At 40.1% G+C, this 247,974-nt stretch overlaps 3 protein-coding genes and 2 long non-coding RNA genes across 13 annotated transcripts in view; 3 read left to right on the top strand and 2 right to left on the bottom strand.

The window, feature by feature from the left end:
* The window catches only part of fto (FTO alpha-ketoglutarate dependent dioxygenase), a 187,832-nt gene extending 185,531 nt beyond the window's left edge, over positions 1-2,301 (top strand). Inside the window, exon 11 of the mRNA XM_088613960.1 lies at positions 1-2,301. This exon is cut by the window's left edge and continues 29 nt beyond it. The gene's annotated coding sequence lies outside the window, so the exon portion shown is untranslated.
* A 7,268-nt stretch (positions 2,302-9,569) lies between these two features.
* Positions 9,570-90,633, top strand: LOC148644602 (uncharacterized). 4 transcript variants are annotated; one of them, XR_015928701.1, is made up of 7 exons: positions 9,570-9,708; positions 23,420-23,566; positions 69,001-69,277; positions 80,434-80,660; positions 80,839-80,925; positions 87,193-87,271; positions 90,332-90,633. It is a non-coding gene; the product is annotated as an uncharacterized LOC148644602 (long non-coding RNA). The 4 variants fall into 4 exon arrangements; XR_015928700.1 differs by having other exon boundaries at positions 23,420-23,603; XR_015928699.1 differs by lacking the exon at positions 69,001-69,277.
* Positions 14,943-15,801, bottom strand: LOC148644603 (uncharacterized). The gene is made up of 2 exons (XR_015928702.1): positions 15,520-15,801; positions 14,943-15,152 (listed from the first exon to the last, which is right to left on the bottom strand). It is a non-coding gene; the product is annotated as an uncharacterized LOC148644603 (long non-coding RNA).
* LOC148644601 (ankyrin repeat domain-containing protein SOWAHC) lies at positions 50,075-181,169 on the bottom strand. 4 transcript variants are annotated; one of them, XM_088614000.1, is made up of 11 exons: positions 180,860-181,169; positions 179,304-179,365; positions 164,482-164,721; positions 145,552-145,731; positions 121,869-121,931; positions 107,532-107,654; positions 79,623-79,709; positions 75,939-78,579; positions 71,579-71,651; positions 56,764-56,859; positions 50,075-50,852 (listed from the first exon to the last, which is right to left on the bottom strand). In XM_088614000.1, exons 1-8 carry the CDS (start codon positions 180,996-180,998, stop codon positions 78,574-78,576), a joined length of 900 nt encoding a protein of 299 aa, XP_088470126.1. In that variant the 5' UTR covers positions 180,999-181,169; the 3' UTR covers positions 50,075-50,852; positions 56,764-56,859; positions 71,579-71,651; positions 75,939-78,573. The 4 variants fall into 4 exon arrangements, with proteins under 4 accessions (XP_088470126.1, XP_088470123.1, XP_088470124.1 ...); XM_088613997.1 differs by having other exon boundaries at positions 75,939-79,709; XM_088613998.1 differs by having other exon boundaries at positions 50,075-50,849; positions 75,939-79,709.
* Positions 181,170-181,538: 369 nt separating this feature from the next.
* On the top strand, positions 181,539-203,979 carry irx5a (iroquois homeobox 5a). Of its 3 annotated transcripts, none has more exons than XM_088613996.1 (6): positions 181,539-183,830; positions 185,108-185,513; positions 185,989-188,001; positions 200,527-200,652; positions 201,594-201,809; positions 203,403-203,979. In XM_088613996.1, the coding sequence occupies exons 1-3, from the start codon at positions 183,588-183,590 to the stop codon at positions 186,696-186,698; spliced, it is 1,359 nt and encodes a 452-aa protein (XP_088470122.1). In that variant the 5' UTR covers positions 181,539-183,587; the 3' UTR covers positions 186,699-188,001; positions 200,527-200,652; positions 201,594-201,809; positions 203,403-203,979. The 3 variants fall into 3 exon arrangements, with proteins under 3 accessions (XP_088470122.1, XP_088470120.1, XP_088470119.1); XM_088613994.1 differs by having other exon boundaries at positions 201,541-201,809; XM_088613993.1 differs by having other exon boundaries at positions 200,527-201,809.
* Positions 203,980-247,974: the final 43,995 nt, after the last annotated feature.

The following is a 247,974-nucleotide window of genomic DNA, read 5'->3' as shown; positions in this document are numbered from 1 at the left end:
ACGAGCATGTGTCCCAGCGCTATCAGGAGTGGAATGACATGAACGACAAGGGCCCCCTGTTTAAATTTTGCGAAAGGCAGGGGGATGTCTCATTGAGAGTGACAACTGGGGGATGCGACAGAAGGGCCCGGCATTTTCCCAAGTTGTGTGCATTCAAAATAAAAATTACAAAAAAAAACCCAATGGTTTCACCGCAGTAAGTTGCTGGTTTTATTTTTAAAGGTTGTAGAGAGAAGAAATTGTCATCTGCTCTTGTGAAACTGCTCTGACTCTTCCACAATTCCCCTCCCTACACGCAGAAAAACACACATCACATCCCCGACTCCTGTAGTGAAAAGAGACAGACTATTCATGATTTGTGTGGGCATGTTTCTTAATAAATCCAGAAGGCTTACCAACAGTATTTCAACACAGGATATATTTTCCATAAATAATTTGTTCCTTATTGATTTCCAATACTTTGAAAAATATGTAGCCGTACTTCTGGGCCTGAATGTATCAAGTGTTTATTTCCCAGTGAAAGTTTTGACAGCCAGAAACCATATCTTCTGATCAAATTTGATGCATTTTATTTATCTGTGGAGAGAGGCCTACTTATCACCAGAAGCGATGCCATAATCGCTACAGTATTGGGATTTCCTGCTTGTCAGCCGGTGTGCTGTATGAGGTTTGTTTTCTCTTGGTTACAGGAGCACATTAAAGAAAGTTAACTGACTGTAGGACTACTACCTAGCTGTGGCACAGACCGGGTCCCTCCAGCTGTGTCAAAAACAGATTACATGCAAATACTACCAAGAAAAAACAAAACTGCTGACAATCATAAAAAGCCATGTGAAACGAAGTTCGTAAAATAAATATTGGCATTCAAAGAGAGAACTTGCTTTGTTTGTTCATATGATAATAGTCGTGCTATAGTAACATCGTTACCTGGAATTTCTTGGGCTGTGTCTGTGCCTCCGTACATAGTAATTATCATTATTTACTTAAGTATTTTTTATTGCTTAGATCCTGATGGTTTTTCCATCTTCTTCAGTTATGAGTATGTCAAGGCTGTATTAAAATACATGCTTTGTGTACGTTTGTGTATTGAAATCTTGAGAGAAGCGAATGTGCCGATGACTTCAACATGGTCGGAATAGAATCAGAACGGTCTCCAGTTTCTGTGCCGAATGCCTGCAACCTTCATGGAAGCACTGATCCATCCACATCACCTTTCGGAAGTATTACTGTAAGGAATGACCTGACACCACCATCTCCTCTGCCTCTGGGTTGCTCAATAAAACCAGCATGTAGGACCAGCTTGGTGATCAATGGGGATCAAAACTGATGACCGATGACCTCAAGGAGGAATCTGGTGCTGTGTCTTGAGTGCTACAGCACTTCATCAGTGAACATCTTAGAGGGAGAAAAATGCAGTGCAGAGCGTGATGATGCTGTTGTTCAAGTTCCAGGGAAAGTGGGACTTGGAAAGGATGACTTGTTTTTAGTACAGCAATTATTACTGTATTGTTTCTGTATTGTATTCATGTAGAAAGTATGGAGTGCTACCCAATTATTACAGTGCAAGAGAGAACAATGAAAATGTCTTTTGGATGATTGTCAAAACTGCTGAATGAGATTTGCTTGACAGTGAAGAAAAACCATGCTTTTTCTCAGTGACAGGTCATTGGTGAAAAGAGTTTCACTTTGCTGTCAGCAAAGAGCTCTTAATTTTAGGTGAGCAGCTAGAGTTCTTAAAGAGAATTACTTACCCTGATACACCATTGTTTTCAGAATCTTTTCTGGGATAATTCTGAAACCACCTATTGGTTGTGGGAAAATGTCTGTGCTGTTATGAAATTCAATTGATTGAGTTCCTATTTAAAATATTTAGATTGCACAGATCATAGGATTAACTACATCTGCATTGTCCAAAGAATGACAAATAACAGCATATGTGGCTGTGTAACCTATATTCTTACTATAGCAATGATGAAACACTTAGGAAAGGCATAGAACAGAACAATCCCTTTGACTGCATTTGTGAATGACTGAAATTAATCTTTAAACTAGAATGATGTCCATATTTCCAAAAAGGCACACACACTTAAAACACAGCGTTATCTGTGTTGTTGTAATTGTATGTTTCAGATCATGATTTTATGTATTTATGTGTTTTTGTTGATGTGACAGAGAAACTTTAAAACATGACAATTGATAATGCCATTATAAAATAATAATAATATTCCTGGTGTTCATAAATCCTGAATATTATAATACCTGCTGTTGTCCTTTGGTACCAGTAAACACATACAACCCTTATGAGCACATTTGTTGTTCTTTACTCAGCGTCAATAATTTTTACATCCAGTCTAAATGACCTGAGAGTTATCATGTCTTTTGTGCTACTGTTTGGTTATGTAGCCTCAATGTTGGTCTGCATGTACTGGAGGTCAAGGGCAGTAACATTTACTGCCCTGCCTCACCTGTCTGGGCACAAAAACTCTCATTGCCACAATAAACTAGAACAAGACAACATGAAGCTCTTATTAGAGTGCTTCCATAAATACCTCTGGTGCTTACATGGACAGCTTATGTCCAGGTAATTAGGAACTTGTGCCGTTTTGCTTTTTCTTAATTTTAAAAATGAGAAATGCTTCTTTTGATTTTGAAAAAAGATCAATAATACCTTATTCTTATGCATCTAACCCGCAGGTAGATCACACTTTGGTCACCAGCAAGACACCAGGGCTCAATCCCTTTCGCTGAATGCCAGTCGCTGCCTCCACCTAACCTCTCTCCAGCGCTGCCAGGCAGCTTTGCTCAATAAAGTGGCACTGCAGGGTTTTAGAAACTTCAGCTGGTCTTTGAACACTGAAGACTTGTGTAAAGAAACTCTGGGTTCTTTTTTTTTTGAAAGCTGTAGTTCAAAGTTGATAATTGCTTGAAGTGATTTATCCGCAATCGTTTTATTTTATATTTTTTGGCTCGCATGCAGTCTCTCTTTCTTGTCAGTGACAGGCTTTGTCAGTTTTTTCTGATGTCTGCAGCTCTCGTCAACAGCAGAGCATCACACACTGTGTTACAGCATTGTTACAAGCGCTCTAATATCTTAAATGTATGTTTGGAGTTTCGTTTTCAAGGAGATCTAGGAGATGGAGCTCCAGTTGACAGTTACTTGATAAATTCTATTATAAGAATCTACAAGACAGTCTGGCAATTAAATGCACTCAGAAGCACTGTTTTGCAGTAGACCAAGGCATGGTGGCAAGCAGGCACTGTTTATTGTGCTGATTTTATCCTCATTGCACTTTTTTTTCCAGTCATAGGTCCTGGGATTTTGTTGTTCCCTTCCAAAACATTTTTTCTAATTGTTATAGAAGTAGAATGATCAAAATGGTGTGGCAATAGAAACTGCAAAACACAGCTGTCAAATTGTACTTACTGGATGAATAGTTTCCAGAGCAAGCGTTAACTTTAACAACCCTCATTCTGTCAGGAGTGATGATATTTGTGTATCTGGGATTCTTCGGAATTCTTTTACTCTGTGTCTTTTATGCTTTAGTTCTGATAACTCTTAACAGCAGTGCATTCTCTAACGTTGGCAAGAGCATTTTTCAGCCCCCTGCCCTCCGCCGGAAAGTAACTCAGATCCGGTGTAATTGCATGCAAACCAGAGTGCGAGTTTTAATCAGGGGTGTTTGACAGGCTTCCCCTCTCATTTCATTAGGAGAATAATCCAGCAGGTCTGCCATGTTCACATGTGTTGTGCTACTGTTGGAAAATTGATTGCTCTTTGTTAATGGCAGATGGTTAAGAGGCAATCTGAGCTGACACTTTGCTGTGACCTGCCGCAGAAGGAGGAGGGATGGTGCCTTACAACATCTTTCCTGCTTTTTCTCACTGTCCTGGGCTCGAACTCCTGAATGAGGGGCACTGCACAGCCCATAGCTTCCATATATTCTGGATCTTCAGGAATCCTGACTGAAGCGTGGCATAGGGTGTCGATTAGAGCACCCCTTATTTTCCCAGCTGCTCCATTTCCAGCAGTTTTGGAATCACGCTCAGTATAAGGAATTAAACCTCACCGGCTGTGTCCTCTCTTTCATTGGGGGCATTGGCCAGCAAGACAGCAGGCAAGTTCAACCGGGGCATTAACAAGTCGTTCCTCTTGAGTGGGAAGGAGCGTGTTTGTATTCTGCTGCAAAACAGGCGGCTGCACAGACACCACGACGGAACGGAAAGCGAGATATGATAAATCATCCATCGGGGACTTGCTGGTGTGTCAGACCCAGGGACTGTCCTGGCCAAGGGGAATTCTGCAAAATCTTGACCTTGCATTATTTATGCAGCAGTATTGGCTGCTGCCTGTGCTTCCATTGTGTCCTTCACTGGGGGTAACTAATAATGAGGGGGGATGTAAGTGGAAAGTAAAAGAGACGCGCGGGAGAGGGGTCATTTGGTGTCCATTTCATGCTGAGCAGAACGCCTCTATTGTATGGATTGGATCTCCAGTTACACCGGTAGACTGAATAATCCAGGAGCAGAGCAAATGACCGAGAAAGCAAGGGGCTATACAAGCCTAGAATTCCCCCAAGAAGGCTTTTAGCATGCATCTCTGGCAGGGACTGCATGAAGAGGATGCAAAACACACACGCGAGGAGGGAGGCTGAGCTCCTGCTATTAAGGTGTTAATAGTCTAAGTAAATGCCAGGGAAGGAAGGAGCAAGCAGGGTCAGCTATCATTTCCTGAAATAGATGTTCATTTTCTTATGGCTGTCAGAGTCTGGGGAGGTGTGGGAGGAAACACGCACTCAGCTAATTAAAATACAAGGCACTCCAGGAAAGTCAGGAGGACTCTGTCTGCTGGGCAATATCTCCAGAAACAAAACTGAGAACAACTTTATTTTATTCGGGGGTTCGTTCCGTGTCAGGTGTAAGTGAACAGGTATTCAGCGTGGACCGTGTAAATACACCACCATATATACTGTATGTAAGCAAGTGTTTAAGGTGGAAGTCAACAATCTGTAAATAATGCGAGAATATATACTGTAATGTGCAGAAACAACACAGGCTAATGATAATGGTACAGTTATAAGATATCGCAAGGTACTATTATTGGCCGTGGTCTGCTTTTAGGTTATGCAATTTAAATTGAGAAGAGAGCACAGGATTTAACTGTTATGCGCACAGCTGGCCCTAATTAACTCCCATTACCCAATTACCACACCACGCCCCTTCCCTCACTGCTTAACCCCTCTGCTCACCCTGTTCACTGCTCGGTATTAGGAATCTGTCCACCTCCTGAGCTCTCGTTACTGACAACCTTCGCCATCTTGCACTCCCGGACCCCGCCTCTCGGACCCCTCTCCAGCTCATACCTTTTGCCCATTCTTTCGTCTGGCCCTGCTTGGACTCGTGTGCCCAGCTCTCCTCTCTGGACTGGACTACGCCTGGACCTCTCGACTTCTCTCCTGCCTTGCCCTTCTTGGACCTCGCTCACCCAGGACTCCATCAGAGACCTGCACAGGTTCGTTAAACTCGCCGCAACATTAACCCGGGCGTCACGACGTTCAGCTGGGCCTGCTCGGCACCTCCAAGGAAAACCTGGCCACCGCTGTAAGTGAAGGGGCTCATAAGGTTCCCAAAACACAATGCCTGTCAGAGGGGCTTTCTTATGGGTCAAATTGAGGTCCTGACTACACGTTAAAGGAGAACCGCAACGCTATTTTCATATTTCGGGGTTAGAAAGTATCAGCATTGAGTGCCTTTCAAAGTGCAATAAAAGTAAACCATACACAGTAGCTTGTAACACCTCCAATTTACATCACAAATAGATTGAATTTCCAGGTCTGGGCAGCGCCATTGTTCTGCAATTCAGAAGAGGGCAACGCAACTTCCGGTGACGTGTTGCAGCCTCACCACACTGTAAAGAAGAAGGCTTGCGAATACATCTCTCTTAATCCAATAGAAATATTGCTCTCGATTTCAAGACGGCGTGACGACAAATACAAGGTATTTATTAACGCTGCATGCAGATCATGTTGGAACATTTCTGGGGTGAAATGTATGCTGCACAACCTTAACTTATTCACTCGATCATCATATTACATTGGTCATTCCAGTGACTAGTGAGCAGGAAGGGCCTCATCACCTGGCAATTTGTGGGAACTTGAATGTGACTTTGCGACAACATGGCGACTTTACAATACTTTCACAAAGGTCCCGATTTTGTAGATTTTTTTTGTAGAATTTTTGTCGAATTTGTCGACTTTTCCTATAACATCAATGAATGTATTTTCTTTTTACTGGGATGTAAAAACCGCTCTGAGAAATTGGGAATCCAGCTCCCCTTTAATTAACTGTTTGTAAGGGAAAGCATGTTAACAGAAACATGGCCAAATTCCATTTGGCCAAAAACCTGGCCTCGCTAAATTTCCCCCTTCCTGCAAATGCTGAAATAGTCCCTCACTTCTGGACCTGCAGTGGGGCTCAAAAGGGCTACCTAGCCTCACTCCAGTGGTTCTGCACCTCACAATAGAATGAAATTGGTCCACTCCTATACGTGGCACACTTTAATATTCTTCGGGATGAAAAGCCAGATATAATTGCAATTAGTTATCATCACGGTTTACCTGTTCACTTCAGTGTGACAGTAAGCGGTCCAGTGGAGTTTGAGACCCCTTGAAATATAAAGTGCTATAGAACTGCAGGCAATCGTTATGATTACTTTTAAAGGTGATAATGGTCTTAACATCTGACTCTGGTTTTTAATTTCTGAATGCCGTTTTATACAGTGATACGGAGATGACGTGGTGCATTAGGAGCAGTCGGTGTTATCTGCATGTGAAGATCTGAATGAGCACTGCCCGAGGATGAGGAGGGAGGGACCGCTGCGGTTGGGAGCGGGGCAGAGCGAAGTGGGGGAACCAGACCGCAGCCAGGACAGAGCAGGCGATCGTCAGCACTGGTCGGGCAGCCTCAAGCCAAGGGAACACATGTCAGGACGCCACAAGGCACATTTCCCATTACCCTGCCTTTTGTCAGTCCACCAAATGTGACAATCACGGCTTTCCAGAGACAAGGCTTCCTAATCCTATTATTATTCACTCAACAACCTGGAGAGAGAAGGCAGGATTCCGATCGAATAGCAGCCAAAAGAGCAGCAAGGAGCCTGCCCTATCGCTATGAAACCGGGTTTAGCTCCCACACAATAGGTGTGTAATTTAAGGTTTTGTTAAGCTGAAATCCAATCACATACATGACTGGTAGATCACAGAAAAACACAAGGGGAGAGAGAAAGAGAATGCCCTACCTCACACAAACAATCCCAGACACCACTAAAACTGCATTGATGAGTGTTAACTCCACGGTGAGATTAGTCACACAGAACTCTTCCCGTTCACGACTGTTTGAATACAGTAGGAATACAGTTTTATAATTTACACATCCTGTACTCTTATAGGAGGGGAGTCATGAATTTCTGAAAAGCGGGTTTGCAACCTGAGCTGTATTTGTCCCTTGGACGCTTTCGGCAAATACATCGTTTGAATCGTTGTTCATAGTCTTGCCCATCTAGCCCATTTGCTAGTTCGTAGTTAATGAATCCAAGGATCTCATCCAAGGATCTCATCCAGACATTTCTTGAGAGAAACTGGGGTATCGGCTTCGACAGCTCAGTTGGGTAGATTGTTTTTAATGCCCTTTCACACAGGTTCCACCTGCGTTCTCCAGTTCATGTTTCTCTGCTTGTTCTGAAGAAGCCCACTGTGTTGACTTTCAATGCCTTTAAAGATTTTGTACTCTTCTATCAGGTTCTCTTTTATTCTCCTCTGATCAAGACTAAGTCCAGCCTGTCAGTGTCAGACACCCCCTTAAGCCCGGGAATGTATCCTTTTACTCCTTGACCTGATTCCAGAGCAGTTTTACATCATAAGGTCCCCAAAATTGTACACAATATTCTAAAGGGACCTTATTAACATAACTTTATTAGCCCTATACAATTTCTTGTATTAGGAATTAGTCTTTTTGCAGACCCCAGCTTGCTCTCCATGAGACACACAGACAGAGGAGAAGCTTGGGGTCAGAGCGCAGGGTCAGCCATTGTACAGCACCCCTGGAGCAGTTGGGGTGAAGGGCCTTGCTCAGGGGCCCAATGGAGTAGGATTTCCCTGCTGGCTGCAGGATGTGAACCAGCAACCTTCCAGCCACAGTTGCAGATCCTTAGCCACAGAGTCACTGCTCCACTCTATTATTAGTATTAGTATTAGTATTAGTGCGTTATACAATTTCAACACAACACTGATTTCAATTCTACACTTTTATCTACATATCCTAACGTTTTGTTTACCTTTTCAATTGCTTCCCCACATTGTCTGATGAAGTAATTGATGTGTCAACATAAACACATCAGTCTTTTTCTTAAGTCTGAGCTTTTTCAAATATGGACACCGATACACAGGCCCGCAGTCCAGCCCACATGTTCCAGGCATCAAAGTGTATGCAGTTCTTGCTCTTATTTACAGGCTTTCAATGGCTGAGCTCCCAGCATTTGCCTCCTTCCTGAAGAAGATAAGAGCATCTCATCAGTGTCGCTATGTGGCCTGTTTTCAATTTCTGTTACGAATGCAAATATATAAGAAGGCATCATTTCAAGAAGCAGGAAGGGAGACTGCTTTGCCATCGTGGCAGGGCCAGTCTCCTGTGCTCAGCCTTCTCCCCCCCTCACTTCTATTTGTATCCTCTGGTTTGTTTCGCTGTTCGTTCTGCACAGGTCGGCTGGGGTGGTTTTGTGCCCAGGATGTTGGGTGCGATGGACTGGGTTCTGGATTAAAATGTGTTGCTTGACTCATTGTCTGGGTTTTCGTTTCTCCAATAACTTCTGAAAGAAAGAATGTACAGCCTTGTTGAGGATCTAGTGCAACTGCAGTTTTATTTCCATATGTGTGGACATATTTATTTTCGTCTATATTGTGCTTGAACGGCAAGTATACTGAATATATGAAATAACTGTTAGAAATATAATATAGATGAACAAATTGGCGTTTTAAAATTAAAATTTGCTGTTCAAACCATACAAGTGCCGAGATTTGAGACGTTATTTTTAGTCTATTTCTCGTTTAAACAATACAATAATCTGTAATGAATTTCAGTAGCATTTTTGAAATGTTTATTAAACTGTGGAGGAAAAAATAACTTGTCTTCTAAAATATCGCAAGTAATAATATTATGACTTATTTACAAACGGCAAATAGTTTGTTGCTGACTGTCAGTATTTATTATTTATAAACTCTCCGTTTCTCGTTTCTCTAGTTATTATTCTTACAAGTAACCTAAGCGATTTCAGGAAACACGGCCTGGAAGAATGATCCCAGCCTCAGGATTTACAACTTCCCAATAGGGTTTAAAGTGTTAATCTTCAAAGAGACTCAGTTTGTTTCCTGCATAATGGCCTTAAAGGGGGTTCAGAAGAACACAGGCTTGGGTGGGGGGGGGGTTGAGGTGTTGTCAGGAAATAAACTCCTGTCATGTGACGTGCGAGCTGGATTCCAGTTGGTTCATGTCCTGTGCCAGCACCCCACTTTAGGCGAATGCCCTTAATACTTCGTTAAAGTTAAATAAAACTGGGGCAACTAGCGCTCCATGTTTTTTTCAGAACAGACGCAACCCCTCTTTCCAGCTTTCGTTTGGAGTTCAGACCCCGGCTGAAGCACGCTGTGTGTCTAGCTGGTAAGAAAAGACACTGACAGCGGCGTTTTTAGTGTGCAACTTTTATTATTATCCCGATTTGTTTGTTTTGGTTATTAGTTGTATCCCCAGGCAGCGCAGGTTTCAGCAAAAGAAGAGAATGCTGCTACATGTTGTTATAAATAATCTTAGACTGCGGTACTGGTGGTAGCCTTTAAACAACAAATAATACTAAACACGGTGTTTAAAAGCCTATCTGGCTTTCTCCGGGTGTACTACTATACAAAAAAAGGACCAAAAGTGAAGTTTTTAAGAAAGTCACGAAGAATTCTTGCACCGCCACCAAGAAACACAATAATACCCCCCTCCCCGAATGAATCGGGAATAACAGTAACAGAATAAATATTAAAAGGTTTAACTTAATTTAGCTTCCGTATCTTTTACTATTATTAGCTTTAACTTGATTGAAATTCAGTGCTTTAATGTTAAAGTGTTATTACAGCTGACAGTAATAGCTCTTTTTGTAAAACAGTCGCGCTGCGCATGTTGCCATCAGCTGGGTATCCATCCGCATGTAGTTCTCTTCATTTTCATTTGAGCTGTTGATCTTCAGAGAGAGAGAGAGAAGGTGGGGAGGGGGGTATTTTTTTGTTGTGTAATTGTAAATGATTACTGTATTTAGGCTGTCAGACGTTTTTTTCGGCAATTTTCTCTCCAATGGCGGTGGAATTCTAATTTCCATTGTTCTGGGGCCAAAAAAGAACTTAATTCCTCCAAAACGCTATTGATACTTCCAACCAGAAAGTATGAAATATTAAACGGATTCATTATATACTCAATTTGCTGTTATTTCTCATTACGCACAGCAATTTTTCCACTTTCTTTTTGGCACGGCACTCCAAGTCTTATGATAGAGCTCTCTTTTATTATTTAAATCGAGGCATGAGGGCTGAGCTAGAAAAAATAATTTCAATCCCTCGGCCTAGTTTGTAATTCTGATTGGCAACTCAATATACAGAGGCTGGGGGAACAGTAATAATGCTCATGACAAAGAATAATATTACCACTCTGTTATTGTTTTTAAATGAATGAATAATTGCTAAACAAATACAATGCCGTTAGACTCTGGAAATCGTGCCATGCGGTGCCTGCTGATCGCCGTGTCCCTTTATTCCTCACGATGTCAGTGCAACTATGTAAATCTATTTGACATGTTTTCATTTGGATAAAACTTTAATATTGTGAGTGTGGCAAATCGGATGCAAATGTTGTTTTCATTTCAAGCTGATTTTGAAGCCCTCTCTTCAGCCAACATATTTTCCCGGAGAATCAGAGATGGCAGTGACAGCCATCTTTACTGTCACCGTGCTGCTCTTTCACTCCCAGCGCCGGGGCTCGGGGATAATTACAGCTACACGCCGCTTTGGCCGCGGAAAAGAAGGACGAGGGCCTTTTCTTTCTTTCTCCCTTCTTCCTTTACTTTTATCCCCCCCTGTTCGTTAGACAGCTCAGGGGAAAAGTAAGAACTGACCCAGAAAAAACTTTGGCGGTATTGTCGAGCAAATTCAACCGCAGCAAAGGAAGGCGCCATACTAAACCACATGGTTACCTGTCCATGTAAGGTGTGATACGTGTGTATATAATATACACTGTACATTTCTGTACATCTATATTTGTTAGATGCGTGTGCGCGCATGTATAAGACCATATTTGCAAAAGCGCTTTAATATTCAGTGGGATAACTGAGTCTTTTGTACGTTGTGTGGTGGGCAGCATATGAGACCAATAAAAAAAGTGGCCTTTGGGTCAATTCGTAAAGGATGAAGGAAGATATAATCACACATGGAGTACAGAACACAATTCTTTGTGCTTTCTTCGCATATTTGGGAGTGGGGAGGGGTAGAGGGGCTTCATAAGTTTAATATTTTCTGAGTGTGACCTTTGTCTTTAATACAATGACTTGCCAATAATGATATATTGTATCTTTAGGGGATGTGCAGCCAGTTAGTGTATAACGGGGTGGTGGGAGATGGCCACTAATCTCTAGGTTGACTGAAAATAATCTATGTGCTCCATAATGTATGTTTTTGGGGAAAAAGGCAAATATTAAAAAAAACGTGCTTCTTGTCAATGGTTCCGATGGAATAAATAATGTAACAGCTCTTTGGAATGTTTGAGAAAACAGATATCTACACAGTGAAATTGACTCTGACAGTCCTGTACAAACTGCAGCACTAATGCTCCCATATTGCCATGAACCACATGTTAAACCCCAATGCCTGGGGAACTTGCATTTCATGCTAAGAAGAGGTAAAACAAATTTACCTAAGCTTTAAGATAAACAATAATGGTTAGCAATTTGAAACCATTTTGTACAATTTAGGTAATAAAACCCCACAAATTTCAACCTTTTGATGTCAAATGGCTGGCAATTTCCAGGCTGAGGGAGTACAGAGACGGGGTAGGGGAGGGGGTGATGTTTTTCTTTTGCCCAGGTTTTGGAAAGATAAAGATGTACAATTATTCCCCATTATGTAAACATTCAGATGTATGTTTGAAAGGCATTATAGAGATAATCCATTGCAGGTTTTCTTCAAGTCACGTGGGAATATTGCAGAAGGGCCTTCACTTGCTTTTTGCTCTAAGATCTTAAGAACAGTATTTAGAGAAGGGAGTTACTTTGAACCTTCCCATGAAGCAGTCATTTACATTCTGAGTGTGCCTGTATTTACAGACTTTTTTTTTATGGGTGCCATATTTCTGCAGATCAACAGGTCTGGTTTTCGTATCTGTGATGTAGAATACTTACACACGCAAAATAAAAGACATCAGTGCAGGGCTGATGAGTGAGACCTCTGTGCCGATCCTTCTGGCCTTGTGTTCTTGTGGAGAAGGAAAGTTCTGAACAGTGTATGTACCAGTACAATACATCAGACTTTGAGGCTACGCTGTTTTCCAGCTTTCTCTGGATCAGCCTTATTCTTTTCCTTGATCGGGTCACTTCTACCAATCAGAATTTCCCTACTTTATTCCCGTTCTTAAAAAAAAATCACCTCATGTTATCTTAGGCCTGTAAAAACACCTGGACTTTCATTGTAATTAACTGTTATTCATTATTTATGGGGAAATACAGGGAGCAGTGTAATCACTGCCTCATTAGGTCTGTATTCTAATGAATGGTTAAGTATTTGCCAAACTGCATGACAAAAAACATTTCTACGACAACAGATGTGGAGTAATTAGAGGAGGCTTAAGTTGTCTTAGGGAAGTGTGAAAAGTGATCACTAGCTGAAAAGTTTATCACCCCAACCCTGACCAACCCCCACCCCTGCCCACCCCTCCCCAGCCTTAAAACATGCACACACAGCTCTGCATGGGCTCATCCTCTGAGGAAAGCAGGCAGAGGGTTTGTGTTTGGGCGTGGAGAGTCTGTGCCGTTGGCTCATATCAATGTGAAAGCCATTTTAACATAAAAATCTAATTGATCAGACCTATTAGCCATTCCGAAGTGAGCACAGGCCCATAATGGGCTATCTATCAGCATGGAGCCCCCATAAAGCCATTAACACCTTTTGTTGTTCCCCTCCTGTTTTCTAAACATGCTGAGAAGTTCAAAAAGGCAAACTAGGCAATCTGTTAGCCTCGCAGAGAACTAAGAGCCATTTCAGACTGTGCTACCTTGTCAGCTGACATCCCTCTCCTTGCTGGCAAAATACTGAGACCCCTGACGCTAAGTAAGTCTTTATTTACTTATGAAGCTGTGAGACAGTTAGGTTGTGGCTGATTAGGAAGGTGTCAGCTTCTTGCTTTGCCGGGAGCTAATTCCTCGCAAGGCACTGGCCACCTTGCTCTCATTGACGTGTCTTCACCAGGCTCCACATCTCTCCCCAGAAAGCAGCACATAACCGGAGCTCGGAGTGGGATTTTTTTTCCCCCTCTCGTTCTTGCCTTTGGCAAGTTGGCAAATTGTGTTACTAACATGGGTACACGTGTTAAGTTGGATCAATTGTTTGTTTTACAGGCTGCTAATATTAAACAGTGGGAGAATGTAATTAGAGAAGAGGCACTCTTCTGTTTGTGGAGACAACAAAGGGAGGAAAAAAACACGAAATCGAAGGAAAAGCTCAGGGAGGTATCGGCTGTAGATTTGTACGGGAAATTAAAATAATAAACCTTTCAGAGGAAGCATTGGATTCAATAAAGTTGTCACTGGTGTCCTACTGTGCTTTCTTGGTTTGTAGCCTTAAGCCAAATTTAGTGTTTATACTGAACCCTGGAAAGTCAGGCATGAAAGTCTATAATATCTGATTATTCCCACTCCATTTTTACAAGTTTGCTTTGTTCTGATCAAAGGCCTGCTTTGAAATGTTTCATAGCTACTGCAGGCTTGTGTCCTTTGCTTTGCAGACAGGCCTAGCTGTTGCACTTGCCAAGAAATTGCCCGCAATGGAGCGAATGGAGGAACAATGCTGGTCTCCCTCTCGCTTTCCTCCTCTTTATTCTCCCGAAGAAACGTTTGTTCACGATTCGACATTGGCAAATTTTGAAAACGCACCCCCCGTCATCTTTGTTAACGTGTAAAAGCCTGGTCATTTCACGAGCAATCCCAGAATGCATGGCGCCTGGGCAGGGTGCTGACGTGTCTGAGTGGCCCTAGATAGTGGGTCTGCTGGAGAGGAGTGGGGCCACCTGTCTTTCTGGGCATGAGCACCGTGACGCCGGCGTTTATTACATGCAGGAGAGAAGAGGCTGTGTGAGCAGTACGGTTCTGCTGGAGATCAGCACTCGGGATGAGCCGGAGCTCGGAAAACCTTCTCAGCTGTGCTGCGCTAATGGGTGCATGTCTGACCTCGGGGTACAACATGACAGCATATCCATCTTGCCTGCTGGAGGTGTTCCTCCTACTGCCTGCCCCGCTGAACAGCATCTGAGAAGCCCACCCACACTCCCCAGGAGGGGGCCGGTGGGAGACTGGGAACGCCGCAGAGAGGAATGGGAAGCTGAAGTGTGGGGCCCTGCATGTGGAACAGAAACCCTAAAACAGACAGAAAAAAGGCCTCGCCTGACGTGTTGTCATACAGGACTCAGGACTTCTGTAGTAGCAAAGTGTGGCAAAACAGTTCAGGAGATCAGGGTGACTGTGATGCCTGACCTCTCTTGATGGCAGCTATGCTGAGGGTGACATTGATTATGATTATTATTTTCTTTCTTCCACGATTTTTCCTTTTTTTTTTCTGAAATGCAGAGCTCCAATCATCTGGATTGCAATGCAACTATTTTTTTATTTGCATTTTGTTTTATTTATTTTTTTTAGCAGTTGGACATCCTAAACGAAAGAAACCAAAATGAAGATCCTGGATCCAGGGGAAACTTTCTTTGTTGTTGTTGCTGAAAGCTTTTCCGTGGTAAAGAAGAAGCTTGGGCGCAGTTGGTGCAGCTTTGGGTTGTGGACACAGTGTTTAAATAGCGTGAACTGAAGCAGAGCGCTGAAAACAAAAGGAAAATAAAAAATAAAATGCAGCCGGGGAGGAACGGAACAGCTCTCTGATTAACATGAAGCACTGTGTCTTTGAACCCGGTTATGAGGTACAGCCTAGGGAGGGTCATTAATGAAAACACAGAGACAGGCACATCTGTGACTAAACAGTTAGTCTTTCCCTGCCTACTGCTGAGCACACTGCTACTCAATGTGGCATTGTTTACTCACAATTAAACTCTTTACCATTAATTTATCTTTCAGATGCTGAATTGGTCACACAGGTTCGAATCCCACAGCCGGGACAGATGTGTTCGGTACACTTGTTTAAACACGGCGCTCATTAGGAAGCAAAGCGTGTATGGCAAGCCGATTACCTGCGCCGAGCAAGACGCTCCATCATAGCGGGTCCTCTGGAGGCCTGGGGACCGGTACAGCTGGCTCCGGGGCTCCCCTGCCTTTGCAATAATGAGTGACAGGCAGGCCCTGGGCTGGCGCAGCGTCACGCCAGGCTGTACACCGCACCCCTCCACCAGCACCGCAGAGCTGCGCGCCTGGAAACATCCACTTTGTTGTCACCCCGAATTTCACACAAAAGATAACTGACGTGAGCAGACAAACACCAGCGTCTCCTCTCGGTCCTGCGCAGGCAAACTCGTATTCCGTCACACGCCACTACGCGCTAATGCGCCGATTCTTGTTTGATTTTGATTTTTTTTTTTTAAATCGGCTTCTTTCTGGTGTGTAAGGTTGTGATCTAAATACCGAGGGGGTGCGTGCGCCTGGCCCAGATGTGCGGGACCCCGAATCATTTTGGCGAGCAGTTAAAAATAATGTCGCGTCAGCTGACGCGCAGTTCTTTAAAAAAGGCTATATATTTAGTCTTTTTAATGATCATAAACACGTAAGGCCATAGCCTTTCTTGATCTTTAGATACAGACGGTACAGGTTAAACCATTTGTGAAGAGTTTGGTAAAAGAAAAGTTTTTTGTGTGTATTTTTTTGGGGGGTAAACGCACTATCCTTTGAAGTTGGTTTTCAGGCCATTAAGCCCCATTTCCTATTCAAAAAAGTCCTTGTGTGGCAGTCATTTGTCTACAACAATGGGCTCTAATGAGTTAAGGTTTTTGTTTGTTGCCCTGGGATCTCATTCTCCAGCCCCTAATGGCTACAGACAGCGATTCACAGGCTGCCCAGGTTTATGGTGCATTGTAATGAGATGCAGCTGTGGTGAAAACCGCCTGTAAAGTTAGAGTGGGCAGAGGAAGGTTACAGCAGGGTTCAGAGGTCGCTACATTGTTGTACTGCCAAGCTGAAGTATATATAAGAACCTGTAAATGTTATTTATCTCATTCAGTTAAAACGCCTCCTCCAGGACCCCCTTGTGTCAGGACATTAAGGTAGCCAATTACACAGTGAGCTGTTTGAATGGGGTTAATTTTTCTGTTTTGTCATTAAGTGCTCCTTGATTGGCAAAGCGCGCATAATTGGTGATCATTAAGGGCTGTAAAACTGTTCCAGTGTTCGAAAGTGATTTCTGAATGAAGACAGATCTCTCTCTGACTCATCTTTTCATGAAATTCCAGTTAAAAGTGAGATGAGCTGGGAGTTCGGGCAAGACTAATACGACTGTCTCTATTCTCTAATGGCTGCCACCTTTTAACCACTTCCATTCATCCATTTGTCTTCCAGTTCGGGGCTATGGGGGAGCTGGAACCTATCTCAAGCATGGGTGCGAGGTGGGGTACACCCTGGTTGGGACCCAGTTCCATCGCAGGGCAGACACACAGGCACACACACAGTCAATCTTAGGTCCACATGAACATGGGGAGAACATACAAACTCCACGCAGACAACACCGCCTGCAACTGAACCCAGGGCCCCAGCACTGCGAGGCATTAATGCTGACTACTGCACCACTGTGGTACCCATTAACCACTTCCATTCACTCAAGATATAAGAAGCCCAGGGAACGATAAATAAACCACATTATTACACACCCACACAAGGAAATCCAGAGTTAATGTAATTGATGAAGAGCCATTTCCTTACGTCCTGTGTCTGTTGCCTAAGAAAAATCAGGTACATGTGTAAAAATAGCATCCAGCAATGGGGTCCCTCTCTGGTCTTTCTGAAATGTTGGCCGGTCTGCTCAAGCCCAGCACACCTGGGATTTTTCGCCAATGGTCTGCACTGATCCTGACAGAGTTAAATTGAATTTCCACGACAGGGGAGAAGGGTTCCCACCTACGATAGGCAGTCTCTGGTCCTGACAGACTGGCGACCAGGCTGTAACCTGAACTAAACAAAAAGACAATCGCTAAAATCAAACTGACCCCTGCCACTCTTTCCTCCCTCGACTCAGTTAATCTTAATTGAATCAGCCTCACAAAAGATGTTGACACTGAGAGATTGCACAAACCTGGGAGGCCCAGCCGACTGGAGAGAAACCCTGAAAAACTCCCTTTATTCATTAATTTGTCCCTTCGCTTCCATTTTCCTCATCCCTCAATGTCTTCACCAGATAATGTCCCACGGAGAATTTGATCTCTCACTGTGGTCTTATTCATAGGGTTCCAATTTTTCAGCCTTGTCCAGCTTCCCTCGGCCCAAAGAAAAAGACTGTCCTTTATCCCCAATACCTGTGATGACAAGATGTTTTCACCACCCAGCTCTGCAATGTGGCTCTTCATCTAAAAGACGCCAATTAGCAGAAGCAATACGTCTTGGGGTTGGAATGCAAAAGATAAAAAGAGGAAGCAAGGCCCTTTCAGTAACGTGTGCTTAAGTGCAGCATAGATACAATTTCGATTAAAAGGTCATATTTCCACATGCACTGAGGGCTTTGGAGAAGTAAACAAATTGCTAAAAAAAATCGTTGATGGCAATACACAAGTTCTGGACTTCATGATGCACAATGCTTTTTGTGTTGCATTGCAGAGTCTGTGCTCATGGTGATCTCTGCAGTGATGCAGGGGGTGCTATGGGTGGTAGCAAATCAAATCAAGGTTTGCAGTACAAAGTCATTCTTCGTCACATACCCTGGCGTGCATTTTGGTCCCAGACCCTGTGGGTTCCTCGCCCAGACCGTGTCCAATGTTATTCTGTGGTCATTAAAAATCCCAGGGCGTTTCTCGAAAAGAGTAGGGGTGTAACCCTGGCGTCCTGGCCAAATTTCCCATCGGCCTTTATCAATCATGGCCTCCTAACAATCCCCTTCTATGAATTGGCTTCATTACTCTGCTCTCCTCCCCACTGATCACTGATGTGTGGTGAGTGTTCTGGCGCACTATGGCTGCCATCGCATCATCCAGGTGGGGCTGCACATTGGTGGTGTCCCCATTACCTGTAAAGCGCTTTGAGTGGAGTGTCCAGAAAAGCGCTATATAAGTGTAAGCAATTATTATTATTATTATTATTATTATTATTATTATTATTATTATTCCTCAAAGGTCAAAGTATTTCCTAAGAATCTGGAATGCTAGGCCTCTTCCACTGTCCCTTTGCTGTAACCTGGTGGAAATGTGGAAACAGGAATGTTGAATCTTAATAATGTTCCTTGGAATTTACCATTGGGTTAGAAAGTGTTCTGATTTATTTTAATAACAAGAAAAAGAATACAGACAGGAGGGTTGTGCAACATCCCACTAAATATTTCTGTCTGTTAGATTTCTTCCTCCTGTCAGTTGTGTGGCCTGGATATATGATATTCGTGCAGTCTTCCAAGTCCACGTGCTACACTTCTGTAGGAGACTTAATAACATTTTCAATTGAATATATTCCTAGCACATCAAACACTGTGGTATTAACACTGCCAGCTCAACACAGGCTCGTAGCTTTTAAATGAGTGAAAGTGAATATTTAGCAAGAGTGGCCTCCTTTGAGACTTATGGCTTCAGGACTGTAGCGACTCTGGAGGACTGATTAAAACTCTGTAGTTTGCTGCTCAACACAATATGCTTTCTCGTCTCGCTCACAGATAGATCATGGCACAAAGCAGGTTAGTTTTTCCTTAAATACCCATTTTTTTGTACAAAAGACTAAAACAACAGCTGAAGGATATGACTACATACTGTATATGTATATTTACTGCTGAGTTCAGAGGTTTTTCTTGCTGTGTTAAACACTGCATATTTGTTCCTGAAAGCACTGCAGTGATTATGTTATAAAGATTTGGATACATATGAAGATTTTAAAACGATTGTCCTGGGGGTGAATTTATCATTATTTTAATTTGTAGAAATGACAATATAAAAATGGCATTTTACAGATGTTGATGCAGTGAAAATATATTTTTAGAGTGTATAATTGTAATACCATAAGAATTGAAATAAGTGTTTAAATAAGTATTATTTGTTAAGGTCCATATAATTGCTGAGCGCAGATATGCTGTGTGTTGCTCTAGAAGAAAAGTTGATGGAGGAACAGAGGTGCAGGCAGTTCTTATTAGCTCTGATAAAGAATGAAAATGTGAGAATGCAAATCTCTGTTGTCCCTGTGTATCTACCCCAGGATTCTGATGAAGCCAAACAAGACAAAGACACATCTGTGAATTCAAATTAAATGTGTTAAAGCTTTGCTTTAAAGACTTGTCTACTGCACTTTAGGATAAAAAATACAATGTAAGGCCAGTGGTTGTGTGCTGTTATTTGATCATTTCTGCTACCACTACGATGTAGAGTCTCTGTTCTGGATAAGAGGAAAGACACCAGATAATAGCTCCAGGCAAACTTCATTCATTATGCATGTACATTATTCATACAATTATTGATAATGCTTTTCATAATAGTGATTATTCATACATTAATTATTGCAGTTACTAATGTTAGTATTAAAGATATTATTATTAATGTTGAATCATTTGAATAGTAATGTGGCCCAAGCAGTTCTCCTGAGTCATTTATTTCAAAGCTGTGAAGATATTCCATTGAAGGTAAAGTGCACCACAGAGAACAGCCATAAGGTGTATTTCTAAAAGTCGTTCTACAAATAGTGCCTACAAAAGGTCTTTCCATTCCAGACTTAGACATCTCTGATTAGTATATAAAAGAACTGCCGCAGTATGCAAACATTGTTGTTGACGCTGTGTGTTTATAAATTTTAATAGAGCACTGATAGATCACAGCAACGAGACATTTTCTGGCTTGGTTCTGCAGAATTACAAGCAACACTGTCTGCCAATATTGATCCTGCCCATTTGTTTTGCATGAACGCAGTCTTTTCTTGGATTGTTATCCTGGAAAATAAATACATGAAGCTGTTCTGATATAATTAAGAAAGAGGGACATTTACAGCTTGTCAAAATGTCAGAAAATGGATTGAGATGCTTTACAATCATTGGTCAGGGGGACAATCCTAAAAAGCTCTGTGCAGTTTTGCTTTTAATTTTATACTCAAGGTTAACACTGGGCTCGGTTTATTCACACCTGCTGTGTCAGCAGACATGATTTTTCATGGTGTTAAAGTATGTTTTATAGGGGGGAAAAAGACAAGTAAAAAAAAAAGACCACATCATTGTCTTGTCAGTGGCAGAAATGGGTTTCTGGTTTAAACCCTGTCAGAGGTTGAGATTGCAATGGAGCTTTAGAGTTTTTGGTCAAGACTGAGAGTTAAAATGGAGTGGGACAACACTAATCCAATAATACTGTGGTCTAGTATTGTGGGTTGTTTGTAACAGCTTTTCTGTTTTGCATTATAATGCAGTGGGATTGAATGACATGCAGTGCGAGAGCACTACAGCAGTGTCCAAAACTCCCTGCTTTCCTGCTGCTGAGCATTTTTCTGTTCTCTTTTAGAAGACGAGGTCTGGAGAGAATGGATGTTCAGCGCTTGTGTATTCACCCACTTCATCTGCAGTCAATAAATAGCAAATCTCTTTCCAACGCAGGCCTTATTGCCCAGGAAGTCAGTTGTAACTGACCTTTAAGTTGGCCATTTAGTAAAATAACATTATCAGACCAGGTCCTACTACTTACCATGAAACACTAGATGCCTTCTGCGTTCTGGTGCTGAATTTGTTTCCAGTCTCGCAGGCAGCGTTGCGATGAAAACTCTTCTGACAGCCGGGGCTTTATGACGATCAAGTTACCTGTCTGTGTGTTGCATTACAAAAAAGCACATTTTCTACTTAGAATCTGCAGTAATGCTATTCTCATCGATACAATCTGAGAAACTGTGTTATTTCAGGGGTCTTTTTAAGGCCGTTTGTTCTGTAATTGTCTTTAAACCAGTTTTCATCTCTGAGTGATGTTCATTGCCAACTGGGCTGAAAATAAATTTAGCAGTTTGTAATGACTGTAATGCAAGCAAAGCCCACTCTTAGTGTGGGGCCTGGAGACTGAATTCTTCCTCTTCCTGAAATAGTTGCAAAAGCTCAGCCCTGTTATATGATTGCACCTTCAGCCCAGACTCTGTGGGGAAGCTTTTCTTGGCAATGTTAAACAATTTATTAAGTTATTTGTTTCTGCTATTATTTATTTATTCAGAATCATATATTATTCTGTTTGCATTTGTATTTTCTGTTTACATTTTCTTTAACTCCTGCACTATTGAAAGGCCCAGCAATTTTTTCATTATTACAGTTATAATTTTAAAATTAAAAAATAATTGAAGTGTTTGTGAGGCGACTGTTTTATTTAGTTACATGTGCGGCAATGGAGTTGGGTGGAAACACGTACTTAATCTTAATTTGTTTTTTTTTAACTGTTGAATTTCAACACAACACACTGAGGCTGTGATTCATGTATGTTGCACTAGTAGTGTGTTACTGTATTGAATTGTGCTTGGCATGGCATGGGGTTTAGGTGTTAGGTGGGGTTTAAGGACATTCCTGATAACGAGAAGGTGATCCTTCTGAAAATCAGTTGGAAGTCTTGTATCACTGTGCGTTTTTAAATGGACAAATACGCTCTATACCACATCTCCAAAGGCCATGTGAGTCCATTGAATGTGAACCTGCCTGAACAGATACCCCCCAATAATACTGGGGTAAAATATATATAAACACAGTGGTTCCAACAAAGCAAACTTAATCTAACCGGACTGCTACCTGGGTTTCGTCCACTTTCGTAGCTGTCCTGAGAGCCTCGCAGCCTGCTAGCACTTGAAATACACCATATGAGATGCTGAGCTAAAAAAGGCTTTGTATCGGCGGTACTTAAACAGCAGGCCTCCACACACTGTGGGGAAAAGTGGAAAATGCTGGATCTGGCTCAGTATTGCTAACAACACCACTTTCCCATCTCCTTTGTAGACATTAAATCTCCCCTGGTAGTCCTTGGAAGGAGTATACGGTTGTCAGTTTTTAAAAAAACAGCGTAGTAATTGAGTGTTGATCCTCCTTTAAGATAAATTCCATACAGTAATTCCTATAAACCTTGGCAGCCAGAGGCAAGAGATTTCCTGTTTCTAAATGGCAACTGGGATTTTTGATTAAACAAGGGAAATTATACAGAATGATGGGGCTTCTTTAATTAAACTAATTAAACAATGCCATTAATAAAATATAACAAAAATGAGCTGTTTACAAAGCAGAAGAATATAAATAAAAGGAGAATTTTCCAGTGTGTTTTTGAAAGGGTTCTTATGTGATGGCAGTCCTCCATACATATATAAAACAGGGCTGTTTGTTCACTGACACAGTCAGACAGTCACACAGGCAGGAACGATATAAGATGTACTGCTTGTAGTACTGTATAGGACCATAAAAGCAGAGATTTATCATTACTTGATATCCACATTTGAAAGAGCTGCTCACAAAAAGCAAAGACCGTGTTCCGTTTAAATCCTTTTAAATAAGTGCTCAGCACATGTAAATCGATAAACAGTACATTGTGCTTTCAGAGTCAGCATTAACTTTAAAGCATACGAGAGCCTGTCAGAACTTAAGTGAATGATGTTATGTACTGTATACTATTATAGATATGCTTTGAAAGGGACAAAAATGATGTGCACATACACGTGCATCAATACAAGGCTCGAGTATTCAAGGAGTTTGTCCATGTGCACTCAATGTGCTCTCTAGGTTTGTCCCAAGATTTTCTGGGGCTGGGGCAGGATTTTGTCTGGGTGAAAAAACCTGGGTCTGTGACAGGGGTGAAGGGCACTAGACATTGTGTCACCATACTGCCAGGACTTTGCGGTTGTTTTCTGTTTTTTTTGTTTTTAAATTAACCTGGGCCTTGTTTTTACATTTCCAGTTTCTTCTCCAGGGCTGGGCCCAGAGGGGTGTGTATACAGAGCAAAGAGGAAAGACTTTAATCTCCTGCTTCACCACAGGTGCAGTGTGGACCACAGCAGTGCCATCTTCCCCATGGAGCCATGACTGGCCAGCGCTCCCCACCCTCCTGGCTTTGGAGAGACCACCCAGCGGTGGAGAGAGTGAGAAGACAGCTCTCTGCAGTCAGCTGTCCTTTCCCTCTGCAGGTATTGGGTGTCGCCAAGCCGTCATTGACTAATTCAGGTAGGGAGCTGCGTCAGCATGCGTAGGCTGCAACAGAACAAAGTAAAGGTTTATTCCAGGCTGAAAAGAGAAGAAAGGAAACGCAGCGTTTCGGCTGTGGAGCCTTTTCTGGGCGTGGAGGTGGTTGGGAAGCCTGGTCTTGGAGCAGATCGTTTCGAAGAGATGGAATGCTGGTTTAGTGAGAGAACAGGGCAAGTATCCCAGGGAGGAAGAGAAGGAATGCCGAAGAGATGTAGAAAAAGATTTAGAGGAAAGGCATAGTGGGTCACAGCAGAAGTAGGCTGAAGTAGTTCAAGCAGGGAGCTGCGTCAGCATGCGCAGGCTGGAAAGGAACGAGTAAAGGTTTATTCCATGCTGAAAAGAGAAGAAAGGAAACAAAACATTTTTCTTCTTCTTCTTTCATTGACTAATTCATACCTATCCAGGTGACCATTATTAGTTCATTTTTTAAAGTATTTTTCCCCACTCAGGATGCTTTTACACCCATGATTCTGCAGTTACAAATCCGAGAAATCAGGTTAATTAAACCTCTCTAACTGCCCAGCCACCCAGGTTCCACATATAAATGATTTCCTTTTTGTCCCACTTTGTCTAGTTTTCGGTTTTTCTCCTGGTGGAGCTGTGGTTGAGGCAAAAGTTTGTCATCCTACAGCAAAGTACCCAAGACAGGTCTTGCACCAGGTTGATCTCTTTAGGTGACTAATTTACAAAGGGGTGACCTCTTTTAAGGTGAATACTGAATGAGCAACAGACACTGACCCCAACCATTTACTAACATTAATCACAGGGGGGATGAGGAATGTTTGAGTGTGCTTGCTGAAAGGCACTCTCTTTTCAAGACATTGATCAAACAGGCTACAGGTATCTTTTCATCACAACACATTCATCAAGGGCTGCCTTATCAGTTTGAAGGGCTTGAATATGTAAATTTGATTTCTGCCATTGATAAGGGAGATTGGAATTATTCTTGGTTCCATTCCATCAGGTGCTGATAGCAGCGTTTGCTGTGAAACTCTAACAAGATCTAACATTATCCTAGTGATTTTCTGTTTTGTTTTTGATGATAAAGGCCTACAGTGTAAATTGTGCAGTTTCCAACACAAAAGCCAGAGCTGTAGTGAGGTGTAGGCACTTCCCCAGACTCTGGTGATAGGAAGTGCATGGGTTCGAGTTCGGCAGAGAGATCACCTGGACCCATTCTGTCAATCGATGTTCATTCTGGTATCGCCCCCTTCTCCTGCAGCCACAGATACAACACCACAGGTGCTTATTAGAGACACAGACAGAGCTACAGGCCTTTTCCCCCTTTAGCTTGGTAGAATATTCCTTTGGAGCCCATAACAGCAGAGCTCTTTTTCATGGAAGCCAACTTATACAAGCTATACACTTTTCCCAAGCATTGGGTTGTGTGCAGCAGAATGCAGCATCTATAGAAAATTAATCGTGTACTTACTATCTTAATTGTACTGTTGCTTTCTTTTCCAAAGACTTTTTTGTGACTAAGAAATAATTGTGACCTACTTCATCATACTCAGGCTGCAAAAAACCATTCTTACAGAAAGACAGACAATGGTGTGGGCTGCACATCACATTTTAGGTGGCTTCTGTGGTTTTTAAATGAAGATCGTGCAGTCTGGGAGTAGCTTGTTGGGATCTAAAGCAGAGGTCAGGTGTGTTTGTGTGGAGAAAGTCTTGGCAATCAGAAGTATTGACACTATTTAGACTCCTTACGAATTGCTCTAATGTTTAACCTGCTTATAAAGGCCATCAGGCACACTATCTTATCAGCTGTGTTAATAGGTGTGATCCAGCTAAACTATGAAAGAATTATTAGCTGACAAAAGATTCTGTCAGATATCTGCAATAAAATGGGTTACAATTGGATCGTAAGTGATTAAAAGTAGTCTATAAATAAATATAATTGTGCACAGATATGCTTTTAACGATAAGAAGATGTGGGAGGCTTAAGAGCCAACATTCTCATTGTGTAGGTCATTAACATAAAATAGCAGCTAGGCCTGCAAGCTAATGTAACTTCAGGAGACCCTCACACAACAGCCAAATAAAGCAAACGCAGCACTAGGTTATAATGTCCACAATTCTGCCTCACAACACAATTTACAGTTTAACACAATGAATGCCAGAGTTCCCATACAGTCCCGAAGTTGTACAAAGCCTTTGAAATGCTGGAGACGTGACATCAAGCTACAGAAACTGGCTTCTGATAAGAGACGAGGTTGAAACCGCGACACAAAGAGTTAAACGCCAGCTTTCTTGTGAGTTGCTAGTGAAAACAGAGCTTGCACTGATAGGCTTTTTAACTCAATCAAGCTGCCGTGTCTAAGTGTTCTTAACACAAATGTGATCCCGGAGTTTAAAAATGATCGTCGGCTGATGTAAGTGTTCGTGAGGATCAGAGGAAACAAAGCCGAGTGAAGGCGGCAGTTTAAAGGAAATGCTCCTGACTTTTAAGTGCGCGCTATCTCATTTTCATACTCGGGTGAATGACAAGAGCCAGCGTCTGCAGATCTGGAAAAGCTTACCCTAACATTTTGTTATGCAAAGACGTGAAAAGTTTGTCTCTCAAAATATCAGAACACAAAATCCTTGTTAAGTACGGCTTGCTGTCATGAACAGTTGCTTTTGATTGGCAAGCTTCGCGGTATGCGATCTGGTATTATGCTCTTTCACACATTTAATGCTCCATATGGTACTGGAAGGCATTGAATGCCACATGTGACACTGACTTTTACTGACTTTATCATGCTTAAATCTCCATTTAATTACTGTGGTCAAGTTACCCCACACTTAATAAACAGCAGATTAGTGTATTCTTTAATATGGTTGACACATATTTTGTTTTATAATGTCATGCTTGGTAATGCCTTGTAGCTGGCATAGGAAAGTATGTTAAATGGCTGAAGAGCCATGTCATCTGCTCCTTGTCTGGCCTGTAGCTCTGTTGGCTGGACTGCTATTGTTCTGGAGCTCTGACACTTTTTTTGTGCCAAGTCGAAAGCTGCTGGATGGGTAAATTGATCCCTTAACCTTTTGTTTGGTATTCATCGCTGCAGGATTTAAAAGTATTTTATTGTTCCCATACAAAAAAGTAAATATAAGATTGCCCTGGGGGCGAAATTAGTTTACTGGTGTGGCACAATAGAGAAAGATGTAATATTGAAAAAGGTTACTTGGGTTACTTTGCAGTCTGTCTGTCACCTCTATGGCTACAGGCTCTCTAATCAGTTCACCCTATAATTACCCAAACAAAAGGTAATGTTAAAGTTCCTGTAAAATAAACCTGACGTTACTGGAAAAAAAAGAGGAGCCCTGCTTTTAATTAGAGCTATCAATCTTAACCTTGTCTCCCTGAGATAAAGTGAATGTAGTCAGGGTTAAGCTATGAAAATGTAACATTGTATTGTGTTCCAAAGCAATAACTGGAGGACAAAGCAGAACTTAAACAGCAGAACCATATTGCTGCTGTTGAACCGTCTCCAGAAAGGATTTATTGGTGAATGGGTCTTACGGTTACACAATACTTGAAATTCAAAATGGTAACCCAAGCCCGCACACATCATTGTTGCATCTGAAACATGCAATAACCAGCTATAAAAAATTAAGTGTAACTTTAGATCGCATAACAGCTGTCTGTGTTACATAAAGCTTGGTTTTCTAAGGGAAACAACATGAAGCGTGTGAGAATTTTTTTTTATTGACGAGCAGGAATTCATCCTGTGTGTTTAATACTAGGTGGTGATTTTGGAGGGATGTGTGTGTGTGTGTTTATGCACATATAGTCGAGGTCTGGCCCAGGGTACTTGTTGTTATTTATATTGTGCTTGTTTTCCAAAGGTAACAGAAGTAAGGAGCCAAGCCTCATAATCAAAAGTAGTGTTTGTTTCTCTTCCCCAAACCCGAGGGGGAATATGACATCCCAACACAGGAGAGACAGGCAGACCTGATCACATGACAGCTCCAGATTAGCGCTCCCGAGAGGCTGTGCTGACACCACTGCTTTATCACTACAATCGCGGGCTGTGCTGTTTGTTTTCACTGCCTCGCTGGCGCGCTTTTTCAGGTGTTGCCGGCAGGACCTGAGGCTGACACTGACACGTGTTGTCACTCTGTAAGATCTGAGAAGAGGAAATGGCAGACAAGCAAATGAATGTGTTTACTGGGATACACAACACAGTTCTGCAGTGTGTCGCACTCTCTGGCATCTGGGCCTCTTGTCTTTTCCTGTATGCTTTTGCTATGTATCAATCCACCAGGGCCCGGCTTACATACTGCATGTTTTCATCTTCTTAGCTGTAGCATAATCTTATATTATTTATGGTGTGTGCCAATACAAGGGAACCTAGTGCCGCAGAAGTAATAAGGAACAAAGCTAAGGGAGGGAGGTTATAAACTCTGCTGGAAGGAAACAGATGATTCTCATTCCTGCGCTTCACTAGTGCCCTTTTCTGAGGGAATGTCTGAATCTCCTGTCACACTCTTTCCTGGTGGTGTCAGTGTGCTGCAGCGATGCAGCAGAATCCTTAGTGCTGTGCCACAGCTGTGCGGGGCTCCGTGGTACCAGCTCACACCTCAGCCGGCGTCGTCTGTGCCTGCTGCACTTTCATTCTGTGCCCTTGGAACAGCAGATCACAGGGGGGGTGAGGCTCCTGTTCGGCGCTTTGCTTTCTCCATTTCGGCAGAAAATCTATCTGTTCTTTCTCCTGATTTTTTGTAAAAAACAAAAAGTTCCAAAAGTAAATACATGGAAGAATAATAATAATAATAATAGCATTGTAAGATGTTTAACCAAACTATAGTGATCTGATATTCATTTAGACATTTTTTAGGGATTGTCTGTTTGTTTGGCGTCGGTCCTCAGTAAGAAAGACGGAACCAGGCTGTGGAGAATGAAGTGTGCCAGTTGCTGGAATAGCCTCTGTGTGCAAACACCCTCCTTCAAACAATTTCCCCAACATCGGTGTTCCACATCTCACTGTTTTTTTATCACTTAACATTTTCACCCCATGGGCTGCGCCACAGCTTACTTGAAAGCAAGCGCCAAACAGCTGCTTATTATTCCTGCTCTGTACAGTGAGTGCAGTGGGTATACACAAGAGCACTGGGGCATTTGTAATGCTATTACCTTTACTGTAGTTTAAACAAATTCTAGGATATGTGCCGTGTTAAAGAATTAATGAGGGGATTAGATTTTCTTTCTCGCAGTTAAACAGATGTGTGCCTACTCTCCTTCCGTCTTAGACCCGGTGTTTGTTTGTTATCTTGGGCCTAGTGTTTCTCCTGACTGGAGCAGGAAAGCATTTGACCTCCCAGAATCCCCTGCTGTGCAGTTCTGTGCTGGGGGTACGCATCTCATCTCCTCACAGAGTGAAATAAGGACCTGCTGGCTGGAGCTATCAGATAAAATATTCTGTAACTGTTTTCTTTAGTGGGGGGAGGGATGGAGATAGCATGTGGTTTAACCACCTGGTTTCAGTTCATGACCCATGTGAAGCCAGTACAGTCTGGACATGCAGAGGATTATAAATGGTGGGGGGGTTATCGCTACTTAACGCAAGGCATTGATCTTTTTTGCTGAAGGGATGGTGACTCGTTTAAGTCTATTTCCTATTGATTATTTCAAGTCTATTTTTATTGATCCATTCCCCCACCTGGGGATTTTTTTAAAAGCTTATTTTAAATTATAATTTCCTTTGGCAAATGTCATAATGGCCTCTGAGGTTAGCAAAAGATTTTAAGTGAATAAGGCTAAAAGAAAGTTTATATTGTTTGTCTAAGGGAATCGCCTGTGCTCCATCTAACCAAACACCTTGGAGATCCGAGTTTCCTTTTAGTGTTCCTATCATCAGTTTACAAGATGAATGGAGTATCTCAGTGGCTCAACCAAGAGCTATAATTATACCCTGAATTCCAGCAGGAGTGCTAACTGTTGCCTTTTGATGATGTCAGGCAGGGTTGCCTATTAGTCCTCATTTGCTGGTAGTTGGTTGGTCTATCCATCCCTATGCATGAGTTACACTGACAACACATTAGCCTTACTGTGGCTCAGTAAGGCTGAAGCAATGGCTTTCGGTTGTATAAAGGTGGGAGAAGATTAAATAGTTATTGCTATAACAGTATTGATCGGTGGACCTGCAATATGCAACAAAATGCTCATGTTCTGACTATCCTTATAGTAAAAGCCTTTCCAGGCCAATATGGATTTCAGCATCAATACGCTTGTTAGTAAGTAGCTGGTATGTTTTAAAACAACCACGTTATTATAAGAAAAACGTATTTTCTATAAAATATCATACTACAGACTGCCTCTGTGATTGTGCGATACTGTTTATCTAGGAAGATGACTTCTTTTGCTTAAATAATTTTCTGTGTGAGCATTGAGGTCACAGAACTCCTGCTTTACTAGCATGTGTTTCTGCTTTTCAGCACGTTTCCTTGTAATACTAACCAGTGTCTTTATTTCTGCTGGCTGCAACACTAGCCATTAAAAAACGTTCGTTCTGATTGATGTGAGAACAAGAGCATGCTAACGAATTGACAAAGTGTAGTTTTAGTCATCAGGAGTTCCTGGTATTAAACCCAGACTGAATGAGTCAGGATTTATCATCTAATGGATCTAAGAGGGGAAAAACAACAATTCCGAAGCTTCTACCACCAGACTCTTTATCTGTCCTCTTGATTTCCCTTAAACCACTGTGAAATAAGATGAGGCCTTGAGAGCACTTTGATCTTTTCCTACAGGGGTCAAAAATGAAATGACGCGTAAATGAGGGACGAGCCACTTTAATTTTGTCAACCTGTTCTGTTGTTGTTACTCAGAGCCTGCCAGTGATATGCCATTGCTTAGAGGGCCTGCATTGAAGGATGAGAAAACTTCTTAAAGCACTGTCCAAAGCCCTCACCTGCACAGAAGTTTATTGCCTCTATAAACAGCTGTGTGAACACTCCTGGCCTCTCCAAGTTAGTTGTTGTGGGCTGTAGGAGCTGGCAACTAATAAAAAGTGATTTCAGTCCAGGTGCATCTGTTCCTCTTCTGAAATGCAAAGCGGTGTGCACTGAAAATCACACAAACCAAATTTATAACACCCAATCTGGGATGACTAGGCAGCAGTACGGAAAAGATTCAAATGTCACTGTTCCGGAAAACAGGAGGAGAGACCGAAGGAGAGGCAAACAATAACCTGCTGGTTTTAACACAAGTTCAAAAACATCTAAAACCATCAAAATAATGTAAAAGGTAACGGAAAATCTTTTTCAGAAAAGCCTTTTTCAACCTGCAAATTTAAAAGCAGAAAGAAAAACGGGAGTTAGGCAACCGAGTGATAACAAAACATGATCATTATGGATGCATTTGTACGAAATTGCGGTACAGTACACCTCATTCCACGCTGACATCACCCACGCATTGACTAAAACTACAGAGGCACCTGAAAGTTGACAAGAAAGGGGAGGAATAAGAAAAAGAAAATCCATCAGTCAGTCAGGGATCTTGTTAGCTTCAATATCTCTTTCCATTTTGATGAGCTTGACAGTTGTTCTGAAGAATTCTCCCTAAAATCACAGGAATACAAATGTGAGCACTGAACTTGCAATGCATTAAAAAAACACCATACAAAGACAAAAATAAATACATACATAAACAAACCCACATTAGATGCCAGCAATAATGCTGCACTGAAGAATAAAACATTATAGAAATTACAAGAAGGAGGCTGAAAAATGTCTTAATGTCAATAATCAAAACATTTTAAACACCTTATATTATTCATAGTGACAAGGGTGGTTTCAAGTAAAGCTTGGTATGTGATAGTGCCATAGGAATTTGAAGATTGGGAAGCATTCAGCTCAATTATACTCTCATCCAATTAACATCAGAGGGTTTTCTTGTACAAGAAGGCTACTGTATATCACGCCAACCAAATCTATTAACTCCCGAATGGTTAGCTCTAACTTGGCCTGATCTGCAGGAATAGCGTCTTCTGTTGCCCACACCTTGTATGCAGAAGCCACACTGCTGATACTCCCTGGGTAGCAGATACTTGCTACATTCTGTGAGTATGTCCTCAACGCAAATAAAATTCTGAACAAAAGAGCGCTGCATTCATTGTTAATTAAGACGTCTTTGGAATCTCAGCTTCTCTTTCTCTTCTCCGTCATTTTCTCTTCTCTTAGGCAATCGGTCTTAATCTGTGCTGCTCTGCTGTGTCTGAGACAGGCTGACATTTTTATGAAAACACTCAGATTAGCATATTTGCAAAGTTGTTGGCGTTGCTTTGATCACTTGATACTTGCACGGAGAGAGGCATGCTGGTACTCAAGCCAGGCTTTTCAGGTAGTAAAGACCGATAATCCTTCTGTTTTACTTTCAAGTACACTTTCACAATTCCCTCTGCCTTTGTTCGATTTCTATTTTTTTTTTTCTGTTAAAATCTACACCTCTCAACATGGAGTTTCCTCATCAGGCCCTTCCACAGGATTCCTGAGGTGTAACTGACCCCTGTTAAAGCACTTTGACTTGCGTAAAAATTGAAAATTGAAGCCACTTGTGAACCAATATTTTTAACAGAATATGTGGTGTGTGACCCTGGTTTCTCATTTGACCTTTTTCTCTTCAGTAGACTGGCACCCCATCTTGGTTCTCCCTTGGCCTTTTTTAGTTTTCTCATTTTGGTGATCTGTGTCCCCAGAAGCAGTACCCTAATTATTGATGACTTTTCTTATTTGAGTAATTGTCTTTCGTGCGCATGATGATATTAATTAAGCCTTGAAGTTAAATGTTATGATGACTTCATGGTCAGTGTTTAAGGGTCTGTGTGATATTTCTGGGCAGCACAGTGACATAGTGTATAGTTCAGCTGCCTCACGGCCTTCTGCATTCAGAGTACTGGGTTTGATTCCAGAGTACATTGTGTATGGCGCTTGCATGCCAACTGTATGTTTTTTTTCCAGGTGGTTTCCTCTCACCTCTCAACGAGATGTGAGTAAATTGGTGTCTGTAAAATTGTCCCTGTGTGTGTCCTGAGACAGATTAGATAGTCCCACCTGATGATCTGTGCTTCCAGGACAGACCTCATGGTGCTGTGTCCTTTACCAGGAATAAAGGGCATTCGGGTTATTAACTTATGTGAATATTAACGTGGGTTAACGATAAAAAAAGAGAATAAGCCCGAGTTCTCCAGTGCGCGAACACCTGCGATTGTAACTTTAAGGTAGAATTTAAGATGGTTTTTCACAGCTGTTGGAATGCCTTTGTAACAATCGGCAATCTCACTTTTCACTCTCATCAAGTTTATGATGTCCAGTCCAGTTGTGCGGTTAATCACAAACAGATCATGCCACATTACAATTGCTTCCTTGTTAATACCTCTTCAAATAATAAGCATTTAGTTTGGATTTATATTAAGCTGCTAAAGTCATAAAACCCTTCAAAGTAGAGGGTAACCTTTCATTGTTGATACCAAGAATGGTGTTAAACCTTCCTGTTATTCATTAAATTTAATCACTGACTGTTTTACCTATTCACTTTATTGTTACTGAGGTTGTAAAAACATCCTTGTAAAAACTGCTCTCCAGATTATCCTTCTTAGAGGCCCAAACAACTGTACATCTACCACTTCTGTTACATTAAAAAAAAACAGCGTCTTTGAAATCGTTCTTCACACGTGATATACTGTACCAAGAGACATTACAAATGCAACAAATAGTAAAGAGAGTTGGAACCAGTGGAATTTGTTGCATTTTAATGCCTTTTAGTTCATACACATATAATATTTTATAACTATGTTAAGTCTTAACTTCTTTTCTAGTAATAGATAAATAGTTGTTGATAAATAATAAAAAAGTTCCTTAACATAGTGTTTTTTGTTTTTTGGGAATAAAATAAATGAAAAAAAACTGTACGGGTCATTTTAGTTTAAGAACACCGGTGGCGTTTTAGGAAATCTATTTTTCCTCAAGTATATTTATTTAGCAAAACACATTTTGTGCTAATAGCCTCTTAGACCAGTGAAGGACTGAGGTTTTTTTATTTTCCCTACATTTTTCTAATGAAGACCACAAAATAAAACTGCTTACAGAGTAAAAAGAGAAAAACTAAGACATCAAAATAAGGTATGGATCCAGATTCCTTGGCATTTTAATTGCTAGATCAGGGTGAAGGATTGAAGTTTGTGACCTGCTTAGCCTTTGACTTAAAAAAATACTTCCAGCAGCAGCAGCTTCCACAGCTTATCAGCACATAAAAGATGACATTAATTAATACTTTAAGAGCTCTCCCATTGCACTAGGAGTTTTGAGGGGTTTGAGCAAAAACAACATTCTTTGTGGAAATAGTTTGTGATACTCAACTGCCTGGAGGTGTGAACCACAAAAGACCAGTGTCAAGTTAAAAGAGAAATCAGACATTGAACTTGAGCCCTTAACTCACAGCCTGACCTTATCTTCTTGATTAAATAAATGTGAAAACTCACCTCTTTGTGTTGTTGAACACGATTCTGTTTATGCTCTGCTCCTGATCATACATACTTTCTCTGCTACAGGTTTAATTCTCAAAGTAAATAGTTTAAAGAGTGTATTCATTCTGTATAGAGATTTTCAGGAGCATTTGTAACATTAATAGTTTTAAAAGTTAGGTTCCTCTTCAGGGTATTTCAAGTAATGTATTTCTTGTTATAGTTATGAATATTAATTTCTGGAAGTGAATGTTCTATTATTCTTTCAGTCTATTGAAGGTTTTCTTTATTTTGGTGAAGGTGCATTTTTTTTCTTTTGCTGTCTTCAAAGTTCTCAAATGTTTGCTGCTTTCACAACATCCATCTGCGCTAATCCTTCCCTCGACCTGTCTAAAGGTCTTCCACTTCTCTGTGCGCAAGCACAGAAACACAGATCCAGGCCCCTTTCCCTTCTGAAATCAAAAACCAGACACTCATCCAGATGGCTTGGAAGATAAGAGCCAGTCTAAGCTCAGTTTCAGAGAGGACATTGAAGTAGAAATTCACCGATACATCATCACAAAGTTATTAGTGTAGGCCAGGGCCAGCCCAACACAAACATCTTCCACAGGCCCTGCTTTCAGATGTGCAGGCACTAAGAAAATACCCTCCAGCAAAGTGTTATTTTAGTCTGAAACAAAAGTCGACATGAATGGCAATAGAAACAGTGAAGTATTGTTTTCATTTTCAACGTAACTTTATGACTGGTACTCACTGGAAAACCCGCCAAAATATAGATGTAAATACCTGCTCCTACAAATAAGCTATCGGATATCATCACTTTTAGTTTGCCTTGCTTCCATCAGGCTTGTCTTTAAGATAGTGATGGGCTGCGAGAAGCTCCTTATTCGTTTCAGGAACTGAGAGCTTTATCTTAATAAACCCCATGTGTTGACTGACACAGAGAATCTCTGTTATACTTTTATGCTTAGGGAAAGTAGAAAACATTTGCAGAAATTCTGTAGGAGATTAAAAAAAAAACAACAAAATCTCACTTTCTCTTGAAAGATTAAAACAGATCTGTTTGTATTTAATAAAGTCATTTAGCACAGTATTTATTAGCTGTGTGCATGGTTTAAAATATGGATTGCAACATGCCTTAACTAAAACTAATTCTTGCTCAGTGCTAAAATGAAATCGATTTTTCAAGAACGGTGTTTGACGTTTAGGAGAATTCTGTTTGGTTTTGATTCTCGTCTTATCTTGACTGTTATTTAAATGTAGTTCAAAATAGGTGTGCCAAAACATTTATTTAACGGAGGTGCACTGTAACTGCAATTTACAATTTTATACTCTAGGTTTTAGATTACACATGCTTTAGAAAGAGGACGAAAATGCAATGAAATTACTTATAACTGTGTAGGGGCCTATGTTTCAATAAATCCTCCTTAGCTTCTTTCAAGTTTCCTTGTGTTTTCATATGACCTCAGGGTCAATTTTCCCCATTTGTTCTTAACCATAACTGAGAATCATTTGCAATGGCTTCACTCACTGTGAGAGAACACAGCTGATGGCCAGCAGCTGAGTTCTGTAGTGATTCACACTTATTGATTATCAACCATGATGAGTCCCTTAATTCTGTTTGGTATCCTAGTAACAGCACAATGGAATACAGAATGAGATTGACTGAGATGTGAGCTCCGCAGACTCTAAGTCAACCAAGCCTGGAGCCCCATTTAGAACGGTCACATTTTAAGTTATTTTCATCCAACCTTGCAGATCATATGATGTGTTTTGGGAGCTATTGCATTGTTTTTAGATTACGTTCCTAAATATATATTTAGATAATGTAATATATAGATAGTATGTATATTTTAGAAATACATTCTTTAGATGTTAGATTCCTGTCAGAGCAGAAAACTTATTGTCTGTACTTACTGTTTTGTAGACATTATTTAACAATAAAATTGACCTGGACTTTTGTCTTCTACTTGAGGACTGAGCTTCGGAAGCAGAAGCATCTGCCAATCATATTTTTCACACATCCCAGAGCAGATAACATACAGAAGATACATCTTCAAATGCAAAGGAATGCACTGTTCAGTGGTACTTGGTCCAAGAGATTACAACCAGGTATTCCCTGAAATATAATTGTAACACCTTGTGAAATGCCTTAATGAAATTCATAGCGCAGATGCAGCACATCATTAAGGTATGGTTTGAGAGTTTTTATTTTTTAACCCACTGTTTTGCTTCTGTGCAATGAATACATTTTTGCCTCCCATCAGAAAATCTCTTTAGATTTTGGATGCAGGAGGAAAAGCTTTAAAAACGCTCTCTCTAGGACCTTCATCTCCTCAGTGTTCCTGTCTTCAGCCGAACATCACAGGTGTCAACAATGAGCCATCTCTTTTGAGGGATTTATTTTAACATAAACAGAAGTTGCATGGCATGTCTTCAGCGGAGTGGAAAGTTCTGGTTGTTTCTCTTCCTTCCATTCAATTTAATTGCCATGTTGCAGAGGCCATGTGTGGAAACAGTTCAGTGAGCAAAATCAGCATACCTAGTGGAACAATATGCAAAATGCGCCTTGGAAACCACATCTATCTGGAATCACCCATGAAAGAGCAGCAGCAGGTACAGCAGAGCTCAGCTCCACACAGGCTCCTTTTCATCAAGAAGTGTCACAGTTTCAACACGCAGACAAAGCAGGTGATGCTATTTCATCGCAAGTGGTTGGCCCGATCAGAATTCTGAATTACGCGAACGGGCTTTGTAGCCTAAAAATAAAGTGTCACAGTATAAAAGTTTCCAATCATATCCATTTTAATAAGAATACGTTAAATAATCCGACTTTCTCTCTGTCTGTCTATGTAGGTGCTCAAAATAAGTGCCATTCAGAGTTAGGGTGATTAATGCAGTCAATTCTAATTAGGGAGTAGCAATTAGGATTTTGGACCTGTAACTGCGGGGTTGTGAGTTTGAATCCCAGGTGTGTCACTGCTGTTGTTCCCTTGAACAAGGTGTTTTTTCTCAGATTACTTCAGTAAAATCCCTAGCTGTTTAGAGGGGTACAAATATAAATTGCTTTGGATAACAATCTTAGGCTTTTCATAATATTAACAGATTAAATGGCTCTCTGTGGGTCCTTGTCTTGACTTAATATATTCAAAACATTTGATGTTGTTTTAGATGATTCTGCTTCCTAGCATGTTGGAGCAGTCATGGGGAATATCTGTCTGTTTGATCCTCACACCCTCCATCTGGATTAGTCAGTGTGGGATTGAGATGAGGTGACAATGTGGAGATTTTCTACATGTTTACAATGCTGGTATCTACAGTTGATCTATATCTGGTCAACTGTATCACAACTGAACGGTAGATCACAAGAAGGTGGCCCACAGTATCTTCTAAGAAGTAAAGGCAGTCAGGTTTCTTATTTCCCTCAAATACTGTTACATCACGGATGGACAGACTACCATCTTACTTGTCATTTGGAACCCAGGTTCCATGCTCAGCGAGGCAATCACTAAAAAACAAAACAGCTACAGACTCTGACACATGGTTTACAAAATGCCCCCTCTTTAAAATATGGTTTTCAGCTCATCAACACCAGCGTGGTTTATGTCTTAAAAAAACAGAGCAGTTGCATCCTATTCCATGGATTAATTCACAGAACAGTGAAAAGTGTGGCAAAAATTATAAAGGCTTTTCTGCCAATTGCTGTAAATTCAGAGCTGTAAACTGAGGGTTCACTTTTCAGTGCTTTCCTTCATTTTCTTGAACCACACATAATTATCTAGTTATTTTGTCTCTTTGCCTGTGTGACTGTACTGTCTGCTTTAAATATAACATTTATTCTAAATATTTGGCAACACACATTATCGAGTAAACATTACCAAGAGTTCAACCTTTCAATTAAATTGCCATCCATTGTGAATCATTCTAACCATGGCTGTAATACAGTTAAAGTGAAGACATAACTTTCAGGATCATTTTCAAATAGTTCACTGACAGTTCAAATTAGCACAGACTATACAGTCTTGCTATGACAGTAAACCTAGTTAGTGTTTTTGAAAAGTGATTCAAAGAGCTTTTTGATGTTAGTTTTTCTTTCCAGTGAAAAGATTCTTATTTTGTCGAAGTGTGAAGTTAGATTACAATATTTAACATATTATATTTTACAATTTATTGTTGTAACACAGCTTTCTCAAGAGGAACCAGCATGTTCAAACTCCGGGACTTGAAATGTGTATTGAATGTGTCGTTAATTGAGCAATCTGCTTATCGAACTGTGTGCAATTTCAAAAGGAATATAACTATTTCTTTTTATGGAGGGTTTCAATTTAAGCTTAGTTGTTATCTAGAACTAAATTTGAGAAATATGAGATTATCTGGCAAACATCATTCTTTTACCATACACAGTGACCTGCTATCTTGCATTAAAATGACTGTATATTGATTTTCTTGGCTTGCAGTAAATATGTGAATGTAGGATTTATTTTCTATGGGTAGGTGGCCAGTACAATGAATTCAGCACATTTGCTGTACTATTGAAAACTACAAGGGGGTAGACACCAGGAAACTTTAGGACCATGTGAAACCAATATGGTCTTCAATTAGTCACATGGCACACTTGTTATTTATTAAAACTGTGATCTATGTGTGCAGTTACGGTATCTATTTATATCTATATTTAATTATCTTGCTTCCTGTCTTTGATCTGCGATCAATTGGTCTGTACCTGGTGTCAGTGTGAGTGAGGCACATGTGGATGGTGTCTGTGAGAGACAAGAGTGCTGATTCCACTGTCTGCTGTGAAATTCCATTGTTTTCTACAGGAAGAGGGAAAAATAACAGGGCCTTGCTCTGAGTTCAGCTTATATCATGTTATATAAACGTTTAACAGCATTTTACACCATAGAAGTACACCATTTTACTCCAAACTAAGGGCATCCAGGCTTTACAAATATAAACCAGACTGTAAAAACAACAAGATTAATGGTATCAAGCCAATAAGTTGTTTTCTTTTTGTTTTGCACTGAGCTGTATGTTATTCATAGCAGTGGTCAGGAAGTAGAGGTTTAAAGTAGAGGGGAAAATGAAGACGCATTGGAACCAAGCAACCGTGTTTCCAGTGGAAAGGAAAAATGGCAAAAGACAAAACTCGGAGCCACATCTTTGAAGACAACATCAATTAACACGTCCCACTGTAACGCTGTTGGTTTCATTTACATTCCGAGAAATGTAATTGAAATTGTAAGGAATCTGTATTAGAAAAATGTTTTGTTTACCTGTAGATACTGCTAAAAATCCCCCACATCAATACAGTGAAATGGCGTTATTAAAAGACGTATGCTCACTGTTAGCTACTGACCACTGGACAGGCAGGTGTAGAGGGTAGAGGGCAGTAGGAAGAGGTTTTTCCCCGATGGTGCCCTGCCACACTCCTGCTTTCCCGCCTGCCTGCTCACTCTCTCCGCCTGTAACCTCCAGTCTCTTCATCACCTTTGTTTTATAGGGGAGTGGGTTTGTATGAGCTGTGAAAAGCAGCTTCATGTCATGGACGAGCTTAATGAAAAACTCCACTGTGACCATCGGAGCGTGTTTTAATTTAGTGTACTGTGAAAGCAGTCTTTGAAGAAATCAATAGGAAAGATGAGGGTATCAGCCCAAACGCATTGCTAAAGTGTAAATGCTTGTTTCTGCAAAGGGCTAAGGTTGGGGTGGGGGGAGTATATAAAAAATGTCAGCACTCTGGGTTTGGCCACACATGGCATTGTGGGAATTGTAGTTGCATTGCACGTCATGTGTCAAACCCATTCACAGGTTAACTGGGAATAATTTTTGCATTGCCTGATGTAAAGTTAATAACTATACTGTGTATTTCAAAGTCAGTACCTTAATGATGATCTGACAGTTTCTCAAATTATTCAAAGAAGCCATCTTGAAAAACATGGCTTGGGAGTTTGCGCCAATAAGTGTTTATTCATTCATTATATTTTTATTAGCAAGTGTTTCCTAAAGTGCATCATGGATGGGTGATCATTTCTCATTACCTGACGTATCAGACACACATTGGAAGTGCTGTTAAACAGAAAAATATATACAAACATCTTTGAGCAGCTCTTCTGCTACTCTGCACATCAGTCTTTTGTTTTTGGCTACACCTTGACTCTGGTGTTGTTAGCAGATCATTCATCACTTTGCTGTCTTTGAGCAATGGATTTTTAGTACTGACTTTTGTTATTCTAAAGCATTATTGTGCTTCCGTTTTTATTTATATTGGCTTAAGGTACCCCCTATCTTACAAATGTGTGCACATATATATATACGATTGCACATATTTCAACTCCAGCATGCCTGGGAGTCCAGTTGCAATGTGTTCTCTGTTAGAAAACCAGGTTATTCCTTCATGTTTCTCCTTGAAACACGTGAACTCCTGCAGGCTAGCCTGCGGCTTATTAAAGCAGTGTGGACGGAATGTGGATTAAGTTTAAAAGTAATAAAAGAAGGGGACCTGTTGGTTAGGTGAAAAATTCACTATCGGATTCCGACGTGCAACTTTCTTTTCATGTTCAAACTGCATTAAATGAAGCATTTAATTCAACAAATCCAAGGTTCTGATCCACCAGAAATGGAGCTTGGGTTAGTTCAATTTGTAACAAACGATCTCCATATGATCAAAGCTGCAAGACCTCGTTCCAACATACTGCTTAAATTAGACTAACACCAAAGTGTTTGGCTCTGGGACAGTATTTGGAATGTCTTACCAGAAGAAAAATTCTTTCACACATATGGTTCCAATATCTGTGGATGCCAGCTTCACTTCTTTAATGGGCTGACAGGGAACTTTGGCGCTAACTTTCTGACTCCAAAAAGTTCTTGTGCTGTCACCCGCAAAGCAGCTTGGATATTTTTTCTTTGGCTTCCTTATTAAAGGCTGAATGAGGGGATTGTGTGGCTTTCTTAATGTCACTTGCTCTGCCTGCCATAAATACAGGCACTCACGATGAAAGCTCCACTTATTTTTCTCTGTGAAATGAACTCAAGCAGATTGCACTGTGGTTTGCAATGAATAACTAACCAGAGTTATTAAGCTTACTTCATGTACCAGGGATTTATAAAATTTGTAATTTCAATAATGCTGTAAATGCAGTATTTATTTTCCGCATTGTTGGAGAGAGACAGTCAGCCTATGATGAAAGCAGGCAAATGTGATTTCGCCTTTTCTCCTCCTTCACATCTGTGGGTCACGTGCCCCTCAGCCCACAAACACAACAAACAGACACAAACACACAAATATGTAAAGAGATACATGTGCGCTCATTGTGTGCACACTGGAACTGCAGGCTCTCTGCTGTTAAGCTCGATAAATAATTTCATGTGATACAGAATCAAGCGCTCAAGTATGTAAATGTTTTACAGAATCCAAACTGCAATTCTTCAGGAATTTTTCCTTCAGAAGACAAATCCGTGTTTATGTTAAGAATTGTGCCTTGAACATATGTAGCATCATTGAATCACACAAAATAATATAAATATGTATAAGGCACATATTCTTCAACATATATATATCCTTAGCGGGTCACATTGTTTAGAGGATGTTTTCTTTTTTCTCCTGGAGAACCCATTTGAGAGTAAGCGCGCTGAAACTTTGATGCAGTCTACTTATACAATTGCTTTCTTCCGGCTCTTCAGGGCCAGTTGTGGATAAGTAATTGAATTGTATTGAATTGATCTTAATTGTGATTACTGCTCCAGTCAGGCCAGTTGCTTTGCTGTGTTGCCTTATGAGAATAGTCTGATGAATGAATTTCAATAACCTTTTATTTAATTACAATACATTTTTGCAATTCCCTCACCATAAGCGTCAGCACAGCACATTCAGCAGAATTTTTATCTAAACAGTGATGTAGAATTGATACATTTACCTACAGCACTACAGTCCGGCTCTTCAGACCCCCCAAACCATCTAATGGTTTATCTATAAATAAAAAGAAACCTATATGAATCATTAGTAAAGTTATATGCTTTAATTGAGTGGGGAGAGTGGTGATTTTCAAATTAAAATGTTGGGCTTCTGTGCTTACCAAGAAAGGAAATGACAGTGATGAAGACTTTTAGTGTGAAGACAAGCTAGTCTTGTTTACAGTAGATGTTTGCTTTGTTGACAGAAAGCCCATTGGAAATATGAATGTGGGGAAAAAAAGAGCAGCAAGATTTTAGCTGGAGAGCCCAAAGTGTTTCTCTGTGTAACTGTAATATGAAACATTGTTTCCCTATAGGAAAGAAAATGTGCTCAGGATGATGTGACCATGAGAATCTGCCTGGTTGTTGTATTGTGGGTTTAAAAGGCGCTGCCCTTGGGAACTCAAGAAACAGTTCGGTATAATGGGGAATGTCTGATTATCAGACTCTCCCTTGTTTTCAGCCTCCTTCACATTTCAGCACAGAGACTTCAAACAGCAGTTTGTGCTCCAGTGTGTAAATATTTACCTTCCGCAATGTGCAGTAGTTTGAAGCTTTTTGATTTCTGCTATTATTTCTCTGGGTCCCTTGATGAAGGTCCAGGTCCGAGGCCTGGCCTGCACAAGTCCTTCCTGGATCCTCGCTGTGTGGAACTAATTGCAGAGCGTTGCTCAACCCTTATCGAAAGACCGGTATCAGATAAATAAATAAAAAAAAAACTTCAAAAGAAGCAGGGTACTGCTAAGTGTGTATGTATAATGCAGTTATTTCTGCAAAAAGCAGCTTTTGTCAGCATTACAACAAAGCAACTTTGATAAATGTCCCTTAATTTATTGTCATGTATCTCAAATCAAAGTAAAACATTTACAACCTGTATGGTGAAGGAACGCAGACCCGATTCGCGTAAAAAAGAAGAGGGTTTGGAGTTTTGTTTTCTGTGCTCTCTAAAGTTTAAAGCAACAAAGGTTAATCTGGCACAAAGGTTACAATATATTCTGAATAATGATCATTTTATGTGTACTTTAACGGTGTGACATTTTGCAGTAATTGACCCTACACAAGCCAGAACCTGTCTTTATCCGCACAAGAACTAGACTCCCTAGGGCTGCAGAGGAATGAATTGTCATGGCTTTGTGATTTTATCAAATGATTTGCATCTCTTTACAAAGTGAGAATGAAAATACAATCAGAGACATATTAAGCAAGAATTGTTAAGTAATTACCCATCACATGTAAGTTAAAATAGCTCTAAAATAACATAACAACGATCAATTCATACTTCACATTCCCAACAAACAAATAACAAATAAAGACTCACTTTTAACTACTTGTTTTGTAATGGATTCGTAACTACTCATTTAATTTTCTAAAAGTCATTATTTTGATATCAACTGAGAGCTGATATGTTCACGTACTGTTTATTTATATGTAATTTTGACAATGGGAAATGTTCTAAATAGTTATGGATAAAAGAACTACTGTCACTGAAAGTCTTTTTGTAAAAGGTCTGTCTTGTGCTTTATCTACTAATAAAAGCTGTAAGTAATATAAGGAAACAAAGCTCAACAACAGATTAAACCAGGGTCTTCAAATCTGTATCGTACTGTGTCATATTTCATTTAATTTTTGAGAGATTATAAACAATAATAAACACTCCAGCGTAGGCCATTTGTTGTTACACAATAACATTTCTCTATTGTTTCAGCACATTCCCCTCAATATTAAAATACTAGATTTTTTTTTCAAATGCACTTTTTAACAGATGAAATCTTATCCTGTTACATTTAAACTGAATACAGCTGTGACTGGCTGTTAAATACACGCAAACTAGCTGTGAGCCAGAGAGTCCCGGACCAAGCAGGACATAGGATCGTTGTATAGCACTGCCTCTTGAGCACAGCAAGACCGGACATGTAGGACCCCTGGAAACCAGGGACTGTCCCTAACTCCTGGAGACAGAAAAGCCACAGGGAGACAATTCCGCAGGGAGTTTGGTTTTCTTCTGCAATTTTGTACAGAGGGCGATTAGTACTTGTTTAATTTATCGTCTTGTTTTTTTCAGTGACAAAAGAAACAGGTTACTTTCTTTTTAATTCATGCTCACCAGTGCTGTGGTATAATCAGGGTGCAGCGAATGTGGATCTGAAGTTTGAGGGCCAAGGCACCTGTTGAGAAGTGGTTATTCCAGTTATATTACATGCCTTTGAAAGTATTGAGGGCACGTTATCACCACAGGAATGGCCATGCAAAATCTAGAAATCAAATTAAATCCACACTTTTTTACTTCATGATGATTTGCAATATGAAAGTGGATTGTGTGTCACTCCGCTGCAGCAGCTCTGAGTGTGAGCGTGCTCAGTGGAGCCAAACAGTGAAGCGAGGCCGGAGGGTTGAGAATCATTGTAACACCGTTTTAAGAACAAATTCAGAGGAACAGCAGCCGATGTGCTTGCAATCAGACCACGGAGTGGGCCTTTATCAGTGAGAGTTCGGGCGATTCACCCTCCAGGCAATACATTGGCTCAGGAGGTACCAGCCAGCAGGTACCGCCCGGCCCATTAGTTATCATTGCATGAGCAGAAGGTATCACCCTCCCCCATTCCGTGGTCTGATCATAAATAGATCAGTGAGAACAGTCACAAACAAGAGGGGGCCATTCAGCACACGTCTTCCACAAAGTGTGGTCGAAGTCTGGAATAAGCTTCCCAGTCATGTTGTCAAAACTGATACCCTGCCTTCTTTCAAGAAATGGCTCGATGAGACCAGATCAATTAACTACTCACTGGCCATTGGGCTAGATGAGTTTAGTGGCCTCCCCTCATTTGTAACCTTTGTTATGTTCTATAACTGAAGGACTTCAGACTTTCCTTCCCAGCATTCTTTGTGAACGTGCCACTCAACCACGGTCACCATCATTGAAAATTACAGGGGGACTCTGACTCAGCTACATGGGGAGGCCAAAGCATATTCTTAAACTTAAAATACAATTCTTCGTTGCAGTCTGCCTTTATTCTCAGAATTCTAGTGTATTTTGTCTCTCAGACATCCTGATATTATAGGGCTTTATTCATTTAAAATTAAGATAAAAATGTGAGCTGTGGCTCCTTCAAAGTCTTTCAGAGCTCTGAGTGTGACAGTTTTCTAACTCTGAAGAGCTTAGTTTGGGTTGATATAAAGGTTCATAGTTGTGGCAAACCATAGTTGGATTCATATTAGTGTAAGAAACTCACAGCAATGCAAACGTTTATCCCCGTTAACCTACCAGTCTATCCTTGAATGGGTGTGTTAACTCTTTTCGACATGTTGTTGCCTTTATATTTAACAGTAAAAAATGAGCAGGAAAGAATATTGTCATTTCGCAGTGAAAACAGTCAAATGCACTAAGTTACACTATACAAGACTTCAAATTGAACAGGACAACAAACCAAGTGTCTTTTATATTCTGAAATGAAAAAGATTGTAATTAAAAGCGACAGACTAAAAGAAAAGTAACAGAAATAAACTAGAAGACTCTGATCACAACATTTCCAATCATTAATTGCTATATGGCGCTGGTCTTGCCTGATTGTCGTTCTTCCACAGCTGTTTCTATTTTGGTGGAGACAGAATTCTAGGATCTGACCGACAGTCAGCCCTTCAGATTAGCAGGACACCCTTCGGTCTGTAGTATTGTTAAAGAAGAGCTCTCAAGATGCAAGATGTTCTTCCATTAAGAGTTGCCTAATTCATGCCATTTGCATTTTGTTTTCCATGTGTTTTCACTTAGCATAATTTATTGGCATGTATATTTCTTGTACTTTAATATGCATTTTTGCTGCCACATGTACTCTGGTGCACTGCAGTATGTGCTGGGGACAGTGTGGTCTTCTGTGCTCCCATGGAGATCATGGTGAAGGTACGAGTCTCCCAGTGTAAGATAAGATGGCCGTGTGTAGACTCTGCATCTCTCACCAGATAAGCCTGGCGCAGAGCAGGGCAGAGCTTTTGTAATCAAACCTGCACAGCAAATAAAGATCGAAGGTTTTTTAGGACAAGCTTTTTGAAAACTCTTCCGAATTTAACACGAATTTGTTCTCGCACATCTGCTTGTGATTATGTTTATGCTGTGAAAGTAGGATCTTCACACAGTGAACAACTACATGGGAAACTGCTTAGCCCAGTGTTTCTGAAAGAGATTTTTACATGTTTAAGATAAAACAATGTACAAAATGAATAGTATGCATTATTGCATTATATAAGAAAGTAAATGGAATATTGAGTGACATTTTACTTTGTCTGCTCAGGTTGAATGTTTTTTTAACAAAACATGTTTTTAGGGTTGGTGTTAATGTGCTTGCACTTCATGGTTTTTGAAAGCGTTGTTCTTCTACAAGGCAGAAGAATATTTTGCCTCAGGAGTTTCTTTTTCGTTATTAGTTACTTCTTGCTCTCTCCTTTGTGACTTTGCCCAGCTCCAAAAGTGTGTGATGTGTCAGGCGAGTGTGAAAACATATTAACTGTTTTTTTTTCCCTATTGGAATACTGTGTTTGCAGTGAGGAGTGGAGACAGTATTTACAGTAGTCTTTAAAACACTGGACTGCCAGCGGGGTGCTGTGTGCTTTTACACATTAATGATTTGTTCAAGAGGCTCGACCACTTTGTGAAATCCTGTGGTCTAAAAGCTAACGGTATTCAGATCTTGCAAGGGCACAGTGTAATTATAGTGCATTCTGTCCCTGATCAGTCCGGTCTGGGAAGAGGTGGTCTTGTGCTTGTCCTAGAGCACAGAGGTCCTTCTTTCAATTGTGGAAACTTGGCATTCCAGCTCATCAGCCTGTGAACTGTGGGAGACACGAGGTCTGTACTTCGGAAAAGAGGAACACGGACCGAGGAAACTGATAAACATCTGCACTTAAAGCCTTTGTTTTCTCAAGTGATGTATGAGCCTCAAGAAATACATTACTCTCCCAAATCCAGAACTGGGAGCATAGTTCTCGCACAAGACACACATTGTGAAGACAACTGCTTACAATGGCCTGGACCTCAGGATACACTATTGTTAAGTGGTACAATTTATCACATTGTGCAGGTTAAAGAGCAATTCCACTTCCTTATTTCTGTTCTGCAAGTGTGTTGTAGCTAGTTGGGAGTGTGTGTGCCAAGACAAAGACCTGAGAATGTGTCCTTTTTTGAAAACACATATGAATACAATACATAGTGTAATAATAGTGCATTCTATACGTAAGGACTTACAGTATATGTGAAGACACCTATTGATTTAATGGGAGTTAATACATCTTAGTTAATTTATGGTCTGTACTTTTGTGATTTCTGCTGCATTTGTGATTACTGGAGTAACACACAGATACTTCAGGATGGGTGCAGATGATTTATACTGTGCTAATTATGGCTGAGTTTATATTCTTACTGTTATTCAAGTTATTGTTAGGGGAATGTTATTCCGCAAGGAACCAACGTGAGGCAACTGTATTATTTTTAAGATATACTGAAGGACAAGAATACAGCGGCAACAGGACACCATAGTATTTCAGACGTATCATGAACACTAATGTCTTGCTCCCCTCTTCGAGCCCTATAAAAACACTGTTTCCAATTCCACAGGAACTCTTTTAGAATGTTTTGTATCCTGATGCGTCGCTCTCGTAAAAATAATATCACCGCGAGAAAAACACGTTGCTTTGATTTTCTGTTCTATGAAGAGTTGCACCGAGCAAATCTTTTCATAATTACACAACATCTGCTTTCTTTGTCACTGATTGGAGAAGGTTTGTTCCACTGAACATGTCATTAGCCGTTTGTCATTTATTCCTGTGGATTTAGCATACCTTATTACACTGGATAATGAGCTCTACACCATCCAGATTCTAAATGGTGTGTTACTTCACGCATTTAATTTTACGGGGAAAACGGCGCGCATCTCTTCCAAAAGTTTCTTTCTATAACGAGCTAGAAACAAAAGTGCTAGATATTTGTTTTCAAATATTAATTCAGTGTAATTTAATTAGGAAAACATCCACATCGAGCTTTTCTGGAACGCCTTTTGATCTGCCTCTATTAAATAATCAAACATATTAAATATAAATCACAGCAGAAATACCAGCTTTGAAAAAAAAATTAACGGACTTGATAGTTGTTTAAAACGCTTTTCAGCGTCTCTTTGATTGAATCCGAGATTTTAATGATCCACGTAACCTACTTCATAAAGGATTTTACGCATGCAGTAAATAATTCAAATGAAAATTAATTTTACAACACCTTGTTTCCACTAAGCGCGCTAACATCTGTTGTCAAGTCGCAAGTTTACATTGTTGGCCATTACTTTCCCACAATGAGCAAAATGTTTTATTAAAGTCCCTGGTGTGTTACTTGGATCAAGCAGAAACGCTGCTACTTGGTGAACCTTCCCTGAACTCCAATAATCAAAGATTGGCTTTAATTAAATCGAGCTGGCTACTGTCTCTTCCTCCACATATCGTAAAGAGACCTTTCATATGATTGAGGTGCGAAGCAGAGAGAGCCCATTGGGTAATAGCAGGCTGGTGTGTGCTAAATTTAACGTTTTTATTGTTCAGAATAGAGATTAACGCCTTTTCCTCCCTGGTTATATGTATAAATGAGGATTACTCCCTCCGGTTGCATTCCAAACAACTTCCCCTTTCTATTCGAAATGGAAACCCAATTCTTTGTTTTTTTTCCCCCCGTTATTTTTAAATGTTTCTTCTTCAAGAGGTCAAAGAGGATTATCCTTGCCTTGATTACTTTAACTGAAACCGCCGCGACTACTTATCCTTTGCGAAAGGGGCAGAATTGAAATGTTTTTGATGAATACCGTCTTTATCACAGTCCCGCTATATATAATTAGACCCAATTAATATATGTTGCCCCTGTAATACTACAGCTGAAACATTAACATAAAAACACAACCAAAAATAGTGATTTAGGATAAATACAACCACAACAATATAGCTAAGATTCCACGAGAATTTCGATGTATACACAGTGTGTACATCTAATACAGTAGTTCTGCCATTTCCATTTCCATCTATATTTCCTCTAGTAGGCCAGTAGGGGGAATTGAGTCTGACTGCGCTGATCACCGTTTAACCCATTTCACACACGCCATCACTTACAACAGTTAGAACGGGACGCGAAGCTGTTTGCGCACAAATCACAAAATCTCCCCCTGCGTCTTAATTTGAATTTATCCGTGCATTTCTAAAAAATAAAAAGAGGCCAAAATAAAGCTTTCCCAGAGCCCGCTGGCTGCTCTCGCAGTGCCCTGTGGTTCTCTTACCCTCCTTTTATCAGTGAAATGTATCCATTATGTGCTTACTCGCTCAGCATGCCGTTTTATGTGCTGCTGTCGAAACCTTTATATTTCTCCAGTTAACAGGAAAATAAATTTCTTAAAGCCGGACAGTTAATGTCTGTTACTGTAGCCTTCTGTGGGCTCAACACAACAGCTTTGGCAAGGCGAGTGCAGCACATATTTATTTTTTTTAAATGGTGCTTGCTTGTTTTTCACAAAAGCAACATTTTCCCTCGTAAAACAGAGTGGTTTGGGCATTAAAATGCAGACTTTATCTCTGCGTGTTAGAAGGAGGACTAACCCATCCATTCGAGACTTAAAAATATATATGAACACACCTAAAAGGAAAAAAATATGAGGGTTAAATACTGAAACCTTTTTCAAGGGAAGAAGAAAGATTGTTTTCCTGAAAAAAAGCATCTCTTGAAGTGTCTGCCTTGATGACACCTGGTGTGAAACACACTGGAACATGGACAAAATTCTGCACCACATCTAAAAGGCCTCAGAACCTCTTCCCTATTGCAGGCTGTGCTCATAGTTCAGCAGGTGTAAACTGGTAATAGCTCTGGTCCAGACTTGGGAATCTGCCAGTAACAGATGTGTTCAGTCAAATGACTAATTGAAAACCTTAAACAAAATCAGCAGCTTGGCTATTTCACCAGCATAATAAGGCAGAGCTGATAAAGGCAGTGAGAAAAACACCCCTCTCATCAGCAGCGCCATTAACAATCATGAGCAAAGATGAAAACAACGCTTGGTTTATTCGGCAAATGAAAGCACATAACTAGATGGTGTCCCAGGAGTCCATTTCCAATTTTAATAATACATCAAGGAGCCATACCCTGAGCAAACACTTTCTACGTAAAAGCCAAACACAGCAAACTACTTACAGTTAGCGTATTGAGAGGCAACTCCCAGCGCTATGAATTTAGCAAATTTATAAAGGTACATAACATGATAGCTATTAGCTAAATTAAAAGCGAGCCATTACGAGAGTGGAGAGCCGAATCACTTGCCAGTTAAAGACTACAAACTAGAACTTTCCATTCCAGAAAAGAGCAAGATTTTTTTTTCTCTTTATACCCAAGACCTGCAGCATGAGCTCAAGTCAAATTATGTGCATGAATAATAAAATACCATCTAATTAAAAACTGTAGTTAAATATGCAAAAAAAACTAATGATAATGAGATTGTGCAATACCTCAGAGTAAAGCACATTATAAATTACTTAGAAGTGCAAGTTGGCCTGACCCAAACAGTGCATTTTGAAAGCTGCTTTGAATATTCTGTCTGATGGTTTCCCAGGATGCAGTGGCTGTGGGTGTTGGCGATGGCGGGTGGTCACTTCTTGGTGCAGGAGGGCGACCGGACCTTGACACCTCTGGCCAGTGGTACCTCTGGGCTGGACAGGTCCTCTGTGGCCAGATGCCACTGCCCACGAACCCACGAGCCAAGCAGGAGACTGGGCAAGTGTGAGCATCGATGGGACCTTCTCCCTTCCCTCTCCCACTGTCCACCTGCTGCGAGAATAAATTTGAGAGCATTTCTCTTTTTAGAAAAAACAGAGATTTTCTTTATTTAATCTGATCTTTTTTTGCAATTTAAATATTGTATCTTAATGGTTTTAGATTATCCACCACAGCTAAGCATTCCATAAAATGCCTGTTTGGGATTTTGCGTCTTTGCGAATGTGGCGCAATAAAGAAACATCCTTGAAAGTGGAACATTTTACAGTATTTACATATACTTGGTACTTTTGTGACTACTTGAAATTCACAAAGGGCAGAAATAAATGAACATTTCAAGCCTCTTTTTCAGCTTTCTAGCCAAAAGGTGCAATTTACCATATTTATTTAATAACTTTGTTTAATCCTTTTTCTGTACCTCAATGTGAAAATACCTGACTCTTAATGTAGTCTTGTGAGTGCCAAGTGGAAACATTTTAGAATTTAAAAGGTATGAAAAAAAGAAATGAAAACAGAAAAATATAATTTCCTATGTGGTCCACAACTTGATAAATTATAAGCAGATATTATTTCAAAACAGCACAATATGTGGGCCAGCGAAAACAACACATACTTAAGTATGTGCGTGGTACATGGCCTGTAAACATTTTCCAACTTGTTTGCAGGAAACACTGAAGTGGATCTCCCAGTAAGATTCTGAGCTACATGAATTTACATGACACATGCAGACTAGGTTTCTATTTAATATTCGGTACAGTTACATTTTCCTTTGTGTTCTATTGAACATTGTCTGACATGACTGTACCATCCTGCTGTAGTGAAGAAAACTGTATATTCTTGAGCTGTTTATTAAAATTTTAACAAGACTATAGGTTTGACGGGCTCATCAGCTATTCAAAGCAACAAAACAAATCAGCTGTCAGTTTAGCAGTTTGCTTTTCTCTCCTTGCATTGATGACCTTAAGTTGACTGAGGATTAAAAATGGCTTTATATCTTATACGCTTCCTTAACCAGCAGGTATAAGCATGGAGAGCTGTGAATTATTATTCTTTACTGTATCAAAGATACACCTGGGATCTGTAGAGATACTGTATTAAAAAAAGATAGAAAGGAAAGAGAGGACAGCCATATAGTTTGAACAGAAAAGCCATTTAATTTCATGTAACAAAAGAATCCAGTAACTTTTCAGTTAATGATTTTAAGGAACCAAGAGATTTCATACATAAAAAATTCATACATAAATTCAGGTTTAATCAGGTATAACAGGTGATGTCAGTTACTGGAAGGTAAGGATGTTGTGTTTGCTCAGCTCAATTAGTCCTTCATTTGAAGGCCTTCTTTAAATATTTTTTTACCCCAAAAAGTCCTGAAATTATTTTTTGTTGTTGCTCCATAATTTGAATTTGTTTAAAATAAAACCATTATATTTGACCTTATTTGAATTTTTCAACACCTTTGTCTGTTAGTTAAAGGGTATGAAAAAAAAGAAATGCAAATGTAAAAATAGCATTTCCTATGTGGTCCACAACTTGTTAAATTAAAAGCAGATTTTATCTGAAAACAGCACAACATGTTCTGTTTTCCATGTGTCCATGTACAGTTTGCTATGGTGACAAACTAACTAAATGTAGTACTTGAAGCCACAGAATGAATCATTCAGCATTTCCAAAATTAGTCTAAATATTTTACTTAGTATGGCAGGACGCATTTTAGGTGTATTACAATGCTTTAAAGGAAAACAGTATGTTACAGGATAGAGGCCTTTGAAAAACACATTTAAAAAATATGTTAATTTATTCTTTCTGGAAATAGAAACACTGCATCTATACAAAAGCTAAGGAAAACAAAATTTAAATTAAATCAATTTATTATTAAGAAAAAATAATAATTAGAGGTTAAATCAAGTAAAATATGCAAGATTTCAGCTATGGGTGGAGTCTTCCTCAAATGACTCTCAACACTGGAAAATAAATTAATACACGTGACTTTTATAAATAAATACATATAAACATCTTTATAATTTTCTAATAACAAGGGGTTATAGGTATGTAGAATGTCATTTTTAAAGAGTAGTTTCTTTTACATGCAAAACAGAATAAGCAATCTAAATCAAGGTGGTTTAAATTGTAACTCCAGTCTGCAAATTTCAAAAATGTTAATGTGGCTATCCACCTAAGCTGTCTGGGGTTTGTGTGGCATTAATGTTTCACACTTTTGCTGTCATTAATTTGCGTGATAATAAAAACAGAACAAAAAATAAATAAAACCTTCCAGTACAAAAAAGCCAAATTGCAAAAAACAAAAATACAAATATGAAACTGTCCAGCTAAAATAAGCAATAAAAATGTATCACTTACATTTCGATTGCTGAAATCTGAGCTAGTCTGGAATACTAAAGCTTTTAGTCGGTTAGACTGATGTGCCAATATGTGGATAAAGCCATTTTAACTCCAAAGTTGTTAATATTCCTTATCAAGTGAATGAAGTAAAAATTTAATGCGTTAGCTTTTAGGCAAATAAAGTAGGTTCATGCAAAGCCAACTGTAATTTAGCTTTCCTGTTTGAATAAAATGTTTTTGTTTTTGAATTGCCCTTAGCTATAATGAATTCTCCACTCTGTGTTTTGTGGCACTATAATTTAACACTGGGATAAATCACAAGAGCTGATGATTTGATTGTGCATATATTCTAATAGAGAGCTGATGAATATTAAAAGTGGAACATTTAAAAGAAAGTCATTTTTCTAGCTTTTAGCTTAAAGAGCACAGAATGTTTTATAATAGCTATTGGCAAGACAAGTAACTGAAATGTAGGCTGATATTTTTTCCTTCTTACATAAATCTACATAAATAAAATATTAGTAAAATATGTATGTACTTATATGCCAAACCACAAATCCTATTAACCCCTTGGTATGCATTTCCAATTGATCAGAAAGTTGTCAGTCTTTTCAAGTGGTATATACTCTTTGTATGTGACATCTGTTCGGCTTTATTGTAGTGAAATGTTTATGTAGTGGGTTGTGTATTATTTCTTCTGAATTAGCAGTGAATAAACACAGCCTCAAAGAGTTATGATTCATTTGTACCAGGATTCATATTGAAACATCCAACATGCGCTGCTTTCATTCTGGATAGATTCTTACAAAAGCAGAATAATTATATTAGAGTTATCCAGCCATTACAGGCATGCGGTTAAAATTAGTTCTGTAACAGTTAAGAGGTTCTTGGTGGCTATGTGTTTGAGGTAATCTGTGAGAATGTGTCAAACCTCATGAGCTACTTAGGACCCCTGCCTACTAGCACATGGGTGGCTATTTAGATGCACTAGTATTTAGTATAATTCTCCACAACATTTTAGTATTCAAAGTGTATTTAAAGTGTTGACAATAATTATTGAGGCAGTGCTTCACTTTTTTTCTTGTAGTCTTTCACATTGACTAGCAAAACAGCAACATTTTGCATCGAACACCTATAGTGTAGCTAGCGCAAGACGCATAAAGTCACTCGTGTATCACGGTGCTTTCTTCTTTGATATTTCTGAAAAGACTCATTCTTTAAACAAACCAACCATTGCAAGCATCCCTCCTAATTATTCTCTTCTAACTGTTCATTCTCACTCCCATTCTGCAAAATTGCTCTCCCTTTTTCGGTATGTTCATGAACGCTTTGCCTGAGTCCATTATATAGGCAATTATAGGAATTATAGGCAGCACAGTGGCGAAGTGGTTACCATTTCTGCCTTGCAGCGCTGGGGCCCTGGTCCAATTCCTGGGGTGCTGTCTGTGTGGAGTCTGGATGTTCTCCTTGTGCGCTCATGGGTTTCCTCAAGGGGCTCTGGTTTCCTCCCACAATCCAAAAACCTGACCGGTAGGCTAACAGGTTTCTCGGGAAGCTAACCCTAGTGTGAGTGTGTGTGTCCCGATCAGGTTGTATCCTGCCTAAGGCTTCCTGGGCTAGACTCTGGGCCACCGTGCCCCTGAAGTGGAGAAGCTGTGGCTGAAAGTGATGCCATGCAATGGGGTATTACAGGACAGTTAAGTGTAGCTCGGCCTGAATAATAATCTTTGCAGAGACCTGTGGTTTGGAATACCAACTTTTCTTGCAGAACTAAACGGTACTAATAGCTGGGTTGAGTCAGAGAGGTTTATGAGTTCAGCAGAAGTCAGAGGAGTTAGGACACTTGCCCTGGTCTGAGCTTTGCCTCAGCAGTGCCCTGGGGACGTCATGACATGAAGGGTGCGTCACAAAAACCCCTCGGTCTGGTATTACACTGCATTGTAAATTATCCCGCCTTGAAAACAAGGGGAAATCCGCCAGCACTGCAATGCTGTGTGCTTATTTCCGTTAGCTAAGCGTCTTTCTTCGTGAGCAGCTTTGCCCTTGATTTATATCTGTTTACTGTCCTTCTCTATTCTTTCTCAGCTGGAGTGGTCTGGGGGGTAGATTTGAAGGCCGTCTTACTGAGTTTCCATCTGCACACCCCGCGCGTGAATCCAACGGTTATGTACAGAGACCGTTTGTTTTCATTACTGCACCCGAGCTCAAGCCGTGTTCCTCTGTCATCGGGGTTCATGTTACCCAGTGTGCAATAGTGCTCTGTGGTCAAGGGCTTGCAGGCCTGTTCTGAGCTGGTGCCTGTGTGGTGTGGCCCAACAGAGATGCTGCAAGGAAGTCAAACTGTACAGCTACCACTGGCTCACCCGCCCTGCAAAGCCTGTCTGTGCGGGAAAGCCATGAACTAATCTTGATGAATTGCTCCATATACAATTTTAATGCCGGTTAATTTCAAACTACACAAACTCCTTTTGCATAATAGGATACTTCTTTGTCTAGTTCATGTACAAAAAGAAGAGAGCTTCAGGCATCATTTGGTGTGGGGAAATTAGCGTGACGAGTCCGAAATAATGGACTCTGTTTTGCCTAAGTGAAAATGATCCTTTTAAAGGTCTGATGGAACCAATTATTAGAAATATCTTGCCTTGTCTATCCCAGTGTCACGTGATTGTTCTCATTATAAATTATTCCTTTCTGTTGACAGCCAGGAGAGGCACAGCAATCTGGCTCACTTCCTGTCTTGTAGCAATGAGAAGGTCAATTGTCTGTTCTCTTAAGCACTTGAACCTTTTTCATATTTCTTAATTAGGCCAAGCTGCATGTATAGGTATAGTTTCTTACCTGTGAGTGACATAGTCTCCAAGAGTATAAAGGTAGTAACATGCTACATAATGATAGAGACACAAGCAGCTGCTTCTCATGGCATTTTGGTAACCCAGTTTGATAACCATTTTAAACACAGCTGTTGTAAGTGAGACTGGGCTGAAATCTAGGTATTGTGCATGTGGAGCTGAAGACAGCTATTGTGATTAACACAACAGGTTAAATGGAGATGGTGGACATTAAGAATAAAGTTAAACAAACCACAGGCAGCTAGAAACATTTCTCAGTAACACTGCAAATAATCCAGCAATTAAATAAATGAGAGCACCATATGTGCTGTTCCTGTGTGCCTTGCGGAGCACAACTTTCGTTCTGGTCCTACTTTTCCCAACTCTGTTGAAGTTGAAGTGTACAGTATAGTACAATGAGTGTACAATAATACTCAGTGATCACGATCTCAGACCAGTACAGGGCATAAGCTCCCTAGTATGTTTGAGTTTGGCTTTAAAATCTGAGAAGTTCTTCCCTCCCTTACCTGGTATTTTCTAAAACTCTGGTTTTCTTTTTGCTCTCTACAGTAGTCTGTTAAAAGCTGCAACAGAAGATGAAACTAAATCCAACCTCTGTCCCAGTTCAGCAAATGACACCCTACCTGCAGTTTAAGCACCATTTGTGATTCATGCTGCACACAAGCTATGAGTCATCAAACTCTTTGTATACAAGGTTTGCCCTAAAGGAGTCGTTTCGGAACAAAGGCCTGTTTTCTGCTTAAATATTTTGAAACTGTAAATATAAGGATACTCACATGTTTCCGTAGAGGGTGTGTTAAAGATGTCGGCGTTGCCGGTCCAGTAGTGTGTTGGCATCTTCCCATGATAGTCTCGTATGTTTGCTTTGGCATCTGTGGAAAGAGACGTCCATTGGAGGCCTGACATTTGTCTGCACTGGAAATGATCAAGTGTTCCAGTTATTTTTTACTAATTAGCAATCAAATGCTGGGACTGTTCCACGGACACGTCAGAGATCTGTACTGGAGATCTGCAAGGGCTGCTCGTTTTTTCTCATTTGCGAGTTGATATTTTAACGTGCTCCGTAAAATCATACTGTGCAGAGCAGGGGCAAGGGCTAAAAACAGATAAAAGAAGAAAGGGATAGAAAGTGTTGGTACATTGCATCCTTTTAAATTTCATCACCGGGTACTTAATAACCTAATACAATATGTATACCTTTTGCACATTTTGCAATGCAGTACAAATTGCTAACTTTCCGAAGTTCCAACTTTTCTATTTCCAAATCTTCATTCATCGTCATTGTAATAATTCTCCATATTTTATTTTACTTCACTAGGAATATGCTTTCCCTTTCTGTACAGTGCACTGCTGGCCTAGTTATGTACTCAGTGCTTCGAGCATGAGATTCTGCTTGGAAAGTTTTTACTGTTGCACACAATCACTGTGAGCCAGTTCTGACTGACTGGCTTCTGACCTGTCCTTCTTATTTCTGAATTGATCCAATCCAGTGAAATTCCCTGTTTTAAGGATGTCAAGTCTACAAAGACTCCCTACTACCCAGGGAAATGGGTTTATATATTTTTATTTCACTGACCCTTTGTGCTTCAGGGATACAGACATTTGTAAAGGAGATTCCAAGAACACCAACAGCCATTCATTCCAGGAAACACAATGCTTTGAAACAACCTTTTACCAGACAGCGGAGAGAGCTAAACATTTTCTTTGCAAATATCTCCGAGACGAAACACAGTCAAACTAGCCAAGGCAAGATAAAAAAAGACTAAAAACACAGCCCAATAACACCAAAGAAAGAAACAAAAGAAACAGGATTGATTTTGTTTTGCCAAAAACATTGCAAGTAGTTAGAAAAGGCAGGAACACACACAAAACAATGCATGTATTATACAAAACATCCCCACTTGATAAAGAACACGTGCTCTTCAACATGCAATACTGCTTTTGCGAGGATAATCAAATTAAGAATCTAAATAGATTAACAACATAAATTCAGTAATGCGTGAGATTGTCTAGTTGCATGTAGTGAGTAATGTGAATGAATTGTATTTGCATAGTAGTTCATAAAATTACCTGTATTTTAAGGGCATTCACATACAGTAAGTATTCAGTTTAGCTTTTAATAATTTCTGCAGGATTTTAAGAGGCATAGAAACATGCAATGCTATCAAGGTAGCACATTTAACCTGCATTTCAAGAAAATGTTTTCACTGGATTATTCTGTGTTACATATGTAAAATATACATTTGACTAGTTGACTTAATGTCTTTGGAGCTACCAGAAAGTGATTGAGGATCACAGACAGAGTCTGATGCAGGAGATAGTACATTACTTTTTTCACGGTACAACAGCTGTTTCTTAATTTACTGACACTATGCATTAGGGTATTCACATTAATCCATGGTATGTTACTATGAATAACGCATTTGCTCTATCATTATGTGGGTCATTAAAGACATAAACGAGCTTTTTATGCTCTAGTTTCTTTCAGCTGTCATTGGCCTGCAGTGTAATAACATCTTTGCAAATATCTGGAGGCATTTCAGAATACAGGTACATTAACTATCATCTATTTACTACAGTACTGCTGTTCTGTCATGCTGACAAACCAGTCTTTGATGGGGACACATCAGGATGTACTTATTAGTTTCTTATTAATGTTGTTTGTACTCCGGACTGAAAGGAAAGCATGTGTCTACTAAGAAGTACTTTGAATGTTGAAGGTTTCTTTATGCTGTTTTACATAGACATTAGTCAGTGCATTATATTATGTACTGTGGTTGTGTGAACTGAGCAAGATCCAGTTGAACAAGACAGTTTATTGATTAAAGACAATTAACAAGTCTAGTAGTATATTACAACTTACCAAACACCCTAGCCTGCCTCCTCAAATGGATCTGAGTCTGGCTACAATACGAATGTGTCAGTGAGACGGTTGTGCTTCACAGTGTGTGTACCTTTTGTAGGCATGTGACCACGAGCCTGTTCGCCAGTGTGTGTGCGTGTAGTGTGTGTGTGTGTGCGTGTGTGAGCGTCTCTCACCCGTGCCGTGAGGACGCGGAGGATGTGACCCTGATGTGACAGCGTTCTGAAGGTGTGTGGGGAGGCGCCTTCATTTTCATTAGAGGGGCAGCTGTGAGGTCACCCTGACCAGCTCGCTTTGGACTTCCTAAAGAAAACAGCGGCCAACAGCCAGGCAAAAGAATTATGAGGGGTGTTGGATTCGGAAATGTCTCAGGTTCCTGACATATTATGATTGGCTTGGAGATAGGGGAAGCGAACAGCCAGGACTGCCCTAAAGGCTGCTAAACTTTGCTAGCCTAATGTACACAACAACATCCTCGTACAAGCACATGGTCAGAAATAACATGGAAGGAAATTTGCATTGAGTTGCTACTCTCTGTTTGCTCTCCCCCGGGACTATTAGTAATCCAAACTGAGAGGAGCAAGAATATGGAACCAATTTTCCTGCAATTCACAGCCTTTTTAAATGATTCTGTCATTGACATGAAAAGGAGGAAAAAGTAACAATTTAAACAACAAATTAGATAATTACGGGCCTACGCACAAATGATACTTCTGTCCTGATAACGAAGGAACAAACAATCAAACACTAGCTTCCAAAGGAAAGCTGTGCTTCTCAGGGTGACATAAGGCACAGCAGCATCTTCTCATAGAGAAGGAAAAGCAAGTGTTCAGAAATCACAGCTGCTGGGCCTGCAGTTCTTTAAGCTATGCACCAGTCTAAAAAATTCATTATGTGCTTAAAACATAAAAAGAGAGGCAAGAAATGGGATTGTGTTGGGAGTTTAATATGCCTCTGCAAGTGGGAGCAAGGGACTGTGTTAAAAAGGTAAAACAAGAACATTTAATAATAAGTAACCATGTTTTAATATACAGCACATCTTTCATCTTCAGCAGATTGCATTTCTTCTCATTTTAATTATGCATATATATGGCACCATGAATCACCATAAAATGCATTTCCATATAATCCTTGATAAGCACAAATTATTTTTCAGCATTTCTGCTTTAACTGTAATAACACAGGGCACACTTTGAGGCTGCGACAAAGTTATAAATCACGGTCCTATTTTAAAAATGGAAATGTAATGCGTTTTAAAGAATGTTTCGTGATTAAAACGCCATCCATCCAAATGTCCCGGAAAATATATACCGTATATACTGTATATCTTGCTTTTGTTAAGAAAAAAAAGAGACAAAAAATGTGGAAAATTATTTGGGCCATTTTGGTGTGAATAAAGAAACAAACTGATGGGGGTTTGATTCATAAAATATAGCTCTCTAGCTGAGGTGGGATAATGTCGTTCCATAGACCTGTAATTTATTTTTCATTGAAGCCTACGTGTGCCTTTTTGTTATGCAAGCCTCAGTGTGGTGGTGTTATGCGAGAGTGGCTGTTGCACAAGACCAGGCATGAACACGCCCCTGAGTGGGGCTGACCTTGGTCAAGCAGTTGCCAAGAGTGACCACAAGCAGCTTCTTTGCAGACCTCTGCCCAGCCTGCGTCAGTGGATGGACGCTCATACTGAGCTGGCAGCCTCTGAGGAAAATAAAGGGCTAGTTCTTACACTCTGCAAGAAAGTGCTTTTTTATGTCATTTTAATGTGGGAGTTTTTTTTAACGTCTTTTAACTACAAAGAGCGTTGTGTGCACAATACATGCAATTAAGTAATTGTCATCATCACTAAATGAATGTGGGATGCATCAAGTCTGCACAGACGTGCACCTAGATAATGATCTCAATATGCACAGACAGAACTGACGTACGCTGTACGTATATATTCTATGTGTAATATACTGAAAACATCCCGTCAGTCTCTGGATGGTAGACCTCAGCTTGCGGACTGATCCAATGGCTTTATTCCATTGTCTGGGAGTGAAGGCAGGTGGGCTGGATTTCAGTGCTGGGCAGGGGGCAAGTGTGTGGTAAAGGGAGGTCAAGGACATCTCCATCCTGCTAGCCGATGTTTGAAATAACAAATAAGTGCCCTCACCAGAGGGGAATCATTAAAAATAATTTACACAAGCTTTCTATTCGGTGAGCTCTTTTTGATACAACATTTCCTTCAGTGATTATCACTATGGACATGTTCCAGCCATATGGAGAGGAGCTGGGCTGGGAGCCTTCCTAATACCTGAGTGGTTAATTAAGAGCTGTTGCTGGGCCACAAGAAGCAGGTCTGAAATCCCTCTCTGCTCCTCGACAATGAGTAGCTTTTTTAGCAGGAGAAGTCACCAGGGAGAGACAGAAGCGCAGGGTAATTATTTGAGATAACATACAGCCGAAGAGGGGGGAAATGTGCATTTGAAAGGAGGGCAGCAAGAGAGAAAAAACTCTATAGTAAAAAGGTCAACGTCTCCTATTTTTCTGTACAGTGTCGACAGTCTGTAATGCCTTTTTAAAATGAATGACAACGGATCCTGTTTTTATAAATATCTCATTCTGTATTCAAACTTTGCAATTGTGAGCTCTGGCCTGCCAATCCAATCTGAATAAGCTATTCTTAGTTGTCAGTGTGTGCTCCTCTCACTTTGATTGCCATTTTTTTTGCAAAACAGCTGTAATTTCACCATTAACCCATATGGGCCCAGGCCACTGCGCGGCACAATAATAACACAGGGAGCCTAAGCGACGTTACGTGCTCAAAATAGCAAATGCAGATCGACGCTGTCTGCCTTTAATTAAAGCATCTAATAAGGACATCTAGTGATGTCTTGTCAACTGCTCTCAGAATGGGTGTAGATCCGACAATGACCACGAAAAAGAAACTGGAAATTAAACTATTAAACAGCCTGACATGGTGAAATACCTTTGAGCCACTTACTGTTCTGCAGTTTCGAGTAATTCTGTTGTAAATTTGTTTAGCTTAAATCTTGCTATATTCTAGCATAATTTTTTATTTTAGCTTAAAACCAATCTTGCTACATTCTAGCATTTGACAGTGTTTCTAATACAATTTCATTTAATACAATAAAAAAAAATAGTTTAGTGTTGCGAGGTGGCCTGCAGTGTGCTATCAGGTAAAGTGGGGGAAAATTCTGTGTGAGAGGGTGGTGTCCACAGATCCTCATATAGGCAGCGATAATAGGATTTTTCAACGCAAAACCTGTGTGTCTGGCTATTACATTAAATTAGAACATTGCTGTCAAGGGCAACTTTATTTTCTGGGGGGTTTTCAGAGGATACTTACTCTGAATTTACTTATGTTACCCCATATTATTTTAACACCATGCCTGTACTCGAGGTCAATATGTTTGAAGCTCAACAGGATGAAACAGAGCAAATCAGCTGCAATGTCATTCCATTTCCTCCTAATCAGCTCTGCTCCCTCTCGGGCCTTCAACTGCAGCCATATGCATAGGAAAACAGATATATATCGGGTTGGTTGTTTTTTAAAGCATATTTTCAAAAGAAAGCGCATTTTCAAACCAGACATTTTTGACTCCTTCGTCTTTCAGTTCAATCGCTGGCGCGTCTTATCGACTCGTGTGACTCACAGAGGTGTCTTTGGCAGGGGGCCACTCAATCTCATAATGAAGCACGTTAGTTTAAAGCAGGTTTTAATCAATCTCGAGTTTTTTCTTTTGTTAAATAAAAAAACAGAATCCAAAATAAATCTCTTCAGGGTCTTTGTGCTGCTGTGTTCTTTTTGCCAGGCTATCATAAAATGCTGAGATCAGGGAAATAATAAGAGAACAAGACAATATCATCTTTTTGTTGGCTTTTTATACAGCGAGCCAAAACCACTCACTTTTTCCCCATAAAGAGGCATTTTTTAATTACTGTGGGGTTTCCTTTGCAAACAGTGGCTCCACTCTTCAGTTCATTTGTTTTGAACAATCAGCTGGATCCCTCAGAAATCCTAATTTAGGGCAATTTGGAACAGTAGAACGAGCAGCTTGTTTGTGTGTCAGGATATCCCTTTCCAGGCCTCCTATGAAGCTCAATCTTCATTTACATATTTCTTTTTATAAAATGTAAATGGAGATATGATAATCTTTACACCAGGCTCGCAAAAAAATAATGTTTTCTTCTCCCTGCAACTGGGAGAAAAAAAACACACACGCTTAATTTACATTTACATTTCTAAATTCTTTATGTATGACAACCTTTTATGTTAGACATACAATATCTTTTTTTTGTACTGCTTTTACAGGAAATACAGCCCAGGGTGAAGGCAGCGAGTGATACAGCTGTGTGTGAGACAGGCCATGCATTTTCCAAACCAACTACTACATGCTCCACACCTATTTTAATGTGAGATAAATTTAGGGAACTCTTTATCAATTTAAAAGGAATTGATAGCTACGTCCCCAATGCCAAAACATAACTGTTGCAAGTGAGGCCCTGAAACAGACTTCATGTGTTATTTCTTTCTGTGTTTTTCCTGATATAAAACCTCCGATGATAAATTCAGTACAGCAAAATGAGTGTTTTTCGTTTTTCCTCGTTCGTATTGTAATCTGTAATAAAGGCCCTACTGAATATGTTGATTGCTTTCTTTCAAAGCACACGTAGGGTCTCTGGAGTCATGGATTATTACTGATAGATTATTTCCTCAGCAGCTCTATAATCACTGGGGTGATACATGCGTGCAACTTGCACTTAATTCATCTCTGCTTCTTGAGGAGAGCAGAAACACTGTGACTCCTACCTGATGTGCTGTTTCCTGCCAAAAGGGCACAGTGTTATTTTTGTCAGAGCTGTTTAAGCAAATGCTATCAAAGCACAATATTTCATTAATTGCTAACCAGCCATCAGGTCGCAATTATGTGCTGATCTTGCGGCACGTTGCTGTCAGCGCTGAGAGGGGTGCAGAGACACACGAGCAGGAATGAAACGCAGAAGAGAAAAGGCAAGGAAACGCGATACCTCCAGTAAACACATGGTGTGTTTCATTATGATTATCATGCTTTTGCAGTTCACTATTGCCAAATGGCATTAATGAGACAGTCGCTTTCCCTGAGACAGGGATTAGGATGATCTCTGACCTCTGCCTTCCGACGTACTGTAATGTCAACACTTCTCAAGTCTTTGGACAATATAAGATGGCAACCCCAGCCATTGTTGTGCCCTTAATTCTGTGCTATCAATTTGCTGGCAGTGGGTTGAGCTGTCAGATCAGAAGAAGCTTCATTGGAATAAAGGTGGGCAGATGTGTGATAATGAGACAGAAGCATACAGATGCTAATATTCCTGTTCAGCAGAGCAGGCCTGTCTTCGTTAGGCCAAGCCAGCTGTAGACTGTCAGACACAGGGAGGCTGACTCCTCCTGATTCCCATTTAAGATCAGCCTCATTCGCTGTCTGTCAGTGAACTTTTCCCTCGCAGGGGCTCAGACCCCTGGGTGATCAGCCGCTCGCCGACATAACGAAATGTCAGAAGAAGTTTAAGTTGTGTGAGGGTCTGTGATGCTTTCAGAGCGCCGACTGATGCTCCCATCCCTCCTAGGTGTCTTGTTAATGATCCACCTGGAAGGCTCCAGGGTATTTGCCTGTATTTTGTTTTCTTATTAAAATGCAGCATAAGCCTTTGTCAACATCTATGTCAGCAACTGTAAAGACTAAGCATTGTTATCAGGAGCATAATTAGATTTTCTATCCCATGGAACTGCCACCTGCGCTGACCAGACAGTGAGTTTTGTTGTTTTTTTTGGGGGACCGAATTATTTTATTTTCCTTCCCGTCACCGAAACGTGTTTCCGTTCTCCAAGCCGAAGCTTTTCCCGCCTGTGTGGGAGTTGGCTGTTCTAACAGGGGTGGCTAGAATCCATCTGAATATCCCGGTACCGTCGTTCCGGGGAGAGGAGAGTGGGGAGAGAAATCGAAGGGGAAAAAAAGCAGGAGGTGTGAAAACAAAAGAGGGGAAGCGAGCGGCATATTTAAATGAAAGATGACAGAGGTGTGACCCATTTTACATTCTGTCCTGACACTGTGTGGCGTAAGTCAGGGCCCCAGTCAGTCAGAGCCCTGGACCGCTACTCAATTTGTTATGTCAGTCTGACGTTTCGGCGACTCTTTAATGAAGACCTGACATGACAGCATCTGACCCGACTGTTTGGATATTAATATCTGACACGTATAATCTTCAGTAGCTCACAGGCTGCAGAAGGCCGGGATTGTGCTCTTTTGTACAGGTCACATCCTGGTTTAAAAAATGCACACTGCTATAAAAGTGTGATCTGTGTAGAGACCCAGCACTGTCTGAACATCTTAACTTTAAGATCTTAAACAAAAATGACCTTTCGATGATTATATCAGCGTGCCAGTAAATTCTGACAGCTGGAAAGGACATTTTGCCACAATAAGATAATGATCCTTGTTGCTTTGTGTGCTGTGTTATTAAAACACGTCTTTTTCCTAAAAATAACACCGCGTGTTGTGTGAATGACACAGGATGTGACTTGTGTGTAAACACAGCAATTAAGAAGCAGTTTGAAAAGGGGGTGAAAACAGATCATTTCCAAACACCACTTTCCCTCTTCCTTTTTTTCTCGTTCTTTATTTCTCTCAGAGACAATTATTTGTAGAATCTGTAATTGGCTGCGCTCATAACCGCTGAAATTTTACTATGCAAGGACATCTTAATGCACCCCACATGTCTGAACTGTCAGAACCTTCCCACAGAAACTCTCTGACATAAACTGCAACAGAAAAAGTTGCACAATTACTGGCGTATCTTTAGAAAGCGTGCGCGCGTTACACAAATGTCTCTGAATGACAAGGAGAGCTGAACCACGCAGAATTCTTCCTTAGAGTGGCATTAACTATTTCTACAGAAGATAATTACTATCAATTAGCTGAACTTAAAAAATTAAAGCCTGACAGTACAAGAATGAGGCCACACAGGTAGCCAAGCAGCCGGCATGACAGGAAGGTTACATCCTTGCAGCCTGATGTGGTTAGATCTCAGAACTTCAGCAGGGCTGGCCCTGGTCACTACTGGGATGGTGGCGTTGGTGGACCAGTAGGCTGCGCTGTTTCCTCTGAGCAATAATTTCCAAACGCATATCCTGTGCCAGACAATGCCACAGAGAAACGGTAGTGTAGAAGGTGTCAACATTCAGCAGAGATGTTAAGTTAAGTGACTGGGTGATTAAAGATCCCATGGCACTGCTCGTGAGACTGGAGCTGCTGTGTGCCACGCAGGTGGGGGCTGCGCCTACGCTTCTCTGATAAATCTCAGTGTGAGATGCCAACACTGGACACCGACCAGTGCTCTGGATCTGCAGTTCCACCCGGGCTCAGATCACTGCGAGGCGATCCAGCACTATCACACTGCCCTGTGGGTGGTCAAAACAGGGAGAGGGTGCAGTTTGTCCAGAGGTGAAGGAATCATTTCACTGCATCCCTCACCTAATGCAGAATACGTACTAAATAATACAAGAATGCATCGATCATATTAATGATGTCTTTACAGCTAATAACCCCCCAAAATAAGTGTTTTTGTATGCTTTCTGCGTTCATTAAAAAGGAAGCTGCTTAGAAGTTTTGCCTGGGAAAGAAAACTGCCAGACTTTTCCCTCTATTGCTATCAGTTTTTTTCACCTGTTGTCTCTAGCTCTTGCCTGATCTCAGACAGATGCTAAGTAGGACTCACTAGAGCCTGCCTGCCTCCCTGGAGATATGTGTAATGTGTGTGTCACCTCTTGGCCACTTAGTAAACAATAAACAATGAAGAAAGACTGCAGCAGGCATGGCTCATTGGTTAGGTCTGAGGTGGCAGTCTGGGGCTCATCTGAAATAGCCTCTATTTGCTCCGCACCCAGTACTCAGCTACCGGTGCGTTTGTCACATCAGTCGCTCATCTTGATGTTTTCTGATGAAATTCATTTTTGATCATGTGCTTTGAGTTGTTATTAGTTTCCGAAATGAAATATGCAGATAGCTGCGAAATAATTAGCATTGCTGAACAGTTTTACAATTAACAGCTTTTTAATTGTTGCATACCCTGTCTCAAATTAGCTCGCGAAATATCTGTTATAGAGCAAAGTTTAATTACAGCAAGCAAGTCAAATATTTGCATATTTAAAATTACCATTTTAAATTACTCCTGCTGATATTTCTTTCTTCCCATTCGTAGCATTTTTTCAGCCTTAAATGCAGCCCAGCGTCCCACGATTGTGAGACACTGAAGGCTTGCGTATGGCCCTAGACATGAAGAGGGAGAAATTGTCTTTCTCTCCCTTGATTGGGATCTGTGCATGGAAATGATCTGTGAAAAAAACACCTGAGTCCTACATAACGTTGTTCTTGCATGGAGATGAATAAATAATATTAACATTTTGAAAAAGAAATACATCTTATAAGCCTGCAGTATGTGGGTGCTTGCAAATAATGCCATAGGAAGCTTCAGCTCTCAACAAAAAAAAATGAAATGAAATCTGTTTTATGGGCAAAAGAATGGGCAAGGAGGTTGACTTTGCCCTCCTAGTGGTGTCTTGAATATCAAGCTCCCCTCACTGCTCAGGTTAAGAATGCTTGAATAAAACATGTCATGTGCAGTGTAAGTGATCACAGAACAAAGGCACTGTGTACACTTCGAAAGAGAGACCCGCTAAAAGAAATACAGTAGTCAAACCATGGCTTAAATTAACCTTTTTTTTTTTACAAGAGAAAGGAATCTCAGCTTGTAAGGAATAAAAATGAAAAGGTTTAAGTGGAAGCTGTTTGGCACAGGCATATACCCAGCATCCCAAATCTTTTTTTTCCTCCTCCTTGCTTTCCTTGCAGGACTTAGTGTACTTTTTGTGTCCCAGTAGGTATAAAGTCTATCAGAATGCATTTGTTTCAGGGCCTTTTATTCATTTTCAAAGGGTTAAACAGCCTATTTACTGGGCTGTCAACATTCCCTAGACCAGCTTGTGAAAAAGTCTGGTCTAGTTTTGTTCAGGATCGACACTTGTCTCCTTGGCCTGTTGTTGTTCACGTCGTGTAATATCCATGACAATCGTGTTGGGCTTTTCAGGGGGCTCTGTAGTGCTAAATCTGAGAGGCCATTTTCAGCCCGTAAAGAGCTTTATTTATGTGGATTTGAAAGAGTCATGTGAAGGGCCCTCAACTCGAAATCCTCTTCAGTAGGTCATCCGAGTTTCAAAAGGCTTTAAATGCAGAGGCAGTGATCAGTACTTCCATCACGTTCTAATAGACTGACATGAACGTTTGTGCTTGAAAAGAAACAGCCTGAGAGAGAGCAAGAAAGGGAAGGAGAGAGAGAGAGAAAGAGAGAGTGCGAGCGGAAAAAAAAAGTGAGAGGGAGAAGGGATAAAAAAAAGAATAAAAGAAAGGATGAAAAAAAAAGTGACGCAGATTTGCCCTAAATTGGAGTGACGTGCAAGGCAGTGAGAGCACTTGACTGGCAAGCTAACCTCTCCCGCCCTCCCTCTTGCAACCAGCATCACAAAGAGAGAGTCGTGGGAAGCTGGTACAGAGCGCAGCGTATCCATTTTCATGGGCCATATGGAAATTTTGTTTTGTGTACAGAGAAAGTGTCTGATAACAGTGACCTTAACTGCCATATGTGTTTGCTGAATGGTAAACAGTGCAAAGCCAGCCGGCTCCCTGACCCCCAGCATATGGGCATCTATTCTGTAGGAGGGCTTTCACAAACACAGCCCCTGTCCCTGCCATCTTGCTGGTCTCGCCCAGGGGATTTCGTTAGATTTGTTAATGAATTGCTCTATTGACTCATATCTTAGCTTGCTTCATTAGAGTAGATGAACACTTCTTTTTTTTCAGTTCTTGCAGGGGACCAGAATTATCTTTTGTGAGGAGGTGTTAAATCTTCAGGCTTGTCATCTGTTTTTTCCTCCTTTCTTCCTTTATTGCTAATTCATATTGTCACACTTTAAGAAGACTCTTGACTGCTCAGTGAAGCTGCAGAATTAAGCCTCAACACGTCTCCCCCCCCTCCCCTCCTTTGCCTTACCACCCTTTCTCTTCCCTCAGCAAGCCTCTCTAAATCAATGCCTTTTTCTTCTCGTTATGAGCAGGACCGTTTTTCAGGACCCTACCTGCTTTACAAATAGGCGAGCGCTGCGTCGCCCTGGTGTCAGTGTGCTACAGTGAGGCTCCATGGCACCACCTGTCACGAGACGCTTTGAAAAAGCTGCTACAACACACCAGACCAGCCTTCTGCCACTCACTCATCCCACACGCCTTCACACTCCGCCCCGCTGTCCCGTGCGCGGACACGGCCAGGCAACACCGCGAACTCTCACACCACCGCCGATAGCACGAGGGAGACAGCGCCACTGCCCTAGCTGAACAGTGAGTAGGACTTTTAAAGAAATTGAAAGAAAGCCTTCATGGAAATTCATCTTTTCCCTTTATATGCTTCTACAGAGCGGATGTTTGCTAAATATACTTAAGCGCAAGTGCTGTATGCTGTCTGGAACAACTACAGGCATTCCCTTGCATTATGGGAAGGCCTCTGCACAATACAGAAGGGGTTCAGGGCTGTGCATACTCTGACACTAGAGCCATTCGTGTGTAATGTGCAGGAATGGTCAATATGGACCAGTTACATCCAGATCAAGCAATAAAGATTAAAGAGGAGGAGAGTACCCATATCTAGTCCTGCCAAACCCTGGATGCCACCTCTAGGCATGGCCAGTTTAAAGACACCTTCTTATCTGCACTCTTTGTTAACAGATGAGGAAATGCTGAACTTCACTCGGACAGCAGGCTTGAAGTATATATATATAACGTTTTTCAATTAGGACAACCATCATATCTCATAATGACATTATTTGTCCATTTTGTCTGCAGTATTATCTTCTTTTTTTGCTGTGCAATACACATATAAAATGCAGAATATTATATTCTATTTCATGAAACATAGGTACTGTATTTATTTGAGAACCTGAAGTCTGTGTAGCTTGTTACATACATGGCTTGCACACACGTTACCAACAATCTTGTAGTTTGAAAGCACACTGAAAGGCCTTATCCATAAGCAACATTTGACCCAGCATGAAATCTCATAGCTGCTCCCCAGACCCTGTGTATGCTTACAGTCCTTTTCTGTAACTATATATAGTCAGGCTCTCAGATTTAATCCCAGACTGGCAGAGTTGGAATTTTTGAATATCTAAGACTCAAGATTCAGGAGAAACAAAGATGAAAAAATGAATGCTTTTGCTTCTACATGAGACAGCCAATCTGCAGATTCAGTGACTGAGCCGTAGTCAGTAGGCTTTGATGCGGATGGTTTCCTGTTCGGCTCGGAAGAGTGGCTGAGTGCCGGAGAGCTGTGAAAGGCCGGCCGCGCAGTAGGGTTGCAGGGCTGGGCCATTGTGTGAGAGGAGGATGTGTTGCAGATTCCCTGGGGGCTCCTGGCTTGTACTCGGTGTAAATGACGCAAATGACATTTTGAAACTCCAAATATCTGGGTGGGTTCCCCCTCCCTGGGGGGAGCAGTCCAGTCCCAACAGCAACATAAATAAAAGGGGAGATCCAGTCCCCAAACTGAAAAGACAGTTGCAATAAAATAGGTGGAAGCTGTTGGGTGTTCTCGCTCAAAATGGGATTTCACTTCTTGTCTTATTGTTACAGAATTTTCCCCTCTCTCTCTCTTGTTTTTTTTTTAAAGCTTCCATATTACTTTAATTTTTACACAACCATATGCGAGGGTTGTGACTTCTTAGTGACCTTGAGACTTAATTCTTTTGATTTGGTTTCACTGGGAGAGTGCCGTGACCTCTCAGTGTGCTACCTCTTTGGGTCAGATGCAGTCAAAGCCAGCATGGCCTGTGTTCCACTGCAAATCCTGACAAGCTGTAAATAACTCGGGCGCAGGGGCTGATTAAAGGGAGAGTTTGCCCAGTTACCATCAAGATGGAGCCCTTAAAAAAAATCAAGGATTTAACAACCTGATGGGAAACCACAAAGATAACCATATTTGTTTTCCAAGTCCAAAACTTTTTATTTGCAATAATATGGGTCATAAAATTAACAATAAAAAACATTTTCAAGTTCACATTGCAAAGATTTGGTATTATCAGGCTCCACACTTAGTATCCAACCACTAATGATCTGAAGAAGGTCTGCGGACCATTAATCTGCTACTGCTCTCTTAGTAAAGAGCACTGTTTGGAGTGGGCCTCTGTGACTGACCTTCTGTACAGAGTTTGGGATACTTCACTGGTGCTTCAAAGCATCTTGCACTTGGGAGAGTTTCCAGTGGGTGTGATATCCACATTTACACATGCTAGTACTTGTCTAATATTACATGGAGATGGGGTGACCCTGCTTGGTTAATTTTCAGAAACACAGATTCACATTTAATCATTTTGTTTTATTATTTATCAAATCCCATGTGACTCGTGGCATTCTCCTTGGGCAGATAAAAAAAAAAGCGGAACATCATCTGGTTACGATTTTTTATTTATTGCCTTTCCCCTTGAATATAAGTTTGGCAAAATCCTCAGTCGCTGACATCTCACATGAAGCGCTTGAAGGATCTGTTAAATCGAGATTATGGTAAAGAGATCTCATGTTTGGGGCTGGGAGGGTTTACTGCTTCACTGGGACATAAGAGCATTAGACAGGGAGACACCAGTGACTTACTGTAGGTATTGACGAGCAGCTGGATGATCTGAGAATGTCCATGAAGAGCTGCAATATGAAGTGCAGTATAACCCTGATAAAAACAAAATAACAAAACAAAATGCAGCAATCAACCTACAACAAGATAGACACAGGACTTCAATTAACTGCTCTTTAGCCCTACGTATACGACAACATATTTCAATGCATAAGTTACACTTCAATACAAGTTTGGTAGTTTATTATTTATTCATGTATTGCTTTTCCTTTGAAATCAGTTTTGTTTGGAGAAATGCATTCACATAATTGATCAAGTTTGCTGTCACACTTGATGTTTAGAGCTGATTTCATGCCTTAGGAGGATGTTGAGGTTTTGTACACGGTCACACAGGTTGTGGATACAGTTTTGTAGGTGTGTTTCTGCAGGAGGAGGTCGTAAAAGGTGAACACTGAAATTGTAAGCAGCACAGCGGATTAACGGAAACTCGGGGACATGTGCAGAAAGGAAATATAACTTATCTTATAGGTAAAATGTAGTTGATCTGCTCAAGGAAGTTTAAAACTACTGTTTTGACGTAGTATTTAAATGTCAAAGACCTTACATGAGTGAATCATTAAAAAATGTATGTATCAGAGAAACTGTCCTGTAATCACTTTATTAAACAGTATAATCAGTGATGATCTTACCTTCCCATCAGCCAAGTTTTTTTTTAAGAAATCTTAATGAAAACTTGTTTTTCAGAATGTTTTAAATGAATTTTGGGCATACTTGCAGTTACCTTTGATTTATGTAGGGAGACATGAAACATTTTTTTTCTGTTTCCTTTAAACATTTATTAATATATTATATCCATTATTTATTTTGTAGTAATTAAAGTGTGGAGTACAAGTAAAACAATTACCATGGCAAACAGACAGCTGACAGCAGAGAAGTTTCACTTAAGACCCCTGTTTTCCATTAAAGGCACTGCTAGGAGAAGCAGTTGGCTTTTATTTCACATACTGCTGTGCTCTAGAGGAATCTTAATATTTCTCCAGTATGTCCAGCGGCGATACCTGCTGTGGGCTACGTTTGTCATTTGAAAGCAGTAACACGGATACACCTTTCAAAATCCTGTCATTTTAATTTGCCATTCCTTGGCTACCAAACAATTGCAGGATTTGGTAGCCGTTATTTCAAAGGAAAAAAAAGTAAGAGGGAAAAATATTTCAATATTAGCCATTTGATTTGATTAATAATAAATGTAGCCACACACCACCAATCATTTAGTCTGATTTTCTGTTTTGGCACAGCATTGCTTTGGGAATATCTGACTAAACAAAATATAAGTTTCATTTTCTTCTTTCTAGGATAAAATACCAAAATTCTATTGTTTTTGCCTTGGCCCACAATGAACTGTGCAACTTCCTAAGGTCTGTGAACTGGGTTTCCTCTACCAGAGGGTTTGTAGTTTCAGTCTGACAGTGTAGAAAGCAGAGGTACACATGGAAGGCTCTGTGTTTTCAGAGCTTGCTCTTGCAGCACACTTTACAATTTTTAAAAAGGTCACCAATCTTTTATGTGTTCACCTCTGCTTTTAACTTTTAATGATGAGGGGAAAGGTCAAAAGCTTCAAACCAAGAGAAAGTAGAGGGCTCATAAAAGTCAAACGAGATCAAGGTGGGTTGATGTGCAGAGGTGCACTGGAACCAACACTGCTGGGGAGATGATATAGCTGTAAATACGAACACCTCGACTGCAGGACAGTAGCAAAATAGGGGTGACATTCAGAGTGTTCATTAACTCACTCATTAGTCAAACAAATTAGTCCAATAGGTAGCATTTCTGAAGATGACAAACAGCAACAAGCAATCTAGCAAAACTCTGCCTGGGGACACCCTTCGGTGGTCCTTATAAAAGTATAATACAATAATAAATACGTTCTAGCAGACTTAACCACACAAAATAGAATTTATCTAGCATGTTTGTTAGTTATCTGCTGTGACTTTTTAAAGAAACAGTATTTAATTCTATAAACAGGAAGGTCTTCAATGAAAACAGATTTGTTTTAGTAGCCGATTGATTATTACTGTACTATGTGCCACGAGTAACTGCACAGTCCTGATTTGGATTGATGTGCCTAGTCAGTCAATATCAAAGACTAGAAAGCTTGTGCTTGTATCATATTTGCCTGTAAAATGAACCATGTTATAAAAAATAGAGATGGTTGCAGGTAATCCACACAATTTGAATGGAATCTCATGCTGAGTCTACCTATTTATTGTGAAATTTGTTAAATGAGATATGTGTTTGATTGAGTATATACAAGAAGACAGTATATGCATTGAGTATATGCAGGAAGACAGCCTTTCAAGGTACAGCAGAAGCCAAATTGCTTTTAAATTTCCTAAGTAGCAGATGCAATGTACTGTGAAATCGGCACAATTAAGAGAGCACAGGAACTCCAGATATGACAACAATGTAAACACTCGCTGAGTTATGTGAGGACCTTCCCCAGGCAGAGTCCAGAAACTCCAAGTGAAGTGGCTTTGAGAACCAGGAAGGGACTTCAAAAGATAAATGATGTAAGTGCAACAGTATCGCTGTAACTTTTTGGGCTGGTCTCGTCCTGACAGCTGTACAGGCCGGAGTAAATGCTTCTCGGCTGCCATGCCCAGACTCTGCCCCTGCTGTCAACAGGACTATCAGCTTTCATGCATCATCTATTATCTACTGAATCTGTCATTGCCGAGGAGAACTGTTTTTTCAGTTTAAAAACCAAGAAAAGAAGTAAAGATGGACAAACCTCAGCCTGCTCTTATCGTAATGTGGGCATTTTGTGAGTGAGTAAAGTGACTGGGAACCCCAGTGGCTCAGTGCAAATTGTGCTCCGAAGGGGAGAGGAGGGGATCTTTGTTTGTTTGGACAGATGCACAGAGCCGTCTCTGAACTTCTGTCAGTGATCAAAGGAACTGATGATGTAGAACAGATTCATGGGCTATGTCTTATCAGCCCTTAGTTTGCCCGTCATCCATCATGCGAACTCCAAGCTCTTCCCTGAGTGATGATGGCACCCTAAACATGTTAAATTAATCACTGCCGCTCTGCTCCGGCCAGGTGTCTTGCCTCCAGAAATCCTGGATATCTTATCCCAGGGAAAGAGAAAACACTGACATTCACAGCAGCACTAATACAACTTAATTTATAGCTTTGTTCTTTTAGATTGGAAGGAGGTTTTGAGGAGCGGGACTGGAATCTGAAAAAGGTCTGAGTTTAAGGGAATTTTTTTTTATTCAAAAGGTTGTTTTGAACACGAATCGACACCACACACACACACACAAAAATCACCTGGAGCTGTGTGTCAATATTGTGCTTTCCCTCTACCTGCCTGTGCCTGAATTTACTGGCATCCCCTGTTCCTGATCTAAAATATGAAACGAGTCATTGGCCAGAAAACATAAACCTCTTATTGTTCTTTGAACCTCTGCTGGTACATTTGGTAAATTGCTGCGTTTCACAGTCAATGACCCTCTGAGCAGGTGCTCCCTAGTGTCAGGGTTGAACTTCTTGAAGTGAAACTTAGTGGAAAATTTGGTACAAAAGTCACTTTTGTCCTTTTTGTTTTGGAAATAACACAGATACATGACACATAAATTTAATATGTAAAAAAAAACTTGTATTTGTGCTAATTTGTGTAACACTCCAATTTGAGTTGCAGCAAATATTCTTTTCTACAATATTGCACAATGAATTTTTGACCCTTTGTCCACAACTTTAAATAAAGTGTTTTTTCTGGCCACTTTTTCTTAAAAATAAATGTAAAAACATCTTTAATTGTACCAGACAGTTGAAAGATCAATTAGAACTGAACTAATTATATCAATTTAATTACCATACATTTTTTTGTATGACCTTGTATAAATAAAGATTGAAACACATGACCTTTTGCATGGAAATATTAATAGGTGATAAATGGGTTATCTGGGCCACATAAAATAATGCAATGAAGTTTCTTAGACTTCTAGCATTCCATATAGACCTCAGGCTCATTATTGGTTGTGTTTCATGTCTTTTAAAGAGGCATCCAGTGTTTTGGAAAAACAAATCCGACATGAATTAAGCATTGTTTTCCTTCTTATCTGTGATGAGATAAATCCAGATTTTCAACAACTAGTTGCCTTGGTGGTTAAGGCTAAGTTTGTATAAATAAATCTGTTTGTTAAATGTGCCCGTCTGATAGATTAAGATCTGTTTCCTGTGCCCCTTTGTAAAAGTCAGTGAGCGTCTTTTTTTATTCACAGAGGCAGAGGGGATATCACTCTGTCTGGCGTGACAGCCCTCCTTTAGCATATTCATGACAAATACAGACTCATTTCACAGGTGTATTAAAATATTACTCACCCCCTTTAGAGATGTCACCAATTCCAGCAGTGAATAGCCGTGCATGAAAATTGAGGGGAAAATATGTAGAAAAATAAGCACACATCAGAGGCAGGGTCAGGAACCTAATTTCACAGTGACATTGGGGTAATTTGGCTTTGAAAATGTTTGTCAATTCTCAATTCATTTGAAAAAGCATAGCACCAAAAAGGCTGCTGTCTGAATATGAGATAGCCAACCTGAATTTCAGTATTTATAGCACAGTTTGCAAATACATTACCCCTGTCACAATGAAATAAGTGACATACTTACATGCTGTGAGGAGTTGGTCCAAAGGTGTAAGCACCGGGGAGGGGAAGATAAGAGGAGAAGTAATTAGTACATTAATCTTTTTTATGATATCATTTTTCAGACATATATGATCGTAATGTAAATTAGAAATAAGGAGGGTTCATGGAAAATAGAATTAATTCTGAGCAGGTCAATCGCCCTACAATAACTGCATTACAAGCAAGGTGTAATTTATGGCAACATTTGTTCCTCTTTCTTTTTCCCCACTGTACCCAGCTGATTACACTACTCCTGCTCTCTTCTATCAGTTGAAAGTCAGCTTATGAGATAACATTCTGCGTTCTAATGAAATTCGCAGCGCAAAAAAAAAAAGAAGAAAAGACAACCTCCTTCAGCGAATCCAACAAGGGCTGCTACAGCTCTTAATGGCATTCTATGGATTATTGATTTTTGATTTAGTTTCTGCTCAGCAGAAGCCCATTTTAACAGCACCATTACCTCCATAACGATTAGAGACAAAAAGTTAATTATGTAATTATAAAGCCAATAACAGACTTGTCTGGTTTACTTTGCTTTAGTCAGTTTAAACATTATCTCTTGTGTGCACATCATAACAGGCGGAATGTGAGGAGAGAGATTAACGCCTTGAAAGCAGATGCGAAATTTAATTCTCCAGGCCATGGCTGTCTGGGAAACCATTAAGTAATCACAACATTCTCCCTCTATTAAATTCATGGCTGCCACTTTGCACACAAAAGGTGGAAAAAAAGGGTAGTGCGGAGCTTTCCATTTTTATTGACTGTAACACCAGTCTCGGCCCGAGGCACAGGAGAAGAACGCTGTTTAATAGGATGCCTCAATCTGTTTGGAAATGAAAAGTTTGAGTGGATGAAATAAAATAAAAAGAAAAAAATAAATATGTTGGCTGTGATAAAGCGCGGAGGCAGTGTTCACCTTGAGAGAAAGAAAAAATGGTGGCAGGAAGATATCGTCAATACCTTTAAATTATTTTACCTCAACTAAAAATGACTCGCTTTCTCGCTGTGAGAGATAAGATGCTGTCTCTGTGCGTAAATTGGTCCTTGCGTAAATGAATTCAAATGGAAGAACTGAAGAGGGCTTAAGAGGATTGAAGTTCTGTAATTGGGACTAATTGGTCAGGATTGGGCAGGGGGTTGCTGTGGAAATTGGTGGAGTAAACACAGGTCTGAAGTTATATTTATTTATGGAATAGGCCTTAAGGGAGAGAGTTCAGAAGGGTAAATTGGTATTTTAAAAAATGTATAATAATTTTTGAGTTATTATACATTTAAAGAGAAGGGTTACATTTGATTAATTAGGTAGTTTCTTATTTCAATTAAGTGTATTAATATGAGATAGGAAGAAAACCATAGGCCTGGTAGCTTCTGGGATCTCTCTAAGTAAAAGCAGGCCCAGGCTGAGTACACATGTTGGAGGCATGCTTTTAGATTTTGAGTTATAGACAGGTATGTCATGTTTCTAAATCAACATGGTTTTAGAAAAGGAAGTCTTGCATAATCGCTAGTTAGAGCTGAGCAAGCAATATCAGGAATGTATGAACATACACAGAGCACGTGATGTAGTGTATTTAGATTTTCAGAACGCCTCTGATAAAGTTCCTCTAAAGAATTGTAAAATTTCTGGTGGTTGGCATTTAGGGCAATGTGTGTGCCTGGTTTGAGAACTGGTCAATAAATAGAAAACGGAGTGAAGATATGGGGGGAATACTCCATGTGGGGGATGTAGTCTGTGGAGTACCACAGGGATCTGTACTGGGGCCACTACTCTTCTTAATTTATATCAATGGACTAGTTCTGGTGTTGTAAACCCATCAAGTTTGCAGATGATACAGAAGAAGGAGGATTAGTAAACACTGCAATAAGCAACATGAAATTTAAAACAATTTAAATGAAATTCAACACTGCTTGAACATGCAGGCAGGCAGTAAAATCAGACACTATACATTCAAAATGGAAACTGCTTTGCGAGAAGAAGCTACTTTAGAAAAACTTAGGATGTTTATGTTTACACATTTTTTAAATCTTCTAGATGATGTCGGGGAAGCAATAAAATGTGTTCATTTAATTTATTTTATTGCCAACAAAATGTTAAGATGTAGAGTAAAAAGTGTAGAATTTCAAGGGGATGTTTTGATGAAATTGTGTGATGCAATAATAAGGCTTAATTTAGAATACTGTTGAAATTTTTAATAACACAATGTACAATTATATAAATACAATTTTATATATATATAAATAGGAGGTATTGATGTTCCTGAAGTAGTCCGTAGAACCGCAGCCAGACACATTTCAGGGCTTAAGGGATGGTCCAACACTACAAGTGTTCAGTTCTTGGAAAAGAGAAGAATATGGAAGGGACATAAGTATTTATAAACACTGACAAGGTCAACCCAGTGGACGTCCTCTGAATCAACGATGATACATGGACCAGAGGACACAAAAGGAAACTACGTGAAAGTGCATTTAAAACCAAGAACAGGAGGCACTTCTTTACCCAAAGTGTTGGGAGTGTGGAGCAAGTTTACCAGCCAAGCTGCTGAGGCTGCTGCCCTGGCTTCCTTCAAGAAACAGCTAGATGAGATCCTTGGATCAATTAACTGCTACCAAAGAGGTTACATGGGCTTAACGGCCTCCTCTCATCTGTAGCTGTTCTTATAATGAATTATGGGTATGAAAATTCCTCTTGTCCAATCACAACACCACAGGAGGCAAACTATTTTATTTACGAGTTTTCATTCTGTCTTATATAGAGCCGTAGTTTGCCCTTATCAACAGCATGACATAGCTAATCTATATATTTTTGAAGGAATCTCTGTCTAAGGTGGAGTAACGATGAGAGCTAGTTAATATTCACACCCATAACTAATTGCGACAGCATGCTCCTTACATACAACCTAACCTGGAAGTGTGGTCCTTCTGAAACAGGTGAACAAGAGAAACTTGTATTTGCTTTGTTTATTTGATGGTAAAATAAATGTGTTTCCTGCTGGCCTGGGCCCTTACTGCTGCAGTTAGATCTTCAGGTCCCCCATTTGAAGTAATATCACACAGAAAGCTATCAAGTTTAAAAGGCTTTTGAATGAACACGCTAATATGCAGAATAAGGAATAATTCATGTCCGTGTTCCACCTGTTGAAAGACAGTGCAGGAAAGCCTGGGCATGGTTGATAACGCTGCGGATATCAGTGTCCTATTCCCTAGCTAGGTGCCCGAACTAGCAGAGAGAATCTCTGATCTCTGCGCAGCACCACGCTGGCCCAGGACAGAGCAGGCGCGTCTCCGTGCTGCTCCAGCGCATGCTTGTGCAGTAGTAGCGCAAGTGTCAGTGTAGCACAGCCCACGGGGAGCGGGTGCGAGACCCGTCCTCACTGACCGATCTGGCGTTGACGTCGGCGCCCGCTGCTGCCATCATCTCCGCCATCTCCTTCCGGCCGAGCTTGGCTGCCCAGTGAAGCCCCGTCTAGGAAGCCAAGCAGAGACCGTCCATCAGATTGCTTTCTGGGGCCTGTCAATCACACGGCTGCCCCCCCGTGACTTCCTCCTTGGGGTCCTTTGCTGTACCTAGTGTTTCCTATGGCCGGCGACCCCACGCTGGCTGCAACTGAACAACTGTTATCAGACTCAAAAGCAAAAGGACTCCCAGCAGGCAGATAAGGGCAGCCTAAGCATGTGTGCATGGTAGAAATCAGCTGTGGAAACAGAAGAAATTCATTCACACCTCAAACTTCCCAGCAGTGCAAATGAAATCAGCAACTGCATGTTGCCTTTAGTGACGAAGGAACATGAGCTGTTTGTTCTCGGTATATCTCATTACCACATTTAACTGATTCGAACAGAATTACTCCAAAGGATTGTGATACACCTACCCGCTTTGCAAAATCATGCAGTTTTTAAGTAGAATTATTCACAAAATGTATCCAAGCACAACATAGGATTCCTCTGGTTTTGTAATGCAAGGGCAATTTATAGAACAATCTATACAGTGTTCTATATATTTATCTATAATCTAAATATTGCATATTAGTGTAAAGCAGCTATGAAAATCATATAATCAATATTATGCACAACCTCTTGTGTTTTCAATGCCTGATTTCATGCCAAACAAATTTCCACTGCTAACTTTTTTAATGCTTGCATGCCATTCAGCTGTTCTGCTCGTTTTGATCCCCTTTTGTTAATTGCAGAATGTATGCCTTAGCTGCTTCAGCTCCTATGAGCGGGATGAGAGAGCTGCTCCAGCGGAGGTCTGAGAAACGTCTGGGGTGTGTTCCCCTGCCCCTCTGCTGCAGAGGCCTGGCACAGTGAAGCCAACTCCCCCCCCCCCCCCCCCCAGGACGAAGCCTGTTGCTTCGGTCCTCTTCATCCAACGACAGACAGACACCAGAGGCCTCCAGTCCACTGCATGCAGCGGGTGAGGAGATGTTGCATTTCCAGCACACATAAAAATGAACGAATGGCAAGTCCCATATTTTTGGGATGGAGCAGTTTTTGTGTGCCTCTGACAGCTGGTGCATTCTAGATAACATTAGAATTTAAAAGAAAACAAAAGCAAAACACAACACAGTCTTTCTTTTTTTTCTCTCTCCCAGTTTACACCAATGATGGAGAGTTCCTGTCAGGGAAATTCCCACCAGAGACAAGACAATATCGCATCTTAGCCTGAAAAAGAATTAGAGGTATGTGACTGCTGTTTTTTTAAGCCTTTCATTGTGCTTCTGAAGCAGAATTAGCCGCACAGGTAATTCAAAGCCTGGGGAATAAAAAGAAAAAAAATGCATTGCAACATGCACTTACAACCAGCAAGGAGGAGAGAATAATTCAAATATATACTTCTGGTGCATGTATCCTGAAATCAGGATCAGCTGTTTTAATTGCCTTCTCATCACCGACGTCTAATATATTGTGCTTGTTGACACAAAATTAAGAAGATTAAAACAGAGCAGAAAAGTGTTGCTTGTTTGTCACAGAAGTAGGCAAAGTCTCCTGGCCTGCCATGCGCTCACTCACCCAGCCTGCCTCCCCATGCGGCACCCCTCATCCCTTCCCTTCAGCTCCCACTGACACCTGCTCTTAGTGCTCTCCGCCGCAGAAATCGGCGCTGTGAACACAGTTTGACATTTCCTGACATTTCATGAACTAATTACACTACAAATAATTAAGCATGTTCACATCTGTAACAAACGAAGGCAAAATGGTTGTCAACGGTCGTGATTGATGACCTCCCTGAGACTTTATCTGATGAGCCCCCCACCCCCCCAAACACACACACACACAAACAACCACCCCCCCATATTCAATACACACACAGGCTGGAACCTGGATGTTGGTGTTTTGTGGTAGCAAATCTGCCTTCAGTCCCCCTTTTCAAATGGATCAAACTGGAGAAGGGGCTTAAAGAAAAGGATGGGAAAATTAATGACTACAATAAAGTATTTGCATTTTTCTTACGTTGGAAAAAAAAAACCCCCACAAAGAACAAGGGACATGACAACCTCAATTATTTGGTGGTGTTAAGAGTGCAGAGACAGCTCCTGCTGGAGAGGGCCGGGGGGGGGTACCCATGGTGTCAAGTGGGCTAGAAAAATGGCAGGTGATGAGGACAACCCCTCTTTATTCCCAGTCTCGCGCGGAGCTCCGGGCCGTCACGAAAAAGACAAATTATCGCAAGATGAATTTCATGGAGGGGAAGAATTTGTCACCTTTTTAACATGCCCCTTAGAAACTTCAACACTGCCATTGTGGTGCACTTTTAAAAAAGAAAACTTCCATTGAGTCACACGGAGAAAGAAGGAGAGAGAATGAAACAAAAAAATATCTGGATGCATGTATCTCGCGCTCTCAGCCGCACTGCTTTAGAAAAACGATTTATTTGGGTTTATAGGGCAGTAGTAAACGTTGTGTGCTCACAGTCTGCTTAAATGAAACAAACTGTATGAAGTAATCAGAAACATCTCTGAAACACATTGCTATGGGTGTATATAGCAATGCTGAGAGAGGAGGACAGTTCACTAACAAGTTTTCTAAACCTGTACATGGATGGTTTATTACAAGGCTCTTATATCTCTGAGGTAGGTTTCAATTGTTATCGTATCCCTCAGTAAGAATTATTCTGCACGAGCCAGACATTGAACTCATTTATTTTGCTGAAACAAATTAAATCTTCTTTGCTTCGATAAGGAATTGTACATATGATAATGCTTTGGGGTATTAGGTACATTCATTGCTGTCTACCTAGGGGTTATCACTATTAAGAAGAATTGGTGGGATGTGTTTTAATTCTACAGTAATCTGCATGTCAAAATTCCTAATAGATCTACAATAGAGAAGATATTGCAGTATTCAACATTTTGACAGCATTCACATACTTGTATGACAAAGGCAACAAAGTTAAGAATGAGAAGAGAAACAAGCTTTCAGCACTGGGATATTTTTATTAATACTATACCAATTTTTCTGTACTGAAAGCCTCTTTGTCACTAAAACATGCCACAGATGAATTCTGCGTTTTTAAACATTTTCATTTTAAACAACCGCTACAGCAAGTCAAACCTCTCTCCCTTTTATTGAAAAGACAGAAAGTAGTTAATCAGTTTTAGCATTGCCAGAAGCTGTGGGACATTTTGGGCAAAATACAGAAAAATAGCAGGACTCAAATGAAATCCGTCTTTGTAAAACTAAACCAATTGAGAAAGTACTGGTCTGTGATGTAACAGGGTTCTGTGGTGTCTGCTCATTTTGTGAGGTATATTAGCTGTCATCAGGGAGGGTGCCTCTGCAACTAATATTATAGAGAGTGACAGGAGTGTAATTACAGTCAAGTGCCACCGTCTGTGTCAAAGTTACATTACAGCTCGAAGGTCTTACACAAGCCTTTCATGAGTGCCTGTAAAAATAATCAGATTTTTGACAATGGCTTTTTTGTACCACTTTTGGAGTTTTATGGTTACAAAGGCAATGTTTTAGACTGCTAAATAAAATCACAAGATTTCATAGCTGATGAGGCTTTTTTCGTGTGTCATGCTCAAATATGTGCTTTTTCCACCAAGCAGTTATCCCCTTTCTTGACTGATAAACAAAAGCGACACTTGTGTGTGTCCGGACTAGGTTTAATAGCAGCAATACGGATATTTTCCATACAATTTATATTTATACATAAAATGTTTATTTAGGACCTGGGTCACCGCAGACTCTTACAACAGCTGTTTTTGAAAGGGAACTGAAATCCTGTTTTTCTTTTGCTTTGCCTTGTTTTCACCTCTTGGCTCTGTAACTGTGTCACTATATTTGGCCTTTCTATGTAGCGTGAGTGTGTAATTCTGGACACAGTAAAGCTATGCATCAGCAACAGCCCAAATAGTCCTGGCATGGAAAAAAAAGATTTAAAAATTGACCTCGTTTCAAGACACTGGAGTTCAATATTTGCTAATGTCTTCTTAAGAGTATAAATAATCGCATCAGCCCTGCCCTCAGTTTAGCCAATTGGATCTCAAATTGTTTTTGCTCTCTTACAGGTGCCTTCTTTAGATTAAATGCTGATGCATCAAACTAACAGCTCCTGCCTTGGATGGTAGGGATAATTCAGTTTGCATGGATCTCTGACCTATATATGCACTGTATCAGTGTCTTCTCCTGAAAACTGCCTGTGTGCAGCAGGAGATTAAGTGTGGTCATTTAATGTAAAAAAAAAAAAACAATCACAAGTTAAAAATATATAAAAGCTCCAAAGCTTTTAGGCATCTTCCTAAGACAGATTTAAAAAATCTTTGACTTTGTCAAAGGTAGGGTGTGATTGATGGGGGGGTTACACAGCCATGCCAGACAGAATTAATTGATAAAGTCACACAGTACAAGAAACCTGAGCTTGAGAACTGATGTGATGAGAGAATGTAATGATTTATCAATAGAGAGTCAGATTCTGGCATCTCTTACAATATCTATGAACTGCAAGTCTACTATTGCACTTTTAGCTCCGGGTGGGACTCTCCTATTGGATCATCAATATTAATGGACTTACAAAGCATTTCCAAAGCCTAGAAGGCATACAGCTCCTTTTGGCATAATTTCAAAGCTGCACAAAGTTGCAAGAGTTAGATTCCGATCTTAGTATTTTATATATATGGGTATCCACCTAGACTTTAAAGGGAACTCTTTAAGGCACCTCAGTGGGCCACCGTGTTACTACAAACATATCCATATTCCTAGAGTGTTTTGGACTTCCCACTGAGTCTCATGGTATTTTTATTTAGTGTTCCAAAAACTACTGGACTGAAACTCCACACGGGCCGAAAAAACACATTTTTTGGGCAATGTTGATTAGTTTTAATATTCTAATTTGCCTAATGGATTCAGCTCAACTGAACACTTCGGAGCAGGACAGGTATTGGTGGTGCCTCTAAATTGAAACAAGTTAAGTAAACTGAGCAGAATTACATAATTTGTTGATTCTACTTTTCTTCGCGGCCCCCAGATCAGATGGTCAGAACGGCCGATCAGCATTACTGATGTCTGTGTTAATGGGAAAGTTGTGTAAATTCACACACAGAGGGCAAGAATTCACTCATAACCTGTGGAACTTCAACACAAGAGAAACAGTATACTGTAAATATCCAAGATGCTTATGTTTTAATATTCTAATACTTCAAACATATTCTAATGCTGCTTAGTGATAATAAAGCAACATTTTTCATTAAGCAAACAGTTAAAGGCCACGTTCTGCATAGATGTGTTTTAATTAAGAGACTAAGCGAAATACCCAGCCTGAAACTGCGGGTCTGGAGGCCAGCTGGCTAGGCTAACCGACATCTACATAGTTTGAATCTGCAGTTCTAAAGAAAATGTTCTGTTCAGGCAGAAGGATCATAACCAGCTTCTCTGGATAAAACACTGGGGTGATTCTCCAGGTATCACAGGCCCGGTTGCTCGTCTCAGCAGCTCTGCCTTGGACAGGCTGAGGGCTGCTGTCTCACACCACGGTTTGCAGCCGGGGGCACGTTTTCAGCTTTCCAAAGAGCGCTTGGCACAACTCCGAAACAGGGCATAAAAAAAAAAATCACGGAATAATAAATAATACCTTTCAATTACGTTATGATGTGTGTAAAGAAAAAGTTTGATTTCTAAATTAAAGCTTTGTACTTAATTGCCAACTCCTGGGGAGGAAAACAAAGAGCTGAATGCGAGCTTTGTGGTCCAACGTACTATTAAATCTTAAAACACACAAGCAGCATTATGGAGTCGCAGTTGTGGAGAAGCATAAGCAAATAAATGATGTCAAGAACTGTAAAGGGCAGCTGTTTGACTCGGAAAACTGCTGACAATGATAAATCATAATTTTATTTTTACTGGGCTATTTCACTTATTAAAAATAACTATACGGCATATTTTACACACACCATCTTTAAAGAGGCATGCGTTAAGTGAGGTGCCCTTTCATACAATATGTCTATTCAGCTGATGAACTAGAGTGCCACTGAAGAAATTGATAAAAAAAAATGAAATGATGTCCGTACAATTCAATAAGCATAAGCAGATCAGCTACAGCACCATGCTAAAACAAAACGAACTTAGTGATTTACTTTGGTTTAAGAATGACGCAGTGAGGTGAAATGTGACTGTTGGCACCAAAGCAGGGAAGGTGATTCAGGTGGTGATCTTGTCAAGGAGTGTTGGGGTGGTTCAATGTAACATATTCAGAGAGGATTTAACCTTGAACCAAAGTACCTGCTGTTACTGAAGGAACACCGTGGCTACAAGCCTGACAACACACTTTGCAATCTAGCTACATAAAAGTAGACAGGCCTGGCTGCCATTCCACAGATTCAGAATTCAGATCATATTATATTAACTGCACTCCAGTCAGATGTTGACAAGAACATACTTCTTGTGTTTGCTAATGGGACAATAAGACAGTAGATTTACATTTCTCTGCTCTGGGTGTCAGAAAAACCACATTAATCAGCTAACATTAGAAATGTGAGCCTGTTTATATGGGGGAAATTAGAGAAGCCTGGGACCCATGAATATTCAAAAGTTATGCAGTAACCTGTGTTTTTTTAACTTTCTAAAACTCACAACATAATTTAAGTCAGAGCCGATTATTCAATTAATAAAACATGACAACACAGTCTCAGTTCCTCTGAAACATAGCCATTAGTAACAATGATTCTAGCTGAGAACATTCAGACACCGACATGATTCTTGCTCTGCATTACTGCTTACGCAAATTAATTTAAAGACAGATTACACATTTAGCCTGAAAATGCACCAAATCCACATACGTCTGCAATCCATGTGCTTTCTGGAAAATGTATTATCTTGATATTCTTTAAAACAGCTTCTTAATATTGGATAGCTTTGTGAATTGGTTCAAATGCTCTCTATTTGAGTCAATGATACAAGAAATGAAAGGATATTTTATTGCAGTCTTAGAGGGATGGGTCCCCTGTTTGTATGGTATTTTATGTATGGTATTTTTTCTGCAGGAGGGAAATCATGTAGTTTTTACATTACTTTGCATTTTGATTGCAACAGAGCAAATTATACTGTCTTCAGAAATTGTCAGATCCTGTAGAAGGAACCAAATGATCTACAGTATATGGGTAGAATGACCTCTTATTTGTTCTTATGTTTTAATGTACAAACATTTTGATCATCTTCCCTCTCTGCTCTGGGAGATTTCAGATGCACTTTGTGGGAAGCAGAACTGACGTCTTGCAGGTGAACTCTGTTGTATTTGTCTTTGGGTGAATTTGATCTTATCCCTATGCCAGTAAGCCTGCAACAGCAGGAATGAGGGAGACATTAATGCCAAGGAATAGCTTCCCAGCCTCATCACAAACTCCAACCCATTAAGAGGGATTAAGACAAACATATTAACAGACTTTTCCTTGGTTTCTGGGGCTGAAGGATTTTTTTCAGGCTGCAGTTTGTTTGTTTTTTTCTTCCAGAAGCAGTTCAAACAAGTCAAACAAAACAAGAAGGACTAATGGCAGCAATCTGTAGTTCACAGTCTGTCATTTAGGCAAGGTAAGGTTACATGTTTATCTGCATGATGGAAGGAACCAGATTTTAGGAGTTAAGACAACTTTACACTCAAGAGACACTACATAACTCTTACGGACCCAGAAATGGCCTAGAACAACACTACATAGGGTGTATAATTCACCCTGCCTATCACCAGAGCCATAATTAAAATTATACATATAGTCTTAATGTAAATGATATTGATCACAATTATTTATCCTTTTACAAATTTATTAATAATATCAACAACGGAGCTGGTTGTAGTAGTAGTAATAATAATATCATAATCAATTATTTATCCTTTTACAAATTTATTAATAATATCAACAACGGAGCTGGTTGTAGTAGTAGTAGTAATAATAATATCATAATCATAAAGTAATTGTAGATTAACATTATAATTAGTAGTAGGAGCTGTGGTAGTACTTACACTAGCGGTTAATGTTTATTACCTTTAATGGAACAATTTATGTATAATTTATGTATCAGACCAGTCACTGGTTTTATAAATAAAAACATTCAGCTGTGTAAATAAAATTAAGGTACTCTGTGTAATCTGTTAATGTGTAATCAGTAAGCAATGATAAAATTGATGCATCGAAAGTTATAGTAATTTGTTTACGATCCTATAACAATAAAATGATGTCTTTGTTGTTTTAATATTTAAATGAAAGCAATTGAGTGAGTAGGACAGCTGAATCAGTACAAATGATATTTCCATTTCAGGTTGCAAAACGTCTGCTATCACCACTAATAATTACAGAACAAAAAATCGTATTGCATCCATCACTTCTGCCAAAAATACAAATCAAAATATTTCACCTGAAAAAAATCCCACCCGTTACAACAATTAAATAAAATCTAAAGGAATCTGTCAAATTTAAATTTCCCACTGTATTTACATTCGTGCTCTTTTTGCTTGCTTGTAAAGGCCAGAGAATGAGTGTGAACATTTTAACAAATATTTAGTTCTTGTAACTCAGAAACCCCCTTTTGAAGACACACAGGCCTCTACAGGCTATCCTTCACTGTTGAGTTTGGAGCAGACTGTCACAAAAGCTGGGATTATCTCCCTTGTTCAAGCTTTCAAATTCAACAACCACACCATGCAAGTTACCAGTATAAGATTATGATAACAAGATCATGTTCAGTTATAAAAACAAGTGTCCTAACTTTTCTCATGTCACTTTCCATCTCAGCCCGATCGCAGGGAGGGAGAAAGGGCCCATATGAATTTATGTACGGCTCATTTAAAAGGCAGCCCTTTGAACTGGATTCATGGGGTATTTGCATAAGAAGATTTGGGAGAGGAGAATGGAGAGGCACTGCATCTGGTCATTAATATGCTAGCTAATTCAGCACATTGTAAGCCCATTGATGCTTCACTAAAGACTCAAATTCAAGGACAGTTATCCCATTGCTATTGTTTAGGCCTGAACCAGTCTGAACAGTTGTTACAAATTACATAGTTAATTGATTTCAAATCTGCTATAAACTGCACAAATGGAGGTTGCTGTTATAATTTGGAATAAACTTGGCAGCTAATAAATTTTGGATACATTCAAAAACAGACAGACACCAAAAATAAGCATCAAAAGTAACATGTCTACATGTTGAAGCCATCCGAAGTGAGCACTGTGCTCTACAGAATTATGCTTTCTAAATAGAGTGCCTCAGTAATTGTATAATTTAGTTTATGCCTGTCAGCTGGATATGCGAGATTCCTTGTAATTGAAACAACCTGTAGCACGTTGTAATAAAACTGGAAATTTAATACAACTTTGAGAGCAAACACACAGCTTTAAAGAAGCAGCAATTTCTAATTCAAACAAAACTTCTCGCACTCAGGTTTAAAAAAAACAGAATGAAAAAAATACTTACAAACTTTTAGTTGTTCCCAGGATATTACGAAGCCACATCAAAGAAGCAAAAATAAAGAAGTTGGGCAACAGTGAGTATTTCAGTAATGATAGTCCTTATTTTCTATCGAATAAAAATGTTCTCAATTCATTTACATGTATAAAAAAAAACAGTAAGAGTTTTTTAATTATCCTGTCGGGTTTTGAACATTGCTCTTAAGATGTATTCAGACAGAGCATGTACTTTCAACACTGCAGCACAGAAATTTTTTTAATCTTAAACATTTCAACACAAGAAAACTATAAATAAAGGGAAAAAAGTTAGTAGTAGCTGTTACTAGTAAACAGCGCTTTTTACATCACTGCCCGCAGCATTCGTAATAAATGACTTAACGTTTGGACTGCACTAACTGATGCGTTGTAGTTTTAAAACAATATAGGTGCACTGAATCCTAGTCACATTTACGGTTTGGTTCCACAAGTGCTTCAACATATGTCATAAGCAACAGCTGTTTGGAGGACTGCACAGTTTCGAGATCCCCACTCCAGAGGCACCATTGTCAGCCCGGCTTTCGAGCTGTTTGTGCAAGGGTAGAGTATTCTTTCCCTCTCAATCTACAACCCAGAGCGAAGACATCAAAGGAGGAAGAGTTTCGCTTTTTGTGAAGTCTGGTCCCTGACTCTCAACATGTGGTTTTGTGGGTCTGAACATCGGCACCTTTTAACCTATTCTGTTAAGATTAGGCATTGGCTTCAATTGAGCATTAGTGAAACTATAGTAACCAATAATCTGCTTGTCGCTGAATAGAAACTATGTATCTTGTCACACAAGAGCTGTCGGAACATCATGGTCCCAGACAAGTTCCTTTGCAAGCTCCTGGCTGCCGTAACAGGGCCCCAAGTCTTTTCACACCATCATGAGGTTCCAACCCTCAGCCCACTCTTCCCTGCTTTGCAAGCCCACTGCCCGTTAATGGTAAATTATATTTAACAAATAGAACATTGTTTTCCGCAGGACACAGGCATTTAATTATCCCGCACAAATGTTTTCCTCCGGCCTGCAACTGAGGGCGAGAAAAAGTGACAAGAGAAGGGGGAAGAAAAAAAAAATGGGATTAAAAAAAAAAACGCTACCAAGAGAAAATTCTAATTTATTTTTTTTTTTCCTTTCGACATGTGCTCATCTCGACTGACCACGGAGAAGGAAACAACGGGAAGCCGCCGAGTGGCTTAACAACTCTGGTTTCATTAAGAGGTGCAAGCAGAGCGCCATGAGTCCTGATGGCAGAGCACAGTCAGGCAGATGCTGGCTTCTTCCTAAGCCTAGCAGGAACTAAGGGCTCCAGACACCACGCTCTTATTAAAGCTCAGCTCCTCTAACAACTGTCATTGGGAACTGCTTCCATAAATCCCCATCGAGGCGAATCTGCGTGTTTTCTTGTCATTGATATCTGGGGTGTCACTTTTGAACTAATAAAGTCCAGGATTAGAGTTTCATCTATATAACAGTTGTTAACTGTGTCTAACCAAAAGAAGAAACAGGCATTATCCTTGAGTACCATTACTTACTGGTACATCGGGCATTTGTAAATGGAGCAAAGATACTGATCATGAACAACAATATATATATATATTGGGATATATACATTTTTATCGATTTGCTGTGTAGGTAGTCATCTGATGACCACATCAACCCGTTATTTCATTTTTATCTGGGTTATTTGTAATATACACGTAACTACATTGTTTAAAGCGGTTTGCAAAGAGCAAAGAGCTGTGCAATGTAAGAGGGAGTGTCTGTCCGGTTATAGTAGAACGACTATTGATTTGAAAAAAAGAAAATAAGGGCATGTTACTATATGTGCATTCCTACAATTGCCATCTTAGTGTCATTTTATCAGGTAAATCTTATACTGCTGCATAAGATAACACACTTCAGTACTGTCTAATTTATTTACCAATAGGTAAATCTTCTGTAATACTGGAGATGTAAAAAAAGCTACAGAAATCCTCTGTTTTAATATTTTAAGTAATGCAGTATACAAAACAGGTGGATTATCAGGTCTCACACAGCACCTTTTCGGTCAAAACCACTTCCCTCTCTGGATATATGAAAGCATTCTACAGGTCAGCTCACCACCCAATATGCATTAAGTGCTTTAAAAGTGACCCTGCACAAACTGGCAACTGCCAGCCTTCTGCTTATGTCAGCCTGGCATATTTGGCCGTTTAGTGGGTACTTGTGAAGATCAAATGGGCTAAGATTGCCCTTCTTAAACAGCAGGGAAAAGGACATCAAAAAGGTGTAAATTTCATTTCCCCAGTTTTGATTAAGTCAAGCATGAAAAGAAATGTAATACTCTCATGTGGCAAGGGTTTAAACTATTGATGTTGTTACTTCTGCTTCAGGAAGCCCAATCAGCCGACAGGGAGCTGAACAAACTAGCTGAGAGTTTTAGGGGAGGCCAGATGGAGGGCTTTGCTGTGTATGAAAAGACAGCTTAGCGCTCGCCTCTTCAATCCCACTCAATACTGACTGTGTGAAATCCTGGCCCTGACTACACCCTCGTTTTCAAAGCTGGTGGCTGCAACCATATGGGCTTGTTTAAAAACTCCCATAGGCCGATACAAAGACCTGAATAACACAGTTTTCATTTCAAGTATTATTTAAATGAGCTCCCCCTCACCACCCACCCCCATACCACCAGAGCCTTTGGTCTTTATAATGGTTCACATTGTTTCGAACTAGTAGGCTGTCTTCTACCAGTTGACCTTAATATAGGATTATGGAATTATTACATTTTACAGGAAAACACACAGGAAATTCGCTTGTCTAAACAATGTCAAGAATACAGGGTAGTTTCTTTGAATCAGTTTCTTTGTGAGTTGGTTTTCTTGTAAAATAATGAGGCCTCTCTTTCACGAGGAAACACGGGAGTGTTCCAGGATAAATAATCACAGGAACATGGGTGAGTATGTCTGATTTTCTGGGAAGTAGATTTTCTTTTTGTATTGTGTTGTTAGCATAACAGATTATGATTTTTCTTAGGAGGGAGGCTAAAATGTTAAATTCAATTCACTCCCTTTGAACAGAAAAAAATAACTTTACACATTCTTGCCATTTTTGTACAGATGCTCTTTCATGAAATCCAATCCGACTTCTTAAATTTATGCCCCTGCAACTATACAGTGGAGAGCAGAATAGACTGGCTTTTGTAAAGACTTAATAGAATCTTTAACAGTTCCAACAATCCACTCCCATTGAGTTGCATTAAGTAGATATTATAGTGGGACAATAACCTAAATAGCTCAACATCAACCTCATTAGGCATGCAGGCAGGCCCTGAACCATTTTACGGCGGAGCCTATTGTCAGAGCTCACCCCAGGTGAGCATTAAATTGCAAATGATACTCTGAGAGGCAGAGAAGAGAGGGAGAGAATAGGCCGTGCAGAAAGAAAATTGTCTCAGGACACAAGAAAATGAAAGGCAGTAAAGGAACTGCTCTGACCGTAAAAAATTCAATACATCACGGCTTTAAGAGGCTGAATTCCACACTCTTCTCGTGTTTTATCCCTGAGCAGTGCTGAGGTTGGCTGTGAGGAGAGCACTCCGATAGACTGAAGCAATTACTTCTGACTTTTAATGCTGACATGGAAACAATGCTATCCTTTTTCACAGGATGCTGGTAGTGTGTGTGTGTTTGTGTGTGTGTGTGTGGTGGGGTATTATAATACAATAGAACAAGAAAGAAAGAAAATAAATAAATAAAGTGATGATGTTCCAGAAACTCTGTCTCCACCATTTGAAACTTTCCAGTAGGTCTATTTCGCACCGAATCAATACACACATCCTCATATAACAATTTCAGCCTAATCGCTTCTCGGATCAACATGTTAATAAAATGGTCTCTAAAGAATTGTTTGTAACTGCAAAGTGTTTTAGCGACTGACATTAAGATGCTGAGAGGCTGAAAATGTATTCCCAGCCAGAACCCCTCTCTGTCACCTTAGCGGATGAGTAATTGTGCCTTTGCATATTCCTTGTCATAGACGGCAGAAATGAAAGGGCCCTGAGGAATGTACTGGCAAGACTCTTGCCTTGAGAGTGGAGTAAATTAAAACACGGATTAGACCAAGCATGATTGGGGATGACAAGCAGGGCAGTTGTAGCCACATCATATTTTGCCCATATGGTCTTCACAAAGGCAACGCAGTGGAGACCACCTAATAAGATTGACAAACTAGCTACAGTAGGGCATTTTTATTTTTCAAAAGCTCCGAAAAATAAATTCTGGCTTTGCTTCGGTGACATCCCCATGAAACAACCGGGTGTCGTGCCTTAATTGCTGTCTTTAAGCAGATTACAATACCTCTCCTGTTACAAAGACAATTCTCTTATACACTAATATGAAAATGTGCTTTTTGAGAAAATGCTTTCAAATTGTACTACAAGCTATATGCAAAACAAATATCTGAAAAAGAGCATTTTTTCTGGCATTGAATTGGCTTAGCTCTGTTTCATTCACTGTGATTTGCCCATCATTCTCTGTATTTTTCTGTTTGTTGATGTGGATTATATTGATATATAAACTACTTGATTCTCTGAAATTCTTCTGTTAATAAACAAAAACTATAGCACTGCAGGCAAGGGACACAGACATAAACTTTGCGAAGCACAATATGTATTGTTCTTTGAAGAGAAGAGATATTTTTAAAAGTAGGTACCAGGAAATTACAATATATAATTACAAACAATCATCATTTAAATCCATCTCTCATGGAGATGAGAACGTTGCACAGCCCGCATGAATCGCCTCTATTCTGCTTTTTAACTCCAACTGATATGTTTGAAAACACTCTTCAAATGCTACCCTCTCCTGGAAAAATGACCACAGGAGTGCGGATGAAAATATGAAAACTGTGACTGAGCTTTTAATGAAATCTCCAACAATACTAAAAATAGAGGAACACTGAAAATAATTAATATAGTACAAATATAATTTTATGTAGTGCCTTTCAAGATATAATCTCACATTTTTATACAAGTAAACAAAGCAATGGCATAAACTGAAGAAGTACTCTATAATAAACAATATAAACTCAACAAAATTTAAAAGCTAGAGTATTCATGTACAGTTTAATACTGATAAATGTAATGACTGACTCAAACAAACAATAGTTTGGAGATTATCCCATGATTTTGAAGCAACAGAACAAAAAGCTTAGTCCCCCAAGCCTAGTTTTAAGGAAATAGTCATTCAGGGCAATTGGGCATAATTAACACACTGCTTTTAAATGCTTCCCTTTTTGTTGCAGATCTTCACATTAATAGTGAAGGCCAGCCGCACTAAAATAAACGGTGGTTAGGGACTCTGTATTAAAATATGTTCGTATTGTAAATTGCTACTGTCCATACACATTAGTGTCTTAGTGAGGAATTTCCCCCAAAAAAAGGCTGACACACACCTATATATATATTGCTTTGCTTAAAGCACAATTTATATCTGTAGCTCCCCTTAGTTTATATAGTAAGAATTGTGATCATATGAAAAAACAAGCATTTTTGTGAAATTCAGGCCATGTAGAATTTTGTTAATTGACCAGATTAGAGGATGAACAAAGATGACCAAGATGGTGATGACAAATGAGGGAATCTCATTTGCAAATTATTTGGGAGGAGTGGAAACAAACACTCAATGTATGTCACCTACATGAAAGACATCTGCAAAAGGGTCTCCTGAAGCAGACTTATTGTGTGTTATCAGGAGCACGCCAATTAAATCCACATTCATTTCACCTAAAACACTGATCTTTCATCAACTCTGCTAGTCCATGTTAAGGTCCCTAGGATGTGGGGAGATGTTCAGGGCATTGACAGAGCTCTGCACTTAAGTTAAAGGCAGCACTGTGCACAGTGGTTCTGGACCCAGAACTAGAACGAAGTGGGTTCCAATCCAGACACTGCTGCTGTAACCGTGAGTGAGATACCTCACCCCAATTACTCCAGTAACATACGCAGCTGTAGAAGTCACCTGTCAACCAAACATCTATATGTATATAAAGAGATGGAAGACTTACCCCCTTTTGTTAGCACAATGTGGAAAGAGTTGTCAGCCAGGGGTAGGGATTGCAAAATTGAAGCATTAGAAGAAGAAGACGAAAATTTAGGAGGTGGGGTGGATTTGGGATTTAGGGAGGGAAAGCACCACTTGTCAGAAACTGATAATAGACAGCAATGTCTCAACTATACAGAGTTGCCTTCCACTATGATACAGCAAAGCAGGACAAAACAAAAATGGTTTTCAGTAGGATTGTAACTTTCCAATTGCATTTAATGAAATAATTTTGCTGGTGTTGGACCACACTGTCACCAACTGTCCTTCTGAAGCAGCTTAACTGATGATATGCTTTTCTTAAGGGGTGGTGACATGGAAGCAACCATTAGGTATTAGATTATTTTAAAAGCCTATTTTATTTCTGCAATCCCTGAGCCTATTTGAAAACCATCTTTGATTTAAATTTTATTTGACCACTTTTTTAAAAAATAAATGGGCTAAGAAAAAATGAGAGTTTGAAATAAATCTCATTTAAAAAAAAATTAGAAGCTTTTTTTTTTTCCTTTGATAACGTGAAGGTATCTTGATACTTGTGTAGCTGACATATGACAGTATTGACACAAAATACTGGGTTGCTAAATTGAAAACCAAAAAATAGCCCTTCATATTTTAGCCAATTTAATTTGGTTGCCAAGGAGTGCAAGGTATTATTTATGCAAAACTACAACTAAAGCCACACACAGGGAGTCTCCATTGTGTTTCTCTGAGTGCCAAAGGGCCATAATTTCAAGACGTTTTAGTCTTTAGCCCAAGAAATGTGATGACAACCAAATGTAGATTACCTGGGTAAATAAACACAGTTCAACAGTAAAGTGCTTTCAGAAATTTAAAACTATTCCTTGAATGTTTGCTGCATATCCATTTTTACAAATGAAGGCACAGCCTCTCTAATGATAACCTTTTGCATTAGAGTTGCTTTAATCCATAAATTAAATAAATAAGAGGTTTTTTTTAAAATCTGCAAAGTGCAAAAGGTTAGATTCCAGAGATGTAAAGAAAGTGTTTGCTTTAACTGTGCTGAGATAAAAGGGAGGCTTAAACTCCGAGTACATTGCGCATAGATTTACATACACTGTGGGATTAGAACCACCTACTTCCATCCTAGGAAGGACTTTTTGAAGTTGAGGACGGGAGAGTGGAGATCTTTTGGCAGAGTCCTGTTTGATTCTGGTGGGAGATTGAACCTTAATCCCCCTTCCCGTTCTCACCTTCTGCCTGATCCACTGGAGCTGCTTATCCGATCATGCAGGATCATTATCCAATGAATTCCCTTCATTAATTTCTCTAAGAAGATTACAGAGTGCTTGTTTGTTGTTGTTCAAGCATCTGATTTCCCTAAGCTCTTTGTTTTTTCAACTGGTTTACACTTTAATGCCCTCGATTGAATTTCAGTGACAAGGGATCTACTTGACCCACCAGCAGGGCCATAAGATGGGTGTAGCTAGAGAGACCAAATGGCTTCCTCTCCTTTGGAACCTTTCTTAGGGAGGTATGAATGACAGCCGCTAAAATAAAGAAGAGAAATGCAAGAAAACTGCATGGTTTTGGGGATGGGAGCATTGTTTTTGGCTCCTAATAAAAACTCTGTCACGTGCAGTGCCGATAGGACACCAAGAGTCTAACCCGAAATCTATTCTGACCAGTGGGTTTGTGAAATTTCAATTCAATTTAATCTTAATCATGCACAGATACCTTTGACTTCTGCTTTTTCACGCACCCATATATAATTATGTAAGATACTTCTACTTCATATCGGATTTAGGAATTGAATACAAACAGTAGGATGACATTAAGGGTTTTCTGTATTACACTGAAGTGATACAGCATTTTAAATTTGCTACAGCACTACAGGAAAAGGGGGAACTAAGGCATCACATTCACTCATGCAGATGAGCCAAAACGCTACTACCCACAAGCTTCCTTATACAAGGCTTACCAATAAAGTGCTGTAAAGAGACAGTAGTGTTTCACAGAGAATGCTGTTTTAGGCTGCAGGACCACCAGAGTGAGTCTTTTGGCATTGCTTTATATTCAAGGCGAGTTATTAGTGCAGCCTAGAAACTGTGCTGCATTCTGGTCACAAGGGTGAGCAATTCTGGCTGATCAGTCACAGACCCCCTGAGGATGCCTGGGGACCTGTCAGCTCTGTGTTGGGCCAGCTGGGAAGGGAGGAAGGAAACTACCTCTATCAGCCCACAACTGCAGTACTTACAGAGATAAAGTCCTGAGAGCACAGAGTGGGGAGCGACAGTGCCACCAGACATAAAAAAGAGAACAAAAAAAGACAGGTTGAAAGAACAACAGACTGACAAAAATGGCTCTGATGTTTTCCTAGTGCAGCTACAGGCCACTCACTGCTCAGTTAGGGTAGAGGCCCGGAGCTCTGGTGTCTTTTAGAGTAGTTCAGAGCTAGCTCCACACAACCATAGTCCAGCACTGCACAGAGCTGGAAAACCACAAGATACCACACCAGCTCTTTCGACCTCCATATAATCAGAATTTGTGAAAACCGCTAAAGGTATAACAGAATGAATACATAATTGGAGAGAGGCAAACAATCATATGTCAAAGCTATTATTTAGCATTGAAAAGCTGTTTCCCTTTGCCAAAATGAAAAAGAATGCTGTCACACTGAAAAACATGTGATGCGTGACAAGCTGCGTGTCTTTATTTATTAACCTGAAGCAGTGGTGAGGGGTCTGGACTCATAACTGAGCTTGTGGTTTCAAATCCCACTGCTGCTGTACCCTTGAGCTACGTGATTCAGGTATTCAGCTGTACCAATAGATGCAAATGTTAGAGTTCTAGATAAAAGCATGACCCAAATAAATTAGTATGAATTCTAAACAATGCGGTAGTTTAGTCAAATTCTGGTAGCAATGAAATAAGCTAGTGAACATAAACGGGTTTTTAATTTAATACTTTGGTATTAAATGACACAGTAGATGGCATTAATCCCGTCAGCACCTTGCCTGGCTGAAGAAATGACAGCCCTGGCCTAAAAGTCAGAGCTATCGCAAACCCTCTCACGAGGAATGAGCCAGGGAGCTGTTCCTGGGGTGCGGTTGGATTCAAGGGAGGGGAGCTAGAAAAGATGTACGCAGCCAGCAAGTATTTATTCATAAGAGAGCAGAAGTGTGAGATTAAAATTGAACTTCCTCCTCAACTACTGTTCAATTACACCATTCAGCAAGCAACATGACCTTCCCTGACCACGCTACTATTACAATAAGATGCCCTTCGCTAGTCAATGAACAAATCAGTAGAAAAGCGGAAGTGTGTTCCATGAAGCAAATTGCACCAGGCTACCTTGGAGCTCATGTCACCAGACCAAGTGTACAAGCAGCACACTGCAGACCAGCCTCCTTCCTGTGGCACAAACCTTCATCCTCCAGACTCCAAGATCAAATGCCGCTTACTTAGGCGATTGTATTATATCATGAGTCCACAGTATTGATCAGACATTAGTCTAGTCACCAATGTCTGATTGTCCAAGTGTTCTGGAAATCTAATTTAAAAATATTCTTAAGATCTCGAAAAGCCTGTGTGGCAAGCCTTGTGGCCCTGTAGTAATGCCCCACTAATTCAATCAGGAGGTGAGAGTTATAATGCCCACTGTCTTGGGGATAACGCTCCCGGTCAGAAAAATCATTATCATGACTGTCTTTACTAGATGCAGTCTAATAATCTTCTGAAGCTGACATACTGCAGCAGACTCCAAAATGTTGCACGTGTAAGAAAACTTACACAATATATAAAAGACAGTCAATAAAGATATATTCAATCTTTAGAATTAGATGCACATTGATTGAACTTTAATCTTACTATTTATTATTCTTACAAGTGTCTTCTTTCAACTAGAATGATGAAATCCTATTAAGGTCAGGAAATATACACTGAAAATAAGGCTTGCAGTGTATGGAGGAATCTCTGAATAAAAGCAGTGTTTTGGAAGTGTCGTCCTGGGAATCAGGTTGCTGAAATCATCAATCTTACCGATTGCTGCTATGGCCTGCCTGTACCACAGAAATCAAAGGCCAATCTTATAAGAGACAGACTCAGCCACATGTGCTGCCACAGGACGGCTGAGCGCAGAGTGCAGAGCTGGGAATCCTCTATCTGTGCCAAACAATTCATACAATTAATTTGACAAAGCAAAATGTAATTGATTGATAAGGGCACAACAGCTTGAACTAACCTCCCCAGTTACATTTGTCTTTCAATCGAGACAGGCACAGTAGATGCCATCAATCCCATCAGCACCTTGCCTCTTGTCTGGCTTGGGATCAAAATGTAGGCCCTTGAGTATCATCATTATCAACCTGAGAGAACTGAATGTGAAAAGGTGCCACTAATAGGACCTGCTGTGGACATCACATCTTAAACCAGATCAGGCAAACAGGGCAAGGCCGATCTTTAAGGTCAAGCCTGAATTCTTTTTCTATTTGTCCTCTTTGAAATAACATTCGGCGACAAACAGGGAGCAAAAGCCTTGTAAACGCTCTTGTGAATCCGTAAAAAGAAAAGAGAAAGAAAAAGAACCTGCTTAGTCTCTGTACTTGGGCTGTCGTTTTTGACAGGAATAAACAAAACCAAACCACAGCTTGAACAACCCTCCTCACCTCACCCCTGAAGGAAAAGGAATTAAATGAGGTTACTTCACTGAGTCTACCATTTCTACCCCTCCCAGCACTGAATAGAAGCTACAGTTACGGTACAGGTGAAGGGTTTGTTTTTTTATTATGTTTCTCTGCAAGAAATAGGGCTTCGTTTGAAAATTAATGAACACTTCACTCTGCATAAAATTTATAAAACAAAAGTTCTTCTTTATCTTACTACATAATGTCTATTATTTCTTCTTTTTAAAGAATAAGAAGAAAAAGTGTGATTATATAGTGCCTTTCATCCTGACGAATCCCTGAGTGCTTCACACACTGACCAGAGAGGAACACGGGCGTCACGACACTGGCGTCAACTCCCTTACACTTACGAACAGATGACCAGGGATCTCTAGTGACCCTGTGGTCAGGACCTCACTTTAACACCTCATCTGAAGGACAGTGCGTCCTGCAGCCAGGTATCCCTGGCCACGTACTGGGGAGCTGGCACAAGAGCGCCACCTGATGGTCCACCAACACCACATTATAACACCTTCTCCAGGTCCCATACAGGAATGAGATCATTTCATTTTTTGACAACTCCTCTAGTTACCATCGATACCAAAATACCATTGATCATTTAAAATACTAACTACCCTGCAACACGCACGGCAGCACCTTGCACGTTTCTATATTTGTTACCGTGGTGTGAGCCCAATACAGCCCAATCCTTTGCTCGCCGATTCCCTAACCCAACAACCTGTAAACGTCCCAGCACATTTTACAGCCGCCCTCTGCAGAAGTTTACAGCGGATCGGATGGTGCAGCTAATCTGCTGGTACTCCAATGGCCAGAGGGAGGGTAGGCTGACCTCTGCCTCGGAGTTTAAATCCAGCAGCAACCGAAATTCATTTTCAATTTACTTTCCGACCGTTTTAAATGGAAGCACGCACGTGTGTGTGTGTGTGTTTTTTGTGTACGCGCTATGGAAATATAGGAGCGGTGGGGCAGAGATGAGTTTATTGAACCCTGTTCAGCCTGCAGAAGGCTGGAATGAGGCCCTCTTGAGTCCTTCCAGGGAGTTACCGGGGGCCCTTGGGGATGTGGCCTAATCGAATAAAATAATCTTTGCTGGGAAGACTAGGAAGGTGGCTGCAGCGGCAGAGCACCAGCAGAATACAAAAGCACCAGCAGCCCCCGTCAGCTGCTGGAGGAGGTGCTGGAGGCAGTGGGAGAGGCTCCCTGATGGGCTCACCCTACTGATCCTGCAAATTTGGTAAACTTCATGGAAATTTAATAAGTGCTGCTGCTTTGTGTCTGCCTGCAGAGCAAACAGGCTGGTGCTGTAAGGCACATATGTGATGATTTACAGCGAGCAGGGTTTTTTTTTTGGGGGGGGGACTCCCTGTTATGGTTGCAAAAGAAGCAGCAGCAAGCCTGAGGCTTTCCATCTTAAGCCAATATGAACTCTGCGCATCCGAAAAGGTAAACTGTGCCTAGAGGTAGCGCCAAGTCGGTTGTTTTTTCTTCCTTCCTGCTTTCGAAAGGATGCTTCGCTGTCGCTGTCGGACCACAAACCGCCTGGACCGAGAAGGGCTGCATTCCTCTTGCCCCAAACTGGTCCGCAGCGAGACCCCGTCCGATCTCACAGATGACAGCGCAGCTCCCAACCCCCGCATTTCAATACCTGGCCACCAGCGTCGCAGCGAGGCCCAGCGAGCGGAACGAACCCGGTGTGGGAAAACAAAACTTCGCTGACAGGAAAAAAAACCACTCAAAGAATAAACTTTACATACACGTCTTCATTTATGCCAAGGCTGCCTGCCACTATATACAGTAGCTTAGGTGTACTGATGTATAGTTTTGGAAACCCCATCAATTTAGGAATAATTGCAGATATTTCTGGGAAACGACTGTAGAGGACTGTACCCTGCTCTCCCAGAGATCTTCAAAGTGAGCTGTCAAGCTTGTATTTTTGGATTTTGGCACATTTGTTCCAGGCAAAAAAAAAAAACCCTGCCTTTTAATATGATCTAATTAATAATGATGAAAATGTTTGCCATGGCTCCTGTGAAGTGCTATTTCCGAGGTTGCCAGTAAAGCACAAAAGCTTAAAAACTGCACACCCGTGTGTGGACAGACTCTGTACATATTTGTTGACTTGAAAGGGTCTGTATACAGTATATCACACTCCCGTTCTGACAGCATGGCTGACGACAGTAAGAAATAAACTTTCCTGCATTTTTAAGCAAAGCAGCCTTGAGGTGTTTATCGTTGTTCTGGTGGGTAACAGTACAAACAACACCAGGCAGTAGGTGCGAGTGGCCCTGCGGACAGAGCCCGCGGCAGGCCGTGGAGTGAGGGGATACTTGCTCGCCGCCCGGCAGCGGGGGCAGACGCTGGCTAATTAACAACACGTGAGGCCGCGGAGCGCGGGGGCTGGACGGGAAACCTGTGGGGCGGGTCGGCAGAGCTGGGAGCTGAAGGGAAACCGGAAGTGACGGTTAACCCCTTTGCCACATGGGCACAACCTTGATCTGAGAGGCACGCACCAGCGCCAAGCGGCAGAGCAGCCAGGCAGTCAGTGCGGTTCAATCAATTAACACCACTTTTTCATTGCTTTCAGATTTCTCTAGGCACACCTATTCTGGGTGCACCCGAAGCCGGCTTTTGACAGTATCCAAACTGAAGCAGCTCCATTTGAACTGACGTTACAGTACATTTCCCGAGTACATAAATAGCATCCCCGCACTGTGTATGGACGGAATTCATCGTAAATACTTTCACATCCTGCCTCTCTTTTAATTTAATCTCTTTAATAAGGACCATACAAGTGCTGCATTTAAAGAAAATGATATGATTTCTGCCTCACAACTAGAGTGGTTCTAGAGACTTGTCCTAATTTGGAGGTGGACAATAACTTTCAGTGATAATACATTTTCTTCATGATATTCAAAAGTGTAGAGATTCAAACAGCACAGTACAGTACCCAGAAGAGTTCTGGTTAAGTAATGGTACATATAGTGCAGAGCTGACTAAAGAAAAGAAGTGATCAAAGCTGACATGTCTTGTTCTGATGGGGCTGTTTAGCAAATCCAGGCTACATATTTATCCCATGTGCTTTTTTTAACTAATGATTCCTTGATTAATTCAAAAATAATCTCTTTTTCTTTATAATCTTTCTGTCCTCGGTTAATACACATTGTGTGCTGTTGGGAACAGAGGGGAGAAGTAAAATGCAAGGAGCTCTGGGGGTGTATGGCTTTGTAATTTCATCCTTGAAATTCGTGATTACAAACAGGACAACTTTTTTAATTTGCTCTATTGTCTCGATTCCCTTGGCTGACAGTCTGCTCTGTGAGCTAGGCCTTTTAATCAATCACCTAGATAATCAAATGTCACTGGCTATCTGCTCCATGTAATTACTTTTGCAATTAAAAATCAATCTCCAGTCACCCTGTCTAATTAGAGGGATGGGCAGATTTTCATCTGGATTGATTTTTTAATAAATATTGACTTAAAATGCCATAATCCCATCATATTCTTTCATTTTCTTGGTATTTTTTTAAAAGAAGCAAGCAAACGCCCGAATCAACACAGAGGAGGATTCAGGAGACATCAAAGGATTTTCTTACTTCAGTCTCCCCGGAAAAAGCACTGTACCCAGGAAGGGTTTATCTGGTGCTAATGACACCACTCAACTGCCCCCTGCGCTGGAGAACAAAAAAAAATGGTAGACTAATAATCTACACAGCAGCACACGCTTTCATTAAAAACACATTTGCTGACAAATATAACCTCATACACAGAGGCAGAATAACTAATGATGGCCCCTCCAGTTGGATAAAAAACACATTTATAAAAGTCCCAGAAATTCTGGGGGGGGTGGGGGGAAGAGAAAGAGTGCCTTGTTTTCATGCTGCACTTATATCGAGTGACACATTGTATTGAAACTCTTACACGGTTCCCTCACTGTATTGCACTCTCCGACTATAAATCAGCCTGACTCTGGAATACCTAGAGAAGATAAAGGCACCCAGGGAGTCTCACGACTTTAAAATAATTGTCACTGTGGACGTTTGTGTCCGTATTTAAAGAATATCATAATTATAGTTTTATCTGCATGGAGCCCCTCACAAGCAACAGCTCTGTATATTTCAGCAAGGCCTGGCCTTCCCTATTGTGTCACTCCTTTGCTATTCAAATCCCATCAACTTCTCCAGCTTTCACCATTGCTCTCAATCCTACAGCTACAAGTGACAATGCTTTAATTAACATTTCCTCCTCCTGCTTCTCCTACACTTCCCCTCAAAATGAGGCGTGCAGGACCCCTGGCTGAGCAGAACTGTCTTACCTCTCACACTGTGCATTGACACCACCATCGTTTCTCAAACTTAAATTAAATGTTAATTAACATTACCATAGGAAAAGGAGTTTAGACATGCGACTGAAGCTTCTGCTGCCTTTTCATTGTTTGGCTTTCACTGTTTAGAGACATCTTGCAGTCAGAATGATGCAATTCTTCTCCTGCACACAATAGCTGGATGGAAAAAAAGGCTTAGTATGGACAACCAAAAGAATGTCGCTTATATATATATGTAATGTGCTGGTAAATATTTGGAATATGCAGAAAACACACGATGCAATTAAAACATTTCTTCAGCAATAGGAGAGGATGACTACATTTTTGTAATTCTGTGCACTTCAACAACAACAATACATAATTACAAAGGTGCTGCTGACCTACATTCCAAAAAAGAGAATGAAGGAAGACAGTCCACACATTTTTCTCCAACGAGTGTGATTGGCCAGCAGTCTTCACTGATCACTTGTAGGATAGAGCAGCAATAGACATTTCCCTTTGCACAAAGTAATAAGAGCAGCACTTATCGCTTGTTGCCTCAAGCCAGTTGCAAAGGAAATTAGAAAAGTCCAATGAAGCCGAGAAGTAATTAATCATCATAGAGTGGAACCTGTCAAATTGGAGGGGTCTTTCAACTGATAATGCTGCCCAGCACAATTTAGACTGATAGAAATTTGATTTCTTTTACCTCTGGCAAAAACAGAAAAGACCACAGTTAGCACAACTGTGGCCAACCGGTCTTTAACGATTGCCTGCCCCTTTTAAACCTGATGTCCTTATCAAGTTTAAGTGTCTCGATCAATACAGTTCCTTGCTGGTGTTCCAGAAATAGGTGGTGTTGGTTTTTTTTTTTGAATTCTTGCATGCTTTTATTATACTGTTCGTTTACTCTGCTTGTGCAAACTGTCGCCCAGAAAACAGAAAAATAATAAAGTGCATATATATATATAATCTGTACAAACGTGTGGGTATTTGTAGTGGAACCTGAATTATTGAAGATATGACGCCAATCATGCAAATCACGCCTGCAGCTTCACTAGACGGCAAAGACATTTATTTGCCAATAGACTATCAAGGTATGTTATGGAGTTCTGCTATTTTAAAATTCTGCAAGGAAAGACCAGGTCAATTCAAATAAATCTCCTAACTCGGAACAAGGACCATCATTACTATAATCTGTATTAAGAATTTAATAATAAGAAAAAAATAATGAAAGTGGCAAACCCTTGAGACACCATCCCACTACTTAGGGTTAGTTAAGAATTCTAGTCTCCTTCTATTCACTGAAAACCATGCGAGTCTTGGAGATTGAGTTTTTGAGGCTCTCTATGACGGGGTGCTCCTATATCACATATGCGAACAGCAGAATGGAAGCCACCAGTGGGAAAGCGTCAAACCAATGCAAAGCTGTCAATTAAAATAAAATATTAATGGAAGGCTCGTTAACTTATGGCTTGTGTTTTTAAGCACTCTCTGAGGAGGCCGGGGTTGAGTTTGGGAACTGATAATTACCCCTAAGTAAATTAAATGGAGAGAGAGAGAAAAAACCCCCAGCAAATTACAGCAGAGGCTGACTAAAAAGCAGAGTTCCCACAGACAACATGGCCTCCCCCGTCACACCGCCCATGAACCCACACGCAGGCTGGCGGTTCTTTCACAGGGTCAGGTGTCTGCGGCAGGAACACACTCCGGAATGTTTTGAAACAATGCTTTAAAAGCCAATTTCCAAACGGAATTATTGACAGATTGGGCGTCAGGTGCAAATAAACGTGATGACTTTTAAAAATCCCGCACGATAACAGGACCCAGGCTAAGCAAACATTGCACGCGCACCCTGAAACGCAAGATGAAAGAGAAACAGCTGCTCTGCTGCGGTCAGAAACCCTTATCGCCTGACCAAACCTTTGTTAGGCTCGGTAAGCACAAGTGGGCCTACGCTAGCGGCAAGTTCAAAGCCTTCTCGCCCTTTCTTTCCTCTTGGTATAGATAATGCAATCAAAACTCATTCTATCCCTTGAAATATTCTGCCGAACATGATATCGCTTGACCTCCCTGCACCTGTAACCTCTGTGAAACACTTTGGGAAGTGCCTCTTTATTGTTTATGCTCTTTATCTCCAATAAGGCTTCTGTATTTTTCTAAGCATCAGCCATGTGTAAGGGGGGAATCTCTCGGCTCAATCTGCTGCGCTACAGCTCGTAATTCCTCTGTTTTAAAACCCTCCCAAGAAGAGCATGTACACCCCCAGGCATAAGGACAATCAAGCAAGAGAACAGGGGATGCTTACACATCTGTTCACACATTTACAGATGGGATCTGGATATAGAGGGCTGAGAAGAGGCGAGGTTTGGACTGCACTGGACTCTGGGCCACAGGGGCCAAAGGTTCAAATCTCAGGTGGGATGCTGAGCTCTAGAGTGAGGTACTTCACCCCACTTGCTCCCCTAAAACACCCAGGGTCATCAGTGTAATTGAGGAGCTGTTTTCTACTGACTTAACTGATAAAATAAGGCAATAAATGGAAAAGCCACAAGGACAATTTGGACCTCAAACGTGTCAAGGGAAACTTGAAAATCTTTCATTGGAAGTTCCTCTCAAAGCCTCTCTGCCGTTCCAGCACTATTTTCAGATTCAGAGAATCTGACAATAGCCATTATATGCAATTGCTTTTATATGAAAAAAAAAAACATTTGCTATAAGCCTTGGAAAAAAAACGAAACTGAAAAACCAACTGCTGCACAGTGATTTTGATTGTCGCGACCTTACTCATTCCTATTGCGTGCTTGTTACCTTCTGATGCAAAGCAAGGTATTAGATACAGATTTCCCCTTTTACTGCTTGACACGAGCTGCAAGTTTTATTATAGGACCTGACACGCATAATCATAACAATAAGTATTTGCATAGATGGGGAAGAGTAGCTATGTTTTGATCCACTTGATTATGGTTTTCCCTAATAACATGGACATTGTTTCAACATGCTAACACGCTAACCCCCAGAGCTGTGTCATTTTCCTGTGGGGGGGAGCATTAAAAACAGCTGGCAGGCATTTGCTGTGTAACCGTTTGAAGCTTGTTCTCATAAAACAAATACATAAAAAGAATAAAATAGCACAGTGAACAATTTTCACAAAACTGCACACTTGCAACCACGGACGTTTAGTAAACAATTAGCCGTTTCAAGTGACAGATTAAACCCAGATTGGAAGTGACTGAGAAAACAGGATAATGTTTCTCTAATCAGTTTTGTCTGAGAAATGCAGATTGTGAAATTTTCCAGCTACTTCCTTAGAAAAACGCACTTCACTTCTTATTAGCTATGATTACCTTTTTGGACGCGAGGCTCGGGTCCTGCCTGAGCAGCTGACTGAGGGCGACCGTGTCGCCCAGCGAGGCCCGGTGGATCCAGGCCCGTTCCAGAGGGTCCAGCTGCAGCCGGGGGAACAGCGACTGGAGGCGAGGGGGGACACCCGACGGACAGCGGCGAGAGATGCGGGGTATCGCACAGCGGAAAGGGGGAAAAAAAATCCAGATGAGAGAATCAGACTTTTTTATTACACAGGAAAGGAGGAGAGAATCTAAAAATCCATGCTACATGAAGAGGCTGTTGGATTTATTTCTTGTACAAAGTTTCCAATAAAATGATTCCTTTGTTATGCCAGGTAATAGATTTGAAAAACAGCATTACCAAAGGTTAAATGTAGAACAGATGTAAGGTATAATATACAACATGATCAAAGCCCAGGTTTCGAGACAGATACGCTAGCAAATGATGATAGATCGCTCCCTGCAGAATGGTAAGGAGCACAGAAATGTAACGATGTACTAGTGAGGGCCGGGAGTGAGAAAGAGTAGTGACTGGACAGCGAAAACAAATGTCCAAGTTAATTCGGATGATCCTCTGCAGAAATCGGAGCGATTATGTACCTACAAAGGAATTAAAGTTTGGACAATATGCAACTGATTTTTTTTTACAAACAGCTCAAAGATTTCATCCGTGATCTTTGGGTGCTTTTATTGGATGAAATCATAGCCTTGCACTTTAAAAAGTTCAGAGATGCACTATCCATGTGTAAGTGACTGAAAGATATCAAGAGAATGAAAGTAATGTGGCAGAAAGCAAAAATGATTCATGGTTTCAGAAACAAAGATTAAGGCCCATTTCCACACCCTTAACAAGAATGTCACATTACGCAAAACACAAGTCTCACAAATAAGGGGTTTAAAATATATAATTTTGCAGGTAGAACATCAAATCTCCATGGGAACCTTATATATATTTCTGATTACACCAAATGCAGCTCAAGTAATGTTAGCCCAACAAACTTAGACTGATTGTGTTTTTCATGCTGTGCAAGGTAGGAATATGATCATTTTTAATTTACACCTTCTTTTCTGATGCACTCCAAGCAGGCATCTGGCAACCTCTTGGCCAACTAATGTATGATCATTTGTTGTGTTCTAGATGTATCTGGAGGAAAAGAAAAAAAAATTGCACAACATAATGTAGCACACAAATTGCGTGTCATACATTTAATCAAGACAATGTCCTTTAACCAAGACAATGCCTTATCAAGAATCACCTTTGGGATTTCTGGAACTCCACGTGCCACTGAAGACCCATGAACAGAAGTTTGTGCACGAACAAGTAACTATAAGAAACACCGAGGAGCCTGGGCATAAGGAGGCGATTGTTAAGTCTAACAGCAGGGGAGCGCTGTGATAATTTGATCTGAACTCTGTTAATAAATCACTGCACCATTACTCGTAGTTTAGTATCTGTTTATGCATCTACAAATTGAAACCCCACTGGCTAAGCACTGCAGTACAGCACTTGGCACAATAACACGTTGGCCCCACGATTAGTTCAAGGTGGGGAAGGGTTACCCAGCCACCCCACTTCCACGGCTCCCTTTCCATGTTTTGTCTCTCCCTGCTGAGGTAAAGAGGCTCGGACATATGTAAGTAATAAACCCAAAGGCCTCTCTGTCTACTACAGGCGGAGAGGAAGGAATGCAGAACAAAACTATAAAATAATAATGGACGCGGAGGCACAGAAAAAGCACATCTGCAGGAGAGCAGCGGGAAACAGCGCTGCTCCACTTTAAGATGTGGCGGTGCCCTTCTCTGACCCCCAGACGTACTGTTAAAGGCAAGGCGCACCGATCCGGGGAAACTGACGAGAGATCAAAAGGTTGATAGATGAAGGCCAAAGGGGTGTTTGACCTGGCCTCTGAGCTTTAGCTAAGCTTCTTACTGCAAGAGGGACCGCATCATGTTGTAATAAATGGCCAACTTTCCTTCACGTTAGATAACCAAAAGGAAAGCAAAACACCAGACTTAAAGCCAAACTCAGGTAGTTAAAAAATAAATATCTGGGCAACAGAATAGATAACAGTGACTGTAACTTATTAAATGAGTATGTCTTTTGAACTCACTTTCACATTCTTTAGCCTTCCATTATTCAGAACTAATATAAGAAGCTAACCATCAACAAGCAGCTCCAGACTTTTTTAATTACAATATATGTAAGATCAGCTAGCCAGAGAACAAAGCAATTCCTCACTTTTGACATACTTGGAGCATTTTATTTTTCTCCATTCATCAGAGGCATAAACATTTGTGTGATGGTCTCACCAGTGGCACGTTTTTCTCGAACTTGCAGCTAACGTGTACAGAATACAAGTCTGTAAGGAAACATCTCTGCAGCAGTAGCAGAGTTTTAGCGTGGCACTTTCTGTACAGTTTAGCAGGTTCTTTAAGACTACAAAAAACGACGAGAAAGCAGTGAAGCAGATCAAAGGAAATAGAAAAAAAAGCCAAACGTTTAAGGTTCTGCTACCTCTTCTGGGATACCCGCATATCCCACAATGCAGCAGGGCAGGAACTGCCCACTGAGATGGGAGGGCTCTTTCCTGGACCCCATTAGTACATCCATGAAATTAATAGTGACATCATGTTGCTCAGTCAACAAACACAAGTTGATTGATGAAGACAAACGGCTTCAGTGATGACCAGGCACTAGTTTTCCTGAGAGTGCCGAGTTCCTGCAGGCTGCACAAAAAGGATATATTTCTGGTGCTGCTGTGGTATTAAATGTCACTTTTGTTGGTTCTATCTCTGCTGCTGTTTGTCTTAAACATTTTTTCTATTTAATTCCTACATGCAAACTATGTTATTCAAACCATCCATCAAAATGGTATCGCGAGAAAGCAATTAATAAAATTCCAGAGCAATATGTTTCCTGAGTAATCGAACCCCTTGTGCTCTACTGACTCCCCCGTCTTTAAATACACCATCCATATACTGCTTTATACTCCGTTTTCCTGCTCCTGACATTACTTCACAAGCATGTTGAAACCCTCATGTTAGGCACTGAAGGTAAGCCAAGCTGCTTTCAAGTTCAACATACCCTGACGTAATCAGTATAATCCTTGCAGTAATGTAATATTTTCCTTTCAGATCTGGGGCTCAGCACTGATAATGATAAATTGTAGTGTTGTAAATTAACATTACAAGGTCACTTCTTCATCTACATTCCTCACATAAAAGATGCAAAGCTCTGGTTTTATAAAAAAGACACAAAAACCAGCAAGCTGAGTGGGCTCCTTCATGTCATTAAAAGGCAAAAGGAATCCAGGGTCTATCTTTGTTCGCCTGGCGGTTTGCTGAGAGCTTGAACAAACACTAATGAAAATTAAACACACAAACACACAGGGACTGTCTTCAGCCCAACAAGCGGCTAACAGCATTTGTCATACCACCACTTTCCTGGCAAGTTTGAGTTCAGAGCCTTGCCGGAAAAAGGCAGACTTTTAACATCTTAGGACAATGTCACATACTGTTTTACTTAAGGCCTCAAAGAATTACAGTGGAAGTCCCTATTGGCACGGTGTGTTAGAGCCGAATCTCAGAGCTGTTAAGACAATCCATTTATCTTTGAAAATGGGAACAGCCATTATCAGCTGTGAGGTAAGTCAGGAATTAGTTCATACAAGAAACGAGGAGAATAACAACTAATAAAGCAGATAACGATCTATACTTGCAGAATACGCAAGAGAAGCAAGAGCTCCGTCCTCTAAGGCTACAAAGGAACGCATCAAGTCTGAGTTAAGCCAGCAAATCAAGGCCATTCCCTCGCAAGAAGGAAAGTCGTCCCCGTGTGATCCCATTTGCTTTCCTCGGCAGCATTAAAGTCTAAGTGAAAAACAAACTGGGGAACAAGGACAAATCTAGTCCACTTTCTTATTAACACCTGAGCCAGAATATCCCCCTTTACTCGAGTTCCACCAGAACTGGGCTCCTTGGCACTGAAGACAATTAAAACCCTCTCTGCAGAGACACTGGCTGGCAACGCTGGCTTACTTCACACAGGAAGTGTGCACCAAAGCCCAACAAGCCACACAGGACAAGCCAGTTTCAGTTATTTGGTTATCTTTTCTGTTCATTGGGTTCAGAATTCACCAAGACAAAAAATCCGCCAGGCCTTTCTGACAAATACTCAGAGCGCTTTTGATGAGCTCTGTAAGAAATGGGAATCAAACTTAATTAAAGTATTTATAGGGAGCGTCAGGGAATTGGCCAAAGTTAAGTCTGCAGGTTATCTAGTTCCAATCCAAAGTACAAAAGTTAAGCTGTCCGCATTGCAGGAGCTCTACTTTGGTGCAAACATTTTGTACATACTGTGCAGAAAGCTGTGTGGATTATGTTACGGTACAGTATTTACTCATCTGAGCAAATTCTTTACTTATTTTTAAATATTTTAGATAAATTATAAAGAGCTTTTTCCATTTTTAGAGTACCTGTAGCGACACTTTGGCTTAAGTCTTCGAGGGTTAAGCAGTACCTGTCCTTCGACAGACAGATCAGATGTCCTTATTAGGCGGACAATGTACAGCACCAGGATTAAACCCAGGCTGGGCTGGGCCAGTCTAATGAGAGCAGTGCATGATATGCAGTTGTCAGCTCCAGATCGGTTTTCGGGGCACTGTGATTGTCAGACTGCACTCTAGGCCACAAGGTTACACAAGGTCACAGTCCTGTGATGTGGGAAAAGAGAGAAAAATAGCCTGTATCCCAGTGTGGGCACATGTTTGCAAGAATGCTGTGCTGTGAATTTTTAATTCTTTTTTGCAGAACTGTGGCTCCATCTGCTTCATAGATTTCGTATTGTTGACTGCAAGGCAAAACGGCAGGCAGAGACTTAGCTCTTTCTAAGGGATTACAACAGGGTAATGCACAGTAATTGAAGGTGTGATGTCGGGTAAAAAAAGCATGCGAGCACATCAGGGGGTCAGACAGACTGCATCTCTGCCTTTGTGTCATAACAAGCTGAGCAGGTCCAAATTGAAGCTCAAAATGATCAAGTTAGACACAAAAGATAAAAAACCATGCAACACTCACGTGCAGTGGCTGATGAAAATGCATTGAATTTTCATTAAGATTTCTTAAACAGATTAAAACCTCAGCTATCAAGGGTAATACACAGAAACACACCCATCCATTATCAGAAAGGTGTTAATGTCTTGCAGCAGACACAGAATAGCCATACAAAAAGTCATGAATGAATGGGCTGTCCTTCAAACGATACAAAAACGAGAGCCCTACTTCTGCACGCCAAGCTGGAATTTCTTCATGTTACAACAGTCAAATATATTAACTTTTAAAGTCTGCCTCAGCCGTGATTAAGTTCTATTGATTTTGGTCGTCTGGAGCCCTGATCGATCAGGAGGGGAGCTGTTTTCTGTACTTGGCGTTGACATGAAAGCGCTCTGTCCTCGGGTGAAGTGAATACACGCTGCAGGAAACAGGGCCACGTTGAAAGGAAGACTGGGCAACAGTCTCATGTCGGCAGAAATAAGAACAAGTCTGAAAGAATGGCTTCCTAAAAATAGGACCGCCAAAGAGGTTGTTTTGTTGTATGGTGATTCACTGCAAAGGAAATACAGCAAGATCATTTAATAAGGGGTCTAAACTCTGCGCAGCACAATTACGACATCGATCCAGCGTCCAGGGGTGGAAGCCTTTTTTGGAGGGACTCACCGAGTGCGGATCTGCTTTTAGCCAAACTTCAAAGATTTTGAATAATAATCGGACTGACGGTGGGCTACCTAAAAGCACATGCGTTGGGAAACAGCAGATGGAAACGCGCAGTCTCAACATCACGAGCCTCTGTGAAAGAGCAGCCGAGCAGCAGTGGAAAAGGTGATGTGTCAGTCCTTCCTTAGGTAGCCTCCTCCTGGGCTGACTGTGAGAAGGCAGTAGGTTCCAGAACTAAAGAAAAAGAGCCAAGCCTGCTCCAGGAGGAAGCAGAAGAAGATTATAAAACCGTTGCAGGCTATACTCCAGGAGCCAAGATAAAAGAGCTTATTAATAGCGTCTAGATTTACATGCACAAGTGGATGTTTATGTTGGAATTTGCCGCTTATGTGTGAACATCAGCAATTGTAAACATTACCATTTAGTCCAATTTCCTTTACATCAATGATATTGTTTTAAACTTTTCAACACGGCAGCTGAAGTCGAAAACAGGGCCTGGTATTATCTTTTAAGTAGTTCCACGGTTAACGTTCCCTTGGGCGGTAATCAAGGGGCAGCGCTGCATTTCCTCCTCTGCCTATTTAAATTACGATGACTTTTATATAAACAGCTCGGGGAAACAGCATTGCCCACTCGCTCGCTCAGCAGGCCACGTAAACACTCCAGGTCTGCAGCAGTCCTTGCCAGTGGCTGGGAAACAGACTGTTCCTACTACAGGCCCTAAAAAAAGACAACAGACTCTTTAGAAATCATTGTTGTTGCTGTTGCTGTTGCTGCTATTGCAGCTGTGCAAGGCCTTTGCTGCTTTCCTGCTGCGGACAATCGGTGTCTTGAGTTTTAGCATCGTCTGGATAAGGGTTCGAGGCAGGTGACGGGCCACGTGGGTCCGGAACCACTTTGCTTGGCCCAGGGGTGCACGGGGAGGGGGGGTGCAGCCAGCCAGCCAGCGGTGGAGGGCGAGGGAGCGCGCACGTGCAGCCCCCACTGCGTTTTATTAGACAAATATAAAATTAACAGCAGCCAGGAGCCATAATGGTTAGTTAGGTGGGTTCCAACACAGATTTCCAATTTGAGGTCAGCTGTATGGTCCAATAAAAGTTTACAGCCCTGGTTAAAGAAGAGCTGCCGGTTTACAAGAAACAAACTTTCCTGATTAATTATCAAATTAATATACCCGGGTCTTCATGCTGCACACTGCTATTAAAAAGGAGAACTCAAAGTCGACCTAATAGCCACCGACATAAATCAATAAAACAGTCCTGTGAAATTCCCCTTGCTGTGCTGCCTAATAAGGGGACTGTAAAAGACTAATGTACAGGAAGAGGAAAGTGACCTAACTTTAACATCAAACTTTATATTACCCTGCTGCACATGTTAAATATGTAACATATAAAATGTGCAATATGAGCTACGTAGGTGAAAACCAATATACTTACTACAGCATATTTGGCAATGTCTGCTGCCTACCAGCGAGGATTAGTAAGCTATTATAAACTGGACATGAGGCCCACAGTGTTAACCACTCTGCGAACATCCGTCTTTGCTCGGATACAGACGAAGAACTCTCCCAGCACTGAACTAGCTCCGTTTGTGTCTTTAAACAAAGGATTTTGATTTTGACACCCCCTCATTTTCGCCGTGTGTTGGACTGTTTCAGAGGGTTGAAAATTTAATTCCACTGCAAATAGCAATGTTGGACACACAGCCTAGTCCACGGCAGCCAGGAAAGAAAAAATCTGAATGCACTGGGGATGACTGTGAATAGTTTCACTGGAGTCAGGCCTGTAAGGAACACTTCCTGTTAACATGTTTACAAAATGATCTCCCTTACTGAAACAATGAGAATGGGATGAGTATCTTGATTAAGGTTAAAAATGAAAAAGAGTCACTGTACTGTTTCCCCATCTGTAATTTATTCAAACCATTGCTGGGAATAGAGGGGAGCACTGCAGATATAGCCTTTGAGCAGCCATTGGGAAAAACAGCTATCTGAGGAATGCCTCATGTTCTGCTATATATAGGCCACAACAGTGGGAGAAGTGTCCAGGTCAGCTTCTTCACAAGTACTTGCGAACAGCAAAGCATGCTTAGCCTGTTACACTGCCCTCCTCAACACGGTGTTGCATTTTTTTTTTGCAGTTTATCAGTAAGCATCATCATCTTCAGGTAAGTGCTCGGAACATCTGCAGTGGCTGTGTGAGACAACTGGGCAGACTGGCGCTGCCTTCTTCAAAGCGAGACAGAAAGGGCGCAGTCCAGCCCCTGTGTGCGCACGCTGGGACAGCAGAAGGAGAAAAACCCACGCGCATGTTTCCGAGCAGATCCGTCCTTCTCCTTGAGAACCGCCAATGCTGTTTGTGAGTCCTCCCAGATAAGATCAGGAGATTAGGTTCCAGTATCAGAGATTAACTTTTTTTATTTTTTTTTCTCCCTCATTTGAGCCTCTTTTAGGCCTTGTTATTGAGCTTTCCCCTCAGGCCTGCGGATAATGCCATTAGTGCCATTTTGTTGCCAGCGGGGTCCTGTAAATGAGGGCCTGGTTTAATCAGCTTCACGCAGGGCTGGTGTCGAAGTTCCCCAGTGTTTACAGGTGAAATGAGAGGAGGGAGAAAGGTGTCATTTTTGCAATAATTAAAACTCTACAATACACAATAGGGGCTGTCTTAGGACACACGGGCAGTGTGAGAATGAACACTGACAATCAAAAGGTGTGTAATGAGGGGAGACACTGGGAAGGAAGGAAAATAATTGACCTACAGTAGCAAAGGATCCCATGTAGAGGTGTCTTGTTCTCTCTACCACAAAGACACAAGGCAGCGGAATGCAGTCAAGACTCAATGAAAATGAACGTGCCCCCTGAAAATATAAACACTATACTAAACAATATAAACTATAATCAACTTGTACAAATTAGTGAAGTTCTAAACTTTATGTCTTAGATCACCATTAGTAGCACTACACCAAAAATGTAATCCAACATAGTTTTTTTTTTTAAGTGTCGAGTCCCAGGCCTGAGAAGCATTTTTCTGGCACTAGCTATGAAAACATGAAACGATAATAATAAAAAATATGCAATGTTCTGGAAAAAAGAAGTATAGAAACAACAATATTTAGAAAAGAAAAATGAGCTAAAAAATACCAGATGCACTTGGAATGAAAAGGCCGCACCGTAAAAACTATATTTGACAAAAGTGTTTTGCATTGAATGAGAAAACAAACCGGAACACCGCATTACAGAGTGATTATTGTTCTTTCTTTTAAAGAAAACCTGTTTATACATGTGTATACAGTTTCTGTTTGCGTTTGGGAACTGATACAGAAGTGCATTTACATATGTCTGACTGATCTGAGACACCATGTGTCCACTTTTTTATTTTCAGTTGTCAAAACGTCTTTACACTTCTTTACAGTATAGGTTTCAACGGGGCACCCTGGTTGCCTCCTAACAGCATTATTTATGTAAGTAATCCCATCGTCCACACAGACACTTCCTGCCTTCAGCTCACTGAAGAAAACAGGAGAGTCTCTGGGACAAGCTGCCACTCCGCTCCAAGGAAAAACATCCTTTCCCGGAGCATGTGGAGTTACAATAATAGATGTGCAGTGGCTCTTCTTCGTGCTCCTGAAGGCAGAGGTAACGAAAACGCTTTTCTTGCCCAATATGCTGAGGCCCCTCTGAAGAGGTAAGTGTGTGTATGTGTGTGTAGTAGGGAGGAGGGGGGTGGGGGGGATGTCACGGGGGTCTTTAACGGATAATCTTTGTACTTCTGATGCAAATGAATTAGGGGAAGAATAATAATATATATATAAAAGGAAGAAAGAAGGAAAAACTAAATCCTTGCAGGCTACAGACAGTTTTCAAGGAGAAGAGTCCCTTCCTTCAAGGCAGATGTGCAATTTTGATTCCGTTTCTGGCAACTTTTAGCTCTGACAGCAGAGAGCTTTAATCTATTTATCTTCTGAAGATTGTACGCAGATGTGTGTACATACAATATAAATATAAACATATACTTGTAAGTGGAAACACACTGTAGGTATAGAAAATACAGTTTAAATAAATATTATACTACAGTGTGTTATATGTATTGCATTCCTGTTATCCACTCTGCTCCTTCTCTGCTTTCACCTATCTGGGAGGTGACAGCTTGCCATCTCAGAATTTAGCAATTTCACGGCTGTCAAAAGTCAGACTATAGTGAACTGGAAAAACAAAGTGGAAATTAGAGAAAACGGACAGGAACGTCCTGGATGTGAACAAAAAAAAATTTAAAAAGGATGCTGAAATCACTGAACATTGTCAGGATGTTTCTTTAATGAATAAATAGCTAAACGAATGAATCGATTTCTGATGGGACATTCAAACTTTTCTTGTTTTGTATTAATTAATTCAGATTAATGTCAGAGGACAGTAAAGAGACCAAATCTGGGCTTTGCACTGGCACTGCTTTCTAGTTTCTCTCTTTCAAAAATATATTCAGGCAAGAAAAGTATGCACAAGTGCTTTAAGGGCTGCAAAGCTCTTTAAAAAAAGAAAAAGAAAAAAACCCATCTCAAATCTTTAACAGGTTTAATAAAATGTATAAAGCCAGCCTTCTGGAAGTAGGCTCATATTGGAAGTAATCAATTTTCCAAAGTGTTGTTCAGCTTCTTGAGAGCAGAATTGGAGCACTCTTCCTCAGCCTCTTCCAGATTGTAATGTGTGCTATTTTCCGCTTTCTTTCTGTGCAAATTCAATGCATTTCACATTATCAGTGCTGAGGTGCACAATAAGAAAATAATATTAAAAAGGTGTTTTTTCCTAAGCAGGGGCTGTGAACACTAGGTCCATTCATGGCTTCCTGGACTCTGAGGAGAGACTGCTGGTTTTGTTTGGGACCCTGCACCGCTTGAATGGAATCCAGAAGGTGGAAGAGTGGTGCCTCTTCATCTGTTTCTCTTTGGACAGCTCTGCCCCGCATGATTCACCTCATTCCCACTGGCTCTACGGCATGATCATCACCTCCCGCAACCCGAGACCACCATCTTCTCAATTTCTCTCCCCCCAAAAAGTCAGCAGATAGAGTCCGGCCCCCACAGCCCTCCACCTTTCCGAATGGGACCGTTAAAAATAATAAAGGTGCTTCCAACAGCTTAAAGTCACAAGCGGCTCGGCAGCTTTTCACAGAAAGATAAACACCTCCGAGGCGCCTTTAGAAATCCTTTCTTACAAAGTCACTAGAGCCTCATTCCCAGCCTCTCACCAAACCCCAAAGCACGGGGAAACAAAATGCCACAAGATAAACAGATTTTCTGGGTGATTGGTAACAAATGTACTGTAATTGTAATTCTGTGAATTTGGGTGTGGTAGTCTAGTACAAACTGTGTGCTGAAAAGAAGTGCACAAATGTGTCAAAGCACTCTCTGAATGTAAATCCGGTGTACTGTGAAACTGTGTGCTGAAGGATTCACACCTTCATAAGTCATCCTCAACTCCCTACAGACTCTGTGCTCTGAGAGACATGCACACCGCAAGCCTTACCGTTACACAGACTGGCTCATAAGAGCCTCGAATAAGGTTAGAAATGAAGAAGTCCATTCAGCCCAAACAGCTCATGTGATAGTTAGAACCTTACGACTCATGCAACTGTTTCATGAAAGAAGCCAGGGTATCAGCTTTAACAACACGGCTGGGTAGTTTGTTCCATACTCCCACAACCCTTTGTATAAAGAACGGCCTTGTGTTTTGAATGTACTTCTACGTGTTTCACTCTTGATTCTGGGAACGTTCACTATCTCTCCTCAAGTGCACGCCAAACATCACTGGACTTTGTTTTATTTTAAAGCAATACAACAGGTTTAAATTAAACCCATTAATTTAATTCGACCCACTAATTAATTAATTGAATTAAATTCCATTAACAGAAAGCTGCTTATTCCTGTTAAGGGTTGCGACAACAACCTTCCCAGCCTTCCCAGAAGCAGAGAGATCAGGGTGGAATTCCAGCCCATTGCAGGGAAATGCACTCCCACACACAGGAACAATTTAGGAACGTTGACCAAAACAGCATGTCTTCACAAGGTGCAAGCAAACTGGAGCACCCAGCCAAAACCCACAAGATGACACAGGGATAACATGCAGACTCCACACGGAAACGTGCCCAAGTCCAGAATTGAAACCAATTAATTACTGTACGCACTTAATTAAATTTAACTTTAAGGTAACTGTGTATAGCAAAATGCATGCCTGTCTCAATAACTCCTTTTAAATATGGTAAAAAAGTATATGACCAGTATATATAGATTACAGTATCTACTTTCATAAGCAACTATTAAAACTAGTTACATGGACACACAACAAGATACTGAAGGACAGAAAACTAATGTCGAAGCTATGAATAAAAAGAAAATATAGTCATATTTAATAATAGACTATGATTGTTATAGACATCCATGTTAAGCAAAATTGTCATTTTTTAAACAAAAGGGGCATTTACTACTTCAAAGAACCCCGCTCTAAAATGCAGCATCTCTCTGTGCTGTCTTTATAAGGTTTTTATTCAGAATATATCCTGCAAATACAAGACCTTCTGCCCTACATGTGAACTAAAGCTATTAGCCGGAAAATGTATAATAGGTTTTGCAGAGACTCAAGGTAACAATAAAGAAACCTAGTTACAATTAAGAGCGCTTGTTGTAGGATAATGAAACTTGGTTCCAGTTGGAAGAAAGAACAGAAATACACCGAAGACCAACTGAAGCTCTAATCAGATCGTCTGTTCCCTGTGTTTGCAAGCCTCCAGACGCCCCTCTGACCCTAAAATAAATAACAGAACTTCTGAAAATCTGAAAGAAAGGGGAGTTCATTAGTTTTTTTTTCCTCCTTCTCCCAACAATAAGTATTTCTGCTGCCAAACAGTCAGAGACAGAGTTGGTTTCCTTTCAGATAATTGATGTAGAGTTTCTACAGCATCCAAGCCCCAGACATCTTTTCAAACGTCAGGCAGGAAATCGTACCGTCAAAGGAAAGTGGTGCATTCCTTTAACACAGCTCGGGTCAGACCCTCAGAAACGCTAAATTTATACCACTGCTGCCAGAATCACTTGCATTTTCATGCCCTCCTGTTGCTAAGATAAAGGATGTTTCCCACTGCCTCAGCAACCAGCAGTCGTTTCAAACTCCGGCTAGGTTCTGACAAAACAAGTGGCTGTCACCCCAAATTGAGCAAACGAGCTTTCGCCCTTACAGTACGGAGATGGGAATGGTTATTGGATACCGCCAAGGGAGCACCATGAGGAACCAGCGTCCAGAGCTTTCTGACCTTCTGTAGTCCTACCCAGCCTCCAGGACCCCACCAGCCCTCTGCCTCCACAGCTCAGCCTGGGCCTGTGGCCTTCATCACGCCCTCTCCCTCTCAGCGGTCACACAGGAAGGACAGCAAGACTTTTTAAGTTTCAGCCAAAGGGGATCAGGTTTTGCTTTGCTCCTTTTCTTCTTCCTTTGAATTGTTTACGCACAAACACACACACGCTTGACTCCCGGAGATCCTACGCTACGGGAAACTGGAAAAAAAAATCTGCAATATTTGCACTCTTCATGCAAATATTTCTGAGAAAGCTGGGGATTAACATGCTCTGTCAACACAAAAGAACTAAACTAAAATTCAACAAATCCATTCTTTGGTGTATAAAAGGACATGGGAAGTGCATTTGAAGCTGAAAGTAGGAGGCACTTCTTTATGCAAAGGGTTGTGGATGTTTGCAACAAGGCACCTAGATTGCTTTGTTGAAGCTGACACCCCAGGTTCCTACAAGAAGTGGCTGGATGAGATCCACAGATCAATTAGCTGCCAACTACCAAATGACCTCCTCTCACTTGTAAACTTTCTCATGTTCATGTGACCACAGGCAGTAAAATGATATCAAGATGCACAGGTCAGGGAAACGTTCTGGCTTAACATATACTACCTCTAATTCAACAACAAGGCAAAGAGGCAATTGTATTTTGTTCCGTAATTCATTAAATCAGTTATTTTAAAAAATGATACAACATTGTTTCTACTCTGAAAATAATGTACTGCATTATCTTACATTTATCTTGATATCTTGAGCTATATTAGTACGAACATATTTGAAAGAAAAGATTTGTTTTAGTGTCATTTGATTCTGACGAAGATGGGATTAATCCCAAATCATACCTAAACACTGTTCCTCAAAGGCATTAGAACATACAATAGGATAAATACTAAGAGCAGCTATTAAAAATAGACAAGTATCCGTTATGGAATTCCCCAATGGAACAAGAGGGTGGGAGGGACATCTGGATAACAGAATAATTTTAAGTGTCATTTTATACATTTAACAATGCACAGTCTGAACAAGTACACCTTCAGCACTGTATTAAAAAATATGTTAAAAAAACCTCAGAAAAGTATAACTGGAGCTTGAAGCCAAATGCATTAAACTGTGCATCACTTTTCAAATAACCTCATCAAAACTCTCTTTCCCATAGAGATGTGAGATTCTCTGCGGGGTGGGGGCACATATTCAGAAGTGCAGCTCTAAGGTAGTAATATTCTAGATCCAATTCCAAATACACCGGACTCCACCGACAGAATGCATAATGTAAAAAATATACACAAACCCTACCGTCACTGAAGATGTCGTGATGCTCCTTAAATCATCATCCAAGCAATCCTGATCAACATCACTCTATGAAAAGAAAGCACACAAATAACATTTTATTTAAACAAATTAAAAGACTTTTTATCATGCAAAATCACAGTGATGTGACTGTGCAGTGATGGGACCTCTGTGTTCTAGAGCAGGAGTTCTGACAATTCTGTTTCCAACCCACTGTGATCACAGCGATGCACAGCAGTATAACCCCTTCTAGAACCAGAGAGCCAGTGATCCAACAAAACACAGATTGGCTATAAACATACATAATAGAAGAGAGAATGTTTTTAAATACATTGGGCGTAAAAACCAGGAATAATCAAATGACTTAGTATTTTGTTATCACATGGATCAATCAACCAATATATTTTCTCCTGTAAAATATGTAAAATAATGTTGTTATGCATGTGCTCAATGAGCTACTAATGAAAAATGTAGACTGTAGTTTTTATATTGTCCTGCAGTATAGGATAAGCCAAATAAAAGTACACACTTTTTCTACATAGGAGAACTTTGAGAATTTTCTAAATAGGAAAACTACCTGTCTTTTAACAACTTGCAAAATTCACATTCTGTTGGAAGCAGACCAAAAAAATAAAAGGCTGACATTTCAGTCAGAGACCTTCACAAGACCATTTGGGGAAGTCTTCTAATGTATACGAGCAGAGCAAATGTTTTTCTTCAGCTCTTTTCAAGAACAACAGAAAAGTCATTTGGTGTCTTCTTAAGAATGCTCCTATTTTTCTTAATTTGGATCACTTTTCAGAGGTTATCTGGATATGAAGCATATATCAAGCAGAAAAATAGCACACAGGCACTTATGATTGGAAGAAACGAGGAAAACATTCTGAACCCATTAAAATCCCTATGCTCAACATTAATCCAGCGGTTTGTTAAAACACTCTAAAGAGTTCTTTCATCTTTAAAATGGCATTTCTGTTTATACAGCCCGTCGGCGCTGACCAGCCCGCTACAAAGAAAGTGAGGTCTTATCTCAAGTTGTTAATGAGGAAACATGATTTCATATTTGCACCTCCATTCCAGCTCCCCTGTTTCTTTCTGTCGGACATTCAAGGTTTGTAATTAGTGTTTCTCATAATGTTATGCTTTACCAACTTGTAGGCAGAAACAAGAGAGGAGCAGTACTGCAGTGTCACGATAAATGGAAATTTAATTTCTGTGGGATTTGTTAGGATGGTTCGTAGAAGGCAACCTTTCTTCCTTTTTTTCTTCCTTCTTCTTTTGATTCAAGCAAACTTTTTTATTACAGTGGCTTTCAGTAACACTTATTTTAAAGATGGAAAGGCTATCCTCATAGCCAGAGTTCCCCGAGGGCAATGAAGAGTCCATTAGACATCGGATTTCATTCTAAAATACCCATCTTTCCGCAGTAGGTAAGTATTTTAGGATAAATCCCCTGTGATATTATGGATACATGTTCCCTCTTTGAAATGGAAACAAGTGTTGCTCTTTGTAGAAAGGGCAGCGGCACCAGTACTCCTCAGGGTGTAAGAGGAAAGAGGCGTTTTTTAGTGTGGAGAGATTCACTGGAATGCCAGCAGCTACTTCACATCCAATTCTTTCCATAAGGAGAAAGTCAGGCTCATAAGCCCTCACTCATCGAATGGTATTTATCTGCATTAAATCACACTCTTCTCCTCTTTCTTGATTTATACAATATACATTTTTGATGCACACACAATCATCAGATTATTTTAAAAACTGGAAATATCATTCTCCCTTCTTTTCTAAAACTAAAAGGCATTAGGTCCACATTCAGAGCAAATCCTGCAATCTCTCTAGGTTTATGTCATGTAAGATGGGCAAATTAATGTTATTAAACTAAAGAGAAGAATTAAGGAGCTTGTGGGTTGGGCGTCCGTAAAAAAAAGGGGTCTCCCTTGTGATTTTGAAAAATAAAAACAAATGTTCAGAAAGAACAACGCCCTGTAACTCTGCTGCTCTCACCCAGGTGAACAGCCTCTCAGGGTCGTTTCAAATAAAGCAGACAAGGCTGTTTTGACAGCTCTTAATGTTAGCCAGCAAAAAGGCGTTTTCTCTGCGAGGGTCAGGACGACCCTTGTGAACTCGAACTCCACCACTGACGCTTTTTTCTTTGCTCTTTTTAGGCTCAGTGTTCAAAGAACTTGCACTCAGATCTGGAGACCAAAACACGCGCACCTTTGGGGAAACTACGCACCAGACTGTCGCAGAGGTGACAAAGCAAATCAACACAACGATGGGCTTACTTTGCATCAGCAAAACCTCTGACAAGAGGTAAAATATTTCAGGAATCGCCCTCTAACAAGTCCTCATTAGAAGCGAATGCCTGCTGTACACAAATCAAGGCAATTGTAATTCCCAGTAATACAGTGATAAGAAGGAAGGAACTCATTTCTTTCAAAGACCTTGAGAGTGACTTGGGCTTTCCAGCCCAGGCTGTGGTGCTATCACGATCTGTTACAAATCTCTTCTTCTCCTTAACTTCTGTTTGTCTTCATGGGCCACAAGGACTATTCACTGACTGTCTGGAAGCACAGACCTTGACAGAGCTTTTGAGATAAGCCACACCATATATCAGATCGGCTAATAACAGGAATACTTCTTTAGCCCAGATCGTCTGATTTTAATTATGTGTGATAACGGAAATGGTGGGTCATGTTCACAAAAGCTTAATCTCCTTCCTTTTTTTCTTTTTCCCCAATGATAAATGATTTTTGTTATTTGGCCTAATAGACTAATGTGTTTGCTGTGACTTCCTGGAAGAACACTTTAATTCGCCAATTAAAAAAACAAAAAAAAACTCAACAATAACGCTGAAAATGAACCACATGAGTAGTGTTATTTTTTTGCAGGAGCTGGAAATATTTTATCAGCTGGAATCAACATCAATCTATTCTTCCATAAGATTAATACATAAAGGTTTTATTTTTTTTTAATTGCTCTAAATAATCCTGATTGCTTCATGCTTAGAAAGCAGAATGAACAGCAGCCCGATAAGCCATTGTGTGTGACTCAAAATGGCCAAATGAAATTGCCTACCTGCCTACAAAAATTATTAAGTACAAATATATTGATACCAATAACGATAATTTTTAAGAAACAACAGCATTACACAATTGTTTTATACAATTGTAGATTAATCTTCTGTAATCCTCTATAGTGAAATGAGTCATTTCCAACTAAAACAGTTCAATATAACTTTGTTACTATTGCTTCCCATTAATTAGTTTTTATTAATTGTCATTGAGCTTTTTGTCTTTTTTCAATTGCACCATGCCCAGACCACTGAAATAGACAGAGACATCTCACACTTTCCTTAAAAGATTATAAAATGAACTTATTCAACTCCCATACATATTCCCATCTAAGATAAGCAAGCATTTATCCACAATTGAACTAATCTTTAAATGGAGTAATTCTCCATTGAACCACTAACCCATAAGAAAAACCTACAGTCCAATTCTGAAATTGCTTCAAGACGTTGAATATGATTTTCTAGAAATCGCCATGATTTCTGAGGTGTTGAATGACCCTGCGGAACATGATGCAGACAAGAGATGTTATGTCTGCGCTGTTGACTTGCAGCAGGACTTGTGAAAATTGGGGTTCTTGATCTCCTATTCCACGTACCTGGTCTGATAGCACAGAGTGGGACCCTTCCTCGTCTAGTGAAATTATTCTTATTTTCTGGACCTCCGTGTTGCACAGTGGGTAGAGGGGGTGTAAGCGGGTCAGCAGATACCTTGTGGGACTGTAGGAGAGACCATGGGAATGTTGTTCCTGCTAATTTAGTAGCTTTTCCTTGAATAGAGGCAGACATTGGCATGCACTGGCTGAAGGGGAGTGAGAGGCCTGTCATGTTCTCTCCTAACACATAATGACATGGAGGGGAGTTATGGTTTTCTGCAGAGTACGGGGCTTCCAGTGAATCGAAGGCTAAATGTAAATGCACATTGAGCACAAAGGAACTAATTGATGTAAAATGTAAAAACAGCGCAGTGGTTCTTAAGGGTTTGAGTTGACAACTTAACACCTCATTCTTCAGCCAGCTTCTGCAAGTAACAAGCTAGCATTATTCAGCTTTATACCTCCCTCGCTGTTTCAGTGCATCTGGGATAAAATCAGTTTTAGTTACACATTTTCCAAACCGTAATCTCAATACCAAGAGTAATCTCAATACCAAAAGTAATAATGCCCAAAGAGTAGGCAAGGATGTTAACGAAAAAATGAAATATGGTATACTTCAAAATGAGTGAATTCTCTTGTCTTGAAGGGCTATTCTGTAATGTTGTCTTTAGAAAACCATATCAACAGATTTTAACAAATTAAAATGAAGTGAACAGAAATTATTAATAGTCAACATGGGGAAAAAAGGACTTACTCCTTATGGAAGAAAAAAAATCTGAATTCTTTTTTTTTTTACTTTTTCAGCCCAGTTCCCTCTGCTTGGAGAGATGGACTTGACTGAAAAGCACTGGTGTGGCATATCAGGTCAAAACACGGAAAGAAAAAAGATTTTCTGCTCCTAATTCGGATATAAAAAGTGACTTATTTACAGACCACTGGTGCGATGTAAGGTGTCAGTTTGGGAAAAATAACAAACTGTCTGTCACAACAGAATCTCTCAATATAAAAACTTTTAAAGTGCAAACCATAAATAATTCATTCAGGATTAATATTCTGATGTGGAATATAAAACAAATATCTATGTCATTTTACATTTTGGCACTTTTAATTCCCTAAAAACACAGAGGAGTATCAGACAAAATGCCCCAGTGCTGTAAATCTCACTGCAGGAACACAGTTTCTAAGAGGGTCACTGAAAAGTCACAGATTTGAGAACCTATAAAATTGTTTCTTTATGGCTATTCCAATTGTTGTACATTAGAATTATGTGCATTGTATTACCTCTAATGAATGGCATAAATTCTCAGTTTACGACTAAACATTTATGAGGGAGGGTAATTGTAAAACATATGCTTTTTGCTTTACCAATGTTAACCATTTTTGTGCCTTGAGTACAGATTCGACAGACTTTTTTCATTAAGAGATTTTGTATGAAAAAAGGGTGACTTTTGCACTAAGAGACCTCGGTTTTTAACAAAAGAGAAGAAAAAAATCTGTCTCAAAAAGCATTTTACCATTAGAACTTTCACCCCAAACACAGGTACAAGTTGTCACTGAACAAAATGGACATTTTCATTTTATTTTGTAATAATAAGAATGTTGCACCTTTAGTCTTTAACCTATGCAGGCTTCTCTAGACCTCTTAGTTCAGTTAATTTATTTGGCTGATTATTTTGTCTAAAACAACTTACCTTTGTACCCATTTATACAGCTGCATATTGTACAGGAGTGATCTGTGTCATCTTGCTCAAGAGTCCAACAGCTGTGTCCCTCCTGGGAACTGAACTCATAACCTCCCAATTAGAGTCCAGAGAAAATTTTATCCAGAGAACAATTTCATTTTTTAAACGCTTATCATCTGATGGGAGCTATAATATTCATTAAGTGCATTCTTCATACATTTATGTCCATAAAGACCTAATATTAGACAACATGGGACATCTTTGCATAAAGCTTTTTCTTAAATATTATTACTAGTAGGAATTCTTCTTATAAAGTTGCTCAAACATAACATAAAATGAACATGATATTTATGCAACAGGTGCAGTCCAGCTCTGCCCCCTGCCAGTATGTGGTAACAGTTGTTCATGGTGTCAGAGCAACACTCCCCAGCAGCAAACTCTTCTGTGCCAAAAGACTGGGTGATCTGTCACAGGAGAAATCGAGGCTTCAGGGGTGTCATCACTTCTGAAATTTGCTCAGTGCCAGTAAGCCTTGCTTCATATGTCTGTTAAGCACTGTTCCAGAGATGTATCTGGGCTTGGTTGCAATGAAAAAGATGTAAAAGGACCATATTTTGCACTGAAGCATAAAGCTCAGAAAGCCATTTTCACAGTTTTTTAAATATTTAATCTGGATAATGTTACTTTTCTGCTGGTGTGCGGCCTGCATCTCTTTACTTCCTTGGCACAGATCCACGAGCTTGCCATGCACAATCCATTCACAGCCACCACTGTTAAAATCTATCCCACAACTCATTTCCACACAGAAAGAGATAGTCGTTTCCGATGTGTAAATCATACGACATTATCTGAACACGGGGCACGGACACTCTTAGCAAACACTAGCTACCACCCGCAGACACAGATACATCTGCTCAGAGTGTTTACTTAGACCTTAATAGAAAATCCAGAGCCATGTAAATTCTATAAGAGCTGTATAAGTTCATCTTGGATAACTGCATCAGTGGCATACTTACGCACTCATCTGGTCATGCGACACTCACACCCCTGTGCGATTGACACATCACTGCTTAAAAACCTCTCCTGCTGTTGGAGGAATGCAAATGGGAGCACAGTTGTCAGGGCTCTGACTAGAAGGTTGTGGGTTCAAATCAAAGGTGAGACACTGCTGCACTCTGGAGCAAGGTACTTCACCTCAACTGCCACATTTCCAGCTGTATAACTGGGTGCAAATGGAAGTCTCTCTGGATAAAGCTAAAGCACCCAAGCACAAGCCAAGCAAATCTGTAGTATTGAAAAAAAACAACACACACAGCAGGTGTGTGTAGGAAAGAAAAACTCCAGTGGAAAGAAAGAATGCTTTGCTTGGTGCAGCCTGCTTCCTTTCTTCCAAGATAACCTGTGATTTACAAGTCTCCATTTGGTGTTTAATAGCTGTATAATGCTAGTGCTGTTTGGTTTTTCACTAGCTTGAAATACGGTTGTTGATAGAGAAGTCCCCATAATTATGTCAGGTCTTTATGTGTACCGCTTATTGCATGTGAGGTAACAGGAGGTAATAAACAATAATGCACCTTAAAGAGATCCCCTGGTCACTTTATGGCTTATCTATCAGCAGTTGTTAGGCATACAGCCATGATGAAATGGGTGCAGGCATTTGCAAACATTGTGCTCTTCTAACGTGTTAAAAATAACTGTATTTTATCCATTATTCTGTGCTGCAGAGAGGTATAGTAATTTCTGTGCATCATGGGTTGGAGAACTCAGTTTGATAGTATTTCTTCCTGTATATAGAGCATCTTACTTACTAAAGGCTTCTAGAAAGAATACCCTGATAGTTAAAATCTTCTTTTTTTTCCGTGCCTTCTTATGGGATAAGCTGGGCAGTGAAGGGAATTTCTAGAGCTAACATCTTCACAAAGTTTTTTTTTTCTCCACAGAAATGAACATGATAAATTTTCACTATATCTCTAAATGACTAAATCATAATAACTCCTACAACTATGAATACAGCTTTAACAAAGGCCTGCTCCCCTGATATAAGCGATTTCCCCTAAAATAATTGGAAGCCTGTTAAAAGACGACCGCAAATGAAGCATTCTACAGTGGAAACTGTGTGAGTCCCTTTTGACAAATATAGCAATTAAATGGTGTTATTATATCTATATTTTTCGTCCCACACTCCATCTATAATGGGCTTGGTACATTTCAGATTCACTAGTCTAAAAGAATGAATGAGAAAAAAGGGATTAAAATATCTTGCTAGTACATTGCGCTTACTTTTTAAAACGTGTTATCTATCCATATTCAGTTATGTTAATATAATGATGAACAATATTACATAAAGGGCATAAAAATTGACATTATGAGTGTCGGCCAGTTCAATGCAGCGATTATGGCAGGAGTCTGTATTCAGCTATATTCCAGTGCTCTCATCAGTCTTTTGTATGCTGTTCTTTGGCAAGAGAGAAGTGCGAGGTGATAAGGCGTAGAAGACATAATCAGAGACCTTCATTTCCCATTGACAGCACCATGCAGTCAATTCACAAACATTTTCATATCAATATTGAGCAATTTCCCTACATTCTAATCCATCAAAGTGGGCTATTAATCCTCCCTGCACTGTTCTCTTTTCAAATGCTAACAATTTTCTTCTCACAAGCTGAAACATTTGTCCTACAGCCCCTTGCACAAAGACACCGCACTGTCAGCAATGATTGATCAGAGGTATAATGTAAATGAGGAAAGCAATGTACATCATATCAATGATGCTGTACATCTGCACCTGAAAAGATACTTATTTTCCAGATGATTAGAATGCATAAGATAATGAAACCTTCACCGCAACAGCTTTTGCAGTCCTGGCCTTTGCAAAAAAATAAGAGTATTTATCTTTTGTAGGAAAAAAAAAAGAGTTTCTCCTAGTCAGCTGTAAGAAATGAATGAGGAGAAGGCTGACAGGGTTGCATCTGAAAACATTCGTAGTCCTGCTTATTGAAGCTTCTCAAGGCTGAGCTCTGAAATATTTTTAGAAATACAAAATCAAATGGAGAAAAAAAAACTTCATACATATTTCCACAATAATTCTAAAACATTAAATATATTAAGTATTTACCAAAAATGAAAACTAAATGCTTTAAAGAAAGTGAAGAAACCTGCAGGAGCTGAGAGCTGAGAGACGGTTTGGGACAACAGTAGTAAAATATGAAAGAAAATATAGGAGGCCCATTAGTAACACATTTATCATCTCCTGTAGATTATTTAAAACAATGACAGGGTCAAGTCACTTTAAATACCTCAGGGAAATCAACATTTGTCATTGCAAAACAAACCTGCCTCTTAAGTCACAGTATTTATTCATTCCTCTGAGGAACTGAAACTGCTTTTGCATTCTGTAGTTTAATTTCATTTTTGCAAAACCACTGGAAACAAGTGCACTGCACATTTTATTTTTAGATAATTTTGCCCTAACTCCATCCAGTATTTTAATGAAGTCAACTCTGCTGTTATGTATTACATATATACTATATATTGAACTGTATGATTGATTAAATTGAATGAAATGATCAATTCTTTGTCAGAACAATACGATATAATGTTTTTGACAAGACATTTATCACAACTCATTTCCTTTACTGAACTGAACCGAGATACACACGCTCGAGCTCATTCCGAATTCCAAAATAATTCCAGCGCTTCGGAGATGAATGGTTCAGTAAGAAACATAGTGAACTTATGGGATATGTCTATCAGCAAAAACGTCAGCTGAGACACTTGGAGCATCCTCAGCCCGGTCTTTAAACATACCAGTAGGTTGGATTTTATTCTCAGGAATGTTTTTTTCTGCAAAACTTCTCTTTTTCTCTAAAAAGAAATACTCAACTTTAAGGTATAGATCAAAGAACTATTAAAGAAAATGAGTTTTCATAAAACATATTAGCGAAAACAAGTGTCCAGGAAAAATGACAAAAAATTCCCAAGTACTACTGAGGACCAAGCCAAGTGGAATGTTAGTAAAGCTCTTAGGGAAGAAGACTGGTATTCTCCTGATAAAGTAGCTGTTTAAGAACGAGCAGCTATTTAACTAAAGCTCAGATATGAGACCGTGCGGTATGTAAATAAGAGTTAAATAATGAATGCATTCCCTTTAGTTTTATTTACTTTAAAAAACACACATATTGAGACAGACAGGAATTAGGGCACATTTTAAAAGAAATGCTATTCAGAAGGAAGCTGATGCTGGAATATCAGTTATTATTTTTGATGTTGCAATTTCTGACACTTTGATGCAATCAGCGAATAGCCCCAGCTTTCCACTCTCTCCTGGGAGCTGACTGTCATGACTGAAAAGCCAGTGGGTAGATAATTATCTGAGATCAAACCTTCCTAGTTAGTAGGCAGGAGCAGGAGGCAAATGCCAAAAACCAGCCAATGTTTCGCAAACGCATGTTCAAGGATATTCTAATTGCTATAAGTGGTTCCTTCAGGACTGGCACTTCAAAAGCAGCCCGGCGCATGATGTCATCACTCTCGCTCTCCAGCACATTCACAATAGGTAAATTAGGGAAGGGGGTAAAGACAACATGCGGGAGGAGAGTTTTCTACTTCTTTCTTGGCTCCTGGCCTATAAACCAGCCCCTGTTCTAGAAAGCAGCCATAGTACGAACATCTCTCTCTTGAAACATCTGTGTGTGACGCTGCATGGCAAATAGTCTACTCCAAGATGCTGGCACAGACATTATTTCCACTGCACACATACTGTCCAGTCATTAAGTATTGGACTGGCTGCTCCTTCCATCCTCTGAATCGCTACATCAGAGTCAACATCTGGAGGGTGGACCTTTTATCATTTTAAAATTCTAAGATTTTTACAGTGTTCATTCCATGCTGGCATTTCTATCTCGCCGACACCAAAAATAATAACAGAAAAGCTGACATTAAGAAAATGCTAGAACCAGGGTTCATTTCTGTTAATTATGTGCACATTATTCATCCTGTAAAACGTGGTCAGAAATAGGCAAAGTTTTTATTAATATTTTGCATTTGTATTACAATTACCACCTCTCATGTGACAGTTATGCTGTTAAATGCTTAAATACTTCCCGTAGGAAGCAGATTTTTTAAATGAATGCACGAAGAAGAAACATTTCTCAAGACAGCCCAAAAGCCGAACTTTTTTTCCCCCTTTTTGTGCGTGTGACTTTTCTGGGGTCACTGAACAATCTCATTAAACTCGTCTTCTAAAGAGAGTGGGTCCTATTCACACAGTTTAGGAATTTTCAGACATTCACCATGCACCCCTCTGCTCCCCTCCACTAGCAAGAGAACAGCAATAAAATAATAAAATTAAGTTTTGTGTGGAAAGAAAAAAAAATGGGGTCCGTCTGCCCTGGGTATAAAGCCCAGCGTTTAGCATAACAAAGCTTTTCATAGCTTACTAATGGCTCCCCATCTCTGACACCATGGAGTACTATCTGTGCTATGCCCCTTCACACACTGCTTTCAAACACAACTGTTTCACTTAATTCTTTCACCTCCTTCAGTTCAAATGCAATAAAACCTTTCACAGACTGACAACCAGAAAGGCAGGAAAGCTTCCAACTGCTGTATAATTCAGGGAGCACCCTTTCTTATTTTAATTGCCTTCCTAATTGGTAATGTTTATGGGCGCTTCGTCTGCCTGCGATGAAACCAGCAACCAGGTCCTGTGCAATTATGGGGAGAGACAATGCGGGAAAATGGGGGGGGGGGAAGGAATAAGAAAGACAAATTGCTGTCGGTAGGATTCAGAAGAGGGAGGAAAAAAAGAAGATGTCGAGGAGGAGGGCTTGGGTCGGAGGGGGAGATAAAACAATCCAGCAAGTTCAAGAAGCTACACAAACTACTTTTAACCAGAAAACAGCAAAAAAGAAGACGGAACCCCCTCTGCTCCCCCCCAACCCTGTCCTCTGAAGAATAATGTAAAGCATCACCAGGAAAGAAGTGATGTCAAGTTGCACTTATCCAGCAGTAGGGGCCTCATCTTCTTTGCTCCCTTTTGATGTTAGCCTAACATGAAGGACAGAAGGCTATCTGGCGACTGTCAGGTTTATAACTGCTCCCTCTCGCAGTGGCTGGAGATAAGGCAGTAAAGCGCAGCACTTGATGGACTTGATTAATTCCCTGGAACGAAGGTTTGTCTTCCTCAGCTCACTGAATGACTTCATTCTAGTAGATGAGGTCACCAGAGTCAAGGCAATAAAGTAGCTGATATTCACATTAAAGCCAGCTTTCAAAGCTGTCAGCCCTGAGAAGAAAAAAAAATCTGAGTGTTTCTTCTTTAGTTCGTCTTTAAATGAAAGACAAGGAGATCCACTGCCCCTCTCTTTCACACTGTTGGTAGAGTGATGGTAATTGGCTGAGGAATAAATTAAAGCAAAGCCACATTGACCAATCACAGTTTACAAGCCGGATATCCCTGATCATTTAAAAACTGCGTTAAATTTACGTTCTTCCCCCAGCAGGTTGAAATTAAATTAGTATGACAGGCAAAGTACAGCCCATGATGATGATTATTGTTGTTTTTATTATCATTCTCATTGTCTTGAACGACATATTGACATATTGGACAATAAATAGGGGTAATAGGGAATAATAAAGAATATTGGGGAGACAAAATCTCCCTGAACAACAAAATAATAATAAATGAAGTGGTGCCATCTCACTCAGCCGTTCTGCAGAAAATAAAATATATAAATCAGAATGCATATATATAAGTAACTTTCAATTCTGTATTTATGGCATTATAAAAAGGGGGTGCAATTTCTTGAAATGTGCAATAAATTTAGTTTTGCTGAATTGCACTTGCCATCTTATCATGACAGTTGCTTTCTCTATACAGTCCACTGAAGTCTAGTCACTTCATATAATCTGAATTCACAAATCAACTGTCGTCTCCACTTCAGCGATTCATCGCTGATGGGCCTTTCACAAGGTAAAAAATCTCCCCTGAGTTGACAAGAGTAATAAATGGAGAGGTGAGGGCTGCCTATCCATCCTGCTGCTGTACAGCGCAGCCTGCGGTGACACATGGCAGCATAAACTCATAAACCAGCCCCATTTTTTGACCTCTGCGAGAGAGTGGAAACAGAGGGGGCGTTTATGATGATCACTATATTTAACAGCCAATAATGACTGAAATAACCATTTAAACCTCTTAGAATCCAGCAGCCCGGTGGACAGCTGTGCAGGAATGATATATTCTGTCTCCACGATGACAAGGTCATCATTTCAAAGGGAGGAAATGAAATGCAAAAAAAAACCCTCAAATGCCTTTCACTCATATTCCTCCAGCTGTGTTCTGCTGTGGGGGAGAAACAGCTTCTATCAAGCGGTGAGCAGAGAGGGCAATTTCTGGATCACTAAACTGGGGTGCACTGGTGAGGACAGAGGGCAACGTCTTTATCAGTAAACTGGGGTGCACTGCAAAGCAGAGAGGGAGATTTCCTCATAACTAAACTGTGGTACACTGGTGAGCAGAGAGGGTAATTTCTTTATCTCTAAACTGGGGTGCATTGGTGAGGAGTGAGGGCCAATTCTCATCACTAAACTGGGGTGCACTGGTGAGCAGAGAGAGAGATTTCCTCATTACTAAATACTGGTAATTACTTATACTGGTGGGGCTTTGGTATTGTTCTTTAGGGCAGGCACACTCTAGATCACTTCCTTTAACCTTTTCCTTTACAAAATGTTCAGAGAGACATTTTTAAAGTAACTTCTTTGCTTGCTGGAGTGAACCCTGAAGAGATAACACGTCAGAATTTGTTGCATTCGACATACTGTTTACATCTGCAATTGCTTCATTATCAAGACTTGGGAATCCCTTGAAATGAAGCAATAAAGAAGGTGACACAGTTGGGTGAGGATCAGGGGATTACAATGAGATTTACAGGAGATAGTTACAAAACTATAATAATAATAATTTATAGAAAGCAAGGTTACAATTAGTTGAATCCTTTAAATTACAAACCTCGTTATCTGGAATTCTTTAGAAACTGAACCTGAATTATGGCACAACAGTGTCCCTGGACTAAGATCATAACATCAATTAATTAAACATTGGCAAAGCACGGTCCTGATTTTCAATAAAGTCTCAAAACCTAATAGAGAGAAATCATGAAAAGAGTGCTATGTCACAAGCTGGCACCTGTTCAAGCAACATATGCTCACATAATCTTTTAAAAAGCACGATCCAAGTCTAAATTTAATTATGTAATAGCACAAATGGAATTACACTGCAGATACAGGAGGGCATAGATACAATGCATTCATCCAATAGGCTCAGATCTCTTTCATTTGTATATTACAATTATTGCAGAACAATTTCAGTACCTGAGAAATGTGTCTGATCCCAGCTGCCTTTCCACTCCCTGTCTATTAAAATTAAAACAGAAAACACTACAAGGCTGTTTCCTAATCCAAGTGACATGCAGTGCTTTATGGAATTGGAAAGAAAATCATATTACAGTCTTCTAATGGTAAGTAAAGAAAAGTGGATATAAACAATAACATAGGTGCACACTGAAGATGTTATGCCAGAATAAAAGCATTCCAGTTGATGGAATGTGAAGGTACTCTAATGTTTTGGCAGATGTTAAATAGCTACATAATCCAGCATGAAAGAATAAAATTAATGAATTAATTAAAATCATGGACCACCTTTCAGTCAACACACTCTGAGCATTAAACAATTTAAAAAAAACAAATGTTAAATTGCAACGATGTTACAGAAACAAATTCTTATTATGTTACAGTGGCCAAGTCAGAATATTATATAAAGGGGTTTATATGTACTACAACCTTATTTAAATGCAAGAGCTCTTAGCATAGAAGAATGCGATTCTGTGCTGAGCAGGCCTACAGAAACAGAACCTGTTTTGTGTGATACAAGCTATTTATAGGGAACAGACTTTATTTTAGATGTGAAGGAAACAAGAATCTTTTACAGATATGGTAGAGCTGCATTTTCTATGAAAAAAACACATCCTCAGATATCGAGGTGATACATTGAAAGAAATCACAAAGCATACTGGGTCACCTTTAAAAATATTCTATAAAAAACATATTTAAGCACCTTATGGGCTCCAGTGTCTTACAGAGCCACTTTAAACTGTGAATGCTATACTTGGCACAAAATGATAATGTTCCTAGAGCACAATAGCCTAATCTGCATAGCACAGGTAGCAGTTTGATTGTCTGCGATCTGCACCCAACAGCTTGCTAGGTTTGTTATGGCATTAGAAAAATGCATCCCTTTGTGCCTCGTGAATTAATTTAGGAGGATTTACAGAGGGATTGTTTATCTGGAAGTTTTCCTGTCTGTGATAAAGAACCTAAACAAATCTGGCTGTGTAAATACTGAAGTTTTCACTAACTCACAGTTAATCTGGAGTGTGTTTAAGATTCAGGCCCTAGATTTAAACATTCACCCCTCGACACACACGTACAAAAGCCATACTGCAAAGAGCCTATTGGAAGAAGCTGACACTGTCACAAAAGATGGCTTATTTTTACTGATTATATGTAAAGAAACAAACAGAACTGATTACATTTTCTATTATGTTTTTAATAAATGTTAAATAAATGTGACAAAACATTATTACAGACTGGAGATAAAATATTCAGGTCACCCACTCTACACTCCTTCACTTTTGTTATCCAAACAGAGCACAATTTTACTTCCTAAGCTTACATATTAATTTCAGTGCCACTACTTAAAGACCAATCTTAACTGCTCACATTTCAGGAAAAATACCCTTAAAAATAACAAAACGGGGAATGGAGCAAAATCTTTATACTCACTTTCCTGCAGAGAAAGGCAAGTTGTAGATTTTCCTAGAACTTTCTGCTACCAGACTCTTCACACAATCATCAGTAATGAAAATAAATATTGTTCAAATCATAACTACTAAGCCCTAGTGCAAACAATGGATATTTATAATATCCACTCAGTGTGTATTATCTCTTTCTGTGTCAAGCAACTCTGCTGGTATGTAGAAATAGTTTTTAGTGGTTTGCGCAAAGGATTAAGGCTTCCCAGAGATGACACAGAAAACTTTGTTTTATTACGTGGCAGAGAAAAATGGAAACGACAGGCTGAATCTAATTGTTTACCAGCTGACACTTCTCTGCTGTGGCTGCTGATAACTTCCCTAACACCAACTTCATGTTTCAATAACACAGCAAATGACATGCCTTTGATCATCGCTTGAAGTTGATAAGTCTTCTTATCTGTTATAATGTTTTCAGTTTTTTTTAATTAAGGTTATTAGCAGCATTAATAAAAAAGTAATGCCAAGATTAAAAAAATGGTGTTAGCATTAGAATGCGTAAATTTTATAATCTATGCGTCTGTGTAGCCAATTTCCATTTCTAAGGGATTTACATACCGAGCACCTCCAGCACTAAATCATTTAATATCACAGCAGATCCTAAAGGAGACGCAGCAAAACTAAGAAAATCATCGGGGCCATACTTAACTTTAATTACTCTTCTAAAATCAAGAATTAGCCCTCCAGTCAAATCTCAATAATTCGATAAAAAAATTAAATGTTCCCCAACACAGAGTCTAGATGGAGAAAATAACAGAAAACAAAGCCTGAACAAGGAAAAAACCTGGGGAAAGAAAGAGGTTCTGCAAATCTATATGCTAATAAATGGACTAACTGCATTAGTCTGCCACGGTTTCAACCTCAGGTGTTTGTCATCTGACCCTAAAAGTATGACTAAGAAGAAAACATGCATACATATAACATTTAACATATACGTATATGTACCTACATATTGCTTCACTGTTATCACACTTTCTATTAAATTTTCCACTGGGACCTAAGAAAATCCTAATATTTAAAGATGCAAACCTGCGAGAAGAGCATTCCCACAGCTAAGCTCTCCAATTTAAATCACTTCACAGTCATGGTGCAGCAGACACCTCAGGGCTGAAATACAATAGCTCATTTACCGCAGGATTACTGCTGAAGTTTTGGGGATGTGGGAGGAGTCTAACAGCTGAATCCACAAACTAATAATGCAGTAAAATGATATCACAAATATTTAAACTAACTGCCTACTACTAGTACAGTTTAAATCTGAAATAATCATCAACACTTTGGTTAGTCAGATATGCATGATACCCTGAAGTAACGAGCTTGTATTTAATTCTTTTTCTTTTATCTATGTGACACTTTAAATGCAGTTTGCAGTAAAAAGAATGTTTAAATTTAGATACCAAGAATCTTTCGACTCTTAAAGGAAATTTGTTCATACAGAATTCATCTTGTTGCCCTTTTGCTGTTCCACAAGTGAAATCTACGATTAGCGAAAAAAACTAGTGAAGCTATGGACTCTTTCACGAGTGGTATGTGATCTGCCCCTGTGCTGCCCCTCCCAGCCACAGTGTGGCAGTATGGAGTACAGTGCATCCTCACCAGAAGCAATGGACTGGGGGAGGTAGGGAGGATTCAGATGAATTCCTGGCCCATTGTGAAAAACTATGCTTCTGCATTAACTCTCTGCAGGTGAACTGACTCTTCAATTCCCCGACTGAAGTGTCCAAACAGCCAGAGAATGGTCTTTCGCTGCACTCGGGTGAAAATGGTTTTTGCGCATGTGCAATGATGTTGGCCAGTGAAGTTCTCGTCTTGCTGGTGGAGAACGAACACCTGCTTTAGTTAAGTAGTCAATGGTTTACCATACGTAGCCGTTAAGATAAAGCAGCACACATACATGAGTAGTGTTTGCCCATTCCCATATCTGATGTATTTTTCTCCCAGTTAGAATGAATTACTATTCCATTCTTAAGCAGCTTTAGCAATGGCAAAATTTCCAAAGAGCTGGATTATACACAGTGACAGAGGTCTGAGTCTTCTCCGCAGCCAGTGTGTATCTGTAATTCTCTCCACTAGATAAAACTGTTTGTTTGATTGGATTTTCAGCTCTGAATGAACTCAGCATTACGCTCAAATTTATCATTTCCACTTGACACTTACAATTTTTCTTTATTTAAAATCTTATACCATTCTGAAAAGGAAAAAGGTGATTTGTAACAGCCAGGAGACACAAGTGGAAAGAAACTACAAGGGTATGTGGGTCTCAACACAGCTGCTCAAACTTGTGCTGAAGTAGATATACCGACTTCTTTTAAGAAATACGTGGATAGGATCCATTAGCAACCAAACCAAAAATAAGTGGATTAGCTATTAGCAACCAAATGAGTTAGACGGCCACATTGTCTCTAGTTGTTTCCAACACTTCTTATGTCCCATGTTAAAACTCCCATAACAAAATCAACATATAACTGACAGAAACTGACGAAGAAGCACTGTTAAAACAAGAGCAAGGGTATAAACAGTATGTGGTGATCCAATATATAAAATGCACAGCTCTTGCCAGTATTATTCAGCACAATAAAGTTCATTTTATACTAATTAGAAAGCTTGCAGACATTTGCATACTAATCCACACTCTATGTGTAGATTAACAGAGCAGGCTCAATGAGATTTGAAAGCAAGCTTTCAGGAGAAAAAAAAAAGAGAGAAAGAAGAGCAAAGATAACAGCCCGGCAATAGAAGACTATAACAGTGCATATACTTAAGGTAAAGCTTTTATCGCAAGGAGAAGACCTTTCTTATGTAATCTGTGATTTCATTCAGCTGTTATATCAGATGATTGTTTGAGAAAAGAAAACCCATTTTGCGGAAAACGTTCTCCTGAAAAGGATAGACTGTTCTGTAGCATGCCCCAGAATGTTGAACTAGCTGAGTGGCACTGGAGGTCACTAGAATTATTTGACAAGTGGTACATCTGGTGTAACAGACAATGATACAGCCTTAACACTCATTTAGAGGTGTCGTTTTCCAACCTGACCCCCGTGGTAAAATGTTATTTTTCAATGTTATGAAACTTGATAGCTCTCTGGTGAAACAAGAATCTCCAGTTATAATATAATACCTCAGCAAGCACTGATGGACTTTGGAGACTGCAAGCTTCACCTCACCTAACAGCTCCTCACTGTTTTGCAGAGTCTGTCTTCAGTTGCTGCTCTGACTGCTTTATCAGGATAAATGCTGCTTATTACAGATTTCTTTAAACACCTTCTAAGGGCAGAAGAGTCATGTATGAGTCTGAGATTGCAGTGTTCTGGAGGGGAAAAAAATGTGTCGTATATTTTATCAATTCATGACAGCCTTATTATTGGCCATATCGTACAGTATGCACTGCTGCAAAATTATTGTAAGGTCTTAATACAGGCAGGCTGAATTTTCCACCATAGGTATGCCATTAGATCTGTAGTATCAGAGAAGCCTACATCGCTAAATGCAATAAAAATGCAAAAACAGAAACACCATTAATGAAGACTACAGATATATTTAAACGTTTTGAATACCAAAAAAACATTAAGACAAAGGAGAGCTTGAATCTACTGCTTGGTCAGGAAATGGAAAAAAAACAGTGCAGCTGAAAACAGTCACTTGTATTAGGAGTGGGGGACACTTATACAGTGCCTCCTGGGGAAATGTCCACTGACTCACACAGTGCTCAGTGACACGGGTTTGACTCCCTCTAGCCCAGAGGAGGGGGGCCTTTAGAGAGTGAAGGTGTCAGAGGTGGCATCTCTGCAGCCAAAACCAATGAGGGAGGAAAGGATAGAGGGGGCTGGTCTTCACAACCAGGCTCTGCCATCATTCAAAGCAGATGGCATCTTTCTTAATCTGTCAGGGCTTATTTTTGGGAGCTGGTCTCTGGCAGACCTCTTCATAATTGCTATTAGGCATGTGCAGGTCGTGCTCAGCCAAACCACCTAGGGTTTGGCTGGGAAAGCTCCAACCCAAACTTAGTGGCTCTCGTCCGTTTTCCTGCAAGCTTGAACTTGTGACAGGAACTGAAGATCCGTTTTATTTTCCTCTCTTTTCAAGATAACAGTTACAGCCCATATGTGACAACCTTCCTGAGTTTCAAGATCTCTCATATTTCAATAGACCTTTTTGTAAAAAGTAAGTAATAGCTTCTGCTCATTACCACTAGAGGAGGCAGACCTTTGCACTTTATAAGACGCCAATCCCCAAAATGTGTTTTGCTTACAGGACAAACACACAAAGTTTTTGAATAAAAAAAGAATACTGGGTCGGTTGATCGGCCATCAATTTTGTTAAAACTGTGTTTTTATTTTTGTTTCGGACTACAAAAACCCTTTTATTCAGCTTCAGCCACAACCATAGTGTGACCCCCAAGACTAAAAACTGAACCAGAAGCCCAAACCACTCCAAACCCTTATTTAACAATACTAAATCACTTAAATACTAAATCACTTTGGTAGTGCCAATAGGTATTATTTTACATAGGGGCATTCAGTAGTCCTTACAAACAGGGATTGGAAATAATGACTCACAGAAAGGTGAACACAATCAAGCCAGCATCAACAGCTAGTTAAAACTGACATTTACAGCCTTGATTATTGAGATGCAATTTTATGAATTGTTCCTAATGGGGCACACTGAGGTAACTTTGTGTTTATATAACTGATACTATATAAACGGCAATTTGCATCCCCTAAAATGAACATTTGAGAATCCCCCCCCCCCCAACAAACACACACATACACACAGCTGCTGACTCAGACGAGATAATTACACAGACATTTCTTCTGCAGAAAGAAACAGAAGATGACAAGAGAAATATGTGGGACTATTTCTGATGCACAAAAATCCTCTCGAATTGCCAGCTGTCTGAATATGGTAATGTGGCTGTAGATGCAGACCAGGCCCAGAACCTTTAATAGCACCTTACAGACTTATCTCTTCAATTCCCCTTATCCTCCTCTATTTTATGACTAGCTTTAGGAATGACCTCCAGCTAGGCCGGGCCCTTGTTCCATCAAGCTTTTTTTCCACTCTTTTTTTTTTCTTTCTTACAGAAAATAAATTAAAAAGGTGTGACCTTGCTGTGGGCTTGCAGGGAAAATGAGGCACATCTTGTCACGAGCTGAAGAGGCTATTTGAAACCCGGTTTGTTCAATTTGAAAGGGCTGCTGCTTCACTCCGATCAGGAGTCCAGATAACGGCGATGGGATGAAAAGGGGAGGGAAGAAACGTTTCTTTTTTTTTCCGGGAGACGAAATTAAAACACAGGCGATGGAGGTTCACTCAGAATCAGAGCCCCTGCTTTGTGTGGAGGTGTTTATCTGGGGGTCCTATCAGCCACACCTTGTGCCAGCACAAGAGGAGGCACTTTCCTTTGCTCACGCAGATCCCTGTTGGACTGGGGATGGGACAAGGACTGCTGGCTGATAGCGATCACAGGACACGTTGGCCAGGCAAACACTACACCCCTTCCTCACAGCAGGCCGCGGAGCAGAGGAAAACTCCCGCCCGGTTTTCATCCACCTCTTGGCAAAAGGTTGCAAGTCACACTATAGCCATCTCCCTCGTGTCTTCCTCAACTTTGCATTTGCAGGGCCGTTTCGCTATCGATATCAACTGGGCACGTGAGTCCCTTCAACTGTTTCTTGATTGGGATCAGACATGTATTTAGCCGGGTAAAGGGATTGTACCGGCTCTCTCAACAGTGTGTAAGCAGCTAAAATTGATTCACGGGAATGACTGCTTTACTAACACGCGTGTCCTCCTTTTCCAGGACGAGTGGCCTCGAGTCCTGTGGCTTTGGATTTCCAAACCTAGTCTCAGTTTTGCTTGAATCCTTCTCTCCCGCGTTAGCAACTCTCCCTCGTCGTAAAACAGCTCCCCTTATTAAAACGACGCCTTTCTTTTTCGTCTGCTGTTGCGCTAATGCGGTGTAAATGTTTAATGAAAGGAAATGTAAATCTCATTGATTACATGTCACATTGCACACGCTGGAACACTTTTGCAACATGTCACAAACCCTACAAGCCACAATCCTCACAACCAGAGCTGGGCAATTAGCAACCAGGGTGAAGCCTATCACTGTAGCTAAAGAAACTACACAAGTCATACATGTCAGAGCCTAATATATAGAGAGGTTTAAAGGTATCATGTATCATGGTCGTAATTAGGATTGGAATGCTGTATGTACCCACAATGCTACCACAATGTGCCTTAATTGACATAAGAAAGAAAGGATGATTAAAAGTTCCTTCCAAGAGCAACAGACAGCCACAACAAGGAGCCACACACTACCAGTCTGTAACGGTGAATTCAGAAAAGCCCAAAGAGTTCCAACAAAGGTCAGACTGACCTCAGGATTCGAGCAATGTCAGACTCATTAAATTCTAAGCTGTACAAAGAGCTATGACTTGCAGGCACTTGGGCCTAAGAGGATTAAGGTAAGTGTCCCACCTAAAAGCCTACGAAAACAAAGATTAATCTGTAGACCTGAAGAAAAGCAGAATTTAACTTTAAGCACTGAGGTAGAAAAAAAAGAGGAAAAAAGAAACATTGATAACCTCATTGTGTTTTTCAAGGCATGAATACAAGTGGAAGTTAAAATTATGAGAAAAATGTAGCCTATTCATAGCTAAAGGCAGGGTTGGCTTACTAATACTACTTAAACACAATAACAACAGCACAGGCAGGGTAACCCAGATGTCTCTTAATAAGCAGGAGAGTTTCTCAGAACAGCTTATTACGCTTAATGATCATTTTATGCGGGGGATGTTTATCTCTGTGATTAATCAGTGTTTACCTATCTGATTTCCTGCGTCATTTCGATGAGTCAAGCCATACAGACACACAAGGAGGTTTGCTTATGGCTGTGTTCTGTCCCTCTTCCTTATTCTTCGCTCACGCACGGATGATTCCTTTTCACCTCCAAGAAAATGTTTTACGTTGATTCCGTTCTGAAAGCTACAGCTGTTCCAACCACTCCAACACACCCACCATCCCATGTAGCGCACACTTCGAAAGAAATGGCCTGGGATTTCGCATTACAGGATAAAAATGAAACCCAGCTGAAGTGTGAAAAACTGTAACAAAATGTAGTTAGTCTCTAATCGTAGTGTCATCAGAGCTGGCTGGACATGATGGCTATATTTCCTAATGCCCAGCTCTGCGTTCAGCTGTTTCTCACCAAATTCTATGATTGAAACCTGCATGTTCTCTATGTCGTTCTGCACTGCCCAATCTTAATAATAAATCATAGTGCTTTATGATGTGCACCATCATTTCTACAAGCGATGCTACTCTTCCTTGAGGAGCACATGCTTCAAAATGGTGACCTCTTGTTGAGTTCCTGAAATCTCTCCAGATTTTTTCACACAAGGGTAGAATACTCAGCAGGAAAAAAACAATCAAATTAAAAGCTTTGGGGGCAATCTTCTACCTCTTAAAGCAATGATCTGAGATGATATTTATCCATGATCTGAGAAAGCAGATACCCAAATCTGAATTTGTCACCAATGTTACAATTTGGGTTGAGTTTTGGCCTGGGATGCCTTCTGTATGAAGTGTTCTTGTTCTCTGGGAGTTCCAGTCTCCTCCCACAGTCCAAAGACATGCTGGAAGGGTTAACTGACGTCTCTTAATTGTCCCTGGTGTGTGTGATTATGCATGCACCTTCCCTGTGAAGCACTGGCATCCTGGACAGGGAGTAAGTTAACTTGTACCTGCCAGATTGGACTCATTCTTAATCTGCCTTAGACAAAGTTATTATTTGAAATGGATGGGTGCATATTAAGAGGTCACAAGACAAAAAGTGCTGGAAATTATATTTGTTTTCTAATGCACGCCCAGCTTGGACACAGAATAGAACCATAAAGTACTAATCCATTATCTCCTTAAGCAAGAACTCATTGACAATGAGAACAAAGCTTGAAAGACTAGTTACAGAGCTATATTTTCACAAAGTCTATATTTACAGAGAAACCACTGGATGGAACTTCTATTCTGAAGGGAAAGGGGAGCAGTTTCCATCTGGAGAATGCATGCAATGTTGGCAAATTTGCATCCTGATGATGAAGAACATATTGAAGGTCAATTTGAGCAGTCAATCCCTAGATCTGCCGCAAAACTTAGGGAACAGCTGCTTAAACAAGCAGCATTGTCTTTAATCAGACACTGACTTCCAAGAGGAGAGATCGGGTGCATTTCACATATTTTTTTCATAACCCACAGTGATTTCAAGAAAAAGGACTCACGCACACAGATCAGTGTAATATCTGAAATAAACAGTCAGTTATTAAAAGTCACTCCAAAAAACGGTTTGTAAAAAGATGTTATACTCCCGTCCCAACAAGAGACCCATCAAACCTTAATTCTCTATGCGGCTTCGCCTGCATTTAATCGATACCACACAGGAGACTTGTGCCGAGCGTGTGGGGTTCCAGGGCTCACCTTGGCCGATCCAGAGGCCGCCACGTCACTGGCCAGAGAGCCACTCTCACTCCTCAAGGACTGCAGGTCACTGTGGAGGTCCTGTCCATCCGAGGGGCTCTTCCACCCGGGATCGTCCGGACACCGCACTGCCTCACCGGCTCGGGGCTTTCCCAGTGCTGCAATCTCCTCCCACTTCCCCTGCGGAACACCACAGAGGCAGAAAGTAAGGCCGAATGTTGATGTATACAGAATACAGTACCCTGCCTTTCACCCCTATGTGCAAAAACACTTGAATTGCTGGATTCAAATCTGACTACTCTGGTTACAAATGCAAACAAACAGCACTACTACATCACATGTTGGGCAGTATAGTGCAGCAGGTGAGCCATGGGTCACATGACTGACAGGTGCAGGTTCGAGACCCTGCAGCAGACATTACTGTTGTACGACACCCCAGTTGCTCCAGTCCGCCCTGCTGTATACGTGGGGACCAGCATTGCTGGGGGTGATCTCTGTGATGGACCAGTGTTCTATACTTACTTGCTCTCTAGTCCCCTTAATACTACAGACACCAGGATGAGCTCTGATATGGACTTTACCTTTTACTGCATCATAAAGATGCAATTGTTATCACTGGCTATTCCTTGCGGTACAGGATTGGCTTCTATGATCCTGAAAGTGACCCATGACAGGATTTGCACACTCACTGGCAAGTAGATATAATAAATCTAATAATACATATATATAATAACACAGGTGGGTAGCTGCGTCAGCATGTGTAGGCTGCAAAGGAACAAGTAATAGGTTTATTCCATGCTGAAAAGAGAAGAAAGAAAACACCTTCTTCAGGTATGAGGTAAAAAAAAGACACTTTAACCCACACTGTGCTATAATGGAACATTCAGCTGCTTCTCTTCTTTGTATTGTAACTGCCTATTTCTTGCAATACTGTTGGATACGCCAGCCCCAGCCTGTGCATATACCCCAGAGGTAGGGCAGTCTGGGTGCAAAAGCCCAAAAGCACTGTCTATACACAGACACCCAGTGAAGAAAACAACTATTCCAATTCAGACACTAGAAGAAGCCTCACTATGGTGAAAGAGTCATGTCAGATTCTGAGAGCTGCCAGCCATAGGTTGCTGAAGAGAAAAACTTTACCAAACTTTGCAAAATGTGGATTCCTGGTGTCACCACCATTGGTAAGTAACAACCTGCTAAACGTCACGCAAGTCGGATTTTATCTGGTCTGTATGAAGCCACAAAAAAGCATAATATTTCAATAGCTATGAAGTTGAATAGAGTTTACAATTCGAATGAAAAACCTTAGCCTGGCAAAGACAGTTAAGATACAAAAGGAGAATAATTATGCAGTAAAGCAGGTACATTATTATAATAACACCAATCATGAGATCAGTCATAATCCAAAGGACAAATGGTGCTCGGTTTTAGTCAAGAATAGGAAAATAGTAATACTGGAATCACTATGTGGGGATTTATTAAGCAACATCTGAAAAAAAAAACACATCCATTTGTTTTATTCTGACATATTAATTTCTCTTTTTTCTTCTGAATAATTATTATATTACATTATAGCCTAGAGAACTATAATGGGCTCTATTAATTCAACATATTTTTTGACTTATGCTAAATTTCTCAATTGTTCTCACATTTTGTATTTAAATATTTCATAAGCAGATGTGAGAAAGAGAACAAAGGTCTGTCAGTTAAATGAAAAATAATTGTTTCTTAGCTAATTTGCGCTATGAATTTTCTATGCCCTTTATTGGCATATCATGTACTACTCAGAATACAATTCAAATGTACAAAATGATTTTTATTATTCCCAATGACCACTGCAAATGCAGATAAATTCAAAGACAACAGAGAAAAAGACATTTTCTGGCAAGTGCACAGTATCTCGTTTTATATAAACCCTATTGCCTTTGTGCCTAGTATATGAAGTGTGCATTAAACACACACACACACAAGTTTTCCCTCAATACCCACCAAAAACGCATCTACTCAACATGATAAAAAAAACAGCAGCATCAGTTTCAATAAGAGCACTGGCTTTCAAATTGCTTTGGTGTCCTACAAAATTACCATATGAGAGACTATTTACAACTCTACAAAATTTCTATCTGTTTCTATGAAAGTTACGTCCATCGCTATCATGGAACAAAATGAAAAGCCTGCCTTACTTGTTGCATGCAATTAAGCCTCAACAAAAGACAGCACAGGCAGTTTAACATTTCATAGGGCTGTAATTATTCTTTAACTGTTAGAAAGTGCTGTCCCCTAGGAACTAATTACTGAAAAGCGCTCATCACACACAAGATATATACAAACAAATCCTTCAAGCACAAAGTAAATGTTTAAAGATTAAAAGGGACGAATACAGGAAGCCATACCAATCAGTTTGGTTCAGTTAATTACTAATAAGAATTGCAGCCCCGTTGTGTTAGATAATTATGACACCAAATCACACCTCAAAAGAAGGGCCTCTGGCTGACTGTAATATAGATCTAATAATCAGTGTAAAAGTAATCAAGCAAAAATGTAGATAGGCTGCTAGGGATGTGTATAGCACAACAGGCTTATTAACGGTATTACATGATAGCTTCAAGAACACAGGGAATCATGTTAATATGGGTAAAACATCATTTGAAGGCAGAGAGAGAAATTGAAGTGTTCCTATTAACCTTCCCACCTGAGGTGCAAGGCACTGAATTCAGCTAAGAAGGCTCCACACCGGCAAGAGGGTACATACTGTAAATAAAGCCAAGAAGCTTGCTTGAGTACTAAATCCAGGAGCTGGGAAATTTAAATTCTGCTTCTTCAGTCGGCGCAAATGCCCATTTTGTCAGAATTTCACTCCAGTCTCCCCTTGTCAAGAGAGCCCGAGGCCCCTATAGAAAAAAAAACATGACCAATTCCCAGGCTAGCTTCACTTTGCATTCTGTAACACGGTGACATTTGTTTTGGGAGCAAAGAGCTAATTGCCATACAAGTGACTTTTCTGAGCTCCTATTTTTTCCCCACTTTAGAAGAGGCAATCAAACTGCCCTGCAAATATGAAAGGCTACTGCAAGCCTATTACCTGGGCAGATTTAAAAAGGACAAATGTGATGTCAACCACCAAGTAACCAGGCATGACTCTTTGGTTTCTATTTGTATTGTCCTTGAGATTATATTGTGTCCCTGCATTATGTGATCTGAGCCAAAACCTCACAATCCTATTTAGGTAAATTATCATTTAATTTCAAACCACAGCAATGTAAACCCTCTAATGCCATTGCTGAAATGATTGCTTCTGAAAACGGTATAGGTTTTATAGTGGCTGCATCAAACAAGAGCAGAGATTATATATTTATAGTCTATACACATTTTGAGAGATGTGTATCTAAGATCTAAGAAAATATTACTTTGCAGAAGAACAAAAGGTTATGCCAACATTCAGTGACATAGGAGAAAACAGCTTTTAGGATATAAAACTTAAAATGAGACAGAAGCTTCATTTATGCATGACAATTTACCCGTTCAATAATGAAGTTCTGCCTCTTTACATTACCTGTTCATGCGTCCAGTCAGTCTTTCCACATGTTCTTCAGCTGAAGTGGTTAAATTATGCACAGTAGGATGCGATATTTCTTGCCAGATTCTAATACAACTCCGATCATCAGACACTCTTGCTTTTAGCAGTTCTCCATTGAAGAGATGTTCAGGGGACATTTCACAAGCAGGGAGAAAGCAGCCCCAACAAGGGACTAAAGTTAGCCCAGATCATTCCCAATAAAGGCGTTGCTCGATTTGGAATGAACAAAACGAAAACAGGGTTTGCAGCGTTTTTTTGTTTTTATGGATCACACAGTTTGATTTGAAACACAATTAACTGCTTGCAGCTCATCTTGCCAAGGAGAGACTGTCCAGGCGAACACTTCCACTGCACTGGTTTAGATCGAGAACACGGAGCTTCAGAACACAAGATATCCAAATGCAATTACTGTAATGCCAATTTGGTGTCAAAATGTGTCTGAATGAGAGAGACAAACAAAGCTGTATAAATCCCATTTGGTTCAGAAGCTGCCCACATGGAAAGTTACCAACTAGTGCTAATACTGCTAATAGGATGTTCCACTCTAAATGGAAGCTCATGTTAATACCAAGATTTTCATTCATGCTGGAAATTGTAGTTTTAAATTACAGTTTAATGCTTTAGATTTTTAATAAAAAAGCCCCCCCCCAAAAAAAAAACCTTCACAGCAACACAAAAATTACCACAGTTTCAGCATTGAGCTTCAGATTCCTATTGTCAACCAATTACTGTGCAATCTCTTTCTTATGACTGAATAGCTCACTGTTAGCAAATAATGAAAAGGCAATTATAGCAAAGCTGTGTTCATATTACCCTCTTCATTTTATGCGGGCTGTAATTATTGTCAATCCTAGAGGCTTACTCTACCATGTAAGAGGCACTAGGGAAGAAAATGGAGTGGGCTGGTGCATGGAAAATTGCAAATGTCACAGCTACCTTTTTATCAGCACCGCTAGACCTTTACTGTTAAAAAAACCCACACACACACGTACGTGCACACACACAGAGGAGCGCGGGAGAACCTCGATGTGTGTTTTGCAAATTCTTTACCTCAAGCTGTTGCAGTCATTGAAGTACAGCACTGGCGACGTGGAAAAAAAAAATCATATAGTGCTTTTGTTCTTTTTTTTTTTTACCAATAATTCCCAGAAGACCCTGCTTTTTCTGCTCGTGTCTGTCTGGAAAAGAAAGCCATGGAAATATTCCTTTTGCCATGGCTCCCATTAACTGTCTCCATGCTGTTCGCTAATGGGGAGTGGCATATAATTGATTCACTTTATGAGTTTTGATCTGTAATACTGAGAGGGAGTAAACCACATATGGACACCCTTCCTGGCATAAAACAATGTAAAAAAAGGGAAAGAAAGGGATTGTGACACGCATGACAAGGGGCTGGCAGCGTTATTATTTTAATGGGCGACTTTGACCCTTAAAAATACATTTCATCAATGCCTCCCTTAGTAACGATACAGAAAGTACATCATTAGAGCTTCACATCAATAAAGGCTGTGCATATAAAATACTAAAGTTGCTCAAGTGGCAGTGAGGAGAGAGAGAAGGGGGGGGAAAGAGAAAAGAAAATCTTTTGTCAATACACTCACACACATCCATGACAAATCAAAGAGAATAAACAATGTCATGATTTTACTATACCTAGACAGCCAGGAAGCAAAATTACAAACATGATTTTGACAACTGAAGATTCAAGGTCAGCCTTAAAGCACCTTAACTGCACTGTTTAAAGCTGCACACCAAATTCATGTAGACATTCTTGTATCTGGCATGCACATTTATAATAATTTCTTGAAAGTTTTTCAGAAGCTGCTGCTCCTTTCGTGTTTAACAAGATGCTTGAAAGGGCACATGAAGAAAAGTAGATTTTTTTAAGAAAACGCGTTGCATACATAAGCCGCCGAATGTGCTTTTCAAATCAGTAGTGAAGGCTGTCACTGCCACATTCTTCTTCTAAAGTAATAAAATTTCCCACCAGGTTCATCTCAAAAGGAAATATTGCAACATCAAATCAGGATTCAGCAGAAAAAGGCATCTTTTAACTTTCTGAAACTCTTTAAGTTCTAAGAGACAACATTCATGAACAACTAGTTTATTTATTCCTTTTATTTATTTATAATTTATCCGTGCTACAAAAAAACAAAGTAGTTGTTCCAGCTTTTTTCACTGTCGCTAGCACAGTTGGTGTTATTCTACTATATTTGTCTTCAGAAGCTTTGCTGAAGTCACATTCTTCAGTTTCTAGCCATGCAGCAATTAGATATGGTTAATATGCCATTAAAGAACGCAAGGAAACAACAGCTCATAATCACATGAGAACAAGCTAAATGTTACATCTTTCCATCTTCATGAAGGCCAGTCATACAAAACATGATTTCTCTTGTGAAAGAATACAGAAACAAGCTTAAACAAACAAAGCCAAAAAATAAAATAAATACAAAATAAGGAGTCTGAAGTCCTTACCATCACCACAGCACAGCACATTCTCAGTGGTGTCTGAGAGGGCATTCATAAGGCAAGTATTTCAGCGAGCATGCTTTCCTGTGGTTTGTCTTTGTGGTTCACTCTCTGGAGATTAATTCTGTGGGTATTAGTAGGTCCAAACTACAATGATTTGCACTTTGTTAGATTTAGGCTTTGTTCTGCTACAATGTATACAGTAGCACCCTAAATTAGAAGTAACAACAGTACAAAGTGTAAAATAGGTTTAAGAGACTCGTCAGTTCCAAAAATTAGTCTGTGCTGTACTTGTTTCACTTATTTTATCACATAGTGAAACCAGAAAGCAATAATAAAACAGAAGACACTATTCAAATAACGTGTCCTAGTAATCAGTATGATGTACAATAGTGACACTTTTAGGTAAATGGCTCTGGGGTTAGGCATGTGTTGTTATTTTTTGTTTTTTTTAAGGGAAAAATAAAACCTAGAGCCTAGTTTCCTAGTTTACACAGAGCTGACAAAGAAACGAAGCTTTAATGCCATCATTGTCACAAGACCTTGAAGTGAGTGTCCTCCATATTGAATAACACAGGCACAATTCTGTTTGAAGTTTGCTGTGTTGCTGTACCATATTTCATATTCATCACCTTGATGTTCTCTGAAAATGTCTGGATGCAGCCCTGCAATATGCATTACAGCAGAAAAAAAAAATCCTGGCAGTTATGGAAACCTTTTGGGTTAGGGATAATTATTTTTGCTACTTATCAGTCCAAAAACAGGTAGTCTGGATCTGAAAAATCATGATGAAATCGAAAAAACTGAAATTATAGCTAATTATACGAAATACAGTACAAAAGTAGCTTTAATATCCTGAAAGGCAGGCTGATAAATAAACATGCAATATTCTGTAAGCTAGTAGAAGTCTTTAGTTATCAGAATCATCTTCCAGTTATTTTCTTTGATTAAGTGCCAGAACCCTGATATCCCCGAATGTTCAAAGTCCTGCTGCAGATTGAATAAAACTATCTGGCACTTTAAACTGTAATCTGTGCCGTAAGTCCTACCAGCCTGCCAGCCTATGGCTATGGAGATATGACCTTACCATTAATATTCATGCAATGAAAAGAGCCCAGAAAGACAGAGTTTACAAAGCTAAACAATGTCTAAAACGCATTACTGGCTCAGATATTTTAATGTGACTAATTACACTGTTAAATCTTAACCTCGAATGAGACAAATCCATCACCACTAAAAAATACTAAGTTGGTGGTCCAACTGCAAGGCAGAGGGAAATCATATACATATACATCATGATATAATCTAGACTATCTTCTTCATTTATTTAACATACAATATTATTTAAACAGAATCCACCTGTATTCTCAAAGATACCAGAACATTGTATCACGATAATAAAAAAAAATACCATAATAATAAATGTGTCTATGTACAAAAGATGTATATAGTCATACACTAAGTGGACAGTCATATATCTAAAGCAACAACAACATTGTCAGCAATAATAATAAATTGATGCTATAATTGTAAAGCTGCCTGTTGTTTTTGGAACGGAAAGATACAAACTGTGTTTCAGTTGGAAAATGAAACCTTATCACTCTTTACTTCCAGTTTCAAAAATAAAAATGACACAAAATGATTTATTGGGAAATTCTGTATAATGTCAATGCATGCTGATGCATCCCACAGGCATACTAATAAGCTCCATGACATAATAACTTGTTATATCACACCAGCGGGACACTAAAATTATTCCAAAGATAACACAGCGCAACACCCTGAGCAGCAGGAAACTTCCACAGCGCCTTTTAGATCTTTAATAGTCACTAATCATGGGCTCGCCTGGAAAAGGCGAAGAGGAAATACAATGTTTTAAACGCGAGACAGTTAACGTAGCTCTCATCTCAAAGGAGCTGATAAATTACCCACAAGGGGAAAAGTCCAAGTGTACATGAAAGTTATTCAGTGTGTGCTCGGTAAGCAGAGCCTTATGAGAAAAACACATAAACGGGTAACATATCCTCTTTCCAGGCTGCTTCCTTGTCTCGCAATTAACCTCGCGTACTTAAAAATAAACCCATGTATTTAGAGATGGAAATCATGAAAGCCAGAACTGTACAATCTCCAAATACATTGTTTGTACACCATAAGGGTACATAAGGGTTCAAATTACATTTGTTCTTTTGTATATGGTAAGGAACTAAAGCGCTCTGTGCCGTATACAGGTGAAAACTGAATTAAAGAATCAGACAATTGCAAAAAGCACAAATTTATTTGTACACTGCTTTTTTTTTTATTATTGGCAAATATCTGTCGTTGGTTTTTTTTTAAATCTGACCTCTCAGAGTAAGCACTTCATATCGCTTTAAAATCCAAAATTAAAAAAATGGATTAAAAAAAAATTGTATATTAAAATACAAATTGGACAGCGCAGCTGATTGCACCATCCAGTGTGTGTCTGGACGTGCTGCAGCTGGAATCGGTTCCAGAAATAAGAAGAAGAACAGTTCGCATTGGGATGCATCAGCTGAAGAATGTCTGAGTACCATGAGAGCACAAGAAAGGCCACAAATTAGAGCAGGCCGTCTGGCCCAACTACCAGCTAATTGATCTGCGGATAATCAGCCATCCATTTCTTGAAAGAAGCCAGGGTATTGACTTTGACAACATGGCTGTGTAGGTTGCTCCAGACCCACAAACCACATCTGGCCACATATCAATGGCATGTATAGGTGAATAAATACACACACAGTACATACACACGCATGCTACATATGCTCATGCTGTATACTACACAGAACAGTGTGCATGTGCTCATTTAAACTGTAATAGACAACAGAGCCCCATGCTTCCTGAGCTAAAGACACTATGAATTTAATGATACATTTCTTTATAAACAGCACCAGCTCTATCTGAAGACACGACAGCATTGCCGTGCTTCTAATTATGCAAAGGGATCCAAACTTCTTTCACAGCACTGATTTGTCTGCTGTTTAGTTCAGTGGCTTCACTTATCCTTTAATTAGCCTGTAGAACTACAGAATGCATAGGATACCAAACTGGCTGCCAGCTAGGACTACAGTCATGCAATCAAAACTGCCGTGACATCAAAAAAAAAAAATAATAGGCATAAAACCATTATCAGCCCTTCGATTAGGCAATTTGTGCCTGGGATAATACTAGGGAAAAAATAACACAATTTAAAATGGGAGTTCAGTGCTGAAACCATTTTACATGCTGTAGTTACAGCATCTCTACAGAAAAGTCATTCCTACGTAACTGTAGGAGAGTTGCACTGCACTGACTAGGAAAAGTTGGATCATAAGATGACATTTCATCATTTTTTATTAGCTGGATGTCCTGGTATGTGATTAGACTTGACTAATTTACTGCAGGCTATTATTTTCATAGACAGCCGTCAGGCTCTGTAGGCCTGCAGTGCCTGACAGATACACACATCAGCCTTCTTGACCTTGTGAATCCATGTTAGCAAAAACTCTGATCTGAGGTTTGAAGTGAGAAGGGAACTTGGGGAAGGTATCTTAATGTGCAACCACCTTACAACAGAATCCATTTGTGTTTTTGGAACTGTAAACCTGGTTTTCACGTGCACTTAAAACATTTTTAAAGACTACACTGAGAACTTGCAGTTTTCAATATGGTAGCAGTTGTAAATTCTAGAAACAAAAATCTGAGATTGTATTTTATTTCCTCACTGTACAGTATGAGAGAACTTCCACCTGGACGCCAGATTCACACAGCTTTTATAAATCCCACTCTAATATTCTAATAAACTTGGTAAGGAAAGAGAAATCAAAGCACTTCCTGGCTGCCCATAGCATAGCTTCTGAAGACAAACACTATTTTTAGGTTTTAACATAAACCAGCAGTCCCAGATTAAACCAGGCCATTGTACTCACAGATGTTGTGATAATCATAAAAGAACTGACCAGTACGGAGTCTTCTAAAGACTTCCTTTCCGATGACGTTGTTGCTGGGTCTGTGTATCAAAGTCAGACTGACCAACAGGTGACACCAATTAGGACAGAGTACAAAGGTTCCAGTTTGCAGTATTTCACAGTTGTCCTCCACAGCCAAGAGAACCAATTCATTTATGGAAAGAAATAAGGCCTGCTCTTTATGATGTTCTCTGAAAATTCCCATTTCTTGAAATATGTTCTGAAATGTTATTGTAGCGGCCATTCTTAGTCCTTTTAAGCTTCAATGAACTCGTAAAAGAACGAGAAAACATCTTTAAATCACTCATAAGTGTAAGCTTTCAAATTCTTAATTGAAAGGGGCATTTAGGAACAGCTGGCCTCTTGGAATATGAAGTAATAGGACAACTCTTTGTTGTCTCACTGTTGAGTCATCTTATTGGAAAAAATAAAGAAAAAAGTGCTTTTGTTTTCCAACCTGTTTTTTATACCTGCCCTTAAATTACATATATTGAAAAAATGTCTTATTGTTCTTTTAATTTACCAATTATACAGGACTAACACCAGCGGGGTTTATTATTATTTCATGTTTTGTAGGTCATGTGTTATTCATTACTAATTCGTACAGAGTTGTGCTCCCATGAGCTCAGAGTCTCACCTGAAATCTTAAGTGTTACAAACTCTATTGAGCTCAGCTTTGATTGTCTTCCACACTGTGTTAATTAACTCATTATACTTTCAGGGGGCTTTTGTTTGCCTTCTTTGGAAAGCGTTTACAAAGAAGAGCTTAAATGAGATGCAATGTTTGCTTTGCAGTAGAAATCCACATTGGAAACCAAACACTAGGAGAAGAGTCCAAATACCATTAATTCCTGGTGTCTCCTCCTCCCAGATCTTTTCAAGTGGGATGCTTCCTCACTGATGAGACAATTTCTTATTTCTCTGGAATAACATTTAAATGACTTAAAAACTGTGCCCCAAATGGAACTCCAAATGCAGTCATCCTACAAGGAAAAAAAAATCTTATTTAAAGCCTATTTTACATGCTGAAGGGCAACAAGATGTTCTTTCAGTACTGCTGGAAATGGGAAAAAAAAGAATAAAGATATTTCAATGTCAGCAAATCTTATAATACCCAGTATTACAATTTTCCACTAAATTTTTGGACACACATTCATTCTTTTTTTGTATTATTATTATACTAGTAATCTATTCACACTTTGCGTCCTTTGTGTAACATAATGTAGAAAATGACGGTGGAATGAGTAATTATCCATTTAAATACATTTATCTAACAATTTGCTCTATTGAAGTCCTTGACAAGCACCTAATAATTTGCAGTCTTCTCGTCCGTGCCTCTGAGAAAGCACAGTTTCAGCTGTCAGGAGTGTTTTAACCCTTGAGCAGTGTCAGATTTCTCCCAGAATGTTATGTGTTACATGATCAGTAGGGTCAGCATCTCGTTCAATATAATAATAAAGGACATACTTCAAAACGTAATTCAGCTACAGAAGCACTGCAGTCACTCTGTTGCTGGAGATCTATTGAACTCTGTGACTAAGACATTCCAGAACCCCAGACCCCCACCGCACAAAAGAGCAATGCACTATATAAAAAGACGAAATGCAGCCCACAAAATATTTCTCAGAGACAAATTAGTAGAGATATGGACAGTTTGGGGAATACACTGAATAAAAAAATAAAAAAACAGGCTGCAAAATACCCCAGAGTTACTGAAGGGTAGTCAAAGGTGTGGAAGGCATACATACTACAGTACGTTTCTAATACTCACATTTGGAAACACACATGGTGTAGCAGTTTTAAGAAAAACAGGGCAGTCCGACTTGGAAGCTGACATCTGAGCAAATCAGACAAGCTCCAGCCTGATTAAGCACTTCATGAAGAAGAGTATGTCACTCCTGATGTCACATGGTCTCTGTGCTTTCAGGAATGGTACTTATGACATTCTTGTTCCTGTTCGAGTTTTGAATAGTTTGGGGTTTTTTTTCCCCCTCAAGGAAAAAACTTGGCCTCCAAAGGGGGGGGGGGGGGAACAAAATGACCACTGTGAAATGAAATAAATTATGACCACAGGCAAAAAAAAAAGGGTTTAATGAAGGGATCCTAATTTACAACTTAGCAGAGCTTTCTTACTTTCACAAATTGAGAGAAGCCAGACCCGGAGCCAATTCAAGTGGCTTAATAAAAGCCATTAAAGAAGGTGCCCATAACTTAAAGAGGAAAAAAAAGAGATGACCTTTTTGTTTGACTGCAAATGGAGAAACAGCAGTCAGGAAGCTGCACAAACTTTTTTTTCCCCCCAACAAAAAAAGTAAAACAGCTTTTGACTCAACAGTCAGGATACAAACATGTTCTGAAAATATTTCTTTAAATGGGCCTTTTCACTTGCCAGCAGATTCATTTTAGAACTAAGCAACCTTTGTTTTATTGTTTAATAAGCTAAATTTATTAACCTAATTAATTTAATTCAGACCTTTTTATTCTTTTAATTGTTCACATGGCAGTTCAAGCCATTTTGAAACCCTTAATTTGTATTGTTTTGAAAACCAACAACGTTGTTAAATCTGCGCTGTGTCTTCTATGTGTCCTGACCGCGTAGGGTGGGGAATGTTACAGGGGACAAACAGTAAGTAATATCATATTAAATTAAGAGATGTGTTGCAATAACTAAAGCACACACCACCCCTCCCAGCACCTGCAATGATAACAGCCAAGCTGGCAGAAGGTATTTCCAACGTTTGCTATACCGTACGAAATATCAGACTTAACGATCCAGAAAACTCCACGATGTTAATACTGATAAAAATCTGCAGGGAGTTGGATTAAAAATACCGGTATCCTGGAATGTTTTCACACTGGATTAATATCTGCCACTTTCCAGTAAGGTGCATTCTCCCACATACTCTAAACCCAGCCAAACACTAAGCACTGTAAATTGCATATCGGGCACTAATGCAGGCTTCTAATCCTATTTGCATTCATATTAGTTCCTAGGTATCTTCATCCTTAGATTTGCTTATTTGGATGCCTCTGTGAGTCAAATAACTTTATGCATGATATCAGTATCTTTAGAATTCCCCATCTATAAACCCAATTTCTTTTGAATACACTTCCTATGAGCAGGTAAAGGTACTCCACAAACTTATTTGAAAATGGGTACAGATCAGTAAACATGTACATTCCAAGACGAGTAATGGAGTCTATCACAGACATACTTGCCAGAGAATTAAATTCTCATATAGGATCCCCAGTGGAGTTTTTATGGCTTAAATCCCTGCAGACTGATTTGTAAATCCTCACCTTAAACACCCGTGCTTCTGTGCATACACTGTACAGGGTAGGAAGAGGCCCTGGCTCATTTGCACATTAATAAACAAACTGAATAAAAAATAAAGTGCCGGCACGGTATACTTACTGCATACAGTTACACTTACTGTGCAGTGAACCCAATTCCTTTTTTTTTTGCTTTAAAAGACAGCACTGCCCTTTGTGGCCTCGGATTCTGTCATTGATGTACAGAAGACAAGTGGATGCAATTTGATATATTTTATTTGCAGTACAGCAAATACTATAAATATTGGGGTAATGTGAACCCTGTTCAACAACCAGGTATTTGTTGCTCCCATCCCATGTTGGGGTACCCCTCACGTTTATTATCAAAATGTGCGACCATCGGCTCATAGAAAGAAGCTACCGAAATCTATGAAAAAGAAAAAAATATGGTTCCGAGTGTGTCTGTCAGAATATTAGTAAAAATTAAATTGATACTAACGACAACCAAAAGGGAACCAAGTCTAACACTGTTAGTTAAAATGAAGTAAGGGGAAATGTGAGCATTGTTATGCTAAAAAGGAATATGTCCCAGAAAATCCAATACATTTATGACAATTGCAAGCAAGTAAATAGACAAACAACAGAAGATTAGAAGGCTGCTTAGGAGTGAAGTTGTTTATAAAAAAATGGAGTAAAATGTCTGGGATACTGATGGGAGAACACCGATTGTAAATCTACAGTAGCACAAAATAATTCCTCAGGTAATTTTCAGTTAAAGGAGCCAGACATCAAAGTCAGGTTGCGTTTTTCAATTTTACAAACACACACATGTATATGTTCCGTATATTTATATAATCATATATATTTTAACGCTTGCCAAAGGAGTAAAAAAAAAAAAAAGAATAAAAAAGAACAACAAAGTGAACATTTAAATAATATGCAAGCATCTAGACAGTATAGGTCACATGCAAAGAGGCTAGGGTCACGCAGAAATTGTCCATCAGCCAGACAAGCAGAACTGATTTGGATGCTAAATAATGGTTTAGATATTCAAAATTCTATATATATGCGAAAGGCTTCACTGAACATTGGATCTTCCCATCAGAGCTGCATTCTGCTTATGCATTCCTTTACGCACCCTTAGTGAAATGCATATGAATTTTAAACGTACAGCCCTGAACGATAGAAGGGTGTTTAGTAAGGTTTTGCAGGTCAGAGCACACATAAAGCTGGGGACCCGCGAGTTTTTGCATGCGTGAGCTTCGGTGAATTCTGTGTGGTGCGTGTGTGACTAGCCCAGGGCGGGGGCAGGGTGGGGCATGGGAACATCCCAAAAAAAAACAGTTTTCAGCAAATCTGTAAAGCATCCACACCACACCGCTGCTCCAGTCGCCACAGAGCATGCCAGGGGTGGAGGCGGCTTTATTGCACAACAAGACAAAAAAAAAAAACAACAACAATGTCCTAAATTTTCATAATCACCATCAGATGGAACAATAAATCTAAATTATCGCCCAGGTGCTGTAACAACACAAACTCAAATACCGGAGAGATGTAATGAGCTGCTAGTCTGGATCCATAAATTGGAGCATCTCCAGCTCAAAATTAAGTGTGGTTTCTCAATCGATGTTTGTGGTTACTGTAAATTGAATCCCTTTTGTACTCAGAAAAAAAGAGGAAGCCAACCTATAGGACATATCTCACAGCAGAGAGAAGTCACATCATCTTTAAAAAGTCTCATTTTTGGACGATCGCTACTGAAGATAAAGTTGCAGACAAAATCTGCGCTCCGGAAAAAGCCATAGCCAAGTGGAGGACACCCAGATGCCGTTCTGACGTCTGAAGCAAAGAGTACAAAGTTTTAATCAGTGAAAGTGTTGATTTCGCTTCCCGCCTGATCCTCAGCGGATCATGTGATGTTACATTAGCAAGGGAAATCGGTTCTTCCATTTAAAACTAGTGTTTGTTCAAAAGAAATCCTTTTCTCGAGAGGCGCTGAGACAAAGACAAAGGCAGGCGAAACAATGGCTTCGCACCAGAAGGCCGGGGCAGCAGTGTGAGAAGGACACGGTTTCGGAGGCGCTCTCGCCTGTTCGCACGAAGAAAAATCCCAAACAATACAAACTATAGAAATTCCAGGCCTACCTTTGTAGATAAAAAAAAAACAGATGACAGTCCACACACTCCCTGTGTAGACCAATTAATGGATGCCGACCAGTTCACCAGGCCTGACCAGAGAACATTTTGGGCTCCGGACACTTTTCATAAAGCACATCCATCTACAGAGTCAGTGCTCGTCCTAGAGCAAAACATCAGCCTGTGTTTGTTTGCAAACACTGGTAGACCAGTAGAGATTGGATCTGGAAAGTCTGATTCTATCTTGAATGAGATTTATTTCTGGAAACAACACTTGAACCGTTTTTTTTTTTTTTCCCCACTATTAGATCAGTTAAGACTATTCCTCCCCTGTTTTTACACAACACAGAGCAGTTAAAGAGGTTTCAGAAGTTTTAGAATGAAATACAAAACACTGTTGTGCGGATTTGGTTTTAACACATTTCCAATCAGGCAAAAGTGCCCCATTCAGGCTGTGCAATACGATCTCGGAGCCTTCATCATTTTTTTATGGAATTAGCGTGGAGCTGAGAACACCTTATTCTCTTGTTTACACACGAAGGGGGATCAAGAATTTCACACACTGGAGAACAGGAAAGCGAGTGTGAAAGTGGAACATTAAAAAGATGCCCCTTCCTTTCCCTTAGCTGACCTAGATCTAAAGACTGGCGCAAATCTTGTAATCTATGGCTTTAGATGGTTCAGATATAATGCATTAAAATTTAACAAGCATATAACTCTAAGTTTCCATTAGTTTTAGTGACTTTTCTGTCTTTTCCATTTCATATTTACATGCAATAAGCACTATTTTGTCATTTACACCAGCCCTGCTTGAGATGTTAAAATATGAATGTCAAGTAGCATCTCCAACAAAGCAAACAGTATTATGAAGATGCAGCCAGTTTTAGAATATTAATGGTTCAGTAAAAGAAACTTCAAAGGAACTTTCTGAAACATTCTTTGAGGGAAGGTGTTGTAAAATCGTATCAAAGATGATAAACAAAATCAGAGAATCTGCATAGGTTATATACGTCCCTGCAAGCACATGTCTTGTTGTGTGGTCTGTTGCTAAGGGATTGTTTTCATAGCCATTTTTACCTCATTACACATATTTCATGTATTTTAAGTAGTGGTGCCTGGAGTGAATTCCTTCAGTTCAAAAAAAAATATCAAAGAGAGAGAGAAAAAGAGAAAACGTCAACTTGCATCGGCCTAGCAGAAACAAAGTCGCACTTTGCTGCTTGAGAAATGTCTCTCAGGATTGTGGATCCAGGAGCCCATAGGAGACAGGTGAGCAGCGCGTCTGCCTGGGCCTGATCCAGGTCTCCCACACCATGAGGCAGCCTGACCCCAGCTCCTGTTGGAGCTCACAGCCGGGGTGCTGAAAAGCCCCAGCACAGTGCCCGTGGAGCTGTAGAAACATCAGCTGACTACGAGGACTATTATGTCTTTGGGAATAGTGGGGGAAAAAAACGCAGTTTCTCCTTATTGAAATCACATGAATGAAATATGCCGATAAATATGCTGAAATGCTTGTGAAATTGCGCAGCTTGTTGAGTAGGGAAAATAACAAAAAAAGGCAACATAATCTCGTGAAACACATCCCTGTACATATTTCTTCTCAGTGCTCTGAAAGCAGCTCACTGCAGGGCCCTGGGAATAGTCTGGAGTTTACTTGGAGATTGAACGAGCCCCTATGATTTAAACCCAAAAATCCTCACTTAATACCACAAGAATCTATGTCTGGTGGCAAATGTTTTCACACAAGCCCTAAATCACTCATGAAGACCGATACTGCAGTCGTTGCTACCGTGATTTACTTTCCATCAGATTTACTGATTGAGAGGAACATTACCAATAAAGAAATAAAATGAGACCACTGTGTGCAAGTTAAGAACTAGGGCCATCCCGAATGAAGAGGTAAAGCAGAGGCTATTGCATTAACCTGGCAGAAGCTGCTTTAATAGGGTCCCGGGCTTAAACTGATATATCAATTTACTTCCCTTTAGAAAACTTCAAAGCACAGCTCATTCCTGCCAGTGGTGTCTGCCCCCCATCAATCACTGTGCTCAACTAGTATCATCGCCTTTGCAACGGATGGGACCAGAGCAAGGAGCTGCTGTAAGCTGCAGCCTGCAAAGTTTACTCACTCGTAGCTCGTATTTCTAATACGCGCCGATCAGATAGCTTTAATTCCTGCTCGGAAAAGCAAAGCAAAAAAAATCCACCATGCCTTTCAGAATCTCTTCATTTATATTCAGGTGCTTGGTCTCGTACTCAGAGGTCCAGTGCCAGCAGACAGAAACAGCCATTTCATGCTGCATTTGAAGATGCAAAACTCCCGCTGTTTTCCCTTTTCAGGTGCATAAGCGTTCATGAACAGACCATATTGTTTGTTAAACTTATCATCATAATTCCAATATGTGTAAAATTTACCAGCACTAAAAGGCAAGCTTTTATTCTTTATTTACTTAACTTGGATCACTTTTAAAGATATCAAAGACCCTTTCACAGTAAGAACCCTGGAGGGCTGTAATATCACTTCCAATGTAACACCTGAACAACATGCAATATGTGCTTTAGCGATATAAAAGGCCTCTTTGTATTAGTTTGTGCTGCAGACGTCATGTTAACCAGTTTTGTCAAACAATTCCCAAATAAATACAATGACACACACTCAGTTATATGCATGTTTAAATCCATCCCACAGTGAGGGATTCAGGCATGCATACATTTCATTCCTCTTAAGTGGTAGTTAAAGTAAAAAAAAGTCTGTTTGGTTCTGAGTATTTCTCTGAAAGATTATTTCAGCTTTTAAGTGTTTAGTGTAAGTTTCAAATGCATTGACACAACACCTGAAAAGAAGAAACGTACAGTATAGAGTTTCTGTCTCAATACTGTAAAACGAAATGATCCACCTCCAGTTCTTTTTGTATCATCAAATACTTTGTTGGGGATAAAAAATGCCCTTTTTATTCCAATTCCTCAACCACAGGCACAACTCAATATCTTCACATGCGCTGTACACATGAATAGTGAATTGTTTTTTTTTCTAAAGATTTGGATTAAAAAGGGCCCTGACCATATTCTGCTCTTTATTATATGATTAATAATACAGAAATATCTACTTCATATCTAATATTCAGAAATGTCATTATTCCTTCAGCTTTTGATGAATAAAGCACATGAAGGGGTACAGCATACTTTGGTATGCAGCATACCGACAGGAAAAAAACATTCCATTAAAATTTGAAGAAATAAATATGATGATCCAGAATTAGGAGAGATTAGGAAAAAAACATCCTGGCAGGAAAGCTTTGACTTTAAAGTGATCAGAGACATCTTTTAGAGGGAGAACAAAGCCAGCAAATATTTTAGGAAGAAAGAGCTACATGCAAGTTGAGAAAACAAAAGGGTTCATTAGAAAGAACTATGCAGTGTGAGTACAAGTGTAGCATATATCAGATGAAATCTCTGAATACAAATCAGGAGAGATGAGAGGGAATTTTACATCAGGTATTGTCTATCACCCACCTCATCTGCCTGTGTGATCACTACTTCTGGAATGCAGCTGCTTCTGTCATCTTTTTCATCTCCTTCCTGCTTTTCTCCTCCGCTTTGGCCTGCTGGGTCCGGAGACCCAGGGTCCCACAGAGCCGGGAGCTCTCCGTCCTCGTCTGGGAAATCAAGGCTGATGAAAGCCTCCGGATCGCATCCCTGGCCCCTGGTGAGGTTACCGTGGGAGGGTGGCCTCAGGATCACGCGTGGCTCGCCCTGCATGGCAACGACAAGGGTCCAGGTGTTACGGACAGGTACGGGTACCGGTGTGTCTCCCTCCCCCCTTCCTCCTCCTCCTCACCAGCCATGGCAAACCGCATCCCTTGTCCAGAAACACGGGGACAAAAGAAAACACAGTGTGAAGACCAAACACCCAGTCCCACGCTAAGGATTTTCCGACCTCTTATTTTAACTCCGTTTTTCCCATTTCCTTTCTTCTAACTCCAGTTACAGTCCAGAAGATCAAACAACGGCAGCCCGACGAGTTTTGGTCTCCGCCAGGGAGCAGAGGCGCAAACGCCATTTGCTGCGCTTGTGTGACCTTTATCGCACAACATCTTTCGAGAGAAGGCCTGCTGGAGGGGCCTCACGTCGATCAGAGGCTAAAACCCAAGTGAGATGAGCTGCAAGGCCTCTCCTTGCCTTTCTTGGGGCGCTGTCGAACCCGATGTTGCCTTTATTGACTGCGACAGTGTGCCCTGCTGCCCCCAAAAAGAAAATAGATCACATTTGATTAAATGGGTGTGAACAGGCTTGTAATTGCGCGTGTGCGTGTGTCTGGGCCCTCGTGTTAAAAAACAGACGTCTTTGCTGTTAAATTTCAGTGTCAAATATTTGCCGTAAATTGCACTAGCCAACTCCTGCATGCACAAAGCAGCACATTTCTATAGCTTATTCAAATTAAATTACTGTACTCGGTGACAGGCATTTTCTTTCCCTCTCTTAACTACGGGCAACTCAGCTGCCTTCACATTTGTGTGAATGATTCATTTTACTGTCAGCGATATAGCGCAGGGCAGGCTTTGTTACAATTCATGCGTAAAGACAGTAGGAAATTCAACGCACTTAGTGTAACACTGCACTGTAGAATTTGGCATTACATGAGAGTGAGAGGTTACTTCTAAGTCTGACAGAAACCTGATCCGTGCTGCCTAATTACAGAGCCTCGCCTTCGCAAAACTGACACAAATGTTAGGCCAAATTAAATGTTGTCTAATTAACTTACATATACAAGACTTCAAAGCAGGCTGGCTACATGTTATTTAGCAGAGTAACTGGAAACACCAGGGGCTGGGAATTATCAGTCAGTATAGGTTTGCAATCTCGGCTCAGGCCCGCAAGGTCAGACTTTCACTCTCTTCCCCTCTCCTCCGTTTGCATACGGCTTGGAAAATTTACAGGCTAAGTAAAAAGAAACAAGGCCAGCAGTTTCACACCGTGGGGATGAAGAGCTGATAGAGGCACTACTGGCAGGGTTTGGAGCTAGTCTGATGACCTGCCTGAAGTTGTTCTGAATAGCCTTTGTGATGGGCTGATGACTGATAAACACAAAACAAATATCTCGGGTAATTCAGGAAAACACACACACAGCTATGACAACTGAAACTGCAGACTGACAGTTGTTTAGATAAAGAGGCTTTCAAAAGAATCCCTGTTTGTTATACACACAACTGTTTCTGTGTAAATTGCAAAAGAAATACGATTTGCTCCGCCAACTACCTATCTTCATGTTTTGTGATCAACACTGTATCACGCAAACACTGCAAGAAGGAGAGCACTTTCTTTTCTATAAAGCAGTTCCACTCTCTTCAAGGCATAAAGGGCTTCTTTTCTCTCAAAAAGCTTCCATTACATGCTCATAAAACCTGAGTTCTCTTGCACGCCCTGTCATCTCAGCAAAATCCAAGCTATTGTGGAAAATGAAATAACCTGAGGTTTGAGCTACTTTGAGAATCCCAATTAGCATATTTGCCTCTAGTGTACGACGCCGATTTCTCTAAAAGGACAGTAATTTTACAGTTTTATATGCATTTTTTTACATTATTCTCCACTTTTATACTGAGTACACTGTGGATACATGCAATGGAGAGTTTTAATTTGCAGTAATCCGTGCAGTCTGAAAGGTAGATTTCACACTTGAAAATGGAATGCATTCTAAGCAGATATTTAAATATTTAGCTCAATGCATTTAGTTCTTTTTCTTCTTTAGCATGACCGAAAAATTGAAAACAGAATATTCGTTTAGGCTTTCAGCTTTCTTTTTCCTCCTGGTATGGCACACCTCAGAAATGTCACATTTACAAGATGCCATTAAGCTGTGGAGCACAGTACAATACAGATCCCTGCTTCACTTAGTATTGTATATAGGCCTTTGTGCAACTGTCCATTCTCTTAAAGTGCTAAGGGAAGACTGCAACATAGAGCAACATGTGTGCACAATTCCCACAGACCTGCATTTTCCTGGATGTACTGTATCAGAAGCCAGGGAGGCAGAGCTGCAACACTGAGGGGGGAATGAAGGGGGAACAGAAATGGAAAGACAGCAATATAAAATGAGCAGTGTTGATTAAATGTCACTGGAAGGGGGGACTACCAAACCCACATTCTGCAAACTGGGGCTCTAATCGCCTATATTGTCCTCCAGGCCTAGTTTTTACCAATTAGAATATCTCTGAGTGTCAGCAGGAGAACAAAGATCAAATAAATGTGAAATAAACAATACAAGCGAACAGACACCTCTGTTTTAGGGAGTTATACGAATGGAAACGAGTACTACAGCTAAGATTACATTTTCAAGATTACTACATTTTCAGGCTGTTTTTTACCTATGAACAGTTAATACAATGTTTCACAATATGTCAGAAAGGCTGACACACCTCTCTTCTGGAGAGCCAGAGGCAATATAAATGTATTAAAATTAGTATTTATATAACTCTGTGTAACTATAACACAATATATATGCAGGGAATGTTTTTCACAGTTTGAATCTGACTACCACAGCTGTCAATATTTAACGTTATCTAATATTTGAAAACAATACCAAACCCAAAAAATAAACCGGAACGTGTACTCCGTTCACACCAGTCTTGTTTGTCTAGTTTGTTATTGATGCACTCTTGTCTTTAACAACGCCTTGTTAAACCTTCACAGTCAGAATTAATCTTTTCTACGCTTTCTTCCAGTTGCACAAAATTCTAATTACTGCATTCAAAACATACTCCCCCCTCCCTTATGCATCTAAATCCTACTGTGTGCCGAGATCAAAGCCTTTTAGTCTAAATAACCTTTATTATTTCTTATTAGCAGGTAACTTAATACTGTTTGACAAGTACAGCAGTTGCAGCAGTCAGCTGCTGATGTCTGTACATGGCCCGTTCAGAATGAGAAGGAAACTGTGAGACATCTCGGTAACTAGGCATTAAGCATAGTTCAGCCATCATACTGTGTCCAAACCAAATACTTCTCTCCAGTTAATTTGGGCAATGAATCCCTCTGGGTCCTCTGCCATCCACTGGTATAGTTCATTAAATCCCAATATCCGACTTTCCACGCTGTATCACTGAAAGCAATTACACTCAAAATGTAATTAAACTTTAAATAAACAAGAGCTCTTTTCTCCCTTGTTTTTTTTTTCTTTTTCTGGGCTTCACGACGACAGTTTAGAGCTGACAAAAACTTGAGCCCGTGTCAGAGTGTTTTAGGGGTGTGTGGGGGTGGGGGGTGGGGAGTTGGGCAGGGGGGTGGTGGGTGGGGTGGTGGGGGAAAGTAGCTAAGTGTTTTTTTTTCCACCCAGTTGCAAAGGGGTATTCGCAGGAGCAGTAGTTCTTCATCCAATTAGAGATCCAAATACTTTGCGTAATGTGTTACCGCTGGGAATTAAACTTGCATATCTCTTACAAATGAGTAATGTGGCAGGACTGGCTCTCCAATGAGGTGTCTTATTGAAATATCCCAGGCTGTTGCTCTTGTCACAGCTGTCGTTACAGCCATTTGCACTTCCCCTGTATTGCTTTCATTACTAAAATAGAAATTTGTGTCCTAAGTGCTGTAACATTACTAATGCTAAATATTTAATTCCCCGGGGTTCTAATTATGGTTGAGTACTGGCAACATGGATCCTTTTCTTCTTTTTTTTTTTTACATAACAACTGTAAAAGCAATTTGAGCATTTTTCAATTAATTAAACACATAGTTTATAAGTAACCTCTTGTCACTTTGCCCTCCAGGACCTTAGCTAATTTGTGTAGAATACATTAAAAAAATGTTTTGGATTGCTTGCACAAATATGTGATCCCGTTGTGCCCCTAATATTTTTAAGAAGAAAAAGCGTTATGGGGAAAAAAAAACGAAAACAACATTTTGTCTTGATGAAGAGGGACCAATGTCCATAAACACACTTTGTGCCATCTCCCTTATTACTGCATCTTTATCAACTTATTTATCCATGAGCCAATCGTACCCAGGTTGTGGCACAATAGTGTTACTAAAAAGTGTTACTGCATTATAGACCAACTAGCCCTTGTTATATTTTTAAGGTATGGGCAGGATGCCATGTGGATGATAGCACATTTGGTTGAAATGATATTGTAAGTGCCTACAACAGCTGTCAGGGGCACAGATGATTTAGAGAGGTTCATAGGAGGATTAGTGTCCCCAGCCTACTGGCTCTAGACTGACTTTGAAGTCTGCTCTTCTGTTGGCTATGAGAACTAAGAAAATAAAATGTAAAAAAAAAAAGTCAAGGGCCTCTTTACTTGTTGAGGTTGCAGCAGCCGTCATTCTAATATAAAGACATAGCCAGGGAAAAAAAAAGGCGAGCAACATCCTTTCCCGTTTATTTACTGATCGAAAGGTCGCCCGAGTAACTAGGCTACACTGGAGCCCCACATCTCTCAACACTGCAGAACCGAGCTGGCTGGCCCGGCAGCAAATGTAGGCCGAGAAATGTGTAGTCCTTGCAGAGATTTGCAGGAGAGGCATTATTATTATTTTCCCCCCCCAGCCCCAAATGTAACACGAATTGCGACAGGCCGGAATAGGAAAGTACAACACCACTCGCTCGGTGACTGCAGAGCGAGCTCAGCCCTGGCAGGCACCTGCAGTGGGGTCGCAGCTAGCGGCTGAGCCCTGTCCCTCTGGCTGGACAGGGAGCTCAGCTCGACGAGTCGAGTAAGACAAAGGCTCCTGTCAAAGGGGTGGATCACAGGGAGGCCATGAAATTGAACTAATAGGAATTATGGGATTTCTCCCACCCTGGCTTCTACCTGTTCTCTCCGAGTCGCCCTTTCAGGATGAATTTGCATTGTTTCTTCTTATCAGCATTCAGACCCCCCCCCAAAAAAAAAAAATCACCCCGCAGACTGGCAGTCTCTTGCGTTTAATCAAAAGGGGAGAAAAAAGCGTTTGCGTGGGGAGGGGGAGTGTTGGGATATATCCGCACACATGCCAAATAAACCATGTAAATTTAATTAAATTTAAATGCATTCTGTACATCTACTTAAACAAATACGCTTGTTACACACTTTCTTTAAGGGAGAAGAAATAGAACATCTACTCTTTTGTGCTTTTCATTTCAGAATGCGAAGAAATGTTATTTGCTTTGCAACAGTGAAAGCTCCCAAAGTGCTCATTTGTTCCTGCTCTGAGCCAATGGCACTGTATTTGATTCCAGTGTGGCATTTATTTCAAAGCTGCACACATACGAGCCCACTAAGTCGTAGAGGAATCTCACTTCCACGCACCCCCTCCCCCCGTGTTTTCTTAGCTGACTGTTTTCAAAATATTGAGAAGAAGCTTAACTTTCGTGTCTGCAAAACCTTAGAGAGGCACTGAAAGACAAGGAAGCAGAAGTCAAACCACCTAGTGTTAAGCTGTGAAAAGCAAGCCTTCGGTGGAGTAATTACATGCTACACTGCACTGGGAGTGATTAGCAAGAGTTGTCTGTTAAAAACTGTACTAGTCTGAAAAACAAATATGCTTCAGCTTAACCCACTGATATACTGCTTTCCCGTCTTCTCCTGCTCTTCAGGTTTGAGCATTTTCTTTCAGTGAAGAGACCTGCTCTGCAGCTTAGCCTTTGTTGACTTAAAGCAGAGCAAAGTTACCAGTTTAGAACGAGAACCCACTTCTCCCTCATCATCTGAGGCTTCAATAAATTTCTGTTGACATTTTCAGGTGGAACGGCAGCGGCAGTCAGCCTTTGATGTTCTTGCATATCCCTTTCTGTTCTATTTACATTCAATCGGTGCGTGTACCACTTTGGGCTACAGATGTTGTAACGCTGAAAGGTGAACAGCCACAGATGCCGGAGTTACCGTAAACACATTAAGCAGGATAATCACAGGAAGAAGGCACTGCAAGCTTAAGAGACAAATCATTCCCATTAGCATGAAGCTTTCAGAGGGGTTGAGTTTGCTCTGAAAAGGAAATAAATAACGGAGATTTTAAAGAAAAAAAAAACAGAGCAAATACCCAAAGGACTTTTTGTACCTTGAAGTAAAAAAAAACAACAACACCTGAATCACCCAACAAAACGCATGCACAAGGTACAGGGTGCTAGGAAGTGATCTTATTTCAAACACAAACACTTACTGGCCTCTGCTGTATTAGCCTTGTGCTTTAATGCTGCAGCCCAAGTGCAAAATATCACGTTGCTGTGTGTGTGCAACAGTGCAATGATTTCTCTCGATATCGCTGCCTTTTCAATTTCTCAAGCCTGGGTACTTATCTACAACATCAGCAGAGATGCGGCCAAAACACCTGCATTAAAAACAGATACAAAGAGAGTGATATTTAATTAAGTGTATGCTTAAACATATTTTAATAGAATTTACAGGGTCTCTGAAAACGCATGAAGACATGTTCAATTTGTGATCAAACTATGTAAAGGCACTTCTACGGAGTGTCCAGAAATACGCATGTACACGGTGTCACTCAGAATTGTAATTACAACTGGACAGGATGAATGAGAGTTCAAGAGACTGATATCATTGTTAAATGAATATGGGTTTATAGAACAGCCCTAAGTGCTTTAATAAATTAGAGAACAGCATTGCTAGAAACAGAGTTAGTGAAGGAAAATAAGCTAAAAAAGTAATGGAACAGGCAGGAATGACTGCAACCTAAGATGTCAAGCCTGATGAGGCTAAAACCTGCAAAATGACTTAATATTTTTTAATCCAAAGACGTAGTTCTGACAAACAAAGTACACCTACGAAATGTAATGTCTTACCAGTCATCTTCTCTACCCACTGACAAACGTAGGAGAAAACATATTAAGCCTTGGGACGTTTTTATTTTAGCTTTACTTACTGAAGCCTTTTCTCTCTTTGTCTCAAAACCACTCGTCCCTAAATAAAAGCTTTCAAAGATATCCACCGTGCAATTTGCAAGGAGTACGTCAGACAGTCAATTATTTTATTCAAACTTGCAAAGCTGCGTCAAATCAATACACAACAAGGTACAACAGATAGACACAGACTGATTTATCTCACAAACTCAAGGATTTACTACACTTCAGCCAACACCACTTTACAGGAAAAAAATAATTCAGCAGATTCAGGTTTTTCTGCAGAAAAGTCCAAATGACATCACTTACACAGTGGCTTGAAATCAAATGGAGATTCCAGTCAGATTATACTAACGACAACACAACTACAGTCATGGCATGCTTAAGACTCCGTAGTTCCACTGCTACATTGGGATTGCTTGTATGTACAATTTCAAGGCAATATACTATTCGATGAAGAAGACCGGGGCCTCATTCAAATACTTCATTATAAAAGAAGAATTAAAAATAAAGTCATGCTCGTATTGTTATTTCATCAGATTATACATGACACATAAAATAAAGCTATTGTAGCTGTTTAAACGCAACAAAGACATTTAAAGAAATTCAATATCTCTGCGCCTGAAGAATGAGAATGAAATTGGGCACGTATGGAATGTGAAATGGCAGGAGAGAGCAATTTAAATTTTAAATCAGAAGGATGTTTCCCGTTCAGTGTTTATGAAACATTTCTGCTGGGACTAAAAAGGTAAGAAGATACAGCATCAAAGCCATTTCTGTACAAAAAAACAGTGCCTCATGGAAGTCCATGGCAGGATAAAATGCTCATGTTCCTGTTCTACCAACGTTCTTTAATTAGAGTTCCTGGTATTCCATAAAACTAACACAAAAAGTATATCTTACACTTCACCTCTTTGCTTTAATTAAAACACGAGGCAAACTACGCAGGCAGGAACAGTAGGGGGAGAACTGTAAAACGATGAGATGAATTTAAAATATCATATTTAAAGCTTGTCGAGAAGAAAGGTTTTAATTTTAGAAGAAAAGAGGTTGAAAATGAAGGTATGCTAAAGTAGATGTGTGGTGCGTCCTGTGTACAGTAATCACACAGGAGTCAGGAAGTCTGCTGGTCCACCAGTTTGTGATTTACAGCAACTCCAGCAAAATCCAAGTCTGGTCTAGAACTGCAGTTTGTTTTCTTTTTATAGCCACATGTAAACAGCATTACAAGCCTAATTTCAGAAATCCTTTGTAATTATGTGCAATCTCCAAAAACGGTCCGCTTTTTGACTTAAAGTGCCTCTCATACAGCTGCACACATAGCACGCAATTCTAAGTCTTCTTCTTTTTTTTAATTAAATTACATGTTAACAGTAGGACTCTTGAAAGTTTTTTTTTTAGTTTGACTTCCAGAAATAGAAACAGTTGCATAAGATATGTAACATTTAATAAGCCAAAACACACAAACGGGAGTTTCGTTTTCAATATGCAAACTCAGAGATGTGACAATTTTCAGTGAAATGACTGTCACCTCTATCCTTCAACATTGTGGACTCTTGTGTGCAGTATACATAAGCACAGATAGGTCTTGCAGTACAGATTTTGATGACTTGACAAAATTATAATTAGATATTTAAAAAATATATGTGTATATATATATCATAACCATTTAAGCTTGTGATGTAAATTACTGAGGTGTTTTATTAGAAGTACTGCATATGCTTTGCTCATAAATGCATTGTGTGGATGAAGGTTTTTAGAGGAGTTATAGCATATGCAGTGTATAAAATAATCGAAAAATAAGTTTCTGTGTTGTTCACAAGGTTTAAATAATAAAATAATTGTTTTTCAGGAAGTATCAGACAAAAGTCCGTTGGCTGTTTCAGAAGAAATGTACAGTTTACATTCTGTGAAACGTCCCTTTCTTTCTAAAGATGGCTAGTGTTACAAGATGTGTATCACCTATATTTCAATTTGAATGCTGCCATCACAACAATGCTGGTGGAGATAATATATCTGAAGAAGGGTTCTGTTTGTGCACTTCTATTATTAATATCTGAAGCCATCGGTTCATACAGTGATTAATTCTACCACTTAAATTCCATTCCTCAAGCTTACTACATTTATTATATTGCAATACATGGGGTGTGCATTTTCTACAATGTAGAGTGAATTCACAGCCCAGCTGTGCACTGAACTAGCACGTGCTGAACCTTGGATATTGCGTATACAGTGGGCACAGAGCTAGATAACTGTGCAGTGAACACTCCTGCTCTGAGTGCAAGCTATGCCCTGATGCATACTCATGTGGCACAAAAACAGAGCAGCAATTCTTTGTCTTCGATGTGCATAGCACCAGAAGCTAACCTCGTACACGCAGACACATCCTCTCAGTCCTCCAAACTGAAAGTCACACTGTTTGACATTCAGTCAGCCCTGATCATGCCCCATTGGTGTTAACTGTCACGAATGGGAATCTTGCTGCTTTTTGGTCAACCGCTGCCTCATTTTCGGTCCGGTCTGCTCAAGCCAGGTGTTCCTTCAGGTGACACGTGCTCTTTTTAAACCTAGTGACAGAAGGCGCTTCTTTTCTGAGGGGTTTTGAAGGAACTGTCCCTGCTGAGGCCCTGCTTTCCAGGATCTTGCACACTTGGTTCTGCAGCAATCTGGAACATAGGCCGGGTTAAGAACAGTGGGAACTCCCTTTGTCCTTGTCTCACATTCTGCCTGGTACATATTCAATTGCTAATACTTGCAAGTGATCAAAACCTTATAACTGTTGTAAAGTAACAGCAGAACACAGTGCTGTCCAAGAAGGGCCAACGAGCCCAGGCAGCTTGATACCCTGCCGTCTTTGAATTCCAGAGCAATCATGATTGACTAGTGGCTCTGGGGGTGTCAGAAGCTATCAACCCTGTCACACCACAGGGGGTCCCCAAATCCAGCTCTCAGGTGCTTTTTAAATCCCCAGCTGTTTTTGTCAACCAAGACCCTCTAAACACGTGGTCTGGACAGAAAATAGGGGCTTCCTACACTCTTAAGTCAAAGGAAGAGGCTCCTTATTAGAGGTTTCAGAAAATATCTGATATATGGTTATGATATTACACCAGTGCAATATGAAATGGTTATTAATGGTCTGTAGTTACAAAGTATAAAACAAGTTTAGACATGGATAAGTAAAAAGATACACAAAAAAATTGCAGCCTGAAAAAGTCTTTAGTTTCAGTCTTTTGTACCATTAGAGACAGTCCATGCTAGTAAAGCCCAGTATTGTAAATCAGGCTGCACATGAAAATGAGCGACCGAAAGGGGTTAAAGTGATACCTCTCATCGGCTGAGCCCATCTGTAGTCTTTATGCTGAGAAATGGCATAGAATTCGCTAATGATCTGCCTATAATCTGCATCATTTCACAAACCAGCAGCGACGAATGAAGCAGCGCCTGTAATGCGCTGAAAAGAAATCCTTTGCCAGGCTCCTTGAAGAGCTCATTTTCACATTACTCAGGATTCATTATGCTGAATCAATATTCGTTTAGTCACTGGGGTTATTGACATATTTTAAAATAAAAGTATACCCTTCAGCTACTGTGCTCATTACAGGTAATTTGTCTTGTCATGGAGCAGGGAATATTATCCCAGTCTTTCAAGCTCTGACAGCCCATGGAAATACCTCCCCACGGTTACAACTGTAAATAATTTTTAGGTAAAATATTGAAAAATCAATGACTGCTTCCTGCAATCTGTCACAAACAAATCAATCATAATCTACACAGCTAGCAGTGAGATACGGGGGAGATGGGAGCAGACGCAATCTTTGTCTGAAATCTCTCATTTCAAAATCACTTCACATAATAGTGTCATCATTTAAACACTTAGCAGGCCCTGAGACTGCCATTCACAGTGAACAATTGCAGAGAGAGCACACACAGAGGAGGAGGAGGAGGAGGAGGAGGGAGATGCCATCACAGCAGTATAAACAAACACTTCATTTAAACAGACCCTGCATGAGCAAGTTTCACAAACGAAGTCCACATCACTGGAATTACCATCGGTCACTGTCTGATCAACAGGGCTTTTCCAGATGTGCTGAAATGAACTACTGCCAACACCAATGTGTTCATTATTACAATAACAACAGAAACAACAAGAGCAATGATAATACTAATACTACTGCTACTAACAATCATCATCATCATCATCATCAGATTAATGGTTTGGCAATGGAAGACACAGCAAATTACAAAACTAAAGCAGTTTACTTTAGCATAAAATTGAAATTGCTATATTTTTTTAGTATTTTGCTCAGCCAAAATAAATATTTCTGTTGTGTATCTTGAGGTAATTAATTCATTTATCAGACTTTCCTGAACAAGAACGCCACACCCCCAAGATATTATTTTAATTATTTTTAATTAGTTATTTATAAACTGGGCCCTGCTTCATGCTTCACATTCAATATTAAACAGGTGAAGACTGTGTGACTGGGGTTCTGGAGATGTGTGTGGCATTTCAGAGGCAGACAGGAAAGATGTGTAAACACACCATAGTGTCTGTCTCATCCTCACATCTCATTAAACAAAAGGCAAAGAAAAAATACTCGCTTTTTTTAGCAATCTAGATACTATGAAATATAAAATAGAAAAAATACATAAAAACTTTAAGACACCCTGTAAATTCAGTTCCTCCTGAGATAATAAATATTCCTATAACATTTTATGGAATCATTGAGATTAAAGTAAATGAAGATGTTCCCTGTGAAAATCCTGGTAAGACTGCTCGTTAGATGCTACCAGTTGTCACACAGGGACAGCACGAAGACATTTTAATAGCAAGGTTTTGGAGATGTGCAATCTCAGAGGCCAGAATTACAGCACTTATTTAAAAAGAAAGTGTAATCATTTTTAAAGGCAATAACGGCACCAAGAAAAAATCCTTTCTGAGGAACCTGCTGTTAACATTTTTCGCTGCTAACCCACAATCAGTCTCAGTCCGTTTAGCAATAAGCAACGATGACAGCAGGACTACACAGGACCACAATAACGTGCTTACAGAAAGAATGGCTTGTGTCTGCTAAAACCCTTTCATTAAAAAAAGCTTAGAATCAGGCAGAGTCCTATGATGTGTCATTTACCACTTGATGTGTAGTGTGGTGTTCGTCAGCACCACAGAGAGGTGTTCCTGGAGCCTGCACTCTTCAAACCTGTCCGAAGACATCACCTTTACAAATGGATTGCTTTTGCCAAGCATCCAAAAGGAATTAATGGATTGATCTGGGTATGTGAACACCTAAGGTGGAAATCCCATCATTGTGCATTTTATTTTTAGCATATAAGTCGGATATACACACTTTTACACATCTGGTTATTGCCAAACTTTGTGGTTAACGTGCTAAAGCACAACATACTTGCAATGCAAAAAACACAACAAAGCCTTTCTACCTCCCTGGTCCCCTGTAGCACTGCAATGAATCACAGTAAGGGACTTCAACTTTCTTGAAACGCTCCAAGACAAGTGACCAGCCCATTCTTCAAATTTACTTCAACATCTTATTCTACTAAAAGATATGACTTAATAAACGACCCATATATTCTGTAATGCTATTAGGTAATAGGTGTTTGACATAGTAAAAATCAGTAGAATGTACAGAACACGTATAAAAAGGGAATTTAAAGCATCATGACATGAGTAGGAGGCAATGAGCGTGTAATCTTACACTGGTGTTGAAGCAGATATGCCATCTGAGTTGCAATGCACTTTGGCAAAAAGAAAAACAGAACTACAGCAATCCAGTGTTGAGGAAGGAACTTACCAAAAACATTATTTACCAAAACAAAATCAACCTTAATGTATAATATTCCTCAATTTGGCTTAAACCATACATTAAAAAGCCTTTAGTGTTAGTTCTAAATGTTTGCTCTGCATTGCATTCTGTGTATTGGATGCAAAACTTAAGTCAAGTTCAATTATCTTTTAATGCATCTGCCTTCATATTTCACAGCTAAGAAGACATTTTCTCGGGATGTTAATTAATATAATGATGAACACCTGTGTAGTCATTCTTTGGCGAGACAGGATAATCAATCATAATCCTTTAAGTACATTCAAAGACAGCAAAATGATGTGACGGAACCAATCTGTTGGCATTCTTTGTAGTACTTTTTAATGCATTGCTTGTACACAGAATGATTATGCGAGAACAGACTATTATGAATGTAAGGCTATAGGATTTTAAAGCTCAGACTCAGAGCAGCTATTACAGTAATTAAATAAAAGACATAATATCTGTGCTTCTCATAGTACTAATGATACACTAACACAGTAACAAGCACTTACTCAAATTTTAGACGCAGCACAGTGCACTCTATAAGGGCGAGTCTGAATGCTCTGATTGTGCCTTTTGTTCTCGAAAGCTAAGTTTACATGCCAGAGTAATTATTAGGCATGCCATTGCTATACCCCTGTGGAATGCCAGGCCTGGCTCAGAATGTGCTTTTACAGTGATTGAATGCATCTACATGAAGTTTCTGATTGTTAGATTTAACTTTTGTTATTGCTCATAATGCTTCTGGGATAATGACATACCATAGCTACTATGCAGAGCTGGAAACAAAACGATGATCAATTAAAAAAAAATCCTCCACAAGCAGCAGGACATGAACAAAACACTAGGCAGATAAATCTCATTCTACCACTTTCCTATTCTAAAATATCAACTTTGTACTATCTACACAAACGCCTAGTGTAGTGGAGAACTGTGTTCAACTTAGACGGTGTCCCACTAAATATATCTATATATGTGTGCATGAAATATTAAAATGCAGTACCTTGTGTGGAAACGCTACCATTTTCACAGGTGTTTTGAGCCCCAAACACCTGAGATGTAGCGCACTAGGATTGTGCCTAAAAAAGCACAGGGTTATTTCCTGCAGCCAGACTAATTTTAAGATCTGTGTGACTCCACAAGATCAATCCCTGCAGGAATTACTTATTTAATTACACTGACAAAATACACAAAGGGGTGCACACCTGAGACACGAAAATCCGATTTTAGTTCTTCAATATAGAAAATAAATAAATTACATAAGAAATGCACATAATCCTCATAATTTGGACGCGTGCTTCTCCCCGTTAAACACAGTGTACTTGATTTTTTTTTTGCTGTAAAGACGTCTTAGCCGTGTTTAGCATTTAGCGCACAATCGTGAACATATTCCCTTTTTCTGTTCTCTTTGCTTTCTTTTTCTCAACTAAGATTCGGTAGAGTATTCAGAAATACAGACTACAAAGCTAACCCAAAATCCAGAAAGAAGAGGAAATTGTGACACTAGCACACGCAAACGCCGACTAAGGTTAGGAATCCCGTAAGCGAAAATAAACCACACGGCGCTTGCGGCTCCGCTAGTGTAACTTTGTCGCACGTACACTTATTTTCAATCACATTAAGTGCCAATTAATCCCTCTTTTGTGAGATTCTCTTACACATCTATGTGTAAGTTTTTTTTCCCTTACCTCCACTTCCACCAGTCGGGCAGCACAAGTGAGCAGATCCTTAAACCGTTTCCTTTGAAGCTCTGCATTAACAGAAACAGACGTGAATCATTATCTAATATTTTATAGTATTAACAGAGCTATACTATACACATCTTTATATAAACTGCACAATTGCACAATTATATTGCGTTATTTATCAGTCTTAAATTATCAACAGATATAGGCAAAAAGCTTTTTATTATCTTAAATTGCTTAAATTCTATTTTAACAATAACAATTTTATTTGAAGGTACAACTGACATTTCTAGTTTTATATTTTATAACATTTTATATATGAAAATGTTTATAACGATTACTGAAATTACAATATTTTGTGTACATATTTTATTTACGAAAGGGATATTAAGATATTTCTTTTTAACGTTTGCGAATACGCATTATTACAATTAATCAATGTTCTGGATTTATTTACCCCTAAATTATATTTTTTAAATACGAATCAATACAGGTGGACAAAGGCTAGGTGTGGATACAGAAAGTACAGAAGCCATATTTAAGATGCATTAAATAACAGGAGCTCTACATTTCCACATGCATGTGTATTTTTAATCATTTAATAAAAAATTGCAAGGTCAAAAATAAATTACATCCATTATTTGCCGCAGATATCCCCTTGGCACAACGAGCGAAACTCTTTTGAATTTCAATTGGCTGCCGAGTGGCAGACCCCTAAGCTAATACATCAAAGTAAATTTGGCGTCTACTAATCGGTTTAGGACACAGATTTGGAATTGCTAAAATCCTTATGAATCGCTTGAACATTGTGTGCGTTACCAGCCCGCTACTTAAATCGCAAGGGGGAAAACACACTTAAACTCTAGGACAACTGTGCAAACCTGCCAGTTGTTGTACTGTAACAATTTAACTTAAACAACCACTGTGTTTGTGCAGTAATTAGTTCGCTACAATAGGCAATGCTTTCTAATAATAGTCTGCAAATCCAAATTAGATTACGCATAGTCCCTAAGGCATTTTGAGTTTTAAGTGCACCAGCCTGCGCGTGGTTCCCGGCGAGCTTCTATGGTGATTTATGCACTGGTGGTCAAGCACAGGGTTATGTCAGCTCTTGTCCTTTTACATTATTATTAAATAATATAAAGATTATATGGTACAGGACGGCAAACAGTGAGTTTTTTTTTTTCGGGTAGCAATAGAATTCTCTTTAGCCTGCAAGAAAAAGCATTATTTCATCAATTGTACGACGACAATTTTTTGAACGCACGAGTCAGGCATGCACGGCAATATTAATTGTATGTCACGTTTTCTCTAACTTTAATAAGCCACCTGTCCCGCGAAACTACAAATTCCATTACCGCTTGTTTGCAATATATGTCCGGTAATCCTATAACTCAGAGAGATAAGCGCACGAACCGTTTAGCTGAGCTAAGCAAAACAATATACAATAAAGCGCACTCACTTTATGTTTGAATTTAAATTGTGGACAAGACAACAAAACATTTACAAACATATTAGTAACCGAGTATCAACACAGTGATACTCAGCATGTATCCTACCTCTTTCCTGATGGTCTGCTTGATATAAAACCTTCTTAAAAATATTTACTAGGTCCAGGTATTTAATTTCGCCTCCTCTCTCCTCTATTGCTGATATAATAAACTCCTTATCAAGCTCAATTGGAGTCGAGGAAGTCATTATTGCCTGATAACAGTGTATCAATGAATGATGACGTCACCCTTCTAAACAGCCGGCTATCTGGTCTTCCGGTATCCTTGACAACCGGTACGCTCTTTTTATTTGATTGACGAACACGTCAGCCAATTGCATCTTGGAGCACCGATTCCATTCTTTTTTTAATTCACCAATGAGCTATAACTACAGAGCCAAGCATCATGGGAGATGTAGTTTTATTATACTACCAGCACTCCATGATCATTAAAGCTTTTAAATTTTATTTACTCCTACATTTTCATCTTTTTCTACAAACACAGTCATAATTATTCTCATAATCCCCATTATTATTATTATTATTATTATTATTATTATTATTAAATTCGAATAAACTTAAAGATGTTTAGGCTTTAAGACGATATTGGCTGGTATACATATATTAGATTACTGTTTGCAGTGGAGCTTAAATATAATTTCTTGTTAATGATTAATAGTAGCAGAAGAAGGACAGGTAAGCGAACCCTGGTCACTGTTAGGTACTGCAGTCCAAACGCAGTGAAGTCATTCCTGCTCCGGAATTGCACGGCGCTGAACAGCGGACCGCGCGCTGGAATCACAGACTGTTTTAGCTCGCAGCAGCACGTGACGGCGGAGAGAGGCAGCGGTCGGGCTCGTTAACAGCGCCTACAGCGATCCCTTTCGGTTTACAGGGGATCTCCGAGATGCTCCACAACAGCTGCTGTCGGGGGAGAACTGCGATAGATATCAACTATACCGCGTATTATGGTGCTCTACAGAGAACATCTTCAAATTCGGTTTATTGTGCAATACCGGCTTAATTGCATTCATAATTATTAGGTCTTTGGTGTTTTATTATGTGCCTAGAAAATAGTGGACATTTCAATTGTTCTAAAGGTTTTTCTACCAAATGTATCACTGAATGGGAACTGCTTAACAAATATATCCTTTATTCCTACTGGTTGCAACCAAGGTTTTTCAAAAAATATGCAAATTCAAAAAAAATAAAATATATGGAAAATAAACGTAGAATAATATTTGAATAATAATAATAATAATAATAATAATAATAATAATAATAGATTCCATACAAAAGCTAGTTGACCAAAGGGGAGATAAGCACCAGATTAGGAACATAGCCGATAAAGCAGAAAGAGAATTAAATAAATCTGGATATGTTGGTGTCGGGAAATATATCTGCTGGAATCAAAAGAGATTACATCCTCTGACCGCCGCGGATTTACCGTACTTCATATGGTATTAATCAGCTTTCGCTTCGTCCATTTTATGAGTTTTCAGGAAGGCGAGCTCGAGTCGTTCACGCCTGGATCACGCCACAAGCAGCTAGACCCCAGCACCTGTTAATTGTTATATTCTCATTAGCTGTTTATCATCTTTTTTCAGCGCTAATGACACTTAGATCGTCAAGCACGTTAATAAAAAAGAGTTTGTTTCGTCCATCAATCAGGTCGAAAGACAGCGACATCGCTTTATGTATTTCTTTAGAAGTGTTACGTCTCGGACTAGCGAGGCTAATTAACACTGTGTGCAAAGGCGGAAATTCAGCACCACGCGAACAGAATCGAACAACGACATCAATCCGTCGGAATCGCCTATTTCCATGACACGACTAATGAAACGTTTGAGATCAAATAACGGAGTCAGAACGGAGGCGGTGTAAACAATTTTGAACCAAGTTCGGACTCCGCATTCCCCTTCTCCTCGAGTCTTCCTTGATTACAGACCTGCACACGGCAGTCCGCGATCACACAGCTCCGTCGAGATTAATGCGCAGGGTTCAAAAGGTGACAAAATTAAAATAATTTATGACTAAGACGGGGAAGAAAGGGGGAAGAAAAAATCTGGGGGAAAAAAACCGAATATGAAGTGCTTTTCTCCCCCCTTTCCTCAGATACATTGGCGAGCTCTCGGCGGCAGACACCACCTCCCTCGCTAAAAACAAAATCGAGTCTACAAGTGACGGCTTAGAGTATTTAGCAAATGAAGAAAGTTGAAGTTGATCTGTTGGACTGCGTGCAGGAGATTGCCACCAGGAGCTGGCGCACTTGAGTCTAGCAGCAATGAGCCTTGTTAGTGGAGAAAGAGGGGAAGATCAGCGGGGCACACAGAGTGACAGGCTGGGGAGAGAGAGAGAGAGAAGCGCGTTCATCAGGCAGGGCAGGAGCTTCGCCTGCTCCTTCACTGACAACACCCAGAGAGGAGGAGCGATACACGCGCAGTAGGCGTCAGAATCCTCAATTTCCAACTTAGCATCTTGGCAGGACATTTTTCCTAAGCAAAGCCCCCCAAACTGAAGGCAAAAAAACTTCTTCTGCATGATAGAAAGAGAGAGAGAGAGAGAGGACGGAGAAAGACAGCGCAAAAAAAAACAAGCCGCGAGCAAGTAAACACCTAAGTCGCAGATCTGCTTCTGCTGACAGATACCCCCCAAATCAATTTGAAAGAAAATACAATAAGCACGTACCGAACAGGGGGTCTGCCGCCGCGAGTCTCTATGATTTCTGATCAGAAAGAGCGTGATTGAGTCAAAGAAAAAAGTACGCAAATAAGTGGCTTGTTTTCTGGTGGTTAGCCATGGCGTATCCACAAGGCTACTTGTATCAGCCGTCCGCCTCTTTGGCACTGTATTCGTGCCCGGCGTACAGCACAAGTGTGATTTCGGGACCCAGGACTGAAGAACTTGGGAGATCTTCTTCGGGCTCCGCTTTTGCTCCGTATGCAGGATCTACAGCGTTTACCAGCCCCTCGCCGGGCTACAACTCTCATCTGCAGTACAGTGCGGACCCAGCGGCGGCGGCTACATTCACTTCGTACGTGGTGAGTGCGCTTGTGTTCAATACAGCGCCGCGCATGCAGGCTTAGGAGTCGATACAGCTGGCCTTTGCGAAAACTTTGAAATCGATAGCTCGATCTGTTAGCCGGGTGTCGCGGTGCTGAAGAGCTACAACTCCAGGGTATTTCTTAAGGACACTTTCTGTTCAGTGTTGTTCTTTCTGTTTCGCATCAAACCTCCTGCCCCGAGGAAAGATAACTCTATAGGCACAATCTGACTATGTTTAAGCAGGCCATATGTATACTTATGTATGTGGATGTGTAATCAGTTCTAAAAAAAATTATTAGGCTATTCCCATGATTAGTTGTAAAAACAAATGCGCAAGAACGGAAAATGTGTTAGTTCCCCAAATCTGGCTGTGCGTGAATTGCCTGTTGGTTGATTTTCGTGGGAAAAGATAACAATATTGTGTCAGAACGACCTAAACATTATTATTATTACAATGGCTTTATTTATGGGCTTGCGAACGCAAAACGTTCCAGTGAGTTGTTTTGATTTTCCCGTCCCAGTCCACCGCGCTTGGGAGTAACCTGGTTCTTATTTTTATTCTGTTTTTCTTTCTCTTACAACAACTTTTTTTCTGTCTTCCCTTGATTGTTTTTGTTTTTGTTTGTTTTTTTTTTGTGTGTGGTTTTTTTTTTTGTCTTCGACGTAATTTATTCCGTCGTCTTTTAGATTAAATAAATGATCACGACCGGCGGCTGGCTTGAATGCCCAAAGTGTCGGCCGCTTTGTGTGAAATCATTAAAACATATTAGGAAATAAAGGAGTTCTGAACGATTTTATGTGTTCTCCCTGATGCGTCCCGAAAGCATTGGCACCATTTATTACCTTTATCTCTTTATTTTTCTGCCTTCCGTCTCCTTCTTTTTTAAGGGCGCGTAATTGGCTTGAATGGATGGCAGTAACATTTTAGTGCGCTGCGGGATATTTTGCAAATCCGAACATACCCGAAATGTTAATTCAACATTGTAACGGTGTATTAAGTTTCCGCTCCGCGTGTTAAATACCGACTTGGTGGGGGGGGGTAGGTAAAATAAATGTTGAAAAAAATTGAAACATTATACTACCACATTACACTAGCGATTCGCCTGAATTCGTACATTAATATATGTAGTATATATGTACAAACAAACAAGGCCTACATATATGATACTGCTTATTTAATCCCCTTCATTTTGGAAGGCTTATTCACATTGTCCATCGGTGCCACAAGTGTGGTGGGTATTTAATGTCCTATAATCTATGCGGTTTCTTTCAGGGATCTCCGTATGATCACACCCCAGGGATGGCCGGCTCTATAGGGTACCACCCGTACGCGGCTCCGCTAGGTTCATACCCTTATGGAGACCCAGCATATCGGAAAAATGCCACCAGGGATGCTACAGCCACACTGAAGGCCTGGCTCAACGAGCACAGGAAAAACCCGTACCCCACCAAGGGGGAGAAAATCATGCTGGCCATCATCACCAAAATGACCCTCACGCAAGTGTCCACCTGGTTCGCCAACGCCAGGAGACGGCTAAAGAAGGAGAACAAGATGACCTGGACCCCACGGAACCGGAGCGAGGACGAGGAAGAAGAAGAGAATATCGATCTTGAGAAAAATGATGACGAGGAGCCGCACAAACCCACGGAGAAGGGAGACTCGACAGACACCGAGTCAGGTCGGTAGAAAATTAATGAATTTTTCATTTCAGTCGTTTCCACTCAGGGAGCAAAATTGATTGCTGGTTAATGGTGGTATATTATTTATAATGCAACAATTGCTTTTAAATAATAATCAGCTTGTCCTCGCTTCATTTGCCCGGTTGTGGGTTGAGAACTACTGTCAATCTATATCTTTTAAAAGTAATTAATTTATCCTAAAGCGAAGAAACGCCGCAAAACAGGCAAAAACACATAACTCTACCACACATATCTCTTTAACTCCGTCCCAGTCTTAATTGGAATTTGAAAAACGAATCTTGTCAATAATGCTACCAACATATTACTGATATTTTTGTAGCTTGAAATGTTGCGTGTTTAAAGAATAAACAGGTAGGGTCGTGATGACAATCATTAAGTCTGAAACACGTGTGTGTGAACTGCCTTTAAAAGATAGTAAGCCCGCAATAACCGGCTGTTTGTATTTCTCTACAGGTGAACACAAACCTAACCCCGGGGAAATTACTTGCGACAGATTTAAAGACGAGGGTCCTGGAAAAGAAATAGATCCCATTTTGACTGACTCGGAATTAAAAGATCATGAAGACAGGACAGAAATCCTCCCCGAGTCGCCCAGACCCACCACCTCTACCCCTTCCGCCGTGCCTCGAGGAACCGAGATTATTGCCCACGACAAGCCGGCTGAAATGGTGCACGCTTCCAGCACGGGGAACTCTGTCCACAGCAACAGCGTCGTCACGTCTGTGATCCACTCGCCCCCCGTGGCGCCCAAACCCAAACTCTGGTCTCTCGCTGAGATTGCCACTTCTTCGGACAGGTCTAAGGGAAGTACCGACGTCCCACAGCCAGCAGGACCGGCTCAGAGCTCAGTGATCGCGGGCACCCCGTCTTCTCCGTCTCGGTCTCCGTCTCAGTGCACTTTTCCGAACAGCACAGTATTGTCTCGGCCCATCTACTACGCGTCTCCCTTCTATGCAGGTTACACGAACTATGGTACTTTTGGGCATCTCCACAGCAACCACGGCTCCACCACTGGGTCCACGGCACACTTCAATGGATTAAATCAGACTGTTTTAAATAGAGCAGAGGCTTTGGTTAAAGAGAGCAAAGTAAGAGTCCACACACAAGTAGATCTTTGTAAAGACTCCCCTTATGAACTAAAGAAAGGTATGTCAAACATTTAATATCGGCTTCTTCTCCGAATACTTGGACAATTATTTATTATCGTTGTTGGCAAAAAAATAACAATGATCTGAAATACGTCGAGAGAGAAAACAGAAAGAAAAATATTTCAGTGAGGAAATTTTAGTTTCTGGATATATGGTTAATCCAAAAGATGTAACATCCAAGAATTGTCTTAATCGCTGCAGACGCCTGAGACTATTTGTATTAAAACTAATATGTATATTTAATGTAGCATTTTTGTATTTAAAATGGACAATACACTATCTTTGAAGTAAATTATGAAAAAAAAACTTGTACAGCCATTAATGTTGTTTTTGGGGATATAAATATAATCAGTACTTGTGTCCAAAATTCTTCATAGTTATAAAAATAAGAATAATTTATCTATTTTTTGATCCTTGATTCCCATAAGTGTGTACTGATTTTCTCATATTTCTTTCTTAAAAAAAAGAGAAAGAATTATATTTATCGGACAGTTTACCGTCGCCTTTGTAAAATGTAAAAAATTAAAGAGACGTTTAAGAAAACCTATCTCACTATCTATTTTGTTAGATAAATAGCTAAATCACTCCTTTAAAATCTGTTTATATATTTATACCTTTTGAAAATATATATTTAAAAAGAGTAAATTTTATACACTTACTAGGAATATATAATCTGAATATATAAATTTGGAACCTTCCGATTTGAAATAATAAGAGGTCTTTTTTATGTGTACATAACAAATAATGTAGTCTTTACCGAAATATTACAAGGCACGATACAATTAAACTCGTCAGCAGTGAGACGGTTTAAGATAATTGTTACAGGGAAAGTAAGAGAGGTTACACGTAAAGAAAGGTGGATGAGTTTGGAAAATATTTCGGCAGGTGAAAATTGATATAATAATAGCAGCAAAACTGCAGAGTAATCATTTAACCTAATTACACCCAATCCGTGTCGTGTTTTATGCAAAGCAATCAGGTGGCGAACTTTGCTAATGAGTTCGATTTTATGCCAAATTTAGCCCTCATTACTATTTCCAAAGCGCGGTAAAGGCATTAAAACAGTGAGACGTAGCACTTCACAGCACAGACACACGGAGATTTCTCAACGCAATAGCTATTATTATTATTATTAGTTCGTTATTGCTGTGAGCGTTGTGATTAGTTTTATTGAATTTTAAACCTCCTTAACATGCGTTTCATCCGGTTAATGGCAGAGTTAAGACTTTGAGGTTTGGGCCAGTGTATTGATGCCATAGGGTTTAAGATTTACAGCCAGATCTCCACCGCTGTACTCCAACTTTTCCAACTTTGGCAGGTAGGTGTCAGACTTGCTCTTAATTTCAGGGCTGTATTGTTAATCCGACGTGGAAAACGATTCTTGTTTGAGTGGCCTATACAAACACAAATTGACCCACAGTCATGCCGATCCGCAAGTCGCCTCTAGGCCTTAGGGTCTCGTCCCAGTTTAAGACATCTACATGAAAAAACAATAATTTACGAAGCCACCACGATCCCTTAAATGTATAACAATACCATTCTTGTTTTTTTATTCTCTTTGACCATGCAAGCATTGATGATTTTCATCCGTGTTGTCTTTAAGGAAGCTCCTTTGCGGACTCATAACGCGCAATAATGTGTGTAGGTGGAATTTTGCACATGATGAGAATGGGTTAGACGCCTTTAGATTGTAATGGCGTAATTAAAATTAAAAGTGTATCAATCCCGACTGGATACGGAATGTAATTCAGTCTTCAATTTAATATTTTTGACCCAACACGGTAATTAAAACTCATAAACAACACCGAGAAAAGCTGTAAGGTTCTCGATACATTTAACATACTGTAAAAGTAACATGTAATGTAAATGGTTTGTATTTTAAACTGATACGATGGAATGACAATTTAAAAATTAAAATTATAATGCATCCTTAATATACGTAAAATTAAAATATTACGCTATATTATGAATTCCTATAATAAACCTATAATTATAACGCCCTTAAACGATAAATGTACAGTTCTTAAATGCAGTTATATTAAACAATCAGAAAGTGTCGAGGTAAAATCGTTAAATTCATTTACAAAGTAATGGACAATATTATTGTGCTTTTATCATCATTATTATACAGAATTGCATTGTAACAGTAACGCAAAATACCTTATATAGAATTATATTGTATAGAATACCTTATGGAAGCAAAGCATGTATATAAATCTGATTACAAATTGTGCGTAGGAGGAAGCACTAATGTACTATCATTACATTTATATGATATATAATTTTAAAAATAGTTGTATAATAATGATGACCGCAAAAACAGGAACAGCATAGCTCAAGAGCAAGTGTAGAAAATAAAGTCACTCTGGGAGATAAGTTGACTCAATGGCCCAGTCAGTGTCTTGATTACCGCGTGTCTGAAGGGGAATTTCTCCCCATAAAAGGTTCTATCATCAATCTCCATAGTTTACTCTCTGCACTCCGACAGAAACCTCCCAGGGGCTTTATATAATTCTCCGCTCTAATGTCCTCTATTTTCAGTCACAAAGATGTGGGGTTTCTATTTTTAATCTGCTAGAATATGCTGGAGCTGTGATTACTGCGCATCAACAAGCTAAATAGCATAATTATGTTTCTTCTTTCCTCGGCCCTCCAGGAATTGAAGAGACGAAGAAAATGGTCGTTTTGCGTGAAATAAACTGTCATTTAATCACACGCTTTTTTTTCCCTCCCTGAGCACTGTTATACACACATTTCTTTATTTACTGGGGTATAACGTTCAGACCTTTGCTATACTTTAATTGTGTCACTGTAGTTATTTATTACACTAACTGGCGCTGGGGCAGACGGACCAATCTCTCTGCAGAGTATAATCTTCTATTAGACTTTTACACACAACGAGGATGGAGGCCGGCACGTTTCCTTTCATTTTAGTGACGGGGTATGTGTTATAACCCATCATTGTCCAGACGTCTTATTTTTCCACGAAATCGTTGCGGTTTTCGTTTGTGCATTGGAGACTTGTCAAACTGTCACAAAATACTGCCGAACTCGGAGCCTCGCCGTTTATTTGGCGATTTACTTTTAGTTCAGATGTATCACTACTTTCACATTACACAAGCTAAATATACACTTCTAATCTGAATGCACAAAAAGTTAGGACTCAGCATTTTCGAAAAGGCACCAACGTCACTATAGTCCATTCAAATTATGTCATGGTTAGAACATGATTCAACTGAAATTGGTCATTTAACATCCTGCATTTGTTTCACGGGAGCAGAACACAATTACATGTCTTCTTCCTTGATGGCAATCTATTTAAGTCTGCACGTCTGAGTTTTTTTGTTTTCTTGAGGTGCACACATATTGCTGATTCTACTAGCATTTTAAACGATCGGTTAGGTTAAAATAAGCCAAGAACTGGATGTGTTTTTCTAAAGCGTTTTCGTGTTTGAAGATGATGTTAAGTTTCGAATCTGTGTGCCACACCTTGATTGAATAATATACTGCACATACGCCGTGTTAACAGGCAGCACCAAAAACGCGCTGCCCCAATGTCACGATAAAAACATCACAGGTAATTCTACAGTTTCCTGCTCAGAATTTCTGTGTCTCACCCGACTGCTTTATTATTATTTTAGATGGCAGTTTAAGAGCCGGCTACACGTTAGTTTCATACGAGCAGAGCAAGCCTGAATTATTTTCAGCGACTTCGTACATAACTCTGCTTGTGGACCTCTGCTGTGTTTTTTTTTTTTTTGCAGTATTTGTGCGATCTGACCGAGCAAAAGAAACAGTTTTAATCTTTGTTTTTTAGGGGGGGCAAGTAAGGGACTCAATGCTAATTAACCACTTAAGAAGCCATCTTAATGAAGCGTGTTTAGAATTCAGTGCAGTCTCCACCAAAACATTGTCTTGCCAGCTTCCACGGTACCGGAGACACACTCGGCTCTCTTCTTGGTGAATAATGAATACCGGAGTAGTGGGGGAAATATGCAGGGATCCGATGAAACTTTGCCCAAGTTTTTTTTTTTCCTGCCTCCTTTCCAGTTGAATGAGCTGGCTAGCAAGGCCATTGTCGGGAAGCTGCGCATGGACACACAATGTGAGAGCGAAACAGTTCCCACGTGTGGGAAAAAAAAGGACAAAGCTAAAGGGATGAAAGTAATTGAGATAGTTTTTGTTACACCACAACGCTGTATCATGGCGTGCAGACATATTTCCGAAATAAAACGGTTTCCTTATTTTTGATTACCAATAATTTTAAACTGATGTCAAACAATGATACGTGTTGTTCTTATTATTAATAATCATACTAATGATACTTGACAACAAATGATTTCTAATTCACAGTTTTTTGTGTTTTGGTGATGTCGGAAACTTTTGCTTCAGTGAGCCTGTTTTTCATCGTTCTTTTTCTTTTAATTCTCGTCGAGCGCTCTGTTCACCAAACTAACCCAGTAAACCCTTTTGTAATTAATGCCTCGTTTGCATTTTAACTGTGGCGCTCTTCAATTTATGATAGGCTGGAGCAGAATTCTTACAGCCCCCCAGTTTAAGTCCGACTTCTTTTAAAGACAACTTGATGCTTCAGTCAAGGTAGGGACGATGCCTTCATTCCATTTAAAATCGCCCGGCGGTTTTCAATTCCAATTGATGTCGCACACTTGAAACGTTTTATTGGTGATACAAACAACAACAACAACAACAACGTCGTTTTACACCTGTATTGTTTCTCTACAGCCTTTTCGTGCAAGTGAACTCCTTATATAACAAACTGAACGGCGCATCGTAACTGCTAAACCAGCTCGGTGTTAATTACGACAAACGAGTATCCTAGTTTGTGAGATGTTTAAAACGCTCGGTATTTCTTTTCCCAAAGAAATTGTGAAGTTCTTTATTAAAATATAAGATAAAACCGTGAATTAAATTATCTTTTTCGTTATTGCAGTGGCGACATTGAGTAAAATACTATTAAAAAAAGACACTTGAAACGTGAAAATGATTGACAGCTGGCAAAAAGTTCTAAATTCCGGTGTAGATGTACAAAAGTAAACTTTAAAAAAATGTTTCAAAAATATATAATATAATAAATATAAGGTGTGAGAGACTATTTTTTCACTGGAAGACGTGTGCTCGTTACACATATCAAACTGGACGGAAAACTGGGCAAAACTGGTGGAAAACAAATTGGGCAACAGAACCTGCTCGCCTGGAGCTGGCGAAGCTTCCATCAAAGAGAAACACGGGGACCAGCTTTCCAAGGCGCTGGGAATGAAGGAAAGCGCCGGTGGACCGCGCTTCGCAAGTGCGGCAGCTGAACGCGTAGCGCAGCGCCCGTATCCTCCACAAGCCGGTTAATGTTCGAGGGGGCAGCTGAAGTTCGGAAAGGTGCACTGCAGGGCCTGCAAGTGTGGGACACAGTGCAAGTTTCCCCCCACCGCCTGTACAGGCACAGTGGCTCTTGCCTGAGACGCGTTTAGGTCATGATGCGATTGAAGACAGAGCTTCCGGCGTATGATCACTTTCCAACGTCTACTTGATAAAGTAGTGTTTCCACTGTTAACCGATCAAAAAAGAGAATTACTGGTATGATCTGCAGGCATTTGGTTTTTGCCTTTTAGTTCATTTATTTTTATTCTTTCTTTTCAAATGCATAAATCGAGATTTGTTTCTCTCAATCAAGAAAAAGGCAACGAATAGGTTTTTTTTTTGGTACGGAGGTATGAAAGTAAACTCTACATTTTAGTTACGTGTTCGTTCTCTGCAGCGAGCAGGACGTCTTACGGTGCGAATCCTGCCAAATTCGTTTATTCTTTTTTTTACAAAAAGAAAGCAGAACTCTGCTCTGTGTAAAATAACTGACGCCTTTTATTCGCCGAATGTCTCTTTTTCCTCTTTGCAACACATTTGCAGTATAATGCTGTAGCGAATTGTTCTCTTTGCTGGCTGTAAAAGTTTTAAAATAGTTGTAGAACCACAGACAATTTAATCGTGACGTGGGCATTTTAAAACTGCGAATTCGTTCACACTTTCGAAGGCACTGACAACCAAAGCAACGGTCTAGTTGATAGTGTTGTGCCCAAAGGTATCAAATAAACTTTTTTAAGTGTAGTTAAATGTTCAATAGCTGTTGTTCAATGTTGTTCAATAGCTCGTAAGTGCTGTGTAGGTGAATATTGGTTAATATTACTGCTTTTGGATTGTCAGCATAGCATTAATACTTTTCTTAGGACGAATAACAGCAATGCAGTGAGCCCGCGGGATACTTCTGGAGGACAGCCGGCGAAATCTGCAGTTCCGTGCTGTAAAGGAACGGGGATGCACAAGTTATAGTTTTCCACACTTCTGTTTGGGAAGTAGTTTTCCAATTTTGCTCCAGCGCCGATCACACCTATCCTTGGCGTCTTTCGCTAATTCCTCCTGGCTTCATTTTTCATTGAGGTGATTTATTTGCGAGGCTGTGGCTTATGTGTGTAATTATATAAGCTTGTGTTAAACGTGTCTCTGCATCTTTCCGAACAGCTGCTGTTATCCCGTTGTAAAAATCGCGAATTATGTGAAATTAAAAATACTATTTCGTATCAACAGGGTAAATGATAGCACGGGTGATCCCGATTAGTTCCAGAGTCACGTCATTTGCAGACGACACCTCGCACTGTACAGTAAACAGTCACCGCGTTTCTCCTCGCGTTTCTTAAATATTAATTGTGTAGTCACGTTTATTTAATTTGCATAACAATTACCGTCAAGCCACATTAGCTGCGCCTGGGTTCGCGGAAAAGGGGGTGAGAAAAGACCTTAAAGTCTTAATTTACTTAGGAAGGAGAAACAGTGGTTTAAAAGGAAATTAAAGTAGAATGTTTGTCTGAAAAGTCCCGAATTCTAACCCAGTGTTCCACATGCGAAATTCTACTTTTACCTGCTGTACAGGCTAATGGGGGAGAGCGAGACACCTTATACGAAGGTTCCATTAACCGGTAGCGAACACTGGGTCCTTCCAATGTCGTTGACAAACCTGTTGACAAACACAGTGCTACATTGTCAATTATTGTTAAAATGCAGACGCGTCAACAGAGGTCCCTCAAGTCTTACGTTTACACGCACAAACCAAGACGACAGATCTGGGCAGTGCATGGCCGTACGCGGCCGATCAGGCCCCGGCCGAGCAGAATCGCATTCAGGCCCCAACGTGTAAAAGGATACCCCCTTTCTTTTGACCTGCTTAGATTATTACCGAGGACATCTGCGAGTTGTACCAGTGCAAGTGTTGCCAGAAACACAACCGGCTGTTTTTTCAAGTGAACAATATGTTAGTTCCTTAAGCTCCCACTGATTCCTCAAAAAAAAAACTGGCACAGTGCTATGAATGGGAAGAAAGACGAGCCCTTACTGACCAAGTAGTGGCAGTTGAGAATGTTCCTTTTGTGTGCGTCTCAAACGCAATATCGTGCTATTTTCCCTCTCGCAGTAGTCTCTAATCTTCTACCCACCCATCATATGACCGAAAGAACTGAAGTGGGGTAGACTTTCACTGAATTCACATTGGGAGAACGGCCTCTGCTTTATTTAATCATCAAATCCCAGGAATGAGGCTGTTAATTAATTATGGGTGCTAAAAATTCAGCCCAGCTGTTTCTCTCCCCGCCTGTTCTGGCTTCGGCAGGCAGACAGGGGGAAGTCTGTGTGGTTTAGCGGCTCGCAGCTGAAGCAGAAACCTTCACAAATCGCCCGTTTTCTGCCTTAAAAGTCGACTCGCGTGAGGAGACGCAGGTCTGGAGCGTCGCGCTGCTCGGTCCTCAGTTCCGCGGTGCGGAGTTCTTGCACGTTTGCGACTTGTTTTCAGCGCCGATGTCGCAAAGCCCCTTTTCAAATATTTATGATCGCGCTGTAAACTGACCTAGATAAAGTGACAGATGATGATCTCCAAATATTTAACCCCCTTTTCTAACCCCCAGCAGAATAGCGGGGAAGGACAGTAACGAGGCAAGACCGGCCCAGAAGAGAGGTTTAACAAGCACATCCAGTTGTTTCTTTCCAACTCTATCAGTTCTCCGGGGACAGATTACATGTGATATTTGCAGCTGTTTGATGTTTTAAATGAAAGCCCGATACTTAAGTTAATAAGAAGATTTAAGAACCGCGAACAAATGATAAGCTTTGCGCGGTGAATGTCGCTGTGACACCTTACGTGCGATTCGGTTTTTACATCGCATTGGTTATCCGAGAAACACCACCCTGGGGTAACACTGAGATTCTTGAAGAGCGGGAAACGTCAACTGTAAGGAACTAATTGTCGATTTTGTAAAATGTGAGAAATACAGGCCACATTAAGTCTAGTAAAACCCTGAAGAGGGCTCAAGGCGTAATAGCAACCACTAAGAGAAGCGACACATTTTAGTTGCATTTTCGTGTAATGTTTACTATTAGAATTAAGGAGACTGGTGGCATCGATGCTTCATTTGGTATTTTCGCATATTTGTGTGTTATAGCGTCATTTATTGAAAACATAAAATATCTGAAATTCAGTAACCGTCCGTTAAGAAAACCGTCGGTTGTAAATAAGAAGGCGATAATCAGACTAGTAAATGTCCGCAATTGGCAATATTACAACAGGCAAAATGTAAAATTATTAAACAGTCTACTGAAATCCCATTTGGGGCAATGTTAAATTATTTGTAAACAAGTTATTTGACAACCGTTGTATAAATAAATCGAAATAAAACCGACTTCCTTAGTAGCACAAATTCTTGCAGAAATGAACCTCGCGTTGTTGCGAAACGTGTCTGCATTAAAAGAAGTAATAACTGCACGTAAAATTATTAAACTGAGAATAAATTAAGTACTGGATACACCTCCGTCTTGCGTATTTATATATATATGACAGACTACAGCTTTAATTTAAAATCCCCACATTTAAAGGAAGTGCTGTATATTATCTTTGCGAAGAAACTGAAAGGTCACAAACCAGAGACTATTCGGCTTATCAATGAGGAAGCTAATCTCAGCCAGTTTGTTCCACCCTTCCCCAACCCTCACAGCATTTTAAATCAATTTATTAAGTTAATTGGTTAATTTAATCTAGGTCTTTTTCTAATAATTCAGTCCAGTTCATTTGTGCATACCATTTCTGGTTTTACAGTACAGATGTAATATTGGCTTCTGAAAGGACTAACTTTACTTTTCACTTACATATGTCATTACACTTCTGCATGGTAGTTTCCACTATTCAGGACTGTTCGGTGGTGTTGTCATGTTTTTCTGCATTTTACCGGAATGTGCTTAAAAAAAAGATTTTAAATCTTTACTTGCTGTTCTTTTGTCTCTCTCACACACACAGACTAAATGCATACATCATTTCAAGGTAAAAAAAAAGTCTCAGAGCCATTCGTTTCTTTGGTGATCTTCTGCTTAGAGTGTGTGAGGCTTCTTTAGGAACTGGAGGTCAAGGACAGTGGGTCAGCAAGTACCACCAGTGAAGCCCTTCCCTCTCCACCTGCAGGGCTTCTGGACTGTGTGAAACTCTGGAAGACAGTGACCAATGTGCAAAAACAAGTCCACCCAACTCACTTCTCCTGTTACCAGAGGCTGTAAAGCAATTCCAGGCTCCAGTGGAAAATGGCCATAGGGTTATTTCACTCCTCCCTCTGCCTCATGCAATAAGCATTCCTCGCTGTTGATAATGATATGTAAATGCACGTTTTAGCTCAGTATAAATGTTTAATACAGTCTCCTTCCAGGCTGCTGTGGGAGATATCAGAGCCATCGTCTACATACAACGTGTTACCGATTGTTGCACCATTTTGCTTTTGTATCTACTTGCTTTTGTTTCTTGTGTAAATTGCATGGTAACTTTTGAACATATTTTATTGCATTTTAAATAAGATCAACAAAACTCAAGATCTGTTGTTTTCTCCCTGCTCTTTGAAGATGTTTTAATAATAATAATGTTGCCATAGTTGGGGAAGTAGGCTGGGGATATACTTTTGTTTTAATATACAGCATATACAGTTAATTAAACTTTGAGGGTGATTTGAAACAGTAAGCCGTATAGTTTGCAAAGCAGAAAGAACCTCTTTTAAACCAGATGCACACAAAACTGCTTAACAGAAGTCTTTATCATCATGCCATTAGATTGTTTTGATCTAGATTGATTAACGTTTTTGCTTTTCTGAAAGCCCAGGAAAAAGCTAATGAGTTAACTTTGTTTATTTTTCTGTGACGTCTTGTAAATCCCACTGTCTGTGTTTTCAACACCTGTTTCAGATTATTACTTAAATGCTTTGCCCCACAACCACTCTGCAGGGTGTTCAGATCAGAGATAAAAAGTTCCTATTATTGCCATTTAATCTATCATATTTTGTTCAGACACCTCTTTGCAAGGAGATTGGCTTTTTATTTGCTTATAGCTAACCACAGTTTCTCTGTGCTCGTTCCTGATGGATGCAGATGTAAATGTGCACTTATTTAATTGGATCAGCTCCCAAGATAAAAGAGATAAATGCTTCCCAGTTTGCCAAGTTATTTTCAGAGGCGTGCAATGATGTGTAGAGGGAAAGTTAATGAAGAAGAGAGGAGACATGCTGTAGTTAAAAAAAAGACTTTGGGTCTGGGCTTGTTCAGAGAGAGGGAAGGACAGGAGGAGAGTGATAGAAAGAAGGAAAGGAAACTGGCAGGGAAAGCAGGAGCAGAGGTGAGTTCTAACCACGCCACAGTTATTAGAAGCTATTAATTCTGGTTTGTTTTGAAATGCGGCGGTTTGTAAGGACATTCAGAGGAAACAGGTTTCAATCTGTCAACAGGAGCACAGCTAGGGACCGACTCACTGGTCAGGACTTCATTTTTGTGTCTACACCACAGTGGCTGTCTAGCGAACATTTCTTTAATTTGTTTCCTGCATTAGGTTTATCAAGACATTCAGTGGAAGGGAAGCAAGGAGTGGGAGAAAAAAAAACTTCATTTTATGATTGTCTTTACTTGTGCATTTTTGTGTTGGACATCCATATGCATGAGATATTAACAGACGGTTATTGATACAAACATGCTTTTGTTGCTGAAGGCCTTCCAAAACCCAAGCCCCTGGCTGTGTGCCAATGTGTACTTGTTGGCTGAAGCTTTCTGATTAGTGAGATGATTTACAGCCAAACGGAATAGATAATCCCATCACAGCAGCGTTTTAAAGAGATAAAGACGGCTCACTCCACCCCCCTCCCATCCCCCAACCACTGCTTTGCTATAAACCACTGGACAAATCAAAACCTACACTGTTAATACCTGAAACAGTTGAACAATCAATTGGCCTCAGATTAAATGTAGTCTCCATTTCCAGTTTTACAAGTAATTTGTCAGCCACTGACAATAGCACCATCTGGATATATGCACCCACTTTTTACCTGCCCTCCTGCTTCAGCCAGGAGATATTTCAGAATGCCAGCACTCATGAGCTAAAATATCTGTCCTGCTTCTTCCTCCTACAGATAGCCAGACAGCAGTACCCAGGAGGACCTTGCCACAAAGGGCATCATGTGATCTAATTCCAGTTTCATACAGTTGTTCCCCTTTGTCACACGATTGTGTCCTTGTTAATTAATAAAAAAAGGAAAGGGGGAAAAAAAACTATTTTCTACGAGTGGCTCTTGATTTAAAAAGCCCCACTTCACAATAAACGGACCAGGCTTTGATCTGGGTCCATTCATGTGGGCCGTTTGGGTTGAAACCAGCGCTGAAACTATGTGGACTTTATTGTTCACACTTGCTGTGCACCCGGTTTAGAAAGACCTGATTTATTAGCTTGTCAAGGGATGCATTGTTCAAGAAGGCAATCAAAAAGCACTTACCTAGCTAAACTAAAATTACTGCCTTTTCAGTGGCTAATTTGTATAACTCCCATGGAAGAGCTTGCAAAGTGTTTGATGAGGCTTAAAATGATGATTAATGAATTTATTGCCCTGCTGCTCATCAAACAGTTGTAGTATATCTTTCTTCTTTTGGGGTGTTATGTCGTGTAGTTATGTGCCTGTGTAAAGCAACTCCAGTGTGATCCACCCCCTCACCACCCACACCCTTTTAACCTGGCTGACCTGGTAAGTATGTGAATGTAAGTGAGGCAATGATAGCACAGTGGGTGCACAAAGGCCAGTTTAATAAGAGGTTAAATGAGAAATGTGAGCAAAACCTGCTGAGGGGACAAGCCATCTCAGTTTTCAGTCTCGGAGCTGCTTTTGACTATCGAAGTGAGAGAAATGAAGCAGTCACCGGGCAAAGTACTAAATTATAATAATAATGAGAAACATTTGTTTTTAAAACAAAAGCAACTTGTAAAAACATAACCGAGAAAGCTGAAGAAAACAGTTTCCTTTTTTTTTTTGTAATTGAAAACCTAAAAGTCACGTCGGTGTGAGAGATGAGTGAGTGTGAATGTTTCGGGAGTCTGGATCCAGTTCCAACAGCCCTATAGCTGTACATTAATGCAAGTCACTGTATAGATGGTTACAGATGAATGCATTCTGTTGTTTCTTTAATTATGCTTAATTAAGTCATTACGTGTTCTGCATCACTTGCATGATTACAAAATATTCACCAGTGTACTGCGTTCAACTAGAAGGTTAGTGCATCTATATATATTTTTTTAATTACTTTTTAAATGTTATTGGGTTCAAAGCTTTCATGTCAAAAACAACCGATAAAAAATACAATAAAAGAAAACATGCAGCAATTTCAAATATTAAAAAAAAATACAGGTGCATAATACTTCTAGAAAAAGATGCAGTTTTTACAGCAACAGTTATAAAAAGGAAACTTAATAGACAATAGTATACACTTATTGAATGTATAGCTTTTTTGTAATCTTTCACATTATGTATTGTACAATTCAAAGGATTTTGTCAATAGAGGCAGTTGGACTCCTCTGGGTGATTTCAGTCTTATTTCTGTAATTAGTCATATTTAGGTATTTATCCTTGACTGATATCTACTACATCCAAATCATTATTGTCGTTGTTATTAAATTTTTGTTGTTGTTGTTCTTGGCCAAATGTACCAAATTAATGTTTTTAAAAGATTCATTTAATAATTGTTCCGCTCTGCAGCTGGTCTTTCTGACATGCACAAAGTGAAATGATCTGAAGGGATATGTGGACTCTGATAACCCGTTCCCTGTGATAAAACCGAGATGAAGTACTTTCTCTGAAAATCCACGTTATTTAGATTCAAGAATCCCTCCGCTAATATTACTTTCATTTTTCTCCTCCAAATGGAGATTGCAGCACATGCAAATCAAAATATGCAGATTTACTTGAATGAATTTTTCATGAACGTGTTTTATCTTTATGGTGCAAAAAAAGAATGCATTTATAAAACAAAAGATTAAATCATCAGACTGCAAAATAATGTTAAAAATTATTTTGCTAAGTGAGTGGTTTGCAAGGCAATCTATTTTAATTCCCATACAAAATTGCAAATAAATTGGTGTGTTTTTCTGCAGCTGTCTTCTCAAAGCTTAACTGCAGATTGCATTTCCTCTAAACTGGGCCATTAAACCTCAGCACAGAAGGACATTTAACCTTTCCTAGTAAAGGGGTAAGGAGAAATTAACTCATCAACTCCTGGCAAGAGTTTCAAGATTCTACAGACCACTTTTGTTACACTGTAACCAGGGGGAATCAGGCTTTGCCAGGAGAGTTTGAGCTGTGCCCCAGAATCAATGCATGCTCAGACTTTTTAATGTATTAAGATAGTCAGAATTTGTATTGTTCTTTCTACAACAGGCTTGAGGGTGTGCAGGCGACCTCCCCCTCCACATCACCTTGGAAATGGTTAACCTTAAGTGTCATTTGTATTGCAGAACAAGAGGACGCTTTGGCGAAACAGTGGGGACACTGTCCACCAGTAGGGACGCTGCCCTCATGTTCAATCTCAGCAGATCCCTGTGCGGGGCAAGAAGACAGGAGATAACATGACACAGGGCTAGGTGGATGACAGAATTCTGTTGAATTCACATTTTTATGTGAGGAACACTGGTGCAGAAGAGCATAGGAGCCATAGAGATGGCAAAATTCAACACGCGAGTTAATTGCTTTTATTATTATAAATAGTTGAAACTGACTGACAGAATGTTGAAATACACTCATAACAATAACCAAAGAAAATAATATTTCTATTTAGGCGTCCTTTTTTCTGACATTAAGAGAACTCATGCTATAAATATTAAGCTATTTCTATAAATATGAAACAGCTTCTCATTTTTTTCCCCATATTTTCCAAACACAGAAAGTGAGTGCTATTTCTCAGTAAGTGGTACAAAAATATTACACTATGCCTACACACATATGCCTGATAGGTGGTGCACAACTTTCCCCCCAAAAGTCCTTGACCTGTTGACTGCTTTTACAAATGCGGCTTGTTCATTAGAAGGGTCGCCTCAGCAGTTGCACTGTCATTAGTAAATACATCACAAGTATTGACACATACATATAAAATAAGAAGCGCATTATGTCACCCGTTATTTTTACCCATGAAACCACATGATCCTGCAGCCCAAGCATGGCTTGATTTGCATATAAATATAGCAAATCCACAGGCCTTACACCAGAAACAGCCAATAGAAATGAAACATCTGATTTATGATAAAAAATTGCAGGGATAAAACTTAAAAAGATGAATTAGGCAGCATAATATGCATACTGTTAGACAGTAATAGTTTGTGAGCATAATTGCTTTAATGTGAGCTATTAAGACTAAGTGCATATGGTTTTAGTGCCTGCCCTACATTCCACTAAATGATTACAATGATCAATACACATGATTTGTAAGTCGCTTCCCATTGATTGAATAGTAAAATGTTTGACCTTCCTTGAAGGAGCTCCTCTCCAGTGCTGTGACACTGAGAAAAGACTTTTTGGCTGAACACAGATGCACCGATCTACCAGAGGGCCTCTCAGACCGAAGCTGGGTGAAGTGCTTGAAGCTGTGAGATAAATAAACCTCCCGATTCCAGTCTGAAGCGAAACACAGCACAGCCATGGAAAACGCAGGATTGTACACGACAGAGAACTGCTTAGAGCAATAAAATGTGCAGACAGCAAGCCCGGACACAAAGCCCTTGACAGGAGAAAATAACATTTTACGGTATGGCACTTCACAAAACAGTATTTTTAAGCACAAAACAAATCATACGAAGAACAGAACAAAAAAATATATACCTTTGCTGTTATTTAGAAACGTCATTTTGTGCAAAAGGGTGGATTGGATGGTCTATCATTGAAGCACTGCAAGGTCATGAAGTATGAAAAAAGTGCAATTGTTTCTTTTTACCACAAAGAAACTGTTTCTATAGTCATAAGTTTCCATAGACAAATAGAACATTTCTATAGGCTCCCCTAGGTTATATTTTCATATGGGTGAAATATGGGTCTGGCTCACTGACCTGTTATCACCTGCACTTAGCAGAAACAACTACAGTCTGGGCTTGAACCTGGTGATCTGTGGTGCCTACAGACTGGACTCTGTTGGAGTGGGGCTCTGATATGTCAGCTCATTCATTTAGAAGAAAAACACATCTGTCAAAAGCCTGCCCTTGCCTCTTTTTTTATTTGCCTCTTTTTCAAAATGTTCTGTACTCTTTCCTCTTTGCTCAGAACACTGCCCTTTCAGACATGGAAAACACTGGACTATCATCTCTTGAAAACAAATAGCACTAGAGGCAGAGGTGTTTTGGATAAAAAAAATATACCTGTACAGATTAAGACCAGATTTATATACACTCGTGTTTTACTTACTGTTGGAAATAAGCACAAAGCTCTTTATGTCAGATAAAAAGTTATCAATATTCAGAATTAAGTTTTTATTCATTTTGTCTTAATGTTGCCTTAATCCATGCATTGGATTATGGAATATGAACACGTTCTCCCTGAAACACAGGGCACATTTTTACTCGTACCACCACAAAAGTCAATAGCACTGTTAAATACATGTTGGTATAACTGATCATATGACTGTAGACAATGGGGAACGCAAACAGATGCAGTACATCTCATAATACCTAAAAACATACATACAGAATGTTTCGCAGTATTGTTTCACAAGCACCAAAGTGTCTTGAGAAGCTCTAGACATGATAATGAGTCTGTTCAGCCCCCCAGTGTTGAGCCATAGGCTGTCTCCCACTTCTGTTTCATCCTTTAACATATAGCTGCTTTTTTTGGTTGTTGTTCTCCCATCGCATAACTTAGGCACGGAAAAAAAAAACAGTTTTTGTGTGGTCTTGTAAAGTATGCTGCTTCAGGCATATTTTATATATCTTGCTGCTAGAGTAATTAATATTCAATTAACTCAAAGCTAATGTCTGGAGGCAAGATGATGTAAGTTACAAAAGATGCGCCCATACAGTGAGCCCTTGTTGCATCTCAGCAGATACTTGGGCTTCTCACACGTAAAAGGCACTATTTTCCAATTTTAGACTCTGCTGGGATATGAGTGACATACTGCATAAAAGCCCTGGTATGTCTCAATGTACTGCTGGGTTTGTATGAGCGACTGTAGGAAACAAAGCCTACAGCAATCATTCTAATACTCTTTTAATCCTTCTGCTTGATAATGACATAAGTATTTATTAGTGCTGACGGAGATTAGAGACTGATACTAAATGTTTTAATCTTTTACATTTTTCTGACAAACGGGGCATCTATAGGCGAACTAAAAAGTGCATTTGTTTTGTCTCAGGAGTCGGAAGAAAGTCTCCTCCCCTTTATCCTGAGAGCTTGGGTCCCTACAGCGTGTACCTGCCCTCACTCCGGGGGGACATGGAGAGCTTCCAGAACAGGGAAATGTATCCAGCCTGCTGTTATCCTGTCTCAACGCAATCTTTCCCCTTTACTTTCTGGCCCTTCTCTGACAATATAGTACAACTCACACTGCGGTCTTCATCTACACAGCTGCAGAAGACTGGAGTCTCCTCTGATCAATCACCGTACCTGTTACATACAGGTGTTAGGGGACCTATTAGCAAGTATTTCCTCGCAATCAATAAGGACACATCTGAGGATACATGGAATCCGCATTGCATTAGTGTGCTCATGCACTGGTCAATATGATGATGTTTAATGCCTTTGGTTCCTTATGAAGACAGCTGATCACAGCTGTAGCAGCCTTCATAGCTGAAAGGAAATGAGGTGTGTTTGTGCAAAGTGTGGCTGCTTAAAAGTAATGTAAAGCATTTTTTGTTACTATTTTTATTTGGTTGTTATATGGTCATCTTTGTACTGTGAAAAGGTTTATATAAATATATATCTTCTGTTAACTGTGCTTGGTGTTTATTAATATTATGTAATTATCACAGCATATACATACATGCATGTGTTATTACATGTGCTATTACAGATAATTACAATGTTATTCCATATACTTTTTATATGGATTTTGCACCAGTGTAGCATATGCATCGCTTTTAACACCAAATATTTTGAATGGAAGAAAAACATACAGTAGCAAACAATTTAATTTCTCATTTTACACCTCTGTCAAGTGTTGAAGTTTGACAGACTTGAAAATGACTCTATTCAGATTTCAATCCTATGCAGCTTGAGCATATTGTCAATGAAAAAGCGAAGATATGCTTCCTTCAAACATTCCAAAATGTATTGTAAAATAATTGTATTCGAGTTTTATTAATTTTCTTGGCAGATGTTCTTAGAGCAACGTACATTAGTAGAATAAATACAACACAGATCAGCACAATACTAATGCAATAGTGTGACTAAAAATACACACAGTAAGGTAACGTTAGAGTTATAACAAGTAAAAACAGTGTAATACAGATACAGATAATGGCAATTATGATCAATTTAAATAGTCAAAAGACAATATTCTGACGTGGCTTGAGAGATAAACTGAGAACTTGTTTTGTTTGGTGACTCTAGTAAGTATTATCAAACCATCTTCTCTCACTGTGTCATTCTCTGCCTCAAACAGAACGCCGCTGGTGCCAAAACAAGAACAAATGAAGTTTTCTGTTAGTTTTAGAGGTAGTGCTGCTCTTGAGAAGGCTGTTATTTAAACAAACACTAGCTGTCACAATTTCTTTTAAATCATCTGTATGGTACGCCTCCTCAAAACACATATTAAAAATTCCACGAGTACGTATAATCAGTAATTTAACCACAAGCTGTTTTTATGGCTCCTTTAAATTTTTCCTTCCTTTAAATTATAGCTGTGCTCAAGTACTGTACCTCCTTCTCGTCGAGAGAACTATGCTGGGGTCAAGAGCAAGAGCACTCTAGGTTACTCTTCTAATGTACCATTCTTGTACACGGAGGTGTCTGACAGCTTTGATGGTTTTCAGGTAACTACTGTACCTCCTTAAATGTAGAACAATCTCTGCCAGGCGTGGAATGCGAATCCCTTTCTGAAGGGGAGAAAATACCAGAGACTCCATTCTGCTGTGTTTTGTAGCTCAAACACACTGCCTGTGTCTGAATTCGGAATTCCTTCCCTGAGTTCAGCTTGCTAGTAGGCATTGAGGTCCCTGGTCTGTATTAAATCCAGAGAAAGAGGTAGAAAGGTGGGAAGCAAAACACATCTCCTGGCAGAATCTCCAGGCACTACAAGGTGCCAAGCCAGAATTGCACAGGCAGAGGATTTCTGTGCAGAATACAACTCTTGCTGGTGGAAAGTTCAGAATGCCTGGCAGTTCTCACACTGACACACAGTTCTTTCAAACAGTTTCGATTACTATGCATTTACTTTTATGGCCCTCACAACATTTTGCAAAACTGCTTGCAAACAATGTTTTGGGAACATGGCCGTTTTAATTGGTAAGAGTCAGGAGCTTTGTAATAATGGAATCATTTTAGTTTTTATGGTATTGCCATGAATAAAACAAATATGATATTTAAAGTTCTTTTTATAGGTAATGGAGAAATAAGTGCTCCTATTACATCTAACTGCTGCCTCACAGGGAGACTCTGTGTTCTCTTGTTAGTGGTGTGACAGTGTGCAACACTGCCCAAACTGCGAGAGAGATAGGAGAGTTTTTAAATTTTTCATTTTGCACAAATTTATCCTTTTAATGATGACCAAAGTGAATCATCTCCTTAAGCACTGCCTCAGAGGGTGGGGTGTGGACAGTCGGGGGCTATAATGTGTCAAAACAACCCCCCAAAATTTGCTGTTGAAATAAACTTGAACTTGAACTTGAAATGAAACATGGCAACACGGTTTTACTCAAACTACCGCACTTGAATTACTGCATTTTACAACTGTTAAAGAGTTCTGCTGAAGAAGGCCCTGTTATCTCTTTTCAATGCATCTTTACTGCAACATCATATTATTAATAAGCATTGGCTTCATCATTGCATCATTTTAAAGAGCATTTGGCACATCCCCACTCTAATTGCAGTGAATGACATATTGTCAACGTCTAACAGAGATAAAAGGAAGTCTCTGTGTATCAATTACAGGCCACAACACCCTCCAGCAAATCTCAGCACATTACCTCTTTCGAGCCTTTGCACCTACAATCAGTGCAAACACATTATCTCAACAACAGTTTGACAACAGTCAAATACCAGCCGGAGCAATTTGGGGAAGTCATCATTATCCCTTGGCCCAGGGTTCTAGGTATCAGGTGACTTTTTCTTTGCAGGTATATGTTACCATAATAGACTGGTTAAAAAGAGAAAGGAATGACACTTGTACAGGGCTATTGCTAGTGTCTAGGCATCAGGACTCCACCATGGATCAGAAAGTGCCTCTGTTTTACCAAATCCCTGTTAGAATGAACACATACAATGGAAACTGTCACATGGCTTGTAATGTATAATTTAACTTGGAGCCGTTTTTCAAAATATTCAGACAGGCCTCTATTATATTTCATTTGGAGGCCGCTGGGATTCTAGGGAGCTGCTTATTTAAACCAAATTTTGTAAAGGGTTTAAGCCAACAAACATTCTGAGAACAGGTTTAGGTAATTTAGTTCCCACAAAATATACTGTATACACTTCCATTTTCTCTCTCTCCCTCTGCTTTCCTTTTCTTCCTAGCTCTCTTGTGTCTGTCTCTCTGTATGTATATATAACAAATATTTTACATTTGATTTCTGTGCACACTGTAATTTCAATTTAGAATGTACATGCTTTGAAAAACCTGTAATGTTATAACCACAGCATGCATTAATTAAACAGCGAGTGCTTATTGTTGTATACTGTATGTGCTGACATACTAATACCAATTGCAGACATTGAAGACATTATACACAATAAACACTGTCTGTCTATCATAATGAGATGTGCTTCCCATAATTGGTATGTGCCAATATTAACATCAGGTTTCCCCCTTTGTCTCTCTTTTTTTCTTTTTCAAATAAGCTCAAACAGCTGTTTAAGTACACAAACCTCTCAGTAGATTATCATTATTACACGCTTCTCAGCTGTAAGCATTACATGGAAATTCAGAGTGACTCATGACTTTAATTCAGTCATTACTTGTATAATTCCTCTCCCCTTGCCTGGTGCCTGTGTCATAACCTTCTCATGATAAACCGCAGAACCAGAGCAGAGTGCGTCCATGTTCACACGGCCTGGACTCGATTTTCTCAATGGGATGAGCCGCGGGAGGGAAACCAGAGTCCTAAACAGCTCCGATCTCAGGGAAGGGCCACTCAGGCAGTGGTCACTCTCCTCCCTGCTTTTTTTTGCAGAACAAAAGCAGCCCAAATCCCTCGTGATCCAATGAGCGCCAAGTGAAAAACAAAAACGGACTCGTTCCTCGCTGCTCTCATTTGTGGAGCAAAGAACCTTTGCTACTGCATTTCAGTCATTTTCAGTAATTACATTCCATTTTTCACTTGTGGTGCTTTGCCTTCCCTCTTACTAGGAACGTGTAACATTTTTACATCTTTATATGCAGCCTTTTATTTGGCCAGGAAATTCTGTGAGATCAGAGTAAAGTGATATGGTTCAGCCAACTGCTACTGACAGGGCGCCTCAGTGCAATTGACGTATTTCAAAGCAAGACGTGCAACCAGAGCAGTCAAAGTTCTAGTGTGTGGATGATTGTTTGAAATGTTACACATTCTTCGATGAGCAAAAGCCAAGGAGTTCACAGGTGTTTGTCTGAGCTGAGCAAATTGGAAAAGTCCCAGAATAACATAGTGTGCTGCACTAAGAATAATCGCTTTGGATGATTGTTATTAGTGGTATTGTGATCCTGTGATCAAAACCATATGATCCCAAAAAGAAGTGATAGTTTCAGCCTTGGAAATGGTAGTAAACAGCCCCAGAATGTCTGTCTGATGTCTGTCTGATGTGTGAACACCCTTTCCCTGGCAAGGAAACTGCTCTTCATCAACTTAATCCTCAGGCTTGTAGTTTGTATCAACACTGGCAGGTGGAGTTCTGGTAGTTTTACATGGCATTTGTGCTAAAGAAAAAAGAGAAGCTGTTTTCAAGAAGACACATGCAGCACCACCGGTGAGGCACAAGAGTGTGGGGCCAGGTTTACCTGTGTGTGAATTCTTCTGACATTAATACGTTTAGCAATAAAATGCAATAGGGATGTACTGCACCCGCCCCAATCTTTTCCAAGCCTCCATGGTGTTCCTGCTTCCTCCATAGGAGAACCCCCAGACATGACCGATCAAAAGCCGCTGCAGGGAGGGAGAGAGAGACAATCTCTCTCATTAACAGCCGTGACTTAATTGGTCTGTTAGAGGAGAGACAAGTGGGTTCTGCGCACTGATTCAAATCTTTGTTTAATAATTTAAGTCAAGAAAGAGAAGCCAGTTCAATAATAAAGGCAGAGCCACTATGCCTTTCTAGGGTCTACCAGCTGAGCTCTGAAATAGGATTAATACTGATTAAAAATGTATCAGGGTGTTTTAAAGCCGGTCAGATCCGTAGAACTGCACTTAGAAAAGAAATAGAGAAAAAGAGGAAAGAAATGAACTCCTAATATTAATTTGCCAAAATGTAAGTGCGTTCTGCTAATTCACTTTCCTTTTCCTTTCCTTTTCCAGGTATAATTTTTTTTTTGTCCCAGAACAAAACTCACACAAAACAGAAAACTGAATTTCCTGAAGCCCAAACAGACAAAACCTGCTTGCTTATAGCCATGCCTGGATCGCCTACTCTCTTAAGATAGGAGTCAACATGTTTAGCAACATCAAAAGAAAAACCTGATACCTTAAGTATAAGAAGATTAACATTTACAGTGATCTTGAGCTTAGGCTGTTCCAAGAATTTTAACAGACAGTGCCAGGAGGGACAATTACCAATGAATTGGCACCGGTACTCTCCTATTTATTTAACAAAATCTGGCACAGTGTATAAGCTCACATCCTTAAGACTTTCTTTCAAGTCTCACTCCTGCATCAGAAGAGTAACATATTCTGAAATTTGATGAGGGGAGACAGCAGAGAAGACTGCAGGAACATGCTATGTAAAAAAAAATGGGGGGGGGGGAGCCTTTGACACAAAGGCTCCTGTAAGAACAGTAGTTATACAAATTTCTAACATTTGTGACATTCATCTGAGTTTAATCTCTACCTGTGTAGAAATTCACTCACTGGCCAGAGGCAGGGGGTTTAGACGGCGCCTCTCATCACCATGTCAGTGGAAACCCATGAGCAGTCCAGCACAATATTCATTAATCAACATTATTTGGGACCTTCATACATACAAATGGTTTTGACAGCTTCAGCCATGCGGGTAGCTGAGCTTATTACATGGCCATGCCTAGGGCAGAGCTGGAGCACAATAGCTGTGTGTAAAATAGAAAAGAGCAGCAACAATGCACAACAGGTGATGTTATCTTGATGTGGTTAATTGGTACAGACAGAGGAACTAAGTTCTTATTAAAGAAGCAAACATTAGGGCATAGATAGTCTTTTACAGGCATACTGGTGTAGTGGAATTAATGCCTGTTTTTGTTTTCACTTCTGGAGCAACACAAGGGTCAAACGTAGTTCAGCCCATCACTTCAGTACACATCATGTGTGAACTGGACTCTCGGGTATCGGCGGGGAAAAAGGGAACCACCAGAATCAGAACTATGTGCAGAAAACAGAAGAAGGAGAAAATAAAAGAATCATTTTGGAAGGTAAACCTACAGATGTACAGCTAAAAGAAGAAATGGAGAATAGAATTCACGTGTTAAGGCGTTATTTTAAATGGTTTGATTTTCTAATGGCATTAAGCAAATACAAATTTGAGAATAGCTACAGGCAAGAGGAGACCATTCCACCCTTTTTAGCTTATTTGTGCAATAACATGGCTGGGGAGCTTGTTTGAGGTTTCTGTAGCTCTTTCTATTAAGAAGCCCATCCTGTTCTCAGTTTTAGCTTCTCTGTTGTTTCTGTTTGTGTTCTGTGTCCAGTGGGCTGACTTTTGAAAAAAGAGAAACAGAATTTTTGAAAGCTTGAGTAAGGTCGTTGTCAAGACTGAAACAATGTAGTTTGTTTTCAGCTGACCCGAGTGGGACATTCATATGAAACATGGAACATGTTCTCTGCATGGATTCTAGCGCAGCATTGTCGTTTTGTAAAACAGGGCCTGAAATTGTGCGCTATTCTAAACAGGATCTTCACAGGGCATTGCACAATTTGAGCACAACATCCCTTGGTTTAAATTCTACTTTATGCCATGTTAGCAGATACAGTACAGCAGGGCAGAGAGGCAGGATTTGTCTCTGCGTCCATGTGCACCGGTGTTTCTGCAGGCGGACAACTGAAATTTGGAAGAGATCCAGCTGCGCTGGTACTATGTCTGAACACTGCCAGCTGTGTGCAATGTAAGTGAATGGCCCAATCCCAAACCGCTGTCCAAACTAAAGCCGGACTTTTAAATACCGGCATTATCGCTTTAAAAACTGTTTTTTCCGCTGGTACATCAAGGCTGTGTCATTTACGACAGTGGACATTATATAGGATGTCTAGACTGAACAATTCTTCTGTTAACAAAAACACAGCATACTTTCCTTTAAAAACAGAGGGTAATCAGAATTTCCAAACTGCTTGGTTAAGACCATCATTCAAATTCTGTTACAGTAAAAACAGAAACTTTTCCCTGCTTTAGTGGTAGAATTGGTAATATTTTAATGCATACCTTTTGCCTGCAATTCTGGAGATCTTTTGTAAGCACCTGTTGCCTCTAGAAAAGAACACAAAGATCTTAACACATTTTTTACTCCCACTTAAAATTAAATGTTAAATATTTAAGAGATTCTCACAAAGGAAAAATAGTGCCTGGATTTTTACCAGGAAAGTAATGCACTTTCTTTAACAGCTGAAGACCATCCCAGCTTGCTGGTAGCTTTAGCTCTTTAATCATTTGGTGTCACTTCCCTTATGAATGTCTGCTACAGTAAATTGTCAAGTTGTTTTCTCACTTTTCCAATGGGATTTGCTCTATTATTCACATTGCTTTTTTCTGGGTGTTCACTCTACTTAGCTCTAGTATCCCTACACTGCATCACACCAACATGAACTTGCAGGAGTGCTGGCAGAACTCTCTCAGTACTAAGAGGATGTCCTGGCAATATAAGATTGTACAAAAAAGAGCAATGACGTGAAAGCTCCAGTGTTACAGTGTTAATATATGTGCTGTACATACATATAATTATTAATAATAACCTGCTTATATGACATTTTCCATGATTTTGTGGCAACATTTGTGGCACAATCATGTGGCAACAAACCAATCAGATTAAAAGAATAATCAGTTCTTCAGGACAAAATTCTTTCCCATGCTCATAAGCACTTGTTAGAACGCATATGCAAAAATCTGTTGTTGAAACGAATTAAAATGTGCTGGTAAAAGTTATTTATTCTGTCTCATCTTGTTTATAAGGACCCCGAAAAGCCTACAAGCAAATGTTGAAATATTCTTCCAGTAAGGACAAATTTATACTTGACTGTATCTGAAAAATGCATGAAATTGCTTAAAAACAACAAAACAACAATAAAAATAGTCTTAAAGGAGCAGATTCTAAAGCTGTCATCACTTTGACAATGCATTAGGTTGTAGTCACTTGATATGCAACTATGGGTATGCGAAAAGACGAATTCCTAATGCAAGAAATTGTATAGGGCTAATAAAGAAACATTATTATTATTATTATTATTATTATTATTATTATTATTATTATTATTATTATTATTATTAATATGTATGACCACGGTCTCTGGTATTGTTTTGAAAAGTCTTCAGTGAAGTCAGGACTGATATAAAGAGTGTCTAGGGAAGTATTCCAAGCACTGAGAATCTTGCCCATGTCTGCTTTTACAAGTGGGGACTTGGTGACTAATAGGATGAAGCATAACCAATTACCTGTGAGCTGATGGGAAGCAACTTCCTTAACGGCATTTTCTCAATGGATCTTTTGCATTAGCAATTTTAAATAAAAGGCCTTATTAAATCTAGAGTGTGAAACAGTAAAAACCAGATAGAAGAAAAGGCCACACTTCTACTGACCGGAATAACGATGCACTTTAACACAGCAGACATTTTCTCACAGAAAATGAAAAGATCGATTTATGTTTAGGAAAAACAAAATGAATGCAATTAAATAATTTCACTTGCTACTCCTGTAAGCTCCCATCAAAGGACAGCTTTTTAAGAGCTGAGGACTTTTGTTTTGGATATCATAAATCTTTCTGAGCAAATGCTTTTCCCTTTCTCCTCCCCCTCAAAAAAAATTTGAGGTGCAATCAATTTCGCTAATAATTCTTCACCTTCTGTTCAACTTCTACTAATTATGCTGGTGACAGTGTAACTCAGACAGGACCCGCCCTGCTCATTTGCTTCAATCCTCAAAGTGAGTTTAATTCATCATGAGACCCAATCGATGGATAACCGAGAGTGATCCTCGATGCTGAGAGACACTGAGCAAATACACAAAACTTTTAAATACCCCCATTAAGTGACGGACCACCAAAATTGAAGCGAATTATAACAATTAGGCCGCTCTCCTGAAATTTAGAGACGCTTAATTGCCCAATCATTATTCCAATCAAAATGACAACCCACTCAGCCTACCTTGCTTAATGCTCTGCAACCTTTCCACTGGTGTAAAGGAGTTTCTCTCCTTGAACAAAGAACATTTGTTTCACTCAGCATGTTCCCCTTCCCAGCGTCTCCCTCTCTGCCATTGCAGTGCCGAAAGCGCTACGGTTTTGATCTCAACACACCACTCTTGCACGGCGGTTGTTCCAGAGCAGCAGTGATTGATAGTGAGTTTTTTAGGACATGCAGCCCCTGCCCTATGGAAGGAGTGAGGGAGCTCGCACACGATTCTTGCGAGATTCTTGCATTTCTCAGTTTGGTTAGGGCGACTTGCTCTCGGAGTGCTTCCGTCTGGATTCCCAGCTAAGAGAGCAAGGGCCGGAGGCAGAGTCAGCACCTGTGTCGTGCCAATCGCACAGCTCCACGGAAATTAGGATTAGATTGTTATAGTGGCAGTGGTTCCATATTAGGGTTAGATTTGTCACAGGTTTCATATTTGGAAATCTTAGGAGTTTGAATGATACCCTGGGTAGATCAGGGGTCCAGTCCTGGTCCTGGAGGGTCAGTGTGTCTGCACAGCTGAGAGATGCTGTTATATCGGACCAGTTAAGTCAGTTAACCAGCTGGTTCGGCTCATTGAGAGCTGGAAATGAGATGAAAACGCAGACAGAACGGCTATCCGGGAGAAAGACTGTACTCCTTTCATGGACATAGCCAATGCAAACATGCATTCTGACACTACTCTGAGCACCCTGATGATCATGTTCAGGGCACTATAAGCCCAACCCACCCCAGCAGCAAGATGGACCAGGACTTTATTTCAGGTTTAAGCGAAAATGCAGTCACAAAACAAAAGTAATTGAGCTCTACGGTCAGACACCCCATTTCTGTTCATGTTTTTTAACATCTTGCAGGTGGGGAACCAAAGCTAGAAAAACAAAGAACAAGGGACTATTTTAACAGCTGCACCTTTGTGGTGCTGGTGAGATATTATGAGAAACCCACTGTTTTATTAATACAGCAGTGAGATTAAACAGAAACAATGTTTAATATCTTGGATACACACTAGGCAATAAGGATGCCTTCCAGGAATGAGAACAGCTCATTTTTGTTTCTCTCCATTAGGGACTGAGACTGTGGATCAGAGCTTAAATCACGTACAGTACCACGTTCTCTGTTAAAATGCTACGCCGTCTTGGGTCTCTCCAATCCATTTAGCACATTATATTCCATCCATTTTTAGCATACAATTAAAATTAACCTTCAGGTACAATTAATACATTAACATTTAACCTTAAGAACAATTATCAGAAAAATATCTAGCTTCCAGTTATATTAATTGCTGTTTTAAGCGAGACGTCACTCGGTATAGATTTTCTGCTATCTCAGACACTAGTGACTGTCCTACACCATTCCTGTAAGGATTCTAACAAGGAGAAATGATCTGAATTATTCATAATAAGGTATGAGCTGGGGCAATGGGAATTTGCAGGCATTCATGTTTGTCACAGAAATCAGCCCAGTGTTACAACATGTGCTGCAGAATTAAAGCTCAGTGATCAGTAAGCAAACTCTGAGTGTACCTTGCTAGGACTCACTCACTAAGCTTATGTTATGTATAGGCCATGCATATAGAAATAAACAAAGTAATGCACATTCAAATAGCACTGAAATCTTACAAAAGAAAAACAAAACTGTGTGTACAATCATTCTGAAACATGATGATGCATAATGTACAGAAATAAACACAGAAACTTGGAAAACGAAGCTAAGGTTTTAAGTGTACTCTAAACATGGTACAGGTCAGATTTTATGAGTTGTATTTCAGTCTATACATTATATTTTAATGCATGGTAAAACAATTTCTGAAATTAGTTTCTGTTCATGTTCATTAATTTGTTATATATTCTGGAATTTGTAGGACTGTTGCAAGGCTTGGATAGCTGGAAACGCTGTCAGGTCTCCTGATTTTGGCAATTGTCAGAAAATAATTGTCATCAACAGGTTCAACCTCAAATAGCCAGGAGAGAAGGGAGATCATATACAGGAGCTCTGTCAGCAAAGGACGGAATTGTGTGGCTTTGCACATGATGTTCTGGTTTGAAAGATGCTGCTGGCCTGTGGGGCCCCTCTCTCCCAGGACAGTGACACGCTGTCACTGTCATCACAGGCATCCTGGCTCGGGAATTGCAGCCTTTACCCACAGAAAACTCACCACTGAATTGTATTTATTTACCCTTCCTCCAATTGGTTTATTGATTCAATGCTTGCTTAATTGATCCTTTGGTGAATGAAAGCTCCCTGGGACTTCATTCATATTATTGGGTGCAAATGTGGTCACTGTGTTATAAGGAAGGTTTTGCTGATGTGGAACAAATCCAGAGAAGGTCACCCAGATCCAGTACATTGTAGGGCTTGAGGAAAACAGGGTGAAGGAACAGAACCTTTTCAGTCTTGAACAGATAATGAGAGTGAGATGTGAGAGTATGTGGCACAAGTATTCAAAATACTCAAAAGGCTTTGAAAATGTCAACCCAAAGGACTTCAAAATGAACAGTGAAAGATGATTCAGGAGTCACAAGTAGAAACAGAGTGGAAGTGCGTTTGAAACTGAGAACAGGAGACACCTCTTTACCCCAAGGGTTGCGGGAGACTGGAACAAGCAACCCAGCCTTATGATTGAAGCTGATATTGTTGCTTCTTTCTGTCATGAAATGGTTGGTAAAGATTCTTGGATCAATAAGCTACTAACTACGAAATGACCGAGTTGGGCCAAAAGGCCAATTATAACCTTGTGATGGTATGCTCATGTTTTTCCTTTTCATGCATTACTGCACAAAGCAATGCATTTCACTTTAATAGATCAAAGAATTGTGGATTCCTACAGAACAGGATCTCAGTAAAAAGCAGCCACAGAGCAGCCTTTAACTAGAAATCTTCTAGTTTCTCTGACTAATATCAAAAAGATGTATTTCTGATAATTGAAATCTGACCTTGAAATTCCAGTGAGTTGTTAGGTGGGGTTAAGTCACAAAAAATGCAAAGTGGCCAGAAGGAAAAACTCAAAACTTGTTCTATTAGTGTTTCAACCATTTACTCAAAGTTGATGTCTTCTCTGAGTGCCACGTTAAGCCACAGACTGTATGCTTGTGAGTAAAACGTTATCAGCCCATAGCTGTGCCTGGGGCCACAATGGGCTCAAGTTGCTTTAGATTACTAATATTATCTCACCCCTCCTTCACCTCTGCTTGGCTATATAAATACTGTATTCTCCGTATATGGGATCGGCCATTTCTAATAAAGGCAACAGAAGGTCAAAATTCTCCACTTGTACAAGGTGCAAGAAAAGAAAAGGAGTGCCTTAAGGAACAAAAAAACTAAATGACTATGCCAGCCTACATCTTTATCCACATTTAGCCTGAAACTAGAGATTAAAGCCAGGTATTTTGTCTGCAGCTGATGTTTACCCATGTTAATGACACATTGAAAACGAGGAGGGGGGGGCGGGAGAACCGAGCGCGAAAGAAAAGAGGTGAAGGAGGATATTTGTTGTTTGAAGTTTACAGCTTCTGTTTTCTGCTACAGATCGTTCTGTTCCCTTGCCCCCTAGGTTCAAGGAATATTCCATCAGAAGTTCAAAAACAAAACAACACCACACCAAAAGGAAAAAAAAAAACACCCGACGCTTTGAGGATGAGAAAATGTAAGCTATTGATCAGCGATTGACAAATGCAATAGAAATTTTATATGTGATGAGAGAGGTGCATCCATAATTTATCACTGGGCCAAATATGAGTGACGGGGGAGCAGCGGGGGATCTCAGAGCAGTATTGATTACTTTAAAAAACTGCGAAAGGCACCGTGCTGAGGGCTGGGAGGATAAAGAGAGGAGGGAACCACAGATGGGAGCACAGCAAACCCATTAAGGATGTTGTGTTACCAGACACTGCCAGACGGAGAGAGTGAGCAGACACGATCAGGCACACAGCCCTGTGCTCTCCTTCCCTGCACTCAATCAATAGAACCATGTCAAAACATAAAATGCATGCTTTTGCTCTTAAGTAAAAGGTGTCTAAGATTTTTAAAAGCATTGATTCGAGACGGATCGATGAAAATCAAGGCATATTTTCCCGTGCAAAGAGGGGTAATAACACTCTGCAGATAATAGCACAACAGAAGGGACTTTGCATGCCTGTTATAAGTGTGCTATTCATATTACTTTTCTTGCTACAGTAGAGGTCAGAATTATTGGGTCAAGGTTTTAAGTGCGTATTCAAAACTACTCTGCTGCACAGATTTGTTTTTTAAGGATGAATTGGGATTGCTTGGCATTGATGTTGGTCAAAAACACTTTGCACATTAGAATGAGGAATGTCTAGACTTTGAAATTCTTTTGAAATGATAACTTAGATCTTTACTACTAGTAGCAGTATTTACTTTATGTGCTGTAAATGTTAAAATTAAATACTTGCTACAACTACATCTTTCCAGGGTACTAGCAATAATGATATTATTATTGCTGTTATCGTTGGTTTATCTTATCTAATTATCATAATAATTAGAAACATTCTCTCTGTTCCATTATTCCACTTAGTTTTCTTTAATACAGGCACTTTTCCACACTAATTTCCCAGTTGAAGATTACTCTGTTCCATTCAGACATAATTCTCTTGAATGTCAGCAGAGATTTACAGTGCTGCTAACAGAGTACGAGAGGAATATTTCAGTGCAGCGTCATTGAGAAACCAGGGAGTAATTGATATAAACCAACTTTAACTCTCCAGATGAACTGGGAACCATTACTGCATGTTGCAACGGAAAACCAAAACCTTTAAAAAAGAACCAAGGAAAAAAAGAGAGGGGAAAACTAAATCATGGCTTATTATCGAAACAAAACTGTAACAGCCACTTAAAAAGCATTGCGTCTGTACATTCATATGTATTTTATCCCTCTGCTATTTTGTGGTAGAACCACAACTAAGCTCTTAAAGACAATAGAAATACAGAGGCAATTAACAGGACCCTGGGTGTGTCTCAGTTTAAAGAGACAGTAATTTGCACATATTCACAGAACACTGTAATAAGCAATATTCCTAAAGATCTTATGAAGGAGTAACTCTGATGAGAGGGTTGTTGCTAAGAATGTCATGACTGTGATCACTCATTTATTTCAAGTTCTTTTACTCATCCTATTTTCTTCTTCTGTGTGTTTTTCCTGTTACTGGCCCCCAGATTGTCTTTGGGTCTTTGGGAAAAAAGGCATTGTGGCATGTGATATCATCTGGGCTCACACTGATTATCAATGAAAAGAATGCGAAACTCCTTTCTTTAAATATGACAACAGCAACAAAGTCCCACTCCATAATTTGGGCTTCTCCATAACGACAAAAGTTAGGATTACATTGCTGCATTCTTCCACATCACACTCACCGCACACAGAGAACATTACACTCTCTGTCATAAAGCTGATCCCTGACTCCTGGTCATGCAACACAGGAATAACAGGTGAAAACCATGAAGAAAGAAAGACTGCTTCATTTTCCTTCCCAAAAGTTCTAATATTAACCTTAACTTATTTTTTTAATAGTAAAATGCTCTGAGACAGTGTAGATTATCCATAAGACATATTTTTCAAGTTGCATCTGAAATGGTATTTACAATTTCTTTGAGTGATATCTATACAATATATATATATATATGTATGGTTGAAATTGGAAGGCTCTACATTGTATGCCAAGTACAACGTTAGGTGCTTTGGAATAATCTTACTGTCCAGCTCCTTACAATGCCCTGGAAAGGAGAATTTTCAACTTCTTCTGGGCCTTTGACTTTCATTATAAATAGCTCATGCAGACAATCTACAAAAGGATCAAAGGATACCAGACCTAATGTATTTAAAGAACCATTCAAATATGTAGTATCAATAGCTAAAGCCCTGTCTTAAGCCGTCTTTGTGAGTGTATAAATAAAGCAGACATTTGTAAATATGTGCGGTTAGAGTCTCATATGTATTGAAGTTGTTATTTTTTTCAAGGCAAAAAGACCATCATTGCACAAAGCTGATAAACATGGCAGTGAGCTAATATTCTCATAAATGCAGATGTTATGTGGATAATTTAATCAGAATTGTAACAGATGTTTTCTGCTGCCCTATTTCATTAAACCAACTGTTGTGGATGCAGAAATCAAAGATTATTTAAGGAATTAGGATATGAAAAGCATGTTAGACCACTAAAGCTCAATTAAGTAAATTAAATTGTATACATTATCTGTGGCTTGTTCTACCAGCAGTGAGCATTTGCTCTGAAGTCAGTGTATAATAAAATCAGAGAATAACACTTTAATTGAAATGCACTTAAAAGGATCATGCTGACAAATGTGATTGTATCAGGCTGTAATGCACACCTCCTCCACTCCTCTTTAAATCCAATGAAATGGAAATCGCAAGGTCTTGACAGCTTTCTGATACAATCTGCGAACAACATTGCATTTGAAAATAGGTAATCAATTTAAAGCAGCCTCATTAGGATTCAGCTGCTAAGGAACACTTAAAGATCAAAACAAATTAAGGTAAAGTGCAGATAACAAGTCATCATACTGTTATCAGCATGTACACACTCAGTGACTATTCATTTCTTTTGTAACTAATAACTGCAAAAAATGATTAGACTTGTTCTGTCCATAACAGGAACATTAAAGGGGCTAATATCAGTTGACGTTTGCAGATGATACAGCATCCTATTGCTGTTTTATTGTTTATCATCAGACTTATTGACAGACTCAAAGAGGATGCTTTCATTGCACGTGTTAATCTCACAGGTCTACTCAAGGTAGCCCCTATGACTCTGTTATCTCGACAGGCCTTCTCTCTGGAATACAAGTAGTTGACGATTTTTGAGAATTTCTATGATGTGAATCCCAACACATCATTTGTGAAAGGAGACCTCTTTTTCACTTCTGGTTCAACGGCTCGGCGCTGTCTGGGATTTGAGGATGATTTGCACTTTCTCTATAAAAGCAAAATCAGCTAGGCAATGAAGAGGCAACCATGTGCTTGTGAATCAGTGTTTTACTTTAAGGGTTAAAGGGAGACAATTTTAAAGGGGAACTGCAGTCCCAGTTTCTCAGACTCATTATACAATTTCGATAAGAAAATAAATTCATTGGCAATATAGCAAAAAAAATTCCAGTTTTCAGATTAAGCACAAAATCGTGAACTTTGCAAAAATACTGTAAATTGCCACGGTGTCGCATACGCTCATTTGAGTTCCCACGAATTGCGATGTGATAGGCCCTTCCTGCTCACTAGTCTCCGTTACCAATAATGCAATGTGATATGCGAGCGAATAAGTACAGGCTGTGCAGCAGACATTTCACCACAGAAGTGTTCAAACGTGCTCTGCAGAGTTAGCAATTAAGTAGTATCTATCGGCAAAACAGTCTTGAAATCGAAAGCAATATTGCTATTGGATTAAAGAGATATATTCCCAAGCCTGTTTGGTTACAATGTGATAAGGCCACAGCATGTCACAAAAAGTTTTGTTGCCTCATTCTTAATCACAGAACGTGGCGCTGCGATTGGAAGCTTTACTGTGTACATTTGACGGTTATTGCGGTTTGAAATGCACTCATCAGTGCTGATTCATTCTAACCCCAAAGAATAAAAACAGCCTTGCAGTTCCCCTTTAAAAATAAAGGATTGTGTTTTTAAAGTGCATCACTAAATTATCACTGAAGTGCAGGCTAATGTGATGCTAATTTTGGACCCTATCTATTATAAAGGGCTCGGACTCATGGTGCACAGCCTGGCTCTTCAATGCCAAGGACTTTGACAATGTGCACCCATTGGGACTGAGACGCAACTGCTCTTGAGGTGTGAGTGAGCTGCAGTGCAGCTGTGAATCAGGCCTGCTCATGGGGCAGTGGCCCCAGAAACACAATACGCCACAGCCAGTGAGGCATCCCCAAGGGAAAGACCTTGTGACACTCATGCTGCTTTGAATAAAGCTGTACTTCAGGAATGTCAAGTCTCTGCATTCCAGTACAGCCTGGGACTTCTCGTATATTGAACTCCATGGCTGACTTTCATCAGTTCTTTTCCTCTTCCTCTGTGTGCATTTAGTAGCAGCGCTTTGGACCGGTCTGTCGTTTCAGCCTCCTCCTTGTCTTTACTCACGCACCCTATGTTACAGACTCTCCCTGGGAGAATGACGTGGAGGACAGTGGGGAATTAGAGGGACAGAAACCAAGTGAGCCTACCTCTTTGATTCACAGGAGCGATGCAGGCTTCCTTTCCCCACAACCCCCTGAACTTCCACCCTGTGATTGTAACACACAGCCATCTGGAGGCACCGTGTGATCTAATACAAATATGAAAGAAAGTGTCTCTGCAGTTTAATGAGTCGCCTGTTATTACTGCAACAAGATGCCCGTGTGATGGTTTACCTACCAAACTGGTACTCAGGTTTATCAAAAGAGAAAGTGCCGAACTGTAAAGGTCAATAGCGAAGCCCAGCTGTGGTCCGTGTAGCCCTGTCAGGCTACAGGCTGACTAAATCGATCCCCGAGCTTCAGGGACGTCCGCGTGTTGACTCATGAGTTTCTACAGGGTTGCAGTTTAAGGCATAACAAAGCCATGGCAGAGCAGCAGGAATCCTCTAATCAGGAGTCCTAGGAGCAAGTTTAAGCTTGTAAAGATAAATTCTGCATTGTCTGAGAAATTGAAAACAGGGGTAGGCTAAAAAAATGCAATAAAATCCTGGATACTTAAGGAGAGAAGAGTAACTAGTTATATCAAACTTGTCTTTTTAAGAACACCATCAGACAGGAAAAAAGATTATACAGTGTATATAAACCAGAATACACTAAACATGTTTTTATGGAAACCTCCAGTGTTAATTCATTATATATAATAGACATAGAGATACTGCCGAAGCCAGTGTTCACCAGGATAACAGTACTATGCTCCGGAGAAGAGATAGTCCGCAGTCTTTCTTTCAAGCCATGCTATTTTGAAGGCATGGGAGCATTGTAATATTCAACAAGGCGTTCTGAGCCATGTCTCTGTTTCAGTACAAAATAAAAGTGAAATATTGAATAGAAAAAAAAATCGATGTCAAAAAGAGCATTGTACATTAGATACGATAACACCGGTCACTTTGATAAGAAAACAAATTTAGAAATGACTTGCTGCTTGACACTGTGCTCATAGAATAATTTTCATAGAATATACCGAAGTGCTTTCACCGTGAATATACTGTATAGTCAAGATTGTTATGCTGAAACACCCAAAGAAATCAAATTCTTATTGAAAATGATGAGAATATGAGACATTTATGAGAGGCACCATAAACTGCTTAGATATTAGGGCAGGGGTGACATGGGCTACCCAGTGTTTGCGCAGGCCAGCATTTTTCATCTGCCGCCACTGTTAATCAGAGGGGTTTCCTCCCAGCCAGGGGTGAATTGCTGCTAGCCACCACCGTCTTGGAAAACTGGTAGGTAAAACGTTTTTGCCTCCCTTTTTCGTACATTTTGTGAAAGCACTGGATGGCGTCACAAAGCCCGCGGTGCGGAAATTCATTTCCTATGGCCTTGAAAGCGTACTTGACATAGAGTATTATTCGATTCTCAAAAATGTCTAAAAATGAATCATGATTCATATTCCTCCACGTGCTGCACACGTGAAGGGAATTCGTGACATCTCTGTTTTCTGTTTGGATTTTTAATCATCTCTACATTTTTTACATCCATTTTTTTTTAAACTGACTATTTTTCTTCTCAAACTTGACACCCCATTGAACTTGTTGCCATAGGCGACCGCCTTGTTTGATTTCTATGGGCAACCAAGCCCTGCTGCCCCCCTCTCCTCAGAATGCTCCTGGCCCAACCTGTTGGCCTGAGGCAGTTCTGTGCACTGTCTCTTCTGTGAGGAATAATGCTCTGGCGCACAGCCCCGCTGTACCTCTGAAAAGTGTGTTAGGCATAATAGAATCAATACTGTTTAAATAGAGACACATTTGCTCTTTAGTGCACAGACAGGTAATTTCTGAAACCAGTACCCCACTACAATCCCATATTGCATCATTCCTTTTTTCTATCCATTCATTTTTAAAATACACCCTACTGGGTCTTTTGATGCATCACCTGCTGGTTATCATTATGTCTTCTGGCTAACTGTAGGAAATACAAAAAAAAAATAGAATTCCTAGCACTCTGCGTCAAATACCTGTTTCAAAGCCGACAATAGTGAAGATCTGGCACTTATTATTGCCTTTGTACAGAAATGATTTCCATTGAAATCAACGCGCACCTGCATCAAGACATAAGACGTGGCATCTGAGATTTGTTTCTTAATCGCAAATTTAAAAGCCAAATTTCACGCTTCAGGGAAGATCTGTGAAGGAGACTGAAAGATGGCCTCCTCTATAAATATCATACAGCTGCATCGGCAGAGAGCAGCAGAAAACTGCTCACTCTTAATACAGTTGTCCAAACCCCTGCAAGTTTTACCATTTCAGACAGCAGCAGGACTGACTGTGCTGCCACTAGGGGCACTCACTCATTCTCAGTGATCTGAATGCAGTAGCACATTTCACAGACTTGACACCAAAGCAATGCAGCTACTACCTTCGAAGACGGAGAGCGATTGGTGTGTGAACCGCTGGGAGCACAGACTTGATGTAGGATTCGTACACTGGAATCAAGAACCTTGTGTTTTTGTTCTCAAATCCCGAAAAGCAGGACTCTTGTACTGCAGAAAAGAAAATGGTACGTTTTTGTTGAATTCATCAAGCGGTAGTTTAATGAGAGCCTCTGTCAGCACTGAAAGGGCTGTAGGTTGAATGCCATATCCCCTGCCCACAGTCAGGACAAAAGCCTTACAGCAGGGCTCCTAATGTGAAACAGAGCACCTTTTTGAGTTTTTTTTATTTTTACAAGGAAATGGAAGACGTTCAAATGCCCCAAATTAAGAAGAACAAGAATGTAGAATGTAGAACAAGAATAGTAATATTAAATATAGACATATGCACACACATACAAACCAAACAGGCATTTGGAGTCACTACGGTGACCGCCAAAATGAAGTCTGAAGAGCCCAATCACATATTTCTGATGAAGTTTGCAGCCTAAACTCGGGTGATACTCCCAGGTGCTTCAGAATTTATTGCATTCTGGCAAGAGACGGCTTGTTTGTCTCGGCAGAGTCTTGATCGTGGTTGCCAGTGACAACAATGGAGCAGCATCCTGCTCCATTGTCTGGAGTCTGCGTGATCCCATGCCAGTAGGCACCTCCACTCTGTCTCAACTGGTAACAGCCTGAAGAGGAAGGAGAGGCATTTCTTATTAATGAAAACCATCAGAAAAACTACCAGCTTTACACTCACATTCCACAGCCACTGTGACAACTCTTTGCATGTGTGAAACTCAGACGTTGTGTGAGATACAATAGTTGTAAAGGCATCTTCACAGTATACTGTTAAATTATGCATTGCCTATCTTAGATATTAAAGCTACCTCTCTGGGACAAATCTTGAAGCAAAGCAGTGCCATTCTGCAAGGAATGCAATCACTGTGTGTAGAGATCACCCTAAATTTACTGTTTCTGGGGTGTATTGTTTTATTTATTTAAAGCGTAAAGAAATCACAGTCAAGCGATCTTCACACAAACATTGCTCATCTTGGAGAATGAAAAGGCAGGAATGAAAACTCCCATTCCCTTCTCAGAAAGAGAGCATCAATTATTACATCCACTAAAGGTTGGCTCCATTTTTCAGCCCTTAGCTCATGCGGCCCACTTTGAATTCCTAAAAAAAATAATGCCTACTTACAGGCCTATATCTGTATATTTTCTAAAAGTCTGAACCTAAACACATGCTTTAATGTAGCATTTAAAGCAAACATTGTGCTCGAAGGAAAACACTTATACACCTACAAGCAGAGCTTAATTGCAGGTTTCAGAGTTCCTTCTTGGCAGACACTGAACTCAAGGGGGAAGAGTCCTTCTGAAATCAATAGGCCATTGTTGTTTCACTTGGCATTAAATCTGTCAGTCTTAACTCTTAATAGAGAAGAATTCTGAAATGTAGACAAGTAAATTATCCCACACTTTCCAGGTCAATCATTCTCATGTAAATGACACTTTACTAATTTCATATTTTTTTTACTATTTAAGAGGCCTGGCTTGGTAAATAAACACATGAAGTTAAGAAAACATAATCTGTTTGAGCCTAAATGGCTGTCTACTTCAACCGTGTGCACGTGTGATTCAACACACAACTGTGTGTTTACTTTACATTAGTGCTAGTTGATTTAGTGTATTATTTAAAATGTCTCTGTGTGCTGAAATTTGTTTAATTAAAAACAATGCAGAAAGGAAACGAAGGAAAAGTCAAACTCCATATGAAAATGGCAGCACCATCTGTGAGGTTCACATAACATTGTTTTTTCCAAAGTTAGAATTCTTTAAATGAAGTAGAATTATTACCAACATCTCAATGGTATATCAATATTCATATGTATATATAGTTGAACAAATGATTTTACCACTCAAGACAATTATAGTATTGCACAGTACCATCCTAAAGCTAATGAAATGCTGTTCACTTTTTTTTGTCAAATATCCTTTCATAGAAAGTTACTTTTTGATGTAATACGCACAGAGATAAACTAAAAGTTCCAAAAATGAAAAAGGTTAATAAAAGGTTTTGTGCATAATTATTAAACAGATATCAGTAGATATATATAGTCAAAAGAAAACTGTTTAGCATGAAAGCCACTTTCTGTTTTACTTCAGCACCGGTGGAGTGTTATTTAAAAAGTCTATGCTAGTTCATCTGTCAGAAAAAATTCCCTCCAATGTTGTTTTTTTAAAAGATATTCAATTTCTGCAGCCGTGTATTACCCAAAACTTCAATTATATTCATCCATTTTTAAAGAGCCCTCTCATGAGCTACACAGCCATGAAAGTCGCCTGCACCAGTGTGATTTATTTAATTGTTGGCCCAAAGCACTGGAGACAGAAATGACTTCATTTACTTAATAATGGATGGATCTGTCCCTGACAAAATATTGACTTTTGTTGTTTTGTGAGTTGCCCTGGTCTTGCCTGCAGAAAGTTAGAAGCAGAGCCCGTTTTGCACGTACCTTACCTACAGGCGTCTACGCCAGACCCTAACTGAAGTACTGTACTGTTATCACAAACATAAAGAAAGCATTTGCTTGAGTGCACTCTGCATGCTTCAAAAACTCAAAGTTCAAACGCATATGGGGACTGCTATAATATCTTACGTAAATAACACCAAAGAGGATGCCTGTCCATTATATTGCATGTTAAGAATTACAGGTAAGTCTTATTTTCAGTGCAAGGCAGTATCAGTATTTTCACTCAGGGAATCCAGAAATATCCTGGAACATGAAACTTTCCTTTGAGGATATAACAACCTCTTCCATTTCATATTTTGAATTTTGCATCGGCCCCTCAAATTGATTTTAATGGCAGACAATATTTGCGTCTCACTTCGCTTTCATTTCCTCTAGTTTTGTCACGCCTAGCCATATTTTTTACATGCAGGCGTCTGGGCTATTTTCCAAAGATACTGGAAAAAGAACTGACGGCTCCTTTTCAAGGTCCCAAGGAGATAATCTCCCGTCATTTCCTATTTGCATAACGTTATTTAAAATTAATGTAATGGCATTAAGCAATACCTCCTCCCCAATAACCACATGTATTTGCAGACTGTGTAAGCTGACGTTTCATTTGAACTTAACCATGTCTCTCATACTCCCTCTTCCATGGGCAGTTATGAGCTGTGGGCTGTAAAATGTATTGTGCCTTTACAGGTTTATCAATAACTGTCAATACTTGGGGTGTCCCATTAAAAACAGGACGGGAAACACTTTGGGTGAAAATGGCAGACATATCCCAATTTGTAGATGTCCCACTCAGAAAAGGGAGTGGGACTCAATTAGCTGAATCAAGACAGATTACTATTAATTTAGTAAATAATAAAATGAGCATGGTCAGTGGTGATGATGCACCTCATTTGTAAGCGTGGGTTTGGAGGAAGGTATCTGAATGACTGTTCCTAAGAAGACTGGTGCTCTGGTGTAAGGTGAAGAGCACAGGCATGAAAATACCCTGTGTGTCAGTCTATTGCCTTTTCTGGCTATTCTGTATAAACAGGAAAGCAAGATTTCGTTTTTTACCTCGTACATTTTCATGCATTAAAAGTTGAATATTTAGCAGCATATGTTTAATAAGTATAATACAAGTTTTATTTCAGTTGCACTGGGGCGAATTCCGATCAATCAATTTAGGTGTTTCATGCGCACCAAACAGGTAGCTATTTTGTTCTGCATATAAAAAAATGAACATATACCCCCGAAGACTTATATATAGAGAACAATGAGATGGTAAAACATGACTCCACATTAGTAAACCTGAGAGAAAAATCAATCAAGATTAATGAAAAACAGGTACAGAGTAGGTTTTTTTTTTGCTTCAAACAAAGAAAAATTATTTGGCACTCTGAAGCAAAAACATTCAACAAAAATCTGTGCCTTCGGAGTACTGGGGAGGTGCATGTATCACACGCTTCCTTTAGCATTTTAACACAGGAATGATTTTTAAACTAAACTCAAAACAAATCCTAGACAGCAATATAGTTAACAGATTATAGAAAAATATTTAATATGAACTGTGTTCTATAGAGATTGGTTATAATTGTAACGGCAGGTTACCTAAAGCCTGTACTGTTAGATTTTCAGCAGCGCAGAGTTGGATGCGATAAGGATGCCAAATGGGAAAAGTAGCTCAGCTAACACTACGATGTTTTGTTAGATGTTTTAGATACAGTTGAATGATCCTCTGATTATATTTTAGCCAACCCAATGATCACACGGCTTCAGCCCAGTTTTGCTTTCAAATACAAATTCAGCAGACAAATATTCTCGACATTTATTTCAGAAAACGTCCAATACAGATACCTTTTACTGCACTTTTATTCTCATGTGTCTGTTTTTTCATGGTTTTGACCAATGAAAAACAATTGTATTCACTTCAGCTGATGGAATTTGGTCTTTGGTGAGGGCACTGAAAAGGTATCTTATAAAGGGGTCGTTTCATGTTGTGCGTCTTTACTTCTTCAAAGATTTGTTTATATTATCCGTCCCACAAAGATGTTACCCGAGCACATACAAACCACATGATACCACCACGTTTACGAATCGCATGTCTAGAGCAATAACAAAGAAAAAAAGAACAGAGACTGTGAGAAATGTCCACTGCCCTGCTCTAGATATGAGGATTGCAGAACTGATGCTCTTCCTGACTGTTACTCTATGAGGGCTGTGTCTTTTAATGGGAATGTGACTCAGATAATTGGATTTCTAAAGATGAAGGAGGAGGGCCTAAGGTTAAGTATTTTACTTTTTTTTTACTGGAAAAACAACAACAACGAGAGATATTTCTTATATTATCAGGTAACTTTGCAATCTCACCCCTCTGCCCCCCCCCCCCGGCCTGTGCCTTAGTCTAAATTCTCCTTGGGGAGTTGCATGCTACATGCCCTGAAATGTTCAGGGAGCTGGTTCTACAGAGCATTCACCTGAGATCAGTTTGAAAACTGTTTCAAAGCTTTGATGCACGCTTGGTGTTGCAACTTCTGCTTAAAGATGAGCTCTGGCCAGCCTTGACGCCACCTTCCCAAAGACCAAGAACAAAGAGATCGGTGCAGCAGTGTGGAGAGGGCCCCCACGAGCTTGGCTTCCTCTGCTGTTTCATTTTCAGATAGCATAGGGCATGAAGAGATAAAGAGCACTCTTCTAAGACATACGTCTTAAAAAATTGAAGGAATTTGGAATATTTTTGAAGGATATCTGGAAAAAAAGAGGTTCTATTTAATTATCTGCTGGCAGTAATGGGCTCAGAAAAAAAAAGAAGAGGTCCCCCATCTGATTCCCAACTGCGATGAAATGCACGACTCTGCTCAGGCCTGGTAACGTGAATAAAACATACTCCAATTAGCAAGAGTGTTTTTAAAACAGGGCGCGCGTCTTTTTTTTCCCTCCTGCACAGTCGAGTGGGGATTTATCCGGAAACAAATGGGCAGGTGATTGGAAAACCTCCCCTTTGCGCTGAGGTGCTTGGCGACACAAACAAAGTATCGCAGGCGAGGAGCGCCGATGTCCGAGGAGAGGATCAGACAAGAACTGGGGGACGGAGCACTGTGCTCTCCAGGATAACTCGCACCAAGCAATCATTTTGTTAATGCACACAGATACTCTCCTTAAAATTGCTCCGATTAATAAAACATGGCAAATAGAACTGAATCCTCATTACCAGCACCTTTTTATGTCTTTGAAACAGTGTGGTAAATCGATAAAGCGCAGGAAGGTGACTCTTGTCTGCAGATTCCCAGCCCGAGCCAGTGGCACCTGGTCTTTGGTGTACTGCAGGCTTGCTGTGTAGCCATTAGATGAAAGCTCCCGCACCTGTCAAACAAACTGCTAGAACTGTGATAAATTAATGATCAAATGGTATGGGTAGATGTATAGTAGTGATGCCGAATCTCGTTACAATCAGGCCTTGCGCTTTAAAAATGCACCCGACATCAAAACATCCCACTGCTGAAAAGGGGAGCGTCAACCTGGCAATGTTGCAGGATCAAGGTTTCCGGGCTGGGGAAGAAAGAAGGAGGTTCTGTGCCTTACTGCATGGAGCCTGAGGTCCCATGTGGAAAGCCATCAGTTTTCAAATGGCTAAAAAGCAGCAATGATCGCACACTGTAGGTTGTGAAAGAGGGGCGGATGGGGGGATGGGGGTGGGAAGGAGTTCCATTGCACAATACAACAGGAACTGTAAGCCGGCAGTGTCTCACTTCACAGTCAGAAGGGGCTCATCTGCCCTGGCTTGTGGCTCTAATCCACACCTCTGACTGCAGGCTGCAGCACAACAAGAGGCGCAGTTACAAACTGCGAACAAGCCAGAGTTGGCCCAGGATTCCCTCATGTCCAGACCTCCTCTCTCCCCCCTTGCCGGAGCCGGGACAATTTTTACAGGTTGTGCAGACATGATGTTTCCAATTCAGCTCTCCCTTGAATATCGTTCCGGTACAACACCTTTACATCACTGCATTTTATGTAAGAGTTGCATCTTCGAATAAAACAAACTTCCCATGCCTGCAATCTGTATTCATTCACGAGCAGGATAGTGAAAAGAATAAATTGTTTTAAAAAATGGTAATAAATAAATGATATATTTGGAGATTCACATTTAGGAAGTTTAATTTCAGTATTATAACACCGCAGCTTTCTCAAGGAATTATTCAATATAAATCAGAAGCAAATGTAAAATATTCCAGTTATATACCGGATATATGCTAATCTAAAATGCAATTATCCAAATAACTAACGGAGGTACCTCTTTCTCTGCGTTTCTTTTTCGAAGTACAGAGAGAAATTAAAATCATCGCCCCTGAATTATGACAAGACAGCCTTTGAGGGGCTTTTTTTTTCTCAAAGAAGAAAAAAAAAAAGTTAAGAGGAGCTGCCTTATAACATATTCCTCAAAAAATTTCAAATGGCCTCACACACAGTGTGATAAAACTGACTGGGGATTCAATTAAAATACACGGTCAAAGCAGCAGTGATAACTGTAATGATATTTTATTAAGTGGCGCAGTGGCACTAGGCAACGTACTTCAAGCGACAGATCTGCAGAGCAGGATGGTACATGAGTGGTTTAAGAGGGGACACATGTTGCAGCTTTCAGAAAACATCAGTCAAAATCACAAAATCAAGTCTTCTAAAAACTTAAAAGCATGCTAGTTAGTTACTAATTTATTTCTTTTTTTGCATTAATTACATTTTTAAGCGAATTTCTGCTCATTATGCAAAGCGAGCCTTATAGGTGTATTTTGTCCTTTCTGTACTGTATACGCAGCACGTGTTATTCACTGAGAAACATCTGAATTTTTCTGTAACGTTCAAAGATCCCGATTAGCGCTAGCCTTCAGGTATGTTACCCACTCTGTCTTCGGGTTGTGCTCAGTTGGTGGCCGTGGAGAGCAATGCCCTTAAATTGCAAGAATCCACCTGACTGTTTCCCTGACCTGCAAAACACCCTGAAGTGAAGCTGGGTGTCTCCAGCTACACTTGCTTATTCAATAAGACAACCCTTTTGCTGTGACTTAATAAGTCACTGCAAGTTATTTTACACAGCGATTTGAAAGAAAGGGCTATTACAATCGAGAGACTGCAAAGTGGAACCAAGGCTATCAAAGATGGCTTGCCACCACAATCTCATAATTATACACAGCAGACGTGTATGTGAAATTCTACATTGATTGGATATTGGCATACGACACTGGCCCACAGTGCTGGAAGATAGACTTAGGCCAATGAATGAAACAAAGCAACTGATGTGCGGCCAGCATTAATCTAGAGCGCGCTGGTTACCCGGGATACCACAATCTGTCTGTCTGTGGTGACAATTTGCAAGGCAGCATTGTACTGTTGGCACTGAAGGAAAACATGTTGATGAAGAGAGCCGCAATACGCTGAATCTGACACAAGACAAGTGTGAGATGTGCGTCATTTTTCAGACTCAGAGCTGGCAGATGACTTGTGGTTAGTCTACTATGCTAGGGTACTCCTGCAGCACCAGGTGTAATCGAACAGAAGCGTTAGGGAACACGCTCCCAGTCTGCCTCACTGGGGCCACAGCCTGGCACTGGCAGTGAAGTGGAAGGCAGGAAAACGCAGCTCTGATTTTCTCCTGAGGAGTGGGGCGATCCAGATTCCCTCAGCTGGTTAACCCAGGATTCTGAACTCAGGGGTGTGTAATTATTAAATCTGAACCACACTCCACCTGCTCAGTCACAGAACAGGCGTGCTTCTTGCTTCTGCTGTATACACCTGCTCAGAACGAGCTGGATGGCTGAGCAGCACATGTGAAGCATTAAAGACAACTGGTAGCAGAAGTGACAGTGCTGGCTGGGATCTACTGCTGCCACGGTTCCCTGGAAAGAGCCGCAGGGACAAACAAGCAGTTTGTCATGCAGTGAGACATGAGGCTCCCCACCACAGCGATGGCACAGCTTCCCTGGGTGAGAGATTCCAGCTCACCAGCCCCGGTCCTGGAGAGCCTCAATCCAGTCAGTCTGATAGGCCAACGTTTTTTTTTTGACACACCTCTGAGCTGTTGTTGAAGCAAGCAGTAATCTGTTTAATTAAGTGAGATCTAGTCCTTGAGGACTGAAGAACACTTAGATTTTAGTCCTGAACATTCTCTACATTAATTATTTAACAAATCACTTGTTTAATTGACAACAATGGAACTGTTACATATATTTAGAGATTTAACATTTAATGTTGACCTACAAAACCGGCTTTAGGACCAACTATGGAGACCCCTGCTCTGGATCATTCAGGACCTACTTCAAATTTGGTCTTCAGGCCACAAAGCACACCCCTTGCCTCGTCCTATATTTCACTCATTACTGCTAGTGCAGGGGCCTTGTTCAGGGGACATTGTTTTCCCACATTTCATTCACAGAATTGCTCATGCAACTTTAAATGTCACAACTGCTGGACGCTTTAGTGCATTTCATTTTAACACTTGAAAATCCTCATTTGCAGAGACTCCATCCAGCTATTCATCAACGCCCAAGCCGCAGAGACAAATTACAAAGGTTTATCAAAGCAGCGGAAATACACATGCGCTGGTTTGTTATGTTATCTGACACTGCTGACACAGCCATTTTGTGATGGTTAATGACTCTTTAGACAGTCCTTTAGTACATCTGGACTTGAGAGTTCTAGGCACAAGACAACATTGATACAGAAAACAAGGTGCTGAGGAATTTTCTCAAGCAGTGCTCTCTTTCTGCTTTCTTCTAAGATGTGATTCACAATGGAATGTATGTGCCACAGTGACAGCTAAGGACTGGAGGCTGAGGCAGCCACAGTGAGCTGTGCCTGGCTGCCTGTGAGCTCAGCTCAGAGCTGCTCCTGCTGCACTGAACTCTGGGAGGAATCCTGTGAAGACAGAAGCACGTCTCATACAGCTCTCATGAGGACTTCATTGTTCAGGTCCTCAGGGTCTGGAATCTTCTTTGCCTAGTTAACTGATATGTGCCTCCGTTTTTTTTTTCTGTGACACATTTCCATAAATTCAGGTCTGACACAACATCTTGATGTGAATTTCTCATGCATACCTCTTATTTTAGGGACAGGTTTGTTTTAAACCACTAAAACATTTTCTCGCACGATGTCATTATTTCTAATTCCTTTTCAAGCCTGCTGTTTCTTTAGCCAAGCATGTTATTTATTATATTAATGTGCATCAGCTGAGTTTCATTAACACAGCTTCAACAATAGCTTCAGAAAAACACGTTACGCTACTTGTTAAATAGTTAGGCTTTGGTTAGTGAGTATAAGCATGCGTTCATACTTAACCACAATTATCACATCCTATTAGAATGAGTTAAGCAATGCAACAAAATGTATGACAGGAAGCAATTGCAAGAGCTCTTGGATTGTTCTTTTTTTCCTGTGCCTAAATTCCTACAATAATGGAACACAATGGAATTTAGGGCACTGAGAGTGGTAAAATTGCCTTCTGTGAATTCAAGAAACAATGAAAGGACTAATTCAAATGTTAAACACTTAATGTGAAACAAACAGAATCATATACCTGTAATATTATCTTTTTCTCCGCTTATTATGAATAGTATGACAAGACATGGCCCATTCCTAAAATGTATCCCAGAAAGAAGAAGTTGATTGATTGACTGTCGCTGTCTTCACTTGTCTCCCTTTCTTTCTGTTACAGTTCACTGCACAGCCTTTTTTTGGCTCTTCACCAAGAAATGGCAAGATATTATTTTTATCGAACTCTCTCCAGGAAAAAGTGCAGATCTGAGAAATCTGTTGCAAAGTCTCTTGGTCTGTAGTGCTGCAGCCGGGCTCTCCAGAGCACTCTACGCCGGGATGAACCTAAGGCCTTTCCTGGGAGCGCGCACGCAGCCTGCAGCTGCTGGGACCCATGTGTCATCAGCACGAGCAGGACGGATCTCTCTCTCTGCGCCAGAAGCTCAGGATCTTGTATCAGCATTTGTTCTTTTGCAATTGTTTTCCCAGTGGCCCAGCATTTATTGGCTCAAAGGGGTGTTAGAGATTTTGGCACCTATTCCTGTGAGTCCACTATGGTTGAGTTCATGAATAATCCAAGAAATAGGTGGGGCAAAGCACAGACCTGGCCATGTGCTCCATGCTGAGTGTGAAATAAACCATAGAAGCCATAGGAAAGGGCTCCTCCTTCAACAGAGAGGCCTTAGGCTCCTGCACTTTTTATGTGCATTAAGCAATAACCATCACTATTTAAGCATGTTCAAACATATTCAAGCATTTACTATTTACCCTAGTACAAGCAGATCGAAGTATATGAAAACATAATAGCACCATCACAAGAATGTAGAACAGCACAAGAGCAGCAAACCCAAGGTAAACTGTGAAAGCACAATGCAAACAGAAAAAAAACAGATACAGTATTTGACCTAGGCACTGCATGTTTTCATTTTCCTTAATGAAGGAATCTTATCAATCCAGAACTCTGCATTGACTGGATAACCTGCAAAGTATCACTAACAGTTCGATAAACTGTGAAGGAAATAAATCACCAGAAATGCATAGGTATACATACATACATTACGTTGAATGCAGAATATCACTTTGGAGCTACAAATATGGTGCAACAGATCCAGGATAATAGCATCTATATTATATATAGCATCTTTCATGGAATGTCACTTTGAGACTTTTTAACAAAAAATTTTAACAAAATGATTATACTGTACATATAACACAGCATGGGACACACCCCTGTCAAGGAAACCGGAACCATGTTAAAATGGGCACACTTTAGTGTTGCAAGTGCTGAAGAAAACAGGCACCGGTGATTACTGCATTAACACACACGCTGGAGCGCAATGAAGTGCAGCTCGAGTGTTTCAGGGAATCACCTGTCAATGTTCGCCACGGTCCAGAGCATTAAAGATTCACACAATACATATTCTACTCATCGTGCTGGAAGAGAAGGCAAGAGTGGGTGTTTGAGTCTGTCGTTCAGCTTTTCCTTTCTGAACCGCCCCAGTAGCTTGAGATCAAACACAGAGGCACACGGGGAGGAAAGCAATGATGGCTGGGCTTGAGTCCTGCACGCTTATTTAAGACATTGCAAACTATAGTGTACCCCTTCTCTGTGTAAGACTGACAGCTTACACTGAGCAGAATAAACAACAGACGCACAAAATGAGGGGATAAGCAAACAGTTTGGGTTTTTGATGTCACATTGCTTAACAATGCTAATTGGATACACATACTGCTGCGAACAGGAACTTAACGACCCCTTAAATTATAAATTAATCAAAAGATTCTTAATATAAAGTGGCAGGGTGTCCCACAATCTGGCAGCCATCTGGAGCAGAGGCTGTCTCACCAAGTGTGGACAGTCGCTGGGTGCCTGCATGTGCTGTTAGGTCTGTGGGGATCTCAGCTGCAGCAAACAAGCAAATAAATACATTAACTGAACAAAGTGAGAACTAGATTTGCCACTTTTGCATGGATCCTGCTTTTAAATCTGCTACAGGTAAGATATGAATTCTTTAAGATGTACAAAGCATGCAAAAATTCCAGCAGTATTTGTGGGTTTGGATCCTGGTTAATCTCTCTCAGGACCTATGTCAGGAGAATGGACATTTAATGCAATGACAACACAACAGTAAATAAAATAATCAACATCACCCTCAATGACCATTTATCTGCTTAAAAAAATGCCCTTCCTCAACCGTATCCATGGTGACTTACAAAAGTTGCAAAAAAAATATTATTATAGTATATGAAGTCATCACAGGATGAGGCATCAAGACAAATTCTCAAATAACAACCGCGTTAGATGCCTGCTCGCAGGAAACATCAAGGAACATGGTAAAATGCTCTCCATCTGCATCCTGAATTAAAGGCAGTGTTGGACCACAAAATGATCCACAGAAAGCCATTAAATTAGAGAGGAGATATACTCACAAGGAACAGAATAAGAGTAGAGATGACAGGGCTGTGATACACAGCCCTATTTGTTCATTGCAGACTTTGATTTGTTCCCTATGGTAATTGTAGGGATTTTACAATATCTGCATACTTATACATATTTCTTAAACCCACTACCATTACACATTGTTATCCCTCTAGGTGATATGACAAACGCCTGGGGCAAAATTACCATCAAAGTATGTGACAGGACTAACATCGTTCCTGTAAGCTTCTTACGGGTGACAGATGTCACTTTTGAAGTTCATGCAAAATGAAAGTGATCAGAGGTGGGCGTTTCCTGCACGGACAGTTATTTTTACCCCAGCCACTCACAACTGAATGAAACCCAAGCACAGGGGTCTCGTACAACAGGAGCTTGGGGGTGTCAGGAAGAAAGCAGGCATGTCTGGGTTCTTGTTGGGGCTGGAGTACTGGTCCCTGCTGTACCTTTGTCCTGAAGACAGGTCCGTTGGCTCAAGCCTCAAGGATGAAGCTCTTTCTAAGGGATACGGTCAAGTAAGTCAGTTTAGAAAAGATGTCTAGCGTGCATCAGTGGAATATATTGGCCAACCTATGTGACACTAATAACAAAAGAACACACTGTAGGAATGTTCACAAAACATTCATCAATTCATCCTTTATGACCCCTAATTTAGTAGTTAGTAGCTTATTGATTCAAAGACCTCAGGGTCTCTTGAGGAAAGTCTCATCTTCAACTACCTGGCTGGGTACTTTGTTCCATACTCACACTGTGTAAATAAATGCCCCCTGTTCTCAGTTTAAAATGCACTTCCATTACCTAGAGGGTGTCTCTTGATTTAGTTTCAGTTTAAATGCAGCAGCTACCAGATGTACCTGTGGTGAGGCGAAATACAGCGGCCATAGCAAACAAGGTTCAAAAACATTGCCTGTCATGAAAAAAACAAGAATTTGAGTTATGTATTAAGAAAAAAAAAGTCATTTTCTTTTCAATTTTTGTGCCAGAGGTGTCACACCTCTCAGTATTCTCCATTTATTTACAGTTTAAAATAAATGCTTTTCAAGATTTGGGACACTCACGGAAACTGTTGATCGTTTATGTTGAATTTGAATATTGGATTTGTAGCCTTCCAGCAAAGAAAGAGCATTGCGTTGAGACTGAACACCATTTGCCTGATTGTCACAGTATCTGTCTATTTCAACAAAAAAATAAAACCATTTGCTGAATGAGAATTAGACAGATTCATGTTTTCTCACCAGAAGGCAATAGCAGAACATTAAAATTAGTGCCTTTACAACAGCAGAGGAATTTCCTTCAATGAACGCTTCTAATATAAATGGAGGTAATCATAATACAACATTCTGAGGAGGAGGATGACCTCTGTGTTCTTTGGGCCCAGGGTTTTTTCCTAGTTAAGTACAAGGAGAGTATGTTAAATAACCATGTGAGAATGCATATAATTACTGTCCAAAACCTGAGCAAGTGACCTGATCCCAATTAATCACAGATCTGAGCTAGGACTGTCACCTCCCATCTACATCATGTGCATTTTTTTCATCCTCCTCATTAAAAACCTCAGGCACCTCAGACAAACCTTGCCTGTAAACTGCTTGCCAGAGGCATCACCTTTCACAACCTGTCCGCAGGTTTCTTTACTTTGGATCTGACAGCAGGGGAGCCTCTCTCATCTACTGAGGCATCCCTGGACAGATGAAAACCATTCAGTCTCAACATCGCACAACACAAGCATCAAAGCGCTGCAGCCTGGACATAAACAATACCAGCGATGTAGGGCTTGATAATATTCCTGTATCGAGATCAAGTACAAACTTTCAAGAGATAGACTTATTTATTCTGTCTGTGTAGGATGTTTTTTTTCTCCCTTTTGGCTTCCAGATCTTAACCAAGAGAAAAGAAAGCCGAATCGGTGCGTTTCACAGCTCCCAACATCAACCTGCTTTAGTGCTCCCGCCTGCTTCGATGAGAATGAAGCAAAATAATAATTGCAGAGTCTTTTTCCCCAGAAAGTAAAAGTTTGTCCTAACAGAAACAAAATGGGTGTAGCCTTTGGGGTCTGTTGGATGGCGCACAAGACCCAAGCCACGTAGTGATCTGCCTGAGGATGATTCATAGTTTGCAAAACAGTAGCGCGATTGATGTTGGGGTGCCACGCGAGGTTCATGGTGCTTTATTGCGATGGCATGATAGACCCTAATGACTAAGTCCCTACAAACAGGGCTGCTTGGGTATCTTTCCAACACCTAAGCTGAATCAGCTCCACCTAAACACCAGTGGAGACCTCTGCGTCCCCTCTCCTCACAAGCCACCCTTACCCTGGAGAGCCCCCTTTGCACATGCTATTTACTTTTTAAAAACAATTTAATCAGACCTTAGGTTTAAAGCCAGAGCTGGGACTGGAGGCATTGTGATACAAGCAGTGAGCTCCGAACGCCGAGCGCAGGACTGCACTCTGTTGCCTAGCTGGCTTAGTTAATGCAGTGTTGACAGAAAGTCACGATGCGCACAGCTAACAACATTACCACTGCATTACAAATGGGTGCTCCCCTACATGAAATGGCTGTTTAAGCTGTTTGAGAGAATGTGTCAATTTATGGTTGTGTCGAGAAGGCCTTCATTTTACTGGAAACAAACTGCAGACCTCCCCTTTTCTCTTCTCAACAATTTAGGCAGCAGAAAATAACAGAGGTGTACCTGGATGATGATTGTTATATAGGGTGCTGCATCGGGCTGGCCCTTTCCTCTTCCTCTACTCATAATCACCTTGTGGAGCTCTTTGTTTTCACCCACCTGGCAGCAGCTGTAAGATTTTTTCATTAACAAAGATGCTACATGCAGTTTAGGCAGGAGGTGGTACTTGTACAGGGTTATCTAAGTAGTATAGGTACCTGCTATCCTCTGCATTCAGAGACACATTCTGGAATAGCAGGGATCAGTGGGTCCCATATGCTCTCCTTTTTCTATCTACAAAAAAAAAGAAAACTCCTCTTTTCGGGCTGCAGAACGAATGCTGGGAATTATTTAAGTTGCCTTTCTCTCGGGTTAGGGAAAAGTTCCAGTACCCGATCATAAAATTGTCAGCGATTCTGAGCGACTGGAAAACGTACAAGCTGGGGTTAAGCGTGCTCTGAAAGGTGAGGGAGGAGAGTTTTGTCCAGGCTGGGCTGAATTTCTTCAGCACCAGTCTAATACGCACCATCTGTTGAGGGCTTTCAATCCAATGGCTTGAGAAAAGAAACACATTTATTACGTCTTCAAAAATGAAACCAATTTATGTGCAAAATGCCACACAATGCCAATAAAATTGGCAGATGGCATATAAACGTCATGTTCTAGACCTCCCCTGATTTATTTCGATTAGACCAATTCTACGTTCACTTCAAAGTTCAAGTGCTGCCACTTTCCTGCATCGCACAAGAAAGAAATTGGCTACATATCACACACAATTTGGATTCCATTGTTCACATAGTTCTCAAAGGAACATAAAACTTTTTCTGCATTTTAATGCCGGCAGTCAAGCACACGTTTTAGCTGTTGCAAATAAAAAGATGATTAAAACAACAACAAGGTTCTTGTTTTGAATGAAACCTTGCTCTCTTTTAAATATAGGATATGAATTTCAAGTCCTGATACATTATTATTTAAAAAAACCATGGAAGGTCTTCTTATATGTGTGTATGCATTCATACTGCAGCTATCATTAGCTGTAAAGAGCTATTTTTGTGCAGACTGTTGCTTCCTTTCTTGATCCTAAATGCTACACATCCCACGCAAATAGTTTTACAGGCCCTCATTAGTGGTTGTGTCAGTATATAATGACTATAATGATGAAGCCATAAAAACTCCAAAGTTAGCTGAGGGTCCTCAACCCCCTGAGAAAGGAACAGGGGCTGCAGCTCTGTTTAAAACGAATGAGTGACTCGAATGAAGCACAGCAGAGGCTCTTCATAACAGGGCATTGAATATGGAGCTCTCTGTCCCTCAGGGCTCCACACAGAGCAGAAAAAAAAACACACACCTGCCTTCCCATGTGGAAAACTCCCAGCTTCTCTCCTCATTCAGAGAATCTCACTTTCTTTCTCTCTCCCTCTCTCTTTGAACCAAGTGGTTGAAAGTTACTTTTAGTTATTTATTTACTATAGTAATGAGCCCCCGTGTGAGTTAAGCTGTGTGCTTTCCTATTCATCAGGTGAATTAATGTGTGAGAATTCAGAAGGAGTGTGCCTACCCATAAAACATTCCGGCAGGTAAAACTTTTGCACATTAATTTTGCACTTAATGTGATTTTCCCACGCTTCAAGACAGAGGTCCACCTGGACATTTCTGGCCTGTTTGCAGGTCTCTCGGACAATTTCACAACACAAGCTCCCTTTCAAGGTGTTAATTATTTCATTCATTAGCTCCGGCTGAGAGACAAACGACAAAAAAGTCCACGTGCTAACGTTAGGGTCTCTGTTCCGTCAGACATCACATTTCCTTTTAGGAAATGAGTCTTCACCACAGACAGGGTGATTTGTTAAATTCCTGCACTGTAAATGTGAGGACAAGAGCAAAGTCTCAATAAAAGGCGTAGCGGGGACTTGACTCTCTCAGTCTTCAGATCCGCAGACGTAATCGAGCACTGAGCTTTAAAACCAATACCAGCTGCTTAAACAAATCGGATGCTCCTCTAACTGGGTAATTAGAAGCTGGAGAGCTCGCTGACCTTGCCAGAATCCCTCATTACAAAACACACTATAATACAGCAGATATAGCTCTGTGATCTAAACATTTTGTACAGATTCAATCCTTCTGAGTGTGTGCTGTTTACCCTGCGGTCAAAGCGTTAAAGACGACCACAGAAGGACATTTTCAGATTTTCAGATTTTTCTGAATGGTGTTCAGTACAGTAAAAAACTGATCACCAGATGAAAAACCCAGTCAGGGTAGGACAGATGTAAGTGACAGTGAGCAGGGTTTAACTGTGCTCCAGGACAAAAGTCTTGCCATGTTTCCGATCCTTTATTCTCAGAGGAAGCTGAAGAACTCCCAAGGTCAGGCACCATATGAAGCCACCTGCACGTTTTGGAAACGAAGTGCACTACGCGGACACAAATATCATCCTTGGAAGAACTGTCTGCCTGGCACACAATTCCTATATGAAATAAATAATTTACATCTCTTAAGGGATTAAAATGTAAACGCACGCTTCTGTTTCACAACAGATGCCAAAACAGGATGCACAGAGCTCCTGGCACCACGTCGTATCGCAGGCACTGATCCCACTCAGAAAAAATCAAAGTACAAATAATGAGGAAGGCCTGATAAATCACAGAGGCACACAAATGGGAAGACAAACAGACATGGACACAAAGGCACACAGACACACAGTCAGACAGACAGACAGACATAAAGGCACACAGAGGGACACTCGGGTACACACACACAGACAAGTCAAACAAGGCAAACAGACAGACAGAAAGACACACAGACAGATGTGACTTGAAGAGCGCCTACATCAGACTCCAGGTTCAATATCCCTAACCATGTCTCACAAGCATACATTCCTTACCATGTTTTTTTTTAACTGGAGTAATACTTTCTTCAGCTAAAGGACAACGCAGAGTGGATTTGACTTTAATTAGAAGTGTAATGTGCTAAATAATGGTCGAAGAATCAATACTGGCTCTGCTGCAGGCTGATCTCCAGAGGGTAAGTGGGGAGTGTTCTGTGTGAAGAACAGAGACAGACAACGCGTTTCCACACAGAGCAAAAGTTCACGCAAAGAAAAAAAAATTGCATAATGTACCCTGAAGCAAGATTACAGCACCATTCAATTGCATAGCCACCATGAATTTCAGCTGAAGTCCTTTATTAGATACTAAGATACCATGAAGGAAAAGGCAGAGTACTATAATAATATTAACAATACTAAAATATCGTCTTCTGATTTCCTCCAGAGATGTACTGTATTCTTCCAGTTGTGGGCTGTTAGCACTGTTCTTTCTTGGGCTGCTGCGAGAGAGAGCCCGTGATTTAGACAATAACCGGTCAGGGAAATTAAAACAAAACACAAATACAGACAGTGACTCATGGGAATGGTGAAGACAATGCAGTATGATGAGATTTTACTGGAGCCGCTTAATCATACAGCGGGTACTGGCCACTTTAGCACTGACCACTCCAGAGTGGCCCGAGTAACTGAAGTCAATAGCTTTAAACCATTTTATTATTTTATATACTAAAAATAGAAATGTTTGCAGTGAATGATGATTGGATAAATTATAGTACAGAATAACACTGTTGGGTGTGTACTTGTAATATGAAACAGATCATTAAAATCAGTTAAAGATGGAGTCATATCCCCCCCCTTTCCCATATTTAAACCAGAACAACAAACCGGGTTTAGAGAGATTATACTGCATTTCACCTTGTCTTATTCTTTTATACTTAGATCAGAACGTCAGTTTGCAAACAAACCTAGAATAGGACAAACACACAAATTCAGTGCATCTAAAAGAGAAACATTCACCTTATAAATCCATTACACTCCAAAACTACGTATTTATGAAACACAAGGCCTTCAGAATTGGCATAACTTCTACCTTTTGGTTAGACAGCCGGTTCACACTTGATTCATTTACACAGTTGTGCGTGTAGATGGTTCATTGTAGCAAATGCTGTTTTCCACTGTCTTAATGACTTAACCTCCCATGATTTTCCAAGTGAACGTGGATGTTGTATTAGGGAGAGTGAATCACTTAATAGTTCTACTACTCCAGCAAGCACCACAAAAAAGAACCCCAGCATTAAACTCCCCTAATGAATCCTTATCGATCATCCGTTGTTGCAACATGTTGTAGTAAGACTGATGGGGGGTTAATGAGACTCAGACCTTATGAATGAGTGTCCATTCAATATACTTGTCTATTTCCCAGTAATATGAATTGATGCTGCATAGGATAGGGATTCGTGGGACCACAAATTAGTTTGTTTTGCTTACATGAGTCACCTCTTTTGTCCTTTTTACTATTGTGGAAGGTGATAGATATATATTATGTTTTGAAAGGGTGAGAGCTTATTAATATTCATTCCCATGTGTCATTGTGACTGCTTGCTCTTAAAGATACCATAAACTTGAAAGGTGTTCCTGGTACGACACATTCATGTGCTTGTCTCAGTGGCCAAAGTCTGTGTCACACTGTTGAGCCCTAATATGAGCTAATTAGTGTCTGCTAACTTTGACTTTATACACACAAAAGCAGAATCGAATCCATTTAGATGGCTCCACCCCTGGGCTTTGTGACACGGTGAGAGCTAATTAATATTCATTCCAATAATTCATAGCCAATGCTTGCTCTAAGAAAGACCGAATAACCCTGAATGGTTTGCCTTGATAAATGGATTTTCATTACTTAAATACGTGTATTGGACACTTCTAACAGTGGCACTCAAAGCTGCATCATTTGTTTTGCAATGCTATCCTCAATCTCCGTTTCCCAGGGATCTGAAACATGCCGGTCTGTAAGTCAAGCTGCTGTCCAAACCAAGCTTGTAAGACTTTGTGCATCGTAACCAGAGGGAAACACTCAACAGCTGTTTCCACAACATGTTCAGCCTTCAAGCAACTCAATCCTTTAACCTAAATGCGGCTCTGTGGTACAACCAGCATTCACAACACTCCTGTACAGATTTCTTAGAGAACATGTCCTTCCACTATTAATGGACAAAATGTAGAGCAACACATCTGAAAGTCTAACCCCTAAAAAGATTAAAAATGGACTTTGGAATTTTTCCATAAAGGATCGGAGATATGCTTATGAATTTTGAAATGTTTGTTTATTCTGTTCTTAAATCGGCCACTTTGCTCCAGTCAAATGTCTGGAAAAGAGCGTTTACAAGTTGTTGTGGTGAGCAGTGTGGTTATAAACTAGTCTTCACTTTATCAGCTCGGCTTCCTGACACTCCAGTCCCATGGTTAGGCTGCACTGATCCCATCACACATGTGCACACATGCCAAGAAAACAAGAAAGAAAAAAGAACAAACAGGAAAGTAAAACCCTAATTATGCTTTCAGTTACATTTTCTGTTTCCACATGCTCAGTATTTTAATTGCTATGTAAGTAGCTCTACTCCCCGTAATCATCTATGGAGTTATTTTTGCATGGGAATGAGGTGGGAAAGGGGATTTCCACTTGAAACTTTGGTTAAAGAAAAAAAGCCTCAACTCCTACTTTCTACAGTGAATTGTATCTGGGTGGAATCATGTTTGCAAACAGAAATCCAAAAGACGGCAAGTGCCTTGCTTTTATCACTGAAGCTCGTTCAATCACTGATGGAATTGTCCTGTTTTTATGGCTGCTTTACCTGCGACTGGACACAGGTAGAAGGATCCCTGATTCCCGAGATCTTCCCCCAGATCCATTGGATCTTACGCTAGACCACAGCTGAGTGATCGCAGATAATGTGCAAAAGAATAAAAACCAAATTCTAATTTGAAACAAAATAAGCTTGCCCCACCCCACCCACTCCATCACCACTACCTCCCAGCCTGAAGAGAAGATGGTTTGTCCTTGATTGCTTGTGTTTATGAGTTATAGAGGACCACCCTCACACTGCTAGAGCACACAGGTGTCACTGAGGAGGACAGAGACAGAGGTATTTGTGTAAAATTATTTTATCTTAACTTGCGCTTCACACATCACCAGCTGTGCCATTTTAAAATAAAACCCAACTTCTTTTTTTCACAATTAGAGCACAGGCAAGCCAAAACAACCCCAGCAGAGAAGGCCAATCTAATTTCAGCAAGCACTCCATGAGCCAGTTTGGCACAGGGCCGCCTGGATCAGACAAATGTCTGGTTTTGTTGAGGCTGAAGGCACAGTGGTAATTATCCCAGTTGATACTGCATCAGTGGTTATGGCAGTGTGGTTATAAATATAAACCAAACTAAGATTCCCTCTTGTTCATAAACAGGGATTTAGGAATACTGTGGGAACCCAACGCAAAGCTCACCCAGCTCAATGCTGCCATTCATTCAAGGAAAATCGTGTTTGTGAACAACTGGTGACACACTGCCTCGGATGTAGAGCAAGCTAAACATTAGCAGGGAGTTAGAAGGCTGCAGACACCAGGGAATGACAGATTTGCAGTCCGGATGGCACAAGCTACCAACAGCGACCCACAGAACATGATTCCTGTTAGGCTGCACTGATTCCTTCACACATGTTCCTGCTAACAGAGAGGAGGAGGGCATTACAGGGCTGCCACACAGCCCTCATGCCTGAGAGGCAGAAGAGAAGTGGGGAGATTGAACAGGCTGGTGAGGTCCTGAAGGGCTTTAATAGGCCCTGGAAACAGGTTCCTATCTCTTGAGCAACCTATTTACCAGTAAACCCTCCATGTACCAGACCCTTTGAAACTGTACTGCTAGGGTCTCATGCTCTGGGAGTTTGTATTATTCTTCATTTATTGGCATTCCAATTTTGATTTTGTTCCTGTTTTCTAGGCAGCTTTTTTTGATGTTGAGCCCCTTTTCAAAACCCCACTTCCGGTTATAGATCCGTACTGGAGCTCAGAAGCAGAAGGAGAGATGAGGTTAACTTCACCAAACCTGGGAGGGAGAGAAAAGCCATGAAGACAGAAACAGGTTCAAACTGTGACCACTGAGGACAGGGGGGTCCCTTTTCGCAAGCTGGAGTGTTTTACAGTGTAAGTGGTGAAAGCACGACTCATGCTGGATTTTCACATGAGCAGGGGTAGTTAAAAGAAAAGAACTTTGAATCAAAGAAAGAAAAGACAAAAGAGAGCAGACTGACTGACAATAGGGCCGGAAGACAAGAATAAGCAGAGTTACTGCCAGAACACGAAATTAGTTAGAAGTATCTGCTCTACCTGTGTGGTTTGATAATCTGTTTGTTGTCTCTGTGTGCTTTGTAGCTGCTCAGTTTCCCCTAATCCCCAGCTGAAAAGGTACTCACGTGCTGTATTAATGGGTTTATGGTTGTAGTACAGCCAGCTGTGAGCTGACATGTTAGTCGTGGCCCGGGTTCTATTAATGATGGGGGCTGAGACCCCAGGGTCAGTGTGCCTGGGGGGCCCTCTGGTGGTCAGTGCAGAGGATCAAACAGCACAGTACAACGCCAGGGCAAATAATATCGGTTCCTTTCTTAAACACATAATTGGCCTTATTGATGTATAAAAGACATCCCACTGAGCAAAGTGAAATGTCATTAGAAGAAAGGGCAGAATTGTTCATGAGTTCTGTATGAATAAATAAGATTAATAAGATATCCCCCGGAGTGTGATAATAGCACATTTTTCCCTCTGCATGTGTTAGTTCGTACCAGTTTCATTACCCCAGCAGAGATCACTTGTGAAATTCGGTAAATGACAACTCCGTGTAATTTTAGCGAAAACCCTCTGTCAGACAATTAAAAGCCTAACTAGGAAGAACTCGTAAAAAAAGACAATGGGAATAAATACTCTCGATCATTAGGAAGGGAAAAGTACATTTTTTTCCGTCAATTTCAACCTTGCCTTTTTTCCCATCACAAACAGGGTGATAACTTCAATTATCGAACCATTATGCAAGAAAGAGTAAATGTGTTTTGTCATTTTGCCATTCTCAAGGACAGTAGTTTCTTAAGCAGATATTTTAAAAAACCCCACTGCAGTTCAATCTCGGGGCTGTGAGTTTTATTCCCACTGAAAGTGACAGAAGAAAAGACAGCAATGGAGTTGAGCTGAGTGAACTGGTGGTGAAAAGTGAGCAGGGTGACGGTGAGGCGAGATGAGGTGGAGTCTCAGAGTTCAGTTGGTTGCCACACCTGAAGCAGTGAAAGTGCACGAGCTCAGTCCCTTGCAATACAAGCCAGCCACTGTTTCGGCTGTAGCAAGGACTGTTCAATGCTGTAGATGTGTTCTGCGCTGTATCCGCATATCACCTCCTTCAAACAAAGATACGAACAGGTGCTGGATTCTTCTTCATTTGTAACATTAAGGGGATTATTTCAGCACTTTGATGCAGGTACAACCAAGCGCTTCCGAATACACAGTACACAGGTAATGCATGTTCACAGGGCCGAATTACATCACCATTTCACAAAAAGTCAAAACCGCTACTTCGTGGGTCTGCAGGGATGGAAAAGCGGGGGGCCTGCCTCTCCGTCGCACACAGCACTCCAGACGGAACAAAACTCTCAAGGTTTCAGCATTTCTCATCCGCCCCAGGGGGCTCCCATCTCGCCTCCTGCTCTTAAACCCAGACCTGCTGTGATTGTGCTTAAGAGGCAGGCACGCTCCTCTGTTTGCTGGTTCGCAGGCTTTCTGTGAGGCCTTGAATGCCATAGGCCCCTCTGGCCAGCAGGGGTCTCTGTTTTAAAGTAGCAGTCTCAGGAGGAGTCACCAGTGGTTTCTTCCCTGTCTTCCTGGGTACATTCCCACCCACTGCTCCAATTCAGCCATCATCAGGCAGGCTGCCTAATGGGAGGCACTCACCACTCACGTGGAAAGCTCAAGCATATAATTTAAGTAACAAGAAGAGCAAGAGTTCAACTTTTTCCAGAAAGTTAGGCATGTAGGTAGATTCCTAACTTTTTCGGGGAAAAAATACCATCGTTAAAATTCCACGTCACGTCATATCTGCTAAATCTTCCTGGCTTCTGTAGTCCTTATATAAATTTAAATTTATTCCTCATAATTATTCTGAAAGAAAAGGAGCTGAAATTTTGATACCAAGTTATCAATGAAGAATGATATCGTGTTAAGTTATGAATTCTCTTTGTGCTAGCATGGTTTCAGTAGTTAATGTTATACCTTATCTTGATCTACGATATCGTTTTTGAATGCACTGTGCAGAGCCCTGTCTTTTTCAGAATATTGTAGAAAAATGAAAGAAAATGAGTGGAGGGGTCCTTAATGAAGACCATAGCCGAGAGCTCAAAGTTTAGACTGCTATTTTTGAACATATACTTCATTTATATCTTTTTAATTTATGTTCAAAGTGGCACTTATACATGAGAATAGATCTGTGTTCAGTATAGTTATTTTTGTAAAACTGCCAAACTATTCACCATTTAATGCAACAGTTTGAAAAGTAAAAAGGTCTGCGTATCATAGAATTAAATTAGAATAATTTTAGCCGTATTAAGTACATCACATTATACCCATAGATTAAACTTTTAATTCACAAGCATGCATAATGATAGATGTGATAGTGTAGAGCCCT

This window comes from Lepisosteus platostomus, chromosome 20, assembly GCF_059453375.1.
Source record: "Lepisosteus platostomus isolate fLepPlt1 chromosome 20, fLepPlt1.hap1, whole genome shotgun sequence".
Lineage (NCBI taxonomy): Eukaryota > Metazoa > Chordata > Actinopteri > Semionotiformes > Lepisosteidae > Lepisosteus > Lepisosteus platostomus.
The sequence above is the reverse complement of the archived record's forward strand: the minus strand, read 5'-3'. Positions and strand labels throughout refer to the sequence as shown.

Bases quoted from the DNA above. Each gene is read 5' to 3' on its own strand.
- LOC148644601 (XM_088613997.1), bottom strand. From the start codon at position 180,998: ATGACTTCCTCGACTCCAATTGAGCTTGATAAGGAGTTTATTATATCA. The intron at 164,722-179,303 runs GTAAGGGAAAAA...GTTGCCATGCAG, and splicing joins CCCGACTGGTGGAAGTGGAG to GGCGAGCCACGCGTGATCCT. The intron at 79,710-107,531 runs GTAATCATAGCT...TTGGCTTCCTAG, and splicing joins CGAGCCTCGCGTCCAAAAAG to ACGGGGCTTCACTGGGCAGC.
- irx5a (XM_088613996.1), top strand. From the start codon at position 183,588: ATGGCGTATCCACAAGGCTACTTGTATCAGCCGTCCGCCTCTTTGGCA. The intron at 183,831-185,107 runs GTGAGTGCGCTT...GGTTTCTTTCAG, and splicing joins CTACATTCACTTCGTACGTG to GGATCTCCGTATGATCACAC. The intron at 185,514-185,988 runs GTCGGTAGAAAA...ATTTCTCTACAG, and splicing joins CTCGACAGACACCGAGTCAG to GTGAACACAAACCTAACCCC.